Below are 288,358 nucleotides of genomic sequence, written 5' to 3'. Positions count from 1 at the left end.
ACGAACTGCTGTTTTCATGCACAGTGAAAGTCAACCTCCAGCTCATAACAGCTTTGTGAGAAGTCATAACTTTACAAAAATACAATCTTTCAAAAGCCCTCTGTTTTAATATTTCATTAAAAAGTAGTGAACAAAATAAAAAAATAAAAACAAACTAAAAAAAGAAAAAGGCTGTTGTTTGTGTTTTGGGCAAACAACAGGTCAAATTGAACTGAAACCCAAAAACAAGAACAGGAAAAACTTTGAGTCTTGCAGCTGCCATAAAATATACAGTACTGTATTTCCAGGATCCATGGAAAAGCTGCTTGAGCCGCAAAACAGATTGCTGGGCCTATGAAAAACCACCATGTGGGTACAATAATAACTCATTGTCCACAAATACATGGGCTGCAGCAGTAATCTTCAGATCTGCTCAGTGAGGAAATATAGATATTTGTAAAAGCACTGAAGGGATTAGGCAGGGTTTTCTACCTCCTGCGGTACATGGCCTGAGTCATGCTGAGAACACCAGGAGCTCTGTGGAAGTCTGTTAAGGACGGAGAGGATTTGACCTAGCTGCTGTATTATTCTGATATGACCCAAACAAAGCCATCACCAGCATGGGACCAGTGCAGGGGGTGCAGTCTGTTTCTGTCACTTATCCTCCCTCTTTACAATGAAGAACAGATATATTGACTTACTAGAATTTACAGGAATGTCTGTTACATTAGGAAAGCATTTTGTGAATAATAAATATATTTACAAGTAAAGAATATGCTTTAATTGATGCAGCATGATTGATTTTGATGGTAGTGGTGATGCCATCTTGCTAAAAAGGTTCAAAAAGAACATTATTTAAAAAATGTACCACAGTCTTTTGAACAGGCTCTTTTCAAACATATTAGTTCACACTGCTGATGTACACATACAGCTATTAACCCGCCCTGTGATTCTCCTGAGTTAATTCCTAATGAAAAATAAATTGAGTTGCTCCCTACACTTTCATAACATTTCCTCCTCAGAATAAATGGGCTCCTTTATGAGAAAAGACACACTGTTGTTAATGATTTTATAAGCAGGGAGCCCACCTGACATCCTGTTTTCTATTACTGTTCTTTATTCAATTTGCAGGGTGCGCTGCAGGTGACCTAACCTATAAAAGGGCACTCCAAATTAAATTATCAGAGCTCCTTGAAATTTTATAAATTCAGAATCGGCCTCACAGAGGGATCTCATAGCAGAAACTAATGGCTTCACCTTTAGCTTAGCATAAATCAATCGCACCAAAGGTTATAACACATCATGCCAGGACGTATCAATGCAGTTTTTAACATCATAACATGTAGTCATTTTGAAAGTGTGAATGGCAGGTGTATGAGGTCATATCTAAGAAAGTTTGTGTGTGATTGCATACATGCATGGATGATGTCAGATAACTGCAGCAATGTCTCAAAGACAAATACAGAACAATCCAAGTAAGTGTTCAACAAAACTACTAAGCATATATGCTTTGGCAGGATCATTCTATTTATAGCTATATGGAGTTTGAAAGCTGACATGTGTAATAAAATCCATCACATTTTAATGAAGAATTAAAAAATAAAGAATATAGTAAAACTACTTAATATTAAATATAACTATATATAAGATGTAAGAATAGGGAATGTAACAGCAGGTCTCTCAGATATGATCAACAGGGAGAAATCTAGATCAAAGAAAGGAGAAATGGACTATTGGCCAAAAACTGATCTCACATATTGATCAGACTTCCTTCATGGTTATTGAAAAATTATTTCTATTTGAATTCAGTTGAAAAACGTCCTATAGAAGCATTACTGATCATTTCATTTTGTGCAGTTGTGACTGTCAGTGCGAAGCTCTGTCACCTCAATATCCCATTTACCCTTGAAAGAGCACCAAGCTCTTTCCAGTGTCATTTTGTTCCAGTCGGTAACCTAACAAGAGGTTGGTGGCAGAAAAAAAGGCCCAATCAGTAACACTTGTTGCACCTGAGAACATGGAAATGTAAGAGTTCTGGGTTCGAGAAAATGGAAAACATTGTCTTGTAAAGAACTCGGGAATATGGATAGGATCATTCAACTGTGTTCAATCTGAGTCAGGACAAATGCTTTTATGAAGCAGTGAAGCATGAAGGAAATTCATTTGTAAATTGCACCCGATCTTTGGAGAAATTGCTCCTTTTTCAAATTCAAGTCCACATGTAGAATTGATAGAGAGCAAAGTCTTTTTCATATATACCACTGTACAGGGATCCACGAGTAAGAATATTTGCCATAGTGTAATGAGCTCAAAGCTGTTTTTACAGTATCTTTTCTTTTTTTCTTGAGTAGTATCATACTGTTAGGTATATTCTAACATTTTACACTCTTTTTACACCATTTTATATCTGTGTCATCCAGGTATAGTATGCTATGACTGTTCTTAGGAGTAAAATGTCATAATTTTGAATGAGAAATCTGCTGCTACTACTGTAATTATTTGAAATATGATTACATTGCATGATTTTATACATTATTAAAACAAAGCATGTGCATGATTTGTCCCCCTACATTAACATCATAAAATGTAGTAATGTAGTGACGTAGGAGAAGGTAAACTGTCAGGGAAATGTGTTTATTTTGAGGCAAATAATCAAGTGAAACTTGAGGAGGAAATGTGTGTCTGTTGTTTTTTACACCAACTAAAGTATTCATCTTTGCTCCCTTTAAGCAGTCAAGAATGATAAAAACCAAATGACAGTAAAAATGAATAAAATTCCCTCACTTTTATCGTGAAGGCCAATCACCCTTATCAGAAGTGTTCTTGTTGCTAGAATAACACATGAAATATTTTTCCCCTTACAGTTTAATCATTGAGCATGAATTGCTAAACCTTGCACTTGGTTTGCTGCATCACTATTTAGCTTCACACCAAACATCATTGTGTCAAGCTATGCTCCATTCTCTCAATATAATTTACACCTTCACTAGAGTCCGCTAACGTACGCTAAGTACATGCGAGACAACTCTAGATACATTTTGTCCGACTACAAAATAACAACAACTAAATTTATAATGAAGCATTAATTTCCATTGACATTACATTTACAGAATCAGAATATATCTATAATATATATATATATATATATATATATATATATATATATATATATATATATATATATATATATATCCATCACAGTACACAGAGTGGAGCTTTTGTCTGTACAGAAAATAAAGTGTTAAATGCACAGCACTATGCACACCTATCAGGATTGGTTATTTTAATGTAAAATAGCTTACGCTGATTAACATCACCTTCAGTCAATAACCTTGTTACCTCATTAGATTCCCCCCTCCTCCCACAAAATTAGACTTCACCGCAATATCACCAGACAAAGGCAAGTAGTTGGCTATTTAGCTGGCAGTCGGCACTTGGGGAGGCACCTTAAGTTCTCATTAAGAAGATTTATAGATCAATTCTGAACTTTCACGAATGAATCATGATGCATCGACTATTTTCGGATTTCCCTAATTAAGGGGGGCAGTTACTTTGTTTCCTTATTGGGGAAGCCAGCCACCACTCCCCTGAGAATTACATACCTGATTACAATTGTTAGCGGGGGGGAAACTTCCCTAGTTTGTACATTGGAGGAGATGCCCCCATCCCATCCCCCCATGGCAATTATGCACTTGACCTCAAGTGCACTTAGTTGCATTAGCTTATTTGGCAATTATGCAATTTATTTAGCAGGTTTGTGGATTAGGTGGCCGTATGCAACAGGACAGTGAAACAGAAAGTTTAACACATTCAGAACCTGGAGAAATGTTTTCAGTATGACTTTGTATTCACAAAGCCAAAAAGTGTCATTCACTCTCTACCAACTTGGATCTGACCTCATCAAACTAACATTAAGGTGCATCAAAGAAGATAAGAAAAAATCATCTTGAGCCCCTTTCTTTTATTATCATAAATAAACTGCAGTCTGTCTTTCAACTAAGCGAAATAAAGCACCTTCTCGTTACGGATATTGTGTTAGTCAGTAGAACACCACATGTCCCAAATTCGACCAGGACAACTGACCCCATACTACTCGCTCATAATCACACACAGGAATTTTGATCTGGCCACTCGTCCAATTGCTTTTACAATTACAGCAAGTGGTTTCAAGTGTATTATTAAAACTGTCAGATATTTCCAGGGACATCCACTTTGACTCCAGAAACAATTTAGTAAAGAGTAGCTTCACTGGCCTTGACTGTTCCCTTGGAACAAATGGAAATGCACGGCCTCAAAAACCTTCATCTCTTAGGCTTAACTTGGTTGAAAAGTCACTGCTTGTATGCTGGCGGTTTTGCTTTGTCATATTAGACTGTAAATAGCATGTGGCAAGAGGCTTTGTGCCACTTGTGTATCACAAGCTGTTTGAGAAACCAAACAGTGGATAAAAGTATTGAGGGTCCAGACATTACCACTTCAATATAATGTAAAGAGTACTGTGGTAAATATATCTATAACTATTAAATATAACTGCCGACTATTAAATTTACTTTACTTTCCTCTGCATGTGCTGAACAGTATTGTCCCACCATGTGCACTGTTTCCACTGTTACCACAGGGTGGCAATGTGTGGAAACAAAAAGGCAACTCTTAACTCTTCTTAAATCAATCATTTAACACTGTGTTTCAATTTAAAGATGTAGCAAGAGCTCATCAAGGCCTTGCTTATGCTTGAAAAGAGTAGCAGTCCGTGTGATGTGTTGTCTGAACTCATTAGAAGGCAAAAGGGTTTATAGAAGGGAAGTTTTTTTGGCCCCGATCCTGATTCCGATCTGGGTCCTTTAATAACAGGTATCTGCAGATAAAAGACTCTTCATACTGCATACTTTTTAAATGTGTGTTCTTTAAAATGTCTCTTGTGTCTTTTATATCTTGTCTTAATGCCTTTTATGATGAATGTAAAGCACTTTTGTTGTCGAAAGTTGCCATACAAATGAACTTGCCTTGCATATGAAAAATGAAAGTTGTGTGGCACACTCCCTGGCTGAAGAGGAAAATGCTGTCAACTGCTCTATTCCTATCGTCTCACTGTGAGAGGAAGCATACCCTCACCTGACTCCTGACCACCAGGCAGCTGCTGAACCCAGAGCCAAATCCCCCCCTTTTCCACACACCTCTCAATTTACAGGAACAATAAAGTGTGTGGGTGGTGAGAACAAACTTATAGCAAACAACTCTTTAGCATCATATGCTGTACCAGAGTTCCTGTCCACCTGCACATCTACTTTAGTAACAATAAAGGTAACTTAAGTTCAAACTAGAGGGCGTTGTGAGCTGAAGGCTGTGTATGTGGAAGAATGTTGTTTGAAGATGTTAGAACTATTACCTCAGTAAGCTGTAGCTAATCATTTTTTGAAAACAATGGAAGGTTTCATTCACAGGAAATAACTTAGTATAAAACAGGCAGAAGTCAAAGAACCACCTGACACAATGCCACTTGCCATAGCACACATCCTCCGTACCATCCTATCTCACCTAGACAAGAAAGGGAACTATGTAAGATTGCTGTTCATTGACTGCAGTTAAGCATTCAACGCCATAGTTGAGCATTCAACACGAGGCTCATCACAAAGCTCAAGGACCTTGGATTACACATGTGCATGTGGATCTTTGACTTCCTGAAAGGCAGACACCAGGTGGTGAGGGTAGGTGGACATACCTCCTCTACCCTCATCCTGCAATTTGGGCCCCCTGATGTACTCCCTGTACACATACGATTGTGTAGCCACTTTTGACTCCAATACCATTGTCAAGTTTGCTGACAACACAGCTGTGGTGGGCCTGATCACAGAAAACAATCAAAAGGTCTACCTGAAGGAAGTTGGGACAATAACCTACTCCTGAACGTCAGAAAGACTAAGGAGCTGATAGTGGACTTAAGGAAGAAGCAGGGAAGAAACTACGCCCACCTTAATATCAACAAGTCCTTGGTGAAGAGGGTAGACAGCTTCAAGTACCTTGGTGTCCACACCACCAGGCGCTGCATACTGACTCAGTGGTGAGAAAGGCAAGGTTGAGACTTTTTCACCTCAGACACTTGAGGAAATTCTGAGTATCCCCTCAAATACTGATTTATTTCTACTCCTGTACCATCAAGAGCGTCCTGAAGGGGAACATCATTGCCTGGTATGGAAACAGCATCGAGCAGGACCGCAAGGCCCTGCAAAGAGTGGTTCAATCGGATGAACATACAAAAGGCGGTGCTCTACCCTGCCTAAAGGATGTTTACACCGGGCGCTGCAAGAATAAGGCTATGAGAATCATTAAGGATCCCAACCACCAGGATAATGGCCTTTTCTCCCTGCTGCGGCCAGGAAGAAGGTACCGGATACACCAGGCCAGCATTAAGAGGCTCAAGTTTAGCTTCTACCCTCAGGCAACTAGGATCCTCTGCCCTCCTCCCCACACCAATTATACACATAAACATATATTATTACTAATTATTTTGATTATTACCAATCATTACTTATTTAATCTATTTTTATTGCACAATTTGAAGGAAGTGACAGGAGTACATTTCACTGTGACTGTGGCTGAATGATTGTGTGTGACAAATAAACTTGATTGATTGATTGACTGACTGACTGACTGACTGACTGACTGACTGACTGATTGATTGATTGATTGATTGATTGATTAATTGCAATTAAAGACACTTTGCATACTCTGTTGCATATCTGTAAATTTTGCATTTGCAGGTGTTACTGATAATATTAACAATGGCTCAATTATATTAAATTGTTCCAGTAAGCCTTTACAGCGATAGTGAGCAAGCATTCACAATACCAGCACCCTGACATCAAAGCAGCTAAATGGAATTCAGCCAATCATTAATTTAATTACTCACACCTGTGGGTTTCCTGTGCGTCAAAATATCATCTGAGAGATGGGCCTATTGAGGGAACTTTTGAGGGACTATATGAATCATTTCATTGTATTTCAAAAATAAAATGCCAGATAGTAAATGATATATATAATAAATGACAAATTCTAAAATTGGGTTGCATCCATGGATGTATCAAGAGAACTGGGTATGGCGCCACTGCTTAGCCTTGCTGCCAATTTTGCCCAGTGGCCACTCACAGTATTGCAGCTAAAAAATCCTCTGCAGCCCTCTATAAAACTGTTGTCAGGACACAGGGTCAATTATGACTCTTTCTCTTATGAATTTTGAATTCATGAAGGTTTTATTTTTTGTAAAAAGATATAAGAGCTATAAGCAATTTTAAAATGTCACGTCATCCTAATGTAAAGTCTATGGGCCATGCCATACCACAGGATTTGATATCAAAGGATGAAACCTTCATAAATCAAATCAATCATGAATCATGATGCATCAACTATTTTCGGATTTTAAACTCACCTTCTTCTAGCATAATGTCAGCCACTTGCAAATGGTTATGTCCTATCCATTTCTACTGTGAAAAAGTCCAGAGAGTCTTTTTATTTGTTATTTCCTCCATAGCAGCAAAACACAAGAGACAGGAGAAACATTGGTAAATTAAACTGGGATTCTAACTGACTCTAACAGAAGAAACTCACTTGTCTAGCAAATTAATGCTACAAACAACCCATAATACGTCACTCACTCTGTAAAGGCCTGGTCAATCCAGAAAGTAGCACAGCGAAATTCATCTATGCATCCTTGCAAAATAGGCAGTGCTAGAGGTTTGCTAACATTGGAACTACTTGCTCAGTGGTGAGCAACTGCTGCTGACTAGCTAATAGCTAGCATATGAGCCAACCGGGAATGTACCAGAGCTAGGCAGTTACAATTGCTCTTGACTTCTTTCTATTGTCTCTGTACTGGGCTGGTTATTCTCCCAGGCATTTTGTTCTCAGGATTGTACGTGATTTTATTCAATAAAGAGCTACTAAAGGGGTTAAAAATCTCTCCAAGCTTGCTAGTTTGGTTGCTTGAAGTGTGATAAGTTCACATACTTTGTTCAAAGGACGTATTTGTACCACTGACTCCTGTCTCATAAAGTGGACTGTCCAACATAGCTAAAAGGTAATTCCATTGACATTAATGGACACAAAATTTATAATCTTGTGTGATCAAGCCTGAAAACATGAATCACCCGCTCCATTTAAAGAGCACACCTGCTGTTGTCAATACCTTAATGTCCAGTCATCAGATAAAATAAGACCCCCTACATTTTTAAATAACTATCTAATATTTGGTCCATGCATTTTAATAATATGCAATTTTTCACTCTGATAAATTAAGCATTCTTCTATGAAGAATGCACAGGTTACAACAGTGTGTTTTATCGTTAGGCATTACATTAATAAGATACATTTGCATTTAAAGCCCACCAATGGGATGAGAGTTTTCATTTCAGTTTTCTTAGTTTCCTTTATCCGGCCTTGTTTCATGGAATTGCAGTGTTTATAAGAAATTCATGAGTCATCTCACTCACAGTCATCTCTGACTCAAATTTGCTTTTGGGGCTTACATTAGGCTACACATTTTATGAATAATATGAGACAAAATAGCTGAACTTAATATGAACTTCTTATTCATTTATTTAGTAGTGTGACAGTCTTTCTATATCAAATGGTATTGATTCAGTTGTTTTTACATTAAAAATGCAGAAATACTATATGTTTTGTTTGTTTGTACGAGATCACTGAAAGTAAAGCTGTGCTAAAAACATCTAATATTTCTTCATAGTTTGGTCAACTATATTGTTAGCTATGACATGTGCTGTCAAATATTTTCTATTGTAGCAGACCATGTGTATTTTCCTGTTAAAATCCGCTTTTATGTGTCTGTAAGGGAGAGTTTTTGGTTTTCCAGAGGACTGTCTGAGACACCTAAGCTGACAAAAACAGCTCTTTTTACTGGTCAGCCAAATAGCTTGTAAAAGACCTCTGAAATTTGTTGACTTTATAAGAGGATATTCTTGATCCTCTTATCCTCCCCTGACCAAATGCTGACAAACAAAAATGACAAAATCTCATTTCCAACCAAAACTCAAGTTAATTTCTTTTACTCTTGTAATGCCTTAGAGTTGTTATTTCAGTTTTATGACAGATACTCCCTCTGAATGAAGTGCAGACTGTTTTGTTAAAGCAGCATTACCTTTATTTAAGTGTAATGTAAATGTTGCAGGGATCTCCACTCACACAGCAGCTGGCCTCTGTGAGCACGAGCAGAAAGCGTACTTTGTCTCTTCAACCTTGTGTACTGAAATATTCAAGAGCTCCAAGTTTATGAGACAGTTGCTGCCATCTGTGCCCCAGCGTTCAGTCTTCCCATCATGGCTGAACATAAGGCCAAAATCAGAACAGATATGTGTGAGAAGTGTCAAAATAGATTCTCCAGTGAACTCTGTATTGCAAATCTCAATATCGTCTAAATAGCATAAACAAAACCCTTCGTTTGAGCGCACACACACACACTCACAAACCCACGCAAGATTCTGCCACTAAAGAGTCAAAATTTCCATATCCATGAGAGAGGAAAGGAAAAGAGGAAACATTTACACAAGGCTGCCTCCACACAGTTGAAGAGATCTTTTCTCCTAGGTGTCTTTTTTACAATGTCATTGTGGAGCAAGCAAGCTCCTGAGAGAGCTCTACGAATTTCTCCCTAAATGAGAGATTTCCTGTGACAAAAAAGCGCAGGAGGAAGGGTGCAATCAGTCCAGGTTTGTTCTAGACAACATCACTTCCTTCCTTACCGTTAGGAGAGTGTCAGAGCGAGACATTCAGATGTGGTTTTCACCAAGCACTTTCCCAGGACAGTAATGCAGTGCAATTCTAATGGTGTCATTCAAAGCTGCTGCCTTTCTCAGCAATAAACTAAACGCCTTGCCTAAGCAATTCAAACCACCTCCACAGATTGCACTACAGTCAACAAAGAAATCCTCCAAGTGAAACTATTCATACATGAATGTGTTTGTGTGCCAAAAAGTAGGTTTTGAAAAGACCTCAGCTACACCTGAATGGCCACTTTTCCTTTTTGAGCATTGTAAATGTTTCACATTTGAATTCACCTGTTTCCGAACTGCCAAGTAAATTCAAACTTAAAACAACAATTCTGAGTATTGATATTCATGGGCGTGGTGGATATGCAAAATTTCTAGTTATCTGCACTTGAAATGTTTGGCAGTGGCTTTGAGGAAAGATTAAAAAAAAAACAAACTTAAAACTGACATGTGACACTGACACTGATAGGAGGTAAGCTGCTTCCCACAACTTTGTCTTGTAACCCACCAACACCCAGCCCTGCTCATTTCCCTCACAAAGAATGGGGTCATTAGTCCATGACTGGTGTCAAAGAACCAAAAATAAATTGTGTTGTTATCTTCAAAGGCACACTCAGTATATAATTGCAGCACAAAGAGAGTCATCTCTGTTTATTTAGCCATTTTGATAGTAATACACTCATTTTAAGACACTGTTCTTGCATAGAAATGTGAACTATAAGAAACTGCACAATGTGAAAAGTGTGAAAGACCAGAAAGTTACGAAAGAAAATCAGACATTGTGAAAAATTTTCTTCCACTGTGTTTTTTCACTGAAACAAAGCGAGATTCATAGATAATATATATGACCCAAGAAGGCAGAAATTCAGTTATTTATAATGGTAAAATCTTCTACTTTACTCTGTAATCTTTACCCTCAGCTTGATTTAGCTGCACAATTTGCCTGAAGGAGCAACAAATATTTATGCCTGTTTCTGAAGAACACTGAGATGGTCACTGGAAGACACACAACACTGGAATGTGTGTGTCAATTTGTGTACCGTCCTTTGCGGAAGGGAGGGGGGTTGTCCTTCAGTGAAGTTAGTCGGTGTTGTTTTGGCCGGTGTTTACATAGCCTACTGTACGTGTTCAGATGAGAACAATGGCATGGAAGCTTACAAAATGGCTACATGAGTCAGTGTCAACAATGCTGCCAAAAAAAAAAAAAGGCCTAAATGTATTCTGCTAAAACTCTTTTTATATTTGGTTTAAAATGGAGCCAAAGGAAATCAAGTGTTGGGTGGTATTAGAGTGGCTGGTGAAGGGACCATTTCACATGTTTTTGAAAGCAGCAGATTAAAGATCAAGACAGGAAGGGCCAGGTTTAGAGAAACAGGAAAAGTGATGCAAGGAAATGGACTGCGTCACCAGCCAGCCCACCACAGTCTCTGCTAAAAGTAAAATCCAGACTCAGCGCAAGTATGGAGTCTTTGCTCAAGTCACCAATGAAACTTATACTTTTGACAGGTATGTGAGCTTCTCTATCCTCTAGCAGGTGTTTTAGACAATGTGGAGGCAGTTGTAGATGTGTTTGTATTCATGGGGTCTCCATGTTAACTGTAATGGGTTTGATGTGAAGAAGTCGCAGTTAATGTTGGCATACGATTTCAAAATCATTCAAAACTATAATTTCTGTAATGATTTAACATTTACAACAGATAAGTGGTTGATAAAATTGTTGAATAATATGTTGTATTCTAAACTTGCAAGTACTTCAATGAATTATGTAACTAACACCGTTCCAGTGAAAGGATCCCTGTGTGTTTCAGCAGGTTACCAAAAAAGCGAGAGATAGAGATTCAATTTTTACTGAAACCATACATCTAAAAACAAAACAACAGGTTTTGGAATAGTTTGGATTGGTATACATTAAACTCATACGCTCTGTGTTTTGTATTCGCATCTGCGCAGCATGGCTCTCCAGTGTGATGGACCCATGCAGCTTCTCTGACATTTGTGGTTTTTGTAATAAACTTGCAACGTGCAAGTCCCAGAATGGATCAAAGGAGGCCTGCTTCTGTAACCATGGATATACCGGAGATGGAACAACGTTTTGCAATGGTAAATATAAAAAATACAAAGCAACCCATGTGTGACTGAGTTCTTACAATGATGCAAGAGTACATCACATCTAGCCTTGTGTGTAGCTGCCAAAGAAGCCTTGACTATTTTTGGAAGCTTTTGTTGTTTGTGACTGCTCATCACTAGGAGACAGAAGCATCAGGCCAATATTTGTACTCATGTGGGTTAATCTAAGAATTTTTGGAACATGCTTGTTCACGGTGAACAGAAAAATACACAAGGACAGCAAGGATATGAGCAGTTAAAACTATTTTTAAAGCTATTTTTAGATGCCTGTTCATGACAAAACAACCCAAAATTTAAATAGGGACATAAATGATAAACATAGAACACTATGTGGTCATTTGATCAACACAGATCAGCATGTTATGAACAGTATTTAGCCTCAAAAATTGTTTGTTTCATATTCACTCAAAATGATAGACCCCAAAAAAATCACACATGGCTTTGGACATTAGCTGTATAATGTTAAATGGTGGTAAAGTCAGAAAGTTAAATGAGTTTAATATACAAGAAAGCTTTTGCTTTCAGTTCTAGGGCTCATTTATTAGTTTGGTCATTTCAAAACATAAAAGCCCTGTAAGGGAAAGCTTGAGTAAGATCTGTCTGAGCAATTTTAAAAACTTTATGTCTTCTTGTGTATCATACACTTTTACACAGATTGTGTTTGTCAGACCAGCTGTCATGGTTTAAAACATCTGATTTGTGTGTATTGCCTACCAACTAGTTGGCAGCTCACCTCACTGAGAGTTAATTACAGAGGAAACACTGCAATGTGAAAAAGATACCTCCACGATACAGCTTCAACATTTGTGTGGCCAGCTCTGCTTCTCAGTCGGCATTGTTACTCCTGTTATGTTTCTGGGCTGTTTAGAATTCCTGGAACCCTTTTTGTTTCCTGACCAAACCTAATCACAATCACAGTGCAGCTCACATATTTCAATGGCCAAATGTAAATCAAAATGTGAGTACTATAAACACAGAAGCAAATTATTTAAAACAAAAAGGCGCAGTGAAGTCCGGGGAGGTCCTATTTAGTGTTATGTCCAAACTTCTAAGAAAAGCTACTCAAGGGAAAAAAATCATTTTAATACTAACATTAGGGTTTGGATAAATTATTTATAGAATTAAAAAGCCAATACGTTCTCAACAACCAAGTCACAAAACGCAGAAATATAGTATCTTTACTTGAAGGTAAAAATACGACATCAAAGTGAATATGTGAGTACAATGTTTGTGTGACAATGATGGTTCAAGCGTCCTGTGTGTTATGGAGGTATTTCCCCTTTGAATATAGTCACCTCCCTCATCAGAGCAAAGGATTTCCCTTCTCGGACAGTTTTTGTGCATAAGGTGCAGAGGGGAGGAAGAGCAAAGCGTTCATCATACCTAGACAAGTGAAAACAACGGTGGAAAGTCTTACCAGGTCATTTCCAATAAACTGGGAGACCAGAGACGGAAGGTGTGTTTCAAAAAAAAAGCTTGAACAGCACTTTCTATAGTGAGTGGGCCACCACAGTATCCGCAGCAAACCTATCTGAATGTGGTGCTTTGTAAACCTGGGCAGCAAAATCTAAAATATTTGAAGTACTTTGAATTTCTCAGAATGAAACACCAGCAAACAACTGCTCAGCAATCATAAATGTTAACAATAAAAATGGCATGTGAGGTAGCAGCCAAGGCTTTAATCAAGTCTAGACTAACTTAGTGGAGTCCAAGACAAGACCACAACTGAGTTTCATCAAGTTCAAATCAACACCAGGACCAAGGATAAGGATCAAATTGAAGTATTCTTGAATAGTGGTCTAATTGTGGAGGACAGTTCAAGTCAATATTTGTGTGAACATGCACTCAGAGCCAGAAACAAAAAAAAACAACAACTGCCTGTTTGATAGAAAATGGAGAGAGAATGATGAGGTGATTGCATGAGGTTATTTTTCTGGATGTGAATCAGTGCATTCATGGAAAATACACATTATGACTTCAAACTCACTGCTCCTGAATTCACAAGTTTGAGTTGAAGTTCTCGTTTCTGTGTTTTGAGGACATGCTGATGTTATGTCCAAAGCATGCAATAATAATTTCAGTGTTGTGTGATGTTATTCTCCTATTCAAGCAAAAGTAACTTGCAGGATGATTTTAGCATAAACATTAAAGATTAACATCAGATTTTGCTGTCAAAGAGAATCACTTTTCTGATAGTCAATAATTTTGCATTACTGTAATGTTCAGCAGCCAAAGAGGAAGACTTGTATTGTTAAAAAGGCAGAACAGAGATTTCAATGTCTCAGGAACTTTCTGGAGCAGTGGTTCTCAAACTGACACAAATTAGACCCCATTTAATAAGATTTTGTCCCAGGGTCCCCAACTTGATAAGATTTTTGCTTTTAGATGTTTTATTACAGTAAATGTATGAAACCCATGACCAAAAAAGTCAAACATTCTTTCATTATGTTACTTATGGATGGAATTATAGTGAAAATAAATTATTCCCCTTTTTGCTGGGGACCACCTGAAACCCCCTCAAGGACCCCTGAGGGTCCCTGGACCCCACTTTGAGAACCACTGTTCTGCAGTATGTTGGCCTTGTGGAAAATTAGAAATGAAGCACGAGTCGGATCTAGACAAGGCAGATTTAATTAAAGTAAAAAAGAAAACTGTTACAATTAATCATGAAGCATACTGTTCATAATGCACTAAGCATCTCAAATTGATAATATAACAATTCTTTAAAATTACATTTTCAAAGGGGCAAAAGGTTTTTGAGCCTATTTGAATTTTAATTTTCTTTCCTCTAGCAAATAACCCCGTTCACTTTGTATCGACCTCTTCTCACCACAGATGACGACGAGTGCCAGAATGCGACTGGTATCTGCGGCAGCAAAGCAAACTGCACCAACACAGTGGGTAGCTACTACTGTACATGTATGAGTGGATACAAATCGACAGGACTGGCCGAGTTCCAGACAAACGATGGCACCGAGTGCATCGGTAAAGTCCAATTCTTGACTACTCAAATTATAAATGTACAAGAATTCGCTTTGGTCACATAATGATCAGTAACATATAAACTGTACTGACAGAGGACCTCACATAATGTATAACACTGTGTGCATGTGTGTGCAAAAACCAGTTACCACCCAGCTGTGGGGGCATCCAAACTGTGTGTATGTATGAACTGTTTTCTCTTCCACTGTACTGTAGAGGATAAACATGTTGGAGGTGTTTTTTTTTCCCTCAGCCTTTCACTTCCTTCCCATCTGCTATTCTGAGTAACCCTCTGAGCTGATCTTTGCTCCATTTGCACAAGAAGAACAGCACCTTTATCCCATAATGTGGCAAAACGTATTCCTGCAGATTTCCAACTGAGCGGCACACACATTTAATACAGTATAGAAACATGTAGCTGATTTTAGAAGCTGATACATTACTATTCCAATGTGTAACATGCATGTAAGGATTACATTTTCTCTTTCAAAAATAGTTATACATGATATTAAATGTAATGAGTTGGACTATTTATGCCAGAAGTGATTGCCTTCGCTTCATCTTTCAGCATTTTTAGCTAGAGATATTGCAGAGACAGATCAGAGGTATCATTTATCAGCCAAGGATTTAAGTTACCAGTTTAAATAATGGCCTTTTAAAAATGTGTCTGTTAACTTATGTATTTATTGGTTATTTATTTTGCCATCTGTTATGTTGAGAGTGTCACTTTAATCATACTGTGTTTTACTTTAAGCAGAGCTGAACTCTTCATTTGCATCTTTCAGACATTGATGAATGCGAGGAAGGACAGGCCTGTGGACCAAACTCCCGCTGCCATAATACGAATGGATCTTTCTATTGCACCTGTCAGCGTGATTACATCCCAACTTCAGGCACTAAGCACTTTCATCCAGAGAAAGGTATAAGATGTAAAGGTCAGTATTAGGATGTAAGTGCACACACACACACACACATACACACCACATGAACTGGCATTTGCATCCAAGGACGTACATCTTTCTTCATCTTTTTTTTTTTTTTACTTTCTCTTTCACACATGCACACAGAATATAGAGCATCAGCCATTTTAAATATTTTTGACTGACATGCAATACACCAGGTTAACAACGCTATCATATATTTTCTGACCCTTCAAGGGTCAATGTTGATGTGATTTTATGCCCTGTGCATGTTTCATGAAATTCAGACTACTGTTACGGAGTACTGTAACACCCTTTATTCTATAGTGAATTCATGGAGATGCTTTCACAATTGCTTTTTTCCAGAGCATCCTCAAAAATACTGCCATGACACCATTGGATGCATCACGCAGACTGTCAACAAAACACTTGCATATGTAAGTACCCTGCCTCAGGATCTCAGGGAGATACGGTAAAGAATACATATGTGGACACTGCCCTCTGTTGGCGAGGACAAATACCAACATGAGATGAAACAGGCTGAAACTATACTATACAGTATCAAGGACGCACAGTGTCACTGATGCAAAGCACCTGAAATCAGGTCCAGCCAATATTATCTGGCAGTTTCAGACCTGCAGTTCTGAATCATTAGTGTGCCCCCTACAGGTACAAAAACTAACAACAGCTGTGGTTTAAGAACTTAGGCACCATCTGTAGGCAAAGAAAGTAATAAGTTTGACACATGGGCCTCCTTCAGGCAATGAGTGTTAAAGTCTTAATCCTCCTTTGTGCATGTGTGTGTATGTATTTGAGGACTTAATAGAACATTTTAAAGAGTTTTGTTAACTGACACATATTTTCTGCTGAACACTGGAAGGAGTACAGAGTTCATACTGGTCCTCCAGCATTGTCCTGGTTTATGGATAGGGAAGACAGGCTCACAAGCCTGATGGTTAAACTGAATGTTAAACTCAGTTAATAGAATTTAAGACAACGAGACAAACATTAGAAATAATAAATTCAAGAGATAACTTTTGTTGTGTCACAAGCTGAATTGTACGTCTATAATTGTTTTATTCATGTATTTTTTTCTAACCTAAATATACACACCAGCAAAACAGAAACTACAAAAAAGGAAATTACTTTCATTACTTGTAGGAGGTGATACTGACATGTCTAAACTTCTGGCTGCTGTAACTAAACAAAAAAAAAATGCTGTATGAAATATGCAATTGCTATTTTTTTATTTCTCCCTTCTAGATGAGTAACCTCACAGAGCCTGAGAGTCTTCTGAAGGAAATTGCCAACCAGACGTCCGGTGAACTCACCTCAGTGGAAGTGATTGCATATGTTGAGGCCTTGTGTCAATCTGCATCAATGCTGGCTGCCGGAGAAAACGATTACACTGTCAAACCATCTGTCATCAACTCAACTCTCTCAGTAATCTTTGTTTACCAGTCTCGGTTCTCATTCACCATTTAGAGTTCTGCATGAGTTGCAATTATGCTTTGAACTGGTTTACAAAAATGAAAAGAAGAATAGGACTGCATACAGTCCAGTTGTGTTTTAGCATGTACAGAATTTCAGTTCTTTGTCCAGAGAATCAAGTTATATTCTATACTATGGGTTTGAAGGCTTGTGCTGATACTCAACTTACTTAAATCAAGTGATTATATTGTTTCATTGTAATATTTAGTGAGTTTTTGGTTGTATAGTTGTTTAGAAAGTAGCAGCAGGTTTCCAGCATCATTTCAGAGTTAGAATAAATTTTAGGCTTAAGAATTGAGTCTCTGAAGAAATACAGTGAGATCAGTGGGAGTGTTGTAATATCTGTACAGATGGTACATATTGGCAATTTTAAGAGCTTGATATTTTTGCATTGAAGCTAACTGAAAATAACATTTTGTCCCAGCTTATATCATTAAATATTTGCCAAAAAAAAGTGTAAGCGGCTTTTTAAACAAAGATAACCCAGCTGTAAAGAAACCAAAGGCATATTGTTCTAAACAGGCCTAATTAAAAACACTGCGCTACATGCATCCATTACATGCTATACTATTATAAATATGCCACACTGAAACATTTTGTTTTCAACAGAAATTAGTGAAAGCAGTAAACAACTTGGTGGAGAAGGATGAACTGGTGGCTTGGAGCAGAATCAAAGAAGAGCGCAGGGAACATACCATCACCAAGCTGCTGCACACTGTTGAAGAAAGTGCTCTGACGTTGGCCAACAACTACAAAACTCCAACTGAGCTCGAAATCAAAGCAACACAAATGGGTGAGATAATTATTAACACAAGAGAGCTCTTACAGACACTCAAATTATATGAAATTGTCTTGCCATTTATTCCCACCTGTATGCAGAAAGTGGTGTTTTGGATAATTGTCATTTTTATAATTCCTTGATATCTGTAATTTTTCTTTTTTTCTCAACCACAGAATTGAAACTCTTCACCTTTGATGCCCGTCACACAAAACCCATATTGTCTGCGTCCATGGGAGGAGATCATATAAATGTAACTCCGAAGCTGAGACCAGGGGAGAGCAGAAATGGTAAGAGTAATGTGAATGTTTTAAGTTTTCAAATTCACTACCAATCCAAATGCTTGGGTTTCTAAAGAATACTGTTGTGTTATCTGCTGCTATTTGCCACACATATTGTATGTCAAAAAAGTCTTTTTTTTTTTTCTTGTTTCTTTTTAATACCAAAATCTAAGCCATAAAGTGGGAATTTTTTCTGATGCATTGGGGGCACATATGAAAAATCCACCAATCAGATCATAGATTTTAGGGCAAGTCCATTTTTGTTCTTGAACACTATCACTAGTCAGAGGTGTTGAGTGTCAGCTTGGAAAAATATTGCTTCTTTGAGAGCTCCCACTGATATTCAAGTCCAGCATTAATTTCTACCTCAACATCCTGTTTCATTCAGAGACATACCAAACCACGAAAGAAAATTATGATTTTAACAGACATTTAAGTTACCTTAAATGACCTACATTTGGTCAAATTTGCACACTAGCTGCACTTTTAACAATTTCCCAAATATCTTTCTGTCCTAATGATCTAAGAGACAACCAAACTGATGACATAAAAGCATGTGTGCTCGCTGACCAGTTCAACTTTAACCTAAAGTTTGATGAGAACGAAGTTTGACCCCCTCCTGTCTTTTGTTAAACTGTTTTTTGTCCATCAGGAAATGTGTCAGTGGTGTTTGTGCACTATGACAGCATCGGTGACATCCTGAAGCCGAGCAGCGACCCAGGTCTCACCGACTACTCCCGGTATGCGGGAACAGGGGAAATCACTGTCAACTCCCAAGTCATAGCAGCAGCCATCAAACCTGCTGATGTCTACCAACTTGACCATGTCACCTTTACTCTGAGACACAACGAGGTAAAAAGTTTACAGAGTGCTGAGCCTGGCCACATTGTTTTTCACACTCAGATTGTTTTTCATGCTCAGCTGAAATATAGAAAATGTGAATAATCTCACTCTCTTGCAGACTATTTCACTTTTTTATAACTGTAAAAGCTGAATTTTAAAAGTTTTGAAACTATATTACCACATTTTCCATTACAGAAATGTTTTTCTATATTTTGTCAGGTGTGCAAAAAACCTGGTGAAGTTTTTTTTTCACTTGTCCTCTACTTGAAACTGACTGTGAGCTCTTTTTTGGATTATATACGATTCATTTATCAACATAAGCTTCCAATAGGATATTGTTCAGTTTGAAATATCAATATCCCATCATTTATACTGTTTCTTTGACTGACTGAAGTCATCATTGCGTTCTCTTTTGCTGAGAGAAACAGCTTCCTTATTCCCAGATTGACTCTGGCAGTAACTTGATAACTGCCAATTTCCATTAAAGTCACATTTACACAAATTCACATGGGAGGAATAGTTAGTGCTTTGTATAAAGTTTTATGAAATTTTAAGATTTTGTTCCATGTATTTCAGCAATGACCTCTCAGTTAGGGGGGAAATGGAAGAGGAAAGGTGAAAAATGATGGAGGAAAGCGGGAAATGAGGGAAATAACCCTAAAAATTAATGTACTGTTTTTTAAGGGGTTTTTAAGATAATGAAATGAATGAGAAAGTGAAATCATTATTTTTGTTGGACCCTTGAGGGTTAAGCCTAACGAATGAGGTATTGATTTATGTTGAGCAGTAAAAATCCTCTCTAAATTGCCTTTAATGAGCAACAATCAATAATTTTGGCTTCACTTTTGTACAGACACTTTGGACAAGTGAAGTGGTATTTTCCCATGATGCACTGGTTTTCTCTCTTGCTTGAATATGTTGTGATTCAAGAGTAATGTAAATTATCAAAAATGTTCTGGGCTATATACAAATCTAATTGAATGTTAATATAGCAAAGATTTAGGAAATACAAGTAAAGACAATCTGAAAAACATTGGACCTCATCTTATTCTATTTTATTTATTTAGACTTTTTTTTTTACTGCAAATGTGTTGTGTGGATCATAAAACTGCACATCATTATTTATGGAAATTATCTTGACCTCTGCATTTTCAAATGTTCATGTGAATTTCAATGATAAATAATCTGCCTTTGGCAGCATATTTGCATATCGCAACAAGATTCTTCTCCCACAAAAATGCCTACAGTGAGCTGCTCCTGTGGTGCATTGAGTGCAGCACACATGACTGCACTTTTTTCCCTGTGTCAGTCATTTTGACCCAAACTCATGCATGATAATTATTTTATTTTATTTTTCTAACAGTAAGTGTCAAGTAAAAAATAAGATAAGTCAATGCAAAGTCGCAGCAGTGGATCTATGAATTTTATTCAGAAGATTTTCAGTGTAATTTCTGATATCTGATGCAATCAAACTGTGGATGGATAGTAATGCATTTTCACTGCTATTTCAATAAGGCCTGCAAAATCGGTTTTTAACCCCCTGGTGATGTGGTATTACCTATAGAGCACAAAAACTAATAAAAACAGTAACATCCACGGTTAACAGTATCTTTGTTCCTCTCTATCCCCTGAAGCCCATAGACACTAAAGCTGATGTGATGAAGTGCGCCTTCTGGGAGTATGAGCTGGACAGCCTGCAGGGCCACTGGGCCACTCATGGCTGCAAGACCGTCCACGTCAACAGCAATGCAACCAGCTGCTCCTGCAATCACCTCACACACTTTGCTATCCTCATGTCCTCTGGGCGAGCCAATGTGAGTGATGATACATTAAAAATACAACTGTAATACCATATAGGTATTTCCTTTTTTCACATTTTTTCACTGGGGTTTTGAATCATTCATTAAAATGATTTTAGGATAAAGGTTGGTCATGCTGAACAAATTTCTTTTCATTGAGGGCAAAAGTTGAGCCTTAAATCTGGATTATCCAAGTATCGATTTAAGTGACAACTTGATTGTTTTAATTTTTTTATACAGAATATTGACCACTGGATCGATGTCTAATTATAACTTTTTTATAAACCTAACCTCAGATGAGGGAACCCAGTAAATACACTCTAAGCTTTTTAATGCTTACTTTCAATTAATGAGTAAAAAACATATGGCATCATACTGCATGTTTTTTGTGCTTAGGTTATATATCACCAATTTCCTCTGAAAACCATGTCAATTTGATGAGCTAGAGTAAGAACAGCCTCATTTTCAGCTTTGTGACATTGCATTTTTCAGATGAAGAAGTTGGAGAATTATCTCAATTCATAAAGGAACATTTTATCTTTCGTTTTATCTGAAAAATACGAAACTGACAAATTTGGACCCAATTTGGAGTTTAGTATTTTTTTTTTTTTGGCCCATTTTTTTTTGTTGTTGTTGTTATATAATTAATACGCAGAATATAATAGATGTTTCTATCTGGCTCACCATTATTTAGATTCAATACTGTATATATATGTACATCTGTGTGCACTTGTTTTCCACAAATACAGGAGAGGACAAAATCAATATGTCAAAGGTTCTGATTAACAATATTGTGTTAATTTAGTAATATAATTACTTCAAGTTTTGGATCGTTCCATTTGACTAATATTTTTGATTTGTTGAAAAAACCTTGTGGGGAAGCATTTACTACAACACAAAAAACCTCCACTGAAACCAAAAATTGTGAAACTCTCAATTTAAGGTGACTAACTACACATACTGATTGACAAAGAAACTTTGGGAGATATCCGCCCCGCCCACAGTTTTTAAAGATTCACTCTTTGATTTTTTTATAGGACTCAATAATGCCCCCAAATTTCTAAATTTTCTCTCAACATTGCTGATTCTTAAGCCCTTCTGTGAATTGTGAGTGAGTGAGTTTCAAATTAACACAGTTACGGTGAAGAATTCATTTACACAAAAAACAAATACAAACTACATTTTCAATAAACTTTTAACAGAAAGTCAGACTGATATACCAGGACCAGAACCGACCCAGTATGTCTGCAAGCCAACATATTGGTGTGACACCAGCCTATACTCATGTTATATCAAATGATTCCAAGCAGAAAACACAACAAATTACAGCTTCAGCATACCATGAAACTGTGAATGAAACACCTCCCTTTCCATTTGCTTCTCAGCTGGTGGCTCACTATACCATCCTGACCCGGATCACCCAGCTGGGGATGATCATCTCCCTCATCTGTCTGTCCATGTGCATCTTCACCTTCTGGTTCTTCAGTGAGATCCAGAGCACCAGGACCACTATCCACAAGAACCTGTGCTGCAGTCTCTTCATGGCTGAGTTCATCTTTCTTGTGGGGATCAACATGAACACACATAAGGTAACGAACCCAGTGAAGCAAAGAAAACCTCCTGTTTGTGTTTATGAAAGCCTCACCTTTTATTCTGCCATTTAATTAATTAAACACCCTTCTCATTTCAATTATAAGTATATAAGTGATCACTCCGTCAAGCTAATGTGTCACACATTTTTTGTTACACATTTATTTCTCTGTCTTACTCTTTCCCTCCTGGTTCAGTTTCATATATAAATAACAATATCGGGATAAAATCATTTCTTTAATTGTAAAATCTCTGTCTCTCTCTCCTCCTCTCTTCTTTTGTCTGCTTCTTGGCAGCTTTTTTGCTCTGTTATTGCAGGGCTGCTGCACTATTTCTTCCTTGCAGCCTTTGCCTGGATGTGCATTGAGGGCATTCATCTGTACTTAATAGTGGTTGGCGTCATCTACAACAAAGGCTTCCTGCACCGTAACTTTTACATCTTCGGCTATGGAAGCCCAGCAGTGGTGGTGGCCATCTCCGCAACACTAGGTTCCAAGTATTACGGCACTGATAAAGTGTAAGTGTGAAAGATTTGAGTTTTTTTATGACACGTTTATGGTGTAGGTGTAGAGGTGAGAGTACAAAGATCTTTTCTAAAACTCAGGCAGCAACAGATTATATAAATTATAAACACAAGGGAACACAGATTAAATTTGGCTTAGACAACCTGGTAGTGAGTGAGATAGTATAAAGAGAATTTGAATAAAAATCTATAAATAAAAGCAGGTCTGCTGTTAATTCATACAAAATGCAATTTAAAGATTGAGGTTATGCAGAACAGGTGCTGATTGTAACTTTTCTGATAGTTCATCTTGAACTTGTTAAGATAAGAAGGGTACTGGCCTTTACAATATTATCATGATTAAGATTAAGAGTGATATCATCTTAAGTAAAATGATAAAAGGTATTGCTTCCACAGGAGGAAGGAATATTGCAACAAAAACCCAAAGTCAGTCAGTAGAGGTTGTTATATAAGATTTTCTATATTTGTATTTTAGGTGTTGGCTGAGCACGGAAAACAACTTCATATGGAGTTTCATCGGGCCTGCATGTTTGATTATTCTGGTAAGATCCCTGAACAATAAAGAGTGAAGCAGATGTCTTTGTAAAATGGTTAAAAAAAAAGACTGTTTAAGCATTAACTGGCAACATCAAATAGGGATAGTGTCAAAGACAAATATTCATTCGATGGTGTGTGTTTGTTGTGTTTGTTTTCATCGCTCTCCTTTAAGGTTAATCTCTTGGCTTTTGGAGTAATCATCTACAAAGTGTACCGCCATACCGCTGTGAAAAAACCTGAAATCAGCCACTATGAAAACATCAGGTGGGATTATCTGTAGTCTTGCTAAATCGTTCAAAAAAATATTGAAAATCCAGTTCATCGAGTTCCTTATCTGATGGATAATGATATCTGATATGTGGTATTCTCACTATTTTAATTCTTTCAGTATCAAATTACAATTAGACCCTCATCTGTTGCGCTGATCCACACTTATTGTCACTCTCAGGTCCTGTGCCCGCGGTGCCTTGGCACTGCTGTTCGTGTTGGGTGCCACCTGGACCTTTGGAGTGCTACACATCCTCAATGAGACCACCCTCACTGCCTATCTGTTCACCATCTCCAACGCCTTCCAGGGGATGTTCATCTTCATCTTCCTCTGTGTGTTGTCCAGAAAGGTAAAATCCTCATTCTGGCTGAACGTTCTCATTTGAATATAGATATTGCTCAAGAGCATCTTCACAGTACTTCATTGATAGGAAATGTATCATCTTTTTGCATATTAGAAAAAAAGTTTTTTCAATGCAGATTTTACTTGAATACAGTATAATTATGTTATATTCAAAATGTTGTATAGTCATCTAAATTCTACCTTTTAAATTCTGTTGTTCCAGATTCAGGAGGAGTACTACAGGCTTTTCAAAAACGTGCCATGTTGTTTTGAATGCCTGAGATGAATTAATGCAACCAAAGCTTGATCATCTGCACTCGTACAATAACAGTCGACACTCCAGCTTTGCAGCATCCTGTGACTCATGCTTTCATTTTCGGAAAAAGCAGTGGGAGGAATTGTTTAGTACAGATGTCTAATAAATATGAACACATAGCAGCAGCCATTTCTAAATCTCTTGTTTCTCCTTTCAAAGACTGTCACCATCTATACATGACTTTGGTTTATTTTATGTTCAAGATATTTTTGTACAATGCACACATACAAATCCTTGTCATTTAAGACATTTTTCTGATAATAATACTGGAATCAAAATATTTTGTATATTTTCAGTTTAATTTAATGCCTTCACAGTTATGAGCATTACACTCTGAATAACCTACACTGCCTGTTTTTTATCCTTTCTTGTGTTTGAAATTGATTTGTAAATTATTAAAATGAATGTGGCAAACCAACACATATCTGTGCTGCTCACTTCTTTTATGTGCAAAATCAATGGTCTTGTTTAATGCATTCTTTCACTCTCTGTTCTTGAACATCACACAACTAAGTGTACAGTCTATTAAATATGAATTGTAAGGACTCATTCTCTTATAAGGTGCATGACAGTCAGTAGGAAGGCCAATGGCTCCATCTACTGGACATAATGAAAAAGACACTTTTCATTGTGAGCACCAACTCTGATGGCTGGCAACGTTTCCTGTTGCTGTTGTGCCTTTTACAATATTTGCCTGCAAAGTGAGACAGATTTTTCTCCATGTGTATATTGGTCTGTGTCTATGTCTGTTTGTGCTTTCCCTGTTGATATGATGTATGTATGTTTTCACCGGGTTTTGTGCAAGGTTTGGGCTATACATACAGTAAATAAAAGTTATACCTGTGTTTTAAACTTAAAAATATTATAAGCACATCAATCCTCAACATTCTGTCTGTTAGGCTGCGAGGCATTGTCGTATAATGATTTCAAGCATCTGTCTAGGTTTGGATTGTAAAGCAAGTGCATCAAATCAATTATTACATTATGAATCTCTTACCCATCCGCAGAACCAGTGACTTGTAACAAGACGTTCAGCCCTCAGTCTTGTCCAGAATCCAAGTCCAGAATCTTTAACTGGTCATACTGTACTGTAACTAGTCAGGAAACATATCAGACATGAACCAACAAAAAATGAAGAATTGAAATATCATGCATTGTGTTACGGTAAATAATTCCTAATGTCTGCAGTCGTGTTTCTTCAATGAGCTGAATGGACACAGGAGACTTGAACTCTACAATATTAGTATTATTTAACTGACAAGAAAGCAATGTCAGGTGACTACAGCAGCAGTCCTTAGACTAATAATGGGCATGTCTTGTGCCCATTTAGACTCTGACTGACCCTCTAACTTGCATTTTTTTCTTGACTTCTATGTTTTCATGTGCATTGATTTCACACATGCCTGTGCATACAGAGGCATGTTATGTACACGCTGATTTAGAATAAATTCTGGGCAATAATTTGTTGGACACTGAGACATTTAGTAAATTTCCTACAGATGTTATTGGTCTACATCTCTGTTGGTCCTTGAGAAACACCCTAAACATTATTTTTTACACTATAAAATATTTTCTCTTTGTGATAGTCTTTGTTTTGACGTGATTTTCACCATCTTTGAATCTCTTGACTTAAACCCAACCAGATTTAAAACTGGAACTGACTTCCACTCAAAAAGCTATACTGTAATGAGCTCTGTATATGTGTTTGTAAACCTAGACTTATTATAGTAGTGCTTTGCAGGTCTTTTTTGTTTTATCCTGTCTCAGTACTGTGAAAAGTGGACAAGAATCCAGAATTCACTATAAGTAAGCACTAGCTTTGGCTGGCAAAGGTGTTTCTAAAAGTTACATCTCATCATCTCATTGCATTCTTCAACTTGAAGAATAATCAAGTGTGCATGACTAAACCCAACTAAATCCTGTCTTGTAATATTCAAAACAATCTAATTTTCTTTGTTGCCAATTTTTGGACAAAATGTGACATTGGCGCCCTCTATTGGGCAATGCTAAAATTAAAAACAGGAAAGCAGATGATCAGGTGAAATGAAGCCTGAGAGTGAAAGAAGAACGATGGCTAAGAGAATCCTTATGAACGATTACACAAGGGACTGTGGAAGTGTAGTGCAATCTGAACATAACCCTAAGAGACGGTAAGAATGGACACTTAGGCTGATTGCCGCTTGATGTCATCACCCTGAGACTGCACGCATTAACAGGGCTGTTTGTGAAGCCCTTCAGGCAGAGACACACACTGTTTGACTTTGTTGTGTCCAGGAGGTGGACACATTTGTGATGTCAGGGGACAGTGATTTGCTTACAAAGTTCAAGATCAGGAGTTTCACTGATATTCAAGATGTAAAAGAGTAAACCAGCAAGCATCTTCTACTCCTTCGCTCCACATGGTTGGGTTTAACTGAGGGAATAAATGCATATCCCACTGGGTTCATCCCTCCATTCAGCTGTGAAAAACTTGTTTACTTCGTTTTCTGAGTGATTCAAATTGAGGCTTTGGCTTTGATCTTTTTTAAATACTCAGAGCAAGCCATGCTTTGCATTCAGTGTTTATGTAAGATGTAGCACAACACTCACGTCTCACATAAAATACAGATATAAAAATTATGATGTAATGTTCAACATATTCTCAGTGATATCCCATTTTTAAACAAAATCAGATAGCATGTAGGCACTGTGGGTTTTTTTCAGGTTAGAAATTTTTCACAGTCACAACTGCCCATTTCTTTATCGCAATGAGCTGTTGAGAATTATCTGCATTATTCAGGTCAATCTGACAATGTCACAGGTCATCATGGCTCTAGTGCAGACATGTCCCTGTGTTCACAGCATGTGTTTACTTTAAATCAGTCACAAGACTTACTGCAACCAGTTTTCCCAATCAAAACTCATTCTGGTATATAAGGGACAAATCTGAAATGTTGGTTTCCAGTCACTTCACCATGCACGGGTTTCTCCTCTGCTGCCTTGTGGCCCTGGCCAGTAAGTTTTTATTGATTCATCCATATTTATTTATATTTTAATTCTACAAGCTTATCACAATCCAAACTTCTAATCTTTTAATTTCAGTTTAAGAGGTTTTGCAAATTACTCATAATCCTGGGGTTGAAAAAAAACTTTTTTTTTTTATGTTTCTGGTGCATTTTTAATGTATTCCACCATTCAACATGTAAGATCCTTTCTAATATGGGTATTTAGAAATTATGAATAATTGGTAAAAATAAATAATAATAATAATAATAATAATAATAATAATAATAATAATAATAATAATAATAATAATGATTTAGGTATGAATGACAAAAACAATAGAGACTTGAAGAGGTCAGGATTCAACCTGTTTTTGTTGTATGTATGTGTATTTATGTGGATTTTTTTTTTCTTTTTGGGGGGAAAGTTCAGTTTTTAACATATTATCCCTCAGATTGGTAGATCCATAAATAAACCAAATCAAGTAAAAAATGTGTTAATATATTTACAAAATTTTATGTTTTACTTCTATTCTTTCAGCATGTCAAAGTGTCCGTTATGGTGAGTCTTTTTTTATCTTGCTCAAAAGGGCACACTAATCTTTTTGAAATGCTTTCTATAAAGAAACAATTCAAATGACATTTCTATTTTGACAACACATTCCAGAGCTCGGCCTGAACCCTAAGAAAGCCTACGAGTACAAATATGAGGGAGTGGTGAACTTTGGACTCGGCATGCCAAACCTTGCTGAGTCTGGGGTAAAAATGATATGCAAGGTCAAGATCATCGGTGTGTCTGCACAAACATTCTCTCTTCAGGTAAGGGTAACAGTAAAGGATAGCAAAAACTTTACAGAGAATAAGTTAATTTTTATGTCAGATTCACAGTGTGTTACTTGTCATTCATCATTTATTCATGTATCTGAGTGTATCTGAGTCATTTTTAAAAAATAGCTGTTGAAAGGTTGTACAGGCTTTTGAAGCCTCTAATCTCTAAACCAAATTTACTTTAAAACTAAAAAGATTTCTTTGTGATCATGATGAAAATAAATTCATTTTTTACAACAGTTTGCAGACCAACAGCTATGTAACACTGTGTCCATCAAGCACAGTCATCCAACAGTATCTTTTTGTCATTTTACAACAATAAGCAGATGCTGCATACAAACATTTGCATTTACATACATACATTGCAATTATAGTAGAGAGTAAGCTCAAACAACCCAATAGAATAGGACAGACAAATGCCAGCTGCTTTCCAATTCTGTTGGTTTACACATTTCACCTGTTTCATCTGACAATTAAGTAGAGAATGAGTGAGTTTTCTCTACAAGCACTTCACACATGAGCAAAAAGCTCATTTCATTCTCTGGATCAAAGGTTTCAGATCTGGCCTTCGAGGAGTTCAACGGCTTCCCGGGGAAAAATGGCTTTAATGCCTCCCCAAAGCTTACCCAGCGCATTGCTGACCAGCTAGTCAAACCCTTCATGTTTGACTATGCCAGTGGACACGTCGGTGACATCCACGCCTCTGCTGAGATTTCTGACACTGTTGTCAACATCGTGAGAGGAATACTGGGTTTCTTCCAAGTAACAGTCAAGACCACACAGAGAATCTATGAGCTTGAGGAGGTAAAAGTCAAGTCACCACTGACAATGAACTGCTGTATTTGGCACTGTCATCATTCATTCTATACAGCATAATATTTTTTTTTGCAGGCTAGCATCCATGGCAAGTGTCAGAGTAACTATGCTATAGAACAAAACAAAGAAACAAAGGACATGACCATCACTCAGGTTGTTGATGTTGGTAACTGCAGGGAGAAAGCAGCAATCTACAGGGGAATGGCTACTGCTGTGCTTGACAAAGTATCCAAACAGGTCTGCTTATGCCACTACACATGCATCTGATTCTGCAATTATAAATTAAGCAGACCAAAGTCAGCTCTATTTTTTCTTGTGTCTTCCAATCCAGAGAGGGGAATCTATCATTTCAACTGTGAGATATGTTTATACAGTCAAACCAACAGCAGAAGGAGGTCTCATTACCAGAGCTCATGGCCTGGAGCAACAACACTTCAGTCCCTTCAATGTGAAGGGTGGCAGTTTCAAGATGCAAGCAATGTAAGACAAGAAAATATCTGCACATTGCACATATGTGTGCTCATTCACAGTCTCTGTCTGCAATACAAATTGACTGCTTTAAATAATTTCTCCTGCAGGAAGGAAATGGTGCTGCTCGGTGTGAGTGACACAGCCAGAGCTGTCACATTTGGGCCGATGGAAAGTAAAGGCAACATTATTTACAAGTTTGTCAATGCAGAGGCTAATGTCCCCATTATGATGCAGAACCTGGAAGACCCTGTACCAAAGGTAATAATGATACATGCGTTACCAATAATGGTAACACAAAAAATGTGTAAATATTACCAGAAAAATGCAGGAAGAACTCATTAAATGAAAATAAAGATGGAAATAGGCACTTTTTTCAAAAGATGTATTCTCTCTCTTTTCAGGCTATTGAGTTGATCAAACATCTGGCTCAAGCTAATAGTTACCAAATTGACAGCGCAACAACGGAGGATACTATAAAGCTGTATCAACTCCTGAGAGTGACGCCTTATGAAGGATTAGAAATCATGTGGAGGCAGTTTGCTGAAAATGAAGAGCACAGGTAAGTATTATATAATCATATGATGAGGAGGGAAGCTATTGAACCCATTTTTGTCCAACTGAATAATAAACCCTAAAGTTGTCATTCATTAAATTCTTTATCATACAAAGGACTAATATTAGATTTAGATACCAAATATGAAATATATAATTATCAGAAGTTTTGGAAGGCATTTTCATTTACCCCTGTTCTTGATCTTTCTGTAACAAGAGTCTACAGCCATGCTAGTGGCTCTGTGAGGCTGTACACAGTGATGCTTTGAGCCTACCATGACTTTACCATGTTCACCATCTTAATTTAGCTTGTTAGCATGCTAACATTTGTTAATTAGCATTAGACACAAATTACAAATTGCAAATTTCCCTGATGGGAATGTGATTAGTTTTACAGGTATTTGATCATTAATCAAGGGATAGGACCAATTAAAATTGTATTTTTTCACCAACTCACCCAAGTTAATATAATTCATCTTGGGAACATGAATGAACATGAATGTCTATCCCAAATTTTTGGGCAATCCATCCAATAATTGTAATATGAAAGCCATGTCATTCAAAACCACTAACTTTAATCTCATGGTGACACTAGAGAAAAGTCAGACTCTGGGGATCACCAAAGTCATTAGGATTCATCATCTGAGAGCCATCAATGTCTATAGCAAAGTTAGATGCCAATCCATCCTGATTTTTGCTGAAGTCCAGACTGAAATATTTTTTTCAGTCTGGACCAAAGTGGTGGACCAGTCAATCGATATTACTATCCATAGAGCCATTTTTAGCTGCTAGCATAGCTAAAAATGGCACATTAGCAGCCTTGCCAAGTTTTTTGGGGGCCTTGAAATCGAACATGTTAACTTGCAATTTTTCGGTTCAGGAAATTCGGTAAAGGTCATACAGTGCAGAATTAGTAAAGTGTGGAGGCTGGGATGGTGGATAAATGTATACGTTTTGCCTGAAATGTGATCTTTCACCAATCCTAACCTAGAAAGTTATTTATTCAGAAGTTATAAGTACATTTATTCAGCACTGAGAACACAGAGAACACTGATTGAAAGTAAAAATCCTACAAAGATAACCCTTAACCAAGCTTTTCATTATAGTATTATAAGATGATGAACAAAATAGTCTAAGGCCATCTCTGAAATCTGACACTGATCCACTTCAACTGATTAAGTAATTGAAGAGTATCCTTCTCAATTAGTTCAGGGATGGATTCAGTCTGGCACGTTACCATTGATGAATGATTTATTATCATGTGAGGCATGATGACAGAGAGGTGAAGATTGAAAGACTGCTTTCTTTGCTCATTAAGATTAAGGCAGTCACTGACACCTTGTATTTCATATTGTACAAGTGCAATTAAAAGTGACATGTGACCTTGTCTTTCACATACATTTACCTTTTACTAATCTTTATCAGATTACTACATTTTCTCTTTTTTCCCATATCAGACGATGGTTTTTGGACATGATTGTTGAGGTCACTGATGCCAGAATCCTGAAGTTCCTGGAAATGAGGTTCCAGGCTGGAGATGTGTCTGCGAGTGAAGCGCTGGAAGCTGTTGTGCTGGCATTTAACCATCTCCAGGCTATTCCAGAGCTGGTTGAAATGGCTAAAGTGAGTTAATGAAAAAGAAGAAATGATACCATGCACACTATATACAAAACCCTCTGTGCAGATAACGTCAAAATGTCTTTGTCTCTCTTTATCAGATGTTCCTGAACATGTCCTTTAGTAAATCCAAAATCTATCTGTGGAATACTGTGGTACTTTCCTATGGCTCTCTCGTGTACAAGCACTGTGCCTATTATACACCTTGTCCAGTAACTGCTGTTCAGGTATTCAAACTAATAAATAAATTAATTTCCTTCATTAAATATGTGCAACAGTTATTCCAAACTGAAACAACAGTACTAACCATACAGTCGTAAGGTATGTGGTAAGAGCTTCACTGTGTGAACCAACACTGATAGTTTCTTCTTCTCTTAGCTGGATAGTGATGTCTTCAAAATAACAGTTAGTAAAAACTGACTGCATATTTGTTCAACATCTGTATTTAGCCACTGCTGGACATGGCAATGGAGGGTCTGAGGAATAACAATGAGGCAGACATGGTTATTGCTCTGAGAGCTCTGGGGAATGCAGGACATCCAGGCAGCATTAAAACCATCATGCGCTTCCTCCCCGGAGTGGCTGCCACCCCTGTGGATCTCTCGCCTCGTGTGCTGAGTGCTGCTGTGCAGTCTATGAGACTCATCGCTGCCAGAGACCCTCACAGTGTAAGAACACCATATGACATACAGGAAGAATAGAGGATTTTTTAGATGCTTATTTATGATAGCTATATGCTAGGTATGTATATAAAACATGTTGATGGTAATTACATGACCCATTCAATCTTTTTAATAAGGGAACATTTGGAGAAATTATGCATTTACACAAAGCAGTGAGAGATTCTAAATTGTGAGTCATAGCTAATTTTCTTCATTGTGGCAAGTAAGAATAAATTTACACAATTTACAATTACAATTTTAGACAATCATGTGAAAATTACATGTCTGATTCATGTGATTGCCACATAATCTTTACGTAACACCTGCTTTTGAAAGTTCATTGTTGTTCAGAAAATAATAGAGACTGTGCTGGAACAGAGCAGAAATTACCTCAGCAGTGGGTGGTTGAACGTTTCAGTGAGAGCCCCGGGTTTTCTCGACTCCTTATCGTGGTATTACTTCTGCTTTCAGGTCCAAGACATCACCATGAGTCTGTTCCTGCAAAAGGACCTTCCCACTGAGATACGCATGTTGGCCTTCATGATCTTGTTTGATACTAAGCCTTCAATGGCTCTGGTGTCCACAATGACTGCACATCTGCAGGAGGAAAAAGACCTGCATGTTGTTAGTTTTGCATACTCCTATTTGAGAAGCTTTGCTAAATCCAGTACTCCAGATAATCACTTCCTGTAAGTACAATAATGCAGAAACAATAAGCTGGTTAGTGATGAATAATGTTTATGTTATATGATATTTCATTTTTAACGGCTCTTAGTAACTTTCTTTTTTGTGGTTGCTGCAATAGCTCTACTGCCTGCAATGTAGCTGTGAAAATCCTGGCCCCTAAGTTTGGTCGTCTCAGCTATCACTACAGCAAAGCAATGCGCATGGACTGGTTTAATGGTATGTTCAAATACAGCAGTGCATCTAGGTGAACCGTTCCCTGTTGTTTTTTTTTTAATTATTATTTAATAATTTACTGTATTCCCGATCTAGATGATTTCCTAATTGGCACGGCAACAGAAGTTTTCATGCTAAGAAGTGCGACAAACATCTTTCCCACTGAAATCATGATGAAAGGAAAATTTTTTTTCATTGGTAGAATTCTGCAGCTACTAGAGGTACAGTGTGGTACATTGCCATTTGAACTTTTCATTGAAGTTAAATGCACCTTCTCGGTCATGTATAATCATCCTCTTCTCCTTTCATGTTAAAGTTGGGTATGCGTGCTGAAGGAATTAAGGAGCTGTTTGGCTCTGGCATCCCTGGATTTAAAGGAGATCTCAGTTTCAGTGACTTTCAGGCTATTTTCAGTGTGGTAAGAATATAACTGAGACTTAAAGGAAAAATGATCACGATTGTACTATGATGTGTCAGCTTATTTGTTTGGGTGATTTTTATGCTGTGTCTTTTTCAGCTTCAAAACTGGGAAATTCTGCCCAGTGATAAGCCTGTCCTTTCTGCCTACACACGCGCCTCTGGACAAGAGTGGTTCTTTGTTGATATCAATAAAGATTTAATTCAGAAAATCATCAAGGTGAGACAATATTTATGCAAAAACACTATTAATGATCTATTTATGTCAAAGCCAGCTCAATTCTTTAAAAGGATCATATTGTTTATAAAACTGATTACATGTCCTCTCATTATCTTACTTGCAGGCTGTCAGTCCTTCTGCGGGGAAAGAGAGCCCTGTGTGGACTGCGATTGAAAATTTACAGAGGGGAATTTCATGGCATAAGACCAAACCCTTCTTGATCTTTGAGGTTCGCTACTTCCAAGCTACCACCCTGGGTCTTCCACTGGAGATCAGCAAATATTATGAAACAGTCAATGGGATCACTGTTAATGGTGAGGTGTCAAATTTGATGCAAACAGCCTATGACCACCTTGCAGATCAAATCAGTATTGATGAATACTTTAAATTATTTATTTAATTTGAACCACCATTGGAAATCTTGGTTTTTTGTTTGTGTGTTATTTTAGCCAAAGCTGCGGTAAATCCACCATTAACAGATCGTCTTGGACAACTCTTGACTTCTGAAATTTCACTGGAGACTGATGGTTTTATTGGGTAATTATATTTAATATTCTTAAAAATTTAAAAAGATGCACTTCCAGCATGTTTAGTAATTACTAAGCAAACCAAGTTGTTCTAAATTAAACTCTTCTTTCTTTAGTTTCACAAAGGATTTTTGGGTTTTCTATGGGATCAACACTGAGCTGTTCCAGTGTGGTTCTGAATTTAAGAGCAAAACGCCAATTGCTATCCCATGGAAGTTTTCCGCCAAGATCAATGTCCGAGAAAAGAAATTTGAACTTGACTTCCCACCATGCCAAAAAGAGTTTGAACTCTTTTCACTCAGGTGTGTTTAGGGGTGTGGAAAAATACTGATTCACACTGAGTCATTGTTATATATGTATTCTTTAAGTTTAATATATGCTACCACAGTGCAGCCAATATGCCGAGTTTCAGAATTTCTTTTCAACCAACAGCTCCAATGTGTATGCAGTCTCTAGGAACATTGAAGAGCCAGCTTTGGCTAAAATGACCCCAATGATGCCCAACGCTATTGACTCCAATGATGAAGTTGTCCACAAGGGTCCAGCAGTTGTGAGGCCTGAATCAGAAGAGGTACACTCAACACCTTTAGCAGCTCACTGTTGGAGTTCAACAAATGAAGATTTACAGAACTCAAACCTGACATTTGTTACTTTTGCACTCAAACAGATCCAGACACCAAACACCTGGCATCCAAGATCCAAAATGTGCACTGAGAGTAACATTTATGGAGTAGGACTGTGTGTGGAATCTGAATTAAGGAGAGAATATTACCATGAGGAATACCCCCTGTATTATTTCCTGGGATACACCAACGTGGCAGTGAAAGTAGTCCCAGGTATACACAACAAGTCCAATACATAACAGCATACAATACTTTGGAATCCAAAACAACATCACAAACCATGGGGAGCTTGAGTCATCCAATGCTATGCAGTCTGGTTGCTGCTGACACTCATTACAGTATTACAGACATGTCCACTCATGCTACTTCAGGAGGCATTTGTCGAGGAAATAACTGTCTTTCCTCCATGGATGCTGCTGCTGCATTTTCCAATTCTGACATGACAACTAACTGTTGGCCATGAACGGTCATTTCAAGGCCCTTAAAAATGGTGCTGCTGGCTGTAGATGGTGTTTCTGTATGAACCCCCATTGACTGTATGAATTAATTTCCGTCGCTTTGAACTCTCTGATCTGACAAAACTGCAACAGAATGAGACAGCATATGCTGTTTTGTCCTGTCAAAGTCATGCTGCTTCTTTTTTTCTTTTGAAACTCTTACTGTAGTTAAAGAGTAACAACACCAGGCTGAAAAGCAGTGTTCACTGGCCTCTCTGATTGAAGGTTTGAAGTCTGTTACACCTCTGACTCCATGCAGCATCGCTGATGGTTGTGGTTGGGTGTGGTCAAAAGTTTGCTTTGTTGCACCTGTAACCACACCCAACAGGAATGTCACAGTGCACTGAAACACCTTTGCAGTACGCTTCTACATCACTCTAGCAAATCGAGAGGTTAAATCAATGGCAGTCTGCAAAAACAAGATTTTTGGTTTTGCCCATTTATCAATTTAAAATAATTTCATGATCTGTTGCAGTGCTGTTGTACTGACATGAATTAGATTGTTCTTGTTATTGTGTCTACCCCTAAACATTCGTTTTTTAAATCTTTTTGCTAACATAGCCTGTGCACTTTTATTAGCCCAGGCAATCAAAGCTGTTGAGAAAATCCACTTTGAGGTTAACGCCGGCCTGAGCAGACATCCTGTGGGTGCCCGCCAACTCCTTGAGACTCTGAGGAGGCTTTCCAAGGTATTTGGCTACAGTGTGCAATGTTATTATCTTAGCACCTGCTCTGGCATTTCATCCATTCAAATTCTCCTGTTCCGTAATTGTGTTTACAGGAAGCCATCCAGCGCGTGCGTCTGTCCTCTGATTCATCATCAAGCGTCAGAAGATCTCATCACAGCCATCATGAAAACATAATGGAAGTATGCTAAACATGCTCCACCGAGAGTGATCCAAAATTAATTTAATTTCTTTATGGTACATATTTTAGCTGTGCTCAGAATTCATGATCAACAAAATAATTCTAAATATTTCAAATGATCCATGTTTAGACTGCAGCTATTTGTATATACAGTATATTGTACCATAATAACACACATTTTGCTAAAATTGCTTGTTCCCTCAGCCTTGTTGACTCCTACACTCCCGACTTTCACTGTCCACTATGACCCAGTAGTTACACACAATCACAAATGCATTTTCACTTGGGTATTATTATGAATTCCACGCCTGACATAAGATGATCAATACTCTGCACATATTGGACATGAAGCACACAAACCCATTAGAGTCTAATGGACTGCTCTCTATTTAATTCCTCAGGGCTTGGACTCACCACCTGAAGCTGCGTTCAACATCAAAGCGCTTGCCCTGAATGGCAACCAGAAGCCTGAGGGTTATGATACAGCTGTCTACTACACGCCTGAAGCAAACACTCAGAATGCCCAACTGATTGTGTCCCAGGTTGGAGAAGACACCAACTGGAAGATGTGCGTTGACACCATTGTGAAAGGTCATGCTGAGGCAAAGGTAGATATAAAACACACAGGAAGGGCAGTGGGGATAATCTTTTTTTTTAGTTTGGTTTACAAAATGTCAGAAATTAAAAGAATAACACTGATGTTATTTCATGTCTTTATTATTGTTATCAAAAATTTCTCAGAAAAGACCAAAACCAGCAATGACTGTATCTTGCTTGCAAATATTATCTGAGTAACCAAAGCTTGACAGCTTCTTTATTCCTCTCCACCAAAGAACTCAATTGTTGTCCAAAAACAATTAAAGTTACAGTACCAGTCAAAGGTTTGGACACACCCTTGAAAGAGAAAGTGTGTCCAAATTTTTGACTGGTATTGTACATAAAGAGCCGTACCATTCCACTGGGAAACATATTAGAATGAAAACAGCCAGTGTAGTTTAATCTTAAACAAATCTGTTCGATCTCTGAAGAGTAAAATTTCCAGGCAGACATTAATGAGCATGCTTGAGTATGTGATTACACTGCCTTGCTTCTTTTATTAGCTGTGAGGAATAAAACTTACAGGCTGTGCTCATTTTACTGAAGGAATATGTGACCCAAATGCAGTGGTATGGCTCTGTTATGTGTTTTGAATATATTTTGGGTAAGAGCTGTAGATAGACCAACTATACTTTTGTGTAGGATAAATTCATTGTTGCTTTTCATCTCTTTGTGGGATTTGTTGATAATAAAAGGATAAAAGTTCCTTTAAAGACATTTAAAAAACAACCATCATCCATGTAACATACATCCTATCACTGTCAATTTGCTTCTTAAAATAGACAAATTAACTAATTGACTCCCACACCAAAGTTGTCACATCTCAGAAGTATAATGTGTGCCGATGAAATCTACACATACGCTTATATGTAGGTTTTTATGTCTGCCTGGATACATTTATGCTGATGAACACAGTGCTATAAAAATCTTGGAACACACATTAACAGCCTAAAAACATTTAAAAAACAAAAAAAAACAAAAAACAGATCTATCTGTTGTCTGGTGATAGTCTGTGTATGAGTTTGGGAGTGAAAGCAGGTTCAAATCTTGTGTCTTTAATTTTTAGTGGTTATGCCTCTCATTTGTTTACATTTTGAGCATGGATTGTGAATCGGTAACTGTATAATCACTACTTTTATATTAACAGTTAATCACATGATATTTCATATGTGAAAGGTGTCATTCATTGGTCATACATCATTCATATGTCATGTAGCTCTACGGGGCTATATAGTGTTTTTCAGCTCAGACCTGCCACCAGCAACATGTGTCGTTTTAACCAACTAAAGGCACTTTAAATAAGAAAATTAGTAAAATTAGAAGCTGCCTCCTGAATGTTTTGTACAGTGTTCTTTGCTAATAAGAAAGAAAGAGGCCAGATAAAAGATTCAGTAACACCTTTATTGTCGTCAGAGCTTAGCAATTTTGTGTATTTTGCCCTTTTTAACAATCACACCCGAAGCTTTGCAACACTAGCAGGCTGAGGTGACAAAAAACAGTAGAGTACAGTAAAGAAAGGATATGATTGAGTTTATTTTTGCCAAAACAGATCCATTAAAATATGCCCATATCAGCCCTGATACTGATCCTGATCAGCTCAGGATATCTCTAGCAGCAGGTTAAAAAATGTTTTCACCTACTACAGTTGATTTAGAGCTGTATGAATAAGATACACTGTCTACAAATACTCTCTATGATGTACATTAAAAATCATACTAGTTGTCCCTTTAAGATATTTTTACCATATTGAATATTATCAAGGCTGGAGCCAAGTCTCTTTTTTGTAAAGATTCCCTTTATGATTGATCTCCTGTGTTTGGTCTAGGCACACGTTAGATGGGGAGCTGAATGTCAGTCCTATGAAATGTCAATGAGAGCTGCTACTGCACATCTGCCTGGTTCCAAGCCAACACTCAAGGCCAAGGTACACTGGACTAGGATCCCAGAAGCCATGGCAGAGATGGGCAGAAGGTGAGCCTCAGTTGTAAAAAAAGAAATGTGCAGATTGTATCAAGGGAGATAAAAGGTGAGGAGGAAGAGGAGAAGAGACTTACTTTGCTTTACAGAGTATGGTAGAAACATTTTCTGTGTTTATTATAATGACACATACTGGTGTGTGTTGTTAAAACAGCTTTTTACCTTTCCCAGAACTGAAAGCTACATCCCAGGCATGGCTTTCCTTCTCGGCTTCTACCAGCAACATGAGAGAAATGCCAAGCAGGAGGTTTCTGCATCAGTTGTTGCTGCCTCAGCAGACAGCATTGATGTGAAGATTAAATTTCCAGAGGTGTCGGAGGAACTTTTCTCTTCATTTTTATGCAAAACTTCTAAATCCTTGTACTGCATATAACTAATGTTGACTGGTGTATTTACACTTATGTGTCATTTCTCCCTGTCTTGTCATTAGTATACAGTCTACCGCCAGGCTATTCCATTTCCCCTGCCACCTGCCAGTTTTCAGGAATTTCAACGTGACACCAGAAACACAACAATAGAGAGCTTTGGACATGCATAAAAACACGTGAGCTACATAAATCAGTTTGATTAAGCTTAAATTTTCTCTTTTTGAATACTGTGTAATTGTGTGTGTGGAAGCGGACTGTTTTGACAGATTTATATGCAAAGCAGAGGAACAAAAAAAAGCAAAGAGCTTTGCCATTTTTACTTGCTTTATAAAATATGTTCTGTGTTGCAGAAAGACAACAAAGCCCAGATGGGAGCCAGATGCTTCTCTTCACTGTGATAACGCTGCAACCAAAATCTCGCCACCATGATGAAAGTGAGGATCATAAAAGATGTATCAGTAATCCCTCAGATGTCACCAGTTTGGAAATAACCTGTAAAGGTCCTGATTTATTCATTTAAGACCATGTTAATATTTGAACAACCTCCTTTGAAGTATAATACTTAATACTGTGTAAATTCATGCTTATGTCCCAAAATATTGCATGTTCATTAAATTGGGTTTACCAAAAACTGTTTCAGCAAGTTTTTTGGTATTCTGATTCTGTCAGTTCATCCAAACATTGTGCAAAATCCATGTATCCCATGATTAAAAATTCAGAGCAAACTGTTGTTTTATTTTACTTCACCATAATGAATCTCCACCATGTTCAATTTCTGCTGGTATTAATAAACACGCACTCAAAAATAGTTCAAAAATTAGCTGGATTGTACAGTAGATGAAATATTTATTACACTGATAATTATTACACAGTGTTACACAGTATTGTTGCACAATAATCAGTGTCAGTAGTACTGATGAAATCCCTGGAAATCCTTGAAAACTTGATTCAGATCAAGTCATGAAATCCAGTGCTTTAAATTAAGAGTGACAACCCTGTCTGATGCAAACTTTGCAGCATCTTTTGCTTTGTTTTAAAAAAAAGAAAGTCATTTACATTATATGACATCATGTTTTTCCAAATGTAATTTTCCTCAAAATATGTAAGAGATGGAGTAGAAACTGCACAAAACACAATCAAGGTTTGTCTAATTTGCCAGCCAATTTGGCAAGTAAATGTTAACAGGTCTTGTTATTTCCCATTTGATTGTCACAATACTGGATGTTGCAGTTGTATTCTGAATTCAGGAAATTGGAAGATAAATGCCCTTTTTGAGAGGGTTTCTACTGAAAGCGATGGTTGTTTACAAGGTCTGTATGACCTGCTCTGTTTGGTCAACTGACCCAACAGGACTGTTTGCAGATATCAGTACACAATGTCACTGTGCATGCCCTTAAGTGCAAGTTCACTGCCTCTGCCACACAAAATGCCCTGCGCCCTTTGGTAAAAAAAAAAAAAAAGAAAAGAAAAAAATATCCAACACTTTTTGGAATGCTGGATTACATTATTTAATAGTCAGATATTTTAGTATCTAAAAATAAAGGTATGCTGCAAATGGATAAAAGATTTTATGGACATTAATTGGCTCTTGCAAACTGAGCTTGGCCCAAATCTCAACTTTGAGTCATAACAAATGGGATGTGTCACTAGCCAAAGATAATGATTGCATCCTAACCAAAGACTGGTTGTTCTAACTTCTTCTGGCTCCACATCTCCTGCCTGCACTGATTTAGCCAAATGGGGTTGAATTGCAGAGAAAAGACATTGCCATCAAAGGCTGAACAGGATGTGCACGATTACAATGGCACCATTATGTTCCATTTACATCTCTAATATCCTGCAGTCTTTGAAGTGCCGGTTGACAGGCCGATTGCAAATCCGTTATGGCTTACGTCAAGATCTACATCACCTCCTATCGTCTAGGAGATCAGGACACCCTGACCTTGTGTTGACACGACTTCACCAGGTGAAATCAGCTGGTAAGAAAGCATTAGTAAGTGATTGATCAGGTAATTTGGAGGAGGAGGGATAGACAATCCCCCCCCTTTTTATTGCTGCTCACTCTGTGATTGTGACGTGCCTCATTAGGCAGACTACACCAGCCCGGCTAAAAGCCATCTGACGGTGGCTGATAATAAAACCGTGACTACAGACATTTCTGTCCAACTGTAACTATTACTCCATGTATTGTGCATATAAACCATCAATGGAGGCACGAAAAGCCAATGTAGCTGAAGAGCTTTATAATAAACCCCCCCAGTTCAGGAAATGATGCCTCATTGCAAAAAAATATTTGGGGCAGTTTTTCAAGATATATTGTAGTGCACCCGAAGAAGAACTAACATACTCTTTAAAGAAAATATTGAATTTTGTGAATCCCCCTAAGTCTGTGGTCATTTAAAGAGACAACACAATATACTGTAAAATGTAATTATCTTGTGGTGTTCGCGCGTGTGTGTGTTTGTGTGTGTGTGTGTGTGTGTGTGTGTGTGTGTGTGTGTGTGTGTGTGTATTTGAGTGTGAGCACTAGAGGACAGTGTTCACCAGACATTAAAATATGCTTGGCACAGTGCTAAAAGCCTGGCACCAGTATGTGTTCAGTTCACCGAGAGGACTTTGCAGTGGATGTTGACATTTCCAGGATAAATAAACATGTCTTGCGGCGGTCAAAGTGCATCTGCAACTCTCTGGCATGCAAAGAGAGGACACATTTTAGTATACTATCAAAAAATAATAAATAATAGTTGGTATGGGTGCTTTTATATCTGTCATAGTTCTTATTAGCAAGGGGTGCAGGTTTAGTGTCAGGTGAAGAAAAGCATTAGGGAATGATCGATTGCACAATTTGGAAGAGGAGCCATAAAATGGATTGCTTTTTTTTTTAACCAGCATTCATGATTTAACGTTACTGCCTCCTCTCCTAATTTAAGGAACAGAGACACAAGGTTTGTATACAGGGAGAAATGTGAGTGGGCGAGACTGGTTATATCACTGACATTATCGCTGACATTATCAAGTGGGCACACCTCATCACAGACACTTTATGACACCTCCAGAGGGCTCGAAATCTGACATCACGCCTGCTGTTCGACTTCTACTGAGCTCACATCATCTCACCCAATAATTTCACCATCACTCGCAAATGAGCTTGTTGCCATGTTCCCCAATGTTATTTAGAGATGTTGTTGCTCTGCGCTTATTTAGTTGTGCCGTGGAAACTTTTTTAAAAGGCTAATTTATTTGAGACCTTACTCTCGAGAAGCTCAGAAGAGCATAACCCCTAATTTGAAATGTAGCTTTAATTCTAAAAAATATATTTAAATGTTCACTGTCATGTCATCATTATTATAATAAATAATTCTCATAGTAGGTCATTGACATTATCATGAATAGTAGAAAGGAGTTATAGCGGCCTCTTTAGGGCTTTTGAATAAACAGGGCTGCCAATTCAGGTCAGCCAGTTAAAGTGAGATTTTCATGCCAAAGGCTGTAAGAGCTGCATCCACTGCAGATACTGTGCAGATACTAATTATTTGAGGAGCTTTAAGCCTGTAAAGGGTGTATTACCAGCCTGAAGACTACAGCAATATAATTCCACTATAAGTAGCATATTCAATCATAACGATTATGTTCAGTTCAAGATGTTACATCAGTCAGCAGTGAGCATGTAACACCATGTAGATGTTTTCACTATTTTATTATATTTCCCTACTCTAAAATACCCTAAGCAAAGTTTAAGGAATCAAGAGTACATAAAAATCCCCAATCATAATGTGATTCTATAAACTGAAAAATCACTAACAGTGCAAATTGTTAGGTGAGATAGATGAGACAATGGAACAACCAATATAAAAAGGAATGTTTTGAATATCTCTCACCCACTGTAAGGTTGTAGGAAACATACTGAGCATACGGATGGATATTTCTGGAGTGGATCATGCTTTTCGATGTTTTTATGGAAATTGGATAACCACTGGCATCCACTGTAAGAGAAAAATCCATTATGTAGGCAAAACATACTTATTGTTATTGTTATAATTGTTGTTCTTCTGTCCCCCCCCTCCCCCTTTCCCTCTCTCTTTCTCTCTCTCAACCCAACCGGTCAAAGCAGATGGCCGCCCACCAAGAGCCGGGTTCTGCTTGAGGTTCCTACCCGTTAAAGGGGAGTTTTTCCTTACCGCTGTCGCCAAGTGCTTGCTCATGGGGGAATTGTTGGGTCTCTGTAAATTAAAGAGTACGGTCTTGACCTGCTCTATGTGAAAAGTGCCTTGAGATGACTTTTGTTGTGATATGGTGCTATATAAATAAAAATTGATTGATTGATTGATTGATTTCAAAGGAGTATTCTTTTAAATTATGTTAATGTCTCTTTGTCAAAAAAATAACTTAATTAATAACAGACTGACAGAAGCATATATATAGCCATATATGTACCATTATGCACATGTCTGCACTCAAACCTGTTGCTTGGTTCACTTTCAACAAGTATACAACCAAACCAAGTAACAGTATAAATGCATCCGCCAACCTTGGGAGACCATTCACAACTATTTCATCTTCGACTACAACAACAACAAAGACACTCTCAGGGCTGAAATGGATCATACGAGTAGTGTAATCGGTGACCACAGTGAGGAGAGCAACAAGATTGTCAGCCATATCTGACTCGCCTCCCTAATACAATTATGAGTATAGTTCCAAAAGCAAGGTTGCTTCTAGAACTATACTGGTGAGAGTTACTGTTGGCTGTAATCAATCTTCCAGTCCATACTGGCTCTGTAACCCACAATATCCACAGCTGTCTGAGCTGATCCATTGCCATTCTAGCAGGTGTGTTTGTGTCCACCAGGTACATAAGACGCACCCGCTTGGCTATCTTTAGCCACAGATATACTCCTGATTGGACACGTACACAGACAGCTGTGGACACCACGGACACATAATAGTTCTGTTTATACTACTTTCTGGAGTCTACTTGAAGGAACTGTTCCACACATGCACAGTAGATCGGCATCTATATGAAGACAGCATACAAATTCGAGGTATGTTAATGTCCACACAGAGCCTATGCGTACATCCTACGATGGGAAATTTTATGACAACATCAGGATATTTAACTTGCATTTCTTCACATGTATTTGATACATATATTCCTCTCGCAGGATAAATAAGTGCCTACAGATCCAAAAGTGTCTTATAGTGTCTTAATATTGGAAATCCAACAGCAGAACACTGTTTTGTTTGTGCTCCAGTCCTTTATAGACATGTGCAACATGCATCACAACAGCCTTTCTTAGCGGCACTCCATGCAAATCAGATGAACTGCAGGTGGGCTCATTTACATGTCAAGTCTTAGTAAATACCCCGCTAAATTTAAAAATCGAGGTGACGCAAAAGTTTGCGACAGGCTTAGCAAACAGGTAGTGTTTCCTTGCTGAGCTGTGGCAGAGGAATACTTCCCTGTAAGTGTACAGGTTTGTTTCTAAGACAAAACACCAACAATAAACCTACACAGAACTGCCAGGACAAAGATACCCACTTGATTTGGGTAAGAAACTGCTGAAGGCACATATTAGCTTCAAGTGAACTTAAGAATAAATAATTACATGGAATGAGGACTGTGGATTTGTCCCTAATTTTTCACAGTTGGATCATATTAGGAAGGGATTGCTTTATGGCTATTATGGAAAGAAGGAGTAATTTCTACCAACGAATAAATTTGTCGTCATACATTTGCTGCATGAGGGATTCAGATTAGTTTCCAATACAACATGTTACGTTAACACTGTACTGATAGATATTGACATTTCTGTGAGCTTACTGAGAACTTACAATGCAGGTCTTGAAGAACTCAGAGACTCCTTGTGTTGATAGTCTGGAAGACTACGAAGGGCCAGAGTGTGTCTCATGCTGACATCATTTTGTTACTAGATTGACAATCAAAAAGTAATATATATATATATATATATATATATATATATATATACTCCTGCATACTCCTGATGCATAGAAAAGCTAATTTCAAACATTCCTTGGATTGCTGTAGAAAGGGCAGTGTCACTCAGTAGTCTATTTGATCCTGTGGGAACAGATTAAACAAGAGTATGAAATAATTTGTGTTACAGTCCTAATTCCTAATTATTCCAGTTAACAAGAACTCCACAATGAAATGCTTAACTGACTTTTCAAATACAAAATGTAACTATTTATCTAACTTACCAATACAATAGCCTCTTTCTGGTGAGTCAGGTGATTAGTCCTCTTTAGTCCTAAATCATTCCCTCCAGGATCCAAAATGCTTGATTTTGCACCCTTTTCTTAAAAAATACAATACAATTTGTAATGTTTTACGTGCTCTTCTTATTGCGGTAAAAATGCAGGAATTGGGGAAAACTGCAAGCAGAGGAAAATAATATGATTTTTTACTACTACTACCAGTTAAGAGTTATATTTAATGACTTCCTTCAGTAAAAAGCATACTGCATATCACATAAACAACTATATTTTAGTGCTTATTTTTAAATTTATTTGAACATGAGAATCATGGGCTCAAAGTTATATGAAAAAGAAAATACTGTACCTAAGTTCCATTTATAACCCTTTATTAAATAAACTTTCATCTCAACATTAGCACCAAATAAAATCAGTCAATAATGCCATTAAAATAAATCCATTAACATAAAAATATAATTTCATTTCCAAAGTCTCCATTTTTATGTTTGAGGTAGATTATTTCTATCAACTTGTATTCTTCTGACTAACTGAATGCAAACCTCATTTGGGAACATTTGGGAGTTGTTTTGCATGTAGGCCGTGATGATGTAAGTTACGAAATGCAACAATTGGTCCAAATCATGAGCTGTGTGTTGATTTGGCTATTTCATGCGGAAAAGTTGCGGTAACTTAACAAAAATGCAAGTTTAAGTTGCAAGTATTAAGGACTTATGTACTTATCATACAAACACAATATGTTGAACAGTAACACAGTTCAAGATTTACTGTTTCAGTCAAGCGATTTATATCCAAAACCAAACAATTTAGCTCAATTTTTCCTATTTAAGAAAAACTCAGTTTTGACTATTTCAGTATCAAATATATAAAATCTTAATATCAGAGAAGGAAAGTAGTTCTAGTATTGTTTTATTTGAATAGTTTTTAGAGGCTGTGAAAAAGTAGGTGAGACCACACCATTTTGTCCCCATTACACTTTGTATTTCTTTCCATACTTGTCATTTGTTTGTTTAGCCAGTTTAACATCTGTGTTTAGCATAGTTTCAGTTCAATTCAGTTCAAAACACTTTATTTGTCCCCAAGGAGCAATTTGCAGAGGCACATAAAGTAGCACAGTCAACAAGCAATACAATATAGGAAAATTTGAAAAAAAAAATGTAAAAAGCAAAAATTAGTACATTAGTAATAATTGTACATATTATGATAATAATGATAATGCTATGAGAATGATAATATTAGTGCAATTAATAGTAATATATATTTATAATATATCAATATTAGTGCAATAAAAAGTATAAAGCAGTATGATGCAGCACAACGCTGTACACATTATGATAATAATTATAATGATATGAGAATGATAATAGTACAACAAAAGTATAATGCAGTATACACAGTATACATATTGATGGGTGTGTGTGTGTGTGTGTGTGTGTGTGTGTGTGTGTGTGTGTGTGTGTGTGTGTGTGTGTGTGTGTGTGTGTGTGTGTGTAGCAGGGTGAGCAGAGGGACAGGGATGGCTGGGAGTTGAGGAGCTGAACAGCCTTGGGGACAAAGGTTGCCCTTCTCCTCTGTGTCCTGCAACCTGGGCAGCGAAGCTGGTGTCCTGAGGGGAGCCACTCAAACACAGGGTACAGGATACGTGCGGGGTCCTGTAGGATCCTGCCAGCTGACCTTAGCATCTGCTGCTCGCATGGGGTGGAGAGGGCTCTGACAGGGAGTCCAATAATTTTGGAGCAGACTTGACTGTGCTCTGCAGGCGGTTTCTGTTCGGGAGGCTGATAGAGTGGAACCAGCAGGTGAAGGAGAATGGCATAATGCTCTCAATAAAGGAGTAGTAAAATGTTTTGAGGATGTCCTTGCTGATCCCAAAGGAGTTGAGCTTCCTCAGGAGGTACTGCTGCTGCTGGCATTTCCTGAGAATCTCGTCTGTGTTGGTGGCAAATTTCAGCAAGTTATCAAAGATTATGCCCAGGTACTTATATTCCTCAACAATCTCTATGGGCTTCCCATGGATAGTGATGATGACTACCACAGCCAGCTCCCTTTGCTTGTTGGAGAAGGTCATTACCATCTCCTTGGTCTTGTTCACATTAAGTTCCACACAACTCATGGAGGGCTGAGCTGTGGTGCTTTGAGGGGCCTGAAAGCAGAGACAGGAGGACTGTGTCATCAGCGAATGTGACCATGTGACAATTTGGCTCGGTGGACCTGCAGTCATCAGTGTAGAGGATAAAGAGCAGGTATGAGAGGACACAGCCCTGTGGGGAACCAGTTGAAGTGTGTAGGAAGTCAGAAAAAGTGTTGTTGACCAGCATTCTCTGTGACCTGTTTGTGAGAAAGTCCATTATCCACAGTATTAGTCGGTCATCTAGGTGGTAGCGGGTGGTAAGTTTCTCAGCAAGAATGTGAGGCTGCAGGGTGTTCAATGCTGAGGAGAAGTCTGCAAACAGGAGTCTTGCTGTAGTGTTGGGGTGTTCCAGATTATGTATGTCAATAATGAATTCTTTTGTGTCAACAACCCCTCTGCCCGTGCTGTATGCAAACTTGAGTGGGTCCATCTGTGAGTCTGTTACCTTGATGATATGGTTTTTAACGACCGTCTCCATAGCATTCATCACAAGAGAGGTGAAAGGCACAAGCCTGAGGTCATTAAGGGCCTTTTTTTTGTCACATTTACATCTGCATTTATGGCTTAATCAAGACAGAAAAGTATTTAAATTCATTTATTGTATATTGATTTAAGTCCTGAGTTTCTTGAGTTATAGATTAGCTTGGGTTGTAACTTATCATATACTGACCATGCTTTCCAGGAGACAAAAGTGTGGGAGGCACTTCTTCGTCTTGTTTTACAGCTGTTGGCATCCAGCTTATTGGTGCATTACTGCTCCGGAGTGTGGATCAGACAATAGACTTACAACCTAAATCCCTTCAAAAAAAAAAAAAAAAGAGACACACACACACACAAACACACCAAAACAATACATATAAAAGACACACTACATTCTGGCATGCACAAACACACACACAAACCCCCTTCCTTGTCACCTTGTCTTCTCTCTTCAAATTAAGTTGTTTGGAAAACAGTGTTAGTTTATTTGAATATACTTCCCAGCATGCATTGCGGTGGTATGAAATTTGTCAGAAAAACCTTTGTCTAGTGCAGTACAATGTTTTTATCTTTATTTAGATCATACAAATCAAACATACCTAAGAAATGACTTACCTGAGTATTTCAGTATAACTATTTTTCTGTAATACCTTTTTTTTTGCAGTTAATTATGTTAAGCACACAATATGTAATTTCTGCCGCTAGGGGTCTCTCAATCAAAACAATAACAAAAGATGGAGTTTGATGATGTTGTGAAGTAGCATGGGATTGTGGGAGTTGTTGTCCTCCTCCTCTCCAAAACAAACGTACACGTTTCATGTTTAAAATCAGTGTTTCTCCGACACTGTTCAGCAGACACAGGACATTCGGGAGGAGCTCTGTGTGGGTCAAGCTGCTGCTAACGTTTGCTCAGCTTCTTTCTCTGATAACTTAAGATCCAGATGTCTGATTCATCTGGTTAAAAGATAAACATAAAAACGACCAAGATCTAAAAACTTTATCGTAAAAATGTGGCTTAAAACTGAATAAAAGTCAATTTGACAGTTTCTGGCAGACAACCATAATAATGACATATTACCTTGTATGCTTATACTCTTTGGTAGACGTCATTGCGGCGGACAACTACAATACTGACACATGCACATAAGATGATTATCATCTATAGGTTGTAAATTCAGCCGCCAAAACGACCCATAGTTTACTTTTGAGTGACAGACGCCATCTATCAGTTGTAGTAATTATTACCAGGAGAAGTGACACAGTTCAGATGACGTCTATATAATTTGACAAGTTTCATATTCGGAGGTGGCAGGTTGGGTGGATGCATAGATCCTGACTTGGAAAAAAGTGGACTTCGTGGACCTTGCTGCAGGAGACAGCTGTTCATCTCCCACCTCCAACCATGAGCATCACGTTTCCAACCGTGAGTTGGTACGGTTTTTTAAAAACTGTTACCACAATTGTTGTGGTATTTACTGTTGCCATGATGACAAAGGTTGTCTATCTTTAAGGAAGTAGTAACTTTAACCCACACCATGTTTCAAGTGATCATTTTAAACCAAACCATGATCTTTTCCTAACCCTTACCAAGTGGTTTTTGTGCCTCAACCTAACCAGACCTTAGCCACAGCACTGCCACACCATAAAACATAGTAATTTTTTAACAGTGGTTTGTAACAGTTTTGGAAAGCACAGACAAATTATGTTGTTCTGCTGATTACTGCCAATAGAGATGCCATATTAGAAAACACTCCTATGGGTCATTCTGGAGTGCATGGTACAAACAACATATGTGGTCGTTTAATTTGGAGGACTTGTTCAAACCATGTGCTGGTGGACCAATGAATTTGGTGACCACAAACAGCAATGACAAATGTTTGATGCTTCCATAATTGCACATCTGTTTTCCTGCAAGACTGTGAGTTGTAATTTTGTTTTTTCTTTTTCTATCCTTATTTGTTCCATTATAATACATAGAGGCTATGGAACAAGGTAGAGGGAGATTAGGCTTTGACCAATTTATTTTTGAGGAACTGCCATCTTTGGTCTTTATTCTGCCTATGAACTGTTTTGAATAAAGGGTTTAACAGCTCACAGTAGAAATAAGTCTTACGGTTTTGTGGGAATATTGAGTTTGTCAGTGGGTGAGGGTTATGATGTGGATTGGGCAGCTGAATTCTAAATCAGTATGCATAGTGGGAATGCATGGATGTGAGGTAATTTGTAGTGTGGTCTGAGATGTTTGAGCAATTGCTGCAATAACATTGTGTAGTGATGCTACTGGGGTTTGCAGATAGCATAATATATTGTCAGCACATACAGTGGGCTGATGTGGTGATGATTATTAAGAATTAGAATTCCTCCGTCGAATTACAACAGCTCAATAAAAATGCACAGAGACAGAGAAAGTTTACATCTTTATCAGATACCCCTGTCAAAGATGAAGGTCAGTAACATTTGTCCATTAGTGGGTAATGTGGGATATGTATATGTATAGATACCATAGATATATTTCCAACTCACTTTTTAAGGATCTTTCTCTGTATGTTTTTATGACTTTTTGCCTTAAAGTCTATGTGTATTTTCCTATCTACTGTAGAAGTACCACATACAGAGTCAGCTTTACTGATGCAGTTTTTGCTTTTGTAATATTTTGGAAATATCCACAGCTATGTTGTAATCTAAGTGAAATCTACCTGAATAAGCCCACCGTTACTGAAACCCTAACAATGGTGATCTTAAAAGGGTGTGTTCCCTGAGGGAGCATGGTTTGAGGTGGACAGCTTGATGTGCCAAAACAGCTGACATGCTGACAAGCTACATTCAGATGACTTCCCACACGCAAGTACAGCTGCAATGATTAGTCAATTAATCAATTAGTCAATCAACAGAAAATGAATCCGCAACAATTTCGATGATTGATTCATCAATTTCAACCTCTCAGATGTGAAGATTTAATGATTTTCTTTGTCATACATGATTGTAACCTGAACATCTTTGGGTTTTGGACATTTGGTCATACAAAACAAGACATCTGACTTCACCTTTGACTCTGAGAAATTGTAATGTGAGGCCATGCCTCATTATTTTCTGACATTTTATAGACCAAACAATTAATCGATTAATCAAGAAAATAATCACTTATGAAAATAATTACATTAAATAGTTTTGATATTATTATAATTTCCCTTTTCCCAAAAGTCCTCAAAGCTCAGATCCTGCATCTGCTGCAGACTCAGAAAGTAGCAGGCATAGCAAAAACTGCAGGGAAATGCTGCTATTAATAACTATAGCATCTCATGGACATTAATATTCTTCGTTTATTTCAAGGATACTTCCTGATGTTGTGTTTGCCCCTGGTGTTTATTGATTAGTGGTTACATAAGTCTTATATACATTGGGTGACATGTTTTGGATGTTTTTAAATACCTTTACTCCTAACAAAAATAGATTGAAAGACTTCCCATGTCCTTATAAATGTGCAGAGCTCTGAAATCATTGTGCCAGTGGTATTCATGAGGACGTCTCCCAAATGTGCCTGGCTCGTTTATGGTTCCATGCTGTGTAACATGTTTTCATGGGAGTAACACAAGTAATTTTCTTCACATTCAGGGCTGATAGGATAAACATGAACTTGTTAGGCAATACATAATCTTTTGATCCTCCAACACTGTAATTCTGTCTGACAGTACAATCTGACAGGCGTAATCACTATTTTTACAGGCGAACACAATGTAACTTATAGATGTAATTTCCCTGCAACTGTTTAGTATTTTTACTGGGGAGATGACATATATTGTCAAATGATCAGGAGGGGGCACTGTTGATCTTACCAGTGACGTAAGGAGCCTCTACTTGTAGAGCCTTCCATTCTATTTTTACTTCTTGTGAAAATTTTATGTCTTCCTGCACAGATCAGTGCTATTCTTCTGTTCCATTTGACCCAGAAATTCAGATATACACAACAAAACGAGTATCATGTCACAGAACACTGAAAAATGTGAAGCACACACTTTACACAGCATATGGATACATTTTCCAGTATCCTGTACATCCCTATATATGTATCCTTTTAATGATGAATATTGTGGTATACAGAACCATTCTAAGTAACCAGAGAGCTGTCCATTGTACAGTTCAGCAATGATCTTGCAAGCATTTCAAATTGTTTATTATTTGCTATAGTCTATCTAAAAGATTTTAAGAAGTTATGTGACAATCTCCTGCACTGCCAAGACATGTAACTCAGTTTGTTCTTTCTCTTCTGAAACACTATGATGCTGCCAAGAGATCCTTGGTAATTGAGCAACAGAAATTGCACTGTGAATGAGCAGTGGTGAAGTAGTTTTAAGCATTTAGCGGCCAAGAATACAGTAATTCTTCATGCACAGTCTTATGGGCTCTATATCTATCTCAAAAGAAGGCCACTGATCCTCCTGCCTGTGAAGAGTGGTCGCCATGGCAACCTCACAGTTTATCAAGGTTCTAAGCAATAAAGAGAAGGAGAGTCTACTGATGTTGCACACACATACACACACACAATTTACAAGAATATGCAAACACACGCAATACACAAGAATACAAACCATATTCAGATGCATTGTAAGAAAAAACATAAGCACATTATGAGGCGTGATGAGTCGAGCTGGTCTCTTGTTTTGATCTCTAAACACTGTCAGATGTCAAGTGAAAACATGTCCATATGCTCAAGCGTTATATACCAGGCACCTTATATTGTCGTTAGTGAACGTATACATACTGAGCAGGTGGTGGAGTGACATGGTGATTAGAGATTAGCTGCATGACTGGAGGCTTGCAGGTTTGATCCCTGCAAAGACCAGAATTTACACTGTGTAATACACTGATGCTTTGGCTCATTCAACCATAACATACAAGATGCAATTAAGAACAGAGATGGTTAACCCATCAGAGCCAAATTCTTTCTACAGAGAAATTAGAGATAGAACTGATTGGAAATCTCACAGTATGGTGCAAATTGATTTGGGGTCATGTTGTGAATATTCTCGGGGAAGCAAAAATATCATCATTATATTAGAAATGTATGGTAACAATACAGTTAGGCTTCTACTCTGTCTTCACACAGTGCTGATGGATTAAAGGAATGTTTTAATTTACAACATTGATTCATCTTTGCCTTGGCACTGTGCATGCCAGGCTAGCGCTTACTCTGCAAACCACCTGCCAGTTCTGCGCTTGCTTGCCTACGGAGGAGCTGCAATGGTGAGTGGAAACTTTCACAGGGTGGTGGGCGTTGGGGGCGGTGACAGCAGCTAGGCTGACCAGGAGGATTGCTCACTGGAAGCAGAGGTGGATCTCTTCACCTGTGAATTCCAAGACACCCCAGAGGAGAACCCCAACGAAGGGCACGAGTCAGACGGCTCAGCTCCTTCCATCTTGGGTTCTTTTCCCAGCTCTCCCTTCTCCCTGTTGGGATCCCTGGAGTTTGATGACGGGGGATCCGGAGATCCGCGTTTGCAGCTCTAGCTGTCCCCACTGTGGTCAGGAGCCCCGCAGCAGCAGCTCTCTCCTTCTTCACATCAATCTGCTAGCCATATGCTCACCCCTAAAGCACTTTTTCAGAACTTGCCAGGTATCATGAAGAAGGTGGCAGATCTGAGAGACATCTTAGATAGAGACGTCTACAACCGGGAGCAACCGGCAAAACATCCCCTGCTGTGGCCTCGCTTCACAGAGCTCTGGCCCTCCATGGAGGCAGCATATTCTAATGCTTTTTTCTACAGCATTTTGTGCCACTATAGCAAAGCCTAGCTACCATCCTGCTTCCCAAAGCAACTTCTTTTGGCAGACACGTCCATGCCGCTGTCTCCTTGGGACCAGGTTTATGCTCGCCTCACCAGTGTGTTGCTCAGGTGGCTGAAGCACAAAACAACATCTTGCTGCTGTCCTCCACTGTCTCCGGGGGCTCTTTCCCTAGAGCTAGCCATGGACAACAGGAAGGCTATGGCGGCGATCCTGACTCTCACCACAACTTCAGTGGTGGCCTTGTCCAGGATCATGGCATGGCAGATGATGATGCAGCGTAGCATCTGGCTCCACATGTCTAAGCTACCCCCTCAAATCAGACAGGAGCTGCTGGGTGGTCCCATATCCCACAGTGGGTTGTTTGGTCCACTCCTACAAAGCACTACACAATGCAGCTGAGGAAGAAGAGAGGGTAAGGAGACACACCTTCTGGAGCAAAGCGACACCTCAGCTGTGGCATCAAAGACACCGAGATGCTCACTCCAAGAAGAAGCGCCATGCATCAGCATGCACCTGCTCTAGGACCACCTCCTCTTCCTTTTTCGCTGCGATATCCAACGCGCTCTGTGCTGTCACAGCAAGACCCAGCGGCCAGCATCCTCTTGGCCCAACCCACCAGCTGAGCCACCTCACAAACACCGGCATCAGAAGCAATGATGTGACACAGGGAATGCATGTCTCAATCCAGCTGAGCAAAGGACACACAACAGCCCTTTTCAGGGCCACTTCATTCACTTTAGTCAGACAAACTTTTCCCACACACAGAGGCTTGCCACCACACACACACAGAGTGAAGCAAGTGCAGTCTGGTCACCTCCTCGCATTTTCATGAGCAGGGATGAATCCCCACCTCAAATGTGCATTGCTGACCATAACAAATTATCATCCACCTCCCACCCGTTGGGGTGAGTTAGTGGGGATCTCTCATCATGACCTGATTCAGACTCAAGGTTTGAACACATGGAGCTGAAAGCTGACTCTGTCATGCATTTTCAGCACCACAGTAAGAGCAAGCCCTTTTCATTCTGCCCTCCCTCGGGGTGTGGTGAAGGAGCACTAGCTTCACACAGTGGCAGAGAGGACATTGTACTGGTTGGTAACTATGTCAACAGACGCTCCACAGACGTGTGCACACCCACTTTCAGAGCACTGCTCAGCATGCCAGAGCCTGCTATCCATGAATGAAAGTATGTCAAGCAGGGGCAGACTGGCAACAAAAAGCATAGAGGTCCCTGCAAAGACTTCCTCAAAACTTAACCTGTCTGACTCAGGTTCATCTGTTTGTTAAAAAATGCATAATACAGACATCATTTGGACTGTCTTACTTGAGTATCAAATATTGGGCAAATTAGGCAAATACATATGTGGTGTATTAAACATACTTGCCATTCACTCTATTTCTTGTAATGCAATAAGAAATAACTTCAATGGAGTAGTGCAACCTGATCATATGAATGATGTATGGTGCTCTAGTTTACTTAATAACACAATAACATTCAATAGTGCATGCACCTCTAATTGGATCTGTGCTGGTTCCTGCTCCCTCCTCCTCTATCCTTTCCCCTTCTTGTTCAGAGCCATGTTCACCTGTTTGTTTAGAATGTAGGGTAAGTATTTAACAAATCATCTTTATTGCTGGGCTGGCTATCAATTACTATATGCCTTATGGGCTATAATGCGAAAAAGAGCCATATTTTCATGGAGGCGCAACGACCAGAGCAAGCAGTGTTTGGTATTTTCCTGACCTTGAAACTCTCTTTGTGTGTCTGTGTGCTACTTTGGTGACCAGAGCAGAGAGCACGGTACACAGGTGGGAGAAGAGGCACAGACAAGGGGGAGGTTCATTTAAAGGAAGCAGCGCAAAGCCAGTTGTTGAATTTTGGTGGAAATTTGGTCCTAGACATTATGCAGAAAACAGACGTCTCAGAATCATGTTTATTTGTGGCACAACGTCAATCTGCTGCTGCTTTGGTGATCAAGGTGAAAGAAAAAACAGGATCAAACTAAAAGCTTGCTGCAGACATGTAGCAACAACAGATTAATGCTTAAAATATGACTAATTTATTTACATTAAACACTCTCCTACCAAATTGGCACAGAAAATAACATTCAATGTGGTTAAAGCAGGAAAGTCAGTAAATCTGAATTGATCTATAAATTAATGCGGGTAATTCTTACAGTATCTGTTATCCACAGCTGCTTTATACTATATGAAAAGCTTCTTTAGTTCATTAAATTTCTGCACCATCTGAAGGCACCAGGACTGATATGTTGATAAATCTGCAGCCTCTGACAAGGGTCACGCCAGAGTGCAGTGCTGTTACACACAGCCATTTACTGTGCTTACTTTCATTAAATTGCCTGATGTCACCAGGCTGCTACAGTATAACCACACACACCAGACTGGTCAGTTAAAACTCACTCGACTTTTTAATGAAGGAGATGTCAGGTTAGCAGGGTTCATCAGCCTCTTTTACAACTTTCTTTTTAGCAAAAGTAGCGACTCGTGTTTTATCTTTGAAACATATCACACACAGTGCAAACACTGTTGTGTAACATTAATTACTAAACTGTGTGACCATGTACGAAGTGAGATACATCAGAATTATTGCTGAAATAGCGTTGGTCCGATATAATCATATAAATGGCTTTACCAAATCAATTTCTTTATTTTTTATCTCTATCTTTATTATTACTAACTGATAAAAAACATCCATCAACCTGAGAGATGCTTATTTTCACAGGAAGTTCCTGAGTACAACAGGCTGCGATTTGGCTACTCTCTGGCTCCCTGCACATTCAGCAAATGTGTGGATGCAGCGCTGCAGCTGCTGCGTGACCAGGGCATGAAGGTCTTCTTCTACTTAGATGACCTCATTGTCATGGTCAGGTCCAGAGAATGGGCTATTTATTTATATCTTCACAGCCAAGTTGGCACTGCACCTAACCAGGTTAGGTTTCGCCATCAACTGGAAGAAGAGTGCCCCCCAGCCACACCAACAAGCGGAATATCTGGGAGTTGTGCTCGATTCGGTCAATCTGCGGGCCATTCTGTCAGACTCCAGATGGCCATGGAGCAGGCAGTCCTCAGACTGCAGCGGGGAGCAGCAGTGACAGCTTTGTCCCTCAGGCAGGTGGTGAGGCTCATGGCAGTGGGCCATCCAGTGGTTCCATTGGGGCTCCTGCCCATGCACCACCTGCAAAGATGGTTCGCTAGCCTGCGCTTGGACCCCAAGAGGTACAAGCACTGCATGATGAATGTTCCCCCATCAGTGCAGAGCAGGAGGACCTGCATTATTGGGGGTCTCCACAGCAACTGTCAACAGGGACACTGCTGGGTCAAGTTACCTCCTACATAGCAGTGTTCACAGATGCATGCCTGACAGGGCAGAGGGGCACCTGCTTGGGGAGAGTGATATGTGGTGTGTGGCCTTCAGGGGAAAACTGACACATCAACCTCCTCGAACTACAAGTGGTGCTCTTGGTTCTTCAACACTTCCTGACTCTGGTCCAGGTGAGATATTTGTTGGTGAGAACAGACAACCACGCCACAGTTGCCTACATCAACAGGCAGGTTGAAGTCCAATCCCATGGTCCATTCCCCAAGTATGGGGGGCCTGAATAGGCACGCTGCCCATGTTGGGCCAACCTCTCCCGGCTTGGCTCCTGAGAGGGACAGGCTGATGTGGGCTGAACTGTCTGCACAGGTGGTGCAGACCATCCAGGTGGCAAGAGCAGGATCCACTATTGCTTGCTACAAAGCAAAGTGGTTGGGATGCCAACGCTGGTGTGAGGAAAGGAGACTGGACATTCTGACATGTTCAGTGGGCTAGGTTCTCTCCTTTTCTACAGTATCTGGTGGCTGTCTTGTGCTACTGTTAAAGTGTAGTTATGCAATGATGACTCTGGTCAACCCCAAAGGGGTTTTTAGCTGCTTTTCAAAGGAGTCTACATTATCCAAGGACCTTAAGCTCGTTGGAAGAGTGTTCCAAAGCTTAGGGGCTGCTGACTGGAAGGCATGATCCCCCCGGGTCTTAAAATGTGTACAAGGTACACTTATGAAGCCCTGGCCTGGCCATGTGCAAAGAGGTTAAAATAGGAGTTGTATGTGACCATCTGTTGGATTGTGTTAAAAGCCTAGCATCAGCGTTTTGGACAGTTTGTAAGCGTTGTATGGAAGATTTATTAAGACAGGTAAAAAGAGAGTTACAGTAGTCCAAACGTGATGAGATAAAAGCATGTATGTATCAACATCTTTATCTTGCAACAGGCAGAGGAGGTCGCTCCCCGAGCCGATGGTTGTTGAACTGACCTCGCAGAGGAATGGCACTCCGTGTGAACACTGCTAGCCACCGGTGGGGAAGAGGATGCAGTGTCATCAGGCGCCACTTTTGGGGATCCGTCGGTTCCGCTGGGGTCAGTCGGAGCTGCTGGAGCATCGGCAGGAGCCGGGAAGTCGTCCGACAGGATCGTGTAGTGGTTGGAGAGTGTTAGGCGAGGTGGCGAGGCAGCCCTGTCCGAGCTCCTCTTGCGGCCGCGAGCTACCACCTTGGCCCAGGACGAGTGATGGTTCCGCGTTGAGGAGGAGGAAGGCCGCGTACAGGTGGAGGGGTCCCATAGAACAGTGTCTTGGATGGCTGCACTGAGATTGGCGATCTGTTTGGACTGCCCAGTAGCCACGTCCGTGAAGCTACAGAGGAGGGAGTCCTTCTTCTGGAGCTCATCAGAAAGTCGTTGAATATCACCCTTAAGGTCAGCAATCTTTTTGTTTGCTTTCATCAGTAGTACAATGTCCTCACCGGAGAAAGTTGGCATGGTCGTAAAATCCAAGAGTAAAAAATAGCTTAAAAGCTCTTAGTAAAAAACGACACTGGCTAACTTAGCTGCCAGGCTAAAACCAAAAACAAAACCTGGCTAAGCTAGCAGCGGCCTGGAGTCGGCAGCCGGGTCATGTAGTTAAAAATCGAGGCATCCCATGATTAAAAGGAGAGTATTACCCATAGAGTCCAGTAGTGGGCTCCAGAACTGGGGTTGCAATATCATTACTTTTGTTACAATACATAACCAATGTTTATTCTTGCAGAAAGTTAGATGCGAAGATTGATACCACTATCGTGTGTGTGTGTGTGTGTGTGTGTGTGTGTGTGTTTGTGTGTGTTAAAGTTCCTTTCCACTCAAAAATGTGTTTTCTTCTTGTTCTAGTTAAAAGTTTGAGCTTCACTATGCAGAATGATGTATGTGCAGAGTTTGACACTGGAAGGCTGTTTTCATATTCATTTGCTGAAAGTGGAAAGTTTCTCTGTGTTCATCATCACAACTAGTTTTGGAGCCAAACATGGTCCAATATTCAACTTACACAAGTGTGATGTGGAAACTTGAAGCCTCCAGTTCACGTTCACTTAGAATGATGTCTACAGTGAAGTAGGAGACATCTTGTGTCCAGCAGTTAAACTCTTGAGATGAAATATTTTTAGACCTACATATTTATAGATTCTGGAATTTTTAATGCGGGAGAAGGAGTAGGTGCCATTTTAAGGATGTTAATATGGTAATTTGAACTTTTTATGTGGAAAACCCATATCAGACACACATTCTTCTAAGCAAGTCTTCTTGCATGTCTTAATAACTGTCTAAAGGGGATCTTTTATCTAGCTGGACCCAGGAAGTAATTAGCTTAGCATAAAAGGCTGAAAGCATGGGAATTAATAACACATTGTATCTTGTTTGTTTAATATGTTTAATATTACTATTACAGAAGAAATAGTTAACACATGTACAGTAAGGCTGGAGATATACTTGCTTTTTAACCACATGTTCACGTCTGGTTGCATTGTGAATGGAATTATTCATGGACTTATGTAATTTGCATGTTAATTGAAAGATTCTATGAGCTAAAAACAAAATGAAACAGCAACGGCTGCAGCTACACCTATACGCCATGAATCTGAGATTACGCCATGGTTACATTATCTAACTAACATTGTCACCATGGTAGCAACTTGCCTGTGACAGCACCCATTTGTCACTCAAAGCGGCCACACCCTCAATTATGCATAACTTTAAGCTTTAATAAAATTTAAACGGCTGAGTTATATAAAAATTCACCTCCTGTACAGTTGTCATGAAAGGGAAAATTAGCCATAGAGACCAAAACTTTTTTTTGTACCAGGCTGTAAACATGATTATTTCTGCTGTAAAGTTGGGCACTTTAACATGGGGGTCTATGGGGATTGACTCGCTTTTGGAGTCAGCCTCAGGTAGCTATTTGAGGAACTGCACTTTTTTCTCATTTCCACATTGGCTTCATTTCACAGTCCTGGAAATAACCACTTGACACACACACAAACTCACACATGCACACACAGAAACACAAAACCAGTTCTGTGTCTCACATGCTGTTTGGGGGGTCGCTTTAAGATAAACTGCACTAGAACTGGTATGACTGCTGCTTCTTCTATCTACAGTACATATCTAAAATAAACAAATAATCACCTAAAAGCATGACAGACATAACAAGTACACTCAGTGTGACACCTGAGTTCATCTCCCAGTACTTGAGCAGCTCAGTTCACTAATGGGGTGAGGGTTTTAGATCAGAAAACACACTCAGAGGTGAATTTTGAAACCTATGTGCAGTAGTTACTGTACCTTTCCTCCTAAAAGGTTTTCAGAGCAAATGGCATGTTTCTTTCTTGTTACCTCAGTATTGCATCAATTAACCGTAATAAGAAACTGAGCTAAAGTGGTCATTGTTGAAGGACTGCACTCTTGCTTTTGATCTCATCACATCCATTACATGGCATGTCCCATTTGAGATAATGGCCAAAAATTACAGTGTTTTTAGGCCCATTAGAGGGTCTTAAAATGTTTAGAACGTTTTCTGTTGCTGTCTCATATTGCTTATATGAGCTATTATACTGTCTGTGAAGATTCTCAGTCATCCAGGTCATGGTTATCCAAGGAGGGTTGAATCTGGGGCAACTGGACTTAGTTGTAGATACTTGAGGACATTTCGCCTCTCATCCAAGGGGCTTCTTCAGTTCTAACTGACTGGCAGGGACTCCCAGGTATTTAATCTCTGTGGGGTCGTTATCAAAGTCATTGATACCATTTGGTTCGTTAGTGCTCCTGGCTGTTGTAACAACAGTAATTAGAGTCACTGGAGTCACCTGAGGCCAAGTGTGAACGATAGTCGTTGGAGTTGTCACATGAGGCCAAATATGAATGGTTGTTAAATCTCCCAGGAAGGGACGAAGCTACATGAGTTATTATAGTCTTTGTCAAAGGGAAGACTCATTGATGCATGATCCATTCTGAGTGCATGTATGTTTCTCCATCTGGGGCTAATGTCAACTGGCTATAGCTTGTATATTTCTTTAATTGTCTCAATAAATATTTCAAATGTAAATTGATAGAGCAAGCATGATACAACGTGTCTGCCATTTACAAATTGTGACAAGCCAGACACAATACTGTGATATGATGAAGCTACAAATGTGCTCTACCAGTCAACTTCATTTGACACACTGTTAATGAGAAGTAGGATAATAAATTATTGTGTCACCATGTTAAATAAATGGGAGAATTTCAATTTTGCGAATACCAAACATTTTTAGACACCCTGAAAGATGAGCCTAATCTGCACAGTGTTTGGCATTTTGCTGCAGATTTGCTGTCATGTCTGCTCTCAGTGAAGCAGAATGATTAAAGTAGCAGCAAAGTAACACTTAACACAACAACTTGATAAGTTGGCTGTGGCTGCACCTCCTCTGACATAAATATGTAATCAGAAAAACACAAACCAGGATATCTGAAACACCAGACACACACATGCACACTCTAACATAGACATACATATCATAATGTGCTATGATTGCCTTGACAAACTTTACAATGACACAGGTAAAATGTGCCAATATCAGGTGCCAGAGACAGTTTATCATGGTGCAGCAAGCTATTGCTCATTGGTTCCTGCCAACAGGCTGCTTTTCTCACCTTACACATACTACACCCAGGTTTAATATCCCTGGAGTCACAAAGCTAAGCAGACTGCATCAATGTGTTAAATAACTGTTTTATATGACTATCATGGTGTCAGAGAGCACCTATCATCATCTATCAGCAACACATTTTTATGACAGAACTGACAGAATTTGGATATTCTGTGTGTGTCTTTTCCTGCATTAATTTACAGTAGTTCTGGAAATCGAACCGTTTGAAGGATTTTTAGACATGTTAGGGACGCAGCTCTATATGGATGTTATTATCGGTCTGTTGATCCACCACTTTGTTCAAAACTGCGTCATCTCAAGAACGATTGGATGGATTGCCATGAACTTTGGTTCAGACTTTCATGGTGCCCAGAGGTTAATTTCTAATGACGCTGGTGATCCCTTGACAGGTCAAAGTCTTCAGGTGGGTAGTGAAGTATCTACGCAATGGATTGGCACAGTTATTTACACTTTTATGTAAAACACATTACTTTGATGATCAGCTGACTTTTCCTCTAGTACCATCATCACTGTAGGCTGATATTTGTGGTTTTGAGTCATTGGATTCACTGCCATGAAATTTGGTAAAGACATGAATGTTCAGCATGACTTTGGTGACCCGCTGATTAGGGATGTGCAGAGAGCCGAGTATTTGTATTTGTTGAGGCAGCAAAATTATTAGGGCCTGAGCCCCAAAGGGGCGAAGAGCCTCTTGTATCTGTTCTGTTTCTTTCTTTCTGTCTTTCTTTCCTCTGTCTTTATTAATCTGCCACTTCAACCCTAAATTTGACCCCCTGAACATGCTCAAAAACTCACCAAATTTGGCACGCACATCAGATCTGGTGAAAAATTTGATAAAATGTAAAAATTATCCCCTAAAGTGCCATAATGTGCTCTATAGCTCCACCTATGTCACTAAAATGGCCACCACAGCCCGTAGGAATGTTGTAGAGAGATGGAACCAAAACTCAATTATTCGTCTCATCAAGACCAACAAATCATACACTGACATCCCACCCCTGACCTAAATCCTACAGAAAGTCCACAATTCACCCATGAAAGTACGACTTTGTGCCAATTTTGGACCCCGAACAAACGCTATCTTCTCCTAGGGCGTTAATGGTATCGGCTTCAAACTTTAATACATGACTTATCACACTGTGCTGAACAAAAGTTATTAAAAACTTTGTAATAACTCAAATGGTTTAGATTGTATAAACCCCAAAAGTTGGAGTGCCACATCGCACCTTACAATGCAAACCAATGGGGAGGCAATCTCTGGGCATGGACTTTGTGCCAAACTGAGGCGTCTGACGTCTAAACTATAAGTCTGACCACTTTCAAACCTGCATCAATGGATTTGCAACAAAAATTCCTACTAAAATGTGATTTTTAATGTAAGATTTGGCCAAAGTCATGGGATTTATGAAGATATTTCAACTAGATGACTGCTCTGAAATCCTGCTCTCAATCTGACAGGGAGAAGGAGGGAAGAAGGGAATGGGTGTGACAGTTGAATGTAGCTCAATTTTATAGGATATAGCAGAAAGGTCTATATACTTACAGTACATTATATACAAACTTTGTATGAAGTTTGGGGTTATTATCATTTATTTTACAATAATTGTAGGTCTTATATGTATAATCAGTAGTGGGGATGACCTATGAGGGGAAGGGAAAAAATGGAGTAAAGGTGACTGTTAAGTGATAAAGTGCAGTAGAAAAATAAAATCATAACTAAATTTTGTAGCTCTGTGCTGCAGTTTTTCCTCTATTAAGGCCCGAGCACCTAGCAGTTCGCTCACACTCTCCCTTCAAATATATTTATTTAGTATTTTTCTGTGTCCAGCTGCAGTTACTTATTGTTTCTACACATCTGACAGCAGTGTTCAGTGCTTACTTTTTTTTGAAGGAGTACATGTTCTCACAAATGAAAAATTTTGGAGCACATATAGAAATTCAGGAGCACAATGAAGTGTTCAAGTAACAGTTTATTAAAGAAAACAATTCAATATATACATATTTAAGCTGTTTGTGTGTGTGTGTGTGTGTGTGTGTGTGTGTGTGTGTGTGTGTGTGTATGTAAATCAAAATTTATGTTGTCTTTAGGGATGCATGATTTTGGCAAAAATCATATTCATGATTATTTTTCCTCAATATTGAGATCACGTTTATTTAACATCAGTAGTTTTTGACTCTCATTTTTGCCGATTAGTTATGGTGATATAGCACATATTTTTCCCACTTGGCTGAGGACACTATTACACCTGCAATCATATATTGCACTAATGGTCAAGAAAGACAATATATGAGAGAAGAACTCAGGAAGACTTGAGTTTTTGGGCTCAGCATTATAACTTTAATGAACATGCCAAGTGGGTGGAGCAGCAGTGTTTTTGTCTTTTTGAGTTTATTAGGACAGGATTAATGTGTAGGATTTAATTTTTGGTCCGCAGTATGAAGCGTAGGGTGACTATAATGTACTTAATATGCTGGTTGCCAGCCACTGTTATAAACCAAAAAGATGAGAAGAAAGGTATTTTCAAACAGAGTGATACATCCTGTCAGCCGCTGGATTTCCTATCTGTGCAGCCGAACACAGCAACTCCTCCACAGACTGTTTCACCCTGATGGTCCCGATGTTTCTTCTGCAGGCTTCATTTCACTTAACTGACCGACAGACCCCCTGGTTCTTCCCACTTTAACCTGAATAACAAACCGGGGCTCGGTGGTCCGGTTGGATCCAAACAGAGAGCCGGGGCTAGTTGAGAGCCGAGCGGAGGTTAGCTGGTCCTGCTTCTTTCCGGTCATGCTGCAGCTAACGTTCCGTTAGCCTTATTAGCGTCGCCACTTTCTGTATCCGTCGTTTCAACTTTAAATCCCTCTAGCATTTCATATGGTCTTATGGTTGTAATTTGCAGTTGCACAGTGTGCGAGTAAATTATTTTTCCACTTCGCACATATTTTTAGGTACAAATGCGATTGAAATACTCACATTGTAGAGCCCAGTGACAGTACACATTTCAATCAAACTTTGACCAGGTCATGTGGGTTAAAAGTGTTAAAAGTGCACAATTTTGATGACAAAGCTGTGAGCAAGGCCACCTTATATGACAAACATCATCTGATTCACATGAAATTTTCAAGGTGTGCTCTACAGTTGATATACAGCGACATGATGTTTATTTAATGCATGTTTTCTAGCACCATATAGTGGACTCAGGAAATGATATTTAATTCCTTCATGCAACGTTAGATAACAGACAACTAATGTTACATGTCTTTGTCTAGCAAGAACTCATGGCACCGTACATTTAAACGTATGACAGACATGAAGTGCAATCAGGCAGATTCCCAGAGCCATGGAGAAAAGCTTTGTGATTCGTCAGCTTCCAGAAAGTCTCAGAAAACACAATTTTATTGACGTTGGTCACACCGACATCGAGGTAAGATGTGTTTTCATCTCTGTTACCGTTGAGATTTGATGTTTCACCATGACCGAGGAAGTTGCTATAACTTTATTGTACATGCTCCAGTCTGCACCAAACTTTACATGTTTGATAAGAGTCCCAGCCTGAATACATCTACATGACAATATTTTATCAGTGATGCAAACTGGCTGAATAGTGCCCCCTACGAAATTGCAGCAAAGCAGCCCCAGCAGCAGGCAAAATAGTGGACAAAGGAAGTGATGTTTATCTCCTTCTTGCACTGTCTGAAAACAGCCCGGGTCTGAAGACATCTGCATGCCCTTGACAGAAGCCCTTCGATCGCATCGCGGCCCGACGCGCACAAAGGCGCGAGGGCCCGTTCAACGCTGCTTGCAGCTTTAATTTGTATTTGCATTTGTATTCAAATAAAAGTGGAAATAGGAGTAAAAACAATCCTGCTTTGTTTTTATAACACTTCTAGATTTAAGATATTAAAGTGTTAAAATAAGTGTTCGTCAATAAACTATTTTGCAAAGCAGGGTTCCCTCATCAGGTCTCGAACCTCGATCTCCTAGAACACAGATGACTGCCCTGACCACTCAGCCAAAGCTCAGCTCCAGCAGAGCCTCTGATCTGCAGCTATTTATAGATCAATGACACAGAGACAGACAGAGCAGAGGAGAGAGACAGAGACAGTGATGTAACCTCGCTATGCTACCAATCCCAACCTGCGCACTGTTATTTGACATGTTTTGGGGTTTTTTTCTTCCCAAAAACAAATAATTTCTAAAATATTTGTATTAAATTAATATTTGTAAAAACCCACTATTTGTGCTTTTCCAAATACCATATTCGGATTTGGCTCCACCCCTAACCCTGATGTCTAACGCCACCAGCAAAAATTTTTATTTGTCCAACACTTTGGTTTATGACCTAATTCCCAAAACTAATGGCATTCCCATCTGCCTCATGAACGCTACCTTAGTCTTATTTAACAGTTAAAACAGACCACTTCAGCTTATTCAAGCTTTGCCACATATCCAGAAAGTGGCTGACAAAAGTAGCATTACAACTGCAACATTTCAAGTCACTGGCGTCTAGGAACATCTCAGCCCTTTGCTGAACGAATAAACATTCAAACAGACAAAGACATTTGGTCGGATTACAATGGAATCATTTGCTGGCACAGGACAGAGAACATTATACTAAAACTCCCAGCCTCAGTAATAGGACTCACAGACTGAACAAGAAAAAGTCTGCAACTGACTCCAGTCACCATGTACATCTAAGTGAAACCTATTATATGTTGCATTTACAAAAGAAAACATTAAGACATAAAAGTCACTAAATGCCTATAATTAAACCATGTTGTGCATACATGTTCAGGATACTGGGCTTGTTACTACCAGACTTGGCGTAGAAGCCTCCTCTTTGCTTGTCTTCGTTTATAGTGCCTGAAGGCAGACATAATATGCATGCACTGAATCCTATAAGATCTTACAAGTAATGTGTGTATGCAAGCCTTGACTGAATAATTGAATGTTTACCTTCTAATTCACTACTCTAATCCAAACAATTCACAAACAACAACTAACGTGTTTGTTTCAAGATTCTAGCAATTGGGTCACTGTCATCATAATTTAAGGCACATGCCGTTGAGTCGGCATGTAGATGAATCTGCTGTGTTTGCAGATTCATGAATTTTTTTTAGCTGTAGAATGAAAAAACATACCTAAAGCAATGTGAAATGAACACTACAAATCATCTCACTTCCAGACGCGTTTCTTTAGTGTTTGCATCAAGATGCACACGTAATTTTTTTCAGTAGTTTTTTTGTGGGACCCAATGACGTTTCCTTGGGTGCCATCATCAGGTCAAAATTTCAATTTGTCCAGTACTTTGGTTTATGAGCAAATAGCTGCAAAACATTACATTCCCATCAAATTCAAATGTACTTTTTGTTTAGTGCTAATTAGCAAATGTTAGCATGCTACCAACTAAACTGATGAACATGGTAACCATCATAGCTGCTTATCATCTGCGTGTTAGCTTTATCATAGTGAGTATGTTAGCATGCAGCTCAGGTTCATGCCTTATCTCGTACTATTCGACATTGATTCATTTTACTATTTCCTAACCTTAACCAAATATTTATAGTTCATCAATCATAACCATACAGGAACAACACTTATGTTGCCAAGTGTGGACATTGAAGGAAATATCCAATTGAAAAACACTCTTGATAAAGCACAAACACATTAATTTTCTCTCAAATACATCACCAGAGTGCAGACATGCCCATGAGAAGCTGAACAGATTCTGACCTACTACTCATTATGAAATAATAGGTGAGGGTCAGGTGAGGTTGTATGCAAACAGTTTCCCGGTTGTTTTTCCAGGGTAGTAGTAAAAAGGTGTGCAGGTAGTTAAATGTTAAAAAAGTAAAAGATGTTTGTGTAAATGCTGCATTTTCACTAGATGTAAATTAACACACGCATACTCCTAAAAAGAAACATAGCAATTTAAGTTTGTCAGATGAGGAAAAAGCTTTGTTGTATCAATTGAACCTAGGCTGATCATTCATTTTGAATTGACATGAAAAGTGCTTTCTCTCATTTTAAATTGAAAGACACCAATGTAAGCTATTTCTCTCTTTCTTCTTCCATGCCCATTTTTGCATTAATTAACTGTTTTATATATATATAATGTCAGAATTGAATCCATTGCTAAAACCAAACAAGCTTGTATACCTGTATTCCTTTGCAGATACAAAGGAATGGGAATGATTTGACTGTGAATATTCAGCAAAATGCAACATACACACCTACCTCAGATATATTTACTGTATGAAAAGGCCATTTAAATAATCAGCAATTCATCAAAAGTATGCTAAGTAGTAGCATTAGTACTCCTGGTGTGAGTAGTCACAGTGTCAATAATTTGCCCTGATGCTAAATATCAATCAGTGTTATAAATTGCACAGGTCTGACACTATACGCAGAATAAAATGCAGTTCAAGGGAAATATTGTTAGCTACGACCCAAGCATGTTAAGGTTCAGCTGATATGTTGCTTCTGTGCATTGTGAAAAGTACTGTAACACTGAACTTAATGTCATTGCTGTCACTGACAAAGCCTGCCGTCAGGAGGCAGGTAGACTGACATTCACTGAATCCATTGGTAATTAGTGCTGCCTATTTATAGATCTTTCCAGGCCTTTGTACTCTTGATCACACTATTCTCTGACAGAGATTATTAGGCATTGAGTTCTCAACCAAAGCTGTGGTTTGTAAAGTATGACAGACTCAGTTTGATGTGTTTGCTTCATAGATTTCTATCCATCATCAAAGGAACTCTCGGGCTCTGGGCTTGGAACGCTTCTTTTAACCATTTATATTGTTGATCTATGTCAAAATATGTCAAATGTTAATCTTTGAGAATAAACTGATAATGTTGTTGTTTGGTCTTTCAGATAATACTGATGCCTTTAGAACTTTCTAAATGCTCTATAAGCTTCACTATTTCAGTAAAATCCTTTTTTTTTCGGTGCTCAGGAGACTAAATATTTGATTTATATTTAACCACGGAAGATAACTAAGGGTTGGTTTTCCTTTAAAGACACTTACTGCACTTACCACTGAAGCAGAATATTTAAAGTAAGATTCATTGTACATCAACAAATCTTGCATTTGCATTTTTGATTCTCGTGGTGCACTGTGGTTTTAATTATCATGCATGCTTCCTATTATACGTTTTTATGCCTTATATCCTGGAGCACTGAGGTTAAAACCTCATGGGCATTACACCATTTTTGCTTATGGTAAATAGTCTGTTCTATACACAATGTGTCCTGAGTTCATTGTGGTTTCATTGTGCTCTGGGTTTATTATCCCTGCAACTGGAAAACAAAATAAAATAAAATAAAAATAAAACTGTGTAAAAGGACGGCCAAATTATGTAAATTTCTGGAAAACAGATAAACCAATGTTGACTAAGCAAGAAGAAGATGGCTGTTTAATCAATACGCTTTGACCCAGAGAACTTGCTGAATTCCCGTGAATTTTGACTTTGAAGTAGAGGTTTTTAAGATACTTTTTTAAATGATTTTGATTTTATACATGATCTTGCCATACTCCTTTTATTTGGCTTTCAGTATATGCTAATCTTGCTGAACTTGTATGCTGTAACAGCAGTGCATTTGTCTTCATTCTGCTATCTCTTAAAAAGGTTTGTGTAGTAGTATAAGAAGAAGTAAATCAAACTATTATTTCATATAATTGTGATAGTCTGGAAATATTTTGTGTATTTCATAAATAGCCTGGAGCAAAAAGGAAAACATATCTATATATATTCATGTATTTCTCCATACATTTATTTTATTATGAATTACTATAATTTCTGCAATAGTGTAATGAGGCTGTGCCAATAAAGTGCACATGTATGGTTCATCAAAATAATTAGTATTAATTGTTAGTATAAGTACTACTACTATAAGTACTATGTAATCTTTGTGGCAAATCAGAGGGCTGGATTTACTTATGGGCAGACAGATGCATACAAAGAGTTACTTATTTGAGTAGCTTATTTTACAGTGTTAGCCCACTTTCTACTCCATAGAGTAAATCCATTAGACAAGAAGTACTTTATATGAATTAAAATGTGTTTTTTTTTTTTCAGAAGAGCCATCCTCTAATCTCAGAAGAACAGGATAAGGTGCATCTTTGATAAAGAAAGGCTTCAGTGTGTTTCCATATTCAGGTCAACTTCCTCATAAGGCAATAAAAAGATAAACCTTAAGTCAAAAGAGAAATTTCATCAAGACTCGTCATCTGTTCAGTAAAACTTTCACATTCAAACCCTTAGGCACTTCTTGTTTACTAACTTAACCTTTGCACTGTTGGCCCCCAGTTGATCATAGGTCACTTTCCTTCAAGGGATGATAACGCTGATGAAGACCAAGTGCTGAATCACATTTGCTTTCCTAACTGCTGATGCAAATTTGAATTAATTTAAATTTATTTTCCCTGTGTATGTTCTCGAGTTACTTGGCTGTGCACCTGGCCGTCCCTAAGCTTTATTCTGAGTCTTGTATACACTTGTACCAGAACACCACCCCTTTGTTCTCTGTGAATTAATACTTTCTGTTACAATGCTAATCTATAGAGACAGATTTTAAAGAGTTCCTTCCTTTGATCTAATGTTTTCATTATGATGCAACATGGAAATTTCTGTGCAACCTCTGAGATCTGAACAGATTTCATAAGGGGAATAGCCAGGAGGGGGAGAAAAATGTGATTATTTCGACCAGTTTCTGGGTTTCAATGTGATGGTGTGTAGAACTGCTTGTGGCTACGAAAAATGAGGATGGTGTGCACTAACTGTGGGTGGAAAACTTGATTTGCACATTTCAAGTGCATTACAATTAATGTAACAAAAGGCTGAATCCTTGTTGGAGACTGATGCATAAGGCGACATCCATGAAAGACATCCAATATTCAAATACTTTCTCTAAGAAGATTATCTTTTCCAGTCTCTTGTAATCTTTTATGCATTACAGTGTAACTTGATTGATACACATGGAACATCTCAAATTGAGCCTTGCATTAAAATGTTTGGATTTCCCTCAGTTTATTCTGCTACCGTGACCTCCATTTAACATGGCTCTGCAGTTACCACAATTACCTTCCAGCCCTTACGCAACCTCCCCACCTCCCTCCTTCCCACCTTCCCCCATCACTTCAAGAGAGGAAAAAAAAAAAGAAGTCTGAAATGAAATTTGGTGTACTTGTGTCCTTCAGTGAACACTCTTCCCGTGAGGCTCAATATTTGGAGGATAAAAAGTGGTGAAAATGGATTAATTACCGCGGTCACTTTCCACTTGCAGCCCAGGGGAGTCGCCGTAGGACTGAAAGATTCACCTAGTCTCCCACCGCTCCTTCCATCTGCCATGTCACTCCTACGGTTCACAGCCAGCACACTGCAACTCCTCCAGCCCACAGGGATCAGGGGCACATTAGAAATACCTGGCTTGGCACAGAATGCTACAAAACTCTGGGAGCAAACAAAGGTGAGGGTTAAGGGTTATGTGCAGAGAGGATGAGGTTAAAGTTGCTTGACAAGAGCTTTGAAGCCCACCGATGTGTGTGTGTGTGTGTGTGTGTGTGTGTGTGTGTGTGTGTGTGTGTGTGTGTGTGTTTTCACTGCTCCCTGTGAGAGCACCACGGGGTTTGCCATATCTTTGGCAGTGGGCTCCCTACCAGAGAGTGAATGTCAGCGTGGCAATGCAATGTCCTCATGCCTCTCTGAGGCTTGTCATTCACTCAGTGGGATTTTTTTTCTCTGCGATAACACATTTTATTCTCCCTTTTTCTCTGGTCCTACAGGGGTTTTAAACTCTCTCCAGTGAGTGAAGCATATTGATGGACATTCAAGTGTTGTTGCACCAATGACTCCTGCTGCTGACCTGAACTGAGAGTAGAGTACCTAGAAATGTGACCAATGCTGTCAGAAGTCAGCACATCATAGCTTTCATGCTCTGGAGTCACATGAAATCCTCAAAAGAGCATAACGTAAATCAATACATTTTACAATAAGAGTTAAAGGGACATTTAGTAACCTGCTGTATGACTTGACCACCCCTGTCTCCTAGAAATTACATTTGTATACTACAAAATGTTTTTGCCAAAAGGTTTTGGGGGAATTCTAATTGCTGCATGGATTATTTTCACTAGCTACATATTTTCCAGTTCAGACAGTGTTAAATTTGTGTCTGTTTGTGTGAGGCATTAATATGCTGGTTGGCCCCAGGGCAAAAAAAAGAATTACTGGGCCCATATTGACCCCACTTTCCATGCAATGTGATAAGTTTTACTATGCTTGAATACTGGATGGCCTAGATGATTTAGGAATATGCAACATGTAAGCACAAATCTGAAAAAAGCTGGTGTTGAAACTATATGAAACATTAAAGCCTTCAAGACAGGACCACAAGATCAGATAATAAAGCAAGACACACCTTATGGTTCTTATCATTTTGTAAAATTGTGCTTCACAAGTGTATTTTCCCCCAAAATGAAATTTAAGTAAAATATTGAAAAAGTAAACAGGTCTTGTCTCATGTCACTATCAGCTTTCTGCATACTTAACCAGGACCTATTATCTTTTGTTCTTTCCCTCTTCTTAAACAAATGTCTTGAGTTTGAGTCAGTATAACCATAAAAACATTAACAACTTCACCGATTTTCAAGTTGATTCCTATAGTTCTTACGTAGGTAGTATCTATATATGAATGACATTAAACCTTACTCTGTCTTCATTGTATTACAATATCCCTCTTCATCCAGCTTTAAAAGAGATCTGCCTTGGACTATAAACTACTCTTCATCATTTTTTGTAGTGGTCTGTGTGTAAAAGTCCGTAATACGACTGTAAAGGGGGGTCTCACAAAACACTCCGACGGCCATGTTGTTTTCTTGCTAGATAGGGAATAGCAGACACTAAAATATCAGCATATTTGGAAGAAAACTGGTGTCATGATATAATGTTGTAATCAGAGATGTGGCTCTACTGTTACGAGGTTGAATATTGTGCTGTGGAAACTGATACAACAGAGCAGCCGCAGCCTGACACACAAACTTTAGCTGCTGAGTTTCTTTTGGATAAACTCTGTGATTCTGCTGACAATGACACAAAGAATTTTGAGCCTCAGATGGGCAGAAAAGCTAAATCTAAAATGTATTTTACTTTTACAATATAATGTTGGAGTTATATACAGGCTACTATTGTTACAAGGCTGGATATTGTCCTGTGGAAATAGACACAAGAGTATGGAGGAGGAAGCAACCACTGGAACTACATTCAGTCGCAGCCAAAAACCAGGTGTTGTGGCTGGAGTGGCTCTGCAGCATCAACCGGTGCCTGATGAATTTAAAAATGGAGACAGACTGAAAACTCTGCGCTGAAACAAACTTCACAGTGCTTTGGTAAACTGGGCTTTGTTTTCTGACAGAATATTATTTCAGACTTTGCCAGCTCTAAATATAGAATAGTACAATGGTGACTGTGCGTTACCTGTAAGCTATGCAGCTGCAGTCAGCTTGAGCACAATTAGGTTCTGCTTCCTTGTCATCCACAGCGATAAAAGAAACAGCTTTTTCTTTTTTTCACCTCTTTGTTCAGAAATTGTTTCCAAAACCAAGCTGAAATGGAGACTGACTGTCCACCGGCACCGATGTGCTCTGGCAGCATTCTGGCTCGTGTGCAGCTCTTGGAAAGTTTTCAATAATCCCCATAACTAACTCCAGCGTACCATTTGTTTTATGATCCTTGCACACTGGTACGATATAACCAGACTTGATATGGAAAAATGTTTTGTAAATGGATTAAGTCGTAGTAAAGAGAGCAGCGGTGAAATTGTTCTTTAATTTGTCACAAGTTGCTTTTGTAGAGAATATGAATAAAATTTGCTGACACACTCATTATGAATGTTTTGCAATTTTAAAGCTATAATATGTAACTATTCTACATTAAAATGTCTTAAAACGACTAGACCTATGTTATATGGTATATATGGTAGATATATATAGTTGTGTACTTACATTATTCCAAATGTTTCTAACAATTTTCATACCCAGAGAAATCTGTAATTTTAATCAGAACGGTCCATTTCATTCGGTAGCCTGTCAATGGCATCATACCCCCTCTACCAGAGGGTATACACACACAAGATAATCATCTTGTGTACATCCATCGCCATTGTGGTTGTCCACCACAATGGCGTCTACCAAAGAGAATATGCATACAAGATAATACATCTACGCTGCAGTTGTCCACCAGAAACATAAATGGACTTTTATTCAGTTTTAAGGCACATTTTTATGATAAAATTTTCAGATCTTGGTCGTGTTTAAGTATATCTTTTAACCAGATGCACATTAGCTACAGCTCGGACGTCCCCTCCCGTACATCCTGTGTTCACCAAACAGCCTCGGAGAAACACTGATTTTTTTATGTGAAACTGCTTTATTCAGTGTTTTTACCAGTTTTAATCCCTGTGTACATTTGTTTTGGAGAGAAGGAGACCTCGGCAGATAATTCAGCTCCAGGTAAAAACCTGCTGAACGTCTGGATCTTAAGTTGTCAGAGAAACAAGCTGAGCAAACGTTAGCAGAAACTAAGCTCACAGCCCCTCCGGACGTCCTGTGTCTGCCGAATATCATCAGAGGAACACTGATTTTTTTGTGTGAAACTGATTTATTCACTGTTTTTATTGGTTTTAATCACTGAGTGTGTTTGTTTGGAGAGGAGGAGACTTCTGTAGATAATTCGGCTCCCAGTAAAAACCTTGACCCTTGAGACTCGACCCTATCTGAGACTAAGAAATCATAGCATCATCAACAAAGTGCTGAAATACCCATTTTGCTGATATTGTGGCTGCCTCTGCCGCTACCACCGCCACAGTATACTATCAAACAAGACTATTATCATTATTACGTTATATTGTTGTATTGTTATTATTATCATTATTATTATTATATATTATACATTCACTCACCCCCCCTTCCCTTTTCCCACAATCAATCCATATTGCTCAGTTGCTTTCTACATTTACTATTTTTTTCATTGTAATATGATGTCATTGCTGTTGTTTGTCATTATTTTTGTTTGTTTGTCTATTTGCTTGATTTGTCATTTTTTTCCCTTTCCACTATGTCTTGTTAACAGTATCACCAATTAAAAAAAAAAACGTGCTGAAATACATAGAACACGTTGTCACACCAAAAGCCCACATAGTCTTACAAAATGAATCTTACATTATTTATGGAGGCAGGGAAAAACAAAAAAGGAAAGCAAGCAAACACATACTGTATTGTATGTGTCAAACACAGTAGCCTACGCCAGACATAAACCTGACAAATTAAACATAGAGAACTGTCATGTGTAAATAATACAAATAATAAATCTTAATCTTGTTAATAAAAAGGAGTCAGCCGATGTACCTAATTAAAATAAATAATAAATTATTTTAAATAATTAAAATAAATAATAACAATACTGTAATTTATTCCCTTATAGCACTGCCTTGTTTCTTATAGGATTGTCTACTTCCATCCATGAAAAAGAGTAAAGGGTAAGAATGAAGGGTTTTAAAGGCACTGCTCAGTGCCTGTGGTGAATTACAGCACCATTAAACCCCTACAGATCTACTGCTTATTATGGTCATTTTCTGCTGTGGGATGGTAAAAATCATACTTAATGTACTTTTAACAGCTACATATTCCCAGCAATACACAAGAGTGTGTGGGTGGGAAGATGGAGGAAACAGATTTCTTTGTTTCTGACTCCAAGGGCGAGAACAGAATGACTTTTGTAGCAGATCAATATTAACCCTGGTGTAAATTTCATGGCATTTTACCCACTGCAAAGGTAAAATTGTCCATCATGTCCTCACTGTGAGATAAAGTCCTCCCCTTTTGGGGAAGTCTCAAAAAGGAGCCTCCAGGCAGACTTTGTCAATCGAGCAGTTTGAATGGTGCCCTCACCGCAGGCAGAAATCAACTCTGACACACACTGGCTCCAGCACTGGCTCTGCTCCCCATGACTGTTTGTGGCAGACGGCAAAAGCTTTTAGATCTCTGGGCCAGCGCATTAAAGAAAAAGACACTGCAGGAGGGTGTGTCTAGAAACAAACCAATGGTTTTACTGTATTGCCACGAAATGGAATGTAGCAACTAGGACTGGGTACAATTATTGATTTTTTGTTAGTTATTAATAACTCAACAATATTGATGATTCAACATATGAATAGAGATGCATTAAAAGGCATTCTTCTGCTTATCTGACACCGTAAACTGAAGGAAACATAATGCCAAAGTCTCAAATTAACCTAAATGTTGCATTAAGCTTATCGTCACATTTATTTAATTTCATTTGTTGGCCAAAAAAATTACTGCTTTAATGTAACTTAGGAGGGTTATCAAGCAATTTCTATTCAGACAGTGACCATTATTAGCCGAAATGACAAATGCTGCCAGCAGATTTGATCAGCTGTAACCAATAAGAAAGAAAGAAAGAAAAATAAAACTTTGGCATTTGTCTGGTAACGTTGAACTTGGTAACACCACTCTGTTCTGTTAGCAGTTAGCTGCGTAGATCCAAAAGAAAATGTCTCATCCGCTGTGTAGGATGTCGAACTACTAGCTACTAGCTGGGTAGCAATGATCAAAATCTCCCAATTAAACCTTCAGTTAAGTACATCACATCAATATTTTAAGCGTATTGTCTTACTAGTTGTGAAATGGGACTTCCAGAGCAACAGTTCGTCAGTGTATGGCACTATGTTGAATAGCAGAAGTGGAGAGCTGCCATCAGTATCATTTAGAGCCTGTTAGATGTGGCTTAATTACAGGTGGGTAGTATAATTACCATTTTTGAATGTCATGATGTTTTTTTTTTGCTATGTAAATGCTAAATGCTGCAATTGCTAAGTAATAACAAAGATATATATTTAATTATAACTAATTGTCTCAAAATATAATTTTTTAAAAAGGTTAAATATCATCCCAGTCTAGTTACAACTATTTTCACATTAAGACAGACATTTCAAGCTAATACAGATATCTTCCATTTGCACTCATCCCAATACACCTGTTTCAAGGAAGACATTCTGATTTGTCACAGGAGGAAAGTTGTAAATAATAAAATGAATGATGGCTGAATTAATTTAGCTGCTTCAGGTTCAGGGTTGTGGTATTATGCATCTGGCTCATTGTCACACTGTCATGGCTTACTGGGACACCTGAATAGAACAGCGCCATCGTTAATGTCATTAGTAGCGGCTGTGCCTTTCCTACTACAGTATAAACTGTAAGTCAAAATGCATGCTGTGAAAAAGGCCAATTTGGAAATGAGGCACCATAGTTAACAAAATTTATGAATGGGTGGCTGTCGATGGATTAAGTGAGCACAATGTCTTAAATGCAAATGCATCCTCTGTGCATGAAAAGTGACAGGAATAAATTTTCCCACCATGAAAGGATTATGTGTAGGAGACATGGTTAGAAGCTGGCCACCATTTCCATTTAAGCACAGTGCAGAGGAAAAGAAGGACATTGTGATTCAGGTGGACAGACACATTTTTAACTATAAATAAAATGTTGTAGCTGTGTACTTTTCAAAGTTTTAGTGTGTCAAACGACACAGTTTCACTCAACAAAACTGATACGGTGGTATAACATGGTGAAAAAGACACAAAGCTTTCATTAATTACACAAAATTACTATCATTATTCAGAGATATTACATGCTTGAAAACAGAAAACATCAACAGTGCTTTGAAAGTACTCAAAACAAAGCACTGACAATCTAAGAATGATGTTAAAATGCACAAAACAAAGTGTCATATAATCATAATAGCCTAATATGTTTGGCAGTAAGTGAGGCAGCTTTTTTGGTAAATGCTCTTCTGGGACAGTGAATATAAAAACATCTATCTTTGAAAAAAAAAAGATATTTGATAAGTTAGTGTAGAGACATACCTTTGAAATGTTGTTCAAAATAAGCCTCTGAAGGCTTGAAAATAGTTTGAGTGATCATGGGGTGATACAGATAATGCTGTCTCAGCTATCATAAAAATGTGTTGCTCTTGTTGTTTGGGGAAAATATGCCTGTTGGAGTGCACCACAGCATTCATATCAAGGCTCTATCCTCCAAGCACAATAATGTAAAATATTATGCAGCCCAATATAAGTAAAAAGATGTCTCCACATATAGTATATTTGTGGCAGCGAAGTACAAAACCATTACACTAAGGAACACTCTGCACTATATTAAATTACAGTTTACATTTTCCATCTCAGTTGGCAAATATTGCTTACATCAGAGTGGTTCCACTATAGTTTGCTAGGTTGATATCTTTAAAAAACAAAATCCTCTTCTGACAGCAAATGCGAAGGCTTGAGCTAAAAATATCACAAACACTGAATGTGACATTTGAAGAGAAGTGAGAAAGATATGAAGGAGAGATAAAGAGAGAGGGACAGAAACAGAGATACAGAGAGATAAAAAAAACAAACTCTGTGATAATAACTGTACATACACTGTTAACATCCATATCATTCTTACAGTAAAACCCAAAGAGATAAAATGCCATTACAGTAGAAATGTGTTCTGCGTAAATATACACATGTCAAAATATGCTGCTGTAGCTGTTCCCTGCAGAAACAGTGGGTTGAGCAGTTACACTCTCCTCAAAAGCCTGTGTGTCTGTTGATTTCAGGGAGCAGTCACCTCATTATGCTGCAGCTGCATGAAGAAACTGAACCTGTATTTACCCATCTATGCATCCCCATGGCAGTGTTAAATTCGATGTTTTCCGCTCTTATACCCCGTCTGGCAGGAACAGAGTTTGTTTTCAAAGATTGGGTCAAGACAGGAGCAGCTTAAGATCCCCTCTGCTTAAACAAGGGGCCTGAGAGTTTTTTAGACACATCCCAAACCCTGATCTGTACCAGCAGCACTGTGCTTTTCTGCATAAACACATGCTCCTGACAGCCATTTTTACAGTCCTAATCTTGCACTTGTCAAGCTTGACACAGTTTGATTAAACTTGTCAACACTCCTCCTCTCCTTCGCTTTCCGACTGGTGGCAAACGCATTCACCCCGGGATGCACCCACGGCTGCCGATCCCTTCCACTCACCTCGGGTCATTCTCATAGCACTGTGCTTTGTTCCTCCCCTGCCATACAGCTAACCTCAGCAGCACTGGAAATACAGCATTATCATATTATTTATGAGGGCTGGCCTTCTGGGATGCAAGTCAAGCAGGAATACCAATTGAGCTCTCCTGCCGTCCTGCTCCAAGGCCTGCCTCCCAGGCAAAGCACTTACACTTCTGCTCCCCGGGTAGAATGTTATCTTGAAGTTGAGGTTCAGTCGCTGTTATTTATTCGCCATTTAAGCAGACACAGTGCAAACACTGTAGGTGCCTTTGTCCGAACCGTGTATTTGCAACTCTAAGGGGAATAAACTATAAACCTGAGACTTGTATTTGAGATCGTCTTGCACCTGACGAGTTAGTTTGCGTTAATTTGAGGATTTGGCTAATACGTCTGAGCTCCACTGTAGCTCCCTGGTGGCAACACAAGGATATGATCTCCTGCCTGTCTTGGCTACAGACAAGCCACCAATCTGTTCACTGGGATGTGAAACACAGCTTTTCCCAGTGTTTGGACTGACAGATTAGATTGTTAGCAGAAAGTCATTATTTCCAGAGAGCAAACTAATCTACAGTGGCTGTCCTTTATATACCCTCAAGCCACACGATATTGTTTCAGAATTCACATTTTTGAATGGAAGTGAGAAATGTGACTGAAATTACATAAATATGTGACTCACATCTAGAGCAGCATGAATTAGGTAACTCTATTAGTCATTAATACCCCCAGGCTTTTCATTGGAGAGGGCTGATGAGCCAGGAGACTACATTTGATTTTTTACACTGTAACAACTGATCATCAGTCTATATCACAATTCCTCCTCTCAAAAATACTGTAATGTTGAGTTTATTAGACTCTAATACTGCTAATTAAGAATACAGCAGTTTCTTTATCTTGGATATGAAAACATTATAAATGCATTCACTCTGACATATGCTCTATCTCAGCAAGATAAGCTGTCTGAAGCTTAACAAAGACCCACTGTACAGCATTGTATGGCAAATCAGAAATTTCTTGAGTAAAATTTCCAACATTTCTTCTGTTTGTCTTTTTTCTTTTGTAAGAAGTCATTTTGGCTCAGTATGTTTCCTTAAATAACTCATCTGAATTAAATTTCACCTATCTGCTTTGCATACTCTGCTGGTATCTCTTAGAGTGATTGCACATTCTCCTCGAGAAAAAAAGGCTTTCAGTGTGTCCCTTTGCATGACAAAGAATTGGCCAAATCTGAAACATTTACATGGCTGAACAGTTAAAGTGAAAGGGACGCTTTTGTTTCTTGTCATTATTCACCGCCAAAAAGAGGATGAATTCATTTTCTTTATTGTACTGAGGTAAGTCGGGTGAACAATACCTTTTTTGGCGGGGGGGCACGACAATAAAGCACTAGCATTTGTGTTTTGTAGCAGTTTAACTAAACTGGCTTAACTACCACAATGAGGGAAGTATTGGATTGAGGTAATGATTTGACAAATCTTTACTACCAACGATCCTCGCTCCTGTTCCACAGCCCAACCATAACAAGCACATATCACACTGTATGTAGGCTGTACGCATGCCACCCAGCACTGATAAATATGTTGCAGACACATTGCAGAAATTGCCTCACCCTCCTGTGAGCTTTCCCCTCCTACTGTCCTCATCCACAAAATACTGAGAAGCAAAAGGTTGCAGGGTGTGGAGTGGCATCTTGGGAAAACACTGGCCCCGCCAGCATGTCTTCTTTCATGCCTCATTCATTCACTTTATCACCTCATTAGAAGAATGTGAAGGTGTGGAGGGGAAGCCTTGTCACCCTGAGACAGAAAGGGAGGAGCCATACTCCATCTTCTCCTCCCCTGGCCCAGCTCTACCAGCCGCTTGCTAGCTGCGCGCACGGCTAATAACATTGCTCGGAGGGGGATGTGAGCTGCCATATGAGCACACTTCATCAGGTGACACACAGAACGCACGGTTTTACCACTGGAGAGTAACAGATGTGAGGAGCAATGAGGAAGCCATGTGAAAATGCAGAATTCAGTTATTATATCAATCATTTGTCATTAAATATGAGATAATTGCTCGCAAATGTCTCTCATCTCCAATATAATAAAGCTTCCTACCTTAACATACAGCATTTATGTTTTATTTCCTTTGGACATTTCATTTATTCGTTGCGATTTAATTTGATATATATCTTTTTAATATAATTATATTTTGCCTCGTTTTATTTCCTTTACATATTATACTTACCGAAGTTATTTCACAAATGTATTCATTTAATTAAAAGTTGTAATGTATCCAAGAGTTTCCCATAACACTGAGCACTGCTTCTTCTCTTTAATATATATGATGATTTAATATGAAAATAGCCAAATTTAAAGAATATTGTCACAAAACATCTGCTATAAGATACTTAAATCAAAAACCGTTAAGTCCATATTGGTCAAATTGCTAGTATGTGTTTAGTAAACTGTATGTGTGGACACAAGTCTATTCTGGTTCCATATCTGTCTTAACGCCACTAGTTTCCCCTGCTGCCAAATCACCTCACAGCGAATAAATAGCGGTTGTGTGGATCATGCAGAGGGGATAAATTTCACCTTCTCCCTGGTTTACAAGAGTACATCGGTCAGAGCTGCCCTGGATACATAACCCAGATGAAACCATGTATACACACACGCGCACACACACACCTCAAAACAGAAACATTTGCATTTTTTCATGTTTTCATTTTTTCATTTTTTCGGACGAGAACTAAAATAAGTATATATCGTGACCAGATGTGATATTAATCACAAATATAATCCACACTAATTTGGGAAAAGGTGAGAGGACATAGCAATTGTCTCCACTGTGTCACCGTCGCTGTGCAGAATACAAATGGAGCTTTTCATTTCATGTGTCAGGGCCTCACACAGTCAAGAGAGCCAGCGGCGTAATGTAAGAGTTTTTAGGGGCTCTATCATTATGCTCTGCCTTTTTATTGATTTCCTCTGGCCTCACGTTGTCTTGAATCCCTCCACTACAAATTGCCTTCATATTATTGGGATACAGCCTCTGTACAGGCCACTCCACGATTATTTATTAGATGTGTACATGGTTCAAATTGCTTTTGCCAAGAATAAAAAATAAGTAGGCCTGATGAGAGAAGATCCCCTCTGATGTTTGAACAGTAGCCTTTATGTAACTTGGCCTTTATGTCCAAATACTGTAAATAAACTGAAACCAAATGTTAAAAGCTACAGTAAGTTATCGGTACAAGTAACTATCTTCTTAAGCTATCTCCTGAAAAGAAAGTTAGAACATATATATATGACATACCCATGTATCAACATCAAGTGCCAATATTGTACAATTGTATTTTTTTTCGTGCCTTTACAATTGATTTGAGCTTTATCAGGCCCCCGTATCACACTTCCTTTTCTCCAAATACTTTAATGCAGACTTTATTAGAATCTAAAATCTCAGCATGCACTTTGAAATTTCCTCTGTCATAGCGAGATAAGCTTCCTCAGACTTATGGTTTGAAGGTGTCTAGAGACGAATAAATTTGCTTTGGGGACGTGTTTTACTATAAGGTTGCAGTTAAAGGATATCATGATGGCTCATTGTAAGGGACCACAGAGTCTGTGTGGTAGTATGCACTGTATGGATTTTGGGTCCTTCTTGATGTTACACTCATTGAAAACTTAACCTTATGAACCACCATATTGGAATAGAGATTTAGAATTTGATGAAAGACTATTTTGAATTCATACAGTAAACTGTCAAGGCCCAAACATGACCCAATGAAAGCTTTTCCTTTACAACCAATTACACTGAAGGATAACTTGATCTTGAAGAGGAGATCTATGAATAATGCATCATGGGCAACTATGTTTGGCTTGAATAGGGAGGACAAATATCCGGTTTTTAGCAGATTTTCAGTTTGGTGCATAACTACAACATTTTATAGATTTACCAGAAGAAACTGACGTGCATTATATTTACTGTAAGTACTTCTTTCTGCTGCAGTGTATAATCACTGGTGGCTTTACCAATCGATTTTTCATTTATTATTTTTCCTTTTTTTCTGTTTTTACCTCTATTCCATCTCTGTAATTTAATGTTGTTAGCTCATTGATTTTTACTGACAATCAAATTTCATATCAATCAAATCATTTTTTCTTCTGCTTGAAACAAAGCGGCCACTCCTTTGTTTTGTTTTGATCATAAAAGTAAATTAGCTGAACACTAATGTGAGTAACAACATCACTGTAGCTAATGAAAATAAAATTATTTGCTTGTGTGCTCCCACATGGCCAGCTTGTAATTTGCACTCTCCTTGCTCTCACTTGTAATAAGAGCCGGTACATGAATCTAGCTGAAGTTCAGGCTTAAATGAGTGAATATTTAAAGATAGGTTCACAATTTTTTAAGCCTTACTTAAAATACCAGTCAGGTGTCCATAGAAACACTGAAAGATGTTTTCCTCGCTGTAATCATTCTTCCTGTTCATCCTGGTTATTAAAAGATACCCTTTCAATAATTACAACATTATTTGACCATTGCCTGGTAGTTCCACACTGTTTCTGTGTATTAACGCATTCTGTATGAATGGAAGAACCATTTAGTGTAAAGCCATTGTCTGAATGGATTTATAGATTTTATCCTTTTAGCCAAACTTGTCTTTAAAACTTGCTGTAAGGTACTTTTCCAGCAGAAAATTCCAACTGATGGAAATGAAATGTCATAAACTTAGAATTTGTCCTCATTAAAATTGGCAACAACAGATACTCACATAAAACTATTTTATAATTATTATTTTAAACCCAACTGAACCATTTGATTATGCTCCTTCCACATTTTCAGGTAGGTGGCTGGGTAATTTTGAGGGTGTCTTTATGTGCCTGAAAGAGTTCAAAAATATCTATTAAATTGCGAATAATGTTGTATGATGAGGAAAAGGTGTCCAATTAAACACTGAACAGGTTCAATTAAAGATATAATTGCCTTAGGCAACAAAAAAGGCTGACAGTAAGGAGAGAAAGACTTCAAATAATGGTATCAAGAAGCAGTGTGAGAATTCAGATAAGGAGGCTCCTCATTTCAGCAATAATGTGTGGTCAGACTGCAAAACTGTAACTGTCCAGTTGAGGAAGAAAATCTTTAGTACAGCATGCAAATGAAAACTACTACTAGCTACTGTATGTCCAAAAAGGTAACATCATGAAACATTTTTTTAAAAAGTTGCATCTACTCATATAGACTAATTGATAGTACAGATTTAAAGCATTTCCTATTAAAAGCAGGCAGTTAACTTTAAATTAAAATTACTACTAAATTGCTACCAATGAAAGTATTGTGTTTAAGATAAACTTCAAGTAATGATTTTAAAAATGCATACACACAACTTTGGAAATTGTCCCTTTAAAAGATATCTGTGCAATGGCAAATGTGTGCTTCCACTGTGAAAGTTGTGCATGTGAATACTGATGGCCTGTAGGCTGAGTGTGATTAGGTAATTAGTATGGCATTCACAAAATATTATCATCTTCCCTCAACAGTTCTTTATTTGATTATAAATTAGAGAATGACTCAGATTTTGGTCATTTGGTGGATGTTTTTTTTTTGTTGTTTTTTTAAAGGCACATTTTAATATAGATGACATGGAGAGAATCAACTCTTCACTAAACCCTTCCCTCAAACAGCATTTGTCCAATCATAGTTTCTCACAGAGTTGAAAAAGAAAAAGATCTACACATCAAATAGCTCCTGTTTACAGGACTTTTGTTTTCTGCTGTGTGATGTTTCAAGCACAACGCTCTTCCTCAGACTGCTTCTGATACATACAGAAGTCGCCATCTTAAATACCCATAGTTCACAAAACCACTTGACATAACACACCAGGTGTAGAGTGCCATCAATAAAGTTGTAGCAAACCTTACAATATTTGACATATTTTGCATATACATGAATTTTTATAGATTTTTGTAAATACACAGAAATGTATAAATAGGCTATATATACAGTACTGTGCAAAAGTTTTATTCACCCTAGATGTTTAGATTCTTATCCATTATGCAATACTATCAGGGAGGTGTCTGATCAGTCCCAAATTTATTCATGACATGACAATGACCCCAAGCATACAGCTAGAGTCATAAAGAACTGCAAAGTCCTGCAACGGATGGTATGGTATGGCCCCCACAGAGCCCTGATCTCAACATCATGGAGTCAACCTGGGATTACATGAAAAAGCACCTGAGACGGCCTAAATAATAAATCCACAGAAGAACATTCTTTCTCCAGGATGGTTACAACAACCTACCTGCAAGTTACCATGAGAACTGCTGCGGTTTTAAAGGCAAAGCTGCTCACAGCAAATATTGATTTCATTTAGGTTTCTGCTGTTTCCTCAACTTTGTAAGAAGTTAATTGATAAATTAAAACAATTTATATCAATATTTTTCTAAGCATTCTCACTTTACTTTCAGTGCCTAAAACTTTTGCACAGTACTGTATATACAAATATATACAAAAGGTACAAAAAGAAATACACAGTACATGTACCCCCAATGGTTTGTACTCAATAGGCTAGATAGCTGTCATAAATGCTACCTGTTAGAGGCGCCTCTGTATATTTATAAAAATATATCCACTATTTAGAGAAAGGAAAAAATGTAACACCTTGTGTAAAACACTCCAAAAAGACGACATAATATACAGAGAGGCAGTATTATTGTTCGAGAGATGACACCTAGGATATGTATGTACAAAACAGTCTAATGTCAAAATCCTCATTAAGAACTTTTGAGGCCTTAATGAGGACTTTGTCCCCTCTGGAAATTACCCAAGTGGCCATTGCCAAAAAACCAACTCATTCAACCACCCTCATACAGGAAGAAAATACTACATTGAAGGTCATGTTCTACTGCTAATGTCATATACATGCTTAAATGCCCATGTGGACTGGCATACACTGGTCAGACCACCAGAACTCTAAAAACTCAAATTGCTGAACACTATACCATCAGAAATAATGTAATATCTAGTCCTGTGGCTCTACATTTTTCGAAGGAAAAACACACCTCTTCCACTTTCAGATATGTGGGGACTGAAGCTTTAAAACACCCACACAGAGGAGAGATACTAACTCTATGCTCCTAAAACATGAACAGTTCTGGATACATATACTGAGCACTTTAGCCCCAACAGTCCTTGATGAGGACTTTGACATTAGACTGTTTTTGTGCATACATATCCTAGGTGTCATCTCTCAAACAATAATATTGCCTCTCTGTATGTTATGTCGTCTTTTTGGAGTGTTCTGTTTTACATACGGTGTTACATTTCTTCCTATGTCTAAATAATAGATATATTTTTATAAATACACAGAGGCGCCTCTAATAGGTAGTATATATGACAGCTATCTAGCCTGAGTCCTTTATTGGATTACAAACCATTGGGGGTACATGTACTGTATATTTCTTTTTTGTACCTTTTGTATGTATTTGCGTATATATGTAGCCTACTTATAAATTTCTGTGTATTGACAAAAATCTACAAAAAATCATGTATATGTAAAATATGTAAAATATTGTAAGGTTTGCTACAACTTTACTGATGGCACTCTACATCTGGTGTGTTATGTCACGTGGTTTTGTAAACTATGGGTATTTGAGATGGCGACTTCTGTATGTATCAGAGGCAGTCTGAGGAGGAGCAGTGTGCTCGAAACCTGTAGTCCTGTAAACAGGAGCTATTTGATATGCAGATCTCTCTCTTTTTCAACTCTGCAAGGTATTTTCTGACCCAGCACCCATCCTATTAGGTATTGGGATGTGCATGTCTTTATTATTATTTTTCATCATTAGATTTCTCCACATGCTGAAGCGGACTGCATGGGACTGTAGTAAGATAGGTTTGTAGAGAGTTTGGGTCGTGCAGTCTTTCTTTGCCTTTCCAAAACTAAAAATACAAGAGCAAAAGTGTAAGTAATGCACATCTGCTGTTGGATGCCACTATATCAGAGTTTAAAGTATAAGTTGTGAAAGGTAAAATTTAGTAGCTTACATTTGCAGGTGATAACTCACAAACATTTAAATAACAGATGAATGAAAAAAAATGAACCCTTTAAAATAAATGAGTCTTTAGTTTGTCAATAGTCAATAAAGTCTGTGTTCTATGATCACTTTCAATATTTGTCTGGTCAATTCTCTGTCTGCAGTTTTCTTAATATTTCTGACTGTTCCTGTGACAGTTTCTTGGGAGAGACTGCACTCTTTGTGATTGTGTGTAGCAGTCCTGGCGACTAGCAGTATTTGATGAGTCAATTCTGCGTTCCAGGTAGAATCACACTGCGAGGCTCGCCATAGATAGGAATGGATCTTCAGAATGGCTCTCACTCTGTCCATAAGACCTGTTTGGTTTTGCAAACAGGACTTTAAGATTTTGTTTTGTCTATTTGTTGTACAACAATTATTCTAAAGCATAACAACAATGTAACACTAAGCATCACACATAGTATAATACTTTATGATAACATGTTCAGGCCTTGCATCAGAGTTTACACAAGACTTTTTTTTGACAGCTAATATGTCCGTTAATATTCCAGAATTCCGGCCATATACGACTACCAGACATATGTTTAAATATAATATAATAGCCTACATTTAAACAGCAATAAAACACAAAAACAGAAACATTATGATTAAAAAAAATTATTTTAGTCAGCAGAATGAACACTTCACAAACTTTCTAAACTGAGCATATATGCTACAACAATAAAATAAAACAAATAGCCTTGCTGTTGTTAATTAAATGGAGCCAAGCAGGCAACCTGCAGCTCCGCCACCACCTCCACCTGCCGCAGTCTTCCTAAGCCCGCCTCTCACCTGGGCTGGGGAAAATTAAACCGGCTGCATTATGTGTCCACAACGGCAGATTCATCCACGCAGGAACCAAACATACAAAAATATGCTTCAGGACAGTTTTGGGAAGGTGGTCAAAAAGTTAGTTTCGAGCCTTGTAAGTTACTATAACTCTCATGCACCTTGCTAAGTTAAACGTTTGCCTAAATTTCTTCAGTCACCATCATCTTTTCTAAATGTTTACACGTTTCTCCCATCCTCACTGGGGCCGGGGAAAAGTTAAACCTCCTACTGATCAATTACATGTTATTTAAATGTGGAGCTCAGGGCTGATGCGTTTGTTTCTCTGTGCCAATGCTGGATGTAATGATAACTGAGAGAAAACGGTAAGACTTTTCATGTTAACTGCTGTCAAACCAAAGCACAGGGCTGTTGCTGGAGTACACGCCGGCTTTTGATTCTTGTGCCACACTTAGTCACATCTGACCAAACACTCAGTGAATCTCTCAGTGTCTTAACACCAGAGACAAAACCAAACTTTTGCATAACATAAGTTTATATTTAAGTTGTCTTGACAACATATCTTATAGGTCACACAATATTAGGCAATTTAATATGCTTTTGATGCATTTATTTATGTTTTTGGCAATCGAAATGTTTCCCCCTGGACATTTTGACTGTTGATATTTTCATCTGCCAGACAGCTGCACATATGCCGGCTAACGTAAACCCTGCTTTGCATTATACTCTAGTTCAATAACTTTAAGTCTCAATATCAATATCTGAATCAATGTACTATAATACCAGCATACATCACTGTACACTATAGTACTAATTAAACAACAACTAACAAAACCATTATGCTAATAGCATTAAGCTAGCATCAATCAATCATCAATCCAGTATCAGAAAAGATTGTAGGCAGTGTAGCCTACATGTTACATATGGCCCTGCTAATATTTGCAATGCCCACTCTCTAGTGAAAGTACAAATAACAAACATAAACCTCACATTACCCACAGTAAAATGTTAAATACTATAGTTTAAACATTTAAATCTTCAAAATATTAATACAATAATAGTAATGGACAACGAAGTTGCCTGCACACATACAATTAGCAACATTAGCACCATACAGCTAGCTTACCAAGATAAATGGAAGGGGAAAACAGCTCCCGGTTGCTTCTATTTTGGTTATCTTCTGTGTTGATTAGTTAGCTTGTGGATGCATTAAATTTTACTAACTGCAACTTTTTAATGCTATTCATCAATTTTCTTTGCTGCCATTACACGTTTCCTCTGTCTCAAATGCATATCATGCAGGTGTGTCGTGATCTGTCTGTCATGTTCAGCTAGGGGCAGGATTAACCAACTGAATTCTGAGTGGCTGATCCTCTCTCTACTTGTTCAAATAAAAAAAACAGAAACATTATATTAATACATTATTAATACTTTAGCATTTAATTGTTACTGGGCTACAATAAAAGCTCCCTCTGAAGACCTGGATCTTACTCTGGGTACAGTTAGAAGACAACTACCAGATGACCTGAGGGGTCTGGTTGGACTGTAGCCAGTGAGCAGGTCAGTAATATACTGTGGGCCAAACCATTAAGTGCTTTACAGATTATCGGCATAATTTTGAAGTTGATTCTGTGCTCTACTGGGAGCCAGTGAAGAGATTTCAGAATTGTAGTGTGATCGTATTTGCATGTCTATATAAGTACTCTGACTGCTGCATTCTGAATGAGCTGCAGCCTTGAGATTGTGTATTTCTGTAGTCCAGGGTAAAGAGCATTACAGTAGTCCAACATGCTGCAGATAAATGCATAGACCAGTTTTTCACAATCTGCTTTAAATAATAATCCTCTAACTTTGGATATATTCTTTAAGTGATAGAAAGCTGTTTTACTTATGTTATTGACGTGACTTCCAATGTTAACATCAACATCAAGAATGACTAGGAAGGCTGGGAGTGAGAAGCCTGCTTTTGTCTGTCAGACTCACAAACTGTATACAGTATGTGCCCTGTGAGTAAGGAAAGCTAAGGGCCGCATGACGGGTCAATTTTTGAGGAATCTATGACTTAAAATATCTCAAAGCTCTAAACTTGAATATTCTAAATATCAGACGAGGAAAGCTTTGGTATATCTGATGAAAAAGAAACCTATTAAAGTTTGTTTCACCAGGAGCAATGATTTCAATCATTTAACAACCTCATTAAATCTCACCGTATCCTCTCATGAAGCTTGACATTCATTTTCGCAGCCTACCAAGCATTGTACCCAGCAAATCTGTTCACACAGGATGCCTCAATCACATTCTTCATGGATTAGGCCTCATCTACTATCAGTGATCAGGGGTTAGCGATCTAATCTGGTGTTCAATCCCTCACAAAGACAGATGGAACGATTAGTTAACATAGACTCTACACTCGAACAGGTTTTCACTAATCTTTTCTCAGCGCGCTGACAGGATTTCCCTTCACAGTCAAATGTCCATGTTTTCACACAGGTTGGCTCACAAATCCGTGTACACTGCAATGTTATTTCTCCTTGAGTGGCGGGCCACATAGAGCGGGGAACTCCCTCAGGAGATAGAGAGCATTTCATTTCACACTGACATGTTCACCTCTATCCTCACCATCCCGCTGAGGGTTGCTGGGGTTGTCAACCGTGGGGAAATGAAAGAGGAACTCAAGCTTTAGCCAGAGTCAAAACAACGTGAAAACTACATTTGTGACCACAGAGCAAAGCTGGTAACAAAATCGCTTGGATCTCTTCAGTTGAGAAAGTTATTCATGTTGTTGTATTTCAATGTCCCTGTTCTATCTCTCACTCAGTTTTGTTGCAAAATAGCCTGAGGAATTATATCACCCTCAAGTAAAGGGTAAACACAGGGGGTATAAAAAGACAAGTTTTGCCATATAGGAGGAATAAAATTGTAATGGCTTGTTTCATTCCCCTTCGTATTTAGATGCAACGGGTGAACAATATACTGTAGCTTTGTTTGTATGGTCAAGTCAGGGTCATCCTTCCAATAAAGCACACATGGGGGCTGGTAGCAGTCAAATAAATTGGATTTTATATGCTTGCCGTGAATATAAGGCTCATCCAATCTGGAGACTGCTCTGCACTTTTTAGAGCATTCATGATACCCCCAGGCTTTTCATCTCTGGCAAAGCTTAGGCATATCACTTCTCATTATTTCTTGCTGAATCTTCCAATCTAGCCAATTCGAGGTAAAATTCGACACATCTGTTGTTCTCCTGAGGTTGAATTTGTGAGGTACACTGGGCATGGAGAGAAAAAAAAAAGTCAAAGCATTAGGTGCTGTTTTCCTGAGCTATTTATTCACATCATTTGTTCTTTTCTTATTCTCCTCAACATTCGTTCATCTGTTAATGAGCAGAAAGCTGATAGCCCTTTGTCATTCAGGGTACGAAGGGTGATAGCTTTTTTATTCAATTATAGACTTTTTTATCACATTAGACAGCGTATTTGGTTGTTTATTCACATCCAATATTCACAGTTCCTCCGCTTATTTTGATGTGATTAGCAATTGTTCAGTTGCACAAAAGCTTGTCCAATAATTGAATGGACTTGTTTTTGAAGAACGCAGATGGCCTCATTGTTTCTCATATTGATAAAATACAAAATACCTCTAATGGTGTACACAAAGCTACTAATGAACAGCCAGTCTGATGTCCGTTTTGGTATGCATAAGGCAACACAGGTAGTTAGAGCAGAGGCTCTAGAGGTGTGGTAGGTATGTAATCTATTTCTCTGTGCCAGAAGGTCAGACAGATTAAACCCTGCTATGAAGATCCCAGTTTTCCATGACAGCTGTCTGCAGGGGAGCTGCACAGCTCTAAAACTGAGCTCTCAATGAGATGTAAAATTAACTTCCCGTCTTCTGGTGTGAAGGTCATACTTTTGTACCAAAAAGAACAGTTACTTGACGCTCTCTGACCATAACCAATTAATTTTTCTAGGTCGACATTCAAAGCAGTGAAACTGAAGCCAAAATGCTGAAGAAGTGCGAAAACGGTGAACAGGCACCTCTTTCCATGACCTTGTCTTAAGGACACATTGGATCCATTGATGGATGTAAAGTCACCGGATCCTATTCATTTTCTAAGGGCAGGGATCTGGCAGCGCGTGTGTGATGGATACAACACGGTGAGTTGACAGACCAATCACCGTATCTGAATTTGCATAATCCAAATGAGTCCATCCAGCGCCACATGGCGGTATCATGAAACTCAGAACAAACTGTCAAACTAGGCAGTGCTGATCAAATATGAACAAGATTCTGTAACTGCATTGCCTGTTTCTCACCTCAAATGTTTTCAGAAATATATTTTAGTGTACTGTTTAGCTGTAATATGAGAAAGTTCGTCACCCAGCCGCCATGTTAAGAAATGGATGAGCCAAAACACGGGTCTGTGTGTCTGCACCGTTACTGAAGATTAATGACCAAGGTGGGTTGTGTTAAGTTAAAATAAGTTTTTCTAATAAATTCCTTGTAATTATGTCTGTCTGTCAGCAGGCCATAGCTCTGTATCTCCGTTTGACAGCAGACAGGTTCAGTAACAGTGGAGCTCTTGTTATGCTGCGATTTAATGTTTTAAAACAAGATTTTACCAGCTGATAACTGCAGGAACAGACAACCAAATGAACTGTCTTCATGTAAAAATAAACCAAGTTAAACACAGAATCATTTGAAAATGATTTCTGGCTTGTTTAAATGTTGCTGCACTGTTTGTCTTCCTCTCATTATCATTATTATTTCTCTGGCTAGGGGATGTCACAGAGGAACTCCTGCCCTCCTGCTTCACACATCCACCCCTCGCCTTGCCTTTCTCCCTCCTCTCAGCCCCTTGCACACGCATTTTTCAAAATTATGCAGTGGGTGGACTTAGGCTGTGACCTTGGAGTGAAGTTACTCTTTAATGTGTTGTTTAATCGCAAACTATTTAAGTGAATTATGATTGAGATACTTCTTACATCCAGAAGGTGGCAGTAATGCAACGCCAACTGCCATGAAACCCCAAAGAAGAAGAAGATTAAGATGCATCAGCTGCACATGTACGAGGTCACTTGACCGTTTACCTGTAAATCTGTGTTAATTTTGGCAGACAAGTTGCTGTTGGTCTTCATTTTCTGAGTTGGAAGAGAAGGAGGACATTTCTTTTCACCTCTTTTTGTAGTATTTTCATACTGAGCGTGATTGTAGTGTGTTTGTGATACAAGATAGAAGTTAGCCGCATGACCCAGGTTGGTCTGCTTTTTTCCCACTGAGTCCTGCCAATTCGTGAACATGTTTCCACTGTGAAACATTACCATAGACTGTATATGAATATCATTATGTAACTTTATATTCAGTCTATGAACGTTACTCTCAGCAGGCGATAGCAGCACTGTTTACAGGCAGTTCAACACCTGAGTCTGTCCTGGTGACCACAGAGAAAGCTGTTTTTACATGTCTGTGTTTAGCGCTGAATAGGTTGCTTTTGAGTCTCTGTGGTTTGGAGATTAGTTTTACTCTCACATTCATGTCTGTACTTTCAGATATCAGGCTTATTCTACTGCTGACTGAGTTTCAGAGATGTTGAAGTTACTGCTGATAGAAATCAATCGTCTATCATCACCCTGATTGATTGATCATCATCAATCAATCATCCTGCTGCTGTTTCATATTAAAAACTCTCCATTGGTGAACCAGTGTGAGATTTTTATTGTGAAGCAGCTACAGGAAATACTACTTGTTTGCATTTAGTGTATCTGCAACCACTGGTAAGTAGCTGTAGGCTTGAGGTAACGTTACCACTTTACATTCTGCTCACATTTTATAATCACGGTCTTGTATTCAGCCAATATGTTACATTTGCAGTGTTTATGAACTTGAATGAACCGCTATTAGCCAACGTGTCATAATAACTTGCCAATCTGAGATGGAACCATTTTGCAGCCATCTTACATGTATCCAGTTTTAAACATAGACATATATGTGTACACGTCGCATTGACTGCTGGATTGTATGTCAATGTCGCTGCCACAGTGGTCCAGGCAACTTGCCATAAACTTTCAGAAGACTGGACTGGGAAGATGCTTGAATCGTGTTCAAACTGTCACACAATCCAAACCAGATCTTGGGGAATTGCCACTCACAGGTAAGACTGAATAATTGTTTTTGGTTGTATCTGGCCATTATAAGATTATATTTAGCGCTAACTAGTTGGCCACCAGAGACAGACTATTAATAGCTAATGTTAGCAATAGCCAGGGCTCGATCTTAAGGAACTCCCATTGTTCTGGGTCTACGGTCCTGGGGCCAATAAAAATTGGACGAATTTTGGACAAGAGTTGAAAAAAGGACAAAGTGAGCAAAAACTGACAAGTCCAATTCCAGTCAGCTGTCTGAGCTCATTAGTATGTTAGCCTGTGTGTGTGTGTGTGTGTGTGTGTGTTGACGGAGCAGAAGTTAGTGTCATTAGCAGCAGCTCAACATGAGTGAATCTGAATAAAAGTGCTTTGACTTGGTCTAAACGGCCCAGAGCGAGCCCCAGTGTAGCTTGGCTTCCTAGTTATTATTTCAAGGGCACTGTGCTAACTGAATTTCAGATCTTCCAATAGACCTTCTGTCAAAACAGGGCCATGAGTACACAAAAGACCAGAGGGAGTTTGCCCTCACTCTCCACCTACACGGTCCAAAAGAACATAACTGTCTGAGAGAGTCTCTCCATCTCGACCTCCCACATCCACATACATTGCAAAGGTATTCGTCATGTCATTTGATTGTACTTTTTAAAAATACTGGTTCAAATACATTAAATAACTACTTTTTCATTTTACAAAGGTGGATGAGTTCTGTGGATGCCAAGCCTGGCCTAATGCTGTTGGATATGTTGAAAAGAAGACTCTCATGTTGGATGCCATGACTATCAAAAAACATGTCCAGTACAACTATCATACCCAGAAAATGTCTGGATTTGTGGATATGGGGGATGGAATGAATGAGACGGATGTTGCCACTGAGACTCTTGTTTTTATGGTGGTTGGAAGGCTCCAGTTGCCTACTACCTGAACAAGTCTGTGTCACCAGATACACAGAAGGTCCAAATTGTGAATGCGTTGGAGGAACTGCATGAGTGTGGCATAAGAGTGGTGTGTGTTAATATAGATGGGTATGCCTCCAATGTTAGCATGTATGACCAACCTGGGTGCCTGCTAAGCGCAAACCTTCTTGAGCCCTTAAAAACCGTTATTGCATATCTAGTGACTGTTTAGAGGGTTTTTGTGATGATGCTTGCTACATATTGAAGCCGGCACAGAACATGTTACAGGCTTAGAGTCCAACAACCACCACAACTGGCCAGATCAACTGGACATACATCGTTCATCTGAATGATGTCCAAGCAAAAGATGGACTGCATGCTGCCAACAAGGTAACAGACAAGCATATGTATTTTGATTCCCAGAAGATGAAGGTGTCCCTGGCTGCACAACACTGAGTCACTCTGTCACAGAAGCTCTGTGCACATTGAGGGACCTTGGCTATTCACAGTTTGAACACTGTCAAGCAACAGCTGAACTCATTGAGGTAATACTACATGCAAACATTGTTTCTTATCAAGGTTTACTATTCATGCTGCAAATAGTGATTTTTTTTAAATTTTAGAAAATAGGCTAATGATTTACTGAAACATGAAATATGATATGTGAACATGTGTATGCATATGCAATAGCCTATTTTCACATATCAATAATATTAACTATCATATGCATCGTGTACATTTCAAAGTCTAGTCTTATTTTATTTCAACTACACCAATTTCTCTGAGACTGCAAACCTATCTCAATTCTTCATCATACACAATAGCCTACTCTAGGCCTTTTATTATTCATGCATTAGACCCAATTAAATCGCGGGTTCTTCATATGCTTGTTGAGCCATCATGTGACCACATGAGAATTTGAAAGAACTTGACCTGAACTGCTAAAGTACAAATCTCCTTTCTCTGACTGGATTACTTTACCTGATCAAGACATTGTCAAGGCATTATTTGCTTTACTGAAAGGAAATTTGTGTAAAGGCATGAAGTAAGCTGACAACAAGTAATATTGATATATGATGACTAACTGCAGGATTTTGGGTTAGCTAAATGTGGTGAACATATAACATTAAGTGCGACCCCTTGAATAACAATATTTTGGCTGATTGTGTGGTTGGTTAGTGCTCCTTGTTGCTGTTAAGGATGTGGCTAATGTTACTGTTGTGTTGATTTGCCTGGGCTTCACTTTTTGTGTAGATTGTAATGTAGCTGGTTTGCTGGATTTGTCTTATGAAATGGGATTTAGGGGTGAAGACGAGCAATTCTCTTTGTCCTTAACATGTATGTTTGCTTTACACTTGATTCACATGGAATCAGCTCCTTGGTGGTCAAATGTCAGGTTAATATTAATAACTTTGTTATAACGTTACTAAACATTACCTTTGAGTTCTAATTTAGCATAGCTAACATTAAAACAATGGGCCTCATGCATGAATGTTTTCTTTTTCTCTTATATTTGTTCTTACACAAAACAATAAGAGGAAAGAAAAGAAAATCCTGTGTGGGATTTATGAAACTCTCTTAACTGCCTGAACTTCAAATCACTCGTTTCAAACTGATGGATGCTACCTGTTCATGTGGGGGTGCACATTTGTGAAATGTGGTCATTGGCATAATCCACGCCCCTAATATTGCCATATAAGGCAACTTTCATTCACAAAAAGTTCCCAAAGAGTAAAAACACTGTGCAGCTTCAAGTTCTGCTTTCAGAAGTCAGAAGACAAACACATAACACATTTGGGAGTGACTGCAGGAGACTTGAAACAATTAGAAATATGAATCCAGCTAAGATGTCATCAGAGCAGCTCTGCACTATGACAGAAATAAAGAGGGAATGATTTGACGTGAAGTTAGATGCTAAAAAACATCTTTCTAAAGTAAAGTACTCTGGTGGGAGGTGGTTATGTGACAGTCACTCAAATATTAGAGGAGAATATTATAGTCTGCAGGTGATGTTACACTGTCAGCTGCAACACAAGATGATACTGGACAGAGAGCTGCAGAGAGACATAGAGGCAGCTGTCAGAGTGAGAGACGTTTCCAACAACTAGGGAAATGTAGAAGATGCGGCCCCAAAATACGCCAACAAAAATCATAAAATCTAAAAAAAACCTCGCAGGAAATTGGCAACCATGATGATGAAAACATGGTAAACAGAATATAGATTTTGTATTAAGTTTGTTTTACTTATATAGCCTACTAATTTTTTTGTTAATTTTGGTATCATATTTAAACTTGAAATTATTACAGAAAAGGGTATTATAATTATAGTGAAGAAAGGCAGAGATGATCTATTCATGACATGTACGACAGGTTTGGACCACTCCTAAATTTTGTTCTTACCTAAGAGAAAATTTTAAGTACGAGAAAATTTATGAATGCCACAAATGTTCTTAAATCATTTGTATACACATTTTAAGAACGAAGAAGAATCTGTTCATATGAGTACTTGTTGTATGAGGCCCAATAACAGATCAATGCTGCTGAGAGCCAGCAATCAGCAATAACTTTGACTTAGAACTCAGCTGGTCCGTTACTTGGTAGCCAACAGTTAAGTTACCTAGTTCACTAACTTTTTGTAGTTTGAGTTGATCCATTTGTACAAAATAAATCTCTCATCTACTCTATACTGACATGTGGAAAGTGAAGCCAGCCTCCCTGGTCTCTTTGGTCATTTTAGTAAAGCAATTAGATGCTGTACAGCCGACATCCATTTGCTGCCCATAGGTGGCAAATGTAAACAATAAACAGGTAAGACGGCGGATGGTTATCCCATGAGTTATGACGTAACGTTGCATCTAGTGTTTTAAATCTATGGTGTAAGCTATATGCTTACATAAATGGAAAAATAGAGTGCTGCGTAACAGAGCAGACCTCTTTTTCCTTTTCTGAATTTCCAAAAATTAATCACACTCTCCCCCATTTTGCAGGTGAAGGGGAGAACTTAAGGCAGCTCTTCAACCTTGTATTTATTTTTGAGCACATGACTGGCTACATACATGTAAGTATATTAACTGTAAACTAACAGTTTTGTTTTTGTATTACATTTTCTTCAAGGTGCAACACACATTAAAAAAAAAAAATAGAGCTAAAGGGGCTTTAGGCTTATTTTTTCAAGTGTGGTACAGACTGTTTATGCAATAGCCCTAAAGAGAAGCTATGTATTGTGCTCCTGCAATGCTTTGCTGTCAGTGAACATTAGAAATATGCAGTTCATTTAGGCAGTAACTGAAGTTTCTCACATCACTGAGTAGCATTTAAAGTGAATTTACGATTTGCAGTTCAAAAGAATGTGTTTAGGGGTGCGGCTATGATGTACTGTATCGAACCATATACTGTAAAAAAAAAAATGGACGTAGCCACTGTGACATCACCATCTTGGATTTTTGGAGCCAGAAGTGATGAGAATATTTGGTCGAGAGGGTGGAGCTGACATGGTAGCTGCTAGCTGCTAACTGCTAGCTTGGTTAGCACGGTGTATTTACAGTCTATGGTTAACTGTGATAATGCTAATGCTAATTTTCGCTAGCAAAAAACAGGCTTAAAAACCATTAAAACAAAATATACTTACAGGAAAAACTGAACATCGGACTACTTAGAGGGTCTTTTAGTATGACCAAATGATGAACAAGACTTTTTACAGACAAGATTTTTAGGCAACCAAAATGTTACAATAACTTTCATGAACTGAAAATACACTGAAATAGTGATGGCTACAGCTTCACCTATACTCTGTGAATGTGGGGTTACGCCATGGTTACATTACCTAACCAACATTGTCGCTGTAGTAGCGACTTCAATCACAACATAGCCACGCCCTAAAGCATACCCTGCTTTCTCATAAAATTTAAATTAAATGGGATCATAATTTAAAAAATGAACATTATGATGTATTGAAGAAGTCCTGAAACTAGCGATTGAGACCATAAACTTATTAGGGAACAGTTTACTGAGATAATAAATCAATGAATCAGTGAATTTCATTAGTTGATGGCTCATGTTAAAGTGTTGAATTTCAGATCCTGGCTCCTTCATTGATGTGGCATAGGCGGCACTGCTGAGGTTGTGCGTGGTATATATCAACAGTCAGACTTTTCTAAAGAAAACTGTTTTAAAAGTTAAGTTTCCTTTACTGATAGCCAGATTTGAAATTGACAGTGTAAAGGTTGCAGTTCAAAGACCTCAACTTGAGGACATTTACTTAAACATTATAGGTTACAACATCCACATTATGGGCACAGGCATCCATATCCTTGCCCATATATTAATGGTCCATGTACATTCAAGTCAAGAAATGGGATCAGGTCACATTTCTGTAGAGTCCATAACAGAGAGACATCTCGGCAAACATTGTCATTGATCCTATTCAACTGTCATATTTGTAGATTCTCTGAAGTTGCCACTGAAAAGGAATATTTTACTCATATAAATTTGCATCTCAAAGCCTGTGAAACAATGTTTGTGGACATTATGTTTTCAGGTGGAAGCAGAATTTGTGAGGATTACTACTGCTCCCCTTGTCTCAAAGTTCCTTGCACAACTTGACCAGCACACTGCCAAGCTCATCAAAGTGTTGAGGAAGAAAGGAGGCTCTGCAGGGAGGAAAATTAGCATAATTTTGGCTCCAGTAGAAAACATTTGTAGAAAACATTATGGAATTATTAGAAGATTATTAGTAGATGACTGTTTTTACGGGTATAGGGACTAATAAACAGTCAGAAATCAATCACATCTGTAAACACGCCCCTATAAGTATAAAATTGTGATATGCCTATTGTTCACAATGCCTGAACAACAACTCCTGTGCTTCTTTCAAACAAATTGCTACTTTTTATTTGCAGTCACCTCAAACTTTAAACACAGATCAGTGACCGTAGCTGTTTCAGTTGTACTGATATTTGGAATGAGCAACAGAAAGTTTGCTTCTTAACATACAGCATGACAACTTATCCCCTAATCCACACACACAATTTTAAGCCTCTGTTTTCAGGTTTATCCATGAGTTAGTCTTGTGAAAAAGTTCAGTTTTTGGATGTAAAAGACACGTTAAAAAAAAGAAGGAAGACGCTTTACTGGTTTTCTTTCACTTCCCTGCCTAATGTGGACATGGTCTATAAGTGATGGTAACCATTAATGTCCATGTGATGATTAATTGGTCATTGTGTATGTCTATCTCTGCAGTTAAGAAGCCATTAATTTCACATGCTTAGAGAAATGTGAGGTGTAGTATGTGTGTTGTGTATGTGTGTATGTGCAGTCCTAAAGTTTTACTGTGGTTTTTTTTCTCCTTTAGAATGAAACTGTTGAAAAGAAGGGGAAGAGGGAGTGCATCCTCAGGGCACTTTGTATCTACCTGAATGAGGACTCGAGCATCCTCCTCAGAGAACTCCTGGTTGGTAATGTTTAAACTTTTTTTGGAAAACTAATATATACAATCACCATGCATTTTATGAGGAACATCTGTGCAATCGAATGCAATCCACTACAACATCTCTGCCATAAATGCCACTTTTACAAAGCTTATAAATTTTCAGTTTTTGGTGGTATTGTCAGAAAGGTGATAATTATACTTTATGTTTATTACTGAGGTCATAGTGGGTGGTGGTGTACTGGAGTCCATTTTATTGAAAAGCGTTCCTACTATTGTGTTTACCACATTAACATACATGAGGGGGGCAAAACATTAGGATCACTTGTCAACAAAAGGTAAACACAAATTGAAAATGCATAAACTTAGTAAAAGTAAAAATGTATGGCAGAGCTATTGTAGTGGATTGCATTAGATTACACAGGTGTACCTAATAAAATACTTAGTGTATATGTAAAATAAAATTATATTTCTAAAGTTTGATAGAATCAACCGGCACTACTTCATCTTGTTATTTTTATACACATAACACTGTTTGAATTATCACACTATTTTCATTAAATTATTATATAAGGAAAAACTTGAAATGCAAAAGTTACTCTTTGGAATTCTGCAATCTGTTTGTGATTTCAGTGTTTGTCTTTGTCCTTTTTTTCTCTCCTATGTAAAGGATTCAGATGCTACAACTGTTCAGAGGGAGCTTGAACAAGTTATCCTTGGCATCTACAGCATCAGTGTTGAGGGAGGTGATGCCACCATTCCTCCAGCTGATGGTGGAATAGTGATCGAGGGTGTTGAAGTTCTGCATGGCTTGCATCTCCTCTGCATGTGCACTCTTAATGGGTGTAATATATGCACTGAACCTCAGTTATCCTCAGGAACTGAGAGCCTTCTTTGAAGTTTTTCAGAGGCTGTTCCTTCAATTGGATGCTTGCAGACTCTCAACCAAGGTACAGAAGCTCAAGAACAAACTGTATGAATAAGCCAACCATTGATTTGGATGCTGAATCTTCTGTGGAAGAGACAAAATTATATTTTGGGCCAAAACTGAATAAAATGATGTTTAGCTGTTTGAAAATAGCAGAGCAAAGAAAAACTACACTTCAGAACAATAACCAATGATTTGGCAAACTACCACCATAAGTGAAAAGTGGTAGTCTGGTGGTACTACTAAGTGACAAGTGAAAGATATTGAATTGAGAGACCATGCAATTAATTTTCTGTGAATCATCTAATCAATTAATATTTACAGCTCTATTTATATGTGTTGGTCTTATGGTGCCAAAAAAGTTAATGCATTGTTTTTTTTGGACCAAGTGGCTCCAAAATATTTTTATTTATTTATCTAGTTGGCTTAACTCACAACCATTGTGTTACTGTAATACAAGTTCATTAAATTAGATGAGCTTAACATTTTTGTTTTTAACTAACATATTATAATTTCATGGAACCTGTTGACAAAATACATTTAATTAAAGTCAGTGTTTCGATTTTTTGAGTGCATGTCACTATCATTAAGGATTATATCTAGTTTGAGCTACTGCAAAATTTTGAGTTTTAGTCATCATTTCAATCTAACATAGAAAGACTTCTCTTTTTAAAAGATTAATTTCAGTACCAAACATGCTAAATTACCAGATTCACCGTGCACTCTATTATGCAATATTTATCTTTTGCTGTTTGGTATTGAATAAGAGTAATCACCCTTTGGTGATAACATTTTCTCTCCATCATCTTACTCACTGCACGCTGTATTTAAACTCTTATCATCATCATTTTTCGTTGTAATAATCACAGATTTCTACAGAGTTCTATTGACACTACTACTAATATTATTTTTGCTCTGATGCTTTTGGAAATGTGGTCCTTTTCTTTGTAATATAATATTATGCACATAATTCTGATATTTAAAAGCTCAAGACAACGGTTTCAACCCTAGCTGGTCAGTGATTCCACCTTAAAAAGGGCTCAATATTAAGTGATTATCTTTAAAGATCTTGGTTCTTGTTTGGAATATCTTAAAAGGTCACATCTATCTAGGTGTTAAGATTAATGCCCAACAAATTAAATTTGTCAGTGAGATTTAAGCTATTTTATTATGCAAGATGTCATTTAAGATGTCATTTACAACACATTACACAATACGTTTTTTATGTTTTCAGTGAATCAAATAACAAAACATTGTTAAACACACAATACATTTGTATTGATGACATTTACAGATTAATGTGCTTTTGGAAAATGTTGAAATGAAACTGTAGAAGAAATAACCATTTTAAAAAATCCCAATTCAGTAATTTTCTTCAAAAGCGAAAATGTGAAGTACTTTAAGCACATTTATTATTTCAAAAGTTTACTTATAAAGACACCCTTCTCCTTGTTACAATAAGATAATAATTTCAGTCTCAGTGAGAGTTTAATGGTGTATTAAACTTGTGATATCCTCAGTGGATAAGCTGCCAAATATTCTTCACCACTGAGCTGAGAACCGAGAGTGAAGTCAAAAAGCTAAAGCAGAGCTCAGCCAGGTAGCAATGAAGAGAGGAAAACTGTTTTGATTTTTTTTTTTTTGAAGAAAAAAAAGAAAAAAACTTTTCCTATAAAAGAATCTACTGCTGCTAGGTTTGCTGTGTGCAATATTAACACTGCCTCCAGGCTCAACAGGCTCCAGTAAAAGAAACCTCTGCTGGAGCCAACAGCATCAATGATGATGAGTGTGCTGCTGTGTGAACTGATGCTCTCAGACAACGGCAGGAATATATTAGAAATACAGATAATGATGAAGAATTGAGATAAAACATGGAGAGTGACAACTAAATCAGCTCCAGCGTGCCACAGATCACCCAACTTTCTCAGCTGCTAAAGATATATTACAAGGATAAAGTTTGGAATTAACTGGGGCTTACATGTTCACTTTTGTATGTTCAGTTTAGCGCAAGGCCCTGCTAAATCCGTCCGATATTTGTGATCAATATTTAATCTGGGCCAGTATTTTTAGGCATTTTGTTGATACTCCAAATCTAACCCAGCACATGGTTGCACCATCCATCAGTGAAAACTGCTTCAAAGTGACCTGCCAAAGAATACGTGACAAAGTGGGTGAGACCACACCATTTGTTACACTTTAATATACATCTTAACTTGCTTGCTATTTCTTTGTTTAGTCAGTATAACATCTATCTGTAGCATTGCTTTTGCATACTATCCTGCTTATATATTAGCCTGTTGTGTTACCATACTCACCATGCTATCCAGGATACAAAGGGGGAGTCACCCACTGACTTCCTGCTTTTAAGCTCTCGCTGACATCACCAGTGACCAAGCATGGGGGGATTTATTGGATTTAGTTAAAGGTTTGGTTACGTTTTATGTTATTTGTACTTATTTTGGCTCATGGTGAGGACAATGTTGTGGATAAAGTCGTAAACAATATCAACTGCTAGTGACATTGTCATATGCCAGTTGTTGGTATAAGGGAAAGGGCACCCCTGTGAGAAATATGGTTCTGCCCAGATAGATTGGAGGACCTATTTAAGGGGAGAGTTGGTGGTTTAGGGGAGAGCTGAAAGGAAAGAGGATGTACAAGTGATCATGCTTAAGTTTGTTTAGTTGAGTTTTCCTGAGTTAAACTCACAATATCTCAATCAAAACAATAACAAAAGACGAAGTGTGATGACAGTGTGAAGTAGCGTGGGATCATGGGAGTTGTTGTCTTCATTGTTAAACAACCAGCTTCTTCAGGTTAGGATTATTATGTTCATCGTTCAGGACGTTTTTACCAGGAGCCAAATTATCCGCAGAGGTCTCCTCCTCTCCAAAAACAAACGTACATGGGGATTAAAACCGGTGAAAATACTGAATAAAGCTGTTTCACATAAAAAATCAATGTTTCTCCGACAATGTTCAGCAAGCACCGGACTTCGAGCTGCTGCTAAAGTTTGCCCAGCTTGTTTCTCTGATAACTTAAGATCCAGACGTCTGATGACTAAAATCCTTCATCCGGTTAAAAGATATAGTTAAAAACAACCAAGATCTAAAAAGTTTATCATAAAAATGTGGCTTAAAACTGAATGAAAATCAATTTATAACAGTTTCTGTTGAACAACCACAATGCCGATGTATTATCGTGTATGCGTAGACTCTTTGGCAGATGCCATTGTGGCATTCAGCCACAATGCCGATGTGCTATCTTGTAGGTGTATACTCTTTGGTAGACACAATAGTAGTGGACAAAAACACAGCGCCGACACATGCGTCTTGTGCACGTATACCTTTTTTTAGAGGGGTATGACGCCATTGACAGGTGACAAAATGAAACAGACCGTTACCTTGATTAAAATTACAGATTTCTCTAGGTTTGACAATTGTTGGAAAAATTGATGTTTTTAGACATTTTAATGTGGAATAGTTACATATTGTAGCTTTAAGCCAGTCAAGATGAGTTTGACTTGCTTGTTTCCATTTCATTTTTTGAGACACTTCTTTGGTTACACTGGTCTGAATAAATCTTTCTTCACTGAACAAGTCTCTCAGTCTGCCTCCTGTCACCTTCCTTGACATTCTGACCAAGCTCCCCCACAGAATGATCAAAGAATATATGAAAAACCCTGATTATTCATAAAGTGCACAAGATGTTCAATATAGTGAAACCCAGTTGGCCCTTCCTTTCTGTGATTATAAAAGATGGTAACACAAAGGCAGCCTACAAGTGTGGGCAGAGTAACCTGGCAGTCCTGGCAGCATAATAATATTTAATAATATTCTCAAAGTTATCATAGCTTTTATATAACACTAACACACGTATTGTCTGAAAAGTGCTCTCCAAAGTTCACCCATATCCATTCAAAGATATTGTAGAGCAGCAACCAATAAAACACAACTAACTGACTAACTGAAGGGTACTTTCTAGGTGACTGCTCAAATAAAACTTCCTTCCTATGAGTATCTTTTCCACTCATTCTGCTCAAAACAGCTTGATAGACGACTAAAAGATTTGTTTTTTTACTTGGAAATGAATCAATCACAGCAGACCAGGTTTTCATTTCACTGTAGCCCCTTAAGAGTCGCTTTTGTTAAATTTATGACTTTGGAACGACCTTGTATTAGCAGCTGAGGATTTGTGACAATATGCACAGGTCTCTGGCAGAGCTTATTGTGGCCTCAAAGTGACAGACACGCAGTATAAATTGTATTTTCATGGTAGAATGAATAAGGTAGCAAAGTAGGGAAGAGATCCCAATACAATGTCAGTGAAGGGGTGATATATCATAACAAAAAGATTTTTTCTTTGTCATTTGTAGATTTAACTTTGAAAAATCCATCGGCAACAGAAGTCAGATCTGTTTATGAAAAGTATTTATTGTTTTAAAATATGAGTATTCAACACAAGAAATATTACAACTGATTTTAATATGACTTCTCCGACTACCGAAGTCTGGGGATTTCTTAATGAACGTTAGTTGCTTGAACAGTGGCGAGAACAGTCGCTAACAATCCTACACCCTTTATATTTTGTCAAGGACATGCACAGAAATTATGCTCTCCTGTCTTTCTCCTCCATAGTGAACTGCATGTCACTGCACCAATATGAAGGGCCGCCCTAAAGACTTTGGATTGATTCTGCAATGCAGGTTTTTTTTTTTAAACTCTCTAATTGTTTCCATTCCAGTTTTAACAACGAAACTTGGGAGATTGTCCTCAGTCTCTATGAGCGAAGCGTTTAGACCTGACTGACCTGTGAGTCTATGACTTACAGTACGAAGGTTAAATTCTTCGAAGAAACAGCGGTTCAAAGTGTTTAATCTTGGCAAAGACACTAAACATTTACCCAGCGCTACAAAAACTTTTCAGTAGATGCAGAGGGGGGGGCTTTTTCATGCGAGCTCACACTATCAAAGAAAACAAACAGGCACTGCTGCTTTGCCTGTGGCTGCTGTTTGAGAGTAACATAAAAAAGAAAACATAGGGAGCAGGAAGGCAGCGTTCACTTTCTTTTCCACACACTAAGGTTTTCAGATGATTTACACTGCTATGCAAACAAAGAACTTTGTTCATTACAGTAAAAGCAGGAAGAAAGATATTTGTCTATCAAATAGTCATTCTTTTATACATTCTTGAAAATGATTTGGCACTTGGCGTATTTATGTACATCACTGCATTTTTATTTTCAGTAGATAATTTGCCAAATAACCTTTTGCACTGTGGTTAAATTTGGGAAGGGCTCAGCCTGTAAGTCATGATGATGCAGATGAAAGGGCTAAACATTTTGCAGCATTTCAAAGAAAGTTAAAGCTGCACTAATAAATATATTTCTTTTCATTTTAACAATGAATCAAATGACTATATATGCAATTTGAAAGGGTTTGCTTGAAGTCACAAACCCACAGAGAACTACCTCAAGATTTTGGGTGTCTACAGGATCTTTTTTGGATAATTGTTTTGGTTTTCAGACCAGCACATCCGCCCTCATCAACCTGTTTTTCAGACATAACAGGAAACAGTGAAAAAGCCCTTAAAAAATCACTGTATGTTACCCGCTTATGGTATGTTATGTTACCGGAGTTGGTGGAACCCAAAACAGAACTGAAAGGAGATAATTGGGTGGCATGACTCTAAACAAAGGCTAATGTTTCTCCATATCTTTTGAGGGTATAATTGGGCTTTTTTTGTTGCTGTTGTTGTTGTTGTTTTTGTTTTTCCACTGACCCCAAATGCAGCTTTAAACACTGTTTCTGATTGAAATTAAGTGATGACTCTGTGGTTTTGGCCTAAATCTCTGCAACACGCCTAGTTAACCCTTTCTCTATAAGGTTGAATGACAAGTACATGTCACCTTGAAATAAACTGATAAAAGACCAGATGTGTCACATGCTAGAGGGGGAAACAGTAAAATGTTTTGTTTTGTTTTGCAATGGAGTATTAAAATCATAAATAGAAATTGGTTTATTTTAATGAGATTTATTTCCTTGGATAAATCCTGTATTTCAATGCTCATTTAATTATTTGATAGTCTACTTGTTAATTTAAAATACACACAGATACTTACATTTTTCATTTGCCATTTATTGTATTTTGCATCAATATTTATCACTTATTTATTTCACTGCTGATTTATTGTTGAGGCAAAAATACCTTGCTCTATGGTGAGGAACAAGAAATTACAGACTCATTAATAACACTGAGCTTGATCTCAGATTTAAGGAATTTATTTCAGAGTATCAAGTCAAATTAATAATTAATAATTTAACCAACAGCAATCAGCAAACAGAGACAGAATCTCGCTATTTGGCCAAGGTGGCATCAAGAAACTGAACAATGACTGTCCTTATATGCAAACAGAACTTGCAGATGGTCACGTACTTTGACGTCAGTTTGTTTTGAGTTCAGTGCTATTTACTTGTACAGTTCATTCAAACATACTTTGTCCTTGCAGAGGACATCATCATTCTTACAATTTATAACACACCAAAACAGAATAACAGATTATGAAATAAGATTTCCCCTACATTTATCAGTATGATTTTATCGCAACTAGTCTTCAGTATTTGACAACATTACAGAACAGTACATCATAAACTCATTCTTGCTTATTTTAGACTGATGAAATCACGAGTGCGAGCACAAGTTGCTGTATTGTATTCTTAGAAATAACACATCTGACTGCTTATGATCAGTAAATGATCAGTTTAATGTTGTGAGGGTTTCATCTATGGCTTCATCCACTTTTGTCTCCCAGAGCCTCATTATTATGTAGCCTAAAGCAGACTTGGTACACAATGGACCACTCTGCATCCTGCCAACTGGGCACTCAACTGTTCCAGACAGCTGCTCCACATTTAAGCGATGAAAATGAACAAGAAACTGAACTATGTCCTATAAAGATGTCAGTAATGTCGCAGTGCTGTCCATTCTAAACATATTTTATGACAAGATGCACTTTTCACTCCCACCCTCTTTTAATTTTACTTGTCTGGTTGTGCTGCACATCCTAGAGAAAGTTCATGGTAAGCGCCACTCTTGGGGATAAAAGATCTGTATCTTGCTATATTTAATGACTCGAGAGAGCTTTTTGAACTATCCACCTTGTATGAAATGTGGTCGATGTTCTCTGAAAGTACAAATCAGTTATGACTCATGAGTGCTGTAGGTTTCGTCCCGCATGGGCAGTGCGGGAAAAGCAAAGAAAGGAAAGGCTCAAAATAAATCACTGCTGGCGGGCTACATATATCAAACTATAGTTCATTCAAAATGTGTTTTGTCCACTACATCTGTGTTATAAATGTGCGTTTGGACTTCAACAGCGAGTTACAGTTTGAGAAATGTAATACATTACTCTTTACTCAGACAAGTGGCAGTTGTTGAACTATACCATAATGGAATTTCTTATGTGAAGAACTCAGGGCAAAAGCAAGGGCATTAAGGTTTTCTTGTTTTGTATTTCATAGAATGTCGGCTCAGCTTTTTTTGAAAGCTGAATGTCAGACTTTGGTGGTGGTGTCATTTCTGAATTTACAGTAGTGGACATTCAGTCTACTATTTGCTGTAATACTCTGCTTTTCTATGACTTATCAACAGATATAATCCTTTTCAAACACTTAAAAATATATCACACACACCAATTTATTAACTGTAAAAGGTTTATCAAACCACATTTGTGTTGCAGCTGAATTTTCAGACATACACATACTTTATTAAAATGTCAGTAAAACATCATTAAGCTTTATTCTGTGCGTGCTGTTGTCTACTGGTTTTAATTTTTCTGAGAAATGAATGTGGCTCCACAACAGTCTTTTAGCCCTTATTTTCAGAGGTATCAGAGCAGGAAGAGACTCACTGAAGTGCAACCTCATGACCAGCAGTATAGTTGCTGATAAGAAGTTGAGGATGGGCTGTGAAAAATGCCCTCTGTTTCAATTCTGTCTAGATGAGTCTTTAGCTGTTCACTTACAAGTGCTGATTTCCTGTTTTAAACCACAGGATGTCAACCAAAAATGTGAAATGAATAAGTCACATGGTTAGTGAATTTACTGAGACTGAAATCTGCTCACTTAAGAGGCCAATTTGCTGTGTACTGTACAAAAAAAACAAGACAAATCCAAGTATTAAAGGCAGAGATAGAAAGGCTGTTTTACATCAAGCTTTACAGTCATTAATTGATTAATTAGTTAAAATACAGCCTTTTTATACTACACATTTGTTGCTAAAACATGGGTCCTTTGAATGTGTGATCAATTGTCCTTACATATTTCCTCATGGATCTCTCTTAAATCCCGTAAACCCCGGCAACAGGGATCCATTTAACAGAGCTGCTCAGCATTCACATTTCCATGTTTGTTGTGATCGATTGGCACATTTCTCTGCTGGATGTCATCCATTATCACAAAAGCCTTACCAAATCACTAATACAGAAAAATGACCATTCACTTTACTTCAGGAAACAATAGCTTGAAATATGCGACATTACTCATGTTAAATTAATCCCATAAACTGTAGTTGGTATTGTGTGTAAAGCCAAATATACCTGAACAAAACGATGTGATAACATGCAATAAAGACACCAAAAAAAAGCAATAAAGATGCTTTGCTTGGTGTTTGTGGTTTAAACTCATCATTCCCTCAGAATAGTCAAAATAAGGCAGCATATGCTTCAGTGAGTTTTCCCACATCGTTAGCATACAATTAAGACAATAACAGCAGTTTTAATGCTTCACATAGTCTCCATAACCATTAAAACAGACACAAAGAAAAAAGGCTATACTTCTTTGGTTTATGCTTGACTGTTTGAGATAGATAACAGTGTAAAGTAGAATAAGGGAAAAATGTTGTCCTGAGAAAAAACTGTCAATTTAAAATAAAACATTAAAGAAAACTTGCGTGCATTGATTTCACTCTGTCTTTGAACGATGGTTGGTTATAAAAAAACTCTGAAGAAATGTCTGAGGTATCTATTACTCAAAACAGCTCAGACGTTGTGATAGTCCAGTGCCTGATCTCTTTCATCTTGTTCATAATTCCTGAGGTTATTATGAGTTGAATATTAGAGGCTGCCACTCTTCTACCCCCCCCCCCCCTCCGCACAGTGCACTAACACTAAATGGAGTCGTTGTAATTATAGCTTTCATGCATGGGAAGGTACGTTTTCTGAGGTAATTTGAAGGGCTCAGAGAAAAGAAAAAAAAAAAAACCTCAACATTGTGACTGACAAGCGAAGGATGGAAAATATCTTACTGTCTCAGCCCAAAACACCTCTGTGACAAAACTGAATAGAAGTATTTGTATTCATGGTATTATCACAGCTATTAACAGTAGAGGGAGCTTCAGTTATGCAAATTAGGATTGTGTTTGTGACAAGATGAACTTTTCACTCCACCTCTTTTAATGCTGCTTGTCATGGAACATTGGTCGTTGACTCGTTTCCAGCACGGTGAAATGTCCCTTGTAACCTCTGGAAACCAGTTTCCTGGCTCTCTGTCACAGACAGCCCTGCAAATAGAAATGTGTTCCAACTCCTACCCTCTCAAACCACTGCGATAAACAATTTATCTCCTCAGATAAATAATATCCCAAGATGGCAAAGGCAACTCTCACAGCACCCAGAATGAATTTATAGAGGATCAAAACTCCTTTCCTGATTTTAAACTAAAGGCAAGGCAATAGTATAAAGCTCATATCGGTATAAAAACAGAAGCAAAACGTTCAGGAGTTCACAGTCACTCACTCCATTTAATATCAATGGAGCAGCTCCAGACAGTACATCTTGATACTGTAACATCAGAGCCTGCAATCTTGGCTCTGTGGTCTGTGAGATAAGATTTTAAGATCAGACATCATGAAACTATATTGATCCCCTTGGGGAAATTAATAAAAAAGTATTAGAATTCAGTAGGAAAACGTGTTATATAGGATTCAGAGTAAAAGAATGGGAGACTTTTTATATAGGATATAAACTCATAATGGAAAATAACATCAGCAGTAAAACAACAAATACAAACACTGTGGAAAATGAAAACTGAGATTACTGAACTATGATTGAAGTGCTGATATCTGAATATTTTACAGATTGCCAAATTATAATATTCCCACAATAACTGGGACAATTTTGTAAAATCTTAAACTAAGTGAATGTACGCACATGGTCATGAAAATACAAGCTTGCTTTAGTATCTTCTGTAACTCGTTTTTGTACTGTAAATCCACAGGGAAGTTTTGCTAATGTAATGTTCATAACGAAGCATGTGTCATCTGCAATAATTAAGTGGCACCATGCCAAAATGTCATCTCAGAGAAATGTATGTCATTTCCATAGTTACGGCTGTACAGACTGTAAAGAATTATGTAGGCTAAGTCGAAAGGCTTAGAGCAGCATAATGCAGGGGGTTACTGCTCTAAAACAAACTTTATAAGTCCCTGGTGTGTGTCTGCATGTGCGTGTGTGTGAGAGAGAGAGTACTGTACAAACATGTATTTAAAAGTTTACTTGAAGCTAATATGAAGCTTCAGTCATCCAATATCTTTCAATGATAGTCTTTTTAGTGCCAAATTCCTTTTTTGTTAGTTTGTTAGACTTTCCATTGCAGCTGAAAAGGAAAATACTCCAAGACATTAAGAGGGAGACATTTTCAATAAAAAGAGTCTAACTGTGCCAGATATTTACTCCATTGACTAACTCAGACAGCTGAAGCCTCATATTATCTTCAGATAAACTTTTAAATACATTTTTTTACTCAAAACGAGGACTGTTTTTTCTCCTATCATTTACATCGTAAGTGCATTTGGAGGGCATCTATCTATCTATCTATCTATCTATGGGCAACTGACTATTGTTTTAAGACATACTTGAAAAATTGTGAACCTATCCTTAAATGAATTATTACTCTAATATTCCCAAGAGAACTATTTTAGGGAGTTTTTACATTTCATATAACATTACACATACAGGCCTGTAGTCTAACTGATGCTAAACTGCACCTACTTTATATTAGTTGTCTGTTAGGCTCTATTTTCATAGTGTCAATATCAAATCTGTTCCTGAGTTTTCCTATGGGATACACCTGCGTCACCGGCTCCATTTCCACCAAATGCTCAGATTGTTCATTTCCTTATTGGGAATAAATAGGAGCTGGTTCTCCAATCGATATCTTTAATTGCTCCAGGATTGTATCAATACCTACCTACCTACCGGTTTTACTGCTCCATCACGAGCCACTGGCAACGGGTTGCCCGGGAAACGGCCGCATGGCAACAGGATCAGAGCCTGGGGGTTGTCTGCTTCTAGGTCTGCTCCCATTTTACATCGCATTTCCTCACTAGATGGTGTGCAAGCCACTGGAGAGTAGCTACACTTCCCCGCACAGTGGGCTCTACATCCAGCAAAACAAACCTGGGAAACTATACGGCGGAGCATTTCTTTACGGAGCTCCGAGGAGGAAAAAAAGTGTGGAAATAAAGCGTCACTCGCGTCCCCTCATTTTTTTTCTAGCTACCAACCGCTTATTTTGCAACAAGAAGACTTGGAGAAAAGCGACGACAATTTACAGCTGTGATGGACATAATGATTGCGGTGCAGGATGCTTGTGTCTCTGGTCAGTGGCTTACTGCGATAATTCTCAGCCTGTGCTGCTTTCTGCCGTCCTGTTTGCCCGCTGGACAAACTGTGGACTATTCCTCGGTTGAAAGTGTGGTTAGCAGACAAGGCGACACGGCTCTACTGAGGTAAAAAACAAAAAAAAAGAAAACACACGCTAACACAACTTCACTTTTCTCCCGCTCACACTCACTCTTTGTCGGGAGTTTTTCCAAAAGCTAAACACCCGACTGACACCAGGTTGTCGTTTTAAAGATGCACGTTAAGTACTTTTTAAAAGAAAGGGGGTTATCATCTAGCGACTGCCGTGAACACACAATGGGTCATTTTTTCCCTCCATCCCGTCCTTGTTTTCGCTTGACAGGGGGGCGGTCAGTGCAGCGGCCGATACAACAGGACGCTGCTGTTGCGACAAGTCGGGCTTGTTACTAACAGCAAAGTTTTCCAAGATACTTTCCCTTTCAGCACATCGGCTGACGGAGGAGATGTGTTATTTTAGGTAGTCTGTTAGGTTTCATAGCTCCTCATAGGTGGCACGATATCGCCTGAAAAATCCATATCAGCCTACCACACACCGTCGCTTATGTAATTTTGGTGATATTATGTGCGTTGATTCCCCACAGTTTCAAATGCTGCGAGTGCTGTAAGGGGAGCTTATACGATACAAAACAGAGACAAACGTGCTGATTAGTTAGTGGTGCGATGTTAGCCAGTTTTGATGAGTGTAGCTATGTGATGTCGCAGTTTCAAAATGAGGCTCAAGAATGTTTGTGTGGTCGCCGCTGATCGGGAATCCAGTTATGGCAATGACGCGCAATCTCCCTCCATCCTCCCTCCATCACGTAGGCTACGATGCCAGCTGCACAGGTAGAAGCCCATTAAGAGCAAAATTAAATGGCAAGGGTGTGGTTTGGACCGGTATGGTATAAGACTTTGTAACAGCAACATTATATTCTTTATTTGGGCTTATAAGCAAAGCCATGCTCAAAATAGTCACATAAAAATACCCTAGGCTACAGTTAAAATAAGAAGTGTCCTTTTCAAAAGATAATTGAACAGGTTCAAGTTTTAATATGCTACTCTGCTAATAGACTACTCTAGTTTTCTATAGGCCATTGTTTTTGAATCCTGGTTCTGGGGTACCCCTGCCCTGCATGTTTTTAGATGTTTCCCTCTTCCAGCACACCTGATTCAAATGATCAGCTCATCATCAAGCTCTGCAGAAGCCTGATGATGACTTGTTCATTTGAATGAGGTGTACTGGAGCAGGGAAACATCTAAAACATGCAGAGCAGGGTTGCCCCAGGATCAAGATTTAAAAAAAAACTGTTATAGGCTATAATTACAAAAGTGTCTTAATTTCAGTTTTCCTTCAACAACTCAAAACTGTCTGGTTTACACACAACACATGCAAAAAAAAAAAAAGATGCAAAATCTTAGGAGGGCTGTGATAATATCTTGTTCTAGCAATATCAAATATCCGCTTTGATGGCTCTCAGGAGAGGCTGTGGGGCAGGCCTGCCCCATTTCAATATGAATTCTGTGGATGTTGACTCTGAGAGATGCTGGGTGTGGACCTGAATACAGAGCAGCGGACTGTCGAAAGTTCCACTCAGCTTGGCTTGTAGTCATTGTCGTCTCATACTCGGTTGTTGAAGAGCAGAATTGTTTATGTGGTGTGGGGTTGTCATCGATGGTGATACGGAGATGACTGTCGTGTTATCTGCAGGCTTTAAATGTGTTGGTTCTCATCGCAGAATTACCTTGACAACCGCTAAGGGGTCTTCACTATTTTTACCATGTTCCCTTCATGCCTGAGGGCTGTCCCGTCAAAGAGACTTACACCTCTGACTGTCTCCTCGGAGAAGGTGTCTAATTCCCTGGTGTTAATCTGTGTTGGCTGTGATCAGTGGCAAAAGCTTTGCTTGAATCCTGATGGTTTATTGGACCAGATATTAACCCTGTGCTATGAATCAGCTCAATAAACAAGTAGCTTCCCACCACTCTCAGTAAATGCCAACCAGAAATCTAGGAATGGATAGAGAAAGCATTTTCAAGACGCTTTCATTGGTGGGCTCTTTTCTTTTCAGTCAATTAAAAGACATGATTCAGCAGTTGATGTAACCATTCATCTGGTCTTCTTTCACTCATGTGAATGCAGCCAATGTGAAGTTATCACTTTGCTGTGCTTGCACCTGTTGACCTAATAGAGATTGTAAACCTTCTAAACTGCTCTATTTGCTTGTCTGGCTGGCATCTAATTGCAAAACATAATCGCCATCAGTGTGATGATAAAGGCCCACTTTGTCTTCTCACAGTCATTTTCTCAAACCACAAGAAACTGTGGCTGTGTCTTCTTTCCTTCATATTTTTTTCATTGGTCTTGAGAGCCAGGCATCAAAGAATTGACCATTTCTTTGAGGAACTCGGTGAAGAAAACAGTGCCTGTGTGTTGAGTTTCTCTATTGTCAAGACCCCAGACTATTAGAGGGCAATTTTGTGGTGCCCCAAAGCTGATTGCTGGCTAAAAAAATGCAAGCATTCTCAAATACTGACAAACCCAGAAGCATGCAATTAGTCACTGCCACTGGATTATGGAGTAGCTCCCGAGAGGGGCGTCTACTGTCACATGTTCATTTCCCCCACCTATTCAATTCTTAGCGCTGCATTACTGCTGGCCTGATTCATCTTGAACATTGGGTCCATATCAATTAAATGATTGGAGCCTCTTGAAGATGAGGGATGGTCCACATGTGTATCATCACCCTTTTAATCCTTTTTGATTACCTAAAAGCTCATCCTCTAACAAAGGTCCTTGTGTTTGAAATGGGTTGTGCTGGTGCTCCCACAGCGTCTTACATGAGTGCATCCAAGTTATGCACATATGCTGCATTTATTAACATACTAGAAAGCCATGAGCTTCCATAGGGGGGCACATTGTTTAGAGGAGCCACACACCCCTTTCTTCCCCATCCTTTTTACGGGTTTCATGTCATTTGGATTCAGCGGAGTAAACCCTGACTTTTCCCAGTAAATGAGTCATCTGGCTATGAATTTGAGGGGGACAGCCGGATGAGAAGACTGTTCCCTGTGCTGTCAGGAAACACACGGTATCAGTGGCAGCCTCTTCCACTTGGATAAGTAATCAGTAGCAAAGAGCTAGTGTCTGTAAATTTAGTCCGAGCAGACTGAAATCTTAAGAATAGGCTGCTACCATACAGTTGCAATTTGTGGTTCTGTAGTAAATCTATCTTTTCTCTGTCAGTCAGCTTTTGTATTTGTATTTTTTCAATGAAATATACAGTTCATGACAGCTAGAAAAAGGAACTAATTCATCATAAATAGCAACGAGGTTGTACACATCAAGAATAAGACAATGATCTTAGTATTTTCTTGTTATATAGTTTGACAGTTGGCCCTCAGCCACAAAATAAGGCCTGCACCACAGGCTTTACTCTCTGTAATGGTGCAAAATTGACCTGTCACTAGTCTGAAAGTCTGGTATTCATATAAATTTAAAATCATTGCCTAATGTCAAAAGCCTGTTTGATGAAAATCTTTTCTGGCTGTACATGATGGCACGGGAGCTGTGTTTTCTAGCCTTATTCAGGACAAAAACGGTGCCATGCGTCATTTTCCTTAACTGTGTCATTATTATGGCTCTGAAAGGTCTTGACATTTGCTATAAGCACTTGTGCACAGTGTTTCCCATTAATTACATAGACCGTGGCAGCCTGCCACAGTTTCACAATGAACCGAAAATATTTTTACACTTCTCATACTAACATAAAAGATGTCTAACGTTGTGTTTTGCGCCTTGCTTCAATGATATTAAAGCTTGTGGTGCTTGCAATTTTGTTGTCAGCTTTGTCTGAAGGTGAGTTGTTTATGTGAAATGATTCAGGCGTGTCTTCAGTCTGCTGCCAACATCGGAGCCCCACTGCAGCTGCTGCTACTACGTACAGGCATCATGGATGTATTATAAGAGCTGGATACCGGACCAAAAATGGTGTCCATTCAGTCCTATAGGAATTGCTCGCCTGGCGCATACGCCAAAAAAAGTTTCGAGCTTCCGGGTTTGCTTCCACGTTGTGTGGCCCACTGAATATGCGCAGTAGTGTTTCCCCCACTGGCCTTGCCCGCGAGCTCCCGCTCTGCCTGTAGACTGTACATTGTGATGACGTCACAGATTTTTAAATCGCATTTCTCGGCTCAAGGAAAGTTTGGCAAACATAAAACCTCCATGGATCAAAAGCTCATAATAGAAAGAGTCATAACTGATGTTGTTTGCAGTTCTGTCAACAGTTTTACAGGCATCTCTTTTACAATGGTGGTCTATGGGGAAAATCCTTTTTGGGCTGCAGGGATTTTTTGCTGCAATACCGTGAGTGGCCACTGGGAAAAATTGGCTGCAAGGCATAGCAGAGATGCCCTATCCAGCTCTTATTACATATCCATGACAGGCATGTTTAGGGCTGGGCGATATGACCAAAATCTCATATCCGGATATAGGTCATTTCATATCCTGATATAGCACATTTTAATTCAATGATTAAATAGTTGGTCAGTCCCCTCCATCTTCCCCTGCTGGTGTAAAGCTGCCTCCGTGTGTGCTTTTACATAGCATGCAGGTGTTCTGGATTCAGAGGAGTGACGGAGATCAGACTGATCAGAGCTGTAAACTCTGCCAAACTCTGAGGGAGGACAAAGACGTTACTAGGACGAGGTGAGGACATTTCTCCTCGTTTGATAACTTTAAAAGACAAGTTAGACTTTTCTGTCGGCTTCCCGACTCACTTTAAAAAGAAGAGAGAGAAAGAGAGAGAGAGCAGCTGTGGTTAAGTGAGCTAGAGGGTGAATGAAGAGAGGGAGCGCTGGTAGTGAGAAAACTGGTGAATCAGATCAATAAAATGTTATTTTCTGATTGTTTCACAACGGTTACGTTCTAAAGCACAAACACGCCCACACACCTCCACTCAACCCTGTGGCTGTAGCAGAGACTCACACGCTGAGCTAAAATTAAAAGAGTGCACATAAATTTGGTAAATAACACAAATAAAGACAGTCTCGTCTGCGATTTGCTGTCATTTATAGTTGCCAACTCGCTGCTTCTCTGCTCTTTCTCACTGCTGCGGGGCTGAGCCCTCTGCGTGTGTGCAGCGCAGCAGAGGAGACAGACAGCGGTGGAGAGTTGATGACAGCTAAACTCATTATGTTACTGTGCCGTAAAAGCTTCGCGAGTCAAAAGCCAAGAAGAGTAATTTATCAATGTAATCCGCGCGAAGGATGGACAGACGCCAAATGACGTAAATATTACCGTAAAGAGTGGGATTTGCATCACAACGATATAAACGATAGAGCAAAATATGAAACGATAGACATTTTTCTCTCGTCACAAGAAATATATATCGTCATATTGCACAGCCCTAGGCATGCTAAGCTAACCATCACAGCTCTGAGTTCACACAAAGCTGCAACTTCAGTTCAGTCATATTGCACTGATAAGGAGAGGAATTACTGAAAGATAGAGCAACAAGTTTATCTCAGTGCTGGTGTTTCAAGTGTATTTCATTCAATCTGGGGGGAAAAAAATACAAATCAGTTCAATATTGTCTGTTTTCAAGCGTCGGTTTGCAACGCAGGACAGCATGACTGACTACAAACGTTAAAGTCTTGTGTTAAAGTCTTAATGTTATCTGAGAACAAAACTAGCTGTATTGGAAACAAACATCTCATTTCTATTTCCGTGCTCCAGTGCTGAGTGCAGTGAAGTCAGCTGGACTAATTTTGAACCAGATGGCGGTGCAGCCTCCTCTGCCACCACCCAGTGTGGTTGGTTCTTCAGCCACTCGCAACGGCCACTGCCTGCGTATCCGGAGTGACTGACAGGCTTCGCTGCCTCTGAGCTGACAGCGTGTTCAGTGACACCTTGGAAGTCTCAGTGAATGCGATTCAACAGTCCTTTTTTAATTTTAGCTCAACTGATGTCTCTGAGTACAATGGCACAAAACATTAAACCTGCATTAACTGATGTTTTATTCTCCTGTGAAACAAGCAGAAACAAATAATGAACACAACACAATGTCAGAAAATAGTCAAATGTGATGTCTGCAAATGTCACATTTTGTCAGAATCCAAATATAATCAGTTTACTATCATGTATGACACACAAAAACTCAAAATTATCATTTAAGAAGCTGTGACCAGCAAATTTTTCCTTAAAAAATGATTATTTGGTTATCAAAATAGTTATATAATATATTGATTAATTTTCTGTCCATCAACTAATTAATGAATCATTGAGCACAAATTTTTTTGGCCACGTTTTCAGCAGTAACAAGTAGTAAACGCAACACAATGTCAGTAAATGGTTATAATAGTTGCTTATAATTTCTTAGAGCACATGTTGACGTCTTCAAATATCATATTTTGTTTGATCAACAGTCAAAAATCCAAATATATTCAGTTAACTATCATGTATGACACAAAAAAGTTTTAAATCCTCATATTTGAGAGGCTGCAAGTATTTGGTTATCAAAATAGTTGCTGATTGATTTTCTGTCAATCGACTAATCGATTAATCATTGCCGCTCAGATTTTTTGTCCTCCTGTTTTCAGCAGAAATAAGCGGTGAACACAAAACAATGTCAGAAAATAGTTACAATAGTTGGTTATTGCCATGTCATCACCATTCAGATCTATACATCCAATGTGTTTATGATTAAATTGTTTACTAGGGCATAAAATTGTTTACAAGAGCACAAATTTTCTAGCCTCTTCATTTTGCTCTCAAAGTGCACCAGATTGATGCATTTAACTTTAAAATGTACAACATTTTCTCCAGGGGTATTATGCCCCCAGAACCCCCCTAGAGCATCCAAGGTTTACCCGCCACAGTCTCATAAAATCCTGTGGAAAACACAGGACAACATCTGGTTTAAATGGCTTGGTGTCCCTTCTCCAGCACAGACAGTGATAAGACAGAGTAGAGGAATATTAAGTAACTGTTCAAACTCCACAGGACACAATTAAAAGAAGGAATTGTTGACTGTCTCTTTAACACAGACCATAACCACGGTTGAAAAACACCCCTTCACTTTCTGCATTTCAGCACTTTTTTAATTAGGCCACAGCTAGTTCAGTTAAAAAAGTATAAGCAATGCTACTTCTATCTCCAACGGCTTCGTTGGAGATACAAGCAGATATTGTGAGCTCTGAATACATCAGTTACCTGCCAAATATCTGCAGTTTCATACACTCATTTAGGGGAAAACCTGGTTTATCTCTTATGACACATCTGGGGGCACACCTGAGTCTGTCACTGTTAATTAAACGCCAAAATCCCCTTGCCTGCTTTCTGCACCACATGTTTAATGCGATCAGTGTTGCTGTCAGCACAATGTTGCTCTGTTTCACAGTCCTTATGCTCATCAGGGTCTCCACATCTCTGGGATCAAGTGTTAGGCAAGTAATTTGACCTCTTTTTTTGGCTTGTGAATAGACAATATCATGATGCAAAACAATGGGTGTGGGGGAGGGGATGTTTTTGGGGGAGGGGCTCCCAGCTGGAGCTATCCATGCTCAGATATTACCAACGGTGAGAAACTCATACTGTCATATGTCAAAAACCCTGATCTATCCTTTTAAACTGTAGAAAGCAGGCATTTTCTAGCAGTATGGTCTATCTCCTATTGTTTAAGCTGGCTATACTACAGTATTCATTGCATTCATTACTCTGGCATCCATTTATAATAGACATTCTTTAGTCAGATGGAAATCAGCCAAGAAGGTGACATGCTGGAGCAATGACTAAGAAGCTTTTTATACATCTGCCTCCTATAAGACCTCCAGTTAACCTCCTTCCACGGTATCAACTTGAAACTCAGAGCCTGTCATGGCTCATCTTTAAAAGCAATATGAAAAATCCAAAATCCATGTATCCAATTTTGATATCAAGGCTATTTTTAATAAACCTGTGAAAGTGATACTTCATCTCCCAATGATGAGAAATGATCTCAAATATTTGTACCTTGTTGTTTCAAGTGATACATTGCCAATCGGTGTAGAAGGCTACACTGCTTATGAGATAAATCAGTTTACATTTGGATTCATCACTTGCCTTGGTTATCCAGTAAGATGCATATGTTGAAGTGCACTCATCTTTTTTTTTTTAAACAGACACAGAAAACCCAAAATACTGTTGGAAGGTAAGGCAACCCACATCTTTCTGGCTTCCTACACAGCACATCCTTGGATGCCAGAGCTTTTTAGTTACATGCCATGATTTATAGCCTCATATTGTTATCATGTAGGGAGGCTAACATATATTAAAAGCCAAATTTGCCTTCGGTAAACCATTTCCAAATGGATTACATCTTGGGTCATCATTTGTCAGGGAAGTCAAATCATTTTACATTCTAAAAATTAAGTATTTATATTTCTAATATATTTCAATTAGCGTTAAAGTGATTGAGTGCCTTGGTGAATTACAGCCTAAATAGAAATGCTTTCTCAAGGTAAATCATTTGAAGAAAATAGATGCTATGCTAGGTTTTAAAGCATCTTACTAATATTCTTATAATCACTCCAATTATAGGGAATAGGGAAAATGATTTAGGGTGGAAAATGGAGCTTTTACCCGTTTCCAGCTGTGAGCATCCACATAATTGCAATAATTCTAGGAAATTCTCAAAGGAGTGTTTTTGTGTTGTGAGAAAGCTATAAGCCTCAAAATTAAACTTGACGGAGAGTGACTGCAGAGGCAATAACAGGTTATCTTTTGGGCAATTTCAAAGTTAAGTTACTTGAAACAGAATTTTTTGAAGAACATTCCTGCTGTGTTGGGGGATTTCTTCTTGTTTTTTTTTACATCACTGAAAGGTTTGCTTGGACACAGTTTGCAGTTTTAAACTGAGCATTAGACCATGATTTGTCCACTTGTTACTTACAGGTGTATTCATTACAAGAGTGTGAATGGTTTCATTCAGCTATTGTGAGGATTTACAGACTGCTTAAGCAGATACTCAACATGCACATTGATTTTCAATAGGTTTATCAGATGAATGCGGTTTCAGTGCATGTTCTCCTGATTCTACAGTATGTAGTGTTTTTTTTTCTGTATAGATTAAGTTCTCTCTTACAGCTATTCCAGAGTAAATTTCTTTTTTGTAAGCTCTTGTTGAACAGTGTACAGCCTTTTCTGCTCCAAATCATATGCCAATACCTCAAGTCTTTCATCACAAAGAGAGCTGAAACGATTCCTCGGAGCCCCTTCAATTAAAATCCTTAATTAATCAGTTTAGCATCTCCTTGTGTTTCATGATAATTAGTTGTGCTACTCTGACAACATTGCGTAATCTCAGCTGCGCCTCTTCAGTTGAGCCAAGTTATATACCAGAAAGTCTTCATGTCAGCAGGTTATAGACAAAACTCGCTGACATGAGAGTTTGAGGCCTGAGTGATGGTGAAGCTTTGAAAGAGAGAGTGCAGTCGTAGGGGTGGTACATTTTGCTTGGTATGCTGAGCATGTAAAAAACACCTCAACCTTTAGTAAGCTTCTGGGAAACATGAAATTTCTTTCATGGAAAGCTCTGCAGCAGGCATTATCATACATACCTAAATTCGTCTGTGTTCGGTCCGATGTCAGAAGGTGAACAATGTCGTGCAACGACATGTTTGTTGAGCTAAATCTCCATATCTCACCAAGATAATCTGTTTCTGAATGTTTTAAGCCTATTTCCAATAAGTTTCATTAGCGCAGTACAAGTAAGAGAGAAGCATCATCATGGGAGATATTCCCTTAAGATAGAGTGGTGGATATCATTATCTTCAATGCAAGATCTGTATGTGTGAACATGGGTTCAGGCTGAAGGGACTACAGGTAAACATTACTTTGATCCTCTGGGAATAATAAATCAGAAGTGTTGACACATGGTTATCTTAGCGATGGCCTTCAGCGAATTAAGACAATCCAGAGGGATTTCAGCTGTTATAGAGCCTATTTTCTTGCCCTTTAATGAAATTCAACATTAGCCCAATGTCTTGAGTTTATACTAGTAGAGCTTTTTATAAGGAGAAAAATGTATTTTGTTCCACGGAGCCATGATTTCAGAGTAAAGCTGGTCGGCATGCTCTCTATTTCTTGCTGACCAAATACATGACCTCATTTCACCTTCGAACTAAAGCTTATAAAGCATAACTGTTAAAACTTTTCAAATTAAAGTAAGAGATGGGATGCTGTATTTTAGTCGGATGCCTCAAGAGCAGAACATTTCTATCACTATTCTGGATGCTATAATTCCTCTGATTCCAAAAAATATCATTATCTCTTATGAGTCACACAAATTTCACCACTCTAACAGAGTGTCTGCTGTAGTGAATTACCTCCAAAGCATTTTCAACTGTCAATCAAGAATAATATCCAAATTAAGAAAGAACTTTTGACTGTAATCTCTGTTTTAGCACTTCAGTTCACTCATATGTTCACGATGACTGGTCTCTCAAAATTGATTAGAAACTCCAGTAGCTAAAGGAGGTACGTATTGTCATAATTCATTTGGTTTTATGTTGGCATGGCTAAAGAATTTTAATTGGAGCCGCTCTGAGCAGGTTTGGTTTTTTATTTCCCTCTCTCTCTCTCTCTCTGTCATCTGCATAATGAGTGTGTGGATTTCAGGCTGCTGTAAATGTTTGTTGGAGCTGAGTAATTGGAGAGCCTGCATTGGTAATTATTAGTAAATGGAGAAAGAAGCAGCGGAGCAAATCAATATCGCTGAAAATAGTGCTACCTTTTGTTTCCAGTGGGGTCAGGAGTTAAGGTAACAGAAGTGTCATGCTGCACAGAGATTAATAAAACCCTCATTTGTGAGAATGATTCATTAATATTGTCCAGACTTTAGGCGCTGTAAATGTAAGTTACTATGTAAGTCGGTGTAGCACTGGTTATACTGGAGCATATTTTACTGAAAAGCTTTTCATTGAATTTTGTGGTAGATGAAAGGCAGCCATGACAAATGCCCCTGTTGGATTCTTACTGTACGGCTTAATTGTAGATTCATGACAGTGTATTAATTTTTTGCTATTTTGCACATGGCAGAAATGGTTTGTTACTGTAGAGTAATCCGGTTAAACAGAACAAAATCTGGTGTTGCTCAAGTGGAATTTAAAACAGTGCCTTTAGCACTTGACTTATTATGGGAATACAGAACATTACCATCAGTCACAAAGGTTAGTGCTGTGTTATTGAAAAGGCCCCCGACCTCCGTTGTTTGATTGTTTGAACGGCATTGATTAGCAGTGATGTGTACTCTTTATCTGGTTTAACTAATCCTTCATTTGCTCCTTTAATAGGTAAAAATTAATTTTGAACTCAACAGAGCACAAAGCTCCTGAAATAAAGGCAGAGGATTTAATCTAAACATGGAGGAAAGATTTTGACATTAATAGACTGTCAAGCTTTGTCCCGACCACACCACGACAGGGAGATTGACTCAATCTGTGCTAATGTTAAACCGCAAATTCAACTGATTTGTTAGACTGCCAGTCATTAGGATTCTAATTTTAGGTTTATGCTATTCATAATGAGACTTTGATATCTCCATGCTTCTCTGTCTCTGTCTTTAACTCTCTCTCTCTCTCTCTTTTTCTCTCTGCAACGCTCTGTTCCTTAATTGCAGGCAACCGAGGCACATGTGGACGTGATCAGTTACTACCTAGTAATAAATTAGCTGGCTGGTATTCTCTGCAAACACTCCAGAGTTTGTTATGTCTTTAGTATTTGTTCTGCTCATGTTAGCCTCGCCAAGTTCTGTTCTGTGTGATATTCAACAGTCAACTCATTGTGGTTAATCAAAGTGTTCACGATAAATAAGTGACTGGGAAAAAAAACTAAACTGCAGCCCAGGCTCATATCATTTATCAAATGATTAATTATCCCATTTTAAGCAGAGGTTGGATGTTTTTCAGAAAACGTCATCAAAACATCTATTAAATTTATTTTTATTTATATGAAGACGTAAAAGGTTCGTTTCTTCACTTTGCCTAAAGATTCTTTACACTATGAACAGTGGTACTGTTGCTTTTTCGCATTATCTTTTGGAACATGACAAAACACAACTGATAAAAGCTTTTCATGTGTAATATTTCTTTCAATAAAATTACTCTGGTTATCTTTTTAAGACAATTTTTTGGCATTTTTCCTTTACTACATAGTGACAGTAGAGATGCAGGACAGGAAACATGCCAGCCAGAATCAAACTGGGGATATTGCAATTGTATGCTATGTGTGGTAACGACTAGGCCACCAAGATGCCTCCTCTAGTTAATTTTTACAGTATAATATAATGAATGCAGAAAAAATGACTGTAATCAGTCCATGATCAGGGTTTTCCCTGGATTTTTTTGAGACAAAGGTGGCAAAGGCTGGGCCTGCACCTTTAGAGTGTTGTGCACTTAAGTGAAAAAAATCATGGTTTGACAGACGAAAGTGTCCACAGGGATTCATTTTTTATACCAAGATGGAACAAAAAGATGAAAAATAAAGGTTGTGACAAATGACGGTGTTGATTTTATAGACCTGTGACAATATGCTTATGTCCCGATAGGATACTATCATGATACTTGGGTGCCAATTCGATTCAGAATCAATTTTTGAATCAAAACCAATTCTTGTTTGAATGAATAGAAAAGGGGGCACTGGTGTCCATAGTCCACTGAAATACAATATGAAACGTAACTGGCAGATAAGATAAATGGTCCCCAGCCTTTTTATTTTAAAAAAGTTAACTGCATTAATTAATTTGAAAGCATCTTACAGTCTCCTGCCTGTATGAGAATTACAAACTGAGGGGGAGGTGGAGTGCTCCGCTGTGTTGTTATTAACGTCATGTCACCAGCAGTGGAGAGCAGCCTCTCTGCTATACTGTTAGCTCCAGGGAAAGCCATCACTGTCCCAGACACTGAGCGGGTGCAGGGCTTCTGAGGTAAAATGGACTGAGCATCGAGTTATTTTCCTCACCTCAGAGTTGGTTTAAGTTGTTAAGTGCTACAGTGTGTGTTGGTCAGCCGATTTTGTTTCTTACTGCTGGAGTTCAACTGCTCCGCTAATGTTAGTCCCTGAGTGACGGCGTAGAAAGTTCACAATATAGGCTACTTCACGTTCATCTCACAAAGGTAATTATTTAGTCATTAAATCAAAACATGCTTGCAACCGCTCCCTTTTTTGAAGATGAATTACAAGATAACTCTAGTGTGTGTGCGCTGTAGACTGTCCAGGTGCTGCACTGCCCTCGCAATTGAGTTCTGCCAGCATCACATGCTGGACTTTTCAACAAAGGCGGCAACCAATAATACAAAGCCACCCTGCCATTGAGTTATATGGGCAGGGAAAACCCTGCATGATGTAGAGATTGGATGGCTTTTGTGTTGGAGGTTTGATATCTTCCCAAAATACAGTTAGCACCTGTCTTGTGCACCTAATTAATCTTATCAGCTCACTTTGAGCAATATGCACAACCTACTTGAAAAAAAAATGTAGAAAAATATCTATTTATTGATGTAGACCTATTTTCACACCGCAAGGAGTTAGCAGTTGCTACTGTAATGTTGTTGAAGGCTACAGGAAGCTGAAGCTGCCTCACAATAAAGCCCTGACAATGGTTGGCAGGTGGAACACTTTAATTGTTAAGCAGTAGCAGAATGTATTATCTTTGTTCGTTGTTATCTGGTTCACAGAAATAAACAATTGATTTCTTTAAAAGAGATTTAAGGTTTTTAAAACGTTTGTGCAACTAAGCTCCTATTTCTTTTGATACGATTCTAATATATTTTTTTATGTAGGTGTATGATGTTAATCCAGTTAATGTTTTTTTTTTCCTTTACAATGAATTTTCATATCTCCATCACCATTTGTGAGTTTTGACTGAACCATCCAACCTTGCAATAATGTAGTATTTATACTCGAAATGAATGGAAATTGTGCTTTTCATCAAGTACATTATTGACTGTGTCTGGTTATATTTCCTCAAGCCATTCATAGCTCTTTGGTGAGGAGCTGCTGTAGTCCACATAGTATTTTGTTAGCTAAAATGCCTTTATGTGTGTAGACACCCAAGCAGCAAATCAAGGCTTATGCCCTGTTTCTTTTTTTACAGCAAAAGCAAGTACATTGCTCTTCTATTGGTGTCTCAAACCCACAGAGTATTGGCTTGGCAGCTTCAGCAGCCAATGCTTATAATTCACAAGCTTTTTTAATCACAAGGATAGCATTTTTCTCAGGAGATATTTTAACTATCCTCTTTAACTCTGTCAAACTTACATGCAAGCTTTACAGAACAACATGGAATTAACCTCAGAAAGGTTCTCTAGTGAAGTCTGGCTCTTTTTCTCATCCTTATCGTACCCAGTTAGCATTATGAAAAGGGGGATTACAGCTCCAAGCTAATTAGCATCCAGCCCTATGAACTACAAATGAAATGTTCGATAATTCAGAATGTGTAGCTACCATACCTCTGTCATGCTAAAATCTTCATGCATATTGCTAGATTTAACACAGACGCTGTTTCATCTTACTGTATTCTGTGTGACACAGTCAGGTGCCACAATAGAACTTCCCTGAGGCACGCAATCAGTTTCCAGCTTCCACAGTATATTCAGCATTCTCTAAAACCAGTTGCCAGTTGTGTTCAGTGGAAGTGTGTGGGCCATGTCTTTCTGCCGCAAACCTCAATCCAGGCACTGTCTTTGATTCCAACACAATGCCCCCGCTTACTTCCTCTCTGCACTGTGAGTGTCACTTTCATTTCAGAATATTCACCCTCCTTTTTTTTTTGCCAGTGCAGTAGCTAATGGGTAGTCTTTTCAAAGCCTGGAGAGGATAATCCTGTCATCTTCGTTTTCATGGCCACCTCAGGGGCAACCAAGAAGTTCAAAAGAAAAATCTGCAGTGCAGTGTTTGTGAGGTTCATTCTTGCTGTTGTGTTCCATATCTGCCATCACAGGCAGAACTACATGTGGAAACAGGTGCTGTGTTGAATGACTTCAATGGCATGTACTGGCTGACTTAAGGGGATATCTGAGCCAAGTACTTTATTGTGTTGTCTTAATGCTGATGCCAGTGTACCACAGCACAAAAACGCACAGGTGGGAGGTGGTTCTTGAAACCAGTTTTTCCATCAGAAATGTTAACATGTAAAACAACTGCCTCATAAAAAGCCATATTCTGCCTGACAGGCCAACGTGGCCATTCAGAGATTATTACGTTTACAGCCTCTGTGGCTGCCACTGATTTTTCAGATTTCCACTTTATATTATTGGTTGGGGTTTGTCTTTCCTGGGAACTAGATGACTCACCTTGAGTGAGCAGCGGTGTTTGATTTGATTGTGAAGACTTCCACAGAAGAGTATCTTATGTATTCCTGTGATGAGGAAATATTTTCAGCTAGTGTCGTACGAATCATTGTAGTAAAAAACCGTAGAATCAAAATGAAGCAGAACCTCGCTCGCCCCACGTCATGACAAGAATAGTCATGTTGTTGACTGAGAGTAACATGAAGGTCTGAGACAAGGTGATATCTAGGTATTTTTTTATGAAACACAGAGAGTTGTTATATTCATATAATATTCATAATTTAGCATATGTGCCTTAATTATTACGATGCACAATAATCAGGGTTACAAGTTAAATGAGCCACAGTTTTACATGGACATAATGAATTATCAGGAAAAGTGAATCTGTAATGAACAAATGAAGTACAAGAATAGAAATTAATTTAATGATGCTGAAATAACACAAGTCAAAGAGACAATGTACAAGAGTTGCGAACAAAATGTGTGATTATCGTGGATAAATAGTGTATCATAACATCATATTAGAATTTAACAAATCACGTAACTAGAGTCTAAGAGCCCTTCAAAAGAAAAGAGCATTCTCTGAACAGTAAAGATCTAAATGCATGAGTGATGATGCCTATAGACTCAGTGTATCAGTTATCTTAATGGCATACATTTTGGCATGAATTCAGGGCAGTATTGCACACTGATTATTGCTGTCTTGGTGTGTAAGAGAGTATAGTGTTTCTCACCTAGACCTAGACACCCAACCATCAGCGGTGCCATCGTTGACACGGCACTGCAGATGGCTGTTTCCGTGTTTCGGTGCACATTGTTTTGTTTTATTTTGTTTGATAATCACAAAACATCTCATAATCCTATAATTGCACATCTGTGATTTTAGATCTAACATTCCATGTTACATTATTGTAACTGTTTACGAGTTGTTTATGAGGCCTTGTTTATCATTTGCACATTCCTGGTCAATATTTTGTACATTTCATTTCATTCTGTATCATTTAAAATTTAAACCTGAAGCAGCTCTTCTCACTTATATTTTACATACTTTTTAAATTAATTTCTTTTCTTTTTTTAATATTATTTAGGATTACTTAATTTTGAGTATATTTTGACTGTTGTGCAGCACGACACCAAAGCAAATCCTTTGTGTGTGCAAACCTACGTGGCAATAAACCTGGTTCTGTTTCTGATTCTGATCTATTATGTGTCTCTGACTTTGCGGAGTCCTTTATAACAGTATTACGGTATAGTTACATTTTTAAATAAAATGACTTACTACTAGTCACTTTGGCCGTGTAATTCTACAGCAAACTGGTTTAAGAAATGCCTTCATTTTGTGTTCATTATAGCACGTATTTAATTTCCAAGAAACACTCACTGAATTATACATGTATGTAAATGGAAGCTATATTGTAAACAGAACTCACAAGTACATCATGTTTCTAAAAATAACTGCGCAAAGAGTGGGAAATAATAATAAACGTGGGATTTGATTTTGAAAGAACAGAACCAGTGTTTCCCACAGGTTGAGAATTGACTTGTGGGCGGTGCAGCACATGACGGGCAGGTCAGTAATAAACTAGTCAAACGAAAGTATATGAATAACTCTATTTATTGCAAAGGAATAACTACTCAAATAACTATCTAAATGTCAACATAAATATTAAGAAATAAATAACTTTACATATTAATATGTGTTCACATTTTCAAAATATATTCAAGAGATCAAAACACATTAACTCTGCTTTTGGCCCAGAGTTGCTCTCCTTGCTTTCTGTCATGTGCATATTTGCACAGTTGGCATTCCCTGTTGGAACATTTAATTTTCCTTGCTTTGGGAAAAAAAACATTTCTAACACCTGTCTGTGTTTGGGGTGGAACAAAAAATCAATATTGCAACATATCACGATATTACCACTTGTGATACGTTATTCTAGGATTCTTTTATTTTTAAACATGGTACTGCTCCGGATTGATTCAGCTTCTTTGACTCACCACCACCAGACCGCCACTACCCTTCGTCTCCTTATGGAAGCGCTAAACAGACTGGTGACGGTCAGATGAACAGCAATTGTGGGTGACAACGAAGAAGAAATGCAGGCAAACTAACCAGCAATGAGCAGCTGTTGTCAGACTCTCTGTGTCTGCGCTGGAAACACAAGAGAGTCCTCCAGAGCTTTGACAGTCACTAGAAGCACATTCATGGCTCTTTATAAAAGTTTCTGTGTGTTACATGTGTTGTAGCTGAGCTAATGGCTCTGCTACAATAGGTTCCCTGGTGAGTGTGTCTGTGTTTGTGGGGGAGTGTTAGTAAATAGCCGTAACCCCGCTGTTTAACATGTTAATGTTTAGCCTACCGTCGCCACTCATCAGCCCTGAATGTCTTGTTAAGCTCTGAATATAGCGGGTAGTTATCGGCAGGTTGTAGGTTGTGTTTATTGCCAAAGAAAAGGAATACATCTTGGGGTTATTAGCATGACATCGCCTCTCTGTTGTCTCTTATCAGACTTGCTAACTCTACGGCACAAACTGAGGCTACAGTTAGCAGTGTTGTGATATTTATACTTGGCGGCATTTCTGGGGCTGAAGGTCTGCTGTCTGTGTGCATTATGAAATGACAATTGCGCATCTTGATTGAAAAAAAAAAAAAAAAGGATTTCGAATTGTACTGTACCTGCGTGGGTCTTAATCCACCCGGGCGGGCTGCCCAAGTAGAGCCTATGTATGGCAAACGTTGAGAACTGTGTCAACTGAGCTCAAAATAAGGCAGCTTTCCACTCAGAAATATTGTGTTGACAATTGCATTCATATTACACTTAAATTTGCCAGATGGACTGTTTCAGCACAGGAATATTGCCGTCTTGCAAAAAAAAGGTTAAGTTATGACACCGGAATTGATTGTGTAATAGTCTAATAAAACAAAATGTGTTGAGAGTTAGATGGCACATAGATGTGGCCAAGATATTACACTCAGTCTGTAAGGAAGCAATTTCCCCCACTCAAGGAGAATGGTTGGACTAGGTAAAACAACAGGGACAATGATGGAAATAAGTCTAGGACTTTATTGCTCTATTTCCGACAAAGCCTGATATATTGTGTCTGAGTGTTGACAATAAACCTAAACCTAAAATGTATCAAGGGAAACCTTGTTTTGTGTGGGAGTACAATATGCCCTGATTTAGAAACTCTTTGGAAAACAAGGATTGCTTATGTAAGTGGAAATTCACGCAGTGTAACAGACATTTTAAAAAAAAGACAGACAGACATTTAAAAAAAAAAGATCTATATATGTTTCTTTACCTAAGAAATTATCTCTGAAGAAATAAGGAATGTGCAGCACAGTGACTGATACAAGTCTATTGCAGTCCACAAGGTTTAATTTTTGCCTTAAGCCTTGACACTTGACACAAAATTTGGTTGACAGGATGTGTTTGTTGGCTGCAGGAACTATTTATTTACATGCTCTGTCACATTCTGTTTTTCAGCTGCCATGAGAATGGACAAATATGGACAAAAATATCAAATGTATCGGGCAGCAGTGTTAAAACATACCTCCAGTGCTCTGCAAAGCTGCATGTTACTCTGCATATTTAAGGATGTATAATATGTGTGCATGTGAGCAAAAAACTCCTTGGATACTATAACTGACCTATTTTGCATATATTACATATACTGGAGTGAGGTTTTGTTTATGTAGTATAATGTATAATACTTCACTAGTATGGTGATATAGTGATATAGCTGCAGGCATAGATTGAGTAGACATCTCACCGCACTACATCTGACAGCAAGGAAACCTATAGCACTTCATATGGACACTTACTTGCCAGTTCATCCAAATTGATTTTTATTTTTTGCAGTCAGCTCAAATGTTCACTTTCTGTGTCTCAACTCAACTGCTGGTTTGCAGACTAAATTATTCCACAGATAGATATATTTTTTATCTCACAGTTAATAATGGGGGGATACTGTATACAGCTGCATGAATTATTCATGCAGGCATTCCTTTGTAGAGATTAAAAACAGAATAAGAATAATTCACACTGTAAGCTTACATAAATGGTTTTAGAAACAGCTAATAAACTAGCAAGCCTTTCTAAGGCAAAGCAGCTACCTAAAGTTCTGAGTTCGTCCTTAGAAGTGCCTGCTTAAGCCCAGATGAGAGCCGGCAACAGAATAAATTCAAAGGCTTCTGTACAAATAATCTCCACCTCCTCCTCGATCTAAATTCTTATGGTTTTCTCCTGGACGTGACACACCGGAGCCTCTCCAGGTTCACTCTGCCACTGAGGAAGTGACAGGTCCTAATTATACAGGCTGGGGGCCCAGAGACACTTAAACATGAACAATTACGTAGGGATAAAAGCAGCAGATAAAAGGAGAAGAATAATGAGAAGACAAAAAATGGCAAGAGAGAAAATGAAACAGAAAAGGGATTTGAAATATAAAAAAAAAACATTTTGTAGGGTTTGCTGATAAAGCAAGCAAAAGATTGAGTCTGTGGAGAGCAAAATGACAGTAATGGTTCTTTCGACTTGTTTCGATATCGTAATCAGATTTAGAGACACATCATGTATATTTATTCAGGAGGGTTTTTTACATAATACTCTTTGTGCTCACCAATTGCACAGATCAGTCATGCCTCAGTGCACAGCAACAATTTCTCAACCCATAAGCTGAACCTTTGTCCTTCATTGAAAACCACAGAACATACAGCAGACTGTTATTAGATGCCTTTGCAACCATATGGTTTGAGAGCTTAGTAATTGCCTGTGCCTACATCGCAGATGAATTGTGGATGAATTCATGATCTGAACATGCTGTGCTGTTTAGCAAACGGTTCTAAAGGACACTGGCCGTCTGTTTGCTGTGCTGTAACCCTCCAAGCTCTAAATGGATTAATGATGCTGAGGTTGTCAGTTCAAATGCAGACATAGAGGATACTGTTGATGTGTCCTTGAGCGAGGCACTTAATCTATATTGTGTCAGTTAATATCCATCTTCATAAAAGCATTATACGCATATCATGGGTTATGTAAGTCACCCTCAATGAAATAAGGAGAAACAAACACTGTGAGCCCCAGATAGCACCTTGGCCCACAATACAGTCCTGGGGAATATCAAGTGGCTGTTGTCTGGATTGCTTTGCTTTGTCATTGTTTGGAGTCTCTATCATAATGTATTCAGTACGTGCGTTGAGGCCTTTTTCTTGTAAGCAGACATAAATAGTTCTACTGCTCCAAAGAGATACTCTTAGGTTTTCATATTCTGTCAGTGTTTATGGCTCATGGTGCCCACCTTAGTGTCTGGCAAACCTGCACTGTCTACACAGTAAACAGGACCACAGTGTGTTGCTGACATGTTGGGAGGGGGGGGGGGGGCTTGTGGGCAGTGCTTAATCAGAACAGTATAGCTCACACACTTCTCTGAGTGGGTGGTTTGCTTAGACCTGGACCCCACATACACAGGGAGGGGAGTTTGCAGGGTTGCCCAATTAGTGCTGAAAAGTGTAGCAGTGTGAGAGTGCGTCAGCAGGGAAGTGTGCACCAGAGGAGGCGTGTCATCAATCATAACTCCAGCTCCAGGCTTGTTCCAACCCTTTTTCATATCTGCCAGGAGGAGGAAAATGAAGGAGAGGAGAGAGTGACAGTGGCCAGCCGATTCCAGGAATGCCTACAGACTGCACTTGAGCTGACCGCATTAAAAGCCTAACTCAGGGCATCAATAAAGGGCAATTATTTCTTCTGGTCATTCTTTTTTTTTTTATTGTTTTATCTCCCGAGAAGAAATTCATAAAATATGCATTTAGTTAAATGATGAGTCTGTTTTTTTTATTATCAACAAATCCAATTAAAAGACAAAAATCAACAATGAATCGATCCCACTAAAAAGTATTATCTGTTTAGTTTCATGACTACCAAAGCCGTTAAAATCAGTCTTATATTTTGTATGGCAGATCATGTTACATCAATTATTGTGTATTGTGTTTGTGGTCATTCACTAAACACCGCCAGTATGCAACGTCATGCATCATGACCTCTGGCAAATATTCTACATTCAACCTGTCAAACATGCGCATCGCCTCCCTTCCCTCTTGTACGAGCCATCTATAAACCTCGAACCGTTCCTCCTCGACTTTAACACTGACACACTGTGACACTGGCTCAGAGATTTGTAACGTTTCCAAAAATGGGTACTTGGCTCTGTATGGAGGGTATAATGATAATGACAGTTCATCATCATAGAAAATGTCTCTCATATAGGGAGTCTTCTCACTGCTTTTGTCAAAGTCTTGACAGTGTCAGTGCCAGCTAATGAAAGCTTAAAAAATTTTCTCTGAATATTATCTTTGAGGTGTTTTATCATGTATGAAATTTCTAAAAGCCCCGTACTCTCAAATTAAAATTATGGTTGTATTTCTTGGCACGAGTCCTTTTGTTCATTTTATGCCCCCACGCTCTATAGCAGAAAATGTCCATGTAGAAAAATGCTTTAAGATAATCTCTCCTTAGGGAGGTGTACAGTAATATAATACAGGCAGAACAACAGAAACTGCCCTCACATGCAACGATGAGACAAGAGCTGTGATAGAAAGGATCTCACTAGATGATAACACATTTGCAGTTATGACTTAATTCAACCTTTCATTTGCATTCTCGAATTGGTCATTTTGGATTGTGATATCAGGTTTGCAAACATGATACGGGCCTATGGCTTACTGTCCACCTGCCTGACATCCACCCTTCATAAAATGGTCATCAACATTAGCTGAATTGTGTAATTAAGTTTTTGTCCCTCCATTAGAGCAATATTTCATCACTCACAAATTATCCTCAACAACATTATCTTGATGTTAATGTCCATATGGCCTCTGTGATGACTGTACCACTCGCTGGCAGTGGTATGAAATGTTATCGCACCAGTGGAGATTTCCCTTGATAAGGGAAAAGCAAATGGTGTGACACCATGATATCACAGAGGCTATAGCCAGGTTTATGTCCTTAAGGTCAGAGTTCAGTTTCATTGGCGGTGTTCAGAGAGCATGATTTCATAGCAGCATGTGCTCTTCGTAAACTATCATACTAAAGTGGGAGAAGCATGCTGTTTTAGGCAAAAAAAAAGCATCTGTGGGAGAACAGAGCTCGGATCCACTGGTAATAACCTCTTCTTTTAACCGGCAGTCATGAAAGGCAGGGCTGACCTACATGCTGTAAGGAGGATTCTCGCTCACTTGTTAGTGTATACTGGTGGGGAATCGAGGTCTTTTCTGTCAGGAGGTGATACGTTGAAGCTGCAGACTATCTCAGTAAAGCCCAAGGAAGAAAAAAAAATGTGAGAGATAGAGAGAGCAAGCTCTGTGAGAAGGGGCCAAACACTATCCAGCACATGAGTGTGTCTGTCCACATGTATGATTGTGTAATGTGTTTGGCAGTTAATGACACGGATGTGTGTTTGCTTGTGTATATGTGTGTATCAGCGCTTGCACATGTGTGTGTGTGAGTGAGAGAGACAGTGGGAGGGTTGACTGACAGTCCTATCTCCCACAACACTGTGGAGCTCCATACATCATTAATCGCTGACAAAAATGAACATTCTGCTGTATTCTTTAAAGGCTAAAAGACGATACTGCTGGCTTTTCCCTATTGTAAGCCTGTGTGTGTGTGTGTGTGTGTGCGTGTGTGTCCACTTTACACTATGTGTAGGTGATGATTCACTACCAACTTGAGGTTTCTGACCTGTGTGTTTGGTTCAGTGCCACTATGATGGATGACATGGTTATCAGAATCTCATGTTCAGGATGGGGGCTGTCCTATCTTGCTGTCAAGGTCAGTGGTTACTAGGCTTATAACAGAGTGGCAACCTAGTGAGTTTACTGAAACACACCTTATATTCCATTGAACATCCATCATATCAAACGTCAGATTCAGAATGACCGCTGTCGTAGGACACATGAGGAAGCCGACAACTGGAAAACGTCTGACCCTGCCAGTGGCAAAAACAATTATAGAATTAAAACTTCATGGGGTTAAAAGTATAGGATCATTTGCAGCCAATAACAAGTGAATGTTATGTAATAATGAACAGATCTGTTTATTTATCCTGAGATAATGCAGCCGTGTGTGTGTGTGTGTGTGTGTGTGTGTGTGTGCGCGTTTGCGTGCATATGTGTGTGTGCGCCAGTCAAATGGCAGCTTGGTTACGGCGTGATTGGGACTAATGTAGAGCCTGGGAATTAGCCTCTCCCATTAGCCTACAGGGAGTTGATAACAGATTGCAGGCTTTAATACTAAAATAGCCTCACCAGAAATGAGCATATACCATAGCTTGGGCTGCAAAAATCCACTTACTCCATTGCCACATTCTGAACAGGGTAATCAGTCAGTTGTGAGATCAAAGGAGCATCAAGACATTACCCTGCATTTAGTTAGGTGGTGAAAACATAAAATTATGCTTTTTTTCTCTGAAATTGCTCATTTTTTATAGGACAAATATGTTTATGATACATTTTTGGTTATACAAAGACATGCATTAGCAGTGAGCAACAAGGTTGGGACTTGTAAAATGTGCGTTAGAAATAATCTATAGACATTTTCTGCCTTACTTTGCTTTCTTAATACCGGTGTGGGCTTGTTCTCACAGACCAATCTCATGCTTTTTTTTTTTTTTTTACACAATTCTGCAAGGTTAGTATTTTCTCAGCTAACCTGCTGATAGCAATTTTGGTTGATTGCCTTCCAGAGGCACTACCACAGCTACTTGGATTCTCATGGGCCTGTATGATTACTGTCCATAATTCAGCAGTTTCCATTGTTTTAACTTTCAGGCTCTCTTACAAGTGATGGCAGCTGTGCCCACAGCAATCTCATGGAGGGGCATTGTCCTATTCCTGTCCTTGCGTTGCATTGCCAAAAAAAATACAAAGGGTGTATAAAATATAAATCTTTAGGTCACCTTTTTTACACCTGTGTGCTCATCTTCTCTCCCATTGCTATACCCTCTCCTTTGTACAACAAAAGGGACATCATTACACCATTGGCTATAACTTAAAATGGTCTTACAGGCTTATATCAGGAATGTTGGTATGAGGAATGCGACAGCAGTATTTTAGTGATGCTACTGGCTCAAGGGAAGACAATGTCGATCATTTGGTTGGACACTAAACTAAGATGATGAACATGGTAAACTTCATACCTGCTTAACATCAGCATCTTAGCATTGCCATAGTGAGCATGATGTTAGCATTTAGCTGAAAACACCACTGTGGCTGTGTACAGCCTTACACAGCCGCGAGCATGGCTGTAGACTCTTAGGCTCAAAAACCACCTACTATACTAGCAGTATGTATTGATTTGGCCAAAATGTACCATGTAGTATGCAGTATGCAAACAAAAGCAAAATCTGCAGTATGCTACAAATACCCAGATGTTGTACTGATTTGGAAAAAAACAGTATGCATCGCACCTTGCCTGCTGTGTCCCACAATGCAGAGCGCTGGAACATTCACAACTGGTCATAACTCTAGCGTGTGCATGTTGTAAGAATGAGTTTAATTGCAACCTCAAAGAATTTAAATCTCTTATTAATGCCATAACCAATATATTTCTATTACAAAAAGTACTCTCAGTGTCTGTTTCATCTCCCCACACCTTTTATAAATGGAATTCATTTTCTAGATAAAAGGTGTTCAAACAAATTCACAAGGCCTGTTCTAACAAACCATTTATACCCTGCTCAGTCTTGTTGAGATATTTCAAATATTTTTGACCAGCCAACACTATCTAAACTGAGAATGAAATCCTCCATATACTCAGTTCCACCCAAAACAAAAGATTTTCACTACAAACTAATGAATGATTTCTACCCTTATGGTGAATTTTTAAGATTAAGATTTGGCTTTGAGAACAATGAATATGTTTTCTGCAAAGGTGATATTGAAACAACAGAGCATCAGCTCTGTGCTTCATGCTCTCATACCCAGTTGTTCTGGAAACAATTCATGGAATAGTTAAATAGCCAAACGACAGCAATGCCTGTTACTAATGGTTACTGTTTTACTAATTTTTGCCGAATTCTTTATTCATAAGGCTACATTTATAAAGATCCCACCCATCTTCACGTGCTACTATAATGAAACTCAACTCTATGTTAAATCTCTGAAATTAATGAAATCCAAATGTGCCGAAGATCTTTGTGTATTACTAGAAAATGATCTGATCAACGACCAAAATTATTTTATCTGCTTAATCTTTTATTTTTTATGTACCATTGTATTGTCTGTGTAAATGTTTTATACCTCATGTGGTGTCTGTTCATTGTAGACTGTCCAGATCCTGCATTGCTCTCGCAATTCCATCAACATCACGTTATTAAATAACATTTAGAAAATCGATTTCTAACTTCTCTTTCTCTTTCTTTAGAGCATGAGGGGATGCTACACAGTAGCAGTAGTTTGCCATTATCAGGTGCTATTGTTTACTTTTGCTTGGTAAACCTGGAAACTGGCTAAGCCCGGCCTTGCATACTGCACATTAAATCAATTCAGCAGTTTCGCACTGCATACTATATGCAGTATGTAGTACATATACTGCATACTGCGTTTGTCGGTAGCATGTAGTAGGCGGTTCCGAATATAGCTTTAGTCTTGTTTTTCTCACTGTGGTGATAGGAGGGTGCACTAATGGATGTACGCTATTGTAAAAACTGAATACTGGATTCAAAGATGGCACCTTTTCATTTGAAGTGAATGAAGATCAAAGATTGCTTGTGGAGCACATAAGCTTATAGTTTTCGTGATTTCTGGTTTGCATCTCTGTAGTGCAGCCCATTGGACACATGCATTAGTGTTTCAGAGGATGTTATACACATTAAAATAACTTTTCTAAGCTCTGACAAAAAATAGCTTTTCTGAGTTCTGAGAAAGTTTGACAATACTAATTAAAAACGTATAATACAAAGAGTAATAATTAACCATGTTTGTAGTTTGAAGTGTCCTGTAGGTTTTACAGATGTGTCTTTTATACTGCTGTATAAGCTGAAAGCTTTAAATGTAAATAAGCAATAAGAAGTGTTATGTTCGCAGCAAAAACTTACTGTAACTGCAGCTCCAAATGCAGCAGTTGAAAAAACTGAGTTTGCTACCATAATGTGGTCTGATTGTTCTTGAAAATTTGTCAGCACTTGCAAAGGACTCAGGAAGTCCTCAGCCCATGTAATTATCGTTTGTGCAAGGTGAGCTGGGTTCTGTCAGAGCTATAACACAATCAGCGAGTGTATCTTTGAAGATGGGCAGGCTATTTTTGGAATACTATGGGGGTGGGGTACATTGCTTTGTTAAACTGGGAATCAGAGGATTAAAATACCTTGTTGGGGCCAGACATCATGCAGAATTGTTATCATATATGTTCTGCACCGTATTAACACTGTCAACGGTCAGTGTACCTCTAAAAACAGCCAGCGGAAAGACATCTGTGCTTGTGAAGGACTTGGCTCATTCACAACGTAACCAAACCCCTAGATGATGGAAGCAAAAAGCAACCAGAGCTCTGTTCAGCCATGCTATGCTAAGCTGTGTTTAAAAATAGATTCCATTAAGCCCTGATTTTCACAGTGTTGATATTTGCTTTCCAATGTATATGGCGAGTGGTTGCAATAACTCTTGCTAAATATTTTCTCCAATCATTCTCTAAATAGGGGGCTAGTAAAATTGCCTTGAGGATCTTCAGACACACTTGCTGCCAGATGTTTATAGTTAAAAGAAGAATGTAAAGTAGATGGATTGTATTTTAGCATTTATGTTGTGAGTATTATATTAACAAATTATGGAGTAATACCTCCCATCCATCTCAAGGTGTCCAAGGCCTGAATTAGGAGCAAGGAAAATATTCTCTCTCATCACATAGAAAGCATGTCAATGGAAAAACCCATTACGTTTGCCTTAAGGCACTTTCCTATTTAACACTGTTCTCTTTAATGGGGTTATTCAGTAAACCTCGAGGCCATCTTCTACTAATTGCATGTTTTATAAACTGATAAGGAAAAATCACACAGGTTACAGGCTGCAGCCCATACATCTTATTTAGATTCCTGCACTTCTGTAACCATCCAATTTAGGAGCTTAGCAGACTTTACTTCTTATCAGCCATTTTACCCTCAGCTGAAATTACATTCTCTATAAACTGTTTGGAAGGGCTGGATTTGGTGAACATAACACACTCCAGTGCTGTGATCCCAGCCATATGCATTATAAAAAAGGAGATGTTTGTAGCACACAATCCATTTAGTGTTGTGTTTCCTGTCTTATGAGGTGTGTGTATCTTATGCAGAATCATCAGCTCAGCCCCTTCCAACCCGGCAACCCGGCGTACAGTATCGTGTTTTGTGTGGATGCTCATTTGCCATTTGCTCATTTGAATGTGTGCGATGTCGGTAATGAGCAACCGGAGTTGGTGAGGCATAATAATGTCCAAGGAAGAGATGAGATGGATTCTCTGCTGGGTGTTTCTCTTTTACCGTTATTAGCCTGGTTGCCAAGATGCGAAAGTCCCGGATGCTGCAGCAATTTACATAGGCTTAATGAACCTGTTCGCTTAGACGTTTTCCCGCTATTCCCCTCCACCACTGGCACATGTGTGGAGAAGAATCAGGCCCAAATCCATCGTGTAATAGGCTTTCGATAACAACATCATGATGGTTAATATGTTTTTGTGCCAGTCTGGTGTTGCTGTTGGAGCCGTGCCATCGCCTCTGCACATGTTTCAATGACTTAATGCAATTGATTGGATGTGCTAAGCAAGAGGAGCAGTTTTCTACAGGATTTTTGATTAGTTTTGTCATTTAGGAGATTAAGGGAAGAATAACAATTCATCAGGACTCTGGTTGGTTATTGAATTAAACCAAATTGTGATGTGTGTGCTGTACTTGGATGATTTTTGGTGTTTTGATAAGTTGGAAGATAATTGTAACTAATGGAAAACCTATTCTGTAATTTGCCTTCCTACTCACTGCCATTTCTTTTTCTTTTTTCTCTCTCTCTCTTTTTTTTTTTTTTTTATAATGCTGACACTGGGGCTTGTCTGGAGAACATTTCCAGACAATAAGAGCAATTTCTTGTTTAACACAACAGTGACCTCATTTAGCTCCAACTAATTATGCGTAACAAGGTCATTTTGTAATAGGCAACTGTAACAAAAATGACAATGGAGGTTTTGGATAAAAACCCCCACATGCAAAATGAAATTATGTCATTTAGACTGAAACTGCATAACTTTGCTTTTCCTTTGATATTCTGTCAATTGGTTGTCAACATTATCAAGATGTCTCAGAATAATTTTAATTGCTGCAAAAATAGGATCCCAGCTGCTTCTACATAATTTATTTCTTTTCTAGATCTTTATAACGTTCGCTTGTTTTTATAGAAAGTGCAGCATCAGGCTTGCTAGAAACTTCAAGAGTAAGTTAGGATGAGAAGGTCTCATCAATGGAAAAGCAGGAGTCACAAATTCAATAGCTTTTTGTTTTAGGATTGAATCTGGGTATTTAGTCCAATTTTGGTCATATTCATTCGGGACATACTGAGCAAATCTATGGACAGGGGAGGAATAATTTATTCTGCAGGAGTGCCTTAAGAAGATTCTGTGGACATTTTCTCGGATCATGGATGTAATAAGTTGCAGCGGTGATGTAACCCAGATAAAAGTGAACCACCTCTCTGAGACAGAAAATCCAGACTGAGCAACTCAAATATGTTTCAGGATACCCAAGAGTACACGCTGTGATATATTTTAAAACAGTGATGGACAACTAACAAACGATATAGGTTAACGGTAATGTTTGGTGTAATGCTTATTATAAATACAGTAACTGTAATTGTTATGCTTGGCAGTGGCCGATTTCATTGGTCCAGTGAACTGGACATGCATATTAATCACATTATAATTATGCACACATATGCAAACACACAGCACTTACAACTGGGTCACATCATGAGTGTGACATCATAAAACCAATGTTAAGCTTTTTAATCTTCTAATCTCCCTTGTTGAGAGATCCCCAGTGATTTCATTGACCAAGAAGAGGAACTAACCAGAACAATCCCTGGCTCTTGCAGATTCCTTGTCTACATGGCACATGGCTGCCCACCACTGCTCTTTGAAGTTAATTTAGTAAGTAAACAAGAAGAAAAACTCAACAAGAAAGCAGCAAACTTAAAAAAACTGTCTCTGTTCATCATTTGCCTCAAATTGTTTGGTCCAGCTTACCTCGCACGCACCAGCCAGAGCTCTGGATTGTTTGACTGCCTCTTTAAAACTGTATACCACTGTTGACACTCCTGGAGGAATTGGATTGTTTTTCACCCTGCTGACCACCACTTGAGTGAGTTAAGTGAACCAGGCTCTGAGCCCAGGTGGAGTGAGGTAAATAAGTGCCTCTCCAACCCATGTTGTGCCCCCTGTTGGCTGTCATCAGGAAGTAATGTTTAGACTCTCAGTTTGCTGACTCCTCACTGATTTATGCCTCTCAGCGTGTCCTCAAGTCAACCCACCTAGAACCCACACACTCTAGAGAAATAAACTGATATCTTTAATTGCTGTAATTGCATTTCACTCTTACTGATGTTTTCCTATGGATACCTTACGATGATTAAGGCAATCTCCGAATGGAGTATATGCTCTATCAATAAAATTACCTACTCAAATCACTGTTATGAATCAGAGACCTTGTTTGTGGGAAGAGCCCTAAGCTGAGCATAATCCTTGCCAAATGGACTGGCGATTAGCTTAACTAAGGACTTTTTGGTCCTTGCCAGCACACAGGCTCTGCATTTTAAGCAGAGGAGCATTCATTGAATTTCTGTATTCATCCAACCTTCTGCCGCCTCCTCCCATACAAAGAGGCTAACATGCATGCATATAATTACACAAAGAAATATATGCTCGCTGAAAATTTCTTAACACATCCCAGTATTCACAACAATGCTCTGCAATAATATATAGGAAAGTTTGACATCAATGCTTTTCTCGTGCCGGGAATGATGAAATTCTGTCATGATAATCAACAAAGTACCAACTTATAGGCTTCAGGCACTCTCTTAAACACCTCACGTCTATTTTTCATAGCTCTGATGTTAGCAGGGGTTTTGGATTAAGTGTTTCCTAATGCTTCATGGTGAAAGCAGAATGCTCAAACTGTGCATGCTGTGCAACCCAGTTCTTTCACCCACTCTCTAAACTAGGAGAGGGAACTGCGCGTGTACTGCATGTATGTGTGTAACATTGCGAGACAGATAGAAAAAGGACTGTCCCTAAAGCAAGCAAGTAAGCACAAATAGGGCATGTAAAATATGAGTATGCCCAAAGGGGCCTCTCCTCTGCTCGATGTATTTATTCCAATATTTGCAGATGACTGAAACCAGTTAAGTGCTGTGGCAATTGCTTATTTCCCTTTGTCAGGATGATGAATGTGGTCGCACCTATCGGACTGTGCAGGGGTTCCAATGTCCTCTGACAATGAAGGATTGTCCATTTGTGCCATGGACAGAGCACATCAAAAACGGTGGATAAAGCCCTGCAGGAAAGCAATAACAAACACCCTCTTGTTACTGTCATTGTTTATGACAGAGTTATTTTAAAGCATGGCATTTTCCATGTTGTATGCATACATTGAAGACCTGACACCATCTGACATAATAGGCACACAAATATCTTTTATCTGTAAGTGTTCAGTTAATATGAGGTATGTCAACCAGGGATGTCGTCAATAACTGGTGACAATATAAACACCTGCATTTTGTAACCAAAGGTATTTTAGAAGCTAAGGCACCCACAATATGTTTAGAGCTTTATCTTATTTGAACACAGACTAGAGTTCGTACGAGAGTGGAAATAGTCGGCAGGCTGTATATGTGGGTTACAAACAGTAGCCAGAGAAGACACCAAACATTTTTTCTGGTTTTCTGATTGATTTTCTCAGCTACTGCATCTAAAGATATATTTGCCAATAATTCAGATTTTCCTAGAAGCTTCCCAATTTTCACTGGTGCATGCCCCATAGTTTTTGGCTGGATTGGCCATGGACCAACCCTATAACCGCAGTTGTCCATGAGTGAATGAGTGAGTGAGTGAGTGATGAAGTTGAACCATTGGTCGGCTGGCTGAGTGATGGAGTTTCCCCATTTGCTGTTGCTCTTTCAAAATGAATCGGTGCGAGATGATGGAAGCAGAGGACAGCAGTGCGACGCAGAGTGACTGTGTTTCCTGCTCCGAGCTCTGTTAAATACAGTAAAGTCGGCTTAACTCCTGTTAAACAGATTCGTACCAGCGTCTCTACCGTCTCCTCCTCTACCGTCCAATGTGATCGACCCTCCGGCTGGCAGCGCTGTCAGCAGCCGACAGGAGAGACGCTCCGCGGTGTGTTTGGATTTTATAACTGAACTAATACCAGGACGCAAACTTTTTATTTCTCTCACATTTTCACATCACAAACGATGAACAGCAGCGTTAAAACATAAGTCTTGCAGGTAAAATATGTGACTCATGTAGCTGTTATATCAGTTTAGTTTGAGGCGTTTGCTCTGCAGGTGCGCTTGATTTGAATGTAACTGTGGTAACCAGGCAGAGATAAAGCCTCCTGAATTTGCACCGAAAATGCTGTCAAAACTTTCATTTACAATTTCCACCGCAGCCTCCATGATCATCAACTGGGGGGCATGAGGGAGAGCGCACAGTTAAAGTACCCCACATAACCATCACTCTGACAAAACACTCAATGCGCAGTGAAAAATGAGAGACATCCGCAGAGTGAAACAGATGAAAGAGCAGGGGGAGTTGACAGATAGGTAATTAGAATAGTTATAATTAGAATTAAAATAAGTTCTCTTTCAAATCAAACATCCCAAGATATGAGTGGAAACTATTGTTCTTGCAACTGCATTTATAACCTTTTTTTTTTTTTTCTTTTCTTTTTTTTGTGATTCAAACGTAGCTTAACCATGTCATGTAATATGCCACTTCAGTCCACTTTACCAGCAAATATTACTGGGACCACTACAACAACATTTAATATCCAGGAATCCATATTATAGACATTATCACTGACTATCCCTGTAAGAAACTGGCCACAATTTCACACATTGACCATACACAGTCCAGCCATATACTAAGTTGATGATCTAATTTTAACGCTCCTAATGGAGCACTTTCACTAATATCTAAATATTTATACATTTTACTGCCATCATCATAACCTCATAAGGCCTTAGAATATTTTTCCCTTGTCAGCATCATCAATATGGATATTGAGGATACAGCATTACCATACTTTAGTTTTGCATTACTTCAACAAGGCATTTTCTTCCTTTCTTGCAGACATTTGAACTCTGAAATGTTTTGCACAATCAGTTAAGCCTTTTTCCACTGTTAGGCTGTGTAGCATCCAAAACATGGCAAATGTTGCTGTTTGCCTGTGTGATAAAAAGGCTTAAACACCAGTTCACCTCAGCTTTTATTGCCTGTAGAAATGCTAATGGTGGCTTGAGTGACTGACTAGCAAAATTGTGCCAAACAGAGGCATCATTATTCACATCAACTTCACTATGAGAGTTATTTTCCTTCATGCAGCAATAGATTCACCAAAACAGTATTACCTCACTGTAAATAACTGTAAAATGTAGCCACAGAATGAGCAAGCATTTTTACAGGATGACATATTGGCTTTGTCGCTTCAAAGTTGGGAAAAATGTTTCCTTGCTAACTTTGATGTGATGATGGTAAATAACGAAGGCAGTGTCTCATCCAAAATTGGTTTTGGCAGCAATTTGGAGAGTTACAAAAAATATCAAGTGAGCAAACAAATAAAACCAAATAAGAATTATCAGTTCAATACAATTTTGGATGCTTTCAGTAGGAGTTGGTATTTGGGTTACATGTAATTTGGATTATGGTTGAGGGTGTACATGTTTCCAGACAGCAAGTCAATCTAATTGTGTTCGGACACCTGTGGTTGAAATGGTCAAAACCATCTGACTTGCTATGGCAGATCACTCCAGGACTTCTTGGAGTCCCTCTGTCCTTCCTCGATGGTGAAAACATACATGTTAAGAATAAGGTTGGAACAACTTTTAGATGATCTTTTAGAGATGAGGATGAGAAGCAGTGGAAGGACAGTAAAACAGAAGTAGTTGTTGTTACAAGGGAGAAAAAAAGGCTACAGATAAAATATTGCATACAGATAACATATCGCCTGGTGTCTGTATAGTATTAATTCAGAAACGTAGAATAGGGGTGTATGAAGAGTCGGACAGTTGACACACTTGCTCCAGAATGAACAAACGATCGGTGCAGTTCAGCGATGAACACGGACAATGGAGGAAGTAGGAATGCCAAAAATGCGGGGTCAAGAATTTCTGAAGCACTTTGAGCTCAGCCCGTTATCATTCCTTTATGCTCTGGATCAATTGTTGTGGAGTATGACAGGTTTTTTTCAGAAAGTTACAAAAAATAGCTGATGCCCCCACCTCAATTTATTCTTTCCCTAAAAGGAGACTACTTATTGTAGCTTTTGCACCATTTTAAGAGCATGTCCATTATATTTTCTTTTCTGTTATTTTCAGGAATATAATAAAGAAAAATGCAACTAAGCCTGTAATCTGAAAGTACTCCTTTTGATTTTTTTTTTCATCCACTGCGTCTAGCGTCTTAACACTGAAGTTGCCCATGAAACCGAAGGTCATTTTAAAGTTATGAGGTTACAGCAATTGTGAGCTGGGAAGGCTCAGCACGCAACCGCCCCTTGATAGCAGTCATTTGCAGTGACATTTAAAAAACACAGCATCATCTCAAGAGTCCTCACACAGTCTAGACATTACACAAACACATTTGTTTGAGGTTTGTCTGATTTAACTTGGGGTTTAAACTCTGTTATGTCACACAGTAAACTCATCTGTAAACCCGAGAGGCTAACAGGGAGTGAGCGGCTCTACCCCACATCCAGCCTTGACCCATCCCTCTGACTCCCACTTCCCTCGCTCTCCCTGGCACACTGCCAAGTCTGACCTGTCACTTGGGTGGTGAGTGGTGTGGGTAAACCGTTCAGCAGCAGAATATCCAATCAGGCACTGATGAAAGGAATCACCTAACACACACACACACACACACACACTTCAAAGCACAAACAAATGAGGTGGGGGTGCACACCAGAATAAGGATGTCAATTTTAAAAAAAAAAAAAAAAAAAAAGAAGATTAACATTAAAGAAGTCTGTAATAAATATTTTATGAATAAAGTCTTCATTACTCTGTTTCTCTTACTTTGAAGGCTAGTTGGTTCATTTTCTTACCGCTAACCTAGTACTCACCTCAATAAAACATCACACCCTTAAAAGCCGCAGCATGTTGACCCACTTTTTGTGTGATGAAGTACAGCTGTCATTTATAACTGATGTGAATAGCTTTAAATGCCATCATGGATCGAGGACTGCGCGGTGTGTGTGTGTACTATAAGTGTTACTTGTATATGTGTGTTTGAAGTGGGAGAGAGAAGACTTGAGAAAGGAGATAGAAAAGGTTGACAGAGAGAGAGAGAGAGAGAGAGGGGGGATTAGGAGGACCTGGGCGCAGATGGCTGTGGGAGGCAGACGTCCCCGTTGAGCTGTTCAGGGTTGTCCCTGCCAGCTCAGAAACGGTAACAGAAGTACGCAGAGCAAATAGGCTACCTCAAAACGGGTGGCTAGATTTGGGAAAGCAGATGCTAAAAAATGCGTTCCATGCGCGGAAATGTCACCAAGAGCACTACAACACAGGAAAACAGAGATCCCCTTTTACAATTGTGTGAAAGTTTTGTATTCCATCCAAAACATTCACAAAAAAAAAGGAAAAAAAAAAACTAATCTGTGATGCAATTGACTTTGTGTTTGTGTTTGACTAGTTCAACATTTCAACAACAAAAAAAAACTCATTCATGTCTTTCAGCATTATTTCAGCAGCACAACACTATCAATTCATACAAGACTGCAAATTAATGTTAAGATGAATATTTGGTTTTCCTGATGGTCTGATCTGTGTTTAAAAGCCTCGGTGGTAATGACACCGTTAATAATGAAACATTTTGTTCAGAGCATTAAAGATGTGCATGTCGCCAGCTGGTCTACATCAGCTCTCTTACCAATCACATTCAAACAAGTCATCAGTCATGTTCAGTCAAGACAATGAGGAGGCCTTTATAATCTGCTGAGCTTTAAATCTCACTCCTCTGATTGTACTGTGACGCCACTGTTGCTGGTTATACCCTTGCTAGCTACACTTTACTGGTTGTGTTGATTAATTTCTTCCTTCAAGTCCAGCTGTTGTAGTGTTTGTTTGTTTTTTACCATACTTGGGGATGGCATCTCTTTCCTTATGCACTTATGTTGGCTTCTGTTCTCAACATACTTTGGTTGAACAAGAGTTGAGGGTTTACTGTTTTCTGCTAAATAAAAGCCTTCTGAATTATCATTGTATCATGCTGATATGACATTCCTGTTCACAAGGCTGCCTCAATTGATGGGATTCTTCTTCTACTTTTCTTTTGTGAAGCAATCTAATGGTCTGTGTGCACAGATTCCTTCCCTAAGAGTAATATCATTTTGAGAAATTGAGATTTAAATCAAAAACGTTAGTTAAGTTATTGTCTCTAAGCAGGTCAATCTAGGTGGTCTGCCCAGGTAAAGCATACTGATCTTATGCGTCCTGACATTTTTTCATTTTTCCCTATTTTTGGTCTTGTCTCTTAATTTCCAGTTGCAATTACTGGCTATAGTAAATACAAGTAAAAAGTTCAACATAGCCCGCTATATATTTCTTCAAGTTGGGAACACATGTCCACATTTTTGAGGATGTCATACGGCCTGACACAACCACATCCACCACAGATATCGGATGAGAAAGACAATCATTGGTAATTGTTCACTATCTTACAACTAGCTTAAGTAACTTGTGTTGGAGCAGTAGCTCAATGTTTCTGCAGTGAAAAATTGCAAGAGATTAGTTGACTAGTCGATTGACATAAAGTTAATTGGCAACTATTTTGATAATCAAATTATTGTTTTTAGTCATTTTCAGTAATTTTTAAAGCAAAAATGTCAAATATAATAACTGGTTGCAGCTTTTCTATGTCATTCATTATAGTTAAGTCTCACATAGCCAGAAGTGATTATTATATTATTACTTATCTCCACAGTGCTTCTGCTAGAGGGGAAAAAAAACACTCTGGCTTGTTTATATTTCTTTAAACCAATCACAATCATCTTGGTGGCGCTAAGCCCAGGATGCAGCAAATGTGCCCTTGCAAAATAGTGTCAAGGGGCAACTTGTGTGAGCTTGTTTGCATTAAAATGGCTAAATCCCTGCAAAAGAAAATGCCACATAAAGCAGTAAAAGTCGTATGTTGACTATGTGATACGACTTTTACAAACATAATTTGCCATTTTCAGCATGTAGGTTGCTAGCTCGGAGGTTGTTGTTTTTGTTTCCCGTAGCAACAGGGTTTTGATAATGGTAACATGCAGATAGCGGAGGGGGAAGAGAATGCTGCCTGAAAAAGGCGGACGATGGCAGACTTTTACCCACAGTCTACATCCGGTGAGTCAGGCTAATTATCATAAACTGAATCTGATAAAACGAGATATTTGAAAATGTCTACTTGAGCTTTAAGATATTATAACAGGCATTTTTCTCTACTTTCTGACACTGTATAGACAAAATCATGAATTGATTAATCAGTAAAATAATGAAACAATAGTGAAAATAATCATTAGTTGTAGGCCTAAAGGTGTTAACATTATTTTATTCTTTACTAACGGTCAATCAGTAAATTGGATTTGTATATTTTTGATTTGTTGGTATGGAAGCTGATTCGTCAACATGAATTAAGACCCTAATTCGCCCAATTACATAATATTTTTGTTGATAGTATAATTTTAAATGATCAGCTTTTTCATAAGCCCACATCATGCTAAACTAAACTGTGCAGCGTAATAGTGGAACAAACCAAATGAGTCTCCATTTTGCACTCTCGCATGAAGAAATCGTGTTTCAAACAGCCATACTCAGACGAATTCTGTTTTAGTATCATATTGATATGTATAATAAAACATAAACACAAACACATTCTGACCAGTAGTCATAATAGTAACATGAGCAGCTGATCCTGGCGCTGCGCGGGAGAAATGATCTAATTAGAATTTAATGTTTTTCCTGACTGCCGAAGAAGAAAGCCCCTCATTTTCCTGCTGTGGCAGCCATTCACTGAAACCAGTCAGACATTTGCTAAAATGCAGGCACAAGGTGATCATCAGCAGCATAAGTCAATCTGCACAATGCAACCATTTCAAGTATAGACAGGAAGTTAAAGTCGGAGCACTTGTTTCTGAAAAGCATAAGGTCAAGCAAAGGTGTTGGAATCGTTGTGTCTGGTTTAGATTCCATGGCGACAATGATAGGGATTACTTTGCTCTCTATTATATTGCTAAATGGCCCCAGTCATGGTGAAAAAAAAAACCCATAATAGTTTATCTGGTGTATTATTTTCTGCCCTCACATTATAACCATATTTGAAATGAAGTGAAACATAATTAAAAGGTTCCCAGGGCCCAGGCAATATTATAGCACCCTGAACTCCAGTGTGCTTGTCAGGGGCTTTTCAACCACCCACTGCTTGCCTCAGTTTGATCTGCGGGTCTTTAATACACAGCAGAAATGCAGTTATCTGCCATATTTGTATTCTCCTCTCCTTCCCAGCTATTGCATATGATCCCCCCCTTCTCTCTTTCCATAGGGGAGGAATTAACACACATGTATTCACGGTGAATATCAAATGCCAGTCAGTCAGTACAAGCTCACAACTGGCGCACTAATAATAAACTTCTTGCATCTGTGAATACCTATCACTGTTTAAGATGAACGGCAGTTAAGTTTCAAGGATGACCGACATGTACCTCTTTGGGATAAATTTTTTTTTATAACTTTCTTTGAGGGTTTTTGCTAAATTATCAGTCCTTCTTCATGCTGGAGCCACAGGGAGGTGGCAGTGTGCGTTGTCAAGCCACCGGTTTTGAAGGACAGGTTAATTTGATTTGGGAGATACATTGTTGGTGGTCTCTGCATCCACAAGTAATTACAAGTCAGATGACAGGCACCTAACGGGACAAAACAGTGTGTGTTTTAGTTATCTATTCTATGGTCTTCTATCATATTAGTGATGCATACAGGCTACACCCACAGAGCTCTCCACCAGGAGTACTTAAGACTGTGTTAAAAGTAAGACGCAAGGTTAAAGTCTGCAGGGGTAAAGGCCTGTTTACTCAACTTTCTGTAACAGCTCTCCTTTGCATTTGACACGTCAAGGTAGTGTTCGCCTCTGTAAAAGATGGACGTCTAATCATATTAATGAAAGAAAAATGATCTGAGGAAATATCGTTAAAGACTACGGATACTCCCTCACCCTAGCTCGGCTTGGACATTGCATACACAGTGGATCACATCATTTACTGTAGCTCACTCTCACTTGCGAGCAGAGATACTGGAGGTCAGATTACTATTTAGCACTGAAGTGCCTTTCTGAAATTAAAACTGCCTGGCACAGTGAAGAGTGTATTGTTCAAGAAGGCAAACTGCCTCACACTGCAGGATGCCCTGCAGCAAACAAAAAAAAAAAAGAAGTGATTTAATATGTGTCTTAAGCCTGCAGCATGCTTCAATTTCATGAAAGAAATACAGACTCATTTATCTCCTAAGTGTTTATCACTGTGAATCATTGCTGCTGGAAGTTCAAATGAGAACTGTTTACCAGTAAATCTATTCAGGCGCAGAGCTTCCATCCTTTGTTTGGATCTTTTTTAAGATTGCTGAATGTAAGAGAAATAAATGCTGTTTAGGCAAAGAGGCTTGAGTACACTATGTGTAGTAATCCTAAACACTATATAGTTATCTTTATGTTGCGGTTGTGATTCAGTGGTACTGACTTAGTAGTCCAGTGCTGTGTTCATAGTATTGCTATCTGGCAGTGATATTGGATAACTGTAGAGTGTTCCTCAGGAAATGATTCCAAGGCAGTATACTATTAATATGACAGATAACAGTGCAGTAGACTGTTTAAATGTTTGATCTGGCTTTGTTTAGCTCTGTTTTGAATGTGACATTTAACAGTATCCGGGTGTGCAGTGGACTCATTTTTGATATGAATGTATTACACAGAGCACATTCACATATTTATACGGAAGAATTGTCTGGGGTGGTAAAATGCTCACCCTTTATGCCTCAGCAAAGGCCACTCTTTATCCTCTCAGAATTCCAGCTTTTATTCAACCGTTAATTTGTAAGCCCCATTCATTTTTATTCATTTGAAGTTGAATTCATTCAGTCAATGTCAATGCTTGACAAAAAGAATCAATAATGTGAATTAATCCAGAGATTACTCGTGTAGAGCTTTGAACGATTTTCTGTACATGAATTAGTTCTAGTGTAAAGACGGGTGTTGACTTATACTCATATTGAAATAAATAACCTTGCAAAATCTTGCACGTAAGGGGTGTAAACAAGGGATAGCCTTTCACTATTGTTCACACATCAGAGATGACTTTTTCCTAGTTACATATTGTGGACTGCTTTGACTCAGCTGCTTTCACGCATGTGAAACAAGACAAAACCATTCAACCAAAGCTTTTCAAGCACAGGTCACTTCATTTGTATGCGCTGTGAGAGAGGAGGGAGAATGCACCTGAAGGGGACCCTGGAGGGGACAAGGTGATGCTATGCCAGGTTTGTTGTAGTAACTACTATGGTAATAAGAGAGAGAGGGGGAGGGGGGCATTGATTTTATATATACAGGTCTGACAATGTCTTCCTGCCCCCACAGTCAAATGCCCCATCTCCATGTCAGTTCAAACAGAAATGAAAAAAAAGAAAGAAAATAATTCAGAATAGATAAAACTCAAAGTCTCTTCACTTCAAGTGAGATTTTAGAGTTTCTAATGGGTATGAGACACTTTTTATACTGTTCTCTGTGTCTGTGATGTTAGGTGTTGGTTTCAGCACTGGGTCTGTGTGGATTTTAGCTAGAAGGCTTCAGATGTGTCCCACCGGCCACAGTCGACAGGATTATTTTAGGGATTAAGAGCCTGGTGCTCTGTACCTTCGTTGCACAGCACTACAGTATGTCCTCATTCTCCCTCATTCTCTGCAACAACATTACACCCCACCCCTTAAAATATCCAACATCTGGCTACTACAACTTAAACCTGTGCTCACGGGACAAAGAGACACCACCACTACAAAAAAAAAAAAAAAAAAAAAAAAAATCAGGGGTATATGGTGCATTTATGGAAGAATATGCACATAAATTGCAAATATTATTTTGGTACATATTCTTATTTTATCAATTGCACATATTTTGTATATTGTACACGATTTGCACAGGCATTATAGGACCGTAATTGTAACCGTAATCATGTAGTCTTGTTTCTCAAAAATAATGCATTTGTTGCTTCATGTTCATTTTTTTCCACTTACAGTAGTGATAATACACAATTAAGGGGGATAGGGACATGAAGAAAGATTTCCCGTAGCACAAATTGACCTTATTAAAGATGTTGGTGTAACAGAGTAATTAAACTGAATATTTTTTGCCAGACACTGGGATTTGGGATTATTTTGTTTTATGTTCATAATACCATCCCACTGTTTTTAATGGTATTATCTTACTAGAGCTGAAACAATAAGGTGATTTATTTGTTTGTTGAAAGACAGGACATTTTTTGAAAACACTGACTGTTTAAGTATTTTTTAAGTAGAAATCTCAAAATTCATTGGTTGTAAACTGGATACCTCTCGGTTTTGGACTACTGGCAACGCAAAACAAGCTATGTGAATATGTTAACTTGGGTTTTAGGAGATTGTGATTTCTTCACAGCAGAAAAGACCTAGAATTTTCACACTTTCACATAGTTCTCCTTTCACTAGTGTTGCCTCTGTTAAGGGCAGTGACTCACTGAAAAGGTTTTAGAGCATACAGTGCAGGTACATCACAGCATCTCTTTATGTGTGAAAAGGCTACAATGGAATGAAACATCTGTCCCTGACATCACGATTAAAGGGTTTTCCTCATGCATTTTTATGGCTGTATCACACTCTCATTATGCTCTTCAAAACACTTTTATTCAAGCGGGTTAAGTGGGTGCCGCTATTAACAAAAACCCAAAAGGATTGTCTTAAAGCAGATGTTCCACTACAGTGATAAAGTGCACCACTAATTTTTCGACGTACTCCAGTTGAACAAGGACAGAAGAGTGAAATTTTCCAGGTGGTCGTCTCAGTGTCTGATGTTTAATTTATACTGTACCTCAGTGAAACAGTTGACATGCCATAGGATAGAAATGATACAAGGCTGACTGTTTCAACAGATTTTGAGTGTTGCTTTTTCCGATGGTCACAGATGTGATCATGTGTCAGATACAAAAGTTGCGATTGGAAGAGGAAAGTTTTTTCTTGTTCCTCCCTTATCATAGTAAGATGTTCCATCCAGCAGTCAACCACCTCTCCACTCTAAACAAAATCAAAAATGTTCCCCTCCTCCAAAATATCCAAAGTTTCAACTTATTGTGAGTAAAAATGGGTTCCAATAGTTTCCATTTGGATCCTGATCAGCAAAATATAGAAATGTGTTAAGCTCAGATGCTAACAAACTGCTTATGAAACCTTTTATTTCTCCTCAATCTTTTTTATAGTGGAAGTCGCTAATAGTGATCACGTCTGTGCGGCTGAAATTGATCACTTATGTTATTATAACCAAATTATTTTTCTTTTTTTTAATTTCTCATGCAGATTACCGTCTAATTGACATTTGTATATTTATTACATGAATGTAAAGTAATGAAACAGATAGCATCCCTGTTTACTGAATTTTATTGACTGTTTCAAAATGCAGTAGCCTACAGGTCTCTGACTTCCGTTGCACCAACTCGGACAGTGATCTTGGTTTCTTGCCAAACTCCGATTATAATTCTTGATATTTTAAAACTTTTCTCGCTGAATATAGGAAATGAATGCTGTTTTTTAATGACTTCTAAGTCATTTTAACTTATCTACAGTTCAGGGATACTTGCTATACCTGATGCTGGCCGTTTGAGCCGCTGAAAGCCACCATGTGGACGCCATGGCACAGCGACTCAGAAGCAGTTGTGGGTTATCCACTTGAGAGACTGCGTTTTCTGCGGATATAGTGACGAATCCTGAGCTGTCTGGGCTCAGGGCAGAGCTCCTAACCACTGAGAGCCTGATCAGCGGAACTACTTAACCAGCAAGCTAAACTGTCTGGTCGGGCTGTAGACTGCTGGACCCAAAATGAACACCGTAAGCGGACTACTTGATTACTATAAGCAAATTATTTAAACAGCATTTGCATAGAAATGATTCTGTCCTGAGCTTTTTGATCCATATAAGCAGTTGATCACTGTAATTGTGATCACTATAAGCGGTTTCCACTGTATTAGCAAAGAGCAATGGAAAACATATACTGTAGGTATCAGGCTTCTCATTTTTAGCCGACATGACAGACATCACCAGCGGCAGATTAGATCAGCTGTAGCTAATTAATGTTAATTCTGTCACAGCTAAAATAAAATGATCGGCTGTTCTGTTGTTAATGTGCTGTCTGCAGCTGGTGTCTGTATTCAGCCCAAGATTGTTTGTGAGTGAAGAGACACATCACTTGTTTCACAAGTGGAATATATCTTTTTGTTGTTCAACAGGAACCAACAGAGTGGCGACTCTTAAAAAAAAATTACCTCAGCTATCTTATCACCTCACTTCATTCTAATATTTTAATCTGATCAATTTAATAGTTCTGAATCAGGACCTTCAGTATATGTAGTAGCTCTTAAGTACAGTAGGCTATAGTTGCTAATTAAATTTATCAGATACATATAATTAACACTTCATATATTATGCTGATCATGTCATTTTCAGATGGTAGATACAGGTTGTGAACATTAATTAGGCTGCCACTAAAAACTGTCCTGTTTCTGCCTTGTCAGCCAACAAGAGGTGATTAGACATCTTTATTTTTGACGGGCAAACATAACTTAAAAATATACAATATGAGATTCAAAATAATTTTGATTCAATAAGTGGATTTGACACTGGATTTGAATTTGATAAAATGCTATCAAATCCTACCCCTAATTATGAGCTATTTTCTTTTGCATAAACCTTGGTTGAACTTGGCCTCTAGTTATACTAACAGCTGTTGTATACTGTATGCATGCTGTCTCTCTACCCTGAATACAAAGACACTTTGTGCTGAAGAATAAACTAGCTTTTCATAAAAAGATATTCTTTTAATAAAGAGTTGCATATTAAGAGATATGGCTCAGTTAAACAAAGATTTAATCAGAGACACTTTAGTTGTATGTTATTAAATTTATTTATATCAGGGACCATGTATAAAATATATTAATCTCAAACAAAGAGAAAATATGCTTTGTACCAGAATTAGCCACTAGCTAATTTCCATCTGTAGTCCCTGGGCAGGTGAACAGAAACAATAAACCACAGAGCAAAACCTATCATCTCCACTACAAATGGACCAGCAATCTATCGACATCCACACAGGCATATTCACACACATACATTTGCGTGCGCACACACACACATGCACACACATACACACACACACTTTTAATAGGAATAGCAGAATACAAATATCAAAATATTCCATACATATATCTAATATTCCATACATATATCCAAAGTTATAAAAACAGGTCATCAAAATGTCAAATTAATGCTGACAAGACTGGTTACTTAAAATCCATTTTTTAACTTCACAGCTGAAAATATGGAAATCTGTGCAGGTTTTCAGATTGACAGGTACCTTATTCCATTCTTTAATGGCTTTAAAAGAAAAAGCAGATTGTGCAAAGGCAGAGCCTCGTTTAGGGACGCTACATTCTCCCCTTGAAGCAGACCTTGAAGCTCTGCTCATTTGCTCAGAGCGGAACTGAACAAAGCTCTTCAACGGTGAAGGAGCAGCATTATGGATTATCTTATGCACTAAAAGGACATCTGAATGCAACACTGAGTTGCCAAAGCTTAGCATTTTATATTTAACAGTATATCACAATGATGATACTGTTGTGATTTCCTGTCCAGGACTTTCAGAACTGGTTTATGAAGCGACCTAATTAGTTTTAAGACTTTCAAATATGCCTTCAACTGTTAACGGATTCCTAATATCTCTAAAGTTAGCTAAGTTATATTTCAATACATGGCACATCTTTTTAATATGCATTTTGAATGTAAGAGTGGATTCTTGGGTAACACATAAGTATTTAAACTCATCAACATTTTTTATCTTTTGTCCATCTATATAAATATTTAGAAAAACCCTTTGTTTTGTTAATTCATAAAATACATGGTGAGACATGAGTAACTGAGCCACTTTGCAACTTTTTGCATTGTTAATAACTTTTGGCAGCAACTTGTTCAGTGTCTTTCCTGTGTGCATATAATGCCGGGGTCTCCACACCATCACACACAGATGGAAGATCATTGATGTATTACTGAACAACAATGGCCCCAAGAAGGAACCTTGTGGTACTCCCATAACGCAGGCTCTTGATGTAGATGATGTTGAGATGTTTTATCCTTTATCCATACGCACTGAGAGCGGTCACGTAGGTAAGACTGAATCATTAACATAAAGTTTGAATTTAGACAACTTAGAGAGGAGTACTGAGTGATTGACTGTATCAAAAGCCTTCCTGTCTGTCACCTGATTTGTATACAGGATTTACAATGGTGGTCATCAGAGTGCTAGGGAATATGCTTTCGTCCAGTGACCAGTTTATAATATGAGTGATAGGGGTAGTTAAATCATATTTATATTTTTTAAGAAAACAGTATCAAGTCCCCAAGTATCTTTTGCTCTTGAACTAGATAATGATGAAAGGATTTTATTTGTCTTTGCCTCATCTGTATGTTTAAAATTCAGTGCAGTTGCTTCATTAGTTAGAACCATGGGAAGCTGGTTGTCTGTAGAATTGCCACCCAGTTCCAAAATAGAGTTAATAAAATAATCATTAAAACTATTTGCAACAACTAAACTGTCATCTTGTATAATCTCATTTAACCTAAGCTCTATAGGTCGACTCTTGGGGTGCTCGTTTCCTGCGAGTTGATCAATACTTTTTCATAACATTTTTGTGTTCCCTTTTGCCTGTCTTATTATCTCAAGAAAGAAACTAGCTTTTGCCTTCCTAAACTCCCCCATAACTTTATTTCTAAGGCCTTTATATATCAAACGATGAGTTTCCAGTCCTGATTTGATAGATTTTTTGAGGGCTGCATCTCTGTTCTTCATTAAGTGCCATGAAGTGTCATTAAACTAAGACAGAGTCTGTTTTCTATTATGCTTTTGAGGCGTTGTTTTAGTAAATTTAGATACAAGTTGCTTAAATTTAGATATTAAATCATCACAGGCCTGCTCACAGTTTTTACTGTTATACTGTCCCATTTAGTTTGCCTTATTTCATTCTCAAAATGCTTTAAGTCTTTCTTTGGAATAAATGAGATAAATTTCTTCCCTTCTTTACATTTTATTTTGATTTCTAAACCGTATCCTTGACAGCTGTCTTGTAACTAAAATGAGATTATGGTGCCAGTGATTAGGTTGTATGTTTTTGATATACCATCAACTTTATTTGTGAAAATTAAATCCAACAAGGTTTTTGAGGATCTTGTTATTCTTGTTGGATTCTCCGTCATCTGAGTTAACTGAAACTTATTGGCAATGTCCTTTAACTTTCTGCATATTTTGTCTAACAGGTTGAGATTGAAATCACCCTTTAAGAGCATTCTTTGCCATTACAATTTTTGAGAGCATCACTAAAATGTCCTTTAATGTACTTGTACTGATAAATTATCAAAGAACACATCCTTTTCAGTTAGTGGTTGATACAGTACAAGTACATTAAAGGACATTTTAGGGGAGAAAGTAATGGTAACTCCATATTACCATTACATATTCCAGAGTATCACTGGGCAAATTAAATCGTTTACACTGAATGCCTTCTTTAACATAGATCATAACACCACCACCCTTGCCATGTTTACAACCTTGTTGATAGAAGCTATAACCAGGAATACTAAACACACCTGATGGAGTTGTTTGAGTTAGACACATTTCAGAGAGACACAAATAATCAAGGTTAGTGTAGTAATGTCTGACAGTAATTGACACAATACTTTTTACTTTTGCCCTTCTGCATGATTTAGAGTCTGAAATATTTTGGTTTTCTGTTGTTTTATGATCGTAACATATTTGTGAAAGAAGTTGAGGGACCAGCCGTCAGCAATCTACATGTAGTGTCGTCCAGTTCATGTACAGAGTTACCTTGTGCCGTGTCGATGTCAACTCGTTCTCCGCAAGAGAGATGAAGAAGCACGGGTTGGGTAACTACCGTAGGTCCGTGAACAACCGATGTGTGTTTGAAGCCGTCCCCTCTTATTAGCTGGTAGACTCCAGGTCCTGGTGTGGTTTGGAATCTGTCACCTCAAACTAACTGGTAGTCTCCAGGCCCAGGATTAAGGTGGACATCCCCACAGAGCAGCAGAATAGGACAGAGAAAAGTGGTGAACCTCTGGTCTTCAGGGGAGGAAGCTCCATTCCCACCAACACAGGCAGGCTGACGAAGTTTGGCCAAGGCTCGCCCATTGTTTACCACATTGGAGTATTAGGTGTGTTGGCTCCATGAACTGAGGGGAGGCTGGAGAGCAGCAAACTTGCCCAATGTGTCAACATGACTGGATGATTGCAAACAGGCGGTATAGCAGCTTCCCCACGGAGATAGGACAGCAACAACTGACAAATGCAGGATCAGACTTGGGATAGCACTTGAGATGCGATATTGACCAAGTAGAAACGAGGATGACAGCTTTTCCTTAATCTAAGTGAAAAAGAGTGGCATTTCCCCAGAAGATAATAGGGAACAGTGTTTCCCCTATAATAGTACAGGCATGGCGGGCCGCCAGGCCAATGAGATCCCCCGCCAGGCCAAAAAAATTTTTTAAATGTCAAAAATCACACCAAATATCCATTCATTTGCAAATCAATAGCATTTGGGAGCCTCATAGCAGCACTGTCACGAAACATGAGTTAACGTATGTGTCGTTGCCTGGGAAACTGCAGGTAGCGTAACTTAAAGAATAGGCCAAAGTGTAAGTGAGTGAGCGGTTAAGCGAGAGAGCGAGTGGCAGAAAAACAACGGTGAAAGAGAGCGGAGCAGAGGAAAAGGTTAGCAGCAAGTTGTCAGTCTGGCAGTAAATGTACAGTACAGACTACAGTTAATAAATGCTGCAGTTTGTCAAAACCATGAAAAGTCACGTCTGTTGTTTCTCCAACTGCTGGAAAAGTGAAGGGGTTAGCTCCAAAGTTAGAAACAATGGGTTAGCCTAACCTGATGACGCTAAACAGATAAATAGAGAACGGAGAAATGTGTAGCTGCCTGCTAATTCGCCCCCCCCCCCCTCTCAAAAGAAAATCGACAACACCGATAGGTGACAACACCCCACCCCACCCCCCCGCCAGGCCAAACCACTCAATCTAGGGGAAACACTGGGGAAGGTGAGACAATGGCACCTGCCAGACTGTGGCAAACACCTGCCGCCATAGTAAGTGTTGATCAGAAACTGTCAATGTAGAGGAGGAGGGGAATTAACCATTTATAGCAAATGGTTATACTGTTATATTTGGTGGAAAAGGCTATGCTGTTCAAGGGAGCGCTCAAAGAATCCGAGCAGCAACGAGGATTCTGCTTAGAGCACTAATCCCCCCAACAAACATACATGGACATTAATCTCAGTTAAATCAACAATATGAACTACATAAAGAGGAGGTTGGGGTGTGGAGAGAGCTTCAACAGCAAACTATGTTTTCAAGAGCATAATCGGAAGAGTGAACTGTGTCTGCGGTGTATATCTGCGTGAATGTGGTTAGATGTTAGCAGCCACACAGCTGTGGATGAGTCAGAGATTGTGAGGCATATTGACAACAGCTGAGGCCAGTCAGCTGAAACAAGCACAACTTCAGTGCTCTGCCTGAATTGAAGCTATACCCCATTAAGTGTGGCTGCAGGTTTGTTTTTTCTCACATCCTTAAAAATGCTAACAAAAATATGTTTTTTGTGTCAAAGTTGCGATTTGAATAGGGATGCACCAATCTGACTTTTTATATCCAGATACCAATACTTGGGGTTGGGTATCGGCCGATACTGAGTACCGATCTCATACCAGTGCTTAATTAATAAGCTTTATGCCTCACTGTGTGGAAGAGATTGGGATCATGCTTTTAAATTGCTTTCCTAACTTTGTAAAACAAAATGTAACAAATATAGACATACATACAAATCTGCTGAATCGTTATTTATTAAAATAATTGTATCCGATACCAGATCAAACCATTGTCACCAATACCCGATCGAGCTATTTGAGTCGGTATCTGACCAATATCTGATATCAGTATTGATATCCAGATTTGAATGCAATTTTGAAATAACAAGAGCTGCAATTTTAATGATAACTTACGATACATGATTGAGAGTGTCTTGGCAAGTTTTCGGAGGTCACATCTTTTTGGTGTTTAAGAAAAGACCAATGAAGTCTTTTTCTAGAGTAACAATCTAAGTGATGGCCTCGTGTTATTTTCAGACAGGTAGCTAGCACGTAGCTTGGTAGTTGTTGAGTGTAAATTTCAGCTGTTGAACAGAGTTTTCAAAATCTTCCAGTTTAACTCTAAAGCACATCATATCATCACTTTAAGCTTTTAACCTTTAAAACTCAGAAACCTCCAGGACTCTGTACTGTGATGCTTATGTTAGCGCAACATCAGCTGCAAGTAAAGAGCAGGGCAGATTGAAGTGTATATACAAAATTATGATAATTATTCTATAACACTGTATATATACAGTGTGACTTGAATGTCATGATTAATTTTTAAATGCAAAAAGCAACTGCATTCTATTAAAAAAAGATTTGTGATAATACATATCTTGCAGTGTATTGTTTCATGTCATATAGACAGCAAATACAGGCTTATACTATTCTTAATTAAATTGCAGTTGCAATATTGGTCAGAACAATTGTAATAAGATATTTTTCTGAAATAGCTCAGCCCTATTAGCAGGTGACATGATGAAAACCCAAGTTTTTCTTTTGCTTATTTAACATCTTAATTGTCTAGAAAAGAAGACATTAAAAAAAACTAAGTTGGCTACATCTTATATATGTCTTCTCCTGTATTGCAAAAGATAAGTAGAGGTATTGTGCTGAAGTTGTATGTGTGCAAAAATGTAGAGAAAAGAGAGCTTACATGGGGTCTGTATGGCTCAAAGTTTAACCGTCCTGTGTGTTTATTATGTAACCGTTACGTAAGAACAGATCTCAGACTACAGAGGGACCCATCCAGAAGTGTTTGTTCATTTCTTCTGCCAAACGTACGGAAAAAAAACTGCTGAATGTGAACTACTAGACTGTGAAACATTGAAATATGTTTACAAGTCAAGATCTGTGGAGTTAGTGCGAGGAAGAATATTTACAGTTGAAGAACTTAGAAAACAATTTTATGAAGCAAGTATAAATTTGGGTCAGCATGATGCCCCAGTGTTAATTATGGCATCTGATCAAAGAGCTTGAATGAGTTTGGCTAAACGAATTACAATCTGCTTCTCTTACCAGCTGCCATACTGTAATTAATGGTTTGTCATCATTTTCCATTCATGTGAGGTGCTCAAACAGCAGCTTATCATCTTCCTTTTGCACATTGCACATAATCACTGGGGTTTGAATTGAACTCTGTTATTTGTGAGCCAAAATACAACGAAAAAAAAGAAGCTTGTAATGAGGCTGGTTCGTATGCAGTCACTTGTCAGAAGCAGGGATAAATAAAAGTATCAATTAGTGCATGTTTTAGGTGTCAAAGCTACTTCAGAATCGAATAATTACCTGAGCTTTGTATAAACCATGGGAAGCCTGTATCCTGGTGGGCAACCAGAGAAAAGGGGCTTGATGGAATCAAAGTCCACCTTAGGTGTTATCAGTTTTGTGCTGCTTTGCCTGATTGAAAGGTTGCTGTGGTTTTCATTTAATATTGCATTGTTCATAGCATTGGTACATGATGTAGCATGTTGATCTAATGGTAAATGGTGGCAGAAATATGTATTGCTCTCAAAAAAGGGAAATAAAAACAAGACGAGGTAAACCGAGTGAAGCTTTCCACTGCAAATATCTTTAATATCAAAGCATTTTATCAACTAAAACTGTCTTATCATGGAAGATAAAATATATATACGGGCATTAAGCAGGATTTGTTCCATCTTTAGTTTCTATGCAGAGATGAAAAAGAGGTCAAACAGTCCAGCTTAATTATCCTGGTTATGACACACCCCCTTCCATCTTGTAAAAACAAGCTGGATGATAAATTATTAAATAAACTTACTTTGAAATCTTTGGTAAGTCTGATTTTAGGGAATTTGAGGATAGTGCACACAGATTTGTGCAGCTGTTAATTTACTGATGATTGTTGCTACAATATTATTGCAATAATATTGCAATAATACATACGTTGTACTGTATGTACAGTGTATTCTTTATCCATTGGTTTTACATGACTGTTCTGCACTCAGTTCACACTACATCAAACTGGTCGATATCACAGGCAGTCAGGCTTTGCCTCACAGCAGCCTAAATTTGCTACACTGGGTTGTCAAACTCATGCCAGACTTGTGATGAGTTCTTACATGGTTCCTATTCAAGCCAGCTGCAACAAAGGAAGCAGTCACAGTAAACAGCAACCACTGAGACGAGGTGCTAATGTAAAAATGGCCTGTTTGGACACATACCTTGGTGAGGAGGTGTATGCATACAAGCATCTGACTCCATGGTGAGAGTTTACAAAAACTGTAAGATAACAATAAATTTCTGGAGGGAGAAGGCACAGACACTCGACAGTGATAAGCAAACTGCTAAAACAGCGAAAGAACATCAAGTACTAGTTCATCAAGATAAAGAAAAATGTCAAGAGTCTGAGTAGGGATCCTGCCAGGGTGAAGTGTCCTCTAGCCAATAAACTGGCTCTCCGCCTTTGTTGAAGTGACACTTCATGCCAAATCTATCCTTGAAAGGTGGGTGTTAAAAGTTTGTAGTTTACTCCTTCACAGAGAACAGCACCTGTGGTCAGCAGTTTATATAAGCATATAATTGCAAGAGTAAGAGTGTGTTGAACAAACCAATCAAACGGATGGACAGCGGAGAATCGAGTTTCTCTGCAGGAGTGGTTCAAGAATTTTCTGTGTACCTTTTGATAATTTTTTCAACATGGGAAAACATTCTCCTTTCCAGTAGCTGACATGAATTCAAGCAGGCCAGCTTCTGATCTCTATGAAGGACTGGACTTTTATAATAACTTTTAACAGCCACCTTTCAAGCCTACAAGGAGTGAATATTTGATACTGAAAGGGTAGATTTTAGGTGAGGAAAACAGAGAAATCAATAGCAGCTACACTAGAGACAAGGTGTGTTATAATTACTGTTTTACAAGGATATTATGATGAGAGCACAGCAAGTTATACGGTGCCCACAATAGTCGTTGCAGGCTGCACACAGGTGTATTGTGCATTAATGTTTAGGCACTCACAGCAGTTGTAAACAAATGGAAAACAATAACTTTGCAATTGTAGCCCATATATCTATTATTATCTGAAAATAATAGACAGATAGTCTGAATCATTCAGTTCTTTAAAGTCATGCTATGCAGGATTCTTCATTGATGTTTGTAAACACAGCATTCAACATTGGCTCCTCCTTCCCGGCTCAACGACACCAGAGCGAGCTGAGAGCAGAACAAGAGAGAGAGAGAGCTAGAGAGTGAATGAAGAGAGAACAAAGCAGTTGAATCAGATAAATAAAACATGATTTTCTAATTGTTTCACAGCAGTTACGTTCAAAAGCACAAATAAACACGCCCACACTTCTACACAGCCCTGCAGGAAGATGCCACATTACCGGATTTTGTGTGAATGCAGCCGAAGCTTCATCCTGTCCGCCGTGGCCTCTCTGCTCTGTGTGTGTGTGTAGCTCAGCCCCACCCGTGGTCAGACAGACAAAGAGCAGAGGAGCAGAGGAGAGAGACGGAGAAGCAGGGGAAACACTGAAGCACATAAAAGACAAACAGAGCAAAATAAACTGGTCGCTACGTTTTTACACAACCTCATACCCTGCGCACTGTTATTGGCTGGGGGCTACACACCCACTGCCCAAAGGTTGATGTTCAGAAACATCCCAAACGGAGCAAAATAATTAGAAAATACAGGCAGAGGGCAGGGTTTTGTAGACACATACACCGCCACACACTTCTAGTGGGTCATAAGTGATGATTTAGCAGGATTATTTTTGTATTAGTTCAGGGCTTTTCTGAGACTGTGGGCCTCCCCTCAGACAAAGCTTGGAAAAAGCCCCCCTCGTTTAGTTTCAATTCCTAGATGCCTGTGGGATCACGATTATGTTATTTGATCCCATGAACACTCAACAATTGAGCCAAGATAGCCTGATATTGTTTGAAATACTTTAGACTACACAAAATACATAAAAAAGGTCTGTTTGAAGGCATTTATTTGTTTCTAACTCTGGGAAAGTGGGAAAAAAATCCCCAAAACTACTGTATCTCTGAACTATCCTTTTAACCAAATCACACACATGTAGGCTATTCTATGTGATCTCCTTTTAATAACTAATGTAATAGTTTTTCACTTTCATCCACTGAGCCTCCACAGAAACTGTTTGGAGCCCCCGTGGGGAGGCCTCTGTATTAGTCTGTACATTGTCTTTAAAAAAATCCTGCATAGTATGCCTTTAAGATCATGTCCTTCCTGCTTTGTTGACAAAGATATAGAAAAGGAGTGAAACTTCACTTGAGGCTCCTTCAGTAAATCTTACCTAAGAGCCAGCAACATTACTGCTTAGTGGGCTAACTAACCAATAGGTCCATATGGACGTTCCATAGGACCTGAGCTTTTCTCTTGTGTTCTTTTTATTACTGTCCTTTCTCCATTGTTTGCCAGTGCTTTGTCACAATACCTCTAGGGTTGTACCTCCTCTAAAGGAGACCAGCCTGGACTAGACCATTGTCCTCTAACTGCTTTCCCGACAGACACTTTCTTGGCACAGAGGGTAAAGCGCTTTGTGGTTAGTGCCAAACTGATTTCCTCGGTGGCTTTACTACTGGTGCTGGCAGTCTGCATGGCATGGTGACAACAGCTAAAGAGCCAAACTTGATTGCCTCTTTTCCTACTCATTATTACAGTATTTGTCACGGAATATGATGAGATTTCTTAAGTCCAAACAGTACTGGATTGATGAGTAAAACAAATGCTTTCTGACAATGGTGACCCAATCCTCATCATGGTGTACAATTTACTGAATTGTATGTACTTGCACTTTGTCTGTGTTCAATTAGCTTTCAAAAGTAAATTGCGTTATCCTCGGGAATGACACTTGTATCAGACTACGGTCCTAGAACGCAGCCTTTTCACGGCCAGATATTAGTTTGATTATCTGTGATTGGACTGAAGGACAATCATTTGGTAACCAGATGTTTGGTTTTCCTCTGATGATCGCATCTAAAATATATGTCCAAATACAACCGAGAGTTGCTCTTGTTGCCTTCTGTTTGCTATTTTGCTTGTGTTTTTGTAAGTCGCAGGTAATATTCAAGCTGAAATTCAAGACCCTGCTGTTTCTTACAATAGAGAGAATGCGGCCAAATGCACGAAATTCTGTGTTTGTTAAAACTAAAACTTTTTAAAAAAATATTAAATCACATGTACAAGCCTTATAGCCATAAATGGAGGTAAACATGCACTTAAGCAAGTGCTTGAATATAAATATCTATATTACAAGGTCTGCTACATCAAACCCTTGACTTGTCAATGAAAAGAATGAAAAAAGAAATGCACTTTCACCCAATGTCTATATCCATTGAGAGAGTTCACAATAACAACAGAATGGCCATACTGTATGCATGACTATTACGCATGGCTCTGGCGATTGCAGCCTTGAGTCAACCCGAGTCTTAAATCAGCTATAAATGGTTGAGTCACACTTGCCAGGTGCTGTGATTTCTATCTTTTATGACTAGCTTTATGGTATCTATAACTAAAATGTAATCCTTCCACTGGTCTTGCATGAAAGATGAAAATCAATATTGTGCAAACATTTTCAGGATGTCTGTTTATTTACATTAAACCTCAGAACTTGTTTATTGGGATCCTTTTCTACTTTGCCTTCTAAAGAGAGAGATATTATTAGTTAGCAAGAAAGATAGCAGCCATTTCTAAAAAGGTATTTGGACAGCAAACACAATGGCATCATTATAAACATTTGCTGCATTCAGTCGTTTTTCATTTCTACAGGTCTAACTGTAGTGTCTCTTGTCACTGTAGGTGCTACCTATTGGATGGGATCTCTAAAGGAGCCTGGCTGAACCGCTCAAGCATCATATTCGCAGGGAATGACAAGTGGTCTGTGGACCCACGTGTGTCCATTGTGTCCAGCGTTGGAGACAAACATGAGTACAGCCTTCAGATACAGAAGGTGGATGTAACTGATGACGGCCAGTACACGTGCTCCATTCAGAGCGAGCGCAATCCACGGCCAAAGCTCCTCAACCTTATTGTAAAAGGTGTGTATAGATTGTCTTTTAATGTTCTGTACAGGCACGTGTCCGTGTGTGTGTGTGTGTCCCCTTTTCTTTTGCATATGTGTTTGAACTGATATTAAGTAATACATGTAGTGAGTTACCCATTTTCCATAACTAGTTACTGATGGATTTCAGTTATCTGCGGTTGTATGTAGCATGCTCTTGGATATGACTGGTGGGTACAATATTTCAAGAGATAATTGCATATTTTTACATACTTTATGTCTTCCTCTGCCTTTTTATCTTGTTTGTTACTTATTACACGGATCATTTAACCGACAGAATTTCCGTAGCGTATCTGACAATATTTTTTGTTGTCCATGTCGGTAATGGTCACAGGTGTATCTGGCACCATCTGTGCTGTAAAAACGTCTGTCAATCACTTGTAGTCTGAATAAGAACAAGTGCTTGAGCCATTTTGCTTTGTGTTAAATAATAAAATTAAATCTTTTCAACAGAGACATTTCTTCTGTGGAGGCAAACTGACATTGTAGGGTACATTTTGTGCCTGTAGGCTATGTAACACAAAGTCGAAGCTTGTTGGTTAAATGACTTGAGGCAGACTATGTTGCTTTAATCAAGTCTCCTGGGTTTTGTAATCACAGGTAACAAAATAAGATGTGATTCTTAGGAATCTTAGCTGAACTCTGTCTAGTTATTGGCATTCTGTATTGATGAACAGGTACTAAAACTTTGAATTTCAGCCTTTAATATAATAAAACTGCAATTGTGGTGCTCTTAGGCTGACAAAATTGGGCTTCATCTTGGGCATCTCCATATCTAACAAGGTCAATAGGTGTATTTGTGTTTTATGGGACATTAAGTAGGCTGTGGGCACAGGGAGCTAATTGATGAGAGTATCCTAATTGTTACTTGCTGGAGTGGTGGCTGAGTTTGTATGCCACAAACTGTTGCTTAGCTGCTAAACAGGAACTCAGCCCACTTGAAAGTCCAAATGCATGTTCTATTTTTTTAATAGACTGATACAAAGATTTACAATATTTATGGTCCACTTGCCTCTGCATATGTTAAGGTAGGAATATTAATAAGGATGTTTAGTCAAGCTGTCAAAGGAGTTTGTTACGTACTGTTTTAAATTTCAGTTTTTATTTCACAAGATATTGTGATGGTCTATATTCCCTGTCTAGTGTTCTCACCCTTGGTGTAGCCCTAAGCAGATATCTGCTGTATTGTAATTGCATACCAAATGATTTTTATTCTGTTTTCAAACCAAGACAAGGTTAGGATTAATTGCAAAAGAACACAATGTAGAAAAATGCATCCCTCCACACATGCAGTATAATATTAATAGAAGAGGTAAGGGTCAGATACACTCCATGTAGAAGCGTGAGATGTGAAATGTGAAATGTGCAAGTGGAAACAGCCCTCCAGCTGGCATTGCTGTTATGACATATGGAGTGAGCTTAGGAAAATTATTTTAGGGGTGTGATCATACCTGCAGTTTGTTTTGTTTGGCCTGCACCATGTGTGAGCGTATGTATTTGGTATTTATCCACACCATGGTACAAAAACAAAAGTCACAGAGTTTGTAAAAAAAAAAAAAAAAAGTCACATCAATTTCCAGCCTGGACAGAGTTTTGGTAAACTGCCATCCTGTGAGGTTTCAGATCTCATTGGAGATAAACAGTGTTGGTGTAATTATCAGATTAATTATTTGTCAATGAATTGATTAATAAGTGATTATTAAGAATAGGATTTAATTCACATTAAATCCACCATTAAATCCTGAAAGACAGGACACTGATAACCAACTCACTGATTCAGTCTCATAAATAATTCCTCCTAAATTTTGCTATCTAAATAAAATAAAGATTATCAAAATAAGAGGGGGAAATTTAGTTAAATGATTAATACCCTAGTTCTGTCATAACATTGTTATAGCTGAGTACGTGTGTGTGTGTGTGTGTGTGGCGTGTAAAACAAAGGGGGGAGCTACAAAGCAATATGGCGGACTCAAACCACGTGTGGTGGGTGAGATCACATGTGTGGGCCACGAAGGAGTTGGCGACACAGGCGGGAGGATTTGAAAACGCCGGTCTGAGTTGAGCGTGAACCATGGAAACTCACTCTGTTTGTGCGCGTACGTTAGTGAGAGAGAGAGAGAGAGAGAGAGAGAGAAATGCATGCAGAGTCTAACTGAGTGAAACCACAACCAAAGTGAAGTTGAATCAACAGTCAGATCAACCGAAACAACACAGCTTAACAAGCGGAGCTCTCACAAAGCATTTAACATTACGTATAAGCATTTAGCATCAAACATCAGCGTTTAGCATCGAAATAACACACAGTCTAAGTCTGCCCAGATGTCAGCTTTACTTGGTGATCGTCTTAGTAAACAATCCGATATGTGTTCATCCGTCTTTTCCTCTGGATCACATTGAGCGGGTCCAGCGGCGTGACGGAGCATGTGATCCCATTGTCCTTGTTCATCAGCTGGGTCTGGGTCATGTCTCTGTCCGATCCCGTGTGTTGCAGTGGAGTGGAAAGCAGAGATGATGTTGACGTCGGAAGACAATTCGTTCGCCTGCTTGATTGCTCTTCAAAAACATTGCGTGGCTTGCAGTAGTTAACCGGTTATGAACTTGTAATCACTCAAGTACTGCTGAGTTAATGTTAAACTATACCGTGGCCAAGTGGTTAGGATAAGAACGAAGTGGTCCATTGTCCTTTGTTGTTGTCTGATAAGAAGAGTATCTCTTTCAGCTTTGCAGAAGTGCAGTGCGGAGAGGGTGACTCTTGACGGCAATGGGGCATCACACAGAGAGACCAGATTTGAAATTGTCTGCTGGTTTTGTTGGTTAGATGATGTCAGTGGTCGCAGGTCATACTTGACCAATGATAGCTGAAAGCTGGGTCCATGGGCGGAGTTAACATCCAGGTCTGAGTCTCATTAGGACTTCCTTTGTTCCTTAGAATGAGAAACATGCAGTCTGGCCTGTGAGGCCGTACAACAGAATAGTCAAAACAAATCATCATTTACCTTCTCAGGTATTCGTACCTGTTAAGACAACATCAACGAATGGGGCACCATCAGCAACAACCCAGAAAGCAGTGTGCCATGAGCTCATTTTGTTGTTCCAGATTTTCTAAGCCGCTGGCTATTATATGTCAACATCCATCTCCTTGCACTGTACTTATAAAACTGAGTGGGTGTGAGGTGGCAGTGTGGTTGGTTTAAACAACAAGTGCCTTTTGAATTATCATGGTTGTTCATATGGTTTGTCTATCATACCGACAGGCACAAGGCTGTTGATCAGAGTACAACTCACCCTCACCCGCCTTAGAAATGGCCTGCTGGTTAACAAGCCTGTCCTGTTATCAGAGGGTCACTCTGTTCAAATGCTCTAATTTGGAAGTACCTTTGATTAAGACACTGAACATCTACTGGCTTACTTATTGTTTGTTGATGTAGATACACATAAGCTTAACACCTCAAATATAAATGCAGTGTTCTATCAGCACTTGTCAGCTTGCCTGAGCACCATGGTGGCTTTGCAGTTATAGCGATTGTCCCATAGCTGAAAGGTCACAGGGGCAATCTCTGCCACTGCCAATGTGTCCATCAGCAGCCTTGACGCTTGTTAAAGTGCCCCGCAAGCAAGCAGCACTTCCTTTCTTCCCTACTTTTTCTCCCCCTTGATCCTTGTTTCCTCCTAGCGAATGGTTAAGTCCCTCTTTCAAAACCCACCCTTCCAACTTGAACCAATCCATCAAATCAGGATCAAGCCAAATAGTGACCTTATTTAGATGTGACAGGTCCCCAATAAAAACGTAAAGTATTACATTTGCTGCAGTGAGCTCATTTTGATGTGTTACTGCTGTCACTCGTCACATCTGGCATGTGCTTCACATAAATGCATTTTAATGTGAAGGCAGAAGAGTCCTTTACTGTGAAGTGGGATGTGTCAACAATGCAACTGTGGTTAGGTAATGTTAAAAATCGTCTCCATATGTTTTCTCTAAAAGTACATTTTGTACATTATAGGATTGCAACAAATTCTTATTATAATTATTGATTAGTCATCCAAATATTTTCAAAATTAATTGTTTGGACCATAGCATATAAGCAAATTTTGAAAATGTTCATCACAGTTTCCCAGAATCCAAGGTGACGTCTCCAAATGTCTTTTTTTGTCCGACAGTATGAGGTTTAACAACATATCATAAGAATATCATGAGAATTTCAGCTATATTTCCTTGAAAAAATATCAAACTAGTTGCCAATAATTTTTAGGCAATCAACTAATCTATTAATCAGCTAATCAATGTGGCTTTAAAACTTTGGATTTTGTTACGTGTTCATCAAAGTTCAATAAAAGGTGAATGTCTTAGAAAAGGAAGACTGACATCTCATTAACAATGAACTTTTAGCAGTTGGAGGTTGAATTATTTCCAGATATTAAATTTGAACGGGAAACACTGATATTGTATTGGCACTCAGTATCGGCAGATTCCCTGAGACGAGAGAAAAGTATATCTTTGTATCCCCCTGAAGCTGGAGACAATCCAGGTCGAGTGTTTATCACGAAAACCCCAAAAATGGTTAAAGTTAGATCAAACCGCAAGTGCAGGGGTTAAGAAAAAAACCTTCTAAAATGGATAACTGAACAGTATTGACTATATAAAGCCCACCCATTTCTACTCAGTTTACAGTAACCCACATTATATATACCAGCTGCTAAAAATTCCTCATTGTACATCCAGCAAAATACGGGTTGCACAGTCTTGTGAGTGACTGAACTGTAGAGTGGCTGACAGCCAGCAGAGGTATTTTGGGTTAAACTTGAAATCACTTTGCTTCTCCTTCAGCAACATTTTACAGGTGCACCGTGACTCTAAATATACATGTGATAAACTGTAGTCATCTACTTGGCAGGAAGTAATAGTCACTACAGGACCATCATGTTTTTGTAGATGTTGGCTTTCTGAAGAACATTCTGTAATGGGAATCTTACCAGGGGTGTTTCGGGTCATGGCAGCTCCTCACCACTGGCCATATGGCCACAATCAAGCCGGAGCTAATGTGCCAGCTGTCAGCTGTATAATACGTTTTGCGATACCCTGAATTCCTGATGGATGTGACCTAGTGGCTCAGATTGGGCTACAGTTTGACCTATGCATACAAATTGCTGTTCTATAGTTAACAAATGTTCCGTTTTTATTACACAGAAACAATCATTTGGTTAAATAAAGCTTAGAAATAAAATTCTGTTTGTTCTGTTTAGTATTAGCTTCATAACACATTTACAACCAAGAGACTGACAGCGGTTGCACGGTGATGCAAAAACACAAACATACAACAGAAAAACATGTTGTCATTATATGTGTAGTTAAAATAATAAGACAAAAGTTGAACAAAGAGACCCATAAATAAGCTTTATACTCGTTACTTTTCATCTTTTCAGTTATTAGTGAAGCTTGATGGTGTTGTGATTTTGTTATCTAAATCTGCAACTGTTGAGTCATCAGGCAAATGGGTTACCAGCTGTTGAGAAGGAGCTGTGTATCTTGAGTGTGAGCTGCAAGGAGGAAACACAGATGACTCACTCCAGCTGATACATGTTTACGGTCAAGTCTCTTGACAGGGTACCCGAGGTAGTTAAAAATTTGGTTCAATATATTGCCAGCCACTCTGTCATTTCTTTATTTATGTGCGGCCACAGCATACATGCACTGTTATGGCACCTCCATAACTTCACTCCGTATTGTACTTTTGTTTATCTCCTTTGTCAAAACTCTGTGTGTTGTGAATCATTACCTGTCACGGTGCGATACTTGTGTACACATGCTTAAGCCCACTCATGGAGAACAGAGGGATTTCTTTACAGATGAGATGTAGCAGGGGAGCTGCTCTGTCATGTTGCTGAGGCTTCTGGGAGCATGCTGTTTTTTTTTTCATCTGCTGAAAGGAAAGGGAAGACTTGCTGAGGAAAAAAAAAAACGAGACACTTTAATCTGGGCTTTTCAGTCCAAGCATACAACATTTATTAATGCTGCTACACGAATGTTACAGTTGAAGTAAAAGGATTTCATGGCGTTGGACTTTTTGGCACTTTTGCTTTGCTAGATAGTACACCGTGAGGAGTAACACAAAAAATAAGAGCAATAAGGGATTACTGTATATGTATGGAAATATGCAATGGTCTCAACCCATTTCAAGCGCATGGCAGGGTTCATATAAGGTTTTAAAATAGAAAAGTGTTAGTCATTGAACTTAAAGTATCTCGAAGATCTCCGTTTCATTCTCTTTGGCGGCACCACATGGCGTTAAGCAGTAATTGCAGGTGTGTTTTTGACCCTCCCTCAAAATCAGTCCCACTGAGTGATGGGAAAATGCATCACTAACTGCACCGCTTGTGATTTGAATGCATGTCGGGAAAGTTGCCACCGACACCTGTTCTGTAATAATCATACTTATACTTCAAATGCAAGAGCTTTCATCAGCAGGCCATAGGCTCAATCACCATTGTGTTACCTCATTTGGCGATTAATAGACTTAACAGACATTTTAAATGAAAATCTTCAAGATTATAACTTTAAGGAACAAGGTACATGTCTTAATAATTGTGCTACTCCATAGAAGTTGTGTGGTGTTAACTTTATTTTGTCAGCAAACCTGTAAACTATTAATGGGAATGAGAAATAGCGACACATTTTCCAATTGGAGCCACAAATTAATATTTTTCTCTTTCTAATCACATTTCACAAGGTTTCCCCTCACCTGAACATTACATCAGTGTTACAGCAACAGGAATCTGTAGTAAGCGTCACACTTCTTAACACATGAATCACATGCTACGCATTAAAGGTGGGGGGGGGGGGGGTTAACTATGGCTGTGACGGCTCCCTCATCTCTTAGAATCATTTAATCTCTGCAAGACATTTATCCCCCCTCACAGACCTTGTGTCACCTCAACAAATTAGATGTTTGCATCTGTGCCTCTCCTCCCTAAGCTTCATTGCTATTAAAGAGTGCCCATGATAAAGTGAGAATTCAAAACACACTACTGCACTGGCATCGCAGCTCAGAGTCGCATGAAGTAAAGGGCACAATATAGTATATTTTGCTCTTTGTCGTCACTGCAACTGAGAGAAATCTGAGGCACCATATACTGATTGTGAAAAATAAATCATGCATGCTGGTGGGAGTACTATCAGTATGATACACCAGCAAATACAGAGAAACCTATGAAAAGTGTAATGTTCTGCACAGTGACGTATGGATGGAGTTAAACTACAGTAATGCCATATTTCTGCAACAGTGCACTACTACATCAAACATTTGGAGCAGCCAAAATGTTTATCATATCGCTTTACTTCAGATCTACCAGTGCCCTAAAAGGTCTCTCACATAATCTTAGCCAAAAGCAATAATTATCAGAGCCATCAGGGTCTGTTGAATTACTAGTAGGGGACTTTTTTTTTTTTTTTCCTCCAGATACATCTGGCACAGGTAAATGCTGGGCAGTTAAACCCTTCCTTTAACTACTTGACTTAACAAGATTACAGTGAATGGGTTCTGCCTTGTGGCTGTGCACTGATTGTCGTGTGAAACTGAGATATCCCTGACAACTCCATGAACTCTGAACCATTAGCTGCTCCTGGTCCACACCAGCCAGGTTATTTAAATTTTTTTCTTTTGTTTTACTTCTATTACTGTAACACTGGTCTTCACCCTGCATATCCACCATGCATATGCTGACCTATTTACAGTCTACCCTGACCATTATCTCATATAGGATACAGAGCAATGAGAGATTGGTATCAGGCCCAACCCACCCCTCTTCACATCACATGACTACCCTCCTCCTCAGCCACCATTCTTTTCCCCCCTCTCTGTTAATTAAGATTGTGGATGTGATAATGTATTAAATATGCACAGCACCTCTCATCTAAGAATATCTTGTCAAAGCGAGGATGGGGGAAAGAGGCATACTTCCTTTCACCATTGGCTGCTCACATGGGCATTGGTAATGTGTTTCAAACTATCATCACCCAAATTGATTGACCTAAAACCCCCAAATTCCAGGCCAAGCGAGGCTAAACAATCTTGCTGACATATTGTATTCTGAATCAGTTTATATATATATATATGTATATCTATATATATATTCTACCAAACTAGTACAGGATCATGAACTATTATAATAAATGGCAAAGCTATGATTCATTATTTTCTTTACAGGATTTATGTAAGATTTTACATGATGCCACAGTGTGATGCAGTACTTCATAGGGTTAACGTTTTCAAAAATGTGAGACATAATCCTGTATGTGATGAAAATGCTTTGGACATTAATATGGATCAGTGCGGATCCACAGTGAAAACTCATCGCCCACGCCCATGGAGTGAGTCAGTCTGGGAAGAGTGTTCCTCAGCTAGAAGTGAAATGGAGGGTTAAAGCTCAGGTCGTCGCTCTTTTCTTTGATGTCAGGACAGAGATAGAGTATAATTACAGAGTGTGGCATAAAAAGGCTCAGGAAATCACAGTTCATTCTTAATATGCTATGATTCTGTCACTCTCATTAATTACTGGGTGCATTTAAAATAGATTTCATTTTCTCATGACCTGAGTCCAAAAATACAGTCCTGTCAACTACACTTTAATGCAACTCTCTGAATTAATCCAGGGAACGAACACCTCCACAATGACATTTCTCCGTCATTCACTGGTGAGAATTCCTCTTGAGGATTAGCAACATCAATACTATAAAGTTTAAGCATAGTTGAAGCCTGGCTCTGTATTCAATTAAAAGTAGATTACACTGTGCAAACATATTGCTTAAACAATTTCCCATTTAAACTTGATGTCAAGTGGCTTAAACAGTTGAATGTTAAGGTTTCCATATTTCTTTGAAACCAAAACATAGTGGGACATTTTGTCAATATTCACTGTGACTCACCCAAAGATGAAATTGAGAGCTACTCCTGGACTGGCAATTTACTATAATAGCCTAATATAAATAAATGAACAACTGAAGAAGTCATTCTTCTTACTGGGCAGCCATTTCAGTAAATTAAGGCCCCACCCACAAGTGTGCAAGCTTTACCTCTCAACACACTTTTCAGTAGTTATTGTGGTCCACTCTGTGAGTCTTGTGCTTGTTCTGCTTAACAATTGTAAAATCGACCCAAGATGTCATCCTTGCGGTTTAACTGATTTCCTTAATGTCTTGTTCTCTACTCTGTGTACATGAATGCATCTCTTACAGAGGGAGATGCAAAGCAGTGTTGACAAGATAACAAATATTCCATTGCACTTTGATACTACTTTGAAATGAAAATTTGATTTTTATCAGTATTTTATACCTAATGGATCGTGAAAGGTGAAATCCCTTAACATTGAAATAGGTACAACCCAGAATCAATTCAAGGCTAAAGAGGAATTGGCAGTGATACTACAATCTAAGTATTAGGCATGCTAGCGGCATGGCTCTAGGGAGGGCGATGTTGGTCTGCCTGGCTGGTGAGTCGGTCAGTTCACCACTTTGCTCGAGATTGAAATATCTGAACTACAGTTAAATGGATCGGCATGAACTTTTGCACTGACAGAGGTTGGTGACCCTCTGACCTTTTGTCTAGCGCCACTCACAGCTTGACATTTTTGGCTTTCAGTGAAATATCTCAACTATTGTTTGTACAGATATCCAGGTGTCCAGAGGATGAATCCTAATGATTGTGGTGATGCACTGACTTTTCCTCTAGTGCCACCTGCGGGTCAAAGTTTTCACTTCAAAATTATCTTAACATCTACATGGATTAATGCATTCATGGTTCCCAGATGATAATCCTAATGACTTTGGTGATCCCCTGACTATATATTTTCTAGCCCCGGCCTCTCGAATGTGAGTATATGCTTTTTTTCCTTTTGCTTTTCTCTGTTTTACATAAATTTGGGTTTTGACCTTTTGGTGATGTACATTTTTCATTGTTCTAACATTTTATAGACAACAATTATTTGACTAATCAAGAAAGCAATTGGCAGATTAATTCATAGTGAAAATAACTGTTAGTTGAGGCCCTAATTTTGTTCAGCTTTAGTTTTCAATGCAGGGTTAATATCATATGGATATTGATGTCAAGGATATAGAGCTCTTGGTCAAAATAAAATTAGATTGTTCTGTAGCAAACATAGATTTTGGTAATAATAGAAATCTGAAAACACCGATGAAAAAAACAGATCCTCATGACTGTATGTGTGATATGATGTTTGAGGATAGTGAGTCAGTGCTACCGTCACCAGCTGGAATAACTGCGTATCGAGAGTCTCAGTGGACAAATAATGCAGTAAAACAATGCAGCTTGGCATTGATATTGCAGAGACAGTGTAAAGAGAATATGAGTGTGTCTAAAGGAACAGATTTGCCATTATGGCCCCTGACATTTAGTTAACCACTAATCATTGTCATTTATGTGTCATTTGGTGTGTGTGTGTGTGTGTGTGTGTGTGTGTGTGATCTTTAACAGTGATAATCATTGCTATTCACCTTTAAGCACAACCAAATCAAGTTATCGTGTCTCTGCTTTCATTGTAAAAATCGTTGAAGAGTCATGGATTAATGTCATGTTTCAAATAGTGGCTTTATTTACCTCAGGTGAAAAGGGCACTAGGGATTTAATACAGACTATTATTATAATTCCAGTTTCTCATTTTTTTTTTATCATTTTATTTTACATAATTTTAGTAAGAAGCCTTGCTGTTAACTGATCTGTCCCCATCTCTAGTGTTTATTTGTTGTTGCTGCTGTTTGCCTTTCATGCAAACTCAATATTTACTTTATGTTTACCTGTTGTCATGGTGAGTTCAGCATAATGCACATTTCCACTGCATTATTTCCATCAGTACAACATCGTCATACATTATTAGCCTGATAATGAGACTGAATTGTGTTACCCAGTTTGACATCATGTTTATGTCAGCCATTTTCTGATTGGTGGTGTGTTTGTCTTAGTGTTTCCATAAATATGCCAATTTACTGAGTTAAGAGTTAATATTTCTGTAAGTTGACATATAACTGCATCAATGTCATCCACCCTTGTCACCATTTTTGTCACATTTGATCAACAACTATTAAATGGACTGCCATGAAATTCTGTACATCCATGGTGCCCCGAGGATGAATCCTAATGACTTTGGTGACCCTTTCCCACTAGCACCACCAGCAGGGCAAGTTTCACTTAACCTGAAATATCTCAACATGTAAATATCTTAATCACTTAGAAAGCTCTGATATACAAAGCCTGAATACATCTCAAACTTGGACCTAAAAAGTGGAACATTTTGCAACATAACCTTCAAATAATCTTCAGAAAGGACTCTAAAGAAGAGGTTACAGCATTAATCAGCAAGAACAGAAAAGGAAATATCATCTTTGGATGTATTTTTTAAATATCAAAACAACTAGCTAGCTGTCAAATGCTAACTGCTAACTGCTACCTGCCATTCTTACCAACACTACTAAGGAGAAACTGCACTAAGGAAGCGAACAAAGGAGTTTTTTTGTGGAGACAAGAGGAGAAATGTAGGGGTCCTTGTCTGTATTATTCTCTCTCTCTCTCCATGAACTGGTGTGATGGCGGCGTGACCAATGTTTGTGGCGGCCTCTCCTAGTTCTGACTATACAGTTTCTTTGTCCATGTCAACGTTTGTCATTGTGTTGAGTGCAAGGAAAATATGTTTATGATCGTCAGTTTCTTTTGGACCTTTGTAAGACTTTTACTACAAGAAATACTGGCTGGGAGCTAAATCAGCTGAGCGAGCTCGGTCTGCTAAGCCCAGTGGGCCCAAAGGAAACCACGGCCTTGTGTGGAGCTGCGCTGGAGAGGAAATATTGAAAGCAGTGCGATAGGACGCAGAAGCTGTTCTCTGGACAGCAAAATAGATTATATAACCCCCCCCCCTCCATCAGTGCTGGTCACTCATTGACATGCACCAGCTGTCAACATTGAACTGAAACATGCACTTTCTCTCTAAATGCACTGTAATGCACTCTGCTGCTAACTGTTTGTTCTTTTTTGTTTGTTTTGGCATGTTTTTTGGGGAATTTCTTCCTTTTTAGGGGAATTTCTTCCTTTTTAGGAGAATATCTTTCTATTGCTGTTGCACTGCTGTGAGCTGGGATTAACAGCATTTCATGTTCTTTTTCAATGTTTTTTGTATGCAAGTACACAAGAAAATGAATCTTGAATCTTGACACTAGATCTGTGTGAATTAGGTTGAATGGAGAGGTCTGACGCCAGGCTAATGCCACACTCACCACACTAGCTGTGTCTCTCTTTTTAACAGAAACACTTCTCAATCATTAATTTATTCAAATCAGTGACATGCACATATTTTTCCAACAATGTCATCGTTTTTAGCTGAATTCATACCTGTTTGAAGTTGTTTTACCACACTGTCCAAATTGGACATCATCCAACATTCTCTTCGCAGTCTTTGTGCCCTCCTCTACTCTGAAATGTGTATCTGTTTTTGTCTTTAATTACAACATCTGCTACAACATAATGCTCAGGTCAGAGATGTTTGTAAGTGATGAATAACTGTAGCTCCTCTCTGTTTGTAAATGAAGGTGTGTTATGTAGAGAAATTGAAATAAACTACAAAATTTTTGTTGAATTCTGGACATGCAGTCCACTCCGGAAATGCCGTGGAGGATAACACTGTCAAATTGAGTGTGAGAACAATCTAAATTCAGAATTTTCATCAGCCAGTGGTGTTAGCCCATGGCTTTTGTGGTGTTGGTTCTCAGAGGTGTAAATCACAACAGAGACATGAGTTCTCTCACTTCTGTGTGGATCCAAGCACGGTCCTCAAGGCGGTGTTTATCATACAGTACAACGTTCATCAACAGTACGATAGCTGTGAAACAGATTTGTTGGGGGTGAAGCATTGGCAGACATCTCCGAGATACACTGGCCTTAATTGGGCAGATAAATATCACAGGCTGCACTTCCCGGCCCTACAGCACAATTGCATACATCACCCTGAATCCAGACTGACCACCAGCAGTAGGGTGCCGCCCGGCTGTCTCATCCCAGAAATCCATCTGATGCCCAAAGTGCAATTAAAGAGCAGTGAGAGATTTCCTCCCTTAGCCTGCTTCCTTGACTTTTAGTTGTGTTAGGTTCCAATTGCAGACACCCTCCTGCTTTGCTAGAACATCCAGTGGTCATCTTTATTTATAGACCTAGACTGACATGGCTAAGGAAATATTATCAAAGATACAAAAACCAGGCGAATCAGAGAAGGAACACTTTCTTATTTTAAATGATCAGTCACTGATATTCTGTATGAATATCATCATTTAAACAATCAAAGCTCTAGAGTAATGCTGTAAACAAATAGCAAGAACAGACATCCATATTCTGCAAAGTACAAGCTCAGAGTTTTTAATAATGAGCAATTTATTGAATATTCATGACTTTGGCATTTCCAAAGACCTCAGTGGGTATGAATTGCCCTGTATTACCTACATGTTTCGTCCAAATCTTCTCCTACCACCCTGCGAGGAGGATTGTGAAGAAAAGTGGTCGATACTGGGCACCATCAGAGAATGAATGTGGCAGCTGACGCACACAAATAACAATACACATGCCGCACGCACATGCCGCACGCACGTACCACACAGACGCACTTACACACTGACACACACTCTGAGAATAATCAGTAATACTTTTCAGCACTTCAGCCTTGAATTGTTTGGCAGCCAGTGCTATTTATCATGGACTTATATGACTCACCAATGAGAAATAAATCAGGACAGAGAGAGGAGAGAGGAAGAGTTTGACAAACAATGAATGGATGTGGTACTCATTCTGAAAAACTTCTTTATGTCTGGACAGTTCACTCTTACTGGAAATTCAAGACTCATTTCTACCCAATGACCCAATCAGAGATACGTGTTAATATTTTAAGGTAATAGCTTAAGAGCAATGAGATTTGCTCTGATGATGATGATGGGCTCTCTAGAAGGCCAAACTAGGATGTTTTGAAAGACGGTCATAACTATCAAGGGCACTCTGAAAAGTATGAAAGTCGACTGTTTCTGTGCTCTAAAAGGCCTTTCACATCTCTAAGAATTCATTTCCCAGCAGCAACTAGGCAGTTTCAATAAAACAAAATCTCTGAAAATGTAGACTCAAGGCAGTGTTTTGTATGAATTATCGCTTTATACGTCTAACATCTGCGATTGATAAAGCTATAGATTAGAGATGGGAAGATTTGCATCAGTGCACCAGCACAAACGTTCACAGTGCAAGTGCCTCAATTAAAAAAGTGTGCACTAGATACCATTTGAGATGAATTCGCATGGTTTCTAATAAAAATGTGCATCAGCAAAAAATGATTTATTTGTATATAATTATTAGGAGAGGCTGTATGCCTTTATTATGTCAAAATGTGACCAATCATTTGTGACCAGTAATTTAATATTTAGATTGATTCCTCCTCTCTAAACTGTTTCTCAAGTGCGCTAGCATGCTAAAGCTAAGTGCGCTGCCAAAACGTTCTTGGTGGAACTCCTGCCCCAGAATTATTGTTCTGTACGTGGGAGTAAGTGGATTATTAAACTGTTTTGACAGTAATTGTTTTGGTCATGGAGCATATGCACATAAACTGGAGACAGAGAACACTACACTACAAAGGACTTGTGAAAAGGCCTGTTTGTGAAAGATCCAAGTGTTTTTTTAGTGGTCAAAAAGAAACAGCATAAATGAGATGATTACTCAGTACTGGAGAAACAAATGTGAAGTAAGGTGGCACTTTTTTAGTTAATTTATGATTTGCTGAATGCTTAAGACAAAATCAAACTCTCTGTACCATTGAATTGCACAGCTTCATTCTTTTGCATTACGTCAAATCACATTGTATCAAGTTGAATCACATTGTGTTGAATCGAATCGTGTCAAATCGCACTGCATCGCAATAGGGGTGACTTGTATCGTATCGCATTGGTAGTTGCTTCATATGTATCTTTAATGTATTGGATCGTTGGCAATGCATTGAGATGCGTATTGCATCGGCCTCAGTGATGGAGATGCACATCCCTACTATAGATGAGAAAGGTCTAACATTGTGTCCAACAGTGTGTACTGTCTTATTCTGACAGCAGAGGACTATAAAGTAAAGGCAACTCACTTAAAAAATTACAAACTTACAAATTTATCGGTTTTTGGATCTTGAATTGTGACCTTGACTTTAAAGAGGACATATATATCATGCTTTTTGTAGTTTTCTGTGAATTTTATACTGTCATGATGTCGGATGTCTCATGCTAAACCTGGTAATAGATCCAAAATTTGAGGTGAGCGTATGTAATGATGCTCCCTGAAAGTCAAAAGCCCAGCCTTCAACCTACTACTGCATAAATGTTTCATTACTTCCCCTTTAATAGATAATGATAACACTAGAACCTAACTACAGTCGCAGTGTTTTCTCTGTCTTGACTCAGTACATATTTGGAGTATGACAAATTGTTGAGCGAACAGCCAGCAAAGAGCAGAGACAAACACTCACTGAGTCGAGCTCCTGTCCCATGACTCTGTATCTGCTAGCTGCCAACTGCTCTCTCCCCATTAATCACGACCCGGGTTCTAAAGTTTGAACTTTGACCTTTAATGCTGCATCAAGGCTCAGTGACAGATGGAGACAGAGCTTTGTGTCCTCACATCAGATCATCCATTTCACACACACACACACACACACACACACACACACAGAAACACTCTCCTCACACATGGAGAGCTGAGATACACAGAGGATCACCCATAACAACGGTCGTTTGGTCACAGGCTGATATTTCCTTGTTGGAAAGCAGTGTGCCCTCAGTGTTTCATTTTGACAATAAATGATTTGAAATAAGCCTTGCACGCGGCCGCGCCTATCAAAGACACTTTGTTGCCAAGCCACTAATTGAAAAACCAGTGATCTTCCTTGAGAGCGAAAGGAGAGTGGCCCATGCAGAGGAATTTTGTTTAACATAAGCAAGATGCCGAGGCTGAAAGACACTGATTAGCATGAATAAATTAGAAACTATTTCAATAAGTGGGTGATAGCTTATCTTTGAATTACATGCCCAGTGCAGCTCTCCCATTGAAGATTAATTGCCTCTCACAAGGTATTTCGAAAAGTTCATTTTCATCAATTGATTTCCCTTAATTCATGAATTCCCCTGAAGTGCATGAAATTGGTAACAAGCTCTCAATAATCACGCTTTCTGCATCGTTAACCTCATTGGCAATTACTCATCATATGTATCAGTTGTGACATTTTCGGAAGCATGTTATTTTTGCACCATTAGGTCATGACAGGAATATTATCATAAACTAATGGTTAATTACAAGTCGAACTAAAATGGTGTTCATAGTGTCTTCAGAGTTCTACAAGAAGCAGGGCTTGTTTTCATCATGTTTTTATTCTTTTTCTTGCTTATCAGCCTGATCAACTCACTGTCCAGATAACTTTAGCCAGATCTCCTACTCCACACACAAATGATGACTAATACATACTCATGCAAAGCTTAAACTTTCACATTTTAAATTTTTATGTTGTTTCCTGTCAGGCGAAACTGTCCCAGCAAATAACCAAGATCCGAGACACCCTGAAAACTGTGTCCCTTTATGACTGTGGCAACATCCGTATATTGAAGGCTAGTGGTAGAATTGTCCTGTGTTTTCTCTTTCTCCAAGGCTATCAACACCTCACCAGTACATTGTTGTTACCACAGTTTTGGGGTCATTTCTGTTTCAGTTAGAGATGAGATTCTGCCTTGAAGCAAAAAAAGAAGTGGGCCACTGAAATACATTGATAAAAGAATATAACTTCAGGGTTACGACTAAGGTAATGGGCATAGATTTTACCGTAAGAACTTATGCCAAGTGCATTTACGGTGATACAGTGAGGTGTGGGTGCTGGTTAAGACACAGCAACAAAAATAACAACTAGGTCACACCTATAGAAAAAAAAGCTACAACATGGGAATCCCATGTTAAACGGTTTGTGTTATATAGGACACAATTTTATCACCTAACACAAATCTCTAATCAGTTGCAAGAGAAGCTTGTGCCTCTGCTGACATACAGTGCGTCATACTGTACTGTACTCCCACACTATCACACACACTATCATTGGACCCTCAGGCAAATTTCTGCAGTACATTAATAGGGTAAATCACTGAATTCATCATACGTAATGATACCATTATGGAATAATGTTCATCAGCTAATGTGCACTTGCCGAGAATCTATTTGTGTCTTAAGCCGTTTACTGTCTGCTGCCGCTTCTTACATCTCATTCTTTATTAACCTGCCCAACATCTTAGCCACAAGGTGATCTTAGAATATGAAGAGATGCCAAAAACAGACAAATAGTAAGAGTTGATGAGGTTTTATGTCTTGGCCCTGCTATTCCAACACTTAGTCCACCTCTATTGCTGCTGGGCTCAAATAAATGGAAAGAAAAAGAAAACATCTCTTTTTCTGAACATTTTTTATTACTTTTTATTATTGGTGTATGGGTTTGTGTGTTTTTCTGTTGAAAATGATTGAGATTGATATGTTTAATAATGCTATGAGAGAGTCGCAGGCGATATTGGAGGTAAAGCTAGAGTGACTTTCAAAGTTTATGGCCTGAGAGTGAAATACTGTGTCATTTGTTTGAAAGCACACACTGCAGGCAAACATGCATGTGCATGCGTACATGCACACACATCGACACAAACACACATCACTGTCAGTGTTTCTGAAATATTTTTACATCCAAAAACTCAACATATTACACATTATTGAAGACAATATAAATGAATTGGCTGAGCCTTAGGGCCAGGAAATAATGGCATGACGGACAAAGTCATCTTTACAGTAAGAAATGCAAATTTCTAAATTGGAGGGGCATAGTTTTTCTAAACCACTAAGGTTATGTGTTACCATCACAAATGCATATAGCAGGCAGTGAAAAACCCTAGCCAATAATAACAAATTTCTCTTTCTACTTGGTTGAACTTTTTCCAAAGTTAAGTACTACAAATGATCTGCGCCCGCTTTATGACACTGCAAATAGAGGTAATCCCTTTGAGTAATATAATCTGTCACTGTTTATGTTTAGTTTCCATGTCTGACACCTAATTAACGGACTAGAAGTTGGTTCTTTTTTGCTGCCTGCAGTGAGGAAAGGGAATTGAAAACCTTTAGGAATAGCTGTGTGGGAACTGTCTCATTACTGAGGTGTATATTACACCCTACAAACACAGATATATTTTACAGGTTTATTATAATCCATCTATATCAATGTCATCTCTAACAACCTGCGGTTTGGGGGAGGCTTTGGAGTTGGTAATTTTAGAATTGCAAGGAGCTACTCAAAGATCTCCCCAGGATTTCTTCACTGTATCAAGCAAAGCTGAAAAGTAAAACTCAAATCTGCTCCTAATCCAATTTTAAAGTGCTGCATGTCGTTGATTAAAGACGATCTGTGTTCAGATCAGGATGCATCTGCGTTTTAATAAGACCATTACATCTTATTGTGTTTGAACAGGACATATGCCCAGGGCAGTTACAGCACCTTCGTTCATTTTGTCTGTGTTTGCAGGATAATGGTGGTCAAATGAAGGACTTGAATTACAGAAAATGAAGACGGACCTTCTCTCTTTTTCTCACCTTCCTTTCCTCCCTCTCAGCTCTCACTGACTCCTCTACCTCTCCTACACCTATACTGCTGTCCATTACAACAAGTGGCCGGGCTTCCCCTCTGTTCTCTAATTGGAAAGCTGGATGGCAGTAGGTTTAGCCAGTAATGGGGTCCTGCAATTTGGTAGCCATAGTCATCCTGGAGAGGCCTGTCAGAATTCATAGAAGAGCCCAGTTCTGTATATCCCACTTTGCACCTCTAGAAGAAAACTCCTGCATTTTAATAGTGCAGCTGTAGCATTTCTGTAATTCACGGTGGCGTCATTAGAGTCTTATTTATTCACCCGAGGCGTCTGCCAGGAGGGAGATGACACCGCCCAGATCAGCTGTGGCAGCTCACTCTCAGCACCTCCCGCAGAGCTGGAGAAGGGGAAATTAGAGAGGAACGGGCAAACATGACAATCATAGCATCGTTAATGAATTAGCATGTAAAGAAAACAACAAGCTGTGTGTAGGTATTGAGGAGAGGGTTATAATGTTCTGTTGTTGGAGGGGCAGAACAGTCACGACTGATCTTTAAGAGGTGGAGGAGGTGTAAAAGGGATAATATAGAGCACTCAGAGAGAAGTATCCTAGGAAAAAAATAATAGTAATGGATTCTGCAAGCTTTCAAGATAATGTGGAAACCAAGAATTTCTCAAGTGAGGATTTCCACAACGATGTCTAAAAGGCTTTTCACAGCAGGGACGAACATCCATGTGAATAATTTACACCTTAGACGTGACCACAATTGTTCTCATACCAACTTTAGCCAAGCAGTCACTTTAACTTAACCGTATCTTATTCATAATTTATTTGCCATGACCACAGCTATCCCAAACAAACACACCAAGTAGTGTAGTTGCCTTAACTTTGAAACAGTAACAGTCTGTAAGAAAATGACATGATATGCATCTGAAGCACACTACCAAACATTGCTCAGGGTTGAATGGATCACAATATTTACTATTTTTTCTTGGATGTGTTGGACAAGAGTCTACAGAACCGATTTAAACTGTGACTGACTTTAAGAATTTTTGCCTTAAGCGTCCTTGGAATCGGTATTAGCTTAAAGAGGAACATCTGATCTGTTGGCACCTGTAGACTGGATTCCTTTCATCCAAACCTGGTCAATTTTTTTCTATTTAGTGTGAAATGCATCACAAAAATACAAAAAATTCTCCCCAGAGCAGGTGTGACCAATTTTGAATGCTGTGATTCTGTATGCACATTTTTTACATATTTGCAAAATTGTCTCTGAAGCACAGTGGCGTGAAACAACTTCATTCCTGTTAAGTGAGATAATGGTACCTTAAACCGCATTCATTGTCATTATCCTCAGTATGAGGTTAAGAAAGCATCCTTTCTGCTGTGTTGCCTTTTTTTTTTCATTGCCACGGTTTAAAGTGTGTAGAGTGAACAATTCAATTCACACCATCACTCAGAGGCGTACGCACACATAAGAGTAATTTGTCTCATTAACATTTGACATCAATAATGCAGTTAGAAATTAGTAAGCAGTTCCACTATTAAGAGCACTTAAAAGTTGATAAACTTTTACTTGTGCAGCCACCTGGTAACTTGATTGTCACATTAGTGGGTGTGGAATTTCAAATAGTTCGGAGTTTCTTGCAACGAATCAGCACCGTAACCTAGCAACGTGACTCCCACTTACTATATATAAGATCTTGTTTAGGATGAATTTTTTTTTTGAACAACAGATTGCAGAATCATATTGTTTTTATACATTAGCTGTGTCCAAAGTCACTCTGTCACTTGTTCCATATTCCTCAAATAACACTTAATATTTAACAGTAAACAGTAAATTGAGATTTTATTGAGACACTTATGAATCGTCATCAAATTGCACCATAACTGGCAGGTGTAGTGTCACCTTACTGCCAAGGCGTTGCATTGTTCATTGTTTACCAAAAAGAAGTTAACATGCTACGGGTACTACATTTTTCTTTCCATCGTTGGAATTTCTGAGGGCAATATCTTCTTACCTCACTCTGTTTCGGTTGAATTTACAAAGTCATGCCAGAGGTCTAAATATGATGGTGTCTAACTATAATAGTTTCTAAAGACAAGAAACAAAAGCATGTGTTATTGACTAGTGAGTAAATAACTGTTCAGTTGCTCATAGACTATTCCATAGATGATTCAAGTTTTTCCCAACTTTTTGTTTAAAGTTTGACTGTTTCTATTGATCATTTATTCTGTTTCCCGGACTTGGTTAAACAGTTATACAATACAGTAAAGCAACTGAGCTACAGCAGCTCTGAGCTAAAAAAACTGAGGGCTCTTCATCTGAACCTTTGAAAACCTCTCAGTCCCTGCCAAGGAGAGATAGGATCAGTAGACAACCCCAACATTTTCAATTTTGTGCTATCAGACACCGAGAAGATGTGTCAACAGTGGGGTCCTACAGGAAGTAAACACAGGAATCTGACAAGCAATAACCTAGATTCAACATCGCCTCTAGTCCTCTTCCACTGAAAGTCCGCCACTTTCATCTCATTTAGATCCAGATCTGTTGATCAAAAATGACGCCTAACTCCAACAAAACAGAAAACACCAGCGCTAAGGCTGTTTTCCTGGGCACTCCCTTATATTGGTGAGCATAATGCTTGTGTTAGGATGGGTCAATACAGGCTGCGGAGGTACCATTTTTTAATTATAGAAGTTTTGTTTTCCTTAAGCCATAGAGGTTCCAGTTATATGAGGACGGATGCTTTTAATTATGCATCATCCTGTTGGCAATTGGTCCAAAAAGAGAACATGTTGGTCTAAAGAGGAAGTAGGGAAATTGTTGAATCAACTTTTCATTTGTTAGTTTTTTAGCTCGCATCAGGGGGGATCACAGGGTAGAATGGTTGGAAACCCCAGACGACTGAGAAGTCATTACTGTATAGCACAGTCCACTGCAGAAAAGCTCCCTCAGAGATTCAAATCTTGCTGATTAAAATAGTGTCTCAAAAGCTTCTATGTGTATGTGTGTGTGTGTGTGCACTCACATGTGCTTGCATGTGTGCTTATTTGAATATATAAATGCCTTTGTGGGTGGCTGCATGTGTGTCTGTGTGTTTTGAACATCCTAAATACCGAAGCTTTTAACATCAAAGCTCCGAGAGGATTTAAGTGCCCAGAAACTTGCCAATTATGATCGTAAGTGATGTCCAGCAGGGACTGTTGATGAGTTGCCCTCAGTAGAAAGGAACATTTTTCTTTTTCAAGAAAATACTGTTTAACGACTGACTTGGATTTGTGACAGACAGCTTCCAAACCACCTAAAGTGTCGCCCGGATCCAGACCTGAGTCATTGCTCACATCCCAATTTTTGTTCAGTGATTCAAAAAGGTCTGGTTTTGGTCTCACGAATAGCTTGAGAAACAACTGAGACAATCAAAGCCTTTGTGGATGGGACTAACTGGATGTGCCAAGATCTCCTGGCTTGGGAAATATTAAACATAGTTCAACGGTCAACAACTTAATCACTGCTCAAGTATATTTAACTGTGTTTAACCATAAAATAAACACAAATTAAACATGTCCATGACTTCATTGTTTTTTGAGAGCTGAGTTTATTATGCACTGTAAGAACACAGAATACAGAACATAGCTAGAGTGTACTGGCTGGCTAGCATTTGCTAGCAAGCTACATCAGCTAACATGTTAGCAACCAATACTGTCCTGCTTCTGTCATAATCTATTTTTCCTCATATTATCATGGCATATCTTAAGTCAAATGCAGCTTGTATGTAATTTCTGATGTATTTATTGGAGCATTTATTCATGGTAATGTCAACTTCTCCAAGGAATATACCTCTATTGAATGGATCGATGATTGAAACCTTGATTATTGAACCTCTAAGAAGCTGCAGCACACCCCCAGTAAAGCATCAAAAACCACTACATACTCTTTTGATGTAACTGGAATTCCTAGAGGAATTCATTATGTGTTCATAACTACCCATCACCATTAACAACTCGTATAACCAATACAGTGATTTATTTTTATATTGAATATTCTTGTTATTCCAAATGTAGTAATTAGTTGGTGAAAAAATATGTTTGTAAATCAATTTCCAGGCCAGCAGAGCACATTTATGAAAATTTGATAACTTTACAGGAAACTTAAATTTTGTTTCAATTAGTCAATTAGTCAAATGCTTGTTCCTTTAGAGAAATTAGTAGTAACATGAGAAAATATTCAATTTATGGTAGGAGAATGACTGTATTGCTGAAGCTTGCTTATTTAGTTAGCTTGCCAGCCCAACCAACATGTTACTTTCTGTCTGTTGAAGAAACAGCAATTATTTGTCTCGGATTAATTAAAAACAACTCCCTTCACGTGTGTCCCAATACACAAAAATAATGGCTTACAGTACCAGTCAAAAGTTTCCCATCTATTTATCATCCCATCACCATCAGCACCATCATCCTATCTCTCCACTAAAGGAAGGAATCTCTGTCTGTCTGCATGTATTTATGTATTTATGTATGTATGTATGTCACATATCTTGAGAATCGTTCATCTGATCTACTTCACACTCGGTGGGTGCATTGCAGGGGACCCAAGGGAGTGCAGTGTCAAAGTTGGTGCAATTTGGACATGCTACATGATCAATATTAATAAACTTTGAAAAAACAAGCAGTCAGCAAGCCGCTCTGCTGTGCAGCAGCTGTACAACCCTACCATGAGAGAGAAGACAGGAGGACATCTCTCTTCGTTTGATAACAACAAAAGTTAGGCTTTTCTGTCAGCTTCCTGACTCATTTTAAAAAAGACAAAAGAAAAAGAGAGAGAGGGGGCGAGCAAGCTGAGAGCACGAGCAAGCGTCAGAGAGACAGCGCTGGTGAGGAGAGACAGTGGTGGAAAGCTTTCTCTGAGAGAGAGAAAGCTTGTGAATGACAGAAATACAATGTTATTTTCTGATTGTTTCACGGCAGTTACGTTTTAAAGCACAAATAAACAACCGTCAAACACTCAACAGATGATTTACTATGGAGACAGACGCTCTTACTTTCTGTTTCCTCTGCATTTCTCCTTTTCATTCATTCATTACATCCAACTAATGCAGCAGTAAATACAAATAACAACAAGTCACAAAAAAAAAAGAACAGAGATCTGTGTTGTTTTTTCCTCGTGTGAATGCTGTGTTTTAAGCATGAAACCTGAGGAGCATGTGATAGAGAGAGAGAGAGAGAGAGAGAGAGAGAGAGAGAGACTACTAGACTACTAATTCCTCCTACAATGTAAAACATTCAATGAAATAAGGAACATTTAAGGACATTTAAGGAACAAGCTCAACTCTGTAATTTCATCTTTCAAAGAGATTAATGACCTCTCAAAATTGAAAATACTTCTAGGAGAAGGAGACAGGGCATATCTTGCTGCCCAATATGTTTCAACATGCCACAACCTGACGGACAGTGAATGACCTAGACACACACAGTACAAGCATGCATTCACACACACACATACACACACACACAAATACATGCATAGGATATACTGTATATATATAATTAATAGAAATATTAACATTGTTCTCAAAACTTTCATGCCAATAAAGCCCACTGAATTGAAAGGAGAGAGAGGGAGAACGGCGGGACGAGGAGAGGGAGCAACAGAAAGCTTTCTCTAAAACAGAAATCCCATGAATGAGATAAATGATTGACCAATCAGAGGTCTACAGTGTTTTCATGTCACCTTTTAGTATCAGCTCAGCTTGAGAAAAGTTTTTTCACATGAGCAAATATACCCACTCAAATGATATGAAATGAAACCACAGAAAATAAACAATCTAAGAGCCCAATATGATCAATCCTCTTCATTTTAGGATGCACATTTTTCAAAAGCTCTGTTATGTATTTGATTTTTGAATGCAGCCCTCATTATACTTTAATTGAGAAAAGATTCACTATTACAGGACTTAACATCTGTGTATAATAGAATGTTAGTTTCTTTCATGTTGTTGGTGTATATACTCATTCATACCTCACATCAACAGTATTAATTTCTATATTTGTTGAAGCAGCTACACCGGAGGCCAAGCAATCGGCCCATTCCAAACAAGCACGTTTTGAACAGACAGTGCACTAGTTCACTTGAACGGGGAAAATGTGTCCAAACTTTTGACTGGTAATGTATGCTAACTGCACTGACTAAGGCAGCCTCTGTGTTGACTGAAAATATAATCAGAGTGGTTGGATATTACTGATTGGCAAGGGGAAAATCAAATTCTATCCCCTACAGAGAAGATTTAACAAGATGGTAATGTCAGACTGAATCATGGAGTCTGAATCTAAGGTATCAAGAGTTATGTTCCCTAAAGTAAGAGATCATTTAAGCCCAGTATATATCTCTCAACTCAAAACTAGAACACAAGCACCTTCTCACTGCAAAGATACTGGTGTGTGAACCAGAGGTTGCATATTTGAAATGCTAATCTTCTGCATTTTTTTATCTGTCTTTTCTTATAGTTCCTCCCAAGATATATGACATTTCCTCTGACATCACGGTAAACGAGGGCAGCAATGTGTCGCTCATCTGTACAGCCAGTGGGAAACCTGAGCCAAGCATTTCCTGGAGACACATAACCCCATTAGGTGAGTTCACTTCACCTCTCACTTACCCATGCTAATAAACGGGTGGATGGATAAATGGACGGACAGATGGATGGATGAATCGAGAGAGGAAATGAGGAAGCATGGACGGGATCAATAGGTGATAGACTGAGAGGGAGAGATGACTGGTAGTTGTGCTGTGTTATTTGATGAAGAGATGGAAGGGGGGGAAGGGAAGGAGTGATGTGGTCGAACAGATGAGAGGGTGAGGGAGGAGGGATGGAGGGAGGGAGAGTGGGGGAAATGGGTGGATGTAATAACAATTTCAAGTAAACATACAGTATCATGGAGAAAGAGAGACCTGAGTTTGAGGTACTGCACTGATGTTGCCATTCAGCACCATATATTTAAGGGGAGAATTAATGTACCTGGTTTTTAAACAGTAGCAGCTAATTAATTGGCTAATCATTTTTTGTTAACAAGTTATTAAATGGGGCCAGTTTCCACTGATTGACCACCAGTCTCACTTTAACTATAAACAGCTAGAGAGATCAAATGGTAAGAACTGGGGATGTTAGTTTCGATTAATTTTGCTTTCAATAGACTGACACCCATTAACTGGTAACTAACCGGTTAATTTTTTTAAAAAGTTGTGATGTATCTTGCGTTTGTGAGAGCTGTTCAACAGTCGGTGGTCAGAACTTGCTTGTCTGCCCTGGTTAGCTTGACATTTAGCTCATCCTTCTTCACATCAAAGTGTTTTTCAATGCGTTTAGTCACAGTAGCTCTCGATGGCATAACATACTCAGGCTTGAGGTACCGAACTAGCTCTCTCAATCCCTCACCCTCTACCACACTGATTGGCAGCATATCGGTCTCAATCATCGCAGTTAGTTACTTCATGAAAACCCTACTTTTCCCAACTCATTGCATTACACGTTATTTAACAAATCCAAATGTGATTTCGCAAAGAATATCTGGAGTCAAATTTTAAGAAATGAAAGTCATAATTATAAAAAATGACTCACAGTGACAAAATCACTAAATTCACAACTTAAACTGAGTTTAACCAATAAATGGTCCCTACAACTCCATGGACATTATAATTGTTGATATCCATAAATCTCTGTGCTGTTTATCAACAGGAATGCAGTGAAATTGCATAGGATGAACTGTGGAGAATGAGTTACTGTGAGGAACAAAATCAGAAAAAGAAGAAAATATCTCCTTTTCAAGATGCAATATAACTTGGAAAAAAATGATCCATATAATGTAGGTTATGATCAGTATTTTAAAATTAAACATTTCCTTTAAATTGTTGCAGTCTATGTATAGCCTACATGCCAAATATTTGAAAAGACACTTTTCAAATAGTTAACAAAAAAGAAAAGATATTCCAACCACTGGTTTTGACACCTGTTCAAGGCAGTAGTTAATGTGTCACCAATGCACATTCTGCCACTAAACAGAAGATAGATAGAGTATTTCTATGCATAAAAATTGCAGTTTTCATCACTGCAAGGAGACCTACAATTTGCTTTGGCAGTTTGTAAACCATCATTTAAGGTGCATTAACAAAGAATTATTATTATATTATATTATATTATTATATAGTCTTTATTATTGTTGTTATTATTTTTTAGTCGGTTGCTAGTCTGAGCACACATACACCATTAAGTGCTTTGAATACTGAATCCTCCCTTTGAAAACTCATTCCAAAGCATTTAACTGTTGCTGCAAAGCCCCCACCCAGCCACTTCCCATCCTCCCTCATTTTCATATTAATGGATTAGAGCATGCTGTGCTTATCTGATAGCTGTGAGGATGACTGCATTTATCTTATGGCTGTCAAATCCTCCTCTCTGGTGTGCTTGCCCTGATAGCGTTAGGGGAGTTTTCAGAAGATGATCAAAAGAGCCATCCTCAGAGTCCGAGTGGCAGTCACTCATTCTACTTTGAAGTGTCCACACTTTGAAGTATACCAGGGAAGAAATGATATGCTGGTCAAATGAAAGGGCCCAGGACTAAATGTAATCACAGACTGTCTCGAAGCACATCAGAAAAGAAGCCATTTGCCATGGACTCTTTGAGTCGTTTATTGTAGTAAGGGCGATTTGTCCAAAGAACATGGTACAACTGAAAGGTTGTAATAGGCTAATTACCGATGGAATCGATTGATGGAATTCCATTAAATCTTTTGGATATGCAGAACAGTCTACTCCAACCACTGCGTAGGCAACCTGAATATGCAGTCACAGCATATGGAAGCATTTATTTCAGTTGTGAGTGACCCATTAAAATGTAGCAGACCTGCAATGACCTACCATGAGTGGAGCTGCTTGAACTACCATCAACACCAAAACATGGTTATTTTTTGTCAGGGTCTAGAAACACCAACAGGTCACTAATTACAGGGAGGAACTATAGTCATAACTACATTCTTTTTATGTGATGTATAAAAATTAGGGCTGCAACCATTAGTCCATTTATCAATTAGTTACCAACTATTAAATTAATCTCCAAATATTTTGATAATCGATTAGTCATGTTGAGTCATTTTTTAATTCTCTGATTCCAGCTTCTCAAATGTGTCTCATTTTCTGGTTTCTTCAGTCTTCTATGATAGTAAACTGAATATCTTTGGGTTGTGGACAAAAAAAGACATTTGTCATCTTGGGCTTTGGTGGTAAACATTTTTAACCATTTTCTAACATTTTATAGACCAAACAACTAATTGATTAATCGAAATAATAATTGACAGATTAACCATTAGTAAAAATAACTGTTAGTTGCAGCCCCAATAAAAATCTAACAATTGCGATTTTTAGGATTTTGGAGAAAAAGGCTTTGATATTGATTCTAAAACATCAAACGACAATCTTCTACCACAGTCTTTTTTGGGGGTGGTGGGTTGAAGCCAACTATAGTATTTTGTAGAATTTTGTCCCAAGCAAGTTTTTAATGAACAATGAAACTGAAAACACTATTTGCTTATTTTATTCTATTGCTATCTTATGCTATTTTATTCAAAAGGATAAAGCATCTTTCATAGTCTGTTTTCAGTCACATTTATTAGGTATTATGAGTAACATGAATCGTGCAAAGTCATGATCTGATTGCATCATTGCCTCCCCAAGCACTGAGATTGTTGGCCATTTATATTTGGTAGGAGTCTAATCACTTTTATTGACATGAGACCAAGCAGGTGAAACCACTATGACAAACATGTCTACGTGGCAGTTTTTATTTGCTGGCTTTACTCTCTTCAACACTCAGCCATTTTGGGTGGGAGTGGGTATTTTTCACTCTGTAGATAGATCTGCTGCAGCAGTCAGTGGAGTTTGACAGAATGATAAATTTCCCTGACTGACTGTCAAGTTCCTATTCCCACTCCGACTGTTTTGTGTTTGCATTTTTTCCTTCACTCCCCCTCCTGACAACCAGCAAACTGCCAGCTAATAATAAACTTTGTGCATCCACTGAAGTGTGGCCATAAACTGTTTATTCAGATGATAATTTAGCTCAGTATATGTGCATATAAAGTCAGTGCATATTCTTCAATTAGAGAGATGCAAACTGAAGCAAGTACTTGTAACAGGCAGATCATCCCTGTTGATGTGCTGCTAGAGGAGGAATGGTGTCAGCATATGTCTGATGCTTAAATGCTTAAAGAATCATTTCTGTTTTGTGGAACAGTTTAATTAGTCATGTAGAAATTCTGCTTGACAGTGAAGTCCTCAGGAGTTTGGGGTGATTGCTGCATGATAAGGGCGCTTGTGACTGGAAAGCCCGCTCGAATCACCCTATCAGCTGGTGAAATCTGGATGTGCAAAGTGAACGTTTCATGCTCTCCCCACCCTTATCAAACACTGTCGATGTGCCCTTGAGCTAGGATTCTACCCCCGACTGTTTCAGTGCTGCTGCCCGGTCATCAGTTGAAAAGAACTAATGAGAAACTGCCTAGTTTGTGTGTATCAATGCAATCGTTTCCAACCCTGCAGCTCCTCCCCCAGGCTTTTGATATCTTTAAAACATGTTCTGAATCAACTTGTATGGTTAAATAAAAGCTGAATTCAAATGAGAAATGCCATTAGAAGAAGTACACTGGTAATACTCCCAGAAGCCACTCTGTCATTTTTAATTTAGCTCTTGACATCGCTACTTACTTTACTCAGAAAGCCTACAATAGCTTGGGTGACATGTCAGGCTTTGAGGGTATTGCCTACGCATGGAGTACTGCGCTATGGCTCCTCACCACTATTTCATAGGTCATAGGGAGGGGGGTGAAATATCCTTTAACATAGCCTGTTTCAGTCCGGTTCGGTTGGGTGGACGGCTGGATGGCTGGGCAAAATTGCTTTGATAAGCTTTTTCCATTGAGATTTGAATCCATGGGATAGAAGTGTGACCTTTGAAAAGGCTGACTAGAATACTCAAATACATATTTGATTGCTTCCTGTGATAGGACTCAGCTGGGACACATTTTTCTCTCTTTTTCCAAGCAGCTACTGTACATTTATCAACTGCATACTGTATGTTTTGTTTTGCCTTTTCATTTAAGTGCATAGGGCATATCTTCCCCAAAGCATACTCTGAGGAAACAGACAGCAGCATCCTGTGCACTGACATCTCACTTCAATATGTGTACTGTCGCTTACTTAGAGCTGGATCCAACAGAACTTGCTTGGTCCTGAACTAAGTGTTAACACCATAAATGCATAAATACAGTAGCACTGTTGTCAGTGGCTCTGTGAACTGTGCAATGAATTATTCAAACTTGACTTTATATCATTGCTACATACCTGGAGTCATGCCTGCTATGATGCACTGGAATCTGGCAGCTCTTTAAGAGATGCTAAACAAGGTTTTGGCGGTCTGTTCACCAAGTAGCTCTCACTCAGCACTCGGTTCTTTTTCTCATAGTTTGCAATGAACTGATGTGCAGTTCAAGAGCTAACACTTGAGCATGTTTTAAACATGATGGGAGGTGAAAGATAAAGAGTTAGGCACTGCAGTCCGAATTTCAGATATAAACAGCAGGAGCTGTGTCTAACACTTCCCTATTCAGCTGTTGAGCTGAGTATTGCTAACTAAAGAGGTGCTCAATGCGTACACGCTTTATTGGAGTGTCTGCAACATGATGAATAGTAGACCTTTTTTAACTCAAATGTGGTATTGAGTAACTCTCACACCACACATATTTAATGGCAGTTTGCAGTCATAAATTTATTTCCAGGCAATGACTTTTTTTAACCCCTTAACTATCATTCCCTTTTGGAGGTGGTCCCCCAAAACTAAAACAAATGGGCTATTTATGATTGTTACACCCTTGTGGTGAGTTTGGACATAAAGTTTTCAAGGATTTATTACATAGTTGGATGACCAGACTACCTTGAAGGGAGGGAGACATATTTTTTAGTTTCACTTGTACAGTTTGCTGTGCATTGTATTCGGATTGACAAAGGCACTATTTTTTTTTTTTTTTTTAATTGATATAATAAATGTTCATAATTAACTTTTTATTGTAGCAGCAGCGTTTGCTTTATACAGTCGGAACAGTAGGTGGTAAAAGCTTAATGATAGTGTTTGTTTTGATATTGGATCACTATATTGATAACCTGGTAGCTATGTATAGGCTGATATATCTACATTTGTTCCATTTTTTTCCATTCTTGTTGCATTGCAGCAAATCTTGTAGAGCCACTGAATACATAAGAAAAAATGGTTAATTATAAAGTCTGTTTTTGTTCCTATATTCACTAATATTATTACTTATTGCAGTATTCAGGCATTGGCCAAGCTCAACAGATTGATTCAATTCCACACTCTGTGGTGGCCAAGACAGTTGATTAAACAATAAGTACAGTGAAGCTGGAGTATGGAGTCAACTTTTTGTTCAGTTGTTACAGACTATAATGTTTTCCAGTTCACTAGAAAAATATTTTTAACCCAAGCCGTCTGAGATAGAGGACCTCATCTACTAGCACTGTACTTATTTCATTTAGTTCTTATTAACTGAATCTTTGTACTCTACAACCACCAATATTTGGGAACATGGCATAAAGTTTTTAAGTAAAGAAATTAAATCTCTCAATAATGTTGACATATGGCCTATTTTGTCTTGAATCAATGCATCCTAATGCATAAAGGTTATGATATTGTAACCCTAGTTCTATAAGCACACATGGAGCCCTTAACTGGACTCTATGGGTAATACTCCCCTCCGGTCACATGCACACAATTGCCCACTGAAATTTGAATGTACGTAACTGGCCAATAACCACAGAAGACACTCATGCCACCCTTTTCCTGAGTCGCCCCGAGCACGGACTATGAAAAGAAGCCCATCATGTTCATGAGATAGAACCTTATGAATGGACAAGGCATAGACCAAGACGCAGTTGTGCATATGTCCTTGACACTTGCCCTGCTGAATAAGGCCATCAACGCTGCTACACCACATGTGGAATGTGCTCGGACCAAAGTGGGGAGGGTCCTTACCTGCCTGCCTGTAGGCTTGGGAGATGCACTCACAAAGCCAACTAGCTAAGCACTTCTTGGATAGGGCTTTATTGGCCACACCTCTGCATAGCACATGAACATCTGCTCATTGCGCTGAATGGGTCAACATCTGGGTCATCTCTTTATACCACGGTGCCAAACGGCAGTCTGGGGCTATCAGGATGACCAACAGCCACTCTTGTCTCACTCTCTCCAGCTGAGGGGGAATGAGACAAAGAGGGGGAAAGGCGTAAAGCAACCTCCTTGGCCATGGCGCATATACAAATGTGTCCACCCTCTGGTGGATCGTGTTGGGGCGCCGGTTGTCTGTTCTCACCAACACATGATTCCTGTGAACCCGGATCAGGAAGTGTTGGAGAACCAAGAGCACAGCTTGAAGTTTGAGGAGGTTGATGTATTGGTTTTCCTCTGAAGGCCATACACCACCTATTGCTCTCCCCAGGAAGGTGCCTCCTACCTTGTCAGGGGCGCATCTGTGAACACCTTCTGCACTGATGGGGGAATGTTCACCATGCGGTGCTTGTGCCTCTTGGGATCCAAGCGCAGGCTGGCAAACCACCTTTGCAGGCGGTGCATGTGCAGGAGCCCCAGTGGAGACACTGGATGGCCCGTCGCCATGAGCCCCAACCCCTGCATGAAAGGCAAAGAGGACTGCCTGCTGCAGGGCCATCTGTCTGGATTGCAACAGAACAATCCACAGACTAACTGAGTTGAACACAACTCCCAGATACTCTGCCTGTTGGCACCAACTTGGCTGTGTGGAAAATGGCCCATTCCCTAAACCTGGCCATGACAATGAGGTCATCTAAGTAGAAGAACACCCTAATGCTCTGGTCGCACAGCGGTTCAAGTGCTGCATCCACACCCTTCCTGGATGTGTGGGGAGCCAGGGAGTAGCCAAATGGTAGCCTGTTGTACTCTTAGGCTATCCCTGAGAGGCGAAATGCAGGAACTTGCTGCATTCAGGTGCCACCTCGACGTGAAAATATATATTTTTTAGGTCGATGGTAGTGAACCAGTTCCAGCAATCTCCTGATGGTTAGCATGCACAATGTCTGTCAGGCAATGCACTGGTTCAGGATGCAGAGATCCAAAATCTCACACCAGGACATCCTGTCTCTGTGTGGCCCTGCACTCAATCCTGCACCAGGTGAAACAGGGGACTCACCATCAATGTGGAGATATACCTCGAGCTCTGGGTTGCTCTCATTGCAGCGGAGCAAGATGTCACACAGTCGTAAATGGTCTCACCGTTGCAGCCGTTGAAACGGAGGAAGTCCTCGGCAGTAAACACAGGGCGGTGGCTGCATCATGCCACTCTCTGCATGGTCCTGACCGAGGGCGAAGCAGAAGAGATGTCCAGTGGCGGCAGCAATGAAGCCAGGGCACAACAGGCAGGAATGAGCTTACTGGAGCAGCGACTCCGTCTGTGGAGAGGTAAGATCAGTGAGCAGATTCAGAGTCACTGAAGTGAAAAGGATGAGAGCGGCTGCGAAGCGCTGCTTTACACACTGTGTGAAACACACGTAACTGGTAGGTGCATCCTGAGTGGCCAGCTACATACATGCAAATTTCAGTGGGTGATTGCGTACATGTGATTGGAGGAGTGTATTACTCATAGAGTCCAGTAGAGGGCGGAGCCTGTGTGAGATAGAATAAATGTTTTCCTTGGTCACACTAATTACTTAATTTTTCTCCTGAGCCTCTTATTCAGTTTGCATATGTGTCATTTGAAGTATGCTACCCTCGGCCTTGTCTAAGCTATTTTTCTAATCACACAGTCACATAGATCTCTCAACCCTGCTAGGTCTAGCACCTGAAATTGTATGTCCCCGGCTACAGTACATTTGGCTAAATATGTCAGCACAGAAAGTAACATTGAGGTAATTTTACGGGTCACAGAGATGGCAGCACATGCAATCAGACGTGACTTAAGGCTCTTTTGGCCCACTTCCATTCTCTGGATTTTAACAGTCTCAGATTGACAGCCAGGGTGCAGTGTAGGGGTTATGTATCAAGGCAGACTAGCAGCCTGTTTTTCAGGCAGGCCCTGCACACGGTATGATTCTACCCCTAGTTCTGGCCCACACCTTGAGTTGGGGCCAGAAGGCAGCAGCGCACAATGTAGCAGCGTGGGTTGTTCTCCATTTTCAGGAGTTAAAAGGATAAATTGATGTAGAAAATGCTGCTCTATGCTATAATGGATTCTTCAGCGATGCCTGCCCTATCTGTGTATTGCAGCCCTGAAGGAAGTGTACTCACAGCTCCCCTACACAATGTGGGAAATTGCTTACTGCAACGGCACTTAGCCAGCATTGGCTCTGAATGCAAAATTAACCTTGCTATGATTTCTTTAATTTGCTTGGAGTGACATCTCCCTCAGGTGAGAAGGCTTCTGTCAGTTTCTCAAATATCTCTCAGCATGCACTCATACACAACTTATGTTAGGTCCCTTGGTGGTTTCTGTAACTCACACCAACAGAGGAAGTTATTTTTTCCCCAAGGCTTTCCTGTGTTATTCTTCAGATTTTTTTCAGGATATATAATGCTATGTCTCTTTCTTGTTTACTGTAATGTCAAGGTTGAGCACTCAACATATAATGTTCTTCAAAGTATATATCAAGAACGGAGCCCTGGAGTGGCCACTGAGAGAAAAAAAATTATATCAAGGCCACATTTTACTATATTGAGTGCTCGAAATGCTATTGTGTGCACATGAGATACAGTTTGTTCCCACGTTTGATTAATTCGTGGGCACAAGATACTATTCATTCCCACCTTTTCTTAATTTGTGCACACAAGGTAAGTTTATATACAGAGAGCCAGCATAACAGACCAGCCTTTGTACCTGAACCATGAAGTGCAATGCACCTGCTTCATGTATCAGGTGTCAGACTGTGGCTGCCCACTGCTCCTAAATACTTCGAATGGGTATATAGTATAACAATATAACAGGATTGGTAAGGATAGGATGAAGAGTATGAATTCCTGGTATATAAAATGTACTTTGAAAGTGTCAACAAGCACTAAATAGTCCAAGACTGCACATTTGTTTAGAAAGCTAACCCTTATGTTTACCTTAACCTCACTGGAGACTTCATGCCTAACCCTAATCTAAAAGAGAGATCACTTGCTGGAATACAGTGAATGCTTGGTGGTTGATATCCTAATTTGTTTCAGTTATTCATCTAAAAATAATTGCGCACTCACCATGTCATAGAGGCGCGCAGGAGGTAATTAAAAAGATCCTAGCATGGCTGTGGTGCATTTTCCTCTCACATTTACCGACCTGATGGGGAATGTGTATAGACAGACAGTCTTGGACTGTTAAGTGCTCGTTGACACTTGACAGAAATCAATTCATCATACTGTTAGAATCAGAATCACTTTATTTTCAAAGTACATTTTAAATACCAGGAATTTATACTCTGCATCCTATCCTTACCCATCCTATTATATTGTTATACTGTATACCCATCCTAACTATTTAGGAGCAGTGGGCAGCCAGTCTGACACTCGATACTTGAAGCAGGTGCATTGCACTTCATGCTACGGGGAGAAAAGCTGGTCTGTTGTGCTGGCTCTTTGAATATACAATTATCTTGTGTGCATGAATTCACCAAAATGTGGGAACGAATTGTATCTTGTGCCCACAAATAAACCAAAAGAGTGGGAACAATTTTTTTTCTTTTGCCCACAAATTAATCAAAACATGAGAATGAATCGTATCTCATGCGTACGCAATAGTATCGAGTGCTCGATGTAGTAAAAGTGGCCTCAATATACATTTTTTTTTCTCTCTATGGCCACTCTGGGGCTCTGTAATCAAGGATGCGATTCTTGTTTAATGGCTTCTGTGACCTTTGCAAAGCCCCCTTCCTGCTGTAATCAATAGGAATACCATTTGCTGCCTGGGCAGAATGATGCAAGTAGATCCTGCATGAAAAATAAAAAAATAAAAAAATAAAAGGTTGGCTTACATTAATCAAAAAAGAGGGCAACCTAATTAGATTTTTCCAAATGGAAATTTGTCCATTTGTTTCAGAAGGATCTGTTTTTATGTATTTGTTCAAAACTGTGGGACCACAGCTGCTTTAAGTGTGTGCACTGATTGCTTACTAGTTGAGGGAAAAACACAATAATGACATACATGTTATAAAACTTGCAACACAACCCATCTTGTATAATTTGTCTTAATTAAGCCATAGGATACTCCAGTTTAAATGTGGATGATAAAGGAAAAAAATATATACTGTCGTTTCATTTTTACAACTTCAGGTTTTGCTTTAGTTCATAAATTTGATCCTTTGTGAGTTTGTCAAGATTCAGAATGTTTTATTTCAGTGTTACAGTGAATTGTACTGTCATACTCACCAGCCACAATTAAAGTCAGTCAAAAGAAACAAAACAAAATTAAAACACACAAATACATATTATGGGGTTAATACAACAATCCCTCTAGCACCACATCAGTCCAAATTTAAATTCACATTTAGTCAGAACTCCGAACTCTTTCACTAACCAGCAAACTTGTTTTCCCCCTTGGTTCCCTAAGCCAAAACATTGTGGTATTGTCAATTTATTTGGCCTCCATTCTGGGTTTTGTCAAAAGCTTGTTTTGCTTCTTATATGACAAAATTCTTCCAATCATCACTTCGTGCAACTGGGACCAACTTTTGGATGTCTTTATTACGGCTTAAAAACAGAATTTGGCTGTGGTACGAACAATAATTTGGCAGCGAAGACAGATAAAGAGGGAGTAAAACATATCTCTGCAATGTTCTCTCCAATCATAATCAAATTTGCTCAGCGGGAAGACAAGTCCTCACTGTACCTGCATATAATGTGCTCGGCTTGAGTGACTTATGCTTGGCATCGATGCCAGACATTGCTGCTTGTAGCTACATTTATTTTGGGATTTACTTCTTTCACATATACACACACATCATTAACACATCATCAAATCGTTTCCCACTTCAACCTCACTGGACTCTCCAGTTGAGCCCTGTCATATGGACTATCATTAGTGAGGAAATTAATAGTGTGATTCAAACAGTATAGTTATTACTGGCAGTACTAGAGGGCTTTTTACTGTGAAACAGATTCGGGAGTATTACGCACAGATGTGTAGAGTTAGCGGTTACTGTTCTTAGTGTTTAATGCTAGTTGTTTCATACTAGAGTTATTCAACATTTGGCACTTTTTCTTGTTTGAGAAGCTAGAAGCATTAAAAGGGAAGAACAGCTCACAGAAAATCAGAGTGCATCAAAAACAATGTTAGATGAAGTAAAAACTGGCACAGTATGTGGGATTCGGGAGCACAGTAAAAGTCTGATATTGCTTGATGTCATTTGATGGGCTTGGTAAAATTGATACTGTAGAATCATAGTAACAATGTTATATCTTACACCCTGCTTAATTCAGTGTCCCTAATCTTGGAGGTTTGACAAATTTTTGAACAGAATTGTCATCAGAAGGTGTTTTCATGCTGAATCATCAGCACAGTGCCTCACAATTCTCTTCACATTTGTGAACGCTTGCAAACTGGAATATTTCGCTCCATCAGTTTAATTGGAGCCCTACGTGCCACCTGTGGATATCACTGAAGGGTACTGTTGAATGTGGGAGTCATTATCACTTGCACCTGTTTCTCATGATTGTGCCATAGCCTTGCATTTATAGTGTTGGAATTGTGCAGAAAAGTGAACAGGATTTTTTTTCATTGCAGACATTTTGACATGCCTTAGCAGGAAAAACGCTTACATACACTTAGTGGGACACAGCAATTAGTGTCATTAATAACACCTGGGCTTCACCTGCTATGACAAGTCAAAATGTGTGCCATGTAGAGTAATTAAAATCATATGTTGCTGTGAGGAATGAGCTTTCCATGTTAAAAATTTAAGAAAAGAGAGCTTGAATCCTTGTTTTCAATTACCATAATTAAGGCAAAGACTGCTGCTTTTTCAACTGGATTTATACTTAAAACGGACATATTATGCTTTTTGTTATTTTCCGTCATTTATATGTTGTTATGATGTCGGATATCTATGTTAAACATGGTCAAAGTTCCAAAACTTGAGATTAACGTATGTAGAAAGGCTCCCCGCAACTCAAAATCTCTCGTGTTCTTTCCACCAGTGAAGGGGTTTATAAGATTTTGCATATCATTTTCAGCGTCCCCCTGTAAAATACAGAGGCTATAATAAGATTTTGCATGTCATTTTATCTATTTTTCTTAGATAAATGCTTGCAAAATGTCTTGTTTCTCCAAATATTTTTTAAAATACTTCTAATAGCATATTCATAACAATAGGCTAATGTAATATTCGCCTACAATATATAAAGGCTACTTTTAATATAACAGGATAGCTTAAAATAAATTAATAGGCTACCTGCGTGCGTTTTCTAAGGGACTCCTGAACTTTAGCCTTGAGCTCTGACATCCTCCTGCTGCCATCCTCTGTGCAAATGAAGTGTTCCTCCAGGAGGCTGAAAGTGATGGGGTAGATGTGATGCAATGGAGTCATTTTTTACCTCAGACTGCTGCGAAGCTGTAAGCGGAGCATTATAGATCCCACCACTTTCTTGGCATGACCCAGTCTACTCTTCCCCTGATTAGCTAGTACTCGTCGCCTTCGTTGGTTGGGTCGGCTAGGTTTAGGCATGAGGAGATTAAATTAACCTATAGACTGACAAGCTTAACCAGCCAGAAATATTCCTGGCGGTTAACCAATCAAGAGTTAACCGTTGACATCCCTAAATCAGAACAGAGTGGGTTCATCAGGAGGGGCTTTAAAGAGACAGGAGTTAAAACAGCTGTTTCAGACAGAGACTGAACTGAAGGGCTACATAAAGAGTCAGTGTGAGTAAAATAAGTTTTTTGACCTGTAAATCATGCAAAGATTGTCTGGTATAGCCCCAGATTAAAAAAATAGAGACCTGTAAATGTGCATAATATGTCCCCTTTAAATGCAGACTGAAATTTTGCATCATTCCTGCTGTGAATAATCCCCGTTCATTGTTATTGTCCAATGTCTCAAAGTTCAATGATACAGAACTTATTTGTCAGTTACATTTAGACTGAGTCAATATTGAGTTAAATACCGGGTTCTCATTTTCAAACCAGCTCAAAAAGTCAGCCAGAGATACTAATTTATATAACATTGTTGACCAAGCATAGGTGATAAACAGTGGACAGTAAAATTCAATCAGACCTTATCACGAAAGCTTCACTTGTGAGTAGCAGTGGGGAACACAATTCAGTTTCCTTCTGTTGATTCTTCCACTCAAAAATGTGTTTTTCTTCTTGTGCCTACAGTCGGATGTTTGAGCTTCACTGTGCAGAATGATGTATGTGCAGAGTTTGACACTAAAAGGTTGTTTTCACATTCATTCTGCTGAAAGTGGAAAGTTTTTCTGTGCTCATTGAAAACCTACGCGCATTATTTGTGACATCACAACTATTTTGGAAGTAGACCCTGGTCCAGTATGCAACTTACACAAGTGTGATGTGTAAACTTGAAGCCTCCAGCGCAGATACACTGAGAATGGACTTCACAGTGAAGTAGGAGACATTGTGTGTCCAGCATTTAAAATCTCTCCTCTAAAGGAAGGCTGTTTGTCTGTATGTATGTCCTTCGCATATCTCAAGAAACGTTAATCCAATCTACTTCACACTTGGCAGGTGCATTGCTGGGGACCCAATGAAGTGCAGTGTTAAATTTGGTGCAATTTGGACACGTGACACGATCGATATTAATAAACTTCAAATAGACAAGCGATCAGCGAGCCACTCTGCTCTGCATTAGTGGGGCGGGGCTTTTGGGCTCTGTGACTGCATGTAATGATCACGAGCACAGGTGGAGACCAGAGTTGTACAGCCCTGCCATGACAGAGAGGTGGTGATGACATCTCTCTTCATTTGATAATATTAAAAGTTTGGCTTTCTTGTCAGCTTCCTGACTTATCTTAAAAAAGACAAGTTATAAAGAGAGAGATAGAGGGCGAGCGAGCTGAGAGCACAAGCTCTCAAGGAGAGGCAGCGCTGGTGAAGAGAGTCAGCGGTGGAAAGCTTTCTCTGACAGAGAGAAAGCCTGTGAATGACAGAAATACAATGTTATTTTCTGATTGTTTCACAGCAGTTACACTCTTAGTTTCTGTTTCATTTTCCTCCTCTGCATTTCTCCTTTTCATTCATTCATTACATCCAACTAATGCAGCAGTAAATACAAAGAACAAAAGGACAAATCTGTGTTGTTTTTTCCTCTGTGTTGCTGTGTTTCAAGCACGGCAGCTGAGGAGCACATGAGAGAGAGAGAGAGAGAGAGAGAGAGAGAGAGAGAGAGAGAGAGAGAGAGAGAGAGAGCGAGAGAGAGAGAGACTACTAGACTATAGCTTCCACTCACACACACACACACATACATGCATAGGATATACTGTATATATAATTTATATAAGTATTAACATTTTTCTTTCTTGCCAATAAAGCCCATTGAATTGAAAGAGAGAGAGAGAGAGAGAGAGAGAGAGAGAGAGAGGCAGAGCAAAGAGAGGGAGTAATAGAAAGCTTTCTCTGAAACCGAAAGCCTGTGAATGTGATAAATGACTGACCAATCAGAGGTCTGCAGTATTTTCATGTCACCTTTTAGTATCAGCTCAGCTTGAGAAAGGTTTTTTCACATGGCGTGCTCTAAAAAGAGAAAAGTAGACAGCAAAAACAGACCTTTTAATCAAGAATGAACAGACTCTTAGGCAACTTCCCACAAGCAGTTTAATCAAAAAATGTCTCATAGAAGCACAAATCTTTTGAGCAAATATACCCACTGAAATGATCTGAACTGAAGCAACAGAAAATAAACAATCTAATCAATATAACTGATCCGCTTTATTTTTGGATGCACATTTTTTCAAAAGCTCTGTTATGTATTATATTTTTAAATGCAGCTCTAATTTATTTGAAATGAGAAACATTCACTATTACAGTACTTGAAACCTGTGTATAATAGAGTGTGAATTTCTTTCATGTTGTTGGTGTATATAATCATTCAGGCCTCACATCAACAGTATTAATTTTTATATGCGTTGAAGCAGGCACGGACAGGCACGCTTTGAACGGGCACTACACTAGTATTCATAAATTCTGTTTTTTAAATTAGGGAGATTTTAAAAATTTCTTACTAGGTAATTGACCTTTTTTTGTGGAAAAATATGTCAGACACAAATCCCTATTCAAAGCGGAGTTTTTTTATGTCTTAAAACATGTCTAGAGGGCATCTTTAAGTATTAATTAGGAAAATCATTGGTATATTTAGTACATAAATATGCAATGTCTTGTCCCAAATCAAACATGAGTTTTCAAAGGGGAATGAAAAGAAAATTGTAATTGCAGTGGTTAGATTTATTAGATTAATTGTCTTTAAAATGTCAGAACATAGTAGAAATTTCTTTTTTAAAAGTTGCCCAAAGCTCAAGATGCAACCTCAAATGTGTTTTGTTCCGACCAACAGTCCACAACCCAAAGATAATCAGTTTTTACATTTAAGAATCTGGAACCAGAGAATTTTAGCATTTTTTCTTAAATAAATGCCTCAAAATTATAAATCGGTTAGTTGGCAATTAATTGTCTGTTGATTGACTAATTAGTATTTTTCACTTTATCCAACAACGAAGAAAACAGTATCCTCATTCTTTGGTAACATTGCTACTTAAGCAGGGAATAAACTAACTTGGCTGCCCATTCCAGTGAAGGAAACACCACTTTTTACTAGGGATGGGTATCATTACGATTTTATCCATACCGATATCAATACTGCTTATTGATACCGATACTTATCGATATTCTTATTGATACTATTCTTAATAATTTGGTGCAAAAAATAATGAAAACATGACATGAAAGATGTGAAAAGATTCAACGTTGGGAGGGGGAGCATGGCTGTGTGAGGCAGGAGGGCAGAAGTTCTTCAGCGAAATGTAATAATAATGACAGGAAGACAAACATGTGCAACGACATTTAAATGGGCCAGAAGTCATTTCGCATTTCGTCCTGCAGCTGTCCACTGTGGAGCAGATCCACCTAATCACCAGTTTCAGTGAAGTAGGTTCAGGTTCGGCGGAGCTGTTTAGCTTCAGCTGACAGACAGGAAAGACAGTTTTGGCAGACCTCCGGTTACACTGAGATTTATTTTTTAAATAAGATTTTACCATCTTATAACTGCAGGAACAGACATCTGGAATCAATATTTTGGTACTGACCAGTCAGGAACCAGTGCCAATTTAGTGCCAGTTCTCAATACCCATCCCTACTTTTTATATTAACCAGTAACAGTAACACAATTATTCTGCTGGCATCTCACATAGCACATGACTTTTAAAAAAAAATTCCTATTTCTATTGTCTTTTGGATGTTGACTGCTCTAAGCTGACACGCACAATGCAACCAACTTCCCACAGTGACAAATACGTGATTGATTGTGTTTCCCAGGCTGTGAAAAAAAGTTCTCGTGCTTCCCTGTAGAAACCGCTACATTTGATCCGTCCATTTGGTAAATGGTATTGGAGGCATCAAGCATACATGGCCTTATGGGTCAGTGCTTTTGATTTCATTGCCCTAGTAAAAGACACAAGTGCACACAGTGGATTTCCACATACTGCGTATCATAATTCCCCATTACAGTGAAATACAGTGGAGCGATGCATTAGGGACAGTGTATAGGTCAACTGTGTTATGCAACCACTTAGTGTGTAGGAAGGAAATCTACGCACGCAACTGAGACAAAAAGTCCTGTGAAATTCTTCTACAATCTATAAGTGAAGTTTATAGCACCTCTCTAGAGTAGACATTATAAAGTGTTTCGAAGCAATCATTGTGTGCAGTGTATACGGCGGACATAACGCAACCACTTATGGTCCACAAAAATCTATAAAAGCTGTGTTTGCAATATTTAGACATTCATTAAAATTAATATAACAGATTCTGGCTGTATCATGTGTAATGTAATGGACATGAGGGTCCTGACACACATACCAGCTACTGTACATGTATTTTGGTAATTATTTGGCCACAGGAGCACAGCACGACAGTAGGAGATTTGGGGGAATCCATTATCAGTAGGTGACATTTCTATGGCTGGCATCAGTCATGACTAAATGCTTGATTTCAGATCCATCATAGAGACAAGTACTGCACAGTATGAGTTGAAAAATAGCAAACCAAAATTATTTGGCTGTGAAAACTGAAATGTACTCTTATTGGTCGAAAGCAAAACATGTAAGAATGTTTCAGATGTCTACTGTAGAGATGTAAATATGAAGCCAATTTAAATCTCAAAGAAAATTATGATTAAATTTAAGATCTAATATTCAATTCCCCAATGTGGAGAGCAAACTGATGCTGTGCTTTGCTCTGCGCCAGTTGCAAGTCTATTTAATAGGTTATAATATGGACTGCGTCTGGCGCTGAAACGAGGTCTAATCAGCAGATGAATAACAGATGGTAAATTAAACTATTTAATTTGAATTAAACAATACTGTATCTCTTTATTTTGAAACACACATTTAATTCCACAGTATTACAGTACTTAACCAAAAGAGATTTGCTTCTCACAAACACAAATGACGATGAGATAACATTGTTTTCTAACAGTATTATTTTCTAAGCAGTATCATTGCTAGACAGACAGCAGTCTGGTAAGATTAACACTAATACTTTAAAATTCCTTTTATTTGCTACTGTTCTTTTGCACAGTTATGAAGGAGATGCACTGTCTTTTATAAGGAGTAGAGGTTGTGGCTTTGGCTGTAGCCTAGCTCAGCAGGAGACCTACTTATTCACTGGAACAGATGATATCGGATCCCTCTGCATCTGCCATAACTTTAATTCTCGGTATATTACTGAGGCTATAGGCCTGACATTGAGTTTGATTCTATATCTCTCAATGTAGTGCTCTCTTATTTTTTTTGCACTTAAGAGAAAATAAGCTAGAGTCAAATTTACCATCATATTGTTTACAAAAATTGTTTTTGAATTATGTCTGTTGAGTACACATCGCACATGTAAAGTCATAGAGAATGACTACTTTACACCTTGTTAACCTAGCCTGCACAAATCCCTGTTATTTTTTTTTACATCAAACTTTCACTGCACCACTTGATACCTATACTGACACACTCTGTACTGCACATCCTCTCCCACATCAGTGGGATTAAGTTAAAAAAAAACAAAAAAAAACAAGCTGTGTGCACCCAATGAAAAGTGCTTCTTCACTGGTGCAAAGCCCAGCCATGTGCCGTGCACCATCACAAAAATAGAGCCCTTTGTGTTATGTTTCCGTCCCTGTGCTCTCTTGGCATATTAACGGGTCTGTTTTTCAGACACATCCAGTGCTTGTTTATGGATCAGTTTTTCAAACATTTTCTTTCTTTTGCTTTTGTTTGTGTGGCCACCAAAGTCTTTGCCAAGCCTCTTGGATTCCATTTTTGCCACCACAACTGTGTGAAAGCTCATTATCGACACTGCCTTCAGATTTTTGACACAGTAATTAGCAGATACCACCCAAGCAGATACCACCCAGCCACCAAACCCCCACTCATCTAGGAGAACAAGTGCTCACTTTGACCATTGCTGAGGTCAGAGGATCACTACGCAGAGTGAGCACATGGAAGGCTGCTGGCCTGGATGGCATACCTGGCTGAGGTCTTCAATACAGTATTTAACCTCTCACGGTCCCAGTCCATAGTCCCCACATGCTTCAAGACCACCTCTATCATCCCTGTCCAAGAAATCATCAACATGTCTGAATGACTACTGACCTGTAGCACTCACCCCCATTGCCATGAAGTGTTTCGAGAGACTGGTCCTGTCCCACATGAAAGACGCTATCTGACCAGCAGACTTCAGTCTGGAGGCCGTTGGTCTGTTAGGTAACCATACCTCCTCCACCCGGACCCTCAGCACAGGAGCCCTAAAGGCTGTGTTCTGAGCCCCTTCCTCTACTCCCTCTTTACCCACAACTGCCTGCCAATTCACAACTCTAACTTAATACAGGGAAGTCCACTCCCCTGCATACATACATACATAAACACATATATATACATATATATCATCTCAACGGGGCAGAAGTGGAGAGTGTCTCCAGCTAAATTTCCTGGAGTTCACATCGACAAGGACATCTCTTGGACATTAAATACCCGCTCCCTCGTGAAGGAGGCCTAACAACGCCTGTATTTCCTGAGGAGGCTGAGGAGTGCCCGTCTATCACCCAAAATACTAAATACTTTACAACTTCTACCACTGCACCATTGAGAGCATCCTGACCAGCTGCATCTCAGTGTGGTACGGTAACTACACATCAGCAGACCAGAAAGCCCTGCGGCAGGTCGTCAAGGCGGCCAAGCATATCACCGGTACCCAGCTCCCAGCCATAAAAGACATCTATCATAAACACTGCCTGCCCAGAGGTCTCAGCATCAGCAAAGATCCCACCCATCCCAACCACTGCCTGTTCTCCCCCCTGCCCTCTGAGAGGCGCTACAGGAGCCTCTGAGCCTGTACTACCAGGCTCAGAAACAGCTTAACTCTACTCACTCACCCACTCACTGACACACACACATACCCCCAAGCTGAGCCCCCTTGAACCCCCCCTTACACACACATACACACTCCCCTCCATGTTCTCTCACCTACCACCTACCGTTTCTACACTTCAATGACTTTATCCTGCACTACTGCCATAAGTTTACAATGCCATTTGCACAGATCTACTACATATACAGTATACTACCTCATACATAATGCTAGTGTGTACATACAGCATGTTGATATTTTTCTTGTGTGTTTTCACTTTTTTATGCCATGTATGTCCCTATGTGTCCCCTTGCACAATTTTTGGTGAAGCCGCAACTGCCCTCCTTTCATTGCATACGTGCCTGCACATTGTGTTATGACAATAAAATTGAATTGAATTGAATTGAACTGAATGAAAAGCCAGCAGCGTTGCACAATAAGGAAGTGGCATTATATAAGAATTCAGCTTACTCACAGGAAAGATTGGCAGCACAGAACGGCAGTATTTCCACTCCTAAAGCATGGATTGTCTTGATTCAGGCTCTTCTTTTATGAGATATTGCTGAGTCAGTGTTGGGTCTCTGTGGCTTTCTGAGCAGTATGTTGAGCTCAGTTTTGCTTGATTGTGCACTCTGACAGATCCTCATCCCTTCCAAAGCCGTCCACACATCTTCCATCCCAAATCACCATTACCGCCCTGAAAAGTTGTGTATAAATAGATTTCACACTGAGCAGCACTGGGTTGGAAATTAATTCTGGTCAGGAGAGAAACTGCCACAGTCTCCCTAATACATGCACAATGCTGCCTGCTGAGATCCCATAACCATTTATTACATAAGCACACCCAGTAAAATTGGTTTCATTGGTAGTATATTCATTGAAAATCTATCTAGACTAAGAAATAACACAGTTGTGTAAGTTAACAAATCAGTGATGAATGCAGATGCAGATTCAATTGGCCTGTTGGCATTGCCAGGACTTAATCTGTCACAACAAAATGCTTCTCAGGGCTGAATCATTTTATTTAGTAATGCACAACAATGAATCTAACCCTTTAGGCACAAGTACACAACCAGGATTCATTTCATACGTCGAGTCAACATTGTTCCAGCTAGTTATTTTAAGTGTAATTAACCTTGTGTGTCCAGTATAACTCAGACAAACAAAACTACTCAAATGTTGTAGAAATGCAGCAGGGGGCGGGTTCAGATGAGAAAAGAGCTGGTACACAAAAAAAAATGTCATGTCAGAGTCAGGTTAGCAGTAAAGTGTGCACATAACAGTGAGTGTTCAGTATGAGCTACAGTTTGTCTGAAAATAAACAGTACAGCTCTTCGAGACCCAAGCAGAGTTTCAAAGTTTTGTCTACCAGCAACAGGTTAACCCTGATGTTAGCTACAACTTCAGCTTGAACTGGTGTTGTAAAGGAGTCTCATCTGTACCTCCCGACCACAGTCTGGAGGCTGAAGTAGGCAGATATATACTTTCCATACTCTAAAACATGCCACTGATGGAATAATGAGATAATAGAACCCATAAAAGTGTCCCAAGTTTTAAAAAATAATATTACTCATTTTGATTGTCACGGTATATGTTAAACAGTAGTAAAACTCAATAGTTAATGCACATTACATAGCCACACTATGGTTCATGTCATGCACACAGCTACTGCGGCACAGACAACACACACACACACACAACATGTTGTTGGTGTGGAAGCATGAGTGAAGAAGACACAAAGTTCGCAATTTGTAATACCTTTCAGTCCAGAATAAGCTGTGGAGGAACAACCTTGAAAACATTTGGAACAACTAACTTAATCTGACCATTAAAAAACCACCACCCTGGTTAACATGCCAAGTTATTTAAATAGTTAATGAACATACAGTTGAATTTCAGTATTCCATCAAAGAAAAGTTACAAAAATGTTTGTGTATGCTGTCAATTATAGATCTTAGAAAGAAAGGAAATACATAAAAAAGAAAGAAAATCTTTCAGGTGAGAATTTCAAAAAAAAAAAAATCAGAATCAGCCAAGAAAATTGCAATTGGTGCATCTCTAATTGTTTCATTAATCATTACCGAGGGAAATGTAACAATTAATTATGATATTGATTTTAAATGCTACTGCCTATCACAGGTATGTGTACAAGGCAACAGGAGGAGGACCCAAATGCAGACACTGAGTGCAAATTTTATATATCCAGAGGGGCAAGGCAGGCAGGCTGGTCATGAACGGGCATCAGGTCAAAAACACAGGTAGCAGATAATCAGGCAGGGGGAATCGGGAATCAGGAACAGAGGAAACAGGATGGCTGGACCACATAGGCACACCACAACATTGACGATCTGGCAGGGAACGGATGGCAGAGGACCCGTATATAAGCCTCTTGGGCTGGTTAGGTAATGAGCAGCAGGTGAGGATAATTGGGGAGTGGCAACAGGTGGGTAGGTGGGTGTGGGTACCAGGCAAGAAAGTGCGGGTGCATCTGGTGGATAGGTAGAGAAGGAAACTAAATAAACAGGACCGCGGCAGGAATCGTGACAATTGCCCAGCCCTTTTAAATAATATAATTAGTATCATACCAATGTTCAAGACCACTGGCACTGTTTATCAAAATGAACTTCATTTGCTCTGATGCTAAAATGCTCATAGGTTGGTCTAGTTTGCCTTCCAGAAGGTTTTTTAATCCCTCAGTTATGCACTAGCACATGCACAGCCTGTTATGAGCTTACCTACATCTATCAGATATGAAATGATACTTCACTTAAATTCACCTAAATATTCAGTCCTGATGATTCTCACTGAATTATGTTGGAAACTATATTTTTCTATGCTTCCTGTCCATTATCATACTTTCAGTTCTTACCAGCAACACATTTGCACAATGTGAGCCTCATCAGCATCATCTCTCACCAGTAACTATGTTAATGTTGTCTAATGTTTGATTGAGATGGACATTTCGTGTGAATTTGCCCTCCCTCCAGCTTTGTTAGTGCATTACACTCCTTCCAACACGCCAGTCATGGTGCTTTGTTGCTACTACCTTTGGCACCTTTAGCTAACTATAAAGCACTGATATGTGCATTGAGCCACTGAATTTGTCTGTCTTCCAGGAAGTAACTCTAACCGCACAGTTCGGAGTTGAGTAAATCATGAGAGGATGACTGGGAACACACCATTATTTCATTTCCTGCTACCATATCAATATGAATGGATCAATGCACTGCTAATCTGCTGCCATTTTAGGTTGAAAGGAAGGTAATCAGGATTTCAGTACAATACCTAATGGCATCACATCTTCTCCTGAGTCTTACTATAGGTAACAGAAAGCCTAGATATATTGTGGAAACTGAATGTGTGTGTGTGTGTTTATGTGTTGTATTTGTATTCTTTGTAGACACCGTGTAAATGCTATGCCTCCATTTTTCTATCTCCAGCCAGGAAGTATGACAGTGGCGAATATCTTAACATCACCGGCATCACAAGGGACCAGGCTGGAGACTACGAATGCAGTGCTTTAAATGACATCGCCTCTCCTGACACCAAAACTGTAAAAGTCACAGTCAACTGTAAGTATATCTCTTTTTTCTTCTTTGCTTCCCTTTTTTTTACCTTTCCTGGCCTTAAAGCCACATGAAAGACACCGGGACAGTCTTCAATGATACCAGTGTCATGTCTCTGGCGGTGCACTTCAAGAAAGTACACCTTCTAGAAGTTAAAAAGTAGAAAGCTGGAGTTTGAAGTTTCTTAATATTTAATATGAGAATTCCCTTTTTGTCTGGACATGTAGGTGATTAATTCACACTAAGGAAAGGTCTGACTGTTCTAAGCACTATTCCATTATGCAGGTAATGAGTCTTTCAAAAGTGTGAGGCGACAGTAATGATGAGCCAGGGCATTAATGAATGATACTGGGCTTTAGCTGTCATGGTCACATGGAAATCTCCCGCTCGTAAGTATGAGCAGGAATGGTGCTTGACAATTATTACCATTCCCTCTCTGTTTAAAAAGGCCCTTTTACTTCGGTGTTATTCGTAGAGGTTTCTATATAGATGCCCTGTGCTAAATCTCACTTATGGCGAAGCTTATCAGGCAGTCCGCTAAAGAGACAGGGGCGAGGCAGAGTGAGAGAAAAAAGGCTCCTCCTGGCCCAGTTACCGAGTCATATCCTGAAAGCTAATCATCCAAGTTTTCTGATACAAGTTTTAAGAAATATTGTTATTTTATTTAATATACAGTTTTGACAATGTAATCAATTCATTGAGACAATTTTGAATCCGATAACGCTTGTACTGTATTTCCATGTCTCTGTGATGAGACAGCTTTCATTCCGGCTTCATTATAAAACCAAGTCTTCTGGCCATTATTTCCATATAATGCATGGCTCTAATGAGCTGGGTCTGACTTGGAATTTTAGAGGCCAGTTATTTATAGCTCAACTAAGACATGGGTTCAAGGATGAAAAGTTCTCTGGCAACTGGCAGTGTCTGTCTGTTACACAACAAAGGAGATATTCACAATGATTGATAAGGCATGTCATAGTCCAACGCCGAATTTTAAATCGAGACAGCAGGGGTATGTGGGTTTCGGTATCCAAACTGAGTGAATTGATGAGGATGACTTTTCTTTTGCTGTCAGACAAAGTCGCCACCGTCTGGGCACCGGAGCGATACTTTAGGGGTGGGAGTATGCTGTAGTTTGTCAAGTGTTAAGGCGGTATTCGCCCGACGTCCAGAGTTATCTGAAGCTGACAGATCTACAGAGCTGTTCCTTTCGTTGAGCAGTTACTCATTCCTTGTTATTGATCTGTACCACAGAGAAGAACTGTCCATAATGTTTTTGGTGGACTCCTTTATTAACATGAAGATGAATTGATTATTTTTTTCTACTTGATTTGATATTACACGTTATCCTCTAGGTATAGCAGAGACTCAATTTGCTTCTTTACTACAGAAATGGAAAAAAAAATGTATGTAATACAAGAGACTTATTTCTGCCTTGCGGACTGAAAAACTGAGGTTGTGTATTTCACCCAGTCTAACTGCAACACATCACAAGCCTTTCTTGAAAATGGGATGAGTTATAACATAAAAACAGACAATTTGTAAGACACTTTTAACAAAAGCAGCAGCAGGATAGTCTCCCTTCAGTGAATACACTGAAGAGAGACTTTTAAAGTTTATGCTCATTGAAAACCATTATCTCCACTTTTTCAGAAACAGTGAAAGAGCCTGTTGCAAGATCAATGACAATACATTTTTGAGATAATCCAATGGGGTTTTGGAAGAGTTTTATGAATCTAAAAGGATGGAGAAATTTATAATCCTTAAATTTATCTGAAAACATAAAGGTCATAAAGATGGAGACACTGTGCATGTTTTTTTGCCGGCAGCATCAATAGCTCCAGTAACTCCAGTGGACATAAAATCTGTCTTGCAATGTTTCTATGACACATACACCCCGTCTCTCTGACAAGTCTTTATTCAAAAACAGTCCGTAGTAATTAGTTGAGTCTAGGTGAGGGGACAGTTTGTGTCTGCACATGGTGTAAATCTCAAGCTCCCTCCCGTCTGTAGTCATAAATATTTTATAATTCTCGACGTCCTGTTTGAGCTATGGTCAACGTGTAGCTGGATAGAGTCAGACTTTTCTGGCCTCATAAGCACCTTACAGATGAACGGTCCTGTGGTTTATTGTGGCTGTTTAGCATTCGAAATGCTGCGCAACTACAAGACCTGAATCAACAAAACATGTAGCTGACACTGTGTAGTTTAAATAGTAAGTGTCAAAGTATTTTCTAAATATGTTTTCTTAAATTTGTTTTATTTTATAAAAGTTGCCATCTCCCTCTTCTTCTTACATGATGTGTTGTGACACATGTGCTCATTTACAAAGATAAGGGGGCAGAATAAATGAATTAAAGACGTTCATTGGAGCGGCTGATATGGCCACAGCAGGCAGAGCCTGAGCCAGCTGGTGGCCACTCTTCACTGCCTCCTCTCCACCCTGGTGCAAATCTCCCTCTGTGAAGGAAAAAGAGAGACATTTGGACGATATCCCAATCTACTGTATCATCCATGCTCTACTGTCACACATCAGACTACATTCACAGAGCGGCCATGAGCGTGGGGTATTAATGAGGGCTTGGTATGCCAAACTCTGAATTAAGATAAAGATGTTAGCTGACATTGAAACTCAAACAAGAGGAGGTAATTACAGAGCAGGAAGCAAGAAATGTACTTTATTATAAACATTACACTGTACAGGCACATGTTGGTTTAGGAAAAAAAAAAAAATCTTCTTCACTCGGCTGAAAAAATCAGCCACCAATCTCTGTAAACACTCTCCTGGGAGGTTTCGCAGGTGTCAGTCAACAAGCTTCAATGTGCCATTTAAAAGATTTTCATGAAATCTTCAGGCTTCATTAGATTTTGCTGTTAAATTATGTAATAGGCCATCACAGTACACATGATCCTGTTAGAGTATCCTTCTTGTTAAATGCAGTTAAATTAAATTAAGTCATGAACATCAATCAATCACGACTGCACTGTTCCTCTTTTATCATTCTAATAAAACAACAAAACAACATAGGAGTGAGTGACACTGACATTTCATGGGTTAACAGTCTAATTAAATACATGTCCAGACAATTTCTCTGCGCTTTCAAAACAATTCCTCTTTTTTAAGCTAAGAGTATAGTTGACCTCTGGGCTAATTGCAGATTAAGGCCACTAATTAAAATAAGCAAAGCAAAGTAATGAAAACAAAATTAAGCTCTGGCATGTTTGGAGTTTTAATAACACCAGGCCTTAAGTAACACTAAGCCTGCCATTTGGCTTTCTATGATATGATGAGTTAGAGGCAGAGGGTTTGAGGCATTGTCACTGTGCAGCCACTTTCCAAGTGTTAAGTCCAGTACATGTGACCTCCGTTTAAATTTCTCTAAGGCTCAGAAGACAGCATTAATTAAATTACTGCCTGCCTGCACCTCTTGTCTTTATACTTCCGGTGATGAATGAACAGCAACTGAATACTTTTATCAGGTAAAACTGAACGATGGCAGTTATCCAGAAGGTTACGCTAGAATCAGATTGGCTGAAAAGCCCCACTTGGCTAAAGGATATTTCAGCAGTGATTTCACCTGATGAAATTTGATCTCTGACCCACTTTTCAAATTTACATATTCATCCTCACTGCAGGTGAGTGCCGTTATTGGCAATTGAAATTCTCACCGCACAGTGTGACTCAAAGGCATAAATATCACATCTCGGTGGCTGAGTCAGAGGGATGAATGAGAAGGAAACCACCATGGAAAACCTGAGATAAAAAGCCAGTGTTTGATTAATTAATGAAGCCACCTTGTTGTAGAATAAAGGCGTCCATTACTAACTACAGATAAAACAATAACACAAGCCTGTTTCTTTTCCAAGATAAGAAATCAAAGGTTTGACCTTCCTTTGTAGTTTAGAGAGCTCTCTCCCTCCAGAGAGAGCTGTCGATTCTCACTCCTTATTGAATGAGTGACACAACAGAGTTTGAATGCTATCGTGTCGCAAGATGCAATTTGACAGTTTGCACAAACTTTTGCCACATGTGGAAAGTACACAGACAACCAACTGTGTCGCTGTGCTACATTTTATTTTCTCGTCACTCTTTCAGATGCTTCAACCAAAGCCGTTTGAAACCACACCAGATGTTCTGATCGTCTATTCTCCGTCCATTTAATAATCACAAAGCTGCCACGAGTCAATCTGCAGGAAATAAATGTGTAAAGAAGACAGATAAGTTGATGGCGTGTTAGCACCACAGATGTTTGAATTATTGATGAGGAATAGGAAGACCACAGCTTTTTCGGGATATCTATCTCTTTTTTTTTTTATGGTGATGCAAAATGTTTTTACGGTTACGAACTGTAACAGCCTAATTTCTTGGAAAGTTAGAGCAAAACATTCAGACTTCTTGCAACTCAAAGCGCTACAATAGATTGGTCTTGGCACACATCTGGAACTTTTGCGGTTTTTGTTGGGTTTTTTTCATATTCTGTGCTAGGAGAGTCATATGAGCCCATCCCTTCCTATCTTGATGTAGAGTGCAGACATCTGTCCCTCTTCAGCATCACTTGTTTTCCCTCATAGCAAGGTTTCTTTGGCTTTGCAGAATGAAGCTGTGCCCTGTATGCTTCCAAGTTTGCCTGCCATTTGTACGCCTCCTTCCTCCTCCAGTACCCTGCAGCTGTGAATTCTGCTTACACATACACAACGGCCGTGTTTATAAAAAGAAGAGCACCTCACATTCTTTCCTGCTTACAGTAATTGGCCAACAAAACTGTGATCATTTTTAATTAATTATGAGCATGCACATTAGACCTGCTGTGAACAATTACAGCCGTAGTATTGATAGATGTCTGAGCATAATTGGAATGCAGGGACATACAGTGAATACTTCACATTCTTTACATCACCTCGTCTAATGTTTGCTCCAACCCTGGTTTTTCCTCTAAACCCCTAGTCATCCGGGCCTGTTTGGAATTCAAGCCCTGCCCTGATAGATACACCGACAACATGCTTCTCTGACTCCCCTGACAGAGTTGTCCAGTGGAATCGTGACCATCTCTTATAAATAAAAGGCTAAACATGTTTACTTGTGGTCAGGAGACGCATCTTCATGACCACCAAATATTACAATGTCAAATAATGACAGAAAGGTAAACAGCAATTAGTGGAGCATGTTTGCACAGTACTAACAGTCTTAATTAACAATCATTATACTCTATACATTTGCAAAGCAGATAACATTTACATTAGATTAAATGCATGTCCTACATACTGTGCGTGTGCGTGTGTGTGTGTGTGTGTGTGTGTGTGTGTGTGTGTGTGTGTGTGTGTGTGTGTGTGTGTGTGTGTGCGTTTGTGTGTGTGTGCCTCAAGCTCTGCAGTGGATTGCACTGGTGGATCACAGGTAGAATAAATGTTCATTCCACAGTTCAATGAAATCTGTTATTACGAGTATTTTAACATCAGGTGCAAAGTCTCAGTTGAGCATTCGTCGACAGTTTGCAGTATCCATTGAAATACTGTGGCTTACAATTCAAAAGAGAAGACTTCCTAGAATTGGATTCTGATCCAATCCTAAGTAGAGTTAAAGCCAGTACCCTCGAGCTGTTTGGATGTAAATCCATCTCTCTACATCTCTCCAAAGCTCTCGTCTTGATTGCTATATGGATTCCTTGCTTCATACGGGGCATGAATAAATCAGCAGAATCTTGATCTTCTGCAGAATAAATGTTCTTGCTAGTACCACTTCAAAACACAGTGACTTTCAGCTTGATCTGCAAGTTTTAGTGACTGATCAAAATTAGGGATGCACCGATCCAACTTTTCAGTGGCGATACCGATACCTGGGCTTTGGGTATCAGCTGATACCAGTGTTTAATTCATAAGCTGTATGCCTTACTGTGTAGAAGAGCCTGGGATCATTCTCTCATTAGTACAGGAAAAATCAGTGTTGCTCTCCTAACTTTGTAAAATAAAATGTAACAAATACATAGATATAAATTTACTGAATTGTTATTTATTAAAATAATGGTATCCGATACCAGATCAGCACATTGTCACCAATACCCGATCCAGCAATTTGAGTTAGTTTCAGACCAATATCAGTATCGGTATCGGTGCATCTCTAATCAAAATGACTTTATAACACTGACAAAATGCTTTAAACATCACATCCTCTCACCTAACGTCCCTACGCATTGATGAACGCAGATGTGTTGTGTGTTTACACAGTGTGACATGCCTGAGTTTCGTATGGCCATGCATTCGTAATATTCCCTTTTCATAGTGTAGTCTTCGTCTGATAACCCCACCATCTCATACACGTATTTAGGGAGATAGGTGGGGATTTGAGCACCTTGAACCATTTAGTGTTAAACACCGACAATAGATTGAATCCTTACTGCTGTAGACCCACACAGTCCTTCACACTAAGCCGGTTATTTATATGCCTTGCATTGTATAAAAAGAAGGAACACAATGTTCCCTAGCTGTTCTGAATAGAAATCTTAATGAATTAATAAATCTTGGCAGCAGAACCATTCCTGACTGACAAAAAAAACAGGACAATGAAGCCCACAGATGGCAGTGGGGAACAGTGTCTCTGTGTGTAAGCTGATAAGTCATGCACTGATGAGTCCATTTCTTAATTGCAATGAAAACTCATTTTCAAATCTGGCTGAAGAGGTAGGGTTATTAATTGATCTTTTAATTAAAAAGCTTGCGTTCTCTGGGTTCTCTTGGCAAACAATAGTTTGTAGCTAAATAAATCATATTCAGTCTTGAAGCACACCAATTAATCATTAATAGTCACATGAGGATTGGTTAAGGCAAGCGACTCAGTGAAGCCCTTTACATTAAGGTGCAATGCTTTCTAAACACCCCCTGTCCATTAATATTACATAGACAGAAGGTCAAACATTTTACTCATCATTAACATGCTTCTATTTGTACACTTTGTAGAGATGTACAATTGGAGACATCGTCTTTGTTTTGATGACAAGCTCCACATAATGCAGATGTAATGGAATTTGGTTTGTGGTCGACCCACAACTGGCCATTTGTCACCCAGTCGTGCCTTACAGCACCCATTTTTCTACCGTGTCTGTGCTATTCCTGGACCCAACCCCTCAACCCCATCTGGTGGAGTCACCATGACTCCAGGCATGATTTACAGCACCACCGCAGCATTCTCTGGACACTAAATTACCTGGATTATTGGGCCTTCATGAGTTTTAGTGCACTACTTTGCATTACGCTCCAAATCCTGATGGTGTGTTGCACAATATATGATGATATAGGACATGCCAAGAAGTAGAAATTGGAATTATTGGATTAGACTGGATTTTATGGGTGTGATCTGTCTTAACAGATCTCAGTGCCAGTAGCTAAATTGGAAAGATTTGATATTATTGATATGCATATAAAATCAGAGCATTTTGGACCACCTACAAAACCATGGTAGCTTTTCTTTTTATTCCAAAATGTTGCAATATTTGCATGACTTGAGTGGTTAGAAAGACAAATAATTGGGCTCAAAATACTTTCAAAATCTCCTAATTTGCAGAATAGAAACCTTAGTCCGTTAAACTTTTTATGAAAGGTGCCCTTGGTACGATAGATGATTATAGATGATCTATATTCTTGGTCCGACACCAGATCATCTAAGGAGAAATCAGGGCTTATATTCAAATACAACCCTGAGATATATTTTTTTCTTCTTTTTTGGTCTTTATTTTTTTTGTTGTTGCCAGGATTTCAACCAGCCTTTTGACAGAGGATATTAATCTAAGTTACCATAAATAGGAAATCCTCACACAGTGTTCTTTTTGGCAAATAGCACATTCAGTTGATAATAAATAAAAGCAAACACATTGAAATGCCCCCCCCCTCCTCCAAAAAGGAAATACAACAGCTACATGAAATGAGCAGTTCTAGACTGACAATTCATCTGTGGTTTTGTGTTGTTAACATAAAAGACAGTAGCTCTATGTGTGAGGTTTCAAGTATTGACACATCTGCCTGGGCCACCATGTCCACTGTCCTAGCAACTGTACAGCGCGACAGCCAGGTCACCCTGGCGCTTTCAGAGGCTTCAGATAATCAATGGCCCTGCACAATGACACCAATGGAGGATTACGAGGATTCACTAAGCCTCTGTCGGGCGGCATACTGCATTGATTTTGTCATACTTGTTATTGGCTTATATTTCTGCGCTGAAGAGCATTGTTAAAATGTTCCTGTCCGTGTTCCCTTCCTTTTCTTTAAGTATTGTAGAGCTCCTTTCTGGTGCACATTGTCAAATGCTAAACACTTCAATGTTACTCTTTCACAAGTTTTAGTACCCTTCTTATTGGTTGCTGCAGGTTGTTACTGCTTCTCAGAAAAGATGCTGGTCTTGCCTCTCATGTTTTTTGTGAGCTGTCTTTATGGCCGCCAAAGGAGGTTGAGATTGAGTTAGAAAAGTGTTTTATACTCGGAGTTTGAATTTTACACAGACAACAATGGTTAAAGCATCTACACACACACACACACACACACACACACACACAGCAAGCACAGACAGCCAGTCAAGGTCTACTAATACCCCCCAGCATGGCATTCAACATTTCATACAGTGATAAATGAACAGGAAAAGCCTCAGCATAACCCGCTCAACCCGAATCGCTTGATTCACTATCTCAAGTCCTTCGGATTATTCAGCCCAGCTGTGGAAGAGGGAAAATAACAGTAATTGGCACACATATGCAAGGACAGAAAATCAACATACACTAGTCAATATGAATGTGCTCATTAGAATGCAGAGGAAGGTTGGTGGAAGGGCATCCATCATCACAGAGTGCACTGTCACCTCGGTGTGCCTCTCCTATATGATCATACGCCACATGTACAAATGCTCACATGTATCCTTTTCACCTTCCACAGATCTGTTGCATCCCACCTCATCTATCTATGTGGACTCTTACAGGTTGGCTGTGCTGACAGCGTTCATAATGCCTTCTATTTATTAAAATGAAGCAGGGACTTTGCATATACGTGCTTTAATGAAGCATGTTATTTCCATGTTTATACCAGTTTTATACCATTTAGTAACCAGAGGTTGGTGTTGTCCAGGAAAGCTGCAGCAGTCGATACGGAGGTCATCCATTAGGAACATCTCCAAATGCAATTGGAAGTAAAGGTTTGCAGGCGCTTGGCCGAGCAAGCCCTTCCACTGGATACAGACTACAGCTCTGACTGACAGGTCGTTCTTAAAGGCTCATTGTCAAGAATATAAATAGTCCACATCTCACTTTTAGACACGGCCAGGCAATTTACTGCAAGCTGCAGGACTGACCCTAAGAGTGTGAGCTTCTTCCATGTATCATATGCTTTTAATCAGAATCTGTATGAATGTCACAAAGTAATTTTCCTTGCACAGTATGTGGATCTGATTGGATGCTCAGAACAGTTTTATTATTTGTCAGGACTTGGGGAGTCAAGCCAAGTTTACACAATAAACAATGTGAAATGAAATGAAAAAAACCTTGTACCTTATTATGATTGGTTCTCCAGTTTCCTTATGGTTCTGATTAATGGTGTAGGAGAAACAAGAAAACAGGAGAACCAGTTGAAACCACTGTACATCAAGGCCTGTGAGAAACAGTGCTACATACAGCAAGCACTGCTTGTCCTCAATCTCTTAAAGAGGGTCATTTTATTTTGTTTACCCTCTGCAGCTCATGAATACAGCATTACTCTGACAATGGCCAATAAGTAAAACTGTAACAAGTGAAACATTTTTATTCCAATTATGTGACTAAAGAAATGGAAAGAGTGCTGGGATTTTTTGTCGCACAGGTTTTGTCCAACTACATAGTGGATTTGACAAAATTCCATTGTTATAATTCTGCATAACTTCAGTTCATTAATTTCATTTCTTTCAAGGCTGTGTTACTATAAGCAGGGAAAATATTTGAAGTACAAAAGGCCTGGCTTACTTTAGAAACCGTCCATATGTAAAGCTGCCTTCATGACACTGGCAAAGAGATTTACACCACATTTCAGCACATGAAAGGAGCCTCATTTTGCATTCACAGAACCTGCCTCTGCCACTGAGTCTTTGAACTTCCATTAAACCATTTATCACCATGCAGTGCAATTCATTTCATTTTCCTAACACTGGGGATGGATGCCCTCTCCCCTCCCCAACTCCGCCTCTGTAGACTCTGAGTGTTGAGTTTACACTGTGTAATGTGTGCACTGACCAGGATGCTAAAGTTCAACAACCCTCCCTCTCCAGCGCTTATTGTCTCAATTTCACTAAAACCTTTTTATTTAGACTTATGCTAATGATAACACACATTTTTCTTTAGACTGTCATGTGTTTCCTGCTAACTCTGTATCTCTTTTTTTCCCTAGTTGCCCCAGCTATCCATGAGATGAAAAGCCATGGAGTTGGTCTGGGACGCACAGCTCTGCTAAGGTGCGAGGCGGCTGCTGTGCCTTCTCCGACATTTGAGTGGTACAAGGGTGAGAAAAGGTGAGCCCAGTTTGATTGTATTTTAAATAGGGATGCACTAATCCGACTTTTTCAGTCCCAATACTGATACCTAGGCTTTGGGTATCAGCCGATACCGAGTATCAATCCGATACCAGTGTTTAATTAATAAGCTGTATGCCTCACTGTGTGAAAGAGACTGGGGTCATTCTTTTATGTGTAAGGCAACATCAGACTTGACTTTGCTTTCCTAACATCGTGAAACAAAATGCAACAAATAAATATGTTTATTTGTTTAAAATTATATAATATAATCCTGAATTCATGAGTGGGTGATTCAAGTAATTTGTTTGCAGGAGGAATGGGGTGAATTCAAGACAGCAAATATACAACTGATTTGGGTTGCTGACATTTAGCTGCAATGATTCAACAACATTGGTTTTGGACAGCAATCCAGATATATGACATTATCTAGATTGATATTGTATGCGTAGGCTAACATTTAACGTTACTGTGCGCAGTGCACACACACACATACACACACACACACACACACATAACATTACTGTTTTGAAAAGAGGACAGCTATAAGGATACACTCACTGAACAGAGCACGTATGTGTGTGTGATTCGCTGCCAATCTGTTTAAAATAAACAAATAATGTAAACAATATGGGATATTCTGGACTGAGTCAACTGAACCTGCTGAGAGGTGGTGTTGACTGACTGAAGCAGATTCTCTGTCAGAAACACAGAAACCTGAACAAATTCGACTTTCTAAGGCAACTAACAGTAATGCCAAGATCTTATATTTTTTACCGGAAGGCTCAGTGGTGCCCAAAATGACTGCAGTGCGACCGAGAGAGGAAAGTAATCCCGGATGGGAAAGCGCCCGAAGTGAGCTTGAGGAGCAGAGCTAATGCTAACTGCCAATAATGAAACAGAAAGTCGACTTTTATTAGTTGTTTACTTTTACATAACCACCGCGGTTATAAAATTGATAGTTGGAGGATTTTGTTATGTTATATGTCGCATTGGATTTAATTAGCGGAGGTGTTTTGCTGTTACATTTTAGGCAACATTCGACTGGTTTTCTCTTAGCAAGATTAGCTACAATAGCCAGTCTTATTGAGGCTCCTTGGGACAGCTGCTATTTAATAAAGATAGCGTCCAAAACAACTTCACATAGTGTTGTAAGTTAGCTACCCAGCTTCGGCAGGAGAAAAGTTAGATTATAGATCAGCCCCATGTCACTGATACCCAATCCAGCTATTTGAGTCAGTATCGTACCTGATATCAGTATCGGATCGGTGCATCCCTAATTTTAAGCAATTGTAAGTTTTTCCAACATTTGCATGTTTTAATTAGTTTTTTGTGGCTGCACTCCTTTTAATCACTGTCTTATCTTTATTTTGTACCTGTATTTCCTGAATTGTGAATGGAAAACCATAGCATTCCTTCTGCTGCTTTACAGACCTCTGAGACAGAAGTGAAAAAAAACACAAAAATCTAGTTTTCCTGTTTGTACATGAAGACAAAATCAATAACAAATGAATTGCGGCATCTAATATTAGAATTGTGTTAACTGTCAATAAATATTGGAATTTATGCACATTCAAAGTCAATTTCACACTTCAGAGATGCAAGCTGATGCAGCAAAAATAGACCCGGTGTATAACCATAGCGGAGCAAGAACAGTGTGCCAACTCCAAGCAAGTTGCTCCACTCAGACATCCGGCATACCAGCTGAATGGCAGCAGATCATCTCTGGCAACCACAAGAAAGCCTGACTGCGACTGAGGCGCGTCCAGTTGACACTGAGAATCAGTCCGCCAATATAAATATAGGTGGATACAGTTGGTAGCACTAGGTTAAATGAAGTGTTTTATTTAGCTTATGTTATCAAACAATGTAAATTGACAATCTAATAATTACCTTTAAGTTCACATAATTCTTAGAATATATATATTTAGACAGACTCTGAATTTTCCTGATACTTTATAACCCAACAAGCCAGTGCTCTAAGTGCATATACAGTGAGGAAATGCTATTAATTATTTATAAATACTGTTTCATCGAGGTCCGCGGGGTGATTTGAAGAGCAAATGTTGTCAAAGTTGTATTAAAAACTGAAATCTTTAATGCTGAGTTATTAGCTCATACTTGTATTTGGACAAGTAAGTGACAGAAAAGGTGTGTTTTTTGTTTGTTTGCTTTTCCCCAAAGGCAGTTCATGTCTTTGTTCTCCCGTCTGTCCAGTCTCTGGGGAGAGCTCACACAAATGCTCCAGCAAGAGTCATTTGTGCCTTGTCCTCACCTTGCATCCTAATAAACTGTTGCTGGCAACTGGCTTAAATCATTCGCAGCACATACATCAATCAGTCTAGATTCAAGTGTCAGTTCTTGAATTTAAAAACCAAATTACCCCCATTACCCATCATTTACCCACTCCTGGTGAGCACAATTTCAATCATCAGCTCACACTGTGCTAATTGTAATTATGGGGTGGATTCAATTTATTCAAATTGCTAAGGAGGCAAGTTGGCATGATTCTAGTCTTTACTTAATTCAAGGACTTGTTCTTTCTGTGACTTCTTACAGGGCTAAATGGTGATCTGTTCATTTACTCATCATCATGAGAAGGACGCTAGTATGAGGACTTAAGCACAGAATATGTGTATTTTCTGTATAACATCCACACTATGTTTCATTGCCCATTTACTGTATAAAGGACCACTTCTCATTTTGGCTCTGTTCAGCGCTGCTTGTCTGTATCGGAAGTAGTGTGACAGTTTTGACAGGCAAATCTTTCTCGTGACATGTCACTGCTTTCATTCTTGAATGGAAGTGGGCGAATGTTTATGTGTGTGCGTGTAGGAGCGAGGGGGGGGTTTCTTTCACTATGACTGAGGGAAGCATCGACTAGTTTGATGTTGAACTAGAGAAGAGGCGAGCTCACTTGCAGACACCCGTCGAGATTATCAGTGAATGTTCAGCTAACATTTGAGGAAGTCGCCGTGGGAGAGGGAACAACAGACTTGCAGATATTTGCTGGACATAAGGTCACACATAGCGGTTCAAGTCAGAGTGCCTCTCAGAGCAAGTTGAGCCAAGTTACAGTTCACTGGGGGGCCAGAGCAAGGCCAAGATAGAAACATGTTTCCTCACTGGAGGTTTCTATGATGTATAATGTTGCCAAATGTGAAACTGTAGAAGCAACAGCAACCCTACTGATAAAAACAAACTCAGCTGTAGTATCTACAATAATCCTACGATCAGGATGCGGAGCATATGTTACACAGTGATTTTTAATCTCTACAGGCTGTTAAAGATCATCATAACCACCAAAGTAAACAATTACACATTTGACAATTTCACAGCACAGATGCCAGGCACAACTGGAATAGGATTTATTGTAATCCCCCTCCACCTGCGACAAAACGATGAACATGTCAAGTGGCGCCCAGCTGGTTCACCTCTGGGTCATTTCTCTCTCCTCTCAGTCCTTCAAAGCATCTTTCCAAGGCAGACGCAACAGACCAAGGGATAAATAGATCTGGTGAAGAGGGTGATGAAGTACTGTACAATCTGAAGATCCACTAAGGATGACAAACATTTGTGTTGTCCTTGACTCATGCCAATTCCCCCTTGACACTTTGTGTGCGGATGAGAAATTAAAGCCTCATATGTTGTGATTGTGTTCTGTTTTCAGGATTATCAAGGGTCAGGGCATCGACATCAAGAGCCTCAGTTCCAGATCAGTCCTCACAGTGACCAACATGACAGAGGACCGTTATGGGAACTACACATGTGTCGCCTCCAACAATCTAGGGACGGCTAATGCCAGTGTGCCTCTCATTCGTAAGTTGTCATTATACCTTCTTGTCATTGTACCTGCTTGTGGCTAACTGGAGTGGTGAAGAGTCAAAGGGCTGAAAGAGTTGTTGTGGATGTCAAAGGGGGTTTGTGCCCTCAGAAGTGTTTTCATCTTTGCTGCAGCATTTTTGATATCGGAAAAAGCCAAAGTTAAAGCCAGTGCTGCAACTGGTTGTTTCTTATTTTCTTATGATTTCTTTCCATTGCCATGACCAGTACCCAGTGTTCGGTGTGCATTCACCAGACAACTCTTGCTGTTTCTTATTTCCTAGACATCAGTTTTGTGAATGTCGGTTCTCTATTATGGTTGCAAAGTCTGTATGTGTGTGTGGGTGGCTGTGTGTTGATGTGTGTCTGCTTTTAAAGTCAATGTCTGCATGGGTACTGGAGAAAGAAATGTAGCTTTGAGGTAGCAGCATCACAGTTACAAAGGCAGCTACCTGTACACAGGTCAGTCATACTAAGTTGAATGCCAAGTAGGAAGTATGACTCAGATTTTAAAGAGGTCTGAGAGTCAGCCCTTTTGTAGTTTTCAAAGCATCGTGAGGCGTCTAACAGAGTTCTAAAGAGGCCGAATAATCAGAGACCAATCTGCTGCTGCATCAGGGATAGACTGCAGAGTAATACATTTAGAGACACATTATTACATAAATTACACAAAGCTAAATTCAGTCCCCATTAGCGGTACATATGATTTTGTCATATGTTCCAGCAAACACACATGGCAGTGAATATGGGTGGGAAGCCAGTGAGGGATCACATCCTTGTTGTTGCACTAACAAATCCTTTTAGTTGGCTGGGCTGTCTGTGTGGAGGGAGGTTATTATCTTGGGGAGATGGTGTGAACATCTTGCTGCTTTACACCTTCTCACTAAGGGCCAGTGACTGCATATTTATTGGAGGAGGCACACGGCTGCTCTCTCTCTCACCAAGCCTGCAACAGTGCTAATAGTGGAGTTAGCAGTGATTACAGCTGCTGTACAACGAGAAGTGGCTATTGTGGAGAAAAACACAAAACTGGATCGAAACCTCTGTGTCACAGTCTGTACACTTTATGAACTCCACAAAGCCTGTATTTATGCCATTTATCACTCAGAAAACAGCCATCGCACAAAGGCACATAATGAATCATCTTTCATTCTTCAGATGGGTTTGATTTTACAAAGTGTCCAAACAATAGTACACGTTGCTGCAAACTCTTAAATGGTAGATTTGTAATGTATCATAGTCCTAAGGTTCACTGCATATATTGGACAAGAGGCGGGGTACACACCGGCCAGGACAGATCATCAGTCTATTGCAGAGATAAATAGTCATTCTGATGGCTGATTGAAGTTCTTTATCAATCAATGAAGTATGATAGGCCCATAATTCCAGGATGACTCAAACACATAAATAAGTAAAGAGATAAAAGCAGCTTAAAAATGCCCTAAGGCTTATTCACACTGTAACACTTAACAGCCAAGGTCTGCTAACCACTCAATTAACAAACAAGGAGTACAAGGCTATTTTACAGACCCAAGCGGAAAAACAGTCTTACATCACAATTATCTTGTATTTTAAGACAATGAATCCTCTTTTCTCATTTTTAAACAAATGCCAGAGTGGTTTGATGAATACCAGGATAAAGTCCGCAGCCTCTCCACTCAATGGATACACACTTCTTTGAACCTCTGCAGGAAGTGACTTTCAACCACTTTCATTCCTCAAAGAACAAGACACTTTTCCCTCTTGAAGAATGTTCCAATATCTGTCTGCATTCATTCACAAACTTGTTGAAGTACTATTGCACTTCTCGTTGGTTGTTTGATATTCATACACTGTTAGGAATTTCAGTTATTTTGTCCAGCCGCTGTACCTGCCAAGCAGTGAAAAAAGCAATGACAGCAAGGCATTGGGGAACATATTTCCCTCAACGTTTTGGAGCGTGGATGGGTGAAAAAATTCAATTTAATGTATTCAGTGATGAAAAATGAACAGGTGAATTAAATTATTCACCAGTTGGCGCTGCACCCTCTGATGATAACATTGTCCCTAGCAGGCCAGAGACTCAGAATACAAAAAGACATTTCTGTAGAGTTGGCAATTGTCAAAGGAGCACTCCACACTCCCGTTTGTGTATGCACAAAGAACATCAAAGGGTTGTCTCAGATCTTCAAATGGATGATCTTAATGTGACACTAGCGAGACCTCAAAGGCAGAGCGGCAAAGAAACCCTCAGAATAGACAGAGGAGGCAGCATCCTGTGCTGCCACCCCCAACTTCTCTCTCTCTTCCACTCTATCTCTTTATCCCTTTGTTTGTCTTTCAATCGCGCTTTGTCTATCTGATTCAGTTATCTCATTCCCTTACTCCTCACTCCTTTGTCCTCACTCTCCCCCCTTGTCTCTCATTCTTTCCCTCTGCCGTTCTCTTTCTCACGCACATACAGCATCGCTTTCCCCCTCTTTTCGCTCTCATGATCTCCGCTAATGGAAGAGAGGCCAATTCTGCTGTCACTCTTAATGAGAAATGGCAAGCAATCGTCGCAGCGCACTCTCACCGGTGTGTTGACGCAAATAATAAAACCCAGAGGTTAGATTTCACTGCGGGTGACTTTGGATTGCTATTTTAGAACCAGTCGATAGCTATTGATGAGCGAGATGGGAAGGGGGAAAGGGGCATGCATATTTGATAGAGCATCATACATTGGGGTGAATTTTAAGTGGCAACACAATATAGGTGGTTTGTGGTGAAGAAATTGAGGATTTATGTATATTGACTGTATATGTGGAGGGGCTTTACAGTAGTTTTCTTTGGTTCTTTCCATTACACTAAGAGGTTTAGGAACTGTGTGTGAATTGATGAGGTCAAGTAAGGGTCATCCCCATGCAAAAAGTCTTTTCGAAATGCACCCATTGGGAAAAATAGATGAAATATAAACAGAAATACTAAGCGTGCAGGGTTCAGTTTCATTACTATCTTGTCAAGATTCTGAAGTTGAAAGGTCCTTATCCTTCAGCGGTGTAAATCCTTTTTGTCTTAACCTAACAGAGTCACTTTAAATCAGTCCAGGAAAAGGCTTCCCATTATCGCTGATGAAATGAACTGTGACTCTGGAAAGCCTGCACCCAGAAAGAGTAAACACATCTTCCTTCTATCCAATGGAGCCACTGGAAGACACCTACGTTTGGTTTCTGTTTCAGGTGAAACAGGGATGAAAAACAGACTTTATATTCTGGTTTTGTGCGTTGACAAGTTGACATGGTAGTTTTTTTGCACTCGTTTCAGAATTTTTGAAATGAGTTTGATGGCCTTGTCCTCGCTGTCCATGCTGTTGTGTTGGTTGCAACTCGATTCTGCCTATTTTGTTCGAGCATGTGGGGTTTTTGTACTTTTAAACCATTAACCAGGGATTGTGATCTCTTTCTGCCAAGTACCACTTTAAGCTGTGTGTTTAAAGCTGTGGTAAAACACAAACTGGATTCTTTGGTGCAGAAAGAAAGAATACAACCTCTTTGTCACTACTTGTTGGAGTACCTTGTGGGTGTGTGTGTGTGTGTGTGTGTGTGTTTGTGGGTGTGTGTTTGTGTGTGAGCAAAGCTATTTTCACCCAGTTGCTTTTTTGAACAACACAATACTCAGTGTCATCTGTGAATGAACGAATAATAAAGTTGAAAAGCACTTGTCACAATAGTCTATGCTTCTAAACAATTAAGTTACAAAGGTTCAATAAATTGATGCACAAATGGATAACAGGCTCGGATGGTGGCATAGCAAAACTCATAAATAACTTGGTTGATACTTTTTGTGCTTCTACTGTATGTTTGCAGACATAATATTTGTGTTTAAATGATTACAACAGAAGCAGAGTGTAGTTCATGCTGCGATTCATTTTCAGTCACTTAGATTTAATCATAAGACACATGCTTCTCTCAGTAGCTTCTCTGTATTTTCCTCATCACTCCCTGGGTCCAATCAAACCTCAAAGTGCATACAACAGAAAAATAATCACAATTAATGGGGTATCAGCTTTCTGAGAAAATTATAGCATAACCATTTTTGTCAGTTTGTATGAGCAGTTGTCCAAAATCAAAGCAGTTAGACTGGAACAAAAGCTGCAGAGTACAGACTGGATCGATGCATTTGTTCTTACGCTAAGAAAGATATCTCTTTTATACAAATGCAAGGGTGAGTTAAGGCAGTCACCAATAATAGCAGGATATATACTGATTTATTTGTTGATTTACTTATTATTATATTATTATTTATAAACTTTGCCAGATGTTACAGTTAGCATGGAGAATATATTCAGAATAAAGCACAGAATTCAGTTTGATTCCTATAGTGTATGTCCTCTAGTCTATATACCATTAGTGCTGGCTTTGCAAATGTTTGTGCGGGGGTTACTATAGCAGGGCTGAGCAGTATGAGTATTTCAGTTGAATTTGCTCCCCCAAGCCTAAAAGTGAATGAATGAATGGCTACAGTTAAACATGAACATCTGTGTAAACTAGCAACAGATAGAGTTTGTTGTAAACAAAAACGTTATCCTGAAAATCTTTTTTTACCTTAGACATTGGAAAAATCTGGCACAAAAAGGGGTATTTGAGGAATGGATGTTGAAATTAAAGAAACAGTCTGCTGTTTCTACAGCTGAAGCTGTTACAGTCAATATCACTGCTCCATATAATCTTTAGTAAATCAAAAACTAAAATTTTACTTTCAAGAATATTACTGCTGAGCCATTTACAGACCCAAATCATCCTTTATGTTCCTGCCAACTGACATATACTTTATTTGTGCTACATTTAGTTTATGGAATATTCTTGGTCAACAACTATAGAGAGAAAACAAAGAATTGCAGCTATGAATTATTTTTAAATATACCAAAACATCTATTACAGGTTGTGTTTCTGACAATCTCTTCTTGAACATACAAATATTTACTACACCACATACACACACACACACACACACACACACACACACACACACACACACACCTTGTTAGGACATTGCATTGACTTCCATTCATTGTGGACAGCCTAACCCAAATCCTAACCCTAACCTTAACCATAACCAATTCACGTGAGAACCCATCTTGTCAGGCTTCAAGTTATGCGTTGGTGTCTGAACCACCGGTGGTTCAGAACAATCAGCATCCTGTTAGGATTCTTGCGTCATCTTGTGATCTCACGAATCCAGCTGCCTCACAAGATAAGAAGATGATAGACAGATGGTTCATCCAGTCACCTGCCATGTATTATTTGAAAGCGTCAAACAGTTTCCAAGGATGACTTCTCAGATGGTTCTAACCATCTGGTGCATCCGGTTAACTCTAACCTTAACCTAACCTCAATTCACACCTTACCCCTCACCCTAACCAGGACCTCAGAAATGACGTTTTGCCTCATTAGGACTGGGCTTTGGTCCCAATGAGGTCTACTGTTTCCGACAAGGTCGGTGTTTATACTGGAAAAAGTCCCGATGAGGTAACAAAAACGCGCTGCACACTCACACACACACACACACCCCTCTTATGATTTTAGCTGAGTAACAATCACCAAACTGACATTCCCTATTTCAACTTCCCATTTCATGTGGTAGATGGAAGTGAACTTCGATGAAAAGACTGAGGCTGTTCACTCCAATTTTCTGAGGAGTCCTCCAGCTTAATTGGTCAAGCTCTTATCCCCCAGCCCACCTCGGCTTAGCCCTGAAGGAGATTTTCTCCGCCTATACCTCTGCCTTCATTTCCTCCTTTCTCTCCCCCCTCCCCCAAGCAGTAATCGGAAGAGACTGATGGGGGAGGAAAAGAGTAACTCTCTCTCACTCCGTCACAGCTCAGGCTCCCTGAGGCAGGAGAGACACTACTGGCTAGTTGGTTAATGAACGTCGTGTTTGTTTGTCACGCTTATCAATCACCTCATGTGTAGGTGTCATTTCGACATGTCTCCTCATCTGCCATTGTTGTTGATGATGTTGTTTGTTCCCACACCGTGAGATTGTACCTGAGTCATGGAGCAGGGATGCAGGAAAATGGGAGCTAAAGGTGAAACCTGAAATGTGGGTGTGTGATAACTTCAATATTGAAGCCATTTGAGCATTTGGAAGCCAGTGCATCGTGTTTTAGCAAGTTGTATTCATCTTTGTGTAAAATTACTCCCATTTCTGTTTATTTATCAGCATCGGTCAGATAAATCCTGGCGACATTCAGCTGTTTTCTGGTTTGTTTCAGTGGTAAACAAAATTAATTTCAAAGCATTTTGACACGTACCAGCCTCTCCGTCACACACCCGCGCTCTCTCTCTCTCTCTCTCTCTCTCTCTCTCTCTCTCTCTCTCATGACCACACACTCTCTACACACACAACCTACGCATTGAGCTATACCTTAAAGGAGCTACGTTACAGCTATAGTAAGTTAGTTAAAATCGCCCCCAAAAAAACACAACTGGCGATGGACTCAGCCAAACGCCAATTTCCGATATATTCGTCCAATTGCCCAAGCCTAGTTCACATATAAAAATGTGTTGAATAAATTTAACATGGCGAGGTTGTAGTGTCCTTTTTTTTCCCAAAAGCACCCTTACAGTGTTGCACCATTTACCTATCATTTGAATGCCTGCATTTCCATATTTAGGCAATCAGAAAAGCCATTAACATTTTCCAGTTGCACTGCAATGAGGAAATGTTTTGTGCGGTGGGAGAGTGTTCATCCTGCAGCCCAGCGGGCAATGGACTTTATACCCAGCCCCACCCTCACCGACTATAGGAGGCCAGATGCACTGCTAGAAATGTTCATCCCTGGATGACTGAGCCCAGTTGATGCCCACAGGATGATACACACCGTGGGCAGTATTAAAAATGACGTAGGATGAATAACTAATTAGCTGGCTCACAAATTAACAGTCTTTAACACAGACTATTCTATCATTTTAGAGGGATAAGTGAGGAATTGGACATCTACAAGAACACAGACTGCAGAGTTTCTTTGCGGCATCCTCTTCATATCTACTCCTTTAAGGGGTGTAAAATAAGATTTGTAGGGCCTGTTAGCACAAAATTGTTTCATCTGTTGGGTTTTGGTAGGATTTTTGATCAATATTATTGACTCAGCAAGTGATTCACAAGGTGCTGAAATTTATATCCTTCAAAAAGTCACTTAAAAATATATTTTTCAAGGCACGCACAGTTCCGAAAATTGAAAATTTTAAGATAAGTTATGTTCCTTTTGGACTTTTGCTTCGACTAGTTCCCTACCTACTGCACTTTTATGAAAATGTAACTCCAAACATGCAGTTTTGGTATTAACTGCTCATTATTGTGATGAGCTAAACTCTGAATAGAGCCCCACATGAACATTGGTTCCTCCAAATCATGTCAAATAAATCACCTGCACTGTCCCATCTACAGAGAACAAAGAATAGCAATCCATGAAATTAAATAGCTGTGAAAACTAATGTATTTTATCTTACAAGTGAGCAAGCTGTGCGAGAGGTCAACTGCCATATACAGTACGTGAAATCATGCGTCGCTCCGCTGAATGACGGAAAGGGTCCAACTCTGTGTGGAGCTATGAGGGAGAGATTGCATGTCAAAAGATATGTTCCACAGTAATGGAGAAGTGTCTGAGCGCTCATGAAATGATACACTGGTGAATTCATGCTCTAGTATTAATCAGATAGCACCTGCCTGCCTGTTTGAAGAAAAACTAAAAAGAAACTGTTTTCACATATCTGCTCCCCCAGAAGTACTTAAAGTGGAAACATTTGTTGAAGAAAAGATGAATTCGACCATTTCCCCACCAATATACAGAGGGAAAAAGGCATATCATTTTACGTATGAATACTGATTCCTACATAATTTCCCCTTCAAATAGAATGATGAAATCAAATGAAAGCATTGTTGTTGGCATAACAGTAGCCTGTTAACTTGCAACACAGTTATTACACAGTTGTTTGTGCGCTTCAGAAAAGTGACACAGAGACCATGGATTGGGAGCGTGGTGTGGACCACGATGCGCCCCCCTTGTGTCCTGTAGTTGAAATGGCCATATTGAGTGCCCATGTAAATGGATTAAAATGGCGAGTCTAAGAAGGCTTCTGCACCATTGCATGCCCTAGATACAGCAGCTCACTGCAACAACATTAAGAAGTATTCTTTTTTAGTGTGACTGTGTGAGGTGTAATCATTGCTACCATGGTTTCCCTTGTGACAGATAAGCTCCTCCTCTGCCATGAAGCCTTCTGGAAGAAGGTGGTTGATACCATTGTGGGAAGTATAAATAGTTTTTAGCTGCTGGTAGAAGTCACACTGTTCATGTGCCAAATGCAAAGCCGAAAAAAACTCCATGAGCCAAACCTCTGCATCACTTTGAGCTGAGCCCTTGTGGTAAAGAACAGCTTTGCTGTGCCACACATCTCAGATCCTGCTCCCGAGTGAGTCATTGCACAAAGCTGGTTGCAGCTTATCTTGAAGTAAGTGCTTGTTTACCAGACAGAAAGCCATGTTTTTTATTTTTTGTTTCAAACGTTAGATCAAATAGGCAGTAATGTTTACATTATAGTGATATCTTTGTACCAAACTTACATTAAATTAAAGCTGCAAGCAGCGATGAAAAGGCCCTCGCACCTTACATGTGTCGGAGGGAGTGACAGCTGTGGTATCGCTAAGGGAGGTTTGTTTACACGGCTCTGAATCGTCAGGATTATCGGACATTGAGTGAATGGGTAAAATATTATTTCCTGTGAGCAGTACGTGGCGCTTGAGATTACATATTGGAAATTGTGTATACATTTGATGAACTATGTGTCATTGAGGATTCACTTCCTGTTGCCCTTATACAATGCTACATAAGAGAAATATTGATGCAGCAATACATTTACCAGAAGGCAACTGACATGGATATACATTTTCATGAACATTGGACACTGCATGTAGGAAATAACTATCATTTCCTGCGTCCACTATGTGGCACTAGAGAACACCCACAAATTACACGTTGTGTTGCTGTATATCATGTGTAGACCACACCATGTAAATTTCATGTAAATCGGATGATATTTGTTACATAAGGCTGACTTCCTGTTGTCAGCAGGTGACACTATAACTATGACTCAATATTGGCATGTAGATGTGTTCAGGCCTGGACTCTTATCAAACAGGAGAAATTTGGGGCAGATTGGACAATGTAAAGTGGATTTACAACAACTTCCTGTTTAATGCCCCAAACATGTTTTGGGCTAAATTGTCCAGCACGCCACGCCAAAGCGTTCCATGACAACTAAAAAGCTTCACAATTAAACATCACAAAGATCTTTAAATGTCACCCACAAAATTTGAAGTCACTCAGGTTAAATCTCTAGGAGGAGTTTGGTAAATATAACACCTGTCAATGGCTTCACTTTGGGAAAAAAATGCAAAGCACATTCAAAATGGCTGACTTCCTGTTGGACTTAGGGTATGGCTCCAAGAGGCTTTTTTAAAAGTCTGGAGATGGTACATCTGCCTATCAGATTTCATACATATACGTCAAAGTGGGGGCTTTGACTTAAGCACCCTTAAGCCATTTTGCCACACACAAACCCAAGGCCCATATCAGATATCAAGTATCAAGTCAGATATCATGAGTTTTTGAGAGCCGCAATGTCACGCCCAAGTCCAATTGTGATACTAATTAAAATATTTACTAGTTCAAACACAAGTGCAAATTTTCGTAAGTTTCCGTGCATCCTAAAGGCCTCAAATGTCTTCATAAAATGAAAATTGACACATGAAATCCAAAATGGCTAACTTCCTGTTCCTAGTGAAGAAATTTCAAAAACTATGTATTATGTTGAGAATGATGAGAACAATGAATTTCATCAACATCAAAGAAACTTTGTTCCACAATGGTCCTGCATTTGGGGGTGCTATGGAGCCAGCTGGTAACGCCTGAGCCCAATCACTACAGAACTCTGATATTTTTGCCAGTTCTGACATGTGTGCCAATTTTCGTGAGTTTTCGAGCATCCCAAGCCCCTCAAAAATGCAATGGCGTACTAGAATAATAATAATAATCTTGACAAAAACAATAGGTTCCTCACACTTTCATGCTTGGGCCCTAATATTTTACAGATATTTATACTATAAACTTATAGAATATGAGTTTAGCTGGAAGTTTTGGTAGTCATAAATCAAAATTGATTTTTAGTCCTTTGTATTAATAACTTATCAAACTTCAAATGTGTGTAATGTACGGTGTGTGACAGAAAAATCAAACACACATTGCTTTTTGATGCACCTGTTTACACACCTCTCATCAGTTTATTAGTTGTAAAAAAAAAAACAACAAATTGCATTCCCTGTATGACAAAATCTGCACAAATATCTTCACTGAAAATGTGACTAAGCATAGGATCTATCTTTATGTGACATTTAACACACACACTTCAAAAGTAAAAATGATGTGTTTGCTGCCGTCCGTCTGTGGACACACTTAGCTCGAGTAGTGTGACGTACTGGACTGAACATTATTCCATCTCCCAAATGCCACCAGTGGCTCAGCCTGAAATGAGTTCATAAGGTAATCAGATTGGGACTCTGAGTTCCCTCCTCAGAGGGATCAGAGACAGACTAAAAGTTCCCTTTTTTTCGCTCATTTTTCAGTCAATTTATACAACCATAAAAGGAGGCCACGATTTGTAGAACTGTGTTATAATCTATGGAGAGGGAAAATAAAATTAAATTGATGCGATTTACGAAGTACCCAGCAGGTGCAGATCAAATTATGGGTGCTAACTGAGCATGGTGTGATCGCACACCATCAATGCAAGAGACGGCTAGTTGTTTAGCATACCAGGACTGAAGTGTGATGAAAGTTTTTCACTCCATCACAAAACCCCTTCAGGTCTTTCTAGCAACCCCAATTCCCTAGCTCCCCTTGTTTTTTTTTTGTTTTGTTTTGTTTTTTGTTTTTGTTCTTTTTGTCTTAGCAGTAATATACAAATCTGAGGCAACTGGGAGAATAAAACATGTTGTTTATGAGCATGTGGAGGTTGCATCTTGCCACAGAGACACCAGTCCTTAATGCATGGAGAGGATTTGTCTCCATTCCCTGTCCTTGTGTCCTTGCATGCATTTTTCTTTTTATTTTACGTCTCCATTCTGTTAATAATACATGAATGTCCTCTTTCCCTCCCCCCCCTCTCCCCCCTCTCCTCCCCTGTAGCAATTATTGAACCCACCACCACTAGCACCACTAGTGCTGTCTCAAGCCCAGGTCAGTATATGTCACCATGCTGTACACCAAATCAGCAAAGAGGTCCGCTGCCTCATACTAACCTGAACCGAAATCCTCTCCTCCATCTTGATTTATTTCAATTGGCTGGCTGGAATGCCTGCTGGGTGTACAGCTTCATTGTATGTCCTTTATTTCGTTTTGCCTTATTTTTTTTGTTTAATTTTGGGTTGGCTTCTACAGCCTGGCTACATATACTTCCCGCAGCCTGTGCCATCGCAACACCCCGCCCCCCTGCCCCTTCCATTACAACCCCACCTCCGCCACCCCCCTCCCACCCCCACGTGGAGCAAACAGTAGCGTCATCAAAGTGGCTGTTCCATATGCCTCTGGGTCTGATGCTTTTCATAATGCTGATGGCTTCCTATTCTTCTCTCTGGCTTTCTCACCACCAAAAGCACCACTCTCCTGCTCCTCAGTGCTAGCTAAACGCAGTGTACATCAAAGGCAGGATGCTGTTGGTGGCAAAGGCCGTTGGTTTGTTGTCTGCAAGATGGAATCTCTGCTGTCTTTGTACTTTTATCACTCCCTTTCCGTCTCCTTTTCTCTCTCTGTGTCTTAATCTTTCTCCATCCCCCCTATCTTCTTTTTCTCTCTCTTCTTTGTCTTTCTAGAACAATCGGTTGGCGCTCTGCCACCCTCTTTAACCTGATCTGCTGCTAGTGCTGTTGTTGGTGCTACACTGTCAATGTCGCCCTTGTCCCCCCCCCCCCCCCCACTGTACTCTGCCGCTTCCACATTCCAGCCCAGAGTAATCCCTTCTGCCTGGCCGTCTTTTCTCCCTCTCTAATGGTTTTAAGCAAGTCGCAGAATGTAATCTTTCATGCCGGTTACATTATTTTTGCTTAATACTATTCACACAAAAAACATGCAGCCACGCATGCACACTAAAAAGCTCTCTCCAGCACATACACACAATAGACACTGAAATGAAGACATGCTGAAATATTCAAGTGCACTTCAAATGCACCTGCCCTTACACGCGTAATCACATGGGTGGATTCATATTGCATGATGAATCTGCTGGGAAAAAGTGTTTGTTTTTTTAAGACTTTTTCATCCATTCGTTAACAGACGCCATCGTTTCCTCTCGCGTTTTGGAGACACAGCCCCGGATTAGCATTTGCTCGCCTGCATTCTCTACCTGTCTATCTGAGCCAAATATAATTATCCATGGAGATTCTGTCAGATAGCAAGTTAAAATAAGCTCAGCAGCAACGAACAGTCCTGGCATGGCCCTGAACTCTCATTTGATGTAACGCTTGCAGAACAAATGACAATTTCATGGTCCAAAGGAACACCAGTGGTTTCAATCGTGAAGATAAACTCACTCAGCGACCCACTGTTCTTGTTTTGTTCCAAGTTGTATTTGAAGTTAATTTTTTGATGGCGCCCTCTCTAAGTGGCTTGGCAAAGGGAATTATTTTAGATCCCTGCAAATGGCTCTTTGTCCCAACGTTATTTAATCAAGTTTAATCATTCATTTAACAGATTATTATCTGCTTTTATTTTCCCTGTGAATGAGTTTGGGAAGATGTGCTCCCAAAGTAAGGAATAAAATTCTGGTCTGCAAGGTAAGCGAATCAGGAGATCTGAAGTGGAAAAATGGTTTATCCCCCACAGCACTTGCAGTGCATGTTTCAGCCCATTGATCAAGGGCAGATAACAAAAAACAAAAAAAAATCAAATTACGAAGAGAAAACAACATTAATAGGCAACATCAGTCATTCTACTTTTATTTCTAACCTTGCTATGTTAGTACTGCTCTAATAAGAATCTATTCAGATGGGCCAAAATGTTTATGTGTAGATTAATACTATTTACATGCTAGATTGTTTTGACTCAGAGCTTTCAAAGACACCAACAATACAAGTCTAATGGATTACATCTTTTAAGCAAGTTTTAAGTCTCAGGAAGTATCATACAGAAATAAATGGAAACCAGTGGTTGCTTGAAAGGTGGGAGATGGATATAAAAAGTTAGATAGATTAAGAAACTTAGAAAACGGCAGCCATAGAAAGTGTATGCAATTTAAAATGGATTTTCAAAAACAAACAAAACCAGTAGCATGCACCTTTAAGTTCATCTCATATTCTGATTCAGCAAAATACCTTAATGCTTTTAACAGTGTAAGCTAACCATTTAGCTGTACATGCGATTTGACTGACTGAGGCTAGACTACAGCTAAATGCCTCACTGGTTACAGTATGGATAACGCCAAATCTCCCATTCATCTGAATGGGGGTAGTGTGTTTAGGCTGCAGGGGCTTGGGCCACAGCGGTGCTGCACTGGCCTGCGGAGAGAAAATGCAGAGTCAACTTTTGGAGAAATGCAACCCGACATCATGCTGTGGTGGCCAATCACAGCCGGTGATCAGACTGATCAGAGCTGTAAAATCCTGCCATGAGGGAGTGCAAAGACATTATCAGGAGGACATTTCTCTTTGTTAGTTAACATTAAAAGTAAAGTTAGCGAGAGAGCAGCTGTGGTTGAGCGAGCTAGAGAGTGAATGAAGAGAGGGAGCGGTGGTAACGAGAAAGCCAGTGAATCTGATCAATAAAACGTTATTTTCTGATTGTTTCACAGCGGTTTGGCCTGAATACGGCCTTAGACTCATATAGGCATGCTGCCATTTACTGGACTGGTCAGACAACAGCGAGCATTGCAGAAAGTTCTTCCTGAGGAAACACATCCAGTGTGTGTAACAGGCTGCTGAAGATCTTTCTCTTGCACATGGTGTTCAGTGCACACACTTGGCTATAATTTGTTGGGGAGGCGGCATTAAGGCTTGTGAAGCCAGCAGATTTAGTGGTAAGGAAGGCCAGCTCTGTGGTCGGGCTGGAACTGGACAGTCTGGAGGCAGTGGCAGAAAGGAGGATGATGGACAAGATGAACACCATCCTGGATAAACCCTCCCACCCACTCAGTGATGAACTGTGGCAGATGGGCAGCGCATTCAGTCAACAGCTCATCCCACCAAAGAGCAGGACGGAGCGCTTCAGGCGCTTGCTCGTGCCCGCTGCCATTAAGACTCCACAACAGCGACTGTGACTGAAGCCTAAGCCAGCTGTGACCCCTCCACCCCCACCAACCCACTTACCCAGTGCTGCCACCATCTCTACTGGTACAACATCCAGGCTATTACACATGGACTATCTGTACTTCTATTGAGCAGCCATCCATTTTAGGATAAATATGACTGTACCTTTTATTATTGATATTAGGTAAATGCTAGTACCAAAGGATTATATTATATTGTATTCACATTTGTACAATATGCTTATCAGAGTCTTACAGTACAGTATATCAACCTTTTCAGAAATGCTATACATAACATTGCTGACTTCATCCACCTGCTAAAGTAATGGCTTTTTGTCATTCAGACAGAGGTGTCCATTATGGAAATGTTCTGTATAATGTTCGACATTGCAGAGGCACAGAATGACAAGACATGAAATTGGGACTCTCATTTAATTCTTAAATGCTGTATGTAAGGCATTTTGCTGGATAGTCCTGATCTTCTCCATGCAGTTGGCATTAGTGATTTTTAAATTTAAAATAAAGAAAATATTATTGTGGTTGCATGAGTTTGTGTTTATTTGTTTGTTTATTTTTATCCTTATTTGGTCCACATGATGATGAGAAAAAACATAATTTTATAGACCAATCTCAATCTCAATCTCAATTTAAAATTGGCTTATTCATAGTGTTTTTAAAAGTATTTATTAAACACGTTTTGTTTGTGCATGAAAAAATAAAATTAAGTAAGAGATTAATTTAATAAGAATTTAGTACTGTGTTCTTTCTTTCTTTATGACAATATGTTAATCAAAAATTACTTTCTGCATATTTGACCTTATGCCTCTGTAACATTTACGTTAATATGATGGCATTCAGCTGACCCTTGTGTCTTGTAGAAAGTGTAACAGAAATGCTGCTACAGTAGGTTTGATCTTGTAACATTCTTATTGCCACTTTTACATAAATTTGACCTGAATGCTTAATGAGACATGAGACCCACATTTAAAATTACCAGTGATATTACATAATGAGATGCACGTCTAAAAGAGGCTTATATCTGTTCTGCATCATAAATATGATGTATAAATTCATATACTTAGGTACTAAAACACAAAATGACCATGTGCCTTTGGCATATTATGGGACTGTAGTGTTAGTGAAAAATGTGGTTAACATACCTAGGTTAACATAATATTAACCTATATGGATCAGTATAGTCTTATCGTATTTTATCTGACATTATCATAATATTTCTATTTAAATTAAATACTAACATGGTCTTACTTGTCAGGGAACCACTGGGAGAGAAATAGAAACCATCTGTCGTTGCTGCTTGACAGATTTTTTTATCTACTGCACCATGAAAGTTGACACTGTCTACAGTGTGCAGAAAATGGTAATATACCACATTTGTTGACACAAAAAGGTCTTAAGCTTGTTTTATCTTTAGCATATGGATTTGTATGTATTTACCTAAACATAATGCACTGCTCCAATACTCCAAAGCAGCTGGCTTGGTGCCACCCTGTCATCCCAATGAAATGTAGATCTGTGATAATAGCATACACTCCCAAAGGCTTTCTCTTCTGTTTATTTCCGCAAATCACTTGACAGTAGAAAAACAATGTTCTTAACACTGTACTGAGCCACATTTCTTGTCTTTGCCAGGCACAGTGTACAGTGCTACTGGTTCAAGGAATATTACATGCATTATACATAATGTGTGTGACTCCCTCAGATTCCCAAGTGTCATGTTAACTCCCAGATAAACAAAATTCAGGCAGCCTGAGTGTAGCTAAGTGAAGATGATGCACATACAGTTTCACTCCCCCATTAATCCTGTTCTTAGCTCTCATTTTTCATAGTGCATGATCCCCCCCACCCCACCCCCCACCAGTATCTGGTATAATCAGAACTAATTACAGAGGAGGTAACTCTAATGTTGTCATGTATCATGGAAGTCTGGCATGTGAAGCATTTATTTGACCCTCCTTCCAACCCAGCATCGAGCACGAGGAGATAGAAAACATTAATGAGTCCGTGAAGGTTTATGTGTTTTGGTAATATCATGCAGTTGGCCATAAAACACAGATCTGTGATGAGGTGATCCATGATGGAGCAACCTTTAAGAATTGTTAACTTTTAATCCATTGCATTTTTCTTGCAGGAATTTTAGTAGAACAAGACAAGACACGTCAGTTTCTTTACATAGATTGAAATTGAAAATCTCACCAGCTTAATGAAGAGCATTCTGGGATTGATTTAGAGCGAGGGTAGGTCATGTGTCTTTCTTTATTTCAGGTCCAGGACGCAACATCAAAGAGATAATCTACCTTATTAAGTATTCTTCCAAAGTCCTCCAAAATTCAGAAGTCACTCACACAGCTCCCCAAGGCTCAGGGAGCTGTGTTAATCAAATTATTTTAGTAAGCATGTAAAGCTTCTTTAATCAAAGGATAGCTGGCTAATTTATGTCTGAAATTAGGGTAATGTCTTCTTTGGAAGATGACTTTAAACAAGTTTGGGTTTTGCTTTTCCTCTTTCAATTCTTTATTTTGTTATCTGATCTTGGTACAAGTTGGACCTAAAGGCTCATGTTGTTGATATTACACTGTGCACAGCGCTCTTAATAAGTAAACAACTTGGCATTTTTCTGTTAAAGTTCTAAATTAATATTCTCTCTTGGCCATCGCTTTGTAAATATTAGACTAACTATTACTGGAAAAAGCTCATAAGGACATTTAGCCTGTCTTTGAAACCATGTGATGCATTATTTTGGTAGTTTAATCTGCAGCTGACTGTTGTCAAAGGTTGCAACATTTTATAACTTAGTCCCTAATACATAACACTAGTAATGTTAAGTTTAATGACTTTTTTATATTTGGTATCAGTGGGAATTAATAGTGATAAGATAGATTTTTAGGCGTTTACGTAGTCCATTGAGAATGAGAAACAGGCTGTCAATTTCTGCTGAGCCTGAATATTGGTTGTTACTCACATTTGGCTTGTAATGACTTCAGTACACATCTTTTTGTTTGAACTGTGTCGTTACTTTGTTTGTGGGGTTATTGTCAATATGGGTGTCACATTAAACAAAAATGTTCTATTTCTGTTCATATTTCAACATGAAAGCCACAACATCAGAGCAGGTGAAATAGATTAACTGCCTCCCATATTCACTTTTATTTCACATTGCTTTAAAAACAGTGAAACATCCACAAATCACACTTTTTTTTTTTTACTGAAAATATGAACAATTAAAGGGCAGAGTGTTTCTGCTCTTGGTCCTTGCAGCAGCGCATACTAAGTTCTTGCAAAATATTCTAAAACATATGCTCCAACATATGCTGCATGTCCACATGGACTACTGGAATACTGATTATTATTGATAACCCAGTACTGGGTCATCCTGAATTAACTGGTGTGCCCAGGAAAATGTGAAATGTTCACAGGACTCAAACGCATGGGAGGAATAAATATGAATATTTAAGGCATCTTTGACTCCAAAACGCAGTAATAAGTTTTTACTACCACAGCATGTCCTTAATTTCAATCAGGATTATTTCTGACATATAGCAGGAAAACACTGACAGTTAGACATTGATACTGGATTCCTTGGATGTCATTTAATGAGCAGAATGGATCAACCTCGCCTTTGTTTCACCCAGTCAATCACACAAATCACTGTCAATCAGTGCACATCACCAATTGCGTACCGCAATCTCTAACTGTTCCACATTTCCTTTCAAGTCAAACTTGGTTTACTTCCCATATGTTGTCATTTCAGATATTTTCAGCTCAGCAGATAAGCAATGTGTCACTCTAGAAGAGTGAAATAGAAACAGTTACTAGATTATAAAAGGCTCTTTTTTCCATCCCTTGGCTCTAACTTCACACACAGCAAAGTCTCTGCCACTTCCCTCCTCCTGCAACGTAAAAAAAACCCTATAAATCAACCACGGCAGAGTTCCCAAAGTTGCACTTGAGAAAAATCATACTTGGATGGTGTGTGTTTTCTGCCACCACTCAGATAAATATTGTAGATATTATGGATAAAGTCCTCATCTTTAGGTGAACCACACAGGACTCCTGAGCATTAGAGACTGTTGGAAGCTGTGTTTCATCCAAATAACTGTTAAAATAGACCTTTGTGTTAACTATGCATACACACACTATTCCTCTGCACTTGTGTAGCCAGAAGCACAAGCCAGAAGTGCTGAAGTTGAGTTGCGTCAAGTGGCAATTACAATAAAGGCACCAATGTGACTACTGACTCCTCGGGTTTGTAAGTCATATGCAGCTAATGGCAGCATGAACACACTGCACTTATGAAATATTCAATAGGATGGAACAAATTCCGCTGATAAGCTTACGTCGGGGTCTTTTCTGAGTAGACTGGCACTGTGAATCCTATCGGATTGTGGAAACTACAGTGTTAAACTGCTCGCCTCTACAGTAAACAGCCCTGCCTCTGTTTACCCAGCATGCCTGGTGTCATACACATTGAGCTACCCACAGATAATCCTTTTTGGCAGTGCATTTTCTACCAGCCTTATCAGTTACATGGTAGCAAGATCAAGAGCAGTGCAAACCCTTCTGCAACCTCCTTCCGCAACTGCACCGCCACCCCGACTCCTGTCTCGTACGGCTTGTTTTGAGGTGATATGCTGACCTTCATTTTTACCGAGTGCTAACTCCCCCAATCATCTCTGGAGGGGACTGATAAGGAGATGGCATGTCATCCATCATACTTGACCCCTAGATCCCACATCACAATGTAAATAGACGGGGGGTGTCTACATTTTGTCCAGTGGAACTGGAAGCCTGTGAGATTTCTCAGTTGAAAACTTGTTGTTATAGTATAATGGTTCAAAGAAAATAAAACATGCATTTCCTCCTTTGTTCAAATGTATATTATATACATGTCTAACGAAAAGTGAATCGGATACATCCAGCACTTAGTAAAACCACCAATGATCTCGCTTATAGCTTTGTGTCAGTGTTTTCAGAGTTAATTTAATTGAATTTATTGAATTTCACATGCATCATGACAACATTTGCATTACCATACTGTAACAGTATATGTTTTCTGGAAATGAAAGCCATTACTTTCATATTATAATAGTGCACAATATGATTGCCGTGTGATACTCTGTTTTCTCTCTGTAATTCTTTTTAATGAGTATTAATCAAGGGAAGTGTTATTTTTGCTATTAGGCTGATTGTTACTCAGTTGTTTGCGTGATATTAGTCATTATGGGTTAGGTTCTCTGTTGTGGTTGCTGCCTGGGCTTTTTATTACAGTGTCCAAAAACACATCCTGAGTGCTGATACTGATTAGTTAAATGTAGGAGATACCGACAATGAAATTGATTTTGTCTTTTACTGTGCTGGGAAGGGTGCTCTAAAACAAAATTATGTCTCTGTCTCTTTATTTCCTTTGATCCATTAATTATGAATCACTTAGGATATGCATCAAAAAAAGATTTTTTTTAAAAAGCCTGGGAAACACAAATGAGTATTGATTGGTTCCTTTTAGAATATGTTTGGTACACACAAAACACAAGATGATACATGCATGGACAGCTCAATATCCCCCAGAAATTCCATCCATATGGGCACTTCTGCACCTCACCATGATTTACGTCCAATGACAACATTCAGTACCAATTCAGGAAGTAGTTTGCCCAGTGTAAACTATGTCAGTAGGCAGATTGTAAGATTTGCTTTAACCATGAACTTTTCCAAATCTAAACCACACTGTAGTTGGCATGCAGAGATTGTAGAAAGCAAAACATTTAAAAAGGTGGACATTGAGCATTGGTTTTACAGGATATGGTCACTCTTAAACATAAAGTGAGTGTGTGTATGTGTGAAAGAAAATAGTAATGACTAAAGGAAGGAAAGTGGCGGCTGGCTGGTTGGTTTGGGCTTACTTCGAGTCAGCATCAACAGCCAGACCAAATGGTGCTCATCAAAGACGTTATTGATCAAGTTTTGTTTGTGGTTGTTCCAAAAAGGGAACAAATCTGGAGGTAGTTAGTTTAACAGTTCTCAGCACAAGACAAGTACGGAAATTAGTTCAGGCTCTCACTCGATCCAACAGCTCAACAAAGTCGTTTCCAATTCTACTATGCATGAGCACTTAATATTCCTTAGTCTCTTTGAGTTATTTGATAACCCCTGGCCTGTACCAGACAGCCAAAAAGAAAAAATGAAATTGATCATGTGTACCTGAAAATATGAGCCTATGAGCCTACTAGTCACCCTAACGTAACGTCATTGAATGTGATCTGGGCTTTGCAGAATCATCCAATATTGACTGATCCTCATATTTTTCTGATTCCACACCAGACTCTCATAGAGCATTCAGAACACATTTGGACTCCCACAAAGGCCTACTTACCTTTCTTCCCTCCAATCTTAACTACATAAACAGATTATTATCCATATTTCATGGGCCTTAGCCTTCACTGCTCCTCTCTGCCCCCTGCAAAGACTCATTTTCAGGGCTGCTTTTCACCTGTTTGTCAGTCTCTGATATAAATGGCCGCGCTGCCCTTCCCCCTATCAGCAGATAATTCTACTTACCCCACATCTCTCGCTGAGTCTGGCTGTCTCAGCCTCTCTCTCTTTGCCTCTCTATCGTTCCCTTGCTCCCACATGTACCGCTCTCCTCTCTACCTCTGATTATCTCTCCCACTTTGCATCTCCTCAGGAGTGCCGGCCATTAAACACAAGCCTGGTCTCGCTGTCAGTCCCACACGCACACAGAAGAAACACAGCAGCACACACCGAAACTGTAATAACCTTCTTCAGAAGAACAAGAAAACTTATTTCGCAGAGCTCACTTTTTTTCTCTGTTCATCTTCCATGCATATTTCTCAGTATTTGTGTGCATAATATTGGTGGTGGGTATTAAAACTGAGACCTGTCAGAGCCTCTCCACTTTTTAAATTGTGCCAAAGAATCTTCTTTCTTTTATGTGTTTATTCCCACCTCTTATTTAAGCTATTGTTGCAGGCGTCGCTTTTATCCCTGTCGCTGTCACTTATTTTATTTTTTTTTTCTCTAGCATAACTTTTCAGAGTTTGCATATCACCAAATCTCACACATCTCCTGCTGTACCCAGAAGATCAAAGCACATTATGCATTGTAGTGCTTTCAGGTTGTGACATCCTTCTCAGTTTTTGAAGTTGTATTTACAACTGTTCTTCAAAACCTGCGTCCTTACTTGTGAATTGAAAGTTTGGCAAATAAGAAGAAAAGACCACTGAAGAGAAGTCACCAGTAAAGGGACGAAGAAATAGTTTTTTTTTTGTCAATTCAGATCTTTTTCCGACTTTAATTGGCACCCTCGCCACAGCAGTCAGGGTGATTAATAAGACGATTCAGTTGGAAAGATGAGTTTCGGTGCTCCCAACAACAGACAGGACTCTGCAGTTGTTGTGTGAGAGCTGGAGCAGAAAATGGATAGTCATTTCCTTTTATGGCCACAAAAGTCTGCCGTAGAGATTCAGTCTTTGTCTATAATTGAGACACCAGGGTATATTCTCCTTCTGGACAGACTCTAATGGTTAGTGCATTAAGGAGGATGATTGAAGAAAGCCACACACTTACAGTAGAGGCTGCGGTAAATCAGAAAAGATGGCTTTTTGGCCAATTTGTAGATTGCAGTGGATTCACACTGTGCAGTGCTTTAGGTCTTCCCTCGCTCTCATCTCTGTTGAGAGTACTCTTCAGCAGAGTTAAATGGGTGTAATTTTGAGGTAAAAGAGAGAACACTTTTACTAGTAATGGAGAGAAGGCATTGGACATGTTGTCATTGCCCTTGGAAATACAGCAAATGTGCTCTTCAGGGCTCACTCAGTTGCTTTGGAGGCTCTTCACTGCATCACTCTCTCTGGTTTTGCATTCAACTCATGAGGGTTAAGAAGCGGAGGTTGGGCCTTTCATGAGTCATCAGCTGGACTCTTATTAGCTGCTTATTTGCAGACCTGACATCCTCAAGATCCATAATGCTGCCATATCTAACAAAACCTCATAACAGAGTTTATTGTGGCATCTGATTTTTATTTAGTTTATTTAGTCTTTTAACAAAATGTATGTTGGTTTCTAAAACAACAAAATCTAAAGATGTTTAGATTTCATTAATGTGTGTAATAGTTCACATACACAGTACCGTGTTAATATGTTCTGCAGTAGTTCATAGTTGATACAGTTCGTAAATTCAGGCTGTTTGAACATTGATCTTTTGTCTTTACTTGATCCTCCAGTGTCACAGAATCTGATGGGTCAAAGATGTCAGTAAAACACTGCCCGCCCACTGTCTACCTCCCCTGCAGAGCAGTGTGATCATTCAGAGGGTGCATTCACTCACTTTTTGACTAAAATATGATTCATGGTCTGGGTTTAGCTTGAGACGAGCAGCTGATAACATTAATGCATCATATTCTATTCTATGCAATCATCTATGTCTACATTACCCACTAATTCTATCCCATAAACACAAAAGAAAACTTTCAAGACTGAAAGTAACATGTTGTTAATGTTTCGTTAACATTAGCTGACCTTTTTATAAATTTCAGTATGCTGGCATGCATGTTTTTGTGGTTCATCCCAGCTGTTTTGTTGCCACTTCTTGAGAATTTCACTGGGATTGTAGATTAATTTAGTCCATAAATCTTATTTCCTTCAAATAACTGGTTACATTAGCCAGCAACACTAAAATGCAAGATGTTGCTTATGAGTGCAACAGTTCAAGCAGTTTGGGCGGTAGAGGATACTGTTTTACCAATAAAAAGCACACAGTGTGTAGTTCTACAGATGCCAAGGCTGTTGAATGAGACTATGTATTAAAATAGTAATGTTCATTTGACCTTTCCTCCATCTTTAAGTTGATTTTTCATTTAACAAAAATGATTTCAGTAAGAAGAAATCAATTGGAAGTGTATAAAGACATTTATTGACGCTAGAAACAGAGAAAGATGTTGGCAATCAGACTCCATCAGTGTGAAGCACCTTCATTAAGTGAGGGCACGTACTGTATGAAGATAGGAGATAGGACAGGACCCCTGAAGTCTAGACATTGGTGGTGGTGGAGAAAAGCCAGCAGGTCGTTGATCTCCCGGGACATCTTGGGAGTTCAAAGTGCTGGGTTGTGCAATAGAGGGTCTGGTCTGACAGACAGAATGACAGAATTGCAATAAATTTAAAGAACAGCATCTGAAGACTGATTGACTGGAGGAATGCGAGCAGAAAGGTCATTGGTCAGATGAGGCGATGTCGGAATTGTGAATGTGGGAAAGCCTAAGTGATGCAGAACATCGACGATGCAGTTAGTAGTGTGCCCTACAAACATTGGCGTTGACAAATGTTTATTTCATTGCATCTGTCATGCAACATTTCCAACCATTCCCTGCAAGCCTTACTTGTGACTCCAAGCATCTTGGGCAGCTTGTTGTGGGGTTTCATATATATTCATATATGACAGCTGGCTGCCAGCAGATTACTGGTCTTTCATGTGATTTTGCCAGAGGGGTCGAGGCTTTGTTGCCAACTATCCTGATAATACTTAAACCTCAGGAATCCTACCCTCCCATGACATGTCAGTTCCCCATGTATTTGAATCTTAGAGGGACGGGGTGCCTATATGTCACTCCACGATAAGTGTAAGGAATTACACAGTAATTAGTTTGCCCGTTCTAAACAAACCCTGACTGACACTGACAGTGGAAGAGGCCTGAAAAGTCAAGATACTGTGCCCACTGCCTCCAAAAGCAACCTCTGTTAAACCCTTGCCTCCCAAATTTGCATAGAAATTATTATTCTAGGATTTGTTTCACTTGTAGAAATCAAACATACAGACATAATGATATGGAGATGCATTTAAGCTGCTGTTTTATTGTTTAAGTCAGTTGCTGAATATTTTTGCAACCAGATTAGTGACACTTGAGGGATGAAATGGTATTGTGCTGCTTATTGGTTGTGCTGGAAGGAGTCACAGTATTAAAACATACAGTAAATTAACCATATTTTATGAAATTAATGTTAAGTGTCATGCTGGTTAAAGGTAAAAATAGCAACAGCCTATTCTCCCATATGATTAACTACTTGGTATATGTGTTGTTTTAAGGGTAAACATGATATATGATATATAATGAGGATGATAGAAATGTGTCAACTGTGAGACATTTTGTTATACCATTTATAGCAAGTTAGCTGTCTTTTTCTTGTTTTATTGGACCATTGTGTACAATGTTGGAAATATTGGATTTTTGCATCAAAGTGATTCACTGGATTAGCTAAAAACAGACATTCACATTTGGTTATTTTATCTACAAACTGTTCTCAACAGAATTTCCAGAAAATGTATCTCAATATATATATATATATATATATATATATATATATATATACTGATATCACAATATACATTTACATAAACCTTGGTAGATGAGTTTATTCACATGGCACACCTCTAGGTTGTTTATGCAATCTATGAAATCCATTTTAATTTTTTCCAGTTTCTGTTTTATTTTTTCCCCAAATTCCATGTTTTCATAATTTTTCTGAATTCTTTGTTTTACAATTTAAGCACATTGTCATCAGAAAGAGTGTCTAATCATGTGGTGGATGAATACAATTTCAACAATTCAATAAGAAAATATTAAAAATTTAATGAATATCAATGAATTTGATGTAACACAACATTGCGCTGTTTTTTGATCAAGGAAAGTGCTTCAATACAGTTATAAAACAAAACATTCATCCTTTTATAAAATAAAGTGCTTCACATTCGTATGTTGGCAAAACAGAATAGTTGTTCTCCTGACTCATAGAAGTTGTTTGGATATTGCTCTTCTCTAAATTTAGCTGTTAGTGTTAAATTCCCCTCCTTTTTTGGATGACTTAGCCGTGCTGTGTGTGTGTGTGTGTGTGTGTGTGTGTGTGTGTGTGTAGGAGGAGCTGAGCCCTGCCCTCCCCTCAGTGAAACACAGACACACAGACAAAGGATAGAAGCTACAGCAGAAAATTACACCATAACACAATATCTCAGTATCGCAGTTTTCTTCTGTTCATTCAACTTAAGTGCTGTGAAAAAACACTTACAATGGCAGGGAAGACCTTAATTTTTATAAATTGCATCCACATTTTGGCAAATTCCACGATATTCCGTGATTGCGATTAAAAATGCAAAATGATTGCCAAACACCAAACGAAACACAAATGGGATCAGCTAATATAAATACAGTTAACAGTAAATATATCAAGCACAGGCCAGCCAACTTGATGACATGCAGGACTTCCTTGCCCTGGACTGCATTCTCACTTTAAACAGAGTACAGCAGAGTTCGCTTGGAGAAAAAAAAATAGTTAAGAACTACTTGTGGGCACACCTGAGTTCAGTCTCACTCTTCCAATTGACCTTTAACTGCTCCTTACAACACTGGTATGAACATTCCTGTCAGTCATCAGAGATATGACTGTAATGGCTACTGATTTGCATTTCATCCAGCTTTGGCTGAAGCAGAATTCAAGCTCCTCTTAATCACAACAGCCCGGAGACAACTGTAACCGCATTTGGTCTCTACTTTGTATGCAAGATCATACTGGCAGAAATGTGATAGGAGGGCTCACTAGCGCTTTGCTTAAGTAGTGTTTTCCACACTTGGTGTTTTCCTATCTTGGTCCACAGAGAGAGATTTTTAAACAAATCCAGTTGACTTTCCACACTTGTTTCACCTTCAAAATCACTGTTATTGATCATGTGGGTCCATACGCACTGTCCTTACAGCACAGCAAAGATTTTTGTCCACTGCCTTCTCAAATGACACCCCAGACCCCTTCCCCTTTTCTTTAATTATTTCTTTACTTCTTTTGTCAGGTGTGATGTCTGGTATCTCCCCTCTGCCCTCTCAGTAAGAACCTTGTACTTTGTGAGTCAGTGTTTCTGCACAATGTTGTTTCACTCTGGCAGACAATTATCTCTGAGAGGCCTGGACAGAGAGAGCTGCTCTTCATGACAATTTCCCCCTACCCTTAAATCAGTCCACAGTGCCCATCACCCACTAAATGGCACACACTCTTGTCTATCCCCAAAAACACACAAAACATGCACACTAAATTATGCTCACACACACACACATAGACCTAAAGCTTTTTTCCCTCTCTTGTATTCTATGCTATTAAAAGTGTGTGGACTTAAGCACTAAAGTTCATCTAGCCCACACATTCACACACCGCTTCAATCACTGTCACGAGCCTCAGGAAAAACCTCTCAATCAGCCCAACAACAGATGACAGAATCTACAATAAACCCCCCTATTAAAAGCTGAGCATATGCATCTGCCTTTCTCTCTGTTTACCGCTCCTCAAGAGTCTTCAAAATCTTTTTATTGACAAACCACACCTTGAAGACCTTGGAGGTTTTTAAACGCGGTTAGAAAAGGTCATGACATTCAGAAATGGCATTCTCTTTGGGGAAATGGCTTGGATGTCTAGCCGTTAAATAAGGTTAGTTCTATCTGCTTGATTTCTGAGCTGTTTGGCGTCCTCTGCATCGCTAAAGAGTGTCCGACCCTCCACTAATACTGAAGGTCCTCAGTGCAAGTTGGAGTGGTGTCACCGTGTGTGATACACTCCCCCAGAGGCTAATAAAGAGTGCAGAACAGGCTCACACACACACACACACACACACACACACTCAAATACACAAACTGTATAGGCACTTATGTTGCCGAGTATGTTCCCATTTGGTGGCAGTATGTGTGTATGGATGGATGCATTAGTGGTGGATGGCTGGGGGTTGCTGCTGACAGTTAATAGTACATTTCTTTATGCACACGCTCACGCAGGCACACACACACACACATACACACACACAAACACACACACAGATAAAAACAAACCCCCCACACACGCACAAACACTTTTATGCATCCTGCACAGCTCGCTGCTATCTCAGTTCCCCCACTCTCCTCCTCAGTCCTTCTCATGCAGTGGAGGAATTGAAATGCAAGTGCTTAAGGGTAAAGCCTTGGAGGCCCCAAACAAAAACCATTAACCCTTTAGTATTCCCCTGGCCTTGCAGCTGATGAGTTATTCAAGGCTTTTGACAAGGATCCTCCCTCTTTACATTCACTAATGATGAAGAAAGGTCAATGAGCATGCTGAGAGATGCCTTTGGCAAAATAATCTCGGGACCCAATACACCAAGGCTGTATCATCCTCTGAAGTGATAAACGGCACTTTTTTATGCAAGTCCCAGCTTCCTGCTGAATTACAGTAATGTGTTTGAAACAATCAATGGGCTGAGCTACTCACAAGCCAAAGTCCTGTCACCATTGACACTGTTAATTAGCACTGAAGAATCCCAGGCGCTATTGTGTGAGAACATTTGAAAGGAAATGAGCGGATTAGACCAATTTGCTTTACATTTGTTATTCCTAATGCCATCTAACATGGGGAGATCTTAGTGATGGTGGGTGGCTCCCAGTGGGCTCCCAGCCACAGATCTGCATCCCACCATGAAACAGCAGAATATGACTGGAAAAGAGCCCATGCGCCTGTCATTAAAACAGTACGAAATCCAAGCACAGGGTAAGATCAAAGAAATATTCCCTTCTTCCATGATTGTTCGTTTGCTTTGCTCTTACATGTCTGGCACTTTGTTGGATTTTAATAGTGTTTACTTTTTTTTGTTTGTATTTAACTGATTGATGTGGGTTTTGAGATGACTGGCAACCCACTTCTTTCCTCCATATCAGACCAAACCTTGATTTAGTCTGAACCAAAGCTGAGAGGGGATTGATAAACCACCCAAGAATATGTGCTGTCACCTTCTCAGCCATCAAAATAAATTCTTCATATTTACCCTGTGACTAATACAACAAACACACATCCTCACAACACTTATAATTTTTAGAGGTTGTTTAGTTTTATATGAACAACTCAAAGGTGTTTTTGTTTAAAGGGTAAGTCTGGTGATGTTCTATATTTTACTTAGTGTCAATGAATCCCATGAAAAGACCTAAACCAGTTATGAATTGGTCCTACCTACTAACGAGTATTGCCTGTATATCTAAGTCTGATATAGCTTATTCCTCTGTGCCATAGACCTCCATTGGTATCCAAAAGGTATTCAAAACACATCAGTGAGCCACACTATGGCAGTGGGTGACATGTTCCTTCATTACAATGAACATGTGAACTGTAGTTCATTTTGAGTCAACCCCTCATACACCATCCTGCTGCTGTAAGTACTCACCAAGTACCCTCCAAACCTCGTTAGCACCGCTAACGAGCCCCACTAACTCAGCAAGAAACACATTTATTTTCCTGTAAGTTCTTTGCAGTAAAAGCCTTCTGTTAATTTGTGAGTGGAAAGCTTTTAATATGAAGAAGCAGCAGCAGGAGATGTTTTCATCAGCAGTAACTTAACACAGCTCCAAAGGCTGAAAGGGATCAGGAAACAGTAAAATAAGGCTGATACCTAAAAGTACAGGTGCACGTGTGTTGGTAAACTAGGAGGGATTTTTCAAAAGGCTCATGAGGAATCAATCAGAATTTATATTTATCAATATTTATTTGAATTCACAGCACAACCCGCTCTCAAGGTACCGAAATTTGGCACCAATGGATCTAACGTGAATAGGTACTCGGTAGTACCGATGTGATCAGGTCGGTACCCTTAAAAGTAGAGTTCGGTACCCAACCCTACACTCAAAATCCCAAAAGCTGAAAATAGTCCCCAACAAATGCACTTTTTACTCCTGTTTGAATAATGTTTGCTAAAATCTACAGTGCCCAGCTGTTTGAACAAAAATATTTAGCCTTTTTTTTAAATGAACAAATATTTCCATACCATTCTACAGCAGTAATGAATGGCCTTATGGCTGAGTGCCTCAGGCAGGACTGACTCAGAAAGTAGTTGTTGGTTTTGGTCTTTTGATGGGATTTGTTGACAGTAATGATAATATAGAATATCACCTGCCATATCCTTTCTGTCTGGATATTTCATGCTAAGCTAAAGAGAACTGAGATCTGACGACTTCTGGACTTCTGGAGGTGTTGTATGCAGTACTGCAGGTTGACTAATTGAGTTTTCAGGGTGACAAATTATTCAATTACAGTGTACATGTAGCTGAACGCTGTTGGACCGAAGCTTGTTGTCATGAATCATACAAAGAGAGAGAGTTGGAATTGGTGGTTATTTGTTACGAGACACAATCTGTAGTCGAACTCTTGCAGCATGTCTGCAATTAAATCTGAAAAAGTTTTTTTTTTTTTTAAGAGTTAGTGTGATTGTGTTATTGTTTTGACACCTTATTCTTATCTTGTGTTTATTGCTTGGATGGGATAACATCCTTTCTTGGAAATAGTGCTTTAACAATACAAGTAGTCTTGATGGAAAGGTGCAGATCCAATTAATCTTGGTTCACTCTTTTCCTAACACATTATACAGGGCGAAATATTGATAGAGGAATTCAGTAATTGGATTCTGGCTCTTAATAACCAATGAAACAGGATTTGCTAAATTGTTAGTGGAACTTTGATCATTATTTTCTAGACAGATGGCATTAGCCCCTTTCATATAGCTATTGTATGAACCTTTATATTCTGCCATATAAGGCCTGTAATGAATGCAATATAATTGAAGTGACATTTCCCAGGCTCACATTCACTGTCATCAGAGCAGTGAGTCAACTTGATGATGAATACTGTATGTAAATGTGAATCCATCTGCTGTGTTTTCAGGCTACAAAGGGAGAAGTGTGTGTTTTACCAGACGTATTGATATTTACTGCTCCTGGTACCCAACTGAGTTGAACCAAGGGTCAATCCACCAGTCCAATTTGTCGGTAAACGCAGACTCATTCCCCTCAGTGATCCCAGTCAATAATGTTTGACCTCATGTGAAAAACAAGAACACAAAGGCAGAGAGTGTGGCACTCACTCACAGACTTGGGAGTTGCAGTCACCAAGTGCAGTCCCACATCAAAGGGAAAGACCATGTGTCACCATCATCGGTTATGGTATTTATGCAACCATGAAAGTTGCACATCGATAGTGTCAGTGTGGCAGAGAGGATAAGCCTACAGAGGAAAGGCTAAAGTGGATTTGGAGATGGGGGTGTATGTGGAGGAGTAGATAAGACTTAAGGTCTTTTTTAAGGATCTGACACGTTTCAGTGCGAGGTGATATTGTCTGTCATTTCTTCATACAAGCAAAACCTCCAGTAGTGTTCCACAGTTATTATCATTGTATACACGTCACACAACTCAGCACTTCCAAACAATCGTCTAAACCCTGGAACACACTCAGAGCAAATTGGACATGCTTGGCTCATATGCTTAACTTTTAAATTAACCCATTGTTTTTATTTGCCAGCTGTGCATTGGCAACATTTTGTGGTGTATCAAAGCACCTTGACACATCTTTTTTTTCTGAAGCAGACTAGGGCTGCAGCTAAGGATTATTCTTATTATCGATTTATCTGCTGATTATTTTCTGGATGTATTGTTTTGTATATAAAATGTAAGAAAATAACCAAAATTCCCGTTATAATTCCCCAGAGTCAAAGGTGGCATTCAGTCCACAGTCTGAAACCTAAAAATATTCAGTTTACTATCATGTATGACAAAGAAAAGCATTGAGTCAACACATTTGCTGAAAACTAGCACATTTTTGGAATTTTTGTTTTAAAAAGCCAAAACAATTCTTAAATAATCAAAATATTTGCCAATTAATTTTCTAGTTGTAATTAGGTATTTGTACTTAGTAGTATTTCCATTTTATGCTAAGCCACGTTCACGCTCTGCAACATTTCAGAGGAAATCAGAGAACATCCAGCAGATACAGAGCAGCATTAGCATTCATTTGGAGTTATGTTTCTGGCCACCTGATGAAAGTAAGTCCGTGTAACTCTGGTTTGGTCTCCTCCAACTCCTGAAGGAAATATCTGGCTCTTTAAATGCTCCACTATCTTCACCAGCTACTTTGCCTATCGTTTGGTGCTGGGCAGACAGGGTGTTTCTCAGAACTTTTTCTGCATGAGAGCAGTGATTGTGAACCCAAACAGTAAAGTTGCGGGCCAGACAACCAAACAAAGAGCTTAAAGACATGATAAACACTCTGTAGAGCTGAGAGGAACCGCGTAGTCGGGTAATAATTATCTGTGGATTCATCACTACAAGCAACCCCTTTCACGTACCACTACTCATGTGATCCATTAATATAAAGACACTGAAAATGGGAACTTTAGGTTAATTTTTCTGATAATACCTTAATGCCTTTACTGTTATTGAATGAAGGACTTTTACTTCTTTCAATGGAGTATTCATTAAGTACAGGATAGTATTGACACTTTTAGGCAACTAGCTGCTGAGTATGTATACTATATTTCTTCATTTCTTCTGTCTGTGTTATTTGTAGAAATGTATAAAGGAGGCCTACCTGTCATAATGAAATTCAAAACTCTGAACTGGAGGTGAACATGTTTCCTTCCTCCCGTCTGCAGTGAGCTCACGGAAATGAGGATAGAAGAGCATTAAAGTGACACACATCAAATTCACTCCTAATTTCTGCCTTAAATACACTCCCCATATTAACAGCATCTGACATTTGTGACTTAGTTTTTAGCCTTTCTAGTGCAGCCCATCTCCAGGCCGACAGACGGAGGCTATTAAGAATTAATTAACAGCACCACAATTAGTTTTCTAGTTTCAGTATAAAAGGGATTCATTCTCATTCCAGGCTGCAATCTCCCAAAGCTACATGTGTCAAGAGGGTCGTGTAAGTAGTGTTAGTGTGTCGTTTTGTGTGTTTTATTTTTTTTCATTGTCCACCAAGCTGGTGTAGACATTGTGTCAGGAGTTGCTGGAAGGTTGTGGAAGTTCATATCCAGTTCTGAGACCTTGAACTGTTGAACCACTTAACATATCTCAGTGTGTGAATTAGAGAGGAAGGTATTCACACTCTCTCACTCTCTCATACATCCAGAGTGAGTTTAGTAGTGTGTATATACGAGAGGCGGTGCTTGTACTGTATAAAATATCCATCTGAATCAATGGTGCCCACTTCAGGACACTAGAGTTTTTATCTGAACCTCCCAAAGGCAGTCAGCAACAAGGTGCAAAGTAGAGACTGGAGTGCATTCACTGCCTCAGGTTCTGTCTTGGCGTAATAAAGGAATATTTCATGTGTGAAACTCACACAGCCTATGGGCGTACACTATCTAAAGCAGACTTCGAGCTAGCAATAATTAATGTAAACATATGGCGTGTGCCTCCATTGAATTGTGACTCTACTCCATGCAGCCTCAAGTCTTATGCAGTGCCTCAGCTAGAAATAATCCACTGCACATGCTAATCACTTGGCAATTGATTTGGCCCTTTTTGGTCCAACAATTCCTGTAAACCACCGAATTGATCTGAGAGAAATCAATTAACAGCTCAGGGTAGGTAAATATGAACAAAAAATATGGATTGCTCTGCATACAGTATGACCATCTGAGCAAATTCTGGCAGCAGCTCGTGTGCTTGTGCAGAGATGCTCAGCATGAGCAAATTCCAGTCAGGTTCAAGTAGCCCCAGGTGAACTGTGATAACCAGACAGTCTGCAGTGATAAAGTTATCTTATACCCATCAAGAAGAAAATGCACTTAACCCTCTACATTCAGGCCTGCTGTGTTATCAGCACCATAATGGAAATTGATAAAAGAGATCTGTCTTATCATAATCCTACATACATAACAGCGGGGGATTGCTATTTTGGGAGTCTACGGGCGAAGGAGAAGGGGCGAAAAAGGAGAGGGCAGAAAGAGAGCGTTGCCTCCTGGATGGAGATCAGATGCTATCGGGGTGTATTGATGGAGCAGCTCGTGTAGATGCAAGTAGCATCGGCTCGTCCTAAGACATTCCTCATAACTGGCCAGATTGTCACTGTCATCGCGGGGGTGCAGGAGCCGAGCAGCGGCTGACTCAGCGAAATCCTTGGGCCTGCAGCAGGACTCGTACAGAAATAAAACCCTGATAAGCATTAAAAAAGTGAGGGTGAGACAGGGGGCATGGGGAATTATTAGAGAGAGTGGGAGTGAGAGACTCAAATATGAGAGGGAGATTATTGGAGAGACGGAGTGAGGAAGAGAGAGAGAGAGGAGGGGAAACTGAGGCTGCACGAACATGATACATGCTGACGCCATTTGTTTGTGTCCCTGTGCATTTTATTAAGCCTCTAACATTAAACAGATTTAGGGGAAACAGTCAAAGTCATGAAGTAATTATGCTTTTGGAAATGCTGTGATTAAAAACACTCTTTTAATTATCAATTCACACTGTATTGCCTTTTTTTTGGAGGGGGGGGGGGGGGGTTGTTATTCCCAGAACATGCTGATGTGGATTTACCCTCTAGATTTAGGAAAAAAACAAAGTTACACAAAAAAATTCATAAAACATTTTAAAAATGGAGATTTATCCATCAGGCGTGCATATAAAGTACGTAATTTGCAAGCCCACTGATTTCCTGCATAAAGCATGTCCTTGAATTGATAGGTGCAATAAACATGTGTGTAGGTCACTCTGAATTGTGGATTCTCTGGAATGCCAGACTCATAACTTGACTATTCAATTCAAATGAAAGGTATATAGATGCGCATTCTGTTCAAGGAGGAGGAGGGAAGAGAGGCCGTAAGAGAGAGAGAGGTAAATCAATAATGAAAAGGAACAGTATCTGTACAGAGAACGCAGGAAATGTCTTCTCTGTCGGGATTCCTTCCTCAAGCTCAAACTGTGCTGAGGGTTCTCTTATGTGTCCAGATACCCCACAGAGGCGTTGATTAAGTCAAGCTGAAGGCCAAAGTCTCCCTGCAATTGAGAGCCCCCAGCTCACTCAGTAAGCTATCAGGTGACCCGTCTCTCCCGCTCATTCACTCTCCAGTCAGATACTGATGCTGAGAGGAGCTATTAGAGCCTGGGCTCCAACCCCAAAAAGCATTCTGCTGGGTGTTGATAAGCAGCAGGTACCAGGATGTGGCGGGAGGCAGGGAGAGAGGAAGAGGTGGGGTGAGTGTACGGCAGCGATGGGAGGCGGGGGACGGTAAATGATCTCTGAAGGCCATCTTATTAATGGAGGCTTTTCATTACTAGCACTAATGCAAATGATTGGTGGGGCTAATGAGCTTGAAGGTCCGCGCGAACGAGGGCTCCGAGGAACAGCGGTGTGTGGTGATCATAGCGGGAGACGAAGGTGATGAGTCTTGAACATCATATCTGGCCATGATGAACATTTAGCTTGTACTAGAACAGGAGGAATAGAGAGAGGAATGGATGAATGAGCTGATGGGTCGGTGAGTCAATTGTGCACCAACTCAATATGGCAGGCTGCTACAGGCAAGAGGGTACAAGATGAATTGTGGAGGGGACGAGTGTATTTCACTGTCAGTGGATTGAAGTGAGGTAAAGCATGGAAAATGTCTTGATCGCCTTCTATAAAGTGCTTGCACGCTCTAGGTTTGTAAGCACTTAGGAGACGATGAAGCGCGACACATTTCTTTGAAGGCGCGGCATCCCCTCATCAAATGTCATGAGCAGTGCATGATATTCCATTTATACTCTTTACCGAACACCAGAACACTGGCCCATTATTAAAAAGACAAACTGCCTTTAGTGTTTGCTGTAGTGTGTTAAAGACACCCTTGGTGGCTGCTGTGAACCTTGCATGTAGAGGGATTTAGACCGATTTACAGCATGGTGTGTACAGGATCAGTTCTGGCTCAGGAGTGTCTCATGTGGGCTCTCTCAGGGGAGCGGCGGGGGGAGGACCAGAGGCCACTGATTGATGGTCAAGGACACTGAACCCCTCCCCCACACCCCTTGCTCAGAAGAGCCCATCTCTGAAGCCGTGTCCTCGGGGGGATTGGGATGCTGCCTGGCTGGCTGCCGTCTGTGCGCCACTCGTGACAGCTCGCCTGGAGGATATGAGCAACTCAGGGGATGAATCATTCGCTAATCGACAAATGAATGAATTGGAGATTTAATCCAATACCAAAACATGGGAGATTTTTTTTTTCTATTCCGCATTGTGGAACATGTATGAAGCTCAAGGGGACCGAACACAGGATTGAGGACTTTTGAATGAAGCACATGTTTTCACAAAGCTTACAATCCCAGTGTATCTGATCGTTAAAGCGCTGAAAAGAGGAAGGGAAAGGAGTACGCACAATTACTTAATGAATGATGATGTTCCAGTGAATTACAGTGCAGTGCATAACACTCGAGATGGTACTCAACACAAACCCCGCATTGAGTGTCACTGTTGCATATTTCAGTATGATTCATTATCTGTGTCAACAGTGACTGAGGTTCAGGGCCTTAGCATTTGTTGTGCATATGATGTGTGGGTGACAAAACTGCTGTCGATAGAGATTCGGGGAGGGATAAGGGGGAGGGAAGAAGGACGACAGAGGGAGAGCCTGGCTCATACTCCCAGCACACTATTTAAAGCTGATGGCTCCCGTCCAGAATCACAGGAGAGAAGCAAGGATTGTTATTTTCATATGACTTTGGCTAGTGCTGGGGAGGCTTTAGTTTTTCATTTCAATTCTGTTGCAAACCAGTAATTGAAGCGTATCGCTTTCATCTCCACTTATCTCCTCTGCTCTTCTCCCTTTGGAGCGCTGCTTGTCTTCGTAGCGTTTGCGCATCTTGACACTGTTGGTTTCTCTATGATATATTGTATGGGATTCTGGTACTTCATTGTAGCTCGCTGCTGATGTACATGGCAATTAAATTCAAACCCCAAAGAGGTAGAACTCAGTCAGAGCCCCCCTCCCTCCCTCTCTCTCTCTCTCTCTCCTGTCCGCTGCTGCTCGCACCCCCTTTCAATCACTGTCTTTTTTTGCAGCTCGCTCTTCCTTTGATTCCCGCTTCTTCTCCCCGTATCTGCCTTTTCCTTTTCACTCGCTTTCTGTCTGTCTCTTCCCCCTTCTATTCCCTTCATGTTAATAAGCAGAGTAATGGTGTTGCAGGCAGTTCCTGGTTGGGGAGTTAATTAAAATGGCAAGTTACAACCCACACAGTCAAAACAATGGAGGCCCCTGCTTTTCGCAGTGACACAGGGAGATATTAAACAAGCCCAAAATCAAACACCGCGAGGAGGCAGGAACCCAGTAACACTGCCGATCCCCCAACCTCACTTAACACTTCCATCCCTAAATACTGATGGGTTTATTGTTACTCTCTCCGGCCCAGTCAACATTAGTCAGAGCAGAGATCCAGTAATTACCTACTGCACTCCCTGAACTGCTGCATGAAAAGCAATTGTGTACAAGATATTAATGTGATGATTACTGCAGCATTTTACTGAGCCAGAAACGACACTGACACTGATCAGATGAGAAACTGAAGAAGGGGAATAGTGACATCTGCCTATTCCCCACCCTACACCACCACCACCACCACACACACAAACACACACCCCAAATGATTTTGCTAGCGCGGCTAGCACAATGCAGAGCGCTTAGGCTCTGACAACAGTGGGCCGGCTGAGCAGGACAGGAGCAGTTGCTATGGTTACCATTTCTCGGCTCGCTCTCACAGCCCAGGAAAACTGTGTCATTATCCTGTACTTTGGATAGGAGAAGAGAGAGAGACACAGAGAGAGAGAGAGAGAGAGAGAGGAGGGATACAAAGAGAGAGAGTGAGGTAGAAAGGGGAGACAAAGATAGAAAGACGAGGGGGGCTGCAGTTCACACAGGCCAGCCATGCATCTAACACACACATCATCAAAATTTGCACCCATTTCTGCTCCTCTCTCTCCCTTTTTTTCCCCCCTTTCCGTCTGTCAGCAGTGCTATAGTTTTCACTCTAATAGGTAAACAACTTCAGTGCCGACAAATAATGCTTGAAAATATCAGGTAAAAGCAGTGCTGTCAGGTGATAATGGGATGTGTGTCCTTTTTTTTTTTCTCTCTTTCTCTCTCTGCCTGGCATCTCCTGTGAAAATTGTCACCAACAAGCTATTATGTTGGTAAAAAAAAAGATCAATCTCTGCATCATTGTATTTATTTTAACACACCGACAGCCATATGCCACTCCAATGACAACCAACCTAGATTCTTATTGAATAAATAGTCCACAATAATAACAGCACAGTGGGATAATGATCCTCCTCTGCAAAAAAATGTGCAACAACAAGCCGCTTCTAACATCAGAAATACACAAAGCAAAAGGATTTATATGTTCATGAGCGTGTGTGTGTGTGTGTGCAGTATGTGTTTGTGCTTACGTTGTTGTTCACTTTGCTTGTGCGCAACTGTGTTTGTGCATCATTAGGTCCACATCAGGTTGGTATTCCAGAAAGCAGGTTCAACAAATTCTGAGTCTAACACTGAACTCTGAGTCGATGATGGGAAACTCTGAGTTTGTTGATCTGAGTTCACTCTGAGTTAAGCACACACGTGGTGAATGAAAAAAGACATTATCGATGGAGCTCCGATACTACGGTTCACCATGGCAACAGGTAAATAAAAGGCGGGCGGTGCACATTTATCTTTAAAAATAAGAGCCTGAGTCAGAGCAGGGAAAAGTGTCAGTAAGTTAACACAATAAAGTTATATTCAGTGTTGTCCATTAATTCATCATTTATCGAATCTCAGAATCCATCAGCTATCTGATGATGATTTAGCCTCTCAGGGGCAACGGCCAATATTTCGGGCCAGCAGATATCCAGGACACTTCCTCTTCCATGTGCTGGTCTTTGTTTACTGTCCAATTAGCAACTTGAGACGGTCCAGATGACATTTCGGCTAATCTCTATAAACAGATATCTGCATATGAATGCAGATAAATTTAATAAAAAGCTAATGAAAAGCTAAATCATCATCAGACGATAGCTGATGGGTTCCGAGATTGCATTTCAGCCAGTGCGTTCTGCCTGTTTTGCTCTCCACCCGGACTTTTTACCTGCATGCAACCAAAGCCTGCTCAAACGTGATTGGTCAATACTACTTAGACTACAAATGGAAACCAGCACACCTCCGGTACCAAAATCTTGTCCTGTTGCCTCCAGATTCTTCATTCAAATGCAGATTTCTGTTCATAGAGATTATCCTTTCCCAGACTTAATTTCCTTAATGATGATAAAGTGGAATCTGACTTTATCAGGCTGTAGCTACATAAAAATGAAAAATACAGTTGAAGATTTAACGAATATATAGATCAAAGACATGACCGTAAGCTCACAGTCTGATCCAGTAATAATGTGTTTGGTGATTTGCACTTGAAAAGGCATCAAGGTTAAAATACAGTAGAGTTTACATTTTTAGACATTTTTGGCTCAACAGCATTCAGTGACTTTATTTCAGCTACTAAAACCTCACTTTCAATCTGCAGCCACACCACGATCCTGCTCACTCAGAAATATTAACATATAATCTCCAATATTATAGGAATTATGTTCCATCGGTGCGACCAATCACATCACGAGTGATGGAGATAATTATTCATTGATCCTATGTGTCTTAAGCTTCATACTGATTCTGTAAATTTAACCTGAGATTACACTTCATATGCAATAACATTTCAGTGCAGGAGCTGCTCTAACAAACTGGCAGCTGTCTTGTTTGCACAGAGTCACAGAGTTGTGACAGAAGGACATGCAGAGGTTTTATTCTGATGTGAGACTGAATTCACGCTGTGTAATATCTGAATGTGAGAGCAAAAAACGCTGTTCAAAGAAATCACTGATACTGCATAAAAGCAGTAACTTTAGATAGCCCTTGAGTAGCAAACTGATATCCAACCAGGATTTTGATTCTGACAGACAGTAAACCACTGATAATTGACGCGAGCTTTGATACGGACTGAATGAATGCGGGAAAATGAAAGCGCGTCTGGCTCTGTGAGAAGGAGGAGACACAGAGAAACTCAGGGTCCGTTAAGAAAACCTGCCAGCAAGCAGGTTAGCTTCACAGAGTCAGTTACCATGGTAACTGACCCCAAGTTTAAGTTACATCTCTTTGTGGAACTGAAAACCCAGAGTTTCCCTCATCTCAGGGTTAACAAACTCAGAGTTTTCACTAAACCTGTTTCTGGAATACCACCCCGAGGAGTTACATTGTGAACTAATTACATGGCCGTGTAAATAGAGGCACCCTGCTGATATGGGCTGTGCACCACATGATTTCCCCTGGTGGAGCAGAGCCTGTTTGCACTGCCTTGCTGCGCTGTGCTGTGTGTGTGTGTGTGTGTTTGTGTTTGTGTGTTTGTGTGTGTGCGAGTAGGCATTCAGGCATGTGACCTGTACATGCAGATATGTATGTGTGTGTGTGTGTGTGTGCTGAGGGAGAGCATGTTTTGTAACCTGTGAGCTGTGCTTTATTGAGCTACAAGCTAAAAGAGTGTGTCTGTGTTGAGGAGGCAGAGTAGCCCCCCTCCAAATGAAAGGCTGCCCTCTCCCTCTCCGCCTGCCTCACGCAGCTCTCCAGAGAGCTCTGTTCATATTACTGTGGCTGTCTGCTGGTCAGAGAAACACAAACAGCACAAAACAAAGCAGGCTTCGATGAGAAAGTGAAGAAAAGACCTTGTGTAGCCCCTCATCTGTTCTCCTCTCTCTCCACTGATAGCTTTTTTTTCTACGGCTAATATGAAAGGTGGGAAAGGGGAATAAGTATTTTAACAGCCAACTAGAAAAGGTTAAAAAACATATAGTATTTTAAAATAGTACAGAATCAGTGGTGGAAAATAACTTAGTACATTTACTCAAGTACTGTATTTCAGTGTAATTTTGAGGTACTTGAACTTCACTTTTTCATTTGTATTATATTTTTAATTCAGTACATTTATTTAACAGTTGTAATTAAATAACTAGTTACTTTTTAGATTATGATTTAACATTAATTCCTCGACCAGCTACAATGTAGTACTTTAAAGTCCCCGTCCTCTCAAAAATGTATTTTTCTTGTTGCTCCTTCAGTTAGATGTTTGAGCTTCATGTTGAATAATGTGTTTGACTCTAGAAGGCTGTTTTGAGATTTATCTGCTGAAAGTGGAAAGTTTCTCAATTTAAATCTTGAGTTGAAGGCGCGTACCTACAAGCAGGATTTGTGATGTCACAACTAGTAAAGAGCCAATCATGATCCAGTATTATTATCCAATATTTCTAGTTGACATTGTGGATGTATGTGATGTGCTATTGTGTTTAGCTTTGTATTCTGTATAATGAGTCCTGTGTGTTTTTTGCTTTGTGCTGTTTGTTATTGTGCTGTTATATGTTTTATTTGTAAGGGACTGCAGATAAAAATGAGCTTTAAAGCTAACTCTGGTGCAGTGTATCAAATGTTAACATTTATGTTTAAAACTGTACATTGTCCTTATAAATACAATACAATTTTTTCATGCAACTTACACAAGTGTGATGTGGAAACACAGCGCACATACACTCAGAGTGAAGTGAAGTAGGAGACATCTTGTATCCAGCAGTTCAACTATTGAAATTAACAATATTTGTGTAACATTTCCAATTAAAAAAAGCATAAATAAAAGAGGATAAAATTAAATTATAAAATATGAAAAATGTAAAATATGAAAGTGGAAAACCCATTTCAGACACAAATTATTATTCAAAGCAGAATATTTTTATACATCATAAAATATGTTTGGAGGGGATCATTAAGTACATTTTGCTGAAAATACTTCTGTACTTTTACTTGACAAGGAGTTGTTTTTTTTTACATTGTAGTATTAGTAGTTTTACTTACTGTAAGTAAAGATCTCAATACTTCCTCCACCACTGTTCAGAATATTGCACCGAGTGTTGTGAAGTATGAGTTTCTGGGATCAGCGGCAGCGCTACAGTAATTGGAGTTTTTACATTCTCATTTGGAAGCACCATACCAAGCTAACTGCGAGTTTGAAAGTGGAGGATGCGGCGGAGTGAAAGTGCAATCACAACTAATCAGAGCTTCTCTTGTTTCCTGCCCACAGCACCCAACACTGCACCCTATGGGAGCACAGGAAGTGCGCACGTCCCGCTGGCCTGCCGATACCTGGTCCTGGCTCTCTCCTCCTTCATCAGCGTGTACTAGCAGAGGCCAGCGCGGACACAATGACTGTCGAGAGCATTTATGAATCCTTTTTGACATTGCTGATGGCTGGGATCCAATCTGGTACAGTTTGTTGAAAAGCTGTGAGGGGAAAATAATCAGCGTTATTTTGTGTGGGGATTTTTTTTTTTTCTTTCTTAATTTGCGTTCTGGTGAAATTTCTGTCATGTAAATACTATGATGTTTTTTAATTATTATTTGTTCTCTCTTCAGTTTTTTTTCTTTTCTGATTGATCGATCACCTTGTGAATCAGTGCTCACCCCCCCACCCCCCCACCCCACTTCCCGCTCCGCCTCCAATCATATCAAAATTCCCCCCGCCCCAAACCTCCCAAATTACTTTTCAAGCCTCTTTCTCTGGGAGGTGACGGCGCAAAACTGACATTTTCATCCGTTTTTGTACATGGCTAAAAATAAGCAATTGTGCCAAGTCTCTCAGTACACAGAATTACCATACCAATGTTGTATTGAATGTATTATGGGTTGTTGAACAAAGGAAAGACATTTAGATTCCTAACAATACAAAATTTGATTATGAAGTGTGCTTAAAAAATACAGAAAAAAAAAAAAGAAAAAGAAAAAAACAAAAAAGGCAGGGTGTTTTTTCAGGACCTGTATTGTCATGATTACTCAGTAGATGGATGAACAGTGTTGAAGGTGTGCTTTGTTGTATTCTGAAATGGGTCCTTCAGTAACTATGCCTGCCTAACAGCTTTGATCAGGCAGACGTCAAAGTAGCAAAGTATACTGTATTGTATCTTTATATTTTAATATAGTGTAGGCTTTTGTTTTAAAGTGGGACCAGCTTTTCTCATTCGACCAAAAACATTAACACGGTTCATGAGTTTGTACAGTTATGAAGGGAGGAACATCGCTGCCCTGTGTTTACATATTTTCTTGAAAATATAAATATTACAGTATATCCTCCATATTTTGTTTTCAGTGAGTCACATACGTGAATGTCACAACAAACTGTTGCAGTATTGAGAAGAAAAAGCAGAGCCCAAGTTAAACTGATTGCTTTTCTCTTTGAAAACGGGCCACCTCCACTAGGCGTCTGAGCGGGGCATTTTGTCTCTGAACTCACTGTTAACCTACTGATCATCTTCTGGACAAAAACACACAGCTGCATACTGTCGGTCGCTTGAAGTTTTTAGCTTCAGCTTTTGGCATGACGCTTAGATTCTGCAGCACTGCATTTTGTCCGTCTCCGTTTTCTTTTACAGATTATTCACTACTTAAATATATTACAGTCTACAGTTAATGGACATCATTGTACCAATTAACAAATGATGGAAATATAGAGAGAAAAAAGGCTATGTCGCTTACGATTCTTGGCAAAATATGACAGTGTAAGGCAGATATTTCAATAGATCATGTTAGTGGTTAAGTACATGATCTCTACAGAAGTATTTTGCTGAAAACGGCTTTCTTTCCAATCCGCATCCTTCACATATTAATTATAATTATTATCAAAGATACACAAACAGCTGATCAGTGTCCGCAGGGCCAATGAAAGTCCAACAGAGTTCAAACTTAATTAAATGATGCAGTTTGCGGCTTTTTTATTCACTGAAATCAACCATATCAAGACGCGAAGCAGCGTTATGGTAAGGGTTTACTTTTTGACGAGACTGTCAGCATGGCATATTCATCCTCAAGTATCTTCAATCCATGGTGTAAACAGAGTTACTGCAATGCCTTAATAGTACCATAGACATTAAATTAACCTCCTTCTAAAGAAGGACACTTCCAGAAGCTCTCCCAGATGTGGAGCTCCATAAAATATGACCACATTTGTTTGACTGATTATTGAATGTTCATAAACCATTTGCTGACTGATATTTCGAATTAGGCATTATTATTCAGTGAAAACAAAATTCCTCAACTTATGGCTCTCACAGGTATTTTCAAATAAGCCAGTCGCAACTGATAAAAATGCAGTATTTGTCATACAGGTTAACATGTTTGCAAGTCTTGTTTGGATTTGGATTGTGTTCTGTTTCGCCCCGCGATCAAGGAGTTCACACAGTATTTTCACATGAACTTGTAACTGCAAACCTATAGAGAAATAGCCATCGCAGTTAAAAGACTTAAAGCACAAACACTGTTATTACTTTTATGTTTTGTGGTGATTTTGTTTTGAGGTCTGCTGAACTTTTTTTTTTTTTCTTGGAATTGTTATCAGCTTGTTTTACAAATTATGAAAATACTGCACCATATGATCTTGTTTAAATGTTAAGGTATAATGAAAATGGGTCAGAAATATATTTATTCTCTTCCTTTATGAAAACAATGTATAAAAAAATACATTTGAAACATGTAAAACTGGTTATGTGACATTTATTTGAATGAGGCACAGTATGGCATAGTTTATAATGTTGTCAGGTTCATTTAGATGCCATAACTGTCGTTGATTTTTTGTCGAGACGAGTACATTAAAAAGAACAATGTTTGCAATCAAATAACCTACTTTTTGAAACAGAGAGGGTGTGAACCAATATAACAGTATTATAGAACAGAATCAATGTGTGTATATTTGGAGAAAATAGGATACCGTTTGATCTTTAGAGCCAGTGTGTAGTCATAGTTTTCACACACTTGCGTGTTTGACGATGTGCAGAGAGTATGGTTGTGCTGCATGTCAAAGTTAACCTGTGTTTTTTGAGGTGGCCATTTTACAGATATTCAAACTTTTTAATGAATGGAACCAGTTTTTTCCAAACGTTTTCGTTCTCGACCTGGTCTAAAAATACATACCTCCTACAGATCACCAGGCTATGTTTGTTTGTGATTTATTTGAATCAACTTTGCTGATAAACTAAAAACAACTGCTGTTCAGAGTCATAATGATTATTGTGGCACATTGGTGACAGTCTGGAGTTATGTTGGTTGCTTGTCCGAGCAGTTAAGACCATGCTAGTATTTCCATATGAAATGTACTGGATGTTAATTCTTTTGAATAATGGTATTAACAAGTCCCTTTTATCAAATCACTATTATTTGCAATAAAAGTCTTCATGTTACAATACTTAAACTCATATCTGAGTTAATGATTCAAAGGGGTCATTATCACTCTCCAGGTTGAGGAACATATCGCTTGTGTTTGTACAGTGTAACTCGGGGTTATTGAGTCATCTTAATTGTGCAGTATCATGCATACTTGATCCCCTCCCCTCTGCCCCCAAACACTGTATAAATCCTCCTGAGCCCAGATGGCCAGATGCCACAGTACACAGGATTAACCAACATTTGCACTGTATAGTCATGATTGACTGGAGTGTGTTGCTCAGTATATCTGTTCTCAATGTATTACAAACGTAAAACGCTGTTCATTCCCTCCCATGATGCATTTGGAGTAGATTATAATGTACTTTTTCAGGGGCAGGGCTTTCTAGTATCCTATGAACTGAATACAGTCTTGGCTAAAACATCCACGGTTGTGACCTACCTCGTGAAAAGTTCAATTGGAAAAAGTCGTGTTGATGTAGGAGCTGAACAGAGGCCACGCCACCCACCCGCAGAGATCGCTGCCTCACCTCAAAGCTCCCAGCTGACACCGGAGGAAAAAAAAAATCTCTCCGCTTTTAAATATAAGATAAGAGGATATTAAATATTCAAGTGTGTGGGTATTATAGCCCACAGTTCCCACCCTGAATTTTTAAATCGCCCATTTCAAAGCATCCTCCTGCACTCAGCCGACGTATCAGAATCACAATGTTCAGTTTTGAATGCATTTAGTTTGGATTTGTTGCATTATGAAACAACAGCTGTTTAAAATGAGTCTCAGATGGGAACAAGTACTGTACTGAGTGCCTTCAAAGTATTTTGTCAATCAGCTGAATAACATTATTTAGAGCAGTGTTACTACAAGCCAAGCTGAAGCTCCTGTTAGCAGTGTAAAGTATAAAATAATTACTCACTTAACAGTTTTAATTACATCGGCTATTTATAAAAATACACCCAACCATCTCAGGATGGATGCAAACAGCACTCCTCATAGGTTGCAGACATCATGTAATTACATGTACTGTGTATTTGTACTTGTTTGAAAGTGGTTTCATGAGGCATAATTAAGTTATTCTGATACATGTAACCCCGAAAATAGCATAGAGAACAAGTAAAAAATTGAATTAACGCAGTTAATTGTCTTCATAATTCAAATATGATGAGTGAATAGTTAGATTTCAGTGTACTAATGTGTATTTATCTTCCAGGGAAAAAGAAGCAGGGTTCAAATCGTTCTTAATCATCTTCATACTGGATATTATCAGGTCGAACTTTATACACACAAACTGCAGTTTCCTGTCTGTTTTCACCTCTTTAGAGTCTGAGACGGACACTTTTATTACTCTCTCCTGTGATTGACATACTGTATCTGACACTGGCTAGAATTTTCCTGCTGCTGTAAAAAAAAACTTAAAAAAAAATAAAAAGCTGCTTGGAAAAAAAACTGAGAACAACCAGCAAGAATTATTTTTGCAGATGATGTGTGACTCAGGATGTCACCGTAGGAAACATCATAACAAACTCAGACAGTGTTGTGACAGTGTTGCTGCACCAATAGGAGCACATATACTGTGGTGCCAGTGAGAGCTGATGTAGAGAAGCGAGGCAACATGTTGCAAGTGGCATTTACAAATTTTAAAAAGACAAACCTGCATAAACACTGACAATGAGTCATTTTGTATTGCGACTAATACAAATATTCAACCTCGAGCGCATGTTTTCAGCAAATAATGCTTTACAGCGGATTGTGATTTGACCACTGAATACTGGATGTTTGCAGTTCTTCTTCTGCAAATAAATTTATGTAAAACAGTAATCCTGCAGCAAAATTACGGCAGCATATACAGTGGGTTTGTGGGAATTATTAGCACTGTGTCAAAGTGCTGTTTGGCTCTTCACAAAGGCGTCTGCGGCCGGCATGAACAGAGACGAGGCTGGAGGAGAGAGGGATTCCTTCTGACCCAGCGGTTAATGAAACCCTTCCTGTGCCATTGTCAGTTTTAACTGGGAGATTGTGTCATACTATAACGCTGGAGCTGCTGCCTGGCTCTTGCGGTCGCCATCCAGCTCCCTGAGCAGCATACTGAGTTGTCAGTATCAAAAAAACCTCTGTTTCTTGAGTGCTAGCATTCGGTTTGGTAGATATGTTTGTTGCACAGCAGGGAAAAGCTATTCCTCCTGTCAAACCCAGGCAGAAAGACAGGGGGGAAAAAAACTCGAATGCCTTTCTCTTTCTCTGTAAGAAGTCTCTGGGCAAGTTTGATTCAGTTCTAAATGGAAAAAGCAAAAAAGAAAGTTCAGGTTCTTGAAATAGGCCTCTTCTTTTCTCTCAAACATTTCAATTGGTGCAAAAACAGTAAGTAATTTCTGGCTGATGTGACTCTCAATTTTCTTTTTTAAATCCCTCTGATAGTGTGGCAGCTGCCAACGTAAGGGTGACGTGCTATTTTAAAAAGAGGTTGCATCAAGTATTTGTCAACCTGTCCCTCATTATTTCCACTGAACTGGAAAATAAGTTGCCAGCCAATGATGCAAAGCCTGAGATAATGCCTGGGTTTTAAAGCAAGCTATCTAAGCCAGGTCTCTCCATGACGCCGTCGACTGAATCACACAGTGCGAAGTGTTTTCACATGACGCTCCCGGGCAATTGTCAGTTTTGTGAAGGACTGAACGGGTTGCCATAGAGAAAATGTCATCATTTGACTGACAGTAAATGTAATCCTATTTCATTTGTTTTCATGCCTCAGAAGGCAGATTACACATTATTCTATATACACTAAATGACACAGCAAATCAGTTCTTTGTAGCACCAGTTATCAAATCGTATCACTGAGCTATCTGTGGCCTCTAGTAACAACACATGAGGTGCAGCATTTCTTCTGTTTGTAAATTGAATATCTTTACTTATGCCATTTTCCTTCTTTTTACAAAAAAACGGGAATTTACTTAATGATGGTGACAGGAACACCCTTAAGTTTTCTGTACGTACTTTTATTTCTTTTCTTTTTTTTTTTAAATTTAATTTAATCTTTAAATCATCATGCTGAAAAATTATGTGATGAGAAGTTTGGAATGGATATGTTTACTCAAATGTGTATGAAGGTCCTTTAGCCACCAGGGATATAGTTGTACATTTATAGGCTCTAGATCACTGGAATGATATATATGGCTTTAAGTGGCATTGATATATCTATATATAAATACATATAAATATATATATTGATATTTGTCCAGAAATAAGAAAATTCATGTACTTTAATTACTTTAAAGCTTACATTGTGTATAGCACGTATGCAAGTCCATTTTCATCATGTTTGATGTAATTTTGTAGCAGTGGTTTGATACTAATAAATGGCAGTTGATGATGGAATTGTAGATTGTGTTGTGTTGAACTGATGTGACCTTTACAGCCGTGCAGCTCTGTGCTTTTATACATGTTCAAGAGAACAAGGAATAACTGAACATAGTCACTCAGCAGCCACATTGGAATTCAATAATTTATTCATAACAACATGTTACAGGCTAAAAATATCCAAGTCATCCATTTAATGAGCAGATACTTTGTGGTTTCCTGTGAGCGGCTCGTGACAAGCAGCAAAATACCGCGTTCCTCGTGTATGAAAAAGTCATGCATAGGCTTTGATAAACAGTGACACGTACATGAATTCATTACTTCTTTCATATACAGTATGACAGTGATATACAGAAAGGAAAGCAGAAACAGTCCTCAAAAGAAAACAGACTCTCTTTGTAGTTTGTTGAAATGTCTAATACTGAAAAATATCAAAATAATTGCTCTCCCATCAGAGCAGTATCAACAATATTTTTGCTTTCCAGGATTGTCATTATGTCAAATTATGCGATCGTACAGTCATACGATTCTTGCCGTGATTTGGTCCAGACAAATAGCAGACGTGTCGGACCTCAACCAATGAAAGCTTTCCGTATTTCACGATTCGATGTACGTTGGTGATCGTGCAATCGTTTTACCTGACAGCATCAACAACATTGTTCCTCTGTATATCCTCTACTGAATATGCTCTTTAGTCTCTATAGTCTGCATGTTTACAGCTATGGGAAGAAGAGCTCATATGTAATAGAACTTGGTGAAATAATAAAAATTGATTATGATAGAGCCCTTTTGACACAATAAACGATATAAAACAATAAATTGTTGCATTTTCACTCCTAACTCCCCACGTCTGTTGGTTTGGGTCATTACTGAACTAATACAATGAAAAAGTGGAAATCTGAACATTTCCATGACAACTGGACAACTCTATCTGCTGAGGAAGATATGATCAAAATCTCCAGAACAGCTACAAAGGGGACGCTGTGGTGAGATTTTTTTTTTTTTGCTGGACTATGTTTCTGTTTACCTGACCAGGACTTCTAGCAGCCATGTGAAGTATTGAGTCTGTGACATTGTTTTCAGCACCACAGAACCACGTAGGGAAGTAATCAGGCTGGATAGATGGGTCGACAAATCGTGCGAGTTTGGCACATGAGACCTCAGTTGGTTTCTTGTGTTTTAACCATGACTAAACAAACTTTTCCTAACCTTTAAGAAATGCATTTTATCACAGCAGGTTTTGTTTTTGTTGCTCAAGGCCCGTTGGACCTATTTGTTGATTGCCACATTCTGAGATCTCAGCAGTTATTTTGGTGAGTATTATCGATTTAACCGATGAAACCCAGGTTGTAATGAACAATAAACTTAATTCAGTCAGCCAACTCTTGTGGTATCTCTCTATATAAAGCAAGGAATCTCTGTCTGTCTGTCTGTATGTTTGTCCTTTGCATATCTCAAGAACCGTTCATCTGATCTGCTTCATACCTGGCGGATGGATTGCTGGGGAATCAAGGAGGTGCAATGTCGATGTGTGAAGTTGTTTGGATGAGCGGTTCTTGAGAAATACAGAAAAATACCTCATACCTCATACCTCAACGGGCACTGTTCTCTCTAGGTATTGAAAAATTGTCCCGTTCCGAACAGGCACAGTTTGGACGGGCACTGCACTAGTTACGTAAATTTAGAATACGGCATTCATGGTTGGCATCTAGGATCTGACCTCATCACTCCCCACAAGGAAACACTGAGCTCCTTAACCAAATAGTTTTTGTACCTAAACCCAACGAAACCTTAACCATAGTGGTGGCTGGTCTTAAAATGGTAACAATATTTTGGGAGGCACTAAAAACAATGACAATGTTGGAAGGCATTCTGTCATTTAGTTTAGGGGACTTGTTTAAGTATTCTCACTGTAACTAATGAATTATTCAACAAAATTCTAGCCCTGAAATTCTGTGATTTCAGTAGTTATGTGCTCCCCAAAAGCCAATTACAGTGGCAATGGGGAGTTTGATACGATGACAAATGGTTAAATCCAGTGGCTGAATTATTGACTGGAACCAAAATGTGAGGACAGAATTCCTCTGGGACCAGAGTTGAGTAGAAGCTGCTCTACACTCTAATTGCCCCCCGCCCACCTACTCGTTTATTTCTTGGCAGCCCTGTGTTGAGTGTTACAGAGCACTGATGAACTCTACAGCACACTTTAAGTGTTCCAATAATTAAAGCCCACAGAGATTGTCAAGATAATACACCGCACAACAATAAGCTGCATAAATTCAAGAGACTTAAACAACAGGTCTGGTCACATTACTTAATTGCAGTGCTTTTGCAATTGCTGTTGCCTTTTTTTGTGATGGTCTTTCCTCTCACCTGAGCAGACAGCTGAGGCAAGTGCAGACTTTATGGCTCTGGAGAGAATATGCAAATGTGAGGAGATGGAGTTTATGATCCGGAACTACTCTGCTCGGAGATGGAACAATAAGTGACAGCAGTTGAAGTCAGAAAGAGAGAATTTGCAAAGTATTTGTGAAATGAAAGTCAGAATAATGAGACCTGTGTCTCAGTCAAATCCCTGCTCTGACTCAGCAATTAGGACGAGTACAATGAGCTGGATGGCCATTCGGCTATTGTTACCCCTGCAGATTTTGTCACTTGATGAAGCAGCTTAAGAACAAATCTGTGTTTTGTAATTCTTTCAAATGTCTTCGATGTTGATATTATTATTTATCTATGAACTACTGCAGGTTTTAGACTTTAAATAGGCACTTGCAATAACTGATTTTTTTGGTAAACTTGTTGACAAACAGTTGCATATTTAGACATCCAGCAGATACAGATCAACATTATCATTAATTTGGAAAACTCTCCTTTCAGTCCAGTTTTTGATCTCCACTAACTGCTAAATTCTGTCCTTTGTTCACCAGCTAGATGATAAGTTTATCTGTTTGTCATCTGCTGTTGGTCAGGGAGCATACAGCTAGTTTTTAGAGCTGTCTTGAGACCCATAACACCAAAACACTGAGCTGATAGATGCTATAAAGCTTCGTAGAGCTGAGGGAGCCTGCAGAAGCAAGTTCGTCACAATGAGCAACCCTTTTCACAATCGAGTTGTCGTGTGTTTCATTGTTAATATGAAAATATTAATTATAGCAGCTTTTTAAAACTCTGTCTCCTCGAAATAATGTTTATATGCTGCTAATTTCCAACAGTAAGAAGAAGAAATAATGCCGCCTGGATTATGTACAGTTATCAGTATAATGAGGAAACATTAATATCTGGAAATTGTTCCCCAACAACATATTTGATTTGTGTTCCCTACAGTATGAGCTCTTGCAGTACAATATCCTCTGGTATAGCAACTAAAGCATTATGAAACCCTTTTATGATTATGTTTAGGCACTCACAGCACTTAATAAAGGAAAGATAGTAGTCTGGATAAAAGGGATTTGAAGCACGAGACATGACATGTTTATCTTAACCACAACCAAACCTTAACCAAAGGGTTTATTTATTTCAGTAATTAGTAATATAAATATACATTTCTAGGAAATAATGTTGGCTTAAAAAGTCAAATCTTAACCACTGCTCTCAGTCACTTCCTACACTCTTATTCTTGAACGTCGGCATGTGTGTACGAGTATGTTTTGCATTCTTTTACATTTCAATACATGTTGGTAAAATGATATACATACAGAGTACATTATTTTTGTGTTCTTTATGTGGCTACCACAGCTATTCTGCCGCTGTGCCATTGGAAAGTAAACACACCAGAGCGTAGACATATTGCGCTGTTCTAACCCTACAATAAACACGCAATCAGCACACACATTTGCAGTTTCATCAAGATGTAGTAAAATTCAAACACACAGAGTCAGGGTGCCTTACATAACCATAAAGTAAGCCTGGCGGGTGCTGTCATCAGAAGCGTGCCTGCAGCAGCCTTCCTAAGATGAAAAACAAATGAAACACTTTGAGGCTGAGCTGATTCCCCTCCCGTTCTGCAACTCCATCTGTCACTCCCAGCGACTTGTGCTTTCCTGCATGACCTCCATCACAGTGCGCAAGATGAACGAGGTGGGTCTGGTCTCTGTCCTCTGTCTTCTCTGTGCCAAGGCAGCAGGAGCACCGAAGCATCGAGAACACCTGCAAACTGAGAGTAATGAGGCAGCAGGCCGCGCGGCCACCCATCCTCCCTGCACTAATCAATTCAGCTAGCCATTAAGGAAACCAAGGAGAACTGCAGCTAGTTAGAGAAAGTTGCAGCGTCATACCATGAGAAACAATCGTCTGCTGAAAGTGGTCATCTGTAGCGTTTAGAAGAGGGTAACAACTTTTATTATTTTTACACTGCACATTCCAATGACTACATCTGTGGGTTTTTGATTTACTGTTGATTAATTGTGAGTTTCTGCCACAGTTTCTGACTATTACAGCCAAAATTAACCCCTCATTTCCTCTTATTGTTGCAGCCAAAAACTCCTCATAGGACAGAGGGGTGCATTTTCATGACCTGGGTATTAGGTGAATTTTTTGTCATATAACAACTACACATCCATAGTGGGAAGCATACTGAGACAAATGTGTAATTCTCAGATATAAAAATAAAATAAAATCGAACTAAACTGAATCAACATCTACAGTATTTATATGAAAATGAATTATTAATTGAAGACTTAAAGGACCAGTGTGTTCGATTTAGGGGGAAAATAAGAATCATGTGTTTTCGTTACCTTAGAATGAGCCCTTTATATCTATTGAGGGAGCGGGTCCTCTTCCACGGAGGCCACCATGTTACACCGCCATGTTTCTACAGTAGCCCAGAAAACCAGACACTGTCTCTAGAGAGGGTCTTTCGTCTTTTTCGTGAGTTGCATGGCCAGTATAGTTTCTCCTACATGCTTATAAGGGGAAGGGAAGGGTATTCAGTTGGTTGCAATCTAGATGCCACTAAATCCTACACACTGGTCCTTTAAGCTGCGTCCTACTAGGTACATTTAGCGTTAATGTTTCGGTAGAAATGTAGTACTTAGCTTTAGTTCTCACACACTATCAGAAAGACTATTTTCTCTGAAGACCCTCAAGCAATGGTTCTCATCTTAATACATAAATGGTGCACACAAAAAGGTGTTTTCATTTTGATTGAAACGTCCCTCGTCTTTGTATTCCAACCCTTCAATCTCGTCGTCTTTGCATTTCCATTCTCCTGCTGCCAGCCTCCAAGACAGGAGCCAGAAATGCACTAGAAAAAGACACGCTGTCAAACGGTGTATATTCCACCCCCCCCCCCAAAAAAATCATGCCACCGTGTCATTACCCAACCTCCACTCTCTCAGAGCAATCACATTCAAAGAGCATTTTTCAAGAGCTCCCTTCCCAGCACAACTAGTAAGCATGGCTAAAGGAAATTTAATCAGCAATGAGAGAGGACAGCGGACATAATGCAACAGATGATAAATAGAAGAAAGATGCAAATAGTATTTATTTTAGACAGGCCGCGCTGACAAGCCTGATAATGCCTCCTCATGCAGTTCTCCCTGCAGCTTCTTTTTGATGGCTGCGAAGTCGTATGCACCATCTTTCACAGCATATCATTTATTGAAAAATTGTGTTATTCATAGAAATGATTTCATTTTTCCGGATGTTTCATGTCAGTGGTGCTTGAGTACTATAGCAGTAGGCCTAAATTAATAAAGAGCAATGTAAATTGCTGCAGTCATGACAAACCAGCAGTACTTTAACACTGAATACATGCAAGAGTCCTTCAAAGTTATATATACATGTATGTATATGTATGTATATACAATGACCATTAATTGACATTTTTAGAAAGGTTGTGTCTTACAGTGACACATTTCATCACATGAATCATGCATATGCGGGCGTACACATGACGCAAATACAACTCATGATGATGATCCCGCTCTTCAGCATCAGTACAAAAGTGTCTCATGAATCCTTCCACCTGTGACACTGAAAGTTGGCTTAAGACTATTCCCTCGGTAGGTGACATTTAAAGTTTAATTACATAGATTTACAGGTGACATCTAGATGCTTAAAAAAGTTAATGTGACTTTTAAATTTTGTATCAAATGTTAGTCATAACTGCAGCACCCAAAGTAAACATTTGATGAAAGAAATGGAAGTGAGTTTAAATATTTTTGACTTCTGAAACAGCAGATGATAAAATAATCCCATGAGGTCAGTTTATTGGCTTTTGTGGAACTTTCAATCATATCACATTATCTTCATCAGCATGCGGAATTGTACATGTTAAGATATCAATGTTTGTGAGCACTTTTAAGTAATAATTCTTGAGATTTTAGTCCTGCTTGATTTGGTGACACACGTGGTTATTAGTTGTAACTGCAAATGATGTTTAATACTACACGTCCCAGAATGCAGTAAACATTCCTTGAGCAGCTACTTCTCCAGAAATACAACAGAAGACAATCATGGTTATCTGTTCACAGCACAACCAGCAAACCCATATTGTTTTAATAAAGATGTCTGTCAGTAATTAAAACTGAAATAGCCGTTGTCTTGTTGTGTAGATGCATTTTTGATGAACAAATCAAACACCGGTGACAAATACATTGTGTATCCTGCTTCACAATTAAATCCACCATGTGTTTCACCACCTGGATATTTTTAATGTGAAGCTGCAGCAGTAGGTAATGCTGTGTTTGTATCAGAAGTAACCTAATAAAGCACCAGAATCCAGCGGGGGAATGGCGGACTCGCCACTAACAATGAAAACAACTATGTAGAGAGATGATAATGATTGTATATACATTGAATGGTTATTGCTAAAAAAATAAACCTCAAATTTTAAAAGGATAACTTTAAGGACTTTTAGTTCATGTGGGCTAAACATAGTTCCCCTACAGTAGTAAGATACTAAAGCTACTAAATGAACCGTGTGATAAGATTAGTTTGTCAGCTTCACTGAGTGTTGAGCTAAGCTATCCACATGTGAGTTAGGTGCAAGTCTTCCACAGTTCTCACAGATCTGTCGGAGTGTTGGAGATCAAACTGTTAATTATTCACCTACAGTAAGCCAAATTTATTCTGTACTGGATTTATTTTTTCTGTATTATACCCATGAAAGGACTTCATTGTGCACCTTACATCAACATGCTTTCATGCTGGTCCAGGAGTGATTCTGTCCTGCATCCCAGGTGCATCTGTGTCAATGCCACAGAGAAACACAGCCTGTCATTAGCACTAATACAGCTGTCAAGGGAGCTACAGCACTGTTGCCTGCACACGAGAGCAGCTGAGCTGGTTTGCTTGTTATGTCTGTCCCTCTCTTAAGTTTCCTGTTTCTCCTCAACTGCTTGAGTCTGGCTGATACCTTGCTGTCAGTACAACTGTACGGCTCTACGGAGCAGCATCCCTGCAGAGGCATCGCTAATCAAGTCTTGTTTTTGTCCTCGGTACCTAGCAGTTGGACTTTACTGAATAGCTTCAGAAGTGTCGGTACTGTCACACATCCCCATGAACTGGCAGCCCATGAGAGGGAGTCATTAGATGAATCCTGGCAATGCATGCACCAAGCCTCTGTGCTTCATTTAATATGAAACTAAACTGTAAAAGCATGGCTAAAGCTTCATTTAATCTCAAACGTATTGAATATATAATGTTGTTTAGTCTCTTAGGCAACCCCCCCCCCACACCCCCGACCCCCACACACACACACACACCATTGAGAAAATGGAAGCATTCATTTAGCAAGTGCTTCCAGCTATATGCTGCTGCAGATTTCTGGTTTGACACTGACATATAAACTCTCATAAACACCTAAAAATAAAAATAATGAAACAGCACAGTTGCTGTGGCTCAGAGACACACTATGCCTTCAGCAAGCATCCAGATTTCTAAATGAAGATGGAACTAAGTGGAGTCTACTGACCATATTGGTCTGGGAACAAATACGACAGAGAGGGAGCTTGCTGCACGATGTCCTGCTGAGATAACACAAGTTTCTCTGTCATGATTTTTTTTCTTCTTTCATAACAGCAAAGTGGCAAAAACAAAACAACCACAGGACTGTATTTCAGACAGAAAAATGCAAGTAAACATATGAGACAATCCTATCATTGATCAAACTAAGCTGTCCCACATCTTGAAAGCTTTTTGTTTTAGATTTATCTCTGGGTGTCCAACTTTGAATGAAAGTTGGTAACAACGTGACTTGGAGTTTAAGGATGTAAAGACACATGGACCGAGCTTAAGAGGATTTCAGAGAAAAAGTTGTGTCTCTGTGCCTTGGTAGTGTCCTGATGATTAGAAAGCCATCCATTTTAATGGATTTCCTCCCTTTGTTAACGAGGCACCTCACTATTCAAGAAAATGGCACCCAAATGAATGGCATGCTATTAAAGGGGAAATAATGGCTTAATCTAGAAATACAAAGGGAGGAAAAAAAAACACGTCTTCTCTGCATGTTGCACACAATAAGTATGTTTTTTCAAAAATCATCAAAACCTGCATTGTATCAGCCAAAATTTTTTGGTAACACTTTAGATTACAGCCCGCAATGTACAGCCTAATTATTCTGAATTTACAGTGTAATTTTCCCTTTGCCAAGCCCCACACCTTTGTTGTTAGCCGCTGCTACTCTGTCAGAGCTAGCAGGGAGCCCACCCGGTCACTAACTGCACTCCCTGAACAAATATCTCATTTTTTGATTTCAGAGAGAGGCAGACAGAAGGGTCTACAATATGCGTTTGAAGGATATATCCAGGATGTCAAACTGACTCAGCAGCGAAAACAGGTTAAAAAGATAAAGATAGAAGCTACAGATCACAGTATAAAAGTGAACCAGCACATCACCTGGTGATTAAGACAGAAGACAATTAAATAAAGGAGCAACACTGTTCCTGTAAAGGAGGGTAGGTCTTTATTCACTGTTACAATCATTAAAAGGAAGAGCAGCATGTGTATACATTCAGTATACCTTCAGTAGCTAGCATAGCATAGAAGTGCTAGTCATCGATTGGTATGCCGTACCCTGTTAATGTTAGCTCTACAGCTTTTTGCGCCCATCTCATTGGACTTATCCATGAAAAATAAAAGTAATTACCTCGGAGCAGACACAG

At 39.1% G+C, this 288,358-nt stretch overlaps 3 protein-coding genes and 1 long non-coding RNA gene across 11 annotated transcripts; all 4 read left to right on the top strand.

Moving 5' to 3' along the window:
- The first annotated feature begins 11,128 nt into the window (after positions 1-11,128).
- On the top strand, positions 11,129-24,972 carry adgrl4 (adhesion G protein-coupled receptor L4). The gene is made up of 16 exons (XM_067596807.1): positions 11,129-11,261; positions 11,706-11,855; positions 14,718-14,867; positions 15,650-15,799; positions 16,151-16,221; positions 17,048-17,227; positions 17,885-18,068; positions 18,230-18,343; positions 18,987-19,186; positions 20,812-20,991; positions 22,362-22,565; positions 22,863-23,083; positions 23,565-23,631; positions 23,799-23,890; positions 24,075-24,243; positions 24,460-24,972. Exons 1-16 carry the CDS (start codon positions 11,216-11,218, stop codon positions 24,520-24,522), a joined length of 2,241 nt encoding a protein of 746 aa, XP_067452908.1. The 5' UTR covers positions 11,129-11,215; the 3' UTR covers positions 24,523-24,972.
- Positions 24,973-27,499: 2,527 nt separating this feature from the next.
- On the top strand, positions 27,500-40,112 carry vtg3 (vitellogenin 3, phosvitinless). Its single transcript, XM_067598107.1, has 28 exons — positions 27,500-27,546; positions 28,075-28,095; positions 28,201-28,352; positions 28,914-29,165; positions 29,253-29,414; positions 29,509-29,657; positions 29,756-29,906; positions 30,050-30,207; positions 31,658-31,823; positions 31,919-32,044; positions 32,267-32,485; positions 32,951-33,168; positions 33,285-33,382; positions 33,476-33,600; positions 33,696-33,797; positions 33,897-34,016; positions 34,141-34,330; positions 34,466-34,553; positions 34,660-34,845; positions 34,976-35,114; positions 35,211-35,379; positions 36,243-36,352; positions 36,445-36,531; positions 36,932-37,138; positions 38,953-39,098; positions 39,276-39,414; positions 39,535-39,648; positions 39,823-40,112. The coding sequence occupies exons 1-27, from the start codon at positions 27,507-27,509 to the stop codon at positions 39,640-39,642; spliced, it is 3,828 nt and encodes a 1,275-aa protein (XP_067454208.1). The 5' UTR covers positions 27,500-27,506; the 3' UTR covers positions 39,643-39,648; positions 39,823-40,112.
- Positions 40,113-92,714: 52,602 nt separating this feature from the next.
- LOC137187708 (uncharacterized) lies at positions 92,715-104,887 on the top strand. 5 transcript variants are annotated; one of them, XR_010929260.1, is made up of 8 exons: positions 92,715-93,162; positions 94,129-94,240; positions 94,692-94,845; positions 94,927-95,515; positions 95,597-95,670; positions 98,113-98,183; positions 99,663-100,574; positions 101,221-104,887. It is a non-coding gene; the product is annotated as an uncharacterized lncRNA (long non-coding RNA). The 5 variants fall into 5 exon arrangements; XR_010929259.1 differs by lacking the exon at positions 92,715-93,162 and adding an exon at positions 93,173-93,863; XR_010929261.1 differs by lacking the exon at positions 92,715-93,162 and having other exon boundaries at positions 93,173-94,240; positions 94,721-94,845.
- Positions 104,888-112,755: 7,868 nt separating this feature from the next.
- Positions 112,756-277,102, top strand: negr1 (neuronal growth regulator 1). 4 transcript variants are annotated; one of them, XM_067596805.1, is made up of 8 exons: positions 112,756-113,261; positions 167,998-168,236; positions 193,426-193,551; positions 217,039-217,170; positions 227,554-227,674; positions 231,345-231,493; positions 242,700-242,750; positions 245,356-246,332. In XM_067596805.1, exons 1-8 carry the CDS (start codon positions 113,092-113,094, stop codon positions 245,388-245,390), a joined length of 1,023 nt encoding a protein of 340 aa, XP_067452906.1. In that variant the 5' UTR covers positions 112,756-113,091; the 3' UTR covers positions 245,391-246,332. The 4 variants fall into 4 exon arrangements, with proteins under 4 accessions (XP_067452906.1, XP_067452904.1, XP_067452907.1 ...); XM_067596803.1 differs by lacking the exon at positions 245,356-246,332 and adding an exon at positions 272,775-277,102 and having other exon boundaries at positions 112,758-113,261; XM_067596806.1 differs by lacking the exon at positions 242,700-242,750 and having other exon boundaries at positions 112,766-113,261; positions 245,356-246,331.
- The last annotated feature ends 11,256 nt before the right edge of the window (positions 277,103-288,358 follow it).

The sequence above is a fragment of the Thunnus thynnus genome, chromosome 8 (assembly GCF_963924715.1).
Source record: "Thunnus thynnus chromosome 8, fThuThy2.1, whole genome shotgun sequence".
Lineage (NCBI taxonomy): Eukaryota > Metazoa > Chordata > Actinopteri > Scombriformes > Scombridae > Thunnus > Thunnus thynnus.
The sequence above is the reverse complement of the archived record's forward strand: the minus strand, read 5'-3'. Positions and strand labels throughout refer to the sequence as shown.

Excerpts from the sequence above, each read along its gene's own strand:
- adgrl4 (XM_067596807.1), top strand. The coding sequence starts at position 11,216 with ATGGAGTCTTTGCTCAAGTCACCAATGAAACTTATACTTTTGACAG. Across the intron at positions 17,228-17,884 it reads TCATCAACTCAACTCTCTCA|AAATTAGTGAAAGCAGTAAA; the intron begins GTAATCTTTGTT and ends TGTTTTCAACAG. Across the intron at positions 24,244-24,459 it reads TCTGTGTGTTGTCCAGAAAG|ATTCAGGAGGAGTACTACAG; the intron begins GTAAAATCCTCA and ends CTGTTGTTCCAG.
- vtg3 (XM_067598107.1), top strand. The coding sequence starts at position 27,507 with ATGCACGGGTTTCTCCTCTGCTGCCTTGTGGCCCTGGCCA. Across the intron at positions 34,846-34,975 it reads TTTGAACTCTTTTCACTCAG|CTCCAATGTGTATGCAGTCT; the intron begins GTGTGTTTAGGG and ends TTCAACCAACAG. Across the intron at positions 37,139-38,952 it reads AAGGTCATGCTGAGGCAAAG|GCACACGTTAGATGGGGAGC; the intron begins GTAGATATAAAA and ends TGTTTGGTCTAG.
- negr1 (XM_067596803.1), top strand. The coding sequence starts at position 113,092 with ATGGACATAATGATTGCGGTGCAGGATGCTTGTGTCTCTGGTCAGTGG. Across the intron at positions 168,237-193,425 it reads CCTCAACCTTATTGTAAAAG|TTCCTCCCAAGATATATGAC; the intron begins GTGTGTATAGAT and ends CTTTTCTTATAG. Across the intron at positions 193,552-217,038 it reads GAGACACATAACCCCATTAG|CCAGGAAGTATGACAGTGGC; the intron begins GTGAGTTCACTT and ends TTCTATCTCCAG.